Source organism: Bemisia tabaci, chromosome 5 (genome assembly GCF_918797505.1).
Source record: "Bemisia tabaci chromosome 5, PGI_BMITA_v3".
Lineage (NCBI taxonomy): Eukaryota > Metazoa > Arthropoda > Insecta > Hemiptera > Aleyrodidae > Bemisia > Bemisia tabaci.
This window is the reverse complement of record NC_092797.1, coordinates 39604204-39890401: the sequence shown is the minus strand read 5'-3', so window position 1 is coordinate 39890401 and position 286198 is coordinate 39604204. Positions and strand designations below refer to the sequence as shown.

Genomic DNA, 286198 nt, shown 5'->3' with positions numbered 1-286198 from the left:
TCATATTACGTTAGTACCTCTTTCAAAGCTTCACAAACTTTTTGGAATTCATGATTGCTTGACTAAGCTCATAGAATTTCATTCTGATTTGCAAGTTCTATACACACTCGCACAGATCAAATAACTAAGTCGGTTTTGGGGATGGTTCCTACAAGGGAATATTTCCTCTTAAAATGACTCTGGTGTCAGCATTATTTACTTGATACTGTGTCCAAGCGCAAAATTACCAATTTATAACCTAAAGGGAAACAGGAATTCTACACTTCCCTCTTTCCTACCGCAAAAAACTTTTCGTAATGCACAAGTGAAATGAAAAATATGATTTGGGACAGTGAAACATTTCATGAAATCTCACAAGGCTGGGAGATAGTTCATGTATTTCTGGGGATTGAGTAAGCAATCTGCACTCAAAAACACAGATAATGCAAAAGAAAGAACGACTTTTGTACCTGTTTGTGGACATGAAAATCAAACAAATATATATTAGCTATGTGTATACATCTGAATGATATGAGCTGCACTTCAATCTTTCTTCGATTTTGGAGTTGAAAAACTACATTCAGAACATATATTTCAATATTTTTCATAAATTTCTGAAATTTCATGAGATATGTACATGAAATTTCAAGATTTCATTTTTCATGAAAAGTTGTAACCCAAAAATATTGTGAAAAATATTGTGTACATAAAATATTGTGAGAGGAGACACTGTAATACACAGAATGCCTATTTCCAATAAATTTTACATAATTTATGACTTTCCTGATTCAAGCACTTACAATATTTCTTCGCAGTATTTATAAAATTTGTTTTCCAAAAATCATTAATTTTCCAATATTTAGTCGATTAATGGAAGTCATTGAACAGTTGACACGACAACCAAATTGACACGACATAGAGTCAATTGAGCTTTGTCGCCCGTTTTCAATAATCGGTCCGCAGTTAGGATACCCCTTATTTTATACTTCTGAGAACTGAAAACTATACACCCAAAACATGCAATGAGGCACCATTATACCTTAATGGTTTTGATTTGTAAGATGGTTGCATCAGTACATGTTTACATGTACCCCCCCCCCCCCCTAACATGTTTTGTGGGGGTATAGTAATGAATTTAGAAAAAATCATTTACAAAACAAAAAAAAAAATACTGTTGCAACCATCTTACAAATCAAAACCATTCAGGTATAGTGGTGCCACTGTTCTTTCAGCAATGCTAACCAGGCTAGACTGTATAGCTAACAATAGTTAGAGATGTAGATACTATCCACGCACAAATCTCTATGTTTAAAAAAGTACCTACGTTCATCTACTCTGGAATTTTAATTTGTTTAACCTTGCTGAAGTTGCTAGTATTGCTTTCAGGAGTTTGATAGGTGGGTATGTAGTCGAACTGCTAAAAAATGTGCAAGAGCCAACTTACATAAAACTGTTTTGAAGAAGCTTTGACCAAAAATTATAATTAAATAAATCAGTTTTTATGTCAGTTAATTCTTGCAAATTTCTTGGCACTTCGGCTATATACACGCCTAATCAAGTAAAGTGAGTGCCACTACCAGTTTGTTACAAACTAATGCTTCCATGAGTTGTTACATTCTACCTTCCTTTTCTTTGGATTTAGATGCAGTTATGTTAACTAATGCTTTGATAAAAGATTACTTTACAGCTATTTTTGTTTGCCAATTTTTGTTGTTGTTTTGTTGGCCAAGTGCCAAAGTTTGTACTTATTTCTTTCTTTTTAGTAAATAATGAGCTCGCAAGTACAGTGTTAAACATAAACAGATAAATAAATACATATTCCTCAATCGAATTTTTCTGTACATACCCTATAGACACCTTGTTTCTGAGGTTATTATAAAAGGAGCTTTTGATGAGGAAAAGCTCACTTTGACAAATAGCGAAAATTGTTGGAGATTCCAGGATTCTTGGTCGGAAATAGACCACCAAAAGTTCGGCATGGATTCTCACAAAATAGAAATTTTAGGATCAGGGAAAGGCTGTCCTCGAGTTTACTGAACAACTTTCAAGCACAATAAAGCAAAGATTATAGGAAGTTCTATTATTCAGTTCAAATTTTTCTTGTCAAATTCTCATCCCATCTATAATGCCAAATGGATGGATAAAGCAATTTACAGTCTGATTATTCACCTATACTGATTCATATATTTAGATAATGAAGAACAAAGTTTAAAAGACCTCTACATTTTTAACATAAAAATTGGACTTAATTCAGTTCTCTACTCGCTGTTAGAGCCCTAGGCCATTACTTCCAGTGCATGAAAAATACTCTACAAAGTAACTGATCCTCCTATCTCAGAAACGAATGTTTTCAAAATAAAAAATCACTTATAATATCTCATTGCAGAGGCACTTGGTTTTTCTGTTTTAGATGACTCAGTGTTGGACGAGACCAAACTCAAATGGTATCAGCGCTGGAGAACGAACTCATATCTGACAATGTAGATAAAAGATGGATGAAGGAATGTATCAAAGAACCCGACAGTAAAGACGTTCTAGATTTTATCTCTACCAACATGCGCTAACTTTTCATTCAATAAGGCATTTTTAATAATTTTATGAAGTCAAATCCCTTAGATTGAACAGTACATACAAGAACGAACAATACATGTGAGGTTGCAAAAAAGTTTGAAACATTGAATAAGTTAGTGATGTGGCCTAGGAGGGAGTGAAATAAGTTGAAGAGTACTTAGTGCGATTAAAAAATAATCAGCAGCACCCATGCCCGAAGATGGTAGTAGATTACAGAAAAAGCTACCCAAAAGTCACCAAAGCAATGCTTGGCAAACAATTACGAATTGATTCTCTTCGTTCTGTTCTTGTTCCTGATCTTCTTTTTTGAGATGTTCTTGTCCTAAATTGTAAAACTACTGATTATGATAGTGATAAATGTTACTTGCTTTCTAGAAAAGGTTAATTGTGATAATCATTGTGCTAAAAAGTTTCAATTTTAAAAGGTTGAAGAATTTTAAATTTTTTTACGATTTCTTCACAAAACCATATCATTAGAATCAGTAGCTCAAACGAGTGAAAGTAAAAGATATCTTTTTTCTATATGTCTTTTGGTCTGTTTTTTTATTTTAAATTATTTAAAAGATTTATTTTATTTGTAATATTCAATGTATTTTATTTTGCTTGTATTATTTACTGTCTTTTATTTTATTTTATTAAATTTTATTTCATACATTTTACTGTCTATACGGTTTTCTGAGTTGTCCTATTGTAAGAATTTACATTAGTCAGATTAAGTGATACCTTGAAGGACTGGTGTTGAAGTGCATATTAAACTGTATAGATATGGTGCTAAGGTATTCTAGAAAATGTAATAAATAAATAATACCAAACAAATAATAAAACAAAATAAAAAAAAATCCTTGAAAAAATGAATTTGTAAAATTCCAACAGTCATACTTGAATTTTTCAGTATTTATAGCGCAAGCAAAAAGAAAAGTCATAATTTCCTGCTCATCTAAGGAATACACTTTTAAATCTGAGAACCAAATCAGATCCTAACATGTACGTGGATGAGGAACTTTTATTACGACTTATTAATACATTACCTCTTTGTATTATTATCTAATGTTACTTTTTATTTTTATCTTTGATTAATTCAATTTAATTTATATCATGTAGATAGATACAAGTTATACGCTTGTAGTAGTTGCAATATATTTGAATAAAATTTGTTTGAAAATACGTTACTCCCTTATTTTTCCCTTGATTATGAGCTCCATTTGAGACTCTGAAAGAAAAATAATTATAACTTGATGGCTCTAGAGTTACATCCCTGGAAATGTGGCATTGAGGATGACTGTAGAGACAGATGTGGTCCAGATGTATGTGAAACAGTCACCCAGTCAAACTTTTCTTACCAATGCCAACACTTCCTCATACATCCCTTAGTATGTTTTCCAAGACTCAGTCAAAATCTGGTATAGGAAGTCGTCCTGATGGGTCTCAGGACGTGAAAACGGTGTTGGTCTTTTAGATCTATTCAAAACAATACCCTGAGTATCCCTATAATTGCACACCTAATAACCCCTCATCCCAAACCATACCCTAAACTTTACTAAAAGTCCATAGATGGCTGTAGGCTCCGTTACTGGAGCAAACGCCAATAAACCACCTGAAGACGAAGAAGAAGAAGAAGAAGGAAACATGGTAACTCTAAAAGATAAAAAGGAGTCTTCATCAAATGTTCGCACAAAAGCGGTGTTCATCACCCAAAAATACATATAAAATTGTGCACTGTAACCAATTGGTAGATGTTTAGCAGCACCTTTTCATATTTTCAATGAGATTTTTCAGCACCAATAGCGCAGATGAAGCAACACTATGGTGGTGAAAAGGGTATTTATAAAACTTTAAGGGGGAAACTGCACTAATCACATAAATGTACATCAAAAGTTTTGCTTGAACGCCAGTTTTCAGATTGTTAGCTGCATGTATTCACACCTTGCTTGACAGGCCAAATTGCCAGAAACCGCAAAATCTGCGACTCGGAATCCGGCGTAGCTCAAGTTCAAAGCCTGTGCACCATAGGGTACAATTATATTTTTTTTCGAATTTCTTTCTATCTACGTTCATTACTAATTTCATAGCATGTTTTACAGGAGTGTAGATTTTTCAGTTCTCAAATGTCTAACCAAGGGGCCAGCCTACCTGTTTTCTTTTTTCTGGACAACTTTCTACTGCACACAATAAAATCAACTGCAGTAGTACAAATATTTTTTAAACTATACACAATTGAGGTAGAAGAATTTAATAATTATTAGAATGTTTACTAATGGGACTAGACTGATAACTGGGTTAACAGAGACAGATGTTGGTAACTTACATTGAGAAAATACTGATGAAATAGATTCCCTGACATTGTCAATGATAACATATCAAGTCAAAGAGATGAAAATGCACACGCAAATATGCCTACAGTAAGACCTCAATTTATGGGATCGCGATTTAACAGATTCCTCGATTTAGCGGATCGATCCTCCGGTCCTTTCAGAGGGACCCATAAGATCAATGTTACAATTTTTGCTGATTAACGGATTGAAATTACAACCCGATTTGATTTAACGGATCGTAATTTTCGGTCAATTGTTTTTTTTCGCCCCTGTCAATTCGTAAGATGGGTGACATTCTCACGTCATGTCTTGCCCTTGCAAATCATTTTCAAAAGATGCACACCCTCGCGACACGCGCGCACGTGCCAATCAAGGTCAACGGTTGTACTAATTAGACAGCTGATTTGCATAAATCACCTGTTCATCCCAAATCAAAACAAAACACAAACGACAATAACAGCCGGATGCATTAATTGCATTGTAATCGTCTTATCTCGTTGTGCATGTTGTTATCAGAAGTTTTAGTGTTTTTATCAAGTGATAGAAACAAAGGATTGTCCAGTGATTTAGTGATTTTGACAATGAGTGCTAAGAAAATGCAGCGATCCTATAGCGGGGAAGAAAAACTCGAAATCATTTCCAAGTATAATGAGATTAAGGCTAAAACCAGGAAACTTCAGAGAGACATCGCAAAAGATGATTTAAAAATTTTGGCGACCATTAATTATATTTATTTTTGACTGTTTGGGATGTGATATTATTATGTTGATCAATGGGAGCACTGAATTTGGGACTGCTGAGCTGAGCCGTTTCTCCGAATCCTGACCTACCCCAAGGAGCGAGTCAGTCTGACACGCTTCAAGTAGGGGCAGTTTGAGGGGAGGGGTGAGCAGTGGAACCCGAACTGAGTATTCTCGATAACTGTTTGTCCTTCTCCCTTTTATGCCGTGCTGCGCGAATAGGAAGGCGTGTCAATGACCCTTCTGCGTATTTACGTTCGAAAAAAAACTATGTAACTTGTGCGAAAAAACCAATACTTCCTCTCTTCTCTTTTTCCTCCTCTCCTTTGCTGGCAAGGGGCTTAACGGAAAATTTCCAAATTTTCCAAGTTTTTCCAAGGGGGAAAGTGGAGATTTTCGTCGATTATTGCCGAAATCAGCTATTTAGAATCAACAGATTCTGCGATTCAACGAAATCAGCCTCCGGCCCCGTGAAATCCAATAAATCGAGGTCTTACTGTATTTCTTGAGCCTAGTTCATTAAAAAGCATCATTTGAAGAAAGGGTTGGTAAAATGTTACATAAAAAATTCAAATGAAAAATGGGTCAGTTGCGCTGGTCACAAAATTGTCTTTGGATGCATAATTCTTGTAGATTAGCAAGAAATTATAAGATCCGTCCAAATCACAACTCCCTTCGTCCAATATTAACCAAGATATTGCCCTTTGAAAAGTCGCGATTTTGACGTCATCCACCGCGGTAGTGACACCCTTGGTTTCGTCCTCTTTCGTTTGATCAGTAATGCAGAGGGCGCAATGCAAAACTTTAACGACATTAAACATAAGCAAACTCAAGAAACAGACGGATTTGCTCTTTGAGGCTCTTCTTAACAGGAGGTAACGCACTCGACGCGGAGAGACTAGGCGGTCGGTCAGTTCACCACAGTTTGTTTGTGTTTAATGTCGTTGAAGTTTGGCGTTGCGGCTTTTGCATCACTGATGAAACTAAAGAGGAAGAAATCAAGGGTGTCACTACTGCGGTGGATGACGTCAAAAACCGGACTTTTCAAAGGGCAATATCTCGGTTAATTATAAACGTAAAAAGTTGCGGTTTGGACAGATCTTATTACTTTTAGCTAATCTACAAGAGTCAATCATTAAAACACGATTTTGTGACCAGCGCAACTGACCCATTGTGCGCACTTCATTAAAGTTTTTCCCATCAGCACCGTTTCCTTCCACTGGTACGGGGAAGAGGGATTTTAAGAATAACTCCTGTAGAGGTAAAAAAATGAGAAAAAGAGGCATTCATGGCATGTTTTACTTCTTTTTCTTTTTTCCAACGGAGTCACATCAAGATAAAACAATCTCTTCATTGGATTTGGCTCACATGTCCCTTTTTGAACCGATGATTTCGTACCTTCCAACTCAAGAGTAAGGCTATTCAACCTGATTTAAATGATTGCTTACACAAGAGAAATTATCTCCTCTGAGGAAAGAGAGGTGAAAAAATTGAAAAGCGGATCACGATAATGTATCCTTGAAATCTCATTAGAATGATCGAAAAGTACAATTTCAATGCAAACCATGGTACTAGCTGTCACTGGAAATAATTTTTGAAAGGAGATCAGCACGAGAAAATTTTACCGTCTGAGAAGCTGCATGAGGGTCATCTGATGAAATGGAGGAGGCAGCCAATTCTCGCCCTCCGGATTCTTCCACTGTTAACGCATTGAAGTCACGAGTAACGTCGGATACCTTCAAAATAAAAAAGGAAATAAATTGTAACATGTTAACTGCTTCTACCCTTCTACTGCTGGGGAGCCTCTACAACTGTTACAGGGCTTTTAGCGATAATCAAACGGCAATATTGTATGTTTACCAGAACCGCACTTGGAGTTACATGTTCTTTTTTACTAGGAATACAAACGATTACATGCGGGTTTCTACTTCTTTTCAATTTTTGAATTCCCTGCATTTTCCCTTCAAAGTTTGCAAAAGATAATTCTCCACTAAAACACATTCATCGCACTGGTGTAACTTAACCACTCTGCTGAGATTATGGCCACTGACAACTTAAAAAAGCTACCTTCGGCTTGTGAAAATCTTGTCCAACTTCACTACCACACAATACTTTTCCACAAAATATTAGGCTTACATGGGTACTCTTGTTAAAATGTATTCTCTTGTCAAAAGCATACTTCACAGCCAGTTCATGGGAATTATTGACTGCTTCATGTGATCAACCTAACCTGCTAACCTAAACTTCTTAAAAATTTGTTGATCAAGTTATTTACATAAGAAACCAGCATGTATTATTAGCTGTGGATGGCATTTTAAACTTAAAACACGAGAACAGGCAGCTTTGAGGTTTCAAACTCTCATCGTTGAACTATTTTCAGTAAAACTTGTCACCTTTTAAATTCTAGAGTTGACGAAAAAATTTCCTGGGTTTCCTATGTAATTTCTGAAAATACCTCGTATGTGAAATGCAGTATGCAAATTGACACTCCCCGCAAAAATTGTGAAGGTCAATGTTTAAAAACTTTATTTAAAGGATCTTCACACAATGATTAAGCAAATAAAGTTGGAAAGTACTTTATAATATATTTCAATCTTGTACAGCTTAAACAAGGTGCAACCACTACAAAGATGCTCAAAATGAGTGTAATAAAAAACGATGTACACACGAAAAACCTTATTTTTACAATTTTTTTTTCACTAACTTTTGGTCCTACGTTTAGTCAAAAATGAAAAGAATTGATTGATTTAACTAAGGAATGCATTCTGTTGGAAAGATCATTTAGCCTTTCCATCACGCCCCAATCCTACAAAATATGACTTAAAAACTTCCTATTGCTAACACCTCAATGCAAAGTTTTCCCAAAAGCGCCTAGAATTGAAGTTCACTCAAGGAATCTTGAGTGCGCTTCAAATTTTTCCCCCTCATTTGACTGGAGGCCCAGTATCATGTTTTTTTTTTCAAAGATAAAATGTCCACAGCCACTTGAAGCATAGCAAACTGTATTGCTTGGTAGTAACAATGGGTTGGTTCCTTTCTGATGAACTCGGTCCAACTGTGCTCATAAAACTTTTCTATAATTGTAACTTCTTTCATGGAATGAAATAGTGTCCTGACAGTTTTATGTATATTTTTTTTTTACTTTTATGTTGTCTAGTTGAGGGCGTGAACCTCTTTAGGTCAATTTTTTCTGGAGCTATAAACATTCATATACTGTGCAAATCATTATCAAAGATTACGTTAGACTGATAATAGTCAATTCTCTCAAATCTTTTCCCTTGATAATACCTATTTTCTTAGTGTTGATTATTACTAAAAAAAAGGATGGAAAAGTTTTCCAGTAAGACCACTTCAATGACCAAAAAAAGTTTGATTCTAGTAAAACATAGAAAGCCATTGGGTAAAGACGTTCCAGCAAAAGAGAAAAGTTTTTGATGAAACAGCTACAGCACTGAAAGAAATTTATTGATTCTGACGTGAAAAAAGCTGCACTATATTGAAAGAAACAGTCTGAACTTCTGAATGAGAAATGAAACAGAAGCCAACACTATTGCTAGATATGGTTGAAGAAGCAACACTTTTTCCTATTTAATCCCATATGATACATCCACATTTTATCGTGCAAACCTGCCAACTTAGAGACCTAACTACAGAGAGATGCAAGGTTGAATTGAAGGAGGAAAAAATTACCTGTGTGAGTGGGGGATCTTTAAATGTTGCTAAACCTCTGTCCACTAGCGTCTTGTTTATTATGACATCTTCCTCACCGTTTGTATCATAAAGCACCATGTCAATCTCTAATTCGTCATTCTGCAATTAAATAATGTCACATTTATCATAAACTAGTACATTCTCACACAAATGGACGCACTGTGCAAGTCAGAGATAAAGATATATGACATGTAAAAGTGACAAAAAAAATTATAGCACTCAACAAAGTAAATTGTAAGGATGAAAAAAACCTGGAGTAGGAACAGAGACTAGAAACATCCTGGTCAGCCAACCAATTTGTAAACACATAAGTTGGTGATCATAGCCAAGATGACATCATGACTCTGCATTGCGCAGAGTATTCTCACTATAGAGAGAACAGAGACAAGTTTCCCCGTTGGAGGAATGCTGTTGGGCGCAACATTGGTTACATCCAATCAGAAAGCAACTGTAAGGATGTTTTGGATCCCATTCAGAACCCGACGATGTGCCAGGACGAGCAGATGTGTTAGCCAACGAGCCAGCGTGCCATGTAGTGAGCAAGTATCCAAATAGCATTGCGTAAGAACTAGCAGCCGTAATTACAAATGACCAAGGCGGTAAGCCACACCAGTCAACAGGCACAAGTTGGTGATCTTACGATCATTGCCAAGTGATGTCATGAGTCTGCATTGCCCAGTGTATTCTCTCCTATTAGAGTTACGCTATTTGAAGGAAACAGTGCTTTATTTTGCGATGCTTGGATAACACGATGGTACCTTCAATTCGAGTGCAGCTCCAGGCCACTTTAATGCAGAGATCGATGCACTCACTTTGCTTACCATGTTACAATTATAACCTTCAATGGGTGCCACTATCCTTACTTCTGAAATGACAAAGTTCTGAAAATGATGCTTTTGTTGGTTAAAATCGAATATTTGAATCAAGTTTCTTGATCAATTCAAAGCAACTGATTCTGTTAATTTGGTGACTGCATTGTGTTCTGTGTTCTTTACACACATTCTCCAACTAAGAACCTGCTAATAATTCACAGCTTCAAAAATATGTCTTTTGGTACTGTCAATTTGAGGCTGCTACTTCACCTTTTGCTTGTGTTTACCACAACTGTAAATTCTTAAGTTTACTCATTATTTTTAATAGTTTTAAAGCACTATTTCAACAGAACCCTATTTCCCTCAATTCCTTGATATCATATTTCACTGAAACCATCTCTTTCAAGAGCTTCTGTCTCAATTTAGCAACCTCATGTGTTGTAGGCAGGCCTTAAAATATTGATCTGCGCTGAAATTTTCCACACATTCTGATTTAAACAGATCTGAAAATTTTGACTGAAGCCTGGATTCCAAGTAAAGCGCCTTTGCCACCTGGGAATCTTCAAACCCTCTCTCCCAAACTTTGATTCCTTAAAGTTGATTCTCTAATACTCTTCTGTGTCTTCAACTTCATAAAATTTAAAATTACTGGAAAATAAAGGCTGGTATGAGTGGTTTGAAACACTCAATAAGCAGTACAACAAAATCATACTACTTAAATAGAAGAAAAAATAGAAATAATACCTTAGATGTTTTGATTTCCTTTATTTCTGCCATTAAAGGCACGTCATCAGTTAAATCGAAGAAGAGGTGATTGGCATCAACTTCCCACGTTTTTCCAGAGGCTGGTTTTAAGTTAAATAATCGACCACGAATTGCTTGAGCACACATTTCTTCAAAATCTTTGTGAAGAAACCTCAAATCTGTTTTTGCTATTTTCTTAGACGTGCCATAATCCATGTAATAAACCTAAAAAAATTGATAATTCAATGAGATTGGTGTTTTTTTTTGTTTTTAGTTTCCAAATATTAGAGCTCATGATTAGATGGAGTGCGTTATGGGACACTTTTTGTTCTACTGAATATGAAGAGCTTTGATGAGAAAAGTTGATGAATCACTGACACAATATACAAAATAATGGCAAAGTAATAGGATCGTGTAGACTCAGCAGTATTCTAGAATCCTGTTATGACAAAATAATTCTGATGGGATTTGAAAAATTAAAAAATAAACAAATAAATAAAAATTATATAATGCGTGACAGAGGAAAGAAATTAATAAGAGAAATTAATTTTATTGAGGACATAAAAGCGCTTTGAATAAGAGTAGGTTCAAGTAAGTGCAAAAGTAAGAAATTATGACTTACTGTGACTTCTCGAAGAGTTGGAATTGATACAATTTTAACTCGATGCCATCGATTATCCCCTGCATACTTGGCAGCACATACTTGTCCAATAGCAATTGTTGTGGGAGGCATACAATAATGTTTTTCGTCTTCATTATAGAACGCCCTGAAAATAAAAGAGCAATCAGTTGTAGTGAGATTGAAACCATCCCTGCTGAAGTGTTTAGGGTATACATTTCCTCTAAGGCCTCACAACGCAAAAAAAGCGTCTATGTCCTTAGAAATCAACATCTACTGACAGAAAAAATGAAGGAGAGTCACAAAACACCGTTGAATTGATAGCACATATTGCAAAGCAATTTCACACTGTTAAAAGCAAGTAACGCAGATGTGGATTTGGAAAGTATCAAAATGCTGATCGATGATGATTACATAAGTCCACTGAAACCAACGGTTTGAGCAGCCTCTCTAGTGAAATGGTCAAACACATTTGGACCTTATACTACAACATATTGTAAGAGTAGTTGGTTGGTTGGCAAATCTACCTATTTGTAAAGGTGCTTTAGCCTTTAAAGTCCCTAGGGCAAGACTTTTTACCATCTATTTTAGTAGCACTAGAGACTCCGTGGCAAATCAACTCTTCAAGTTTTCATTGTTGTCAAGTTGTCAGAGCATTGCACTGGCGCCATTGAATGACTTACAGGCAAGCTCTGATGTTCTAATTTATACTGCAAAGGGAGATTAATTTTTTAGGGATTTTTGACGGTGTGAAAAGTAAAACAGCAAAAAGTTAAAATGGACTCAGGACTAAACCACAATAAAAGTTGTGAAATTTTTGGGTCTTAGGAGGTTAATAACGTAAACCATTAACATCTTGAGAATGAAGTATGTAAGCACATCTGTATGTGTCTACCTATTTCTTTTCAACTACTGACAATTTTGCTAGATTTGAAGACTTATACTTTGGCTAATTTTGAAGATTTTTGAACCGAAATTTTTCTGGAATGTAGTGCAGACTAATGTAATATGCATGAGAAAAAAACAGGATAGTAGAACCATCACTTCTAGAGGGTGAAAAAGCTGCGCTGAGGGTTGAATGTTATCCATTCTTTATTTCCAGTGGATTCCAGGCAATTTAGTTGAAATTTTGATACGCAGAGCTTATCTAGGACTAGATTACCCAATTCAGAGTACCCATGATCGAGGAAAAGAGTTTCTTTGTTACTTTCTGAACCATCTCTGAGCCAATGGAGACAAAATTATTCTTGAGAATAGCTCATGCTTTCTGGCTCTAGAATATTGACACTTACAAATTTTAAAAACGACAAAAAAGCAAATTACTTACTCCAAATCATCCATCATGGCATTCAGGGATGGAACTTTTGAGCGGAGATTGAAATAAAACCTGGTGGGGGAATATACTTCTGATATGACGATTTCAATGAACAGTTTGCTACCATCATCTGCAGGGTGAGTATCTTCTCTACATATTTTTTGAGGAGGAATCTTACAACTATTATCACAACATTCAGGCGGGAAAAGCTGTGTCAGGACCAAAGGCTGGAAAAAAATACAATCAGATTTGAAAAAATACACAGAGCCATAGCCACTCTCGTCACCTTCCAGCCAAGATATCAGAAGCACCATTTACGCTTATGCACGAAATGAAAGAAAAAATTAAAATATTATTGAGATGTCCAGCAACATTGCATTTAAGTGTAAATGGTGCTTGTTTTACTTTGACGGTTGTGTTACTCTGTGATAATCTCTTGATGGCAAATCAGAAGACAACATAAAAGGTTCTCTTTTCTTTCAAAAGAGCTGACAATTATTCCTCCTAAATTTTTGCAAGGTTTGATTGTGAGGCAGAAATTTCTGGCAGGAGTGAAGAATGTTAAATCTCACACACTTTTAGGCATCCACTCAGATGCTTTCCAGATTTACCTATCAAAAGTGCTGACAATGAAAATTTCCACTTCTTACAGAAGGAATGACATTGTTCTTTTTTTTTTTTGCTTTTTAAGTGTTCATGTGTAAGTTTTAACACTGTTAAAGCTTCTTGCCACTCTCCTAAATCGGTACTTGCTTCATAGATTTTGTTATGACCCAGAATCCTGTGTATTCTGCATAAATGTACCCATGTTCTTAGACCTAGATTACTTAATGAAAGGGAGTAAAGGATCAAACACGCTCTTGATAGGCATGTGTGTTCTACTGGCTTTGAACTATGAATGAGGAGGAACTTATTTCGTAGGATTCTCATAAGAAATCTCAGTTTTTTGTAGTCTTGAACGAGCTTACAAATGATCATCTATTTCATTGCCACTGCTAAACTTTTGCCACGTTCCTGTAGCTTTCTTTGAAATGTCTACTAGGGCTAGGCAAATATCCAAAAATCTTGAATATTTGAGTTCGAATTTTTTTTTTTTGTTATTCAATTCAAACTTGAACTTGAAAACCTCAAATTTTTGAACTCTGTCGAACATATGGTCATAAGTTTGAATATTTGCATTAAGATCGAATATTTTGCGAGTTATTCTATATAAAGTGATGGTGACATTGTAACGTCTTTCCGCAGGTCTTTTTTCTCTTCACAGCATATCAGAATTTGTACAAAAATGTTAGCCAAATTAAATATCTGATGAATTCATTTATTCTTGATTCTGTAATCTTCAAAAATGATAGTGAATGCAAGATTTTCTTTTTAAATTTAATTATTTTTCAGGATTCTATCGATGAACTATACTAAAAAGTTTGCACCAAAAAAACACTTTCAGTGCCCAAATTTAAATAAAATGTATTGAACCACAAGATAAAATGTAAAGAGAAATTTTTTATTATATTAATTAAAACAACATCAAAAATGTTTGCTTTGAGTTAATTGACAAAGAGGTGTTTCTGATGAGAAAAAGGTAAAAATATTCGAATCGATGGTCAAACTTCTTTTTTTTTTATTCGATTCCATCCGAGGCCAGAAAACCATATTCCCCCAGCCCTAATTTTTAGCTACACGTACAAAGAAAAAGAAGAAAAATAAATGGAACAGAACGGAAAGGAATAGACTAGGGAAAAGTTCAGGGATTCCCCAAGTTCAAGCACTTAACTGCAGTTATTCCTGGAACTTCTAAAGTTTCTCTGTTCCTCCCGACAATTTGCTTTGAGTAACCGATCAACTATTGATCAGTCTATATTGTTATCAAATACAGAAAGTAGAACTTCAAACAGAAGCAGTAATCATAACATGGCTAACTTTCATAAGCTCCTTCGATTATATAAATATTTATAATTCTTTTAAATAAATGATTACCTAAATACAAAGAGTGTTTCAGTGAAAAAGCATGCATAACTGTTGAAATTCTGCACAAAATGGAAAAAATGCAATTTCTATGATGAGAAAAAAAGTAGGTAAGCATTTAAGGCTAAAGTACTTCTATTTAAGATTTTTTGAAATTTAGCTGATGCCATGCTCAAAAAAAAAAAAAAAAAAAAAAAAAAGATAAAAATTTTAAAAACATTCATATGATATGATACAGGTTGAACTTACAATATGGAAATGATCAGGTTCAGGAGAATCACTATCTGAGTCCTGACTCAAAGTCCTCGAGTAAGCGCGCAGGTTCTTACCAACAGGTCGGAGATAACATAGATCACTTAAAGCAGTAAGGAAGGAGTTAGCACTATCAAATCCAAGAGAGCTCAGATTCAGTTCGGTTCTATACTTTTTCTGTGGAGAGAAAGGAGAATTTTAGAATTGAGTCACACCTAACTTTATAATTCATACATTCAGAAACTGATGATTTGATGGATGTTAGACGATGAACTATTAAAAAATCTTAAGTGACAACTTTTAAAAAATTAAAAAACTAGGAAGAGGTGATTAAGGCTGCAACTGCTTATGGGATAAAACTTAAGTCAAATGCAACATTTAATAAGCTAAGGTTAAACCTGGATGACCCTGCATATGGACTAACCAGTTTGAATTTTACTTTAATTCTATCATGAAAAAGAGTTTAACGTTTTTTCATTGTTCAATTCTTCCCTTCATGTAACATTTCCTTCACAGTCTTCATATTCATTTTTGTTCCTAGACCAAAATTTTTAAAGACTCAAATGGGTTGAAAAGGTTCTTCACTACCCTTCAAATTGCTTATATGATGCACACATACATCTCCCAAAACTTAACGCTAGGCTTAACCCTCTTCTTTTCATTTTCATTAAATTTTCTTTTACATTTTCATCAATGAGTTGCCAAATGTAGCCTAAATAGAGCTACAAATTTCAAAAACAGGATTGATCTTAAAATATAATTTAAAACTCATGAATTTCAAATGATTAAACAAAGAAACAATTTCATAGAACCGGCATCGAAATCTTTGTTGTCTGTAGATGCCCTCTGCAGATAAGAAGTGTGCAAGTGCTCAGAGACATTTTTTGAACGACAAACTTTAATGTGAAAGTTGAAAGAAGGCTTACCTGATAACACTCCTCCAATTCAGAGCTTAATAATCCACTCGACTTTCTACTCCGAAGAAGTTGTTTCATGTTTTCGTGGATATCTGGTGGAACTTTTTGGTTCTTCCCTGTAATAATAATAATTAGGTAGGATAATATTTTATAAAACACAAAAAGTTTCACAAAGAAAATTTGAAAAATTTGAGAGAGAGGATTCTGGGATGCACAGTCTCGACAAGCTAGCGAACAGCTGACGCGGCTGTCAGGTGCTGCTAGCAGCGGACGCTGAGAGTACTACACTAACTTGTTTACTGAGAACTCGCCATTTTTCCCCCAAAAACCTTGAATTTTGATCGGGAGCCGGGTCTGTTTGTTCGTGAGGCCAGCCTACTGGCTAGCCACCGCACTCTTATTTTAGCAGCTTTTAATGTGAAGTGCTTTGCGAAATTTGTATCAAGTTTTAGCCGTATGCATCGCCTTCCCTTGCTGACTGCTGCTGCCCTAAGCCCTGATTTTTTGCTGTTATTTGTCTCTGTTTGGATCCCCCATTACCTGGTGTAAGTCTGGATTAGTTGTACTAAGTGAAACTAGACCTTTTACTGAAAATCTCATGGTTGAAATGAAACCCGTAACCTGTGATGCTAATATGGCACCTCATGTAAGTCACACATGAATTTTGGATTAAGATTACCAGTTTTCTGTATAATAATGCTACTCTATTACTAGATTAATTAATTGAAGTCTCAGGATACAGGCTCATAACCTTGTCACCTTACTTATGGATTTTGGCCCCTTGCACCTGAGAATTTCCGAAGCGCAAATCTCTCATGAGCATAGACCTCTCCAGAGCGTCATAACTTGTAATTTTCTCTCTTTTAAATGCGTAAGACTCAGATGATACATAGTTAATGCCACCTTCCTTTTAGTTGACTGCAATAGTAGTTAAAGCTCTTCCAGTGAAGAAATTTTTAGAATCCTGAGGTTAGACTATGTAAGCCCTCGAAGTGTTCCGCATTGTCTCATTCTCTGTTGTAATCACTTACATTCCTCCTGCAGGGTTTATCTAAATATTGAAGTAATTAACTAAGATCTGGCCCTTTTGATTCTTAATTTTATCTCAGCCCTTTAGCCATAAGCTATTTTAGATACTTCCTTATCACCGCATGGCCTTTAAGCCTAAATTTTGATCTCTGAGTTTGCTAACTAAGCAAGTCTGACTAATCCGTAATTATTTAAGTAGAAATTACCTACGAGATACTTGCAATCCATTTTTGAGATTTTTGCCATGATTTAAGATATTCTGAAATGAGTTTTGTCATTGATATAATGTAAAGCTATTAACTTGTGATAGCTATGACTTCCAAGTAAATTGTAATTAACTTTAAGGGCAGATCTCCTACCTAATGATTACCTTTGCCTGTACGTATTTAAAGACAAATTTGGAATGTTCCAACAGGGTTCAAGATTCAACTTTTAAGTTTCAAGATTCAAGTTTTGCAGTTTTTGAGATTTAAGTATTCAAGCTTCAAGTTTTCCAGTTTCGAATATTCAAGTTCCTGTATCAACATATTCTAGACCTCTGACTCTGTCTGTGTTCCAGATCTCTGTTCAGAACTTTACTTCCTACTTGTAACTATTTTTGAATTTTTTCTGTGATATGTGTTCGGTCATTTGATCTCATTGTTTATCTTGAGAATATATATTCATTTTTATTAACGACCTCTTTCTCTTCTTGTCTCCACGCTTCCTGTAATTTATGCGGTCACAGTTCCTCTGATTTTTCTTATATATTTCTGTAAAATTTCTTGACAATTGAAGATATGCCAATTGGTTAAAAAGACAAAATTTGAAATAGTTTTCAGGCAAAATTTGTTGCTCAAAACGTTACACCTGTTCTAGAAAGCAAATAAAGGAGCCTTCACAATTATTTCCTGCGCTTTCGTCATTTTCCCTGACACTTCCAGGTATTCCTGGACTTTTTAAAATTCCTTGACATTCCCCGGTTTTCCTGGCGCAATATTCCCTGACTGTGGCAACCCTACAACCTGCTAATCAGCAGGCCCTGTGGAAAAATAAAAAATGCAATTCACATCAATATAAAACTGGTTTGTCCCCTGGGAAATAGTGGCAACATTGAAGGAGAACTAACACTTAAAATTACAGGTTGGACAAATTGTAGCTTGCAACGCAAGTTCTAGGACAAGAGAAGAAAGAGTAATAATGAGAAATACATTGAAAATAAAAAGTAATACCTTGGTTTCGAGTCTGTAATTTGTACTGAACAGGAATCTCTTTAGTGGCATCAAATACAATAAAATCATCGTGCTCATCCAAGCGGTAACAAAAAAAAATAGTCGGATGATTGGCGACAAATTCTATCATACTTGAAAAACCTATATCTTGAAAATCAAATGAATAACCAAATTTTTCCTGAAAAAAAAAAAAAAACCCATGCATAAAATTTACAACCAAAGATACAGTAGATATATTCTTCATGTACGAGTAAGTACCACGCAATTTATTAAGTAAAAACAAAGAGACCCCATGAAAACATTTTTTGCCCCTATTTCGATACTGGTTGATGAAAAGTCCTCAAATGAAAGCTTCATCAAAGCTTTGCAAACATCAAAGTAAAACAGCTGAAGGCATTATTTTGTGTACAGATCATGAAGTGCTGTCGAATTCTCTTTTTTCAAATGCTTAAATATTCTAATCCTTGACTTTTGGGTTAAAGTAGCTCCATTTCATGGAATATAAACTTCTTGATGAAAGAAAAAAAAAGAAGAAAAAAAAATTAAATAAGAAATAAAGAGTAGCAGGAGTAAATAGAATTTACTTAGCTCCAAATCATCTTTTGGCTAATAAATAAAAATAAAAATATAAATCATTAATAAAAATAAAAAAAAAAAAAAAAAAAAAAAAAAAAAAAAAAAAAATTGATGACACAGCTAAGAAAATGTCATTAGGCTCTAATCTCTGCATTGAGAGAAAAGCCCATAAAACTATGTACTTTGAGCACTGGGTTGGAAACTACCTTCATGTTTTTGGAAAAGTTGAACATAGCCAATTGGTTACATCCCTCAGAAAATTCCACTTTCGTCTTAGATAATGGACCCACACTATTGCATGGTAGCATGTTTTCAGTCTGAAAGTCAAGGGAGCAGTTAGGAAGAAGCTACGATCGTTTCACCCACACACTTTCATCTCACTTTCTACAAATGGTGGGTTCTTTAGAGGAAACTCGAAGATTCTACCCCTGTGGATGACACTCCACTACCTTAAACAATGGACGCACAATGGACTCCTAGACAAAGTATGAATTTAGGAGTTCTGAAACAGGTATCCTTATCAATTTTTCTTGTAGAACACAAAAGAAGCAACATGAATTACTGAAATGAACTTTTAACCGAGATGTTTGTCGTTCTTTGATACGGAATTCAATCCTTCTGCTCATGAAAAAACAAAAGCCTGCAAGAGTCAAATGGCGCAATAAAGGTTACTGTGATAGCCTCTGCAGTTTGACGACCTCAATTTTGGCGCTTTGAGTTAGCTATTGTACGCTGTTAACACTTTTAACAACACAAGGCGAGGAAGGAACATTGCTTGATTAAGGACCCCTACCAAAACCGTGTTAGTGCACAATTTGATTCAAGTAGACCACTGTTTTTCATATGAGCAGGTAATTCGAAATTTCCGTGACTAAGGTACGTAAACTAAAAACGTTAATATGTAAGTATAGAGTTAATTTAGTAATATACATTGGGCAAATTGTGTTCTGCGTGAGATTTTGGTCAGAAAATATGTATCAGAATGCTTAAGTTTGCACCTTGTCTATTGGTCCATTAGCAGTTTAAGGATTCCCTCCAAATCAAAAAAGAGAGAACAAGATGAACTTGTTTCAGGTTTCATAGACTTCAACTTACCGATTGTAACGTCTGAAAAATTATAGGCTTGAATTAAGTAAGGTATATCTCAGTGACTTACTTTATAGAGATTTCCCAGACTAGTTAGGTTAATTCCATATGGATGATCATCGAGTAAACTTTGGAAATTGTGCCTCATTCTATTGCCCATTTTTTCATTTGCAGCATCATAACAGCCTGAGTCAGATCCACAACTGTCAGCACTAATTTGGGATTTGCAATTCTGGAGGTTGATATGGTTTTTCGGACCGTTACTAGAACTTGAGGTTGATGGAACTTTTGAACATGCCACATCTCCGTTGAACTGACCGCTAAAATAAAAGTAAAAATTGAAAAAAATAAATTATCAACAAAATAAAGCTTTAACTTGTCAGTTATCATTCGTCAGAAGCTGCTCTGAACTTCAAAGGCTGTCCTCACATTTTCTCTCTTTTCAATTTCTCACCTCCTTCATCATCTTTTATCAGTGTTTCTAAACGGTTTTTCAAGATGTTCCATTTTTAACACAATTCAATGGGATTATTTTGAAAATTCTCACTATTGAGTAAAATAAAGGTAGCACATGAAGTATTCAAGCTTACTAATAAAAAATAATAGAATATTATTGGGGGCTGAAATAAATATAATTTTGAAAACGAATAGATTGAGTGCTCTGCCTTCCTCCTAAAGTTATAGGGGCCACCTTGATCTGAGAGCCCAATTTTGAGGAGCCACCTACAAGTTTTCAGGAGCCACATTGTATGATTGTATCACGCGCATAATGGCACATGAAATTTGCTGTCAGGCCGCCAAGGGTGCGTTAAAAGCGCTACATTCTTGATCCGGCATTTAAAAAAATCGATGGGGTATGCCAAATTTCTTGAATGCAGCAACCGCGCCAATTTCCCAACTTCCATAGCCCAATTTTTAAGCCCATTTGGCACATGGCGAAGGTAGAAAACTGATGTACAGCAAAGATATTCCAGACAAAGAGAGAAGGAAACAGAAGCATGCTCACGTGTCTTGGTCTTCGTCTGAATAGTATTCGAACTCCTCATCGTCGTCCTCAAAAGCTTCATCCTCATAGCCTCCTGGGACAGGAGACGGCTGCTTGGTGCTGCTGGTTGATTGACCTAAAAATAAAGCTGAGAATATAGCAAACTTTGCATACAGTTAACCAATTTTGGAGCATACATGAACCATTCTTTCCAATAACCAATCGACGAAAATAAACAATAACAGTTAAACAAAGGCTGAAAATGATAATATACACCTATTTTCAAAATTTAGTGACTCAAAAAGGAGAACAATGTAGGAAGCATTTCGTTCTTAAGCATAGTAGTTGCTAAAATTTCTTAGTCCGACCAGTTTTCTGTCATCCCCTATTGCTTTAGCGCAGTTAGGAGATTAAACATTTCGGATTGAAAAAATAATTCAAATATCTGACCAAAGACCAGAGCATAATTCAAACTGGTGCATGAATTTGAAACGTAATTTTGTTTAACAACCGGATCAGATGCAGAGTACATTAAAACCCAGACAAACTGACTTTTTCCTGGAAATAACGGAGTTAAAAGGAATCTTTCAGGGTGAAAAATTCGTAATTAAAAAAAAAAAAAAAAAAAAAAAAAAGAGAGAGAAGAAAAGAAAGACTTACTAGAACCATTACTGGCTTGTTTCATGTAGTATAATCCATTTCTTTGTACGATTATATCTGAACAGGATTTCAACAGATCTGGTACAGTCTTGATTCCACACTCTCTAAAACTCCTCGTCAACAAGTAATTGTAAAAGTCATCTTCTCTGACACCCTAAAAATATGAACAAAGTAAAAAATGAAACAGAACATTGTGATTTGCAGATTTTTAGCGGAAAGTTACTTGGCTTTACTCTCCTTTACATTATTCAGTAAATGTATTAGAGCCTTACAAATAGTACTCGTCTCTGTTTTGTTGCTTTCCTATTCGCTGGAAATCCTGGCATTCCAAGTCTTTCTAAGATCATGGCTATGTCTTATCCTTGAGCCCCTGCCAAATAACTTTACGCACTTTTAGATTGCAACAGATTATTCGGCACTGTAAATTGGGCATTTGCTGTCAATACCACACTGACATCACTCGATCTTCTGTCGCAGTCTTAAAGTGCATTACTTATTTGGCGTGGACTCAGACGGTAACCTTTTTTTTACCCGACACTCTGAAATGCAAAAAGATATACAATTGACAGTAGTGAGACAATTTGTTGAAATAACATGACACAGGGTGTCCACTGTGAGAGTGGAGTGTTTCCTAAAAAGCAATTCTGAAAGAGAGGTGATCTGAATTGGAATGAGTGACTGCTACTAATTCAATGAGTGCAATGCAAAACTTCAACGACATTAAACCCAAACAAACTGAGGTGAACTGACTGACCGCCTAATCTCTTTGCGGCGAGTGCATTATCTCCTGATAAGAAGATCTTTATAGTGCGAATCTGTCTGTTTCTTGAGTTTGTTTACGTTCAACGTCCTTGAATTTTCGCGTCTCACCCTCTGCATCACTGATTGAACAAAAGAGGAAGAAACCAGGGGTGTCACTGCTGCGGTGAATGACGTAAAAAGTCTGAATTTTCAAAGGGCGATATCTCAGTTAATATTGATTGTAGAAAGCTGCGGTTAGGACAGATATTATTATTTTCAGCTAATCTACAAGAATCAAGCATCAAAAGACGATTCTGTGACCAGCGCAATTGACCCATTTTGTTGCTGTCATTTTAAGCTGCAACCATTTTAACATTTTAATCTTGGTCTATTTTATTTTAAGTAGAAATAATGTTTAAATTTGGAGATTTCTCAGAAACTTTGCACATTTCTTAACCAATTGAATTTTTTGACTCTTGTGGTGTTTGAACTTCTTCTACTGTCAGAATTACTGATAATTTGGGGGCTTGTAATAGAATCAAAGAAAAAAAGAATAAAAAATATTGATAAGAAAGGAGGGGTATCAATGGCAACAAAAATTGACCTACTCCGAGATCTTTCCACATTTTGAGGTTGACGACATATATTTTACAGGAAGATTTGTCATTTCCTGGCTTCAAAATAGGGTCCCATACTTGGGTCGAAAGACTAAAATCCACAGAAAATGGCATTTTTCAGTGATCCACATCAAATTTGATGCTGGGCCCAAAAGTGATGGTGACGATCTTTGCATATTTTAGGTCTGAGGTCGTCTCAAACAACGTACCTAAAGCTCACTAACTAAGTTCTCAGGGCCAAGCGTGGAATCTGATGTGGAACTTGAAAAAAAACAGGAAGTATTGGGGATTTTGCCCCAATTTCAGGCCCTCATTACAAAGCTAAAAACTGGGCATATCATCGGAACCCAGATGCTTCTATAAAATGTACACTGCAACTAAAAAATATTGAGAAATCATTGACATACTCCCATGGCGTTTGAACCTGGATGCTGGCTCAGCAAAAAAATTCTAAAATACGCATAATTTTCGAAGTAGCTAAACAATTATTTTAGATCTAGTCAAAGGGGATGGTTGACCATTCCCACATATTTTACATCTCGAAAGGGTCCAAAATAACAAATCTAAAGCTCATTAACCAAGTCCTTTGAGCTTAACATGAAACCTAATGGAGAACGCTGTATAAGTGTGAATTTTCGTGGGTTTTATCTTTCAGAACCAACTTGGGGCCTTGATTTTGAAGCCAAAAAAGTGGGTATCACCGAGACGTGAATTTTTCTGTAAAATATAACTTGTCAACTGCAAAATAGCAAGTAATCTCATAATCCCGGAAGTAGGCCGATTTGTTGGTCCTCATCGATACACCTATTTAAACTGCTGAGAAATATACCTGTTGTCTTGTTTTCATAAATTCAACGACTTTTTCTTTGAGAAAAGAAGGAGCCGAGGGAGAGTTCCTGGTAGAACTTGAGAAGGACTCCGATTTTCCTGTGGAATTTAAGGATGAAGATTGACAAGTAGATCCTTTTGAAAAAGCTCTCTCTTCAGGGAGAGGTCTCCCAGCAGGCTGAGGCCTTTGACCAGACTGATATGAAGAAGTTAGAGGACCAGAATTTCCTGATGAATAAGTAGAACGCACTGTTGAGCTAGAATACGCCTTGTTTGATGAGTAAACTGAAGAAGAGGGTGCTGCAGCTGGTCGACTGTATACACTGGAACTGGAGTAGGATGATGGCCGGTAAGAACTTGACTGATAATTGGAGGAAGATGAAAACGGCTTTGAATCAAATCTTGGAGGACGAGTAGATAATCGAGGGGGCCTAGCTCGAGGAGGCCCTCCAATTCTCCTTGACATCGAGGGTCTTTTCGATCTAATTCTTGGTTGTTTACTTTTTTGTTTCATGACTAGTTCATCGATGTGTTTCGACTTCTCAGAGAGAACTGGCACAAGAACTTGGACGCCTCCTGAATACTGAACCTGCATTGACAAAAAGAAGAGATAAAGTTAAATTCCAGTTATGATTTTATATGAGACCAATCTGTCTTTAACTGTATTTAATAAAAGCTTTTTTTAGCTTGAAAAAGATCTTTCATGAAAATTGGATTTTCCGGAGGAATTGGGAAAAAGCCATGGTCTTTTTTTAGCTCCCGCACTATAAATTAGGTGAGAACAACCCTGTGCGACACCTGAGAATTTTGTTATTTTACGTTCTTTCTGACGCAAAACAATTGGATAAGCTTTGCATGGTGGTATATGGGCGGAAAAGGGTATTGGACCAGAAAAACTTCTAAATTAGGGACAGAGTGGAGTTTATGATAGGCATACAATGTATGGTTTTATGTGTATTTTAAGCTGCTAACTCTAACATGCATTTTTTTCTTTTTCTTTTGTAAACATGCACAGATTTTTTGGAAAACTAGGGTAGCTTGACCTCAGGGGAAAATTTCGACTTTTCCAGGAAAAACAAACCAATCCAAATTAATTTCCAGAATCAGCATTAAAAATCCATTCAGAACCAGCTATGAATTTTCTGGCAAACCGACCCAGGTTGACCAGTTGACCTTCGTAATGTTGATAAAGTTTTGCAAGTTGGCCAAAAAAATATGAAGATGTTATCCAGCTTCAAAACAACAGCAAGATCACTTCCATAAATTCAATTTAGTGTCACTGAAGTTAAAACCAGATTTTGTGTCATTATTTTTATTTTTTTTTCCTTTGCAAAAAAAGCGTTTTTTCTGCTGAACAAGCTGTGCTCAAGAGCATGACTGACATCTAACTGTTCCTCTTTATTTGGTAATGTATGTTTTTATGTTAATAAATAAATAAAATGGCTCGCTGGCTTTTGCTCTATAATTTTCTGTGCTACTAGAATACAAACCTTGACTGCATCTGACATATCTTGGCTTTGCAGACATTGTAAAAAATCAGAGAAGCCAAGTTTCTGGTACGGAAAGTCATATCCTTCTATCTCTTTAAAATCTCTGAGTAGTTCACGAGGAGTGAGCGGTTTTTGTGATGAAGTTAATATGGATTTAACTGTGATTTTAAGATCTGACAGCCCCATCTTGAGAGTTTCTGAAACACAGAGAAAATTTAATAAGCGCAAACTGAGAATTGAGTTTAGTTTACCGTTACTGTGTCCACCCAAATTCAGCGGGGTGAAAAAAGTACTCATAGTATCTCCTGATCTGCAAGAGACTGGAGGCAAATTTTAGACCCGGAGGCAAATTTTGGACCCGGAGACATTACTCTGTGTGATTACCTTTTTTTCTACTCAGTACTTTGAAGAAGTAGAGCTAATTGGAAATTTAGCCATGAGGCATAAATGCTACATCACAGGAGACAAGCAGTCCGCATTTTGGAAATTTTTGATCCCCTGAATTAGCATTTGATGATCATGTTATAAACAATGCCATTGACTACAACAAGCTTGCAGAGGGCACCAACCTTCAGGGCTACTCACAGAGATGCAGGTTTTTCAATCACAAAATGACAACTTGTTAAAAGAAGATTAAATGAATTGAATGAAACCACCAATGTTATATACTTGAAGATGTAAATTGCATTATGTAATTTGCCATTTACTTACCAATGTTGAAACCAAAACATGACAGGTTCTTTTACCTTGATATTCTTGTAATAATATATGAGCAGATGAAATGCAGAATTTTTTCACACTTCATAAAAATGAAACGCTCGTGACTGAAATTTGACAATTTTCATGGAATTGCCCATTCAGATCAGATACTTATGATAAGACAGTATTTTCCACCAAAGTAAACTTGAAAGATGGTCAGAACTAGGCTCTGAAGGGTAGTCAAGAGGATGAAGCCACTTCAATGCACACAGGCTTAGAGTTCTTGCCAAATATTAAATGCAGGCAGTGTTCATGCATCGCTGCCTGCTGGTACACCTGGCAGCCTGTCTGTGAAGCACAAGCCATAGCAAGGCACCATTTATTATGGTTATTCATGAATATAACTCTGTTTCCAAAATAGCGTTTGCTCTGCTCCTTTACCCTTACGTACTGAGTTCCCTGGCTTCTTGGATCATAACAACACAATTTAGGAGTGTCACTTAAGACCCGCTACCTTCATTCTTGCACTTATTTTCAATTCTAAGCTGAAGGTAGCGGATCTTCTGACACACTCAAACAGTACGTAAACTTGTCTGGCATGGAATCAAAACACATTCAGATATGCCTCCTCTCTATCTTGTCAAATTTCAAGAGGAAGATAAGAATCTGCGTGAAACAGAGAAATTAGTCCCGAGACACTTGACTTGATGAAGTAGAGATGTAAGATAGACGTAGAGTGATTATGCCTGTTGTTTCCTGATATTCTGACAGCGGCTGGTGCATTCAGGCGGAAGAGTCCACACAGAACAAGTTTACTTAGGCGCTTTTGGAGTGCGACAGAAGATCAGCTATTTTCAGTTTGGCTTTAAAAGTGAATACAAGAACCAAGATGGTGGATCATCTGTCACACTTTAAAAGAGTGTGAACTTGACTTGGAGTCTAGATAGACCTCACCACAACTTGACCAAGAACGACATTCAAATTGTGCCTCTTTGGCGCAAATTTAAGCGCACAAGCCTGTTTGATGTGATTGAAATGAAATTATTTCAGTGTAGCCAGTAGTATCAAACTCGAGAAATAGAATAAGTACATGAGGTGAGACTTTTCTTCGAGGACAAGTGGTAAAACTTGTTGAAAGGATTGAAAAATGAGATGCAATGGCCTTTTTCAAGCTATCTCTGTGGGACAAACGAAACCTTGCCCCACATTCCCACATTAAACAAAACGAAAGGCAAAATGAAGGAAACTGATGAAGTTGGGAGGAAAATTACAGGTGTGCTTTACTTTACCTTGATAATTTCAATGTTTTATCTACAGCATAGCTTTCCCTCGATTTCTTTTCCGCTGATCTTGCACTTGCACGTGAATAAAATATTTCGGGTAAACACTTCACAACAACCAACAGATTACAGAAGTTTGAGGTTAGGTACCCACGCGTTACCTCAGGGCCTTTCGAAATTCGAAGTTCAATTCAAAGATTCAAAGTAGAGTCCCTTTATATCCAAAGTAATGTAATTTTAGAAGTAAGAAACTCTAGGATTAATAGTAATTATTGACGGACTATTGTGAAGACATCTTCACGTAACAGCTCATAATGAAATCCATTAAACAGGTAATGCAATGTCTTCTTAAATATACTCGATTCTCATGAGATCATTGGCTTGATAGAGGCAAAACATGTATTCATTGTTCATTCTGCTGAGGTCCTTTCATTTTGATTTGTCACTTTCATATTTCGATTGATTGCTATCAAGTGATTGCTATATTATCATGATCTGATATGAGAGTTGTCCGTCACCCAATGCTCTCCCATCAAAAACCGACTCTGGAGACCACTACAACAGAAAAGATCGAAGGGTTTCATGTCTCTTATTTGGTTTTGGGATTCTCAGGAGGTCCTCTTCTCCTGTTGAGAGTAGGTGTTATTGCCTGTCAGCAATTAAGGAACAAGCTATGGCAACTAGTGCCAGGAAAAGTTTTCAGCCCCTGTTAGTTAGGGATGTCGATACTTAGGGAAGTATCGATACCGGTATCAAGCATCGAGCTGAAGTATCGATACTATTTCTGAATTATGCTGTGATTCTGAGTGTGCGTATGTCTGTCGGCCGTTAAATTCCGCCAGATTTACGCCTCTCTCGAAAAAGCCCTGTTCGCGTCCTTAGTCAACTATTTTGAGCCCTTAACTACACTTATCGAACTGAGCTTTTAACATTTTTATTGAAGTATAATCATCTTGAGAAACTTGATTACTCGTCGTTTGTCACAGTGCATCATGAAGGTGAAATAGTGGGGAGAGAGTTTTTTAAAAAAGACAAAGAGGCCTTCTTCATGGCCAAATCAGATTAAGTATCGATACCGTCGATACTGGGGTCTTGGCATCGATACTGCATGGTATCGATATCGTGGAATATCGATGCCGAGTATCGTTAAGTATCGATCGAAAGTATCGATACTTTGCAAGTATCGGATAAGTATCGACATCCCTACTGTTAGTTGCGAGCAACTGATAAGGCGATGTACTTACCTATGAGCATTAACTCAATTTTTACAAAAGGAAATTTTTTAGAAGAAATCAAAGAGTCTATCTTGTCCTGAGAGACCATAAAGATCCCCACACCATTCTTATGGAAAATCACCCCTAGTAAAACCTGATAAAACTTTGATATGTTGCTCATAGTCACTCTGATCAAAAGCTCTCACGAGCCCAAAGATCCTATGTGAGGTTTTCGAGATATTCGCTGTTTTATATGCGTGAACGGAGGTCCCACCGGCTGGACCATTGTGCGGCACTTCTCGTACCGTTCCCTTCCAGTTCACTCCGGCCCCTCTCCGCTTCTCCACCACCCATACCCGAGGCTCGGACTCTGATGCTTACAAGTCTTCGCTCATTGGCACCGGCCTGGATGGTTTGCTCTGAGTGGTGATAGGACCACCCAGGCCAATGCTGATGAGCAAAGCCTCATGAGCGTCGGAGTCCGAGCCTCGGGTATGGGTGGCAGAAAAGCGGAGAGGGGCCGGAGTGGACTGGAAGGGAAGGGTACGAGTAGTGCTGCACAATGGTCCGGCCGGCGGGACCTCCGTTCACGCATTTAAAACGGCGAATATCTCGAAAACTGCACATGGGATCTCTTTTAGGCCCGTGAGAGCTTTTGATCAGAATGACTAGCTGAGCAACATATCAAAGTTTCATCAGGTTTTACTGGGGGGGATATACCATAAGGATGGTGCGGGGTTCTTTAATGAGACGTCTTTTGGAGAGACATTCAATCCTAGTTGAGGGGCCTGGAGGACAGGCGCAAAGTGCAGTTTTTTTAAAAAATTGATATATTCATGACCTCAACCAATACTAGTTTGAGAGTATATTTTGTGAAAACCTTGCAACTAAAACCAACCAAGTTTAAACTTCCTTTCTGCCATAAGGCTCCATGGAATTATGAAACTTCAAACACGTATTTCTTGGAATAACAAAAACTGTACTGATGCGCCTTGTCCTCCAAGTCCCTAAGTTGTGGCATCTTTGCAATAGCCCAATTCACAGCCAAGGATAAGAGGTAAGGTTTATTCATGGGAGTTAAAATTGAATTTTGTTTTAATTGGAGCAGTCAAGTCACTGCAAGTCTTTTTTCTTATCCTGAGGAACATATGTTTGTGTCTGGATAATCTTTGGCCCCTGGGATAAGAAAATATTTTCTGAATTTTGGTATGATGACCCAGCCTCCTTCCGTTGATCTTGTGGGACTTCTTTTTTTCGCAAAGCACGGGTTGGTCTTCGTGGTATCCATCGCCATCTATTCTAAAATTTTAACAAAAAATTACATAACTCATAACAATGAATTGAAGGAATTAGTCAACATTTCTTTTGAGTTCGCATTTGAAAGGGAAGGAGAAAAGGCTTCTTCAATTACGATTACCCAGTTTATTGTCAAATCTGACACCCTTTAATCTGCTCTACCCCTTAAAATCAAATTTCAGATGTTAAGAAGGTTTAACATTTTAGAGATATCGCATAAATTGTCTTTCCACTAGGATTCATATCAAGTTACTTCACATCCATTTCTATTCTTAATGTTACTTTTGAGTTGTATTGAAAATGGTTGTATTTTTAAACTGTCAATTCTGAATTAAAGTTATTGGCAGCAAATCTTGAATCAAGTTACCCCTTTTTTGGTCCTTAAAAATCTACCAAGATTTTTGACCTTAGGCATAATATTATTTACTAGTTCAACAGTGACATGCCGTTGCATCCCACTGCCTGCCGAACAAATTAATATCAATGAACCACTGCGATCCAAGAAAAATGGTATGATGAACAGGACTCACAATCAGTCATCTTGATAAAGCCTTTGACGATAAATTTTGGTAACAAATTATGGTAGGGATTTCCTAGGATTTAATCGCAATGCAATTGAAAAATGAATACTTCACTCATTTGAGACTCATGACCATCCGGCATCTTGATAATGTTAAGACAAAACTGTTTTCCAGAAGTTGTAATATCTTTTCGACAACAGCTTTCCAGTAAACGTAATTTACTCCCATCATGAAACTTTATTTTTGCTTTAATGCTTTAACTCCTGCACAGGAATCCCAAAAATGAAAAGCTCTTCTTCTTTTTGCAGATTGCACATGAACCCTAGACCTATGATGTAATATGTGCCATTATTCTCTAATAACTCTTAAGTTTTATTGCAGTTTGGCGAAGAGGACAACACATATTTGTGACACACACTGCTCTTGAGCTTTATATTGTATCATGATCTAACTATGATCCTCTGATGTATCTAAATAACATGGAGATGCACTTTCACTGCGTTGCTGCTAACACAAGCCCTTGCGTTCATTGGGAACGAGGCTTAACTTGTACCTCTAAAATCAATGACTTTTGGAAAAGAATCTTTCAGATCTTGGCATGAATGAAGTTTCAATACTTTATTTTCAAGACATTTTCTGATTTGTCACCTGGTAGCAAGTGTTGCAATAATTTGTCTCTCGCATTATGGGTGCATGACAATGACGGCATGTGCCAAAATCGCTCCGTTCATTTTCAATTCTGTGCACCTGGAAATCCGAAGAATCTGAATCTTTTTCATCATCGCCCCAAAACTGTTGGTCCAGATCATTCCACAACCCAAAGACGCTCTGATAATCACCTCTTGAAATTTTCTACAAAAAGAAGCTCATTATTAGTAACACATATTGTAGTGTTGTCAAAACCTCTCCCCCCAATTTTTTTCATCATTGTTAGACTCACTACATCGTCAGAACTGGGATTAAAATGTTGCAAGTATTGAAATCTAACAGCATGAAATGAGAAATAATTTAAGGAGAGTGGCACTTCAAAGAAAGTAAGGATATCAATTGGACTGCATTTTGCAATTTGGAACTATAGATTCTGGCCCGGTATTAAAACAACGTATGTGCCATTAGTTTCCCTATGCGCAAAAGTGTTTTTCCAGAAGAATCAGAATTTATAGTTCCAAATTGCAAAATGCATTCCAATTAGTGGTTCTTCAATCTTAATTTTGATTTTTTCGGCGGTTTCTGAGAGAGCTTATCTAACCAGATGTTTCACTATTACTCTTCAAAAGCTCCACTCATTTTCAAAGAATCGACTCATATAAGTTGATTTTTATCGCTCTTGAGTAAAATTGAATTGTATGGAATTTAAATGAGAAAATGTTCCTCATAGTGGTTGAAGTCTCATCCTGTCCAGTGTCCTATCCTATTTCAGGAGGAAAGAGTCAGTCTTTTAAACACTCTGAAACTCATGAGAACACTTACTGTCATGACTTATTTATTATTCTTTAATGATTTCTTGGAAATTCAATACTGAATTATCAAGAGATCAAGTGTTAATTATGAATCATCCATATTTTCTTGTTCTCTCGTCTTGTTCATGAATATCAGATAAAATTTCAGACTTTTCTATGATTCAATCATTTCAAATTGTGTTTGGACATGTTACACTCAATTTCAAGTTAGTTTTGTGTTACAATTTTTTGAAATATTATCTACTCGATTCTTTTCGTTGTTTTTGGACAGCTATTCAACGTAAGGATTTTTCCAAGGCATATTAAGACCTTAGATATCTCAGAATTTGGTTCGGACTTTTTCAGAACTTCTATTCAAGCAAGTTTCTACTTGCCAGAAGTAGAAAAATACTACTATCTGGACAGTTTTCAATTAGGAGTATGCTCTTACAAATATGTTTGAATGAGACATATCTGGTAGACAAAGGCGTAGAAAGTCCCTCGGCAAAAATTTGTCACAATCTCAGCTTCTAAATTTTCCTTGAAAATCTCCTCACTCTGCTAGAAGTTGTAATGATGCATTGGGCCAAAAATTTTCCAAAGTCAGCACAACTTTCTGTTTCTATTCTTATTTTTCCCAACAAAGATAAAAAAAAGTTTTTTTGAAAAAATTTGTCTTATGCTAACAGATTTCCTCACACCCAGTGTATGCACTCAAGCATTTTCTGCACCCCTGCTTTTCTCCTTCTGAAGAAAGAAAGAAAAAAAAAGTTCCTAAGGTTATTACATATTTTTTTTAAAATTATATCTACCACTAACCTCCACATCGGACAATGAATCATCAGTCAATGAACCTTGATTAGCATTCTCATTCCCCTCTCTTAGTCCATCCACCCTTGTTCCCTTTGCTTTTTTTCTCAGCTGTTTTTCACTGCTACACCCTGTGACAAAAAGAAATCCTGTTTAAAATTTTCTAACTCATACACAGGCCTTTTTTCTTTGAATATGATGTCATCTCACACTAGCGTAGTTGAAGAAATATATGTAGTTTACAGAAGGAAGTATATTAAGAGCTCGTTTAGGAAGTAAAACTTTCTTTACCATTGTGGATAAGTCCCTAACAAAGTCAATTATGCCCTTTATGCTCACAAGATCGGTAGTCGGTGACCCTATAATCCATTATCTTCTGTTAGTATGCGTTTTTTTCATTCTGTTTGCTCTCTCTGTTATAGAGGGTAACTGAATTATTCAGAAAAAACTGAAACCCATAAAAAATATTCAATGAAATTTTTTTAAGGAGAGAAAAAACTGTTCAAATTAGTTGCTGATTTGATGCTCCTACATATTGTATTTCTCCAGCAAACTATTTAAAAAATTTGGAAAATTCAAACAGAACAATTATATACGGATTGAATCCATGAAATATTTTTTGTCTCTCGAGTGTGCTGGAAATGAGTACTTGCTGCATTTAGTGAATATAGGATGGTGATACTCTCAATGAACAAGGAATGCTGACAATGTTCCCCTAAGATCTAAGAAGAGTCATTATTAAACCAGTAATTTCTCCAAGTATTCGCCAAATTTTTCCCTCTGGCACTGTTCTAAACTTTACAGAGCAACTAGTTTTAATAATAGTAGATGGTAGCACTTAGCATAGTATATTAGGGAATACAAAATTTGGACAAAGTTATACCCGTCCGGTTGGCGCAAGTTTTCAAATACTAAGATTTTGCAAAGGATGTGCCAAAAACTGCATAAATACAGCGTTAATTTCGCGCAAACCTTCTCAAGAATGCACTTTACCCTATTTTAAGGGAGGAATTGCAGTCGAGCATATTCATCTCTACCTGATTATAATTTCACTACAAATTAATAAAAAAAAAATGTATTCTTATTTTGTCAATGGCCCTTTTAAATGATAAAAATCTTGGAAAAATTTAATTAATGTGCAGAAGTTTAGGTAACAAAATGAAGTGAGATCACGCACAAAATCTGCTTCGTTTTGCTTGGTTTTCCCTCATTGTGCCGCGGCTCATTTCGTGGAGGAGAATTTTCTCACTTGTGATCATGCATAATATTAGGCAAAGAATAGAGGGCTGGATGGAATGATCTAAGTTCTAGGAATGAGTGGCATTCTGTAATGATTAAGCATATGATGCCGTTTTTTTCTACACAAAACCTCGCAGAATACATTCTCTAAAATTTCACAATAATTTTATTTGTCACTAAAATTTTCCTTTTGACTCACTTATTTTTTTTTAAATTTTTTCACAAAAATTTAGGTGCAGCTTAACCTAGCAATTTTTTTTGTTCCTCTACTTTCTTTCTTCTTTCATACTGTGATTAGACCTGTAATTTTAATTCAAAAACTACACAAGTTTGATATCATATGACTGCCTTGACTAATTTTTGCTGTGTTGCCAACACTTTCTCAGTTGTAATATATTTTTATAATGCAAGATTGTGAAACTTTAACTTGTCAGAAGAATATCCTTCTAAATTTCTTTAGATAGGTACCTAAATCCATTTTGGTTTTTTAGATCTGAAAAAGCTGCGCATCAATATTGTTATTCATAGAAGTTTGATCAAGGGCATCTAAATATGTTGCTAGAATGTGTCAAAATTATTTCCCTGTCAAGTCGTAGCTGTATTCTTTTCATCATTGTTCCGAATCTAAATCAGATCAATTGATTATTTATCAGAAAAGCTTTACCATGTATGAGAACCACAATTGGGGGCCCATTTCCTATTCAGGGAAGGCAGATCAGTCTATCAGAAGTTCCAAGTTTCTCAATTCCTCATAATGAATGCTGAATCAAATATAGATTACTTAGTGGTTATTGCACGACATCAAGGAAGAAAAATGACTCAAGTCAGACAGATAGCACATAATTAAAGTTCTCAAGTACATCCATCCTTTTGGATGCTCAGTTTTACCAAATATTGCTCTTATCCATTCCACGGAAAGTTATAAAGGCATTCCCCCTCTTTCAATTGTCCTTTTCCGTGTATGTAAAATCTAGATAAAATTATATTTATTTTTCTGTTTCAGGTCTCTCAGCAGTTACGAACAAAGAAGTATTCAGCAACAGAATTATGCACTTCATCTTTGAAAGAAGTTGCTGCGGCGAAGACCTTAAATGCTTTTGTGAGAATAACTGAGGACTTGGCTAAAACCTCTGCTGCCGTATCAGACAAATACCTCGGTGAAGGTATAATGCTTTAATTAAGTACCATACATTGTCTCGTCAGTCATGAATAAGTAAGCTCATAAGATATAATATAACGGATTCTGACAAGAGAACTCAGAAAAGGCCACTGTCTATTATGACGCAGATTAATACCTGAAAATAATTAAAGGTCAGCAATTTGCAAGGTGCTTTTCAGTTTGTGAAACCTCTTTAAATCCTCCAAATCTTTTTTGTTCAACCTATGCAATCTGTGAATTTCCTTTGATAATCGTCCCTGGTATCAGTGATAAGGTCCGACTAAATCCCACATCAGTACCAAGCTGCAAGTTACTGGCTCAATGGATGAAAGGTTGTGGAACTGCGCCATGCATCACATCTTTCTTTAAGTGCAGTTTTAATATCATAAAAGAAAGCTACTCCCCTAGAGCCTCTTTCTTCTCTCAAGCTAGAATTCTATGAAGTTCTCATAAGCGTTACTAAAATTTAATGTAGAAGAATGGATGTGCAAATGTGCTTGTTTTCATGCTTCAACTTAAAGCAGCATTTTGCTGCTATACCTGCTTCTACCGCAGATACAAAATAAAAGCATGACTCATTGCCCTTAGGGCCAAGAGGGGAGCCAGTTTAAAAATTTATGAAATTTCTTGAAAAACCTATCAATTAAATTTGGAAAACTAGCAGACAGGTGCATCACATACAAATGTGGAATGCTTGAAGATTATGCAGTTATGCACTCCTGGTTCCAACAGCCATGCATCTCTGCTCAAGTTGTCTTAAACTGCATCACCAAGTCAAGTGAATATATACATATATTTTTTTTTACTTCACAAATTGTTCACCTTTTTCTTTTTCATTTTCTTCTTTTTTTATTTTTTTAAATCCCAGGGAATGCTAGAAGTGACCTGGAAGGTATACCTATAGCTGTGAAAGATAATTTCTGTACAGCCAATGTAACGACTACTTGTGCCTCAAATATGCTGGCAGATTTTATTCCGCCATACAATGCAACTGTCGTTGAAAAGTTACACAGAGCTGGTGCTGTTTTGATAGGAAAAACTAATTTGGATGAATTCGCAATGGGGTAAGATCTGAGTAAAAGTTTAAATGTCCTTTTTCATTATTTTAATTGATTTCAGATTTGATGAAACTTCAGCTGTACGTTGGTATGTCCAAATATACTACAGCTCTAGAAGAATATTGACTTCAAATGACTTTTCATATCCAAAGTGCAAAGGCGTGGCTGAAATTTTGTCGAACAGTTTGCCAACAGCATTTGCTTGCCATTATTGATTAACATATCAGCAACATAACAAAACACCTACCATGGAGCAACATTGCTGTAATGTTTTTGGCAATGTTGCTGATAATTTTTCTGCAACATTGTAGCAACATTGATTTGCTGGATGTTAATTTATTTATTTTGTTGTTTCTCCACCCACCCCATCACTACCAAGATCAGATCAGCTCCAGCCTTGATTGATCATCTGGTATTTGCTGGATTGACAGAATATTTTAGAAGCAACATGACACCAAAGAAGTAAGGAGGCTTCAATGATGTATTTAAAAACTGGGTTTTTTAGATTGGTTTTATGACAATCAAGCTTCCTCTTTTTATTATAAATCAAGATTAAGTGACTCGAGAATTTTGATATGCTTGTATGCATCTGAAGAATGTAAGTGGCAGAAAAAGGATCAAATAGTCCAAATGTGAATACTGTTAAATTAAAAATATTCTGGAGCGTTTGTGTCAAGAAAGTCTGGTATAAACCCAGGGGGGGAATTAAAGGTCAGGAACGAGATGCTTTTTCAAGTATTAGCTGTTTGTTGATAGCGCATGCCTCAAAATGATGGAAGCACGTCAGTCCATTACTCACTAGCCATAAATCTATTTGCCATCAGTTCAAATTAATTTCGATGGCTAAAATGCGGAACCTCGTATCTCTGTTAGTGACATTGCAGGCTTCCTGTCATACTTCATTTTTTTTTTGTGGAAAACTAGCTAGCGTAATTTTCTGGAAACTGCCTTGATTTTTCTTTTCCATGTGCAGAATATTCTGTATGAATTTCAAGCAATGAAGTTGGCTTGTTTTTTTTTTTTTTTTGAAAAAGTAAAATTGGAATAGAAATTTTGAAACACGACAACAAAGAAATGTGGTTTTGCACTTAGGCCATCGATTTGATATTTTGAAACAACACATTTTTGTTCTTTTTTATATTTTAGTTGTGGAACTGTTGAGTCAATATTCGGCACGACATTGAACCCTCATGCTCCTGTTAAAGACTCTGAAGGGATCAAGTGGAGGACTTGTGGTGGAAGTTCAGGAGGAAGTGCTGTCGCTGTAGCAGCCAATACTTGCTTAGCGTATGTATTTTATGAGTTCACCTTCGAATAGTCTAATTCTACTTGGTCAGAGTCCTTCACTTCGCGGCAGCTAGGGTAAGTCCTTGCGCAGAAGTCCAGAAATATTATCATTCCAATCGGAGTTACACAAGCGGCTGGAATTAAATGGATACCATTGGATGAACAGAGTCATTGAGGCTCATTAAAATTATTTTAGTATACAAATAAATGGGCAAATTAGTAAAATAAAAAACAAGATGACCAGCTCCAGCAGTTTACAAGAAAAAAAGAAGAACAAATAAGATTATATATCAAAGGCAGAGTCAAAAATTAAAAAGTAACTTGAGCCTCAGCACCCTCTGAATTTGACAGAGAAAATAGTATCTAGCATAATCCCTGGGGAGGTCAGACCCGGGGCCGGCGCGGCGCGAGACGAAGAGCTCGCTCCTCAATCACCCACATTTTTTCTCGGTAGAGTGGCACCTAGGAAGTGCGATTTATTAAAGCCCATCCTTCTCAGTGGATCTTACGGAACATCATTTAAAAAAATCTCGAAATTTAGCATGTGCCAAATTTCTAGTATTCAGTCTGTAGTCAACAGCATCATTAGTTCATCATCAGTTAGGGTAAAAAAAGTTTTCAAACACTGTTTCCTTTAAGGAAAATTGATCTATGTCATATTATTTCATATATTTTAATGTGACAGTGAGCACTTTACTTCCAAGAGTAGAAGCGAACTTTTGCTGAAAATGTCTTCCGCTCAATAAATTTACAGTAACTTAATGATGAGTTTTCCTCTTCCATTCAGGGAAAAATCAGGTAAAACTCAGGGAATTTGAAACTTACAAAAGAGTCAAAACCCTGATTTAAAGTCTTGCCATGTTGGCCCGGTAACTCCGCAGTACTCATGTCCTAAATTTTCTATTGTTGCAGTGCCATTGGATCTGATACTGGTGGATCAGTTCGGAACCCTGCCTCATATTGCGGTATTATAGGATACAAACCGACGTATGGTCTTGTTTCTAGGTATGGTCTTATACCGCTGGTGAATTCAATGGATGTTCCTGGAATTTTATCGAAAGATGTTGATGGTGTTGTCTCTGTTTTAAGTACGTCTCAGGTGACTTTTTTGTTAGTTTTTCTACTGCACAATTTTCATACATTTGTCATTTTATTTTTACACACACTCCTTACCTGTTTGGTAACAGTAAAAAAATCGTTATTTGCAATCTTATGATATTTAAATTAAAAATGTGGATGTTATCAAAGATTAAAAAAGCATAAAATGTTTTAATGTGGGGATTCAACCGGTGCCAACCCAAAAAAATAGTGTGATTAAAATTGAAGATGATGGCAGGGAAGGTCTCCCAGCCAGGAAAACCTAAATGAAAGGCAAAACTGGCCTATCAAAGAGAAATTTTTCTCAGTTTGCCCAAAAGCTGTTTAAAATGCACCAGAGACAGTTGAGGTCCAATGCAATTTAGGGTAAAAAGGAAAACAGCGAACTCATTTTATTTAGAAAGAAATAAGTAATGAAGAATTCATCATATATTGGCGGCAAATTGAGCCTTACTTGTGGTGGTTCACATTAGCGGTTTTCATAGTGTGACTAGAGGAACATTTGAGGTTCTTTAGACAGATAAGAAATGAAATGTCAGGAAAAGAAGAAAATATCAAAATTTAGGAATAGAGTCAGAAGAATTTTGGAATCGCGAAAGAGGGAGGATGTAATCATATTTTCACTTAATTGATAGGCAGGATTTGACTTGGCCATCATAGTTATTCCCTTTTCCGAAGATTTTTTCCTCAAAAGAAAAGGAGCATGCTAGGGTCAGCTTGATACCTCTTCTTACCTTATCAGGCTCCAAAACACAAGCTCAGCATCCTCTGCCTCACACAATAAGTACTTAAAAGGTCTTTAGAAATTGGAGTGATACCATCTATCTCTTACGGGATGATGGGCGGAAAAGTTGAAAGCGGAAAAAGTTTGATTGTATTAAAACTTATCATTGAATTTATCTACAGATGTAATAGGAGGTCATGATCCAAAGGATAGCACCACTGTAAAGGATGAGTTTCAACCTGTCGATGTCTCAGTCAGCATACATCCTCGAAAAATTCATGTTGGTGTTCCTAGGGAATTTGATATCCCGCAATTATCTGGTGAAGTGAGAGAAGTGTGGAAATCAGTGATGGATACTTTTAAAAAGAATGACATCAAAGTGTCCCAGGTAACTTTTCTTTCTCAATAAAATTAGGCATATTCCATGTTACTTGTGCAAATACATGAGCACTTTTCATTATAGGCTGGGTTCGTAAAACTCCTCATCTCCATTTACTTTCCCATAGAATTCTGGAAACAATTAAATATTCTTACCACTTCAGCAAGTCTTATCATTCAAAGTTCATTCTACGAGGAGTAATTTTTTCAAATGGTTTCACAGTCTTGTGACATTCTTTTCAGTAACTATTACCTTTGTAATAATGGAAATTTTTAGAGGTAGAAAACCTATTTTCTGTCGTGTTACTTTAATGTTGCCAGCAAATTGCGTGAGTAAGGAAAGCGGTATCCCATTGAAGATTGTCTTTAGAAAATTGTGAGCGCTTTGATTCCTGCAATGAATATACAGTCAGAAACAGTGCTCAGAAATCAGTCAACATCACACCATCAAAAATAATCAAAATGGTCAATAGTTGCCAGGTTGCAGTGGTCGAGAAGTCCAATGGTTTTAGTAACCATTTTGAGTGAAGTACCCCGTAACACATCATTATCTGGGCCATTTTCTGATTAAAAGTCCATGATTCATCATATTATTGGTGCCAGTGGCCGAGTTAATAAAAGTTCTGAAGAACTTTACCTAAATGGCTGTATTCTAATGAATTGTGAGGACTGGTTGTCAGGGGTTTGAATTTTGCTGCAGTGATCTTTCTAAAGTATTTCCATCGCACAATGCTTGTATCCAGGAAGCAGAAACATACATTATACAGGAAGAAACTTCTTAAGCAAAAATTTTCTCATTTATAGTCGCACTGTTTGGGGCTACACTAGTTACAACCAATTGGAAAGGCAATCACTGAGGCTTTTCAGCTCTAATTGGACCCATCCCCAAAGCAGTGCAGCTTCCTAATTTTGTGCTTCCAAAGGTGAGCAGGTCGCCAAAATTACTTCAAGGTTTGGGCAGGTTTGAGCTTCAAGGCTGCTTTGCTTTTATGATGCGTCCAATTAGACCCGAAACACATTCACGAACATAATCTTTGAAAAAGAATTGCAAATGTTTACGAACAATTTGCAAACCTGAATAACTACAATATTTTCAATTGAAAACTATCTTTTTCTCAACTTATGATTTCAGGTATCTATGCCTCACACAGCCTTTTCTCTTCCCACATATTCTGTTTTGAATTGTTGTGAGGTTGCAAGCAACATGTCTAGATATTCCGGGCTCTTCTTTGGTCTTAGAAGTGAAGAAGAATTCTCTGCTGAACAGTTGTTTGCTGAGAATAGGAAACATGGATTTGGCAAAATTGTCAGGCAACGAATTTTAGCAGGAAATTTTTTCCTTCTGAGAAGGTAATTTATGGAAGCAATATGCCTATCAGCAACATTTATGTCTCAGCACAAATGGGCCTGTTGCAAACTTTTGCTAGAGCAAAAATAAGAGTTGTTTCTTACAGTTAATGTCTCGAAAATCACAATGAGCGCATCGGCAAACTCTGAAATGCACTCCTAACTTCACAATCTGCGTAAGAAATTTTCGTTTTTTTCAAGCTTCCCGCTTCAAAAAGGATACCACGGCACAGGTGGGCGTTTCGTTAGAGGAGTCGTTCCATTCAATCCCAGCCCAACATGGCCGACACCTCCGCGCGCAAGTTGAGGAGAGCACGAGGTCAATCAAGGCGGATATCTAACAACGCGAGAAAAATGTGAATGTAAACACGCCGATTGTTATCAGATGGTTAGAATCATCGTCCCATCACATGTGTTTTGGCAGATTAGCGTCGGCTATGTTGAATATTGCGTAGTATCCTTGTGAGCAGGGGTTGGATGGAATGACTTCTCCAACGAAATGTTCACCTGTGCTGTGGTATCGTTTTTAAAGCGGGAAGCTCAAAAAAACGCAAATTTTTTATGCGAATTGTGAAGTAAGAAGTGCATTTCAGACATTGCCGATGCGCTCATCGTGATTTTTTAGGAACTTTCTATGAGTAACAACTCATATTTTTGCTCTAGCAAAAGTTTGCAACAGGCCCATTATATGTATTGTTCATTGAAAGAATTGAAAATCTTTTGCATCTAATGGCACAGAGATGTCAAGTTTGCTCCTCATATTTTCTGTTGAATCTACATATCTTTCGTGAAACTACCAGAAGACCACGTATCTTGTTTGCAGTGTTAACAAATATCTGCTCCCTCTTTATTTTTTTAAAATGAAACAAATCAGTATCATTCCTTGAAGTTTTCTCTGAGTTCTCTGAGTTTGAGTTATATACATCACATGAATTAATGAAGAGATTCAGCTGGGGCCAAATCCTGTGGTTTTATGTGGAGGGGTTCTTTTGCTGAATACAAAGCAGTGAAAAAAGTGCCTCTCTTACTTGTTAATACTTCCAGAAAATATGTTAAAAGGAAAAAAAGGTGCAACTATATGGTGATTATAAAAAAAGAAAGAAAAATGAGCTTAGTACTATCACTCGCAATAAGCTAGTGGTATCAAGATAAGTTTGTGCAACAATAAAAAAAAACAGCCTTTTTTTCTGGCTCTTATTATTTACTAGATGTGTAATTGATAAGTTAATCAAATTACGCATTATTTTTTTCCTAATTTAGGAATTACATGAAATATTTTGCTCAAGCGCTGAAAGTCAGGAGATTAATAGTAGAAGATTTTAAAAATGTTTGGCGGTCGGGAGTTAACATTTTACTGACCCCTACAACATTGACAACGGCATCTCTCCTGGATGATTTTCTCAGTCAAGACAATTCACTTCAAGATTTTTGCACTCAACCCAGCAACATGTCAGGTGAATATTTTAGCTAACATGATATACAGTCTCTCTCTTTCCCATGTGGATGCAAGAACGAGTAGCTTAGATGGTCAATCTTTAACCAGTTCTAAGTTCCAATTTTTAATCACTCCTGAATTTAATGCTGTATTATCACATGAAAGTTGTTACTGTACCGTAAAAATTAAAACATATGAGAGGATTTTATGAAGCACACTTTCAAATTCCTAAAAAGATCTAGTTTTTTAATTTACATCTAGTGGAACATTAGCGAAGTTGTTTTTTATCAATCCAGAGCTGCTCTGAACTTACCCAAAATTTCACCTGAATTTCATGAGATTGCATCATGCTTGTAAGAACCTTCTGTTTTGAAAAAGACAAATAAATAAGATCTTCCTTCCCAATCTGGATAGAAACTTGATTATACTCCAGAACCCGTTTTGTTCTGTTGGGATAGCTTTCTAATTTTTGGTGTATAAAATTCCTTGGTCCGTGGTCACAGTTAAGTGTTGATAGCATCTTTGATCTCATCGATTTCAAAACCTCCCTTTAACCAAAACAAGATTTCAATTCTGTGCTGATGAAAAATTTGCTTTAAAAAAAGAAAGAAAAATTTAGATGGACAAATAATATAAATCTTCTCATACTGACAACCCTTCCTCCCTCCCTCCCCCTCAACCTTGAAAATTTCACCTACCTTAGAAACTTGAGCCAGAGGATATTCGCTGCTAAAATCCCACTTGTTGCAGAATACCAAACGAGGTACAAGTTTCCGTTTATGTAAATGATATTAATGAAAGGAAGCAAAGCGAAAGGAAAAAAAAATGGGCAAAATCTTCATTTTTATTACTAGGTGTTATTTCGATATGGGAAGAAAACTGTGCAGAAAAAAATTATGAAAAATGTCTTGAAAGAGCTTGAATATGTCAAGAAGTCTTCGAGGAGTGCTCTATTTTTTTTTCTTGAGGCTGCATTTCTTGAACCGTGTCATTAGTTAGCTAACTCCAAAATAGGACTTACCATCCATTTTGCCTCATAGAATGCAATTTCATAGTAATTTATCGTGTTTTTTATGTATTTTTGCAGGTTGTCCAGCAATTTCAATCCCTATCACTTTATCAAAAGATTCTTTACCAATCAGTATGCAATTGCTTGCACCGAACTTCAGCGATGAACACTTGTTGCGTGTTAGCAAATGGCTTGAATCGAAGGTTCAGTTTCCATTCATTTGAACTTGAGTGCATAACAGGATGTTTATTTATTTTAAATGAGATCTGTAGTCTAAACTGCAACTGTTAACCAAAGAGGAAGAGACATACAGCTAGATGTGCAAACAGACAGGTTTTCAACATCTGTGCTAAAGTCTCTCTCAACCAGGAGCCCATGTGTCGAAACCAAAAACATCTCATTCTCAATTTTAGGTATCCCAAATGTCAACAAACTTGGTGCTCCATGCCTAATCATTGAATTTATTGAATTCTATCAAGTTAAAATGAATCTAAATGAAGATATTAATTTGTTTATTATTGATATTGTTAATTTGCCATTACTTAGCGCTCATTTATGGGGTCTCTCTTGGTGGCTGGTTGCAGTCAATAAGTGCATGAACTTGTATTGCGTGTGCTGTAGAATTGTTTTGAGTGTTTAGGTCAAAAAATGAAAAATACTTGATCAAAATTAAGTGCGCTGTGGGCATTGGGCCAATGGCACTTATTTTTAGTAATTTTTTCCATTGATTTAGACTGTTGCCTACTTAATCTGAAGTTATAGTAGAGCGGATAAGGGGAAAAAGTTCCCAGAATCGTGCATTTCTGGAAGAAAGCATGAAACTTTCAGGATATCATCTTTACCTATAGAAGGTTCAATTTCGCAAGTGAGCCCAAAATTCTGAGGCCATGGGGGCCGGGGGGGCAGGGGGCCCTGATTTCGCTATGTTTTGCCGAATTTTCGCGTTGGATCATCGTGAGAACGCCGTTAACAATGTAAAATGTGATCAAAACCTGTGTAAACGTCATTAATAGGTTCTCTCAAACAGTATCCTAAAATGCTAGCACTGTCCGATCCCGGAGCACCCCTCAAAATGCCTAAAATTCAAAATGGCGCCCATAATAAGGCCTCCGGAATATCGGTATTTTCACTTGTGCATATCCTGTCATGTGAGGTATCGTTTTCCATGTAATTTTGGTCGCAGATTTCATATTTGAAGTCAAAACAACCCCCCGGTCAAAATTGGTGCCCCCAATCCAAGATGGCGTCCAGATTTGAAAGGCAGGAGGGTGCATTTTTTAAACTTTTACGCGATAAGGCAAGTGATATGTCATTTCCTATGTAATTTTGGTCGTAGATTTCATTACTGAAGTCAAAACAGTCCTCCGGTCAAAATTGGTGCCTCAAATCCAAGATGGTGGCCAAATTTTAAAGGCAGGAGGGTGCATTTTTTCAAATTTTTACGTGATAAGGCAAGTGATATGTCATTTCCTATGTAATTTTGGTCGTACATTTCATTATTGAAGTCAAAAAAGCCCCCCGGTCAAAATTGGTGCCCGAAGTCTAAGATGTCGGCCAAATTTGAAAGGCAGGAGTGTGAATTTTTATGAGAAAAATAATCACGTGAGATGACAAGAGAGGTAGGTATCAATTCATACGCATTTTTAGTCAACAAAACGAATCTAAATGAAATGTAAAAAAAAATCTTTTACACAAAAATGATACGAGATAATTAAGAGGGTGATCAGTTTGGCCGTCCACGGTAGGAATGATGTTAACAGGAGCATCTATAATGAGCTATTTTATTCATTTTTAAGCCCATATAATTTCTCAATAAAGATAAGGACATTTCACGCGACGCACCTGCCGTACCCTCTCCAGTCAGTATAGGAGAAAATCCTAATCAACACATGCTGATTCACATTCCCAGTGAGGCTCTTCAGGATCTTCCTCCTACGGTTCTGTAAGTTTTTACAGTTGGAGTCTTCAGAACTTCTGCATGAGTCTAAGAACGAAAATATTATTTTCTTGGTGGTACAGCATGGTGTCACTCCCTTTCTTACAATTACACCGGATAATTTTAAGCGGGGATTCCGGAAGCTGGAGGCAAGTCACTTAAAATAGGATGAAGCTCCTTGTTTTTATTCATCCATCCCCAAAGACAAGCATCCAGATCACTTCATCCCATCCACAGTTGAGTATAAAAGTAGCTCCTAAATTAATGTTACCTACTTCATTGCTGATGATATCGAGGGTAATTTCTCTAATTGAATGAAGACTTTGAAAGCTGGAAATTTTTCCTTCGATATATGATGACGGAGGTCTTCGAAAGTCACATTTTTTTGGCTACCATTGAGGAGTAATATTTCGACGGTGAAACAGCAAAAGTGCGTATCTTGGTTGCAGGATTTCAAAATATTCGCTCCTATTTTATTTTTTGAAAGGGGACCAAACCAACATCATGGCTTGACATTTTTACAGAATATTCCTCACATAGAGAGTGAAAACAAGCAAAGTTTTCAAGAAATGACTCCAGTATTTTTTAATGAAGGAACGGAAGTATGACAAGAAGTCTGCAACACCGCAAACCGAAATAGTATTTAAGCAGTTTCACCATCGATTTACTCTTTTCCAGCTCTTTATATCCGTTCATGGTTTTGATTAGGTTCCAAGAACCTTTCTTTAGATTCTTGCAGGTAAGGATCACATAAAAGCGTACAGAATAAAGTTGCTGTTCCTATTTTATGGATGTGAGGGGTTGAATGGCAACCAGTAAACGCATGCAAGAACAGCTATCATCTCGGATTTTGCGCGTTTAACATCACTTTGAAAACGCAAAGAAACATTGGTGTCTGCTCATCAATTTGATGGAACATAGGTTTGTGCAATGGATTCGTAAGTATGCCTATGCTTCGATCGCACTCGATGGAGTAGAGACCCACCAACTGAAACCGACTGAAAGTTTTCTAAATTATTTTCGGTACTTATTAATTGTTCATCCTCTGAGTCTAGGGCATCTGAAATTGAGTTCAGAGTTTTTGTGCAGTAACCAGCAAGACACCTCACTATTAGTGGCTCATCATTTTTCACTTGTCAGCCATGATGGCAATCATCTTGATTATCTCGTTTCATTTTTGTGTAAAAGATTTTTTTTACATTTCATTTAGATTCGTTTTGTTGACTAAAAATGCGTATGAATTGATACCTACCTCTCTTGTCATCTCACGTGATTATTTTTCTCATAAAAATTCACACTCCTGCCTTTCAAATTTGGCCGACATCTTAGACTTCGGGCACCAATTTTGACCGGGGGGCTTTTTTGACTTCAATAATGAAATGTACGACCAAAATTACATAGGAAATGACATATCACTTGCCTTATCACGTAAAAATTTGAAAAAATGCACCCTCCTGCCTTTAAAATTTGGCCACCATCTTGGATTTGAGGCACCAATTTTGACCGGAGGACTGTTTTGACTTCAGTAATGAAATCTACGACCAAAATTACATAGGAAATGACATATCACTTGCCTTATCGCGTAAAAGTTTAAAAAATGCACCCTCCTGCCTTTCAAATCTGGACGCCATCTTGGATTGGGGGCACCAATTTTGACCGGGGGGTTGTTTTGACTTCAAATATGAAATCTGCGACCAAAATTACATGGAAAACGATACCTCACATGACAGGATATGCACAAGTGAAAATACCGATATTCCGGAGGCCTTATTATGGGCGCCATTTTGAATTTTAGGCATTTTGAGGGGTGCTCCGGGATCGGACAGTGCTAGCATTTTAGGATACTGTTTGAGAGAACCTATTAATGACGTTTACACAGGTTTTGATCACATTTTACATTGTTAACGGCGTTCTCACGATGATCCAACGCGAAAATTCGGCAAAACATAGCGAAATCAGGGCCCCCTGCCCCCCCGGCCCCCATGGCCTCAGAATTTTGGGCTCACTTGCGAAATTGAACCTTCTATAGGTAAAGATGATATCCTGAAAGTTTCATGCTTTCTTCCAGAAATGCACGATTGTTATGCTTATCCGCCCTACTAACACTCTCAAGCCCATATTTTAGAGACATGTCGTGCCACTGCATACAAAACTTCAAATCTATCCAATGAAAATTCCTAGTACTCTGTTCCTGGGAGCAGAGGCAGGCGAAAACTATTCAGAAATTATTTGGTCAATCGGCAGCATCGATCAATCGTCTCAATGGGACGAATAACTGACGATTGATCCATTTTATCATGTAGAGAATTCTGAGCACCAAACATCTAGTCAGTGTTGCAGCACCAATTTCAGCAATTGCTGAATTATTCCCGCTCAACTCTGCCTGGGAGTATGAGTTTGCCAAAAAGAGCCGTTTTCCGAAGGGAACATCGAATTTCTCATGTGCCGCGATAAGATGGAGCAAATGTTTGCCTAACAGTTCCCACATTAGAAGTATAGAATTTAAGACACAGATCCAAGTGATCGTGAAAGAGTTGTTTGTAAGTTTTGCTGCAGAGAAGGCCTTCCCCACCACAGTGGGCAGTTCTGCCAATTCACTCACTTCAATAAAGAAGGCTCTGCTTACTTTCCACAAGCCGCACAATTCATCGTTGTTCGCGATACAGTAGTTGTTTGATGGTCTGAATTCAATTAGCTTAGGACCTTCTGGTTGAATTGCCATAGAGACTGCCGAGGTGCACTTTCGTTGGTCACTCCAGACCTTAAAATTGTCCCCATCGAGATGTTTCCCAACGAGGGTGCACACCAAAGACCCTGCAAGTTCCATCTGACGATTCATTTTATTAGATTTTACATCATGTCCAATCAGCTTTGTGATGTTTTTGTCGCCAGTATTTGTTACCTTATGTTTAAAAGTATGATTGTTTTGGTTGTTAATTTTGATTAAAGTATTACCTCAAGTAACTGAGTTTTACCATTGCACCCCCAGTGCATATTTTCCTCTATGATTAGTATAGCCTCTTTTTTTTTTTGGACTGTGCGAAAATTTAAATGAGACAAACGATCAATTAGTGCTTCTTGGTAGGTAATAATTAGGGAACAAAGATTCATAAGATTCATGGGAAAAGATAATTTTTAGGATTGAGCGGTCAGGGCCAAATTAAGCTGAAAAATGCGACTTCGGGTCTGATTAAACGTAGAACATCACTAAAACTTCTAAATTTGATTTTCAGTTGATTTTTGCATATTTCCACATCTTGGCATACTTGCTTCAACACTGAAATAATTAGAATTTAACAAGAATGCACAAATTTTCAGGTTGTTTAAGGCAGTCAGTGGTTTTTCTCCTTGTTTCTTAAGCAGTGTCTTCACATAAACTAACCTGAGTTCTTTCCATCAATTTTTGCTCATTTCTTCCAAGTGACATATTACTGGTATATCAATCAATGACATAATCAATGGTTTAAATGTGACAAATTGAATAATAAGTATAATAAAAAAACCAACAGAAACGGGACATTGAAATAAATAAATCCGAATGAACATTTTTATTCAGTTATTCACTTGCTGTAGTATTGACAGTAGTGCATTTTGGTTCTCAGCAGTGCTACGGAGCATCTAAAAAAGTTACATCTTCTCTCCTGGCATTATTTTTTTTGACAATGGAGAATGTCTACTGTCTTCACTGCAACTACTTGCAGAATAAACTGCATTTCCTCTGTATCACCTAGGCTCCTACATATTGTATTCCTCTATGAAATTCATAGTACATTTGAGAAAAAAGAAAACATTCACGAATTTTCCCTTACAACAGCTCTATTGTTCAAAAATTCATAAAAGCTCCGCCAAGAACTGATATTGTCATCTATAGAAGTTTCTCCTGTAACTGATTGGAATAATAAACGAAAATTATCGAAAAAATTCCATTTTTCACTAAGTTTATGGATGCTTTAGAGAAACAAGGTAAAAATCAAGAAAACTGCCTTAATGTACTCAAAAATGTGTGCTTCCATGGATTTATTGATGTAGTTAATTAGGGTCAAAGGATTCTTAAGTTAAACAAATATTAGGCTAGGGATTAAGTCGCTCGTCAGAGCTACTCATGAGCAATTGAAATACTACAGAGAAAAACTTGCTATCAACTACTTTCGTTAAGTTTGAATTTAATACCAACTTCAATCTCAGGTAATACATAACGTTTCTCACAAGAATTAGCAATGAATCAATAAGACCGAATGGAGTAGGCTACTGATGCCAGCATATTGTTGGTAAAAAGTGAAACAATGACAAAAGATATCATGATAACTAAGACCCTGCTGGTGATTTTGACAACAAGAATGAAAATGTGCAGGGGCAGTAACTAGTTAAGAATTATGAAACACGATAGAAACCAAAGAAAAACAAAACTAATAAAATTAATTATACTACATGCCTTACAGAAGAAACGAAATACTGAAACTTGTGGGTGAGAATAGAAATAAATCTGTTATTTGCTGTAAAAGCCGTCACAATTATTTAAGAGTAGTGCTATTGAAAAAATGGTAATGAAAAGGAAAATGGTAGATTGGTTGCCACATTGCACCAAAAACTTAATATACTTGAGCTGTTAGCAATTAGCATTGTCAATTTTTTAGTGATAAGGACGTCAGCTGAGCATCAAATTGAAACTGAACAAGGAACTTCGGAAAGCTGATCATCCAATACAAAAATTCTACAAGTAAGGCGATCTTAATTTATACTGAGATTACTCATCTTGCTGGAAAATAACAATTCAAAGACAGCATCATTTAAAAATTTGTAATTAAAGGCTGTAATTTACAGAGCTTGGTCTATGAAGAAACTAAATCCACCGTTGACATTCTTCTCAAACTAGCTGAAAGGCTGTAAACTTTCTTATTAACTACATTGCCAGGCGTGTACAAGCAAATGTAACTGGAACCAAAAAATCTTTGAGAAATATGCAGCAATTTATTGGATTTGGAAACCGGAATATAGATTTCTGAATGCTTTCCAACAATGCCTCTTAGTGTACACAGAGGGGATATTCGTTTAGACAATTTACGGAGAGAAAAGAATAGATCTTCAAATTTTTACACTGTAATAAAAAATTCAAAGGACTTAACTCTGACAAAGTGAGACAAAGTTGTGATTAAAATAAGTTTCTTAAAAATAATCTGGCATTACACAATAGATTGAATTATACAATTAGGACCATAGATGAAAAAAGATCAAGATTTTACACTATTTAAACATTAATAACACCTCTGCGCAGCTTAAAAATTAGTAGCACTTCAAATCACCGTTTTGATCAATCATCCTGTTGTGTTCAATCATCGTTCTCTTCCTCTCTGAAACATAACATTCAATAATATTACACACTTGAATTTACAATCGAGGATGCTGCATTTGAAAAAAAGAAAATGTATTCGGGAGAGAAAAAAATAAAATTTATAATCATGAGCTGAACAATGATGAAAAGAACTGACTGCTAGAATCATACTTGCATTAAAGAAAGAGAGTAAAAACTTTAAATGTAAAAACTACCCCCGTTTTTCTTTTTGACGGAAGATGATGGAGAGAAATAAATATGAGAAGAAAAAGTGGTGAGGTTCACTAAAGCCAAGGCCAAAGGTCCAGCTTTTTTTTTAAGAATCACATTAATTTATTGTAAATAAAACGAATTCAAGCCCTCATTTGCACTAAAATTTGAGGAGCAAGTGAATTCCACAATTTCTGAGAGGCAAAGGATGGTATGATACTTCCAGGTGGAGGGATGAGGAACGTACCAAAATCATCAACAGTTACTGTTTGAACCTATGGGGGTTAAATCGCTTTAAATGGGGAATAAACCTCTTGTGTGCATCAGGGATTTTTTAAATATGTAAGAACTCTATTATATGTAAAATTTTACAAGAAACATGATGGTGCAATTGGTTTTCACTAAAACGAACTTCCAAGCTCAAAAAAGCTCTCAAAGTTAAGTCTACAACAGATCACACTACGTTGAGAGTTCACCTCTATATCGAGTCAAACTCTCCATGCACAGATAGGGTGCAAACATTGGCAGGTTACCTGTGGTTCCAGCCTTAGAGTTCCCAAGCGAAATGGCAACCTGCAAATGTATTTGCTCTCTAGGGTGCAAGGAGAGTTTGACAGGATATAGAGGTGGAAACTTAGGGGTAGTGTGGGAGATTTCCTTCACTTTGTCCGCCTTTGCTGCCTCAACTTTGAGAGCTGATTTTGAGCCTCAGAGCTCGTTTCCCAGACAACTAGTGGCATTATCAAGTTCCTGGCGAATTTTAAAAAAAGAGGAAGAACTTAAATCACAAATCCTTGATGCGTGCAAGCACTCCATTGATTATGCCGACAAACAAAATCTGACTCGATAAAATACATAGTAGTACCACAGTATGACAAGCACAGATGGAATCTCCAGCTCATCATAATGAAGAATTTGCATGCAAATTTTTTATTGCTTCATCTGAAAGTGCTTGAAGAGCTGATTTCATAGTATTTTTAATAATTTTTTTCTTATATGAGAAATAGTATAAAAATAGATTTAAAAGTGAGAAAATGCACCGCCTAGTGATGTCATCTGACGTGAGCATTTCTCGTTTAAACACACATATTTTAGCAGATTAGATCATTGTGTCATATCTTTTCCAATAATTGTTCAATTCATGAACCAAGGGTATCCTCGTGTTCAGTTCATTCAGTAGTTTCCGCTTACAACACGAAATTCATCAAATTTCAGACACTTGCAAATTCTCTATTTATTGTATTCATATGGCTAGACAAGTACACTAACATTGCTATGTTATAATTTTACAACTCTAGATGTGTTTGAGATTCCAGAAGGGGGGGGGGGGGCAATTATGCAGGCAAAATGACAACTTACTTGGGTAACAGGTCACGCTGGAACTCAACCACATGCTCTTTCTGAGACTGCTGCTTGAATACAATTGAGGCAGGGTAATAGTTATTCTTGTTGTTAATTGACCATCCGGAATACGTGTACGTATTCCTGTATAGAGTTTTCCCCTCATCGTCTTTGAACGGAATGTACTTTTGTAACAAAGCTTTTCCATCAATTCTCCAGAGAGGAGGGTCAGTATCTTTATCAGCCAAGTCGCTTTTGCTGACCAGAAATGCTCCAGACTAGAAATAAAAACAGATTTAACTTACAATTCAAAAGCCGAACCAGTAAGATTCAAAATATATCAGATTTTTACGAGTTTGCTTAGCGCTATCAATTGCAGGGCAGGCTTGCAGTCAGAGAAAATAAGTTAACGAGTTAACAGGACAGGTTGCTTTCCCTTCTCCCCAACTCTCGGATTTACGGTTTCTTTAACCCCCCTTTTTTTTGCAAATCAAGAGAGATATGACGAACATAGCTCAGTGCAAAATACTGGTACCGATCGGTAGGGGCTTGAATTTCCAAGAGAAAAATTCACTGAAAATTAGGAGAGCTTTGTGTCGTTTTGCAAAAAATTACGATCTTGCATGAAAGATTGGTTCTTCTCCAGCGACACATTTTCTCTCTTTGACTTTCCTAGTACTCCTGGTCACTAGATATCCTGCACTATGCACTGCAAGACTTGGTGTTCACTTCAGTAAATGCAGTACAGAAAATCTGCGCATCAGAATGTACATGTAGCTGTGTAGTATTTATCTGAGAAGTTGAAGACGCTTTGGATGCTCTGCATAGTCCAGCAATAATTCAAATTTGTGACATGAGCATTTCCAAATACTCTCAACATCCAGCACATAAAAATAGGTTATAATAAAACAGGGGTGAAGAAAATGCTCGATTAAACACCCGCCCGGGCGCGTGAAAAGGTGGAAAGGCCTCAATTTAGTGGAAAGATCCAATAAACAAGGGTTAGAAGGTAAAATTTTTAAGGGTTATAAATGCTGCAGGTTTTCATATCAGTATGCATGGAGATTCCTGATATTAGCGCATTGCAGCTAACAACACAAACAACGCAATTCGCTGGGAGTTTCATACTATTCCTGGAGAGGGGAGCATTGGTCAGCTGATTCTGATTGATCCACGTTTTGTCTCTCGCTTCTGATGCATTCTTCAATTTAAAATCAGGAAAAAACTTGAAGACTCCTATGCTTCGCAAAAGTTAAAAATTAAAATTAAAAATGGTTAATTTGTTTGTTATTATATTTGTAAAACGAAGTTAATTTACACTTGTAAACAGGTGGTTGTAACATAATTTGTTGAAAAAAAAAAAAAAAAAAAAAACTCCTATGCTTTCTATGTGAATACGTAAGTATGGCAGGCTTTTCATATTTTCAGGACCTCTCCACATTTCTTCCGACTGGGTGAAAGTCAAAGAAAAGTTGAGAATAGAAGATGCAAAATGCGAAGGGACCTAATACATGCACTATTCTTATCATCCTTCCACAACTTATGCTTTTTTCATGTCTTTTCCATTTTTTAGTGCTCTGAACTTTAAAGCCTTGTCACATTTCCAGGAAATTTCCACATTTTCAAGATTCTTCAATCAAATTTTGGTTTAAGTAAATCTAATTTCCTAGTCATAATCAAATGAATCCGCCTTTTTTTTATTATTCTTAATATCAAGCGATGTTTTTTGTTTTACTATAATTCATTAGTTAATACATTTTTAAGTGATAGTACTCTCAAAGCATAAAAGCTATGCAGCTAATATGATAAAATTATCCTAAGGAAACATTATCTAATTGTATGAAGAAAGCACTGCAAGATTCGTAATGCTTTCAATCCACAAATTAGACATATGAGCACTTGCCCTGTTGAGGCACGTCAAGTGCCCTTTACTCATTATATTTGGAAGCAAATTTTTTGCCCCCTCCCTCAAAAAAAAACAAGGTCATTACTCTTGAAATAGGGGGGAAATTGTGAGGAAAGCCAACGGCCGGCGCGTGAGAATGTGGAAGCTTAAACGATTCTGCACCTTTGTATAAAATTGCTGAGCCTGAGCTTCGTTCCTAGTATTAGCAATAGCTGAATGAAAGTTTAATTATCAAGCCCAACTTGGTGACTAACAAGACTTTGAGGAGTTAAAATTATTAGAAAAACACACTTTTTTTAAAAACTCTGCTCTCCTTGATTTTGAAGCAAATTTATAAATAACGCTGGTTCAAAATAGATGCCCGGATCAACCAATATAGATACAGATTTTTTGTACTGGGTGTCAACTCAGTACTGGATAATTTGCTGACATATCTAACCGGATGATCTGGCATTTCAGATCATTGCAGGTAGAGTTACAACTCAACTCTACTCATGAATTATTACTGGATACACACTAATTTTTGGGCACAATACTGCAACCACGCTTATTTTCTCAACTAAGTACTCTAGCTGCGCTGTGTATGAAAATCTTCTGTTCGTCTGGTGAAAAAGGACTTAGTAGAACTTTCTACACCCCTGATGCCATAATAATAGAAAAAAGTCGCAATTTTCATGGGGCCATGAGCCACTCTCCATTTTCAAGATTCCTTTTTGCAACTTTCCTACTTTTTAATACCTGTCTTCGCAGCCCTCCCATTTTCACGTACGGGTGATCACAACATGCAGGTCAGGTGGTCAAAAAATTACTTCACCTCCTGAGAAAAACCTCTGTCCTGACAAACATGAAATATACATACCACATAATCCTTGTCTGCTGGGTTAGTAGAATTCAGTGATTTCTCACTGGCGTCGTTGGATTCATCTTCATCATCTTCATCTTCTTCATCCTCCTCATCGTCTTCCTCATCTTCATCTTCTTCATCATCTTCTTCTTCCGATTTTGGCTTTGGCGGCTTCTTCTTTGAGGCAGGGGCAGGTTTCTGTTTGGATTTTGCTGAAGACAGAACAAAAAATTATCCACTTACCATAGGGATTCAAAATTATACAGTGTAACATATGAACAGTTTTCATGTGAATCTTCCTTAAGTTCCCTTGCTGTAAAATTAGACCATACATTTCGACAAAGTAAGTCTGCAATCACATAACTCGTTTGCGGTATCTGAAAATCTCCGCCTCTATGTTATTTTTTTAAAGGAGAACAAATTAACATCATTCCTTGAAGTTTGTGGAGAATTTTTTTTGCACAGAGAAGAAAAATCACAGCAGTTTTAAGGAATTGCCATTGAGTTTTTTCCTTTTAAAGAATGAAGTATGACAGGAAGTCTGCGACGCCGCAGACCGAGTTACGTCATTGCCGACTTACACTGTCGATTTCTGCCGTGCTGAGGGAAAACGCTGTATGAACCTTTAGGCGTTGCCAAATTTCCTTTGATCAAACCTGAATTTCCTGGTAAACTTATGCACATTTCCCCTCCTATTTTTCGGATAATTTTGTTCGGAATTTCACCTGAAATTTCTGAAAATTTCGAGGAAAAATATTCGTAACTCTTCTGAAAAATGAACGGTTCATTAAAGGAAATTTGGCAACTCTCGAATGTTCATACAGCGTTTTTCCTTAGCATGGCAGATTTGTGCTAAAACAGCAGGCTGATTCATCGATTTCAAGTTGGAAATCAAGTTTTCATAGTTTGCGAAATACGTATGTTTTCTGCTGAAATTTTAAAAACACCTACAGTTCACGTGACAAGACTAAAGGGAACCCATCAAACACAGATTTAAACGGTTTTTTAAACATTGCAGTCAATGAACTTCAGAAGGTACCAATCAAATGAATCAATCTTTTGAATCAATGGTACTTCAAGATCAAACGTACTAGAACATAATACCTTTCACATTAGTAAGTTTCTTGCTTATAACTAGAGGCAGATCCAGCAATTTGGCAACATAGGCTTTCCTCCATTTGAACCTGTGTTGAATAATCCATTCTTGATGGAGCACGAGGCTCCTCTGGGAATCTGTGCATTTCCTTAAGTTTAGATGGAGAAAAAACGGTGTTGTTAAATTGCTGGATCCACCAATGCTTATAAAATGATTATCACAAGCCAAGTGGTAAATAGTAACATTCTAAGCACATCTTAGAAGATTAGCCTAAAATTTCCAATTAATTACACACACACAAAACACACACACAAAACAAAAAAATACAGAAAAGACACGCCGTGGTGAGAAATTTTGTCACTTATCAGGGTGTCTAGTTGTTTTTCATTTAGGGATATCCTGAAGAAATCCTGATTTTTCCTGATTTTTTACTGCTAAATGCTGATTTCATAATTTTTCCAATACTTGATTTTTTGCAAAGAAAAATTAAAATTTCTGCATAAGCGTACGCAAAAGCAGAACGCTAAAATTATTAAGATATTTAAAAACAAGTGTGAATCAATGAAAATGTAAATATACGCTAATGAGCCAGATCGAACCGATCGGACGGCCGACTTTTCTCAAATCCTGATTTTACCGCCGATTTTACCTCAAATCCTGATGAAATCGGGATTACATTCTGATTGACCTTAAATCCTGATAGAATCAGGAAAATCCTGATGCTAGACACCCTGCTATTGAAAGATGAGCAATACTTACGCCCAGGCTTTTTTCTGCTCTTGCGTTCAGCAAATTCCTCTTCATCAAAATCAGCATCTTCATCCTCTTCTTCCTCGTCATCGGAACTGGCTGAGTACTTCATTTTCTTTTTAGGTGTAGTCCTCAATCTAGTTGATCTTCTGCTTCCCTGAGAGGTAGAAGTGATCGATCAGCAGAAGAGATACAGTTTAAACGGATGTGAGTAATCATGAATGACATGGTTGCATTCATTTTTAAAATCAAGTTCTCGAGAGAAAACTTCAAATTACCTATTATCACGGACTTGATTGAAATTGTAATGCCTTAGAGCTTACAGCCAATAGCACTAATGGCTGCACTAATCCACAAGCTAATTTCCTTCATTTGTGCTTGCCAAGATTGCAGAAAATTCGCAATTTTAGATTGCAGGACAATGTGGAACAATTCTCAAAATTTGAGCAAAATAAAACTGTTATGAGGACGGAAACAACAGAAAGATAAATTGAAATAAGGTCATTGGGCAGCTATGAATTTATCTTGAAGGTGTCAGACTCTGAGTGATAAGGCTAGATCACCTGAAGCGGCACCCTTTAAGGATTTTTTCACAGAAAACTTTCAGAGAATCCATTTGACAGAAAAGTCTCGCCTTCCTCCACAGACATTTCAATCATACTATAAAAGGTATGAAGTGAGTCCATGAGACATTTCGCATGTCTGAGTACTAACAAAGGTGAATTTCTCAATTGAAAAACAAATTCACACATTTACAACTAATTAGTGAGCCCTTCGGTAAGGTTCATTCATACAGTATTATGAGGGGAATTTCAAGGATGCATTTGGTGTACTTGAGGTAACATTAAGCAAAAGTGCAATCAATACCTTGTCAGACTCAGCATTGTTTTCCTCGTCAACCTCATCAGGTTCATCAGCGTCAAATTCTTCACCTTCCGAATGATTTTCTACAGTCTTCTTCATTTTGGGTGATTTGATATCTGTTGAAGTCAGAAATTTTTAAAGTATGAGTATAGAGAATATCATAAAATGAGAAAAAAATGTGTAAAATATTCATGTGAAACATGACTCTCGATTGGTGGCATTCTGAAATGCAGCGAAACGAATCATCAATCATTCATGAGACGAAAGGATATTAACCGAGAACAGCAATCATCTCCGGGTCATCAGTGCATCAATGATTGAGACAGTTGCCGCTTTGACCAAAGTGGCCCTTGCTCAGCCGGTGTTGCATGAGCAGCGCTTCTGAATTGGACAATTTTCAATATTAACTCAGCTTCAATTCTTTCAGTTATCGGACAATGTTACTCAAGGACTGATCAGTTTCTTCAAGTGAGACTTTATCCTCTTGCAAAAAGGCTCTCAAGAATTTTTCCATCAGATTAACCCCTAAAAAGGTATCGGCATGAAAGGAGTGCGCGCTGTTCGTTCTCCCAAAAGAACACATGTTAAAATGCAGCTAAGTTCCATCTACTAGTGTTACATCACAGAAATGTGGTTATGGCATCTTCGTCCGCGTAGGCATAAAACTGGAGACTCCCACTGATCAGAATGCTATTTTCCTCGGCAGAAGGATATGTCAAAGAAGCTTATACTTAGTGCTCACTAGAGGTACATGATGCCTAATTGGACGTATTTCTGTAAAATGGAACTATGTGCATTGAGACTTGAGCCCTGAGACCCATAAGAATACATACATACCAGGGCTCAAGTCATAATGCACATAGTTCTGTTTGGCAGAGATACATCCAATTAAATTACAGAGGCTCAAGATTTATCGGAGCAGGGGCTTCATTGATACTTTGAAAAAGGCTTTAACCTGTTTCCCACTGTTCATGGCTGCTCGGGGGAGGTATAAAAGGGATGGGGGGGAGGTATTATAAAAGGGGTTTTCTTCTTCTGATCGATTCTGGTACGAAATTCCCCGCAATCAGTCAGTAGTTAAAGAACCCACTTTCCACCAGTGTAAACTGATGGATTTCTTCCTCCCTTCAAAACTTTACCACAATGATACTGGAATAGTAGAAATATATACTCGATGTACCAGCATCAACTCCTTTTCTGCCATAATTAAAGTAGAGGTGTTGTCGGAGGCGTGAAATACCTGAGTTTTCTCATTTGTTTGTTTGTTTTTGGCTTGGGATCAGGCTGAACTATGGTTAGATTGTCCACCAGTGGACTGGTGGATTGAAAATACCGAAGAAATCTCCGGTGCTCCGGGCCATAGATTTGTGGACGCAAATCTGCCAGCGGTGGCTCCATCGGTCGTGACGTCAGCACCAACCAGTGAATTAAAGAAGGCAGTTTGGTGATCGGTTCCACCGCCGGTCAATCAAAAAAAGCCCCTAAAGCTGCAGAGCTTTTACGCTTTAGACTCACAGTTGGAAGGAATAGAACTGTGGCCATAACTTGGCCCAAGCCGCTAAAACCTGGATAGCAACACACAACAGGCTCCTGCGAGCTGAATTGGAAGTACTTGAATGCTGTTTGACACACCATCTTGGTGGAGTAGGATACTTTGGCATCATAGTAATAAAAAAAATTTCAGTTTGGATGAGCCAAGGCACATGTTGTTGGATCAAAACATCAAATTGGTTTGCAGTACAAGTGGAAATGGAGGGAAGAACCCATCATCGAATAATCTATGGCACTGTGAAGTCAATTAGGGAAACGGGTCCAGTTGTAATGGAGATCTGAGTAATATGATAAATGAGTCTCGGGCGTCATGCAAAACTTGGTCGTCAAGTTTAGCGGTCTCCACGCCTTGCATTATGTACATCGGCATCGGCCATAGCATACTACGGTCGGAAGAGAGAAGACATTGCACATTTTTAAAATAAGTACGAGAGCAACTGTACGGACGTTTCAATCAGCAAAGAATGCTTAGCGAGTTTACCTGAATTAAAAGATGTTCAAGGAAGTCTGGTCAATCAGTCAAACGCGCTGAGGAATTCGCCGACCATAAGCACAAACGAAAGCGAAACGGGTGAACGGAACGGATGGCGGACGGACGTGAACGGCAGGCGGCGCATAGAGAAAAAAAAGGAGGTGTTTGCATTTCGGGCATCTTGGAATTTTTCATAGAGTATCTATAGCTTTGATGACGTCATTGGGTACAGCGACGTTTTTATCCTGTCGATTTTCTTGGAAATGGTGTAATTTAAGGGAAAAAGTCATTCTATAAAAAGTGCTTGAAATTATATAAAGAGTTGATTTAAGTAAAAAAATCGGACATTATGGTCAGTTTTTACAGCGTCAACATAACCCTCAACGAGCGTCTTGTTTACATTGATGACGTAGGTGGGTACAAATCCTCAAGATGCAAACACCTCCTTTTTTTCTCTATGCAGGCGGCGAGACCGGGGGAAAAAGCGATAAGTGCGGTGCGGTGTGTGGTGGGGGAGAGGAGAAGAGGATTGGAGGAGGTGTGTTGTTAGATGCCGTGATGACGTCCAAGATATCTCGGTCACGTTAGCCAATGACAAGCCATCTTGTGCGTGATGACATTGACGTATTGATTACGTCAAGGTGAGATTGATGAAGTATAGAATCTATCCAATCAGATTAATTAACGATTAAACGAATGACGTCAGGAATGGTTGCCGAAAAAGTAACACTCGCTCTATCGCTTTCATCACGACCGCAACAACGAAACAAACAACGTGATTCAACGACGACTGAACTGACTGATAACAGCAACAGCATCCACAAGGGTGAAAGTTTGTTTATAGAATTTAAAATAAGTAATTAGTAGATTTGTGTTGATAATAATATTCACGGTCAGTGCCAATAGAAATCGATTCGAAGGTCTCAAACATTAAATTGAACTCTGTATTTTTCAATGTTGACAATCGTTAGCATGTTGTGTCAAATTTGCCTTGATAACCGTTGATGAAAAGTGAAACAATTAAGCATATGAAGGAGTTGATTGCTGATATTGCAGCATCAGTATGGGGTCAGGCTTCCTGGATGAAAATATCAACCCTTGCCTGAAGGTTCTTTTTTTCCTCTCTTAATTTTCATTTTTGACGTACTTACATTGGAACATTTGACAGTGGTCCGGTCTGTTAAATAGATGATAAGTATGAAACGAGGGAATACTCTGTAGGTCGATAACTGAAATTTTTGAAACAGCTTGAAGACACTGAAATACATTATATTTCATGGTTGAGGTAGGGCTGTGTCATAGAATATAGAGACAATGCCAACAGAAGCGAAAGCCACGGCCATTTTTATGACACCGAAGCGGTCTGAGTGTCTCAGTGAGTAGTGTTTACATTTTGCGCTTTGTTATACGGCAGCGTTCTCACTTTGCAATAAGCGTGCCAATCGACAACAATGCGATCATCTCAGTAAGTAGGAAGATGGCCGCGCAGCTGAGAAAAATGTTAACATAGGTTCTCACGGAGCTTTCGCTTCTGTTGGCGTATTCTCTTTATTCAGTGGCTGTGTCTTGCCTTGTCAGGCTGACATAATTTTATTGAATGGGCTGCTGGAGCCCTGGAGACCGATCACACACTGGCTCCGCTTCCACAAGCGCTTCAATTTGAGCTGAATGTGTATTTTGCAATGTTATTGAGAGATGCCCTTTGAAAACCCTCCGTGCAAACTCTATTGCAATGCAGATCTAACGCCTATCAGGTTTGTTATGTAATTGTCACATGCGCCGAACTGCCGTTCAGGCTGTGCAGTTCTGGACAGCTCTCTAAGGGAGAAAAGGAATGAAAGAGTCGGTGCTGCAAGACCTTCGCCTTTCTTCTGTATTTTCGTGTTCTCAATGTAATGGTCAGAGGAATAAAAAGCTTCACTTTTCGCCTTAGCTCTCCCTCTTTTCATTCCTTTTCTCCCTTAGAGCGCTGCCCGTAACTGCACGGCCTGAACGGCAGTTCGGCGCATGTGACAGTAATCCCTCACTAGACGAGTTTATGTCCAGTTGTATTGAAAAATTGGATTTGAAGATTTTAACAGTAAACTCCCTACCTAAAGAATTTGGTACTCAGTTGCAAGTGGTTTTTAGTTTATTTTTGTCTTGAAAGAGGGCGTAATGTTGCCTGGTATAGACTACCAGAAAAGAAACAAAAATAAAAAACCACAATACGTATTACTGCATCAATCTTTTTAAGTAGAATACGATATGGACGCATTAAAACTTCAAACTATTTAAGGAGCTGCTCCTTGAAAGAGGCTACAAAGTGGGCTTTAATTACTATACTTCTATTCCAGCATCTCGGGTTAGAGTTGCTACTGCTTTTTTGTGTGGGCTGAAATATATTGCTTAGGCTACCTAATGCCAAATTCACGTCTTAACTTTTCCTCTGAGTTCACTGAATGGAAAGTTTGTCTGTGTTTTTCAAAAAGGATAGATTTCTCTTCAAGTAAGTAAGTCACAGGAAAAGTTGGATGACAAATTGAACCACCTCTGTGATAGGGCTGAGGACTAGTGCCTTGATAATCTTGATGGTGAAATTGCAGTAATGCGCATCTTAGGTTACAGAGTTACTTACTTCCTACCATCCTTTTTTTCCTACATGGAAAACTGCAGAAAGTCATTTCTCAAAAACTTCTGTGATTTTCCTACTCTATGAAGGAATATTCCGTGAAATTTTCAGTCAAGATGGAAAATCATGATATTAGTTTGGCTTCCTCTGGAAAAATGGAATAGGTTTAGATATGTTGAAACAGTGCAACTAAGCAATGCATTTATATAGTTTCTCTGACAATCTAAAACATAGTTTAAAATCTAAGTGGGGTGGGAAAGGCCCTAAGTGACACTCCCTTTTTTTCTATTTTTATTTATCATCCAAAAAGAATTTTTGGAATTCTGTTCGCAACCTATGCCATTTTTTCTCATTTTTTCTTGGTGGTATGCCTTCATAACTTGATTTCTCCTCTATATTACTTGTAATTCTTTCCATGATTTCAGGAGCAAGCCTTGTCACTAAAGTGCCTGCAGAATAATAATTATGACAAAGATAAATGCTTTCTTCCTATCGAGAACTACAAATTTTGCAAAAAGTTTTGGGTATGTATAATTATGGGACTGCCCCCTTTTTTTATCTTATTTCATGTAATAGGTATGCAACCAGTTAAGAATCATCCAACATGTTCATGGTGAAAAATTTACTTAAAACGGGACTAAGTAAGGCCGTAAAAACATATAATAACAAACCCGGGATGTTTTCTGGTTGTAACACCATGAAACGTCCGGGTTTTTTATTTTATGTTTTTGCAGCCTCAGTCACATTTTCAGTTGATTTTGTACATTGGTTTCGGGCTGATTAACTCATTCGCCTCATTTAACGAGTATACCCATCAGCGTGTGCGCAGGACATATCTCAGTTGATGAGTTAATTCACAGCATTTATTGGTGTCGCTACACGATTGTTTTGGTCATGTTTTTTCGCTTTTCCGATAGATGGCATCTCAAGCGTTGCGATGCCGACAGAGCGCAAGTTAACTCATCAGCTGAGATATATCCTAGGCGTGCAGTGAAGAGTAAACTTGTCATATGAGGCGCATGGGTTAATTTTTTTTTTTTTTTTTATTAATTGTAAAGACAGCTGTCACTTGTTCAGAGTCACGATCAATGAGTTGAGTCAATTCCAGCTCTTATGATGTGACATCACAATTAGACATAATTATCAGCAATTCAAATCGATCTATTATTAGCAAGGGGGAGGTCATATTGTAAAAATTATGTGATTCAAAACGTCAGTTAAAATCTTATTCATATATGAGGTCTAGTGTTCAAAACTCACAGGCGCCAACGTGCCAAATGCACCTAAGAAATCGGTCATGGCGCCTAAAAGATGAAGGCTCTGCTCCAACGTGGCCCCTAAAAATTGTCCCCCCCCTCTCCCCCCCAAAAAAATCCTAAATATTCCTTTTGGTGATTTTTCGGAATTTCTCCGAAATTACAGCTACTTGATCTGTAACTAAAACATCTTGCGTCTAACTTTTAGTAAATGCGATGTGATATATCGACGGTGTAAGTCGGCAATCACATAACTTGTTTGCGGTGTCTGAAAATCTCCACCTCTATATTATTTTTTTTTTAAAGGAGAACAAATTGACATCATTCGTTGAAGCAGAATAAATCACGGCAGTTTTAAAGAATTGCTGTTGAGTGGTTTTCCTTTTAAAAAATGAGGTATGACAGGAAGTTTGGGACGTCGCAAGCCGAGTTATGTGATTGCCAACTTACACCGTCGATGTAGGCAAAAAGTCAATTTAGCCCCTAAAAAATCCTCAATGGCCGCTAAAAATCGAGCTTGGTGAGCCACATGTCTCCTGAAACTCAAATGTGAGTTTCAAACACTGATGAGGTATTATCTGAATTACATGCTAAGTGGAGGTTCCAATCCTATATTAGTAATTAGGGGAGTAAGTTCGTAGAGGATCGAGATGTCAAGTGTGGGGCGAGATGAAATCTGCCTCAATGAAGTACTCAAGTCAAGCACATACTATCACAATCACATCTCTTATGTATTAGAAGATCTCCTAAAGCTCCGTTCAATAATAAAAATTCAAATTCAATAATTCGAACTGTCTACATCGTTAGAGTTTTAGGAAGGTTTGGACTTTCCATCCCCTTCAGTTTATCAGTGGGGTTGTACAGAAATTTAATGGGAGTAAGTATCCTCTAGCAAATGCATGATCCTGAAAATAGTACATTCCCGACAAAGTGTCTTTTTTTTACAGGAACTAGGCTACACTCTAAGCACATATTGATCTCTTATTCTGACTTTCATCTGTTCTAGGGCAAAGTCCGAAATATGAGAAGGTCACAGGGTATTTATCCTTTACTACCTCCACCTGAAGAAAGAGAAAAAGTGAAAGCAGACTGGCAGGCAGGCAAATTTAAGCTGGACGTATAGTCAGGTTTTTAAAGGTGCATTGCAAATTCATGGAGTGCATTAGAGGTTATTTAGCAAGAGGTGTCTTTCCTATCGCAAACATCCACTCATATGGAAAAAAGTGATAATGCTGATTTAACAATTTTGTAGTTGAAAAAAATGTCCGACATGTTTCAGTGTAGATTTACAATAATAAAATGCTAATTTTACCACCTCCATTGTCAAATTAGCTTTCCAATATTGTAAAATGTACATTCAAAACATGTCGGACTCATTTTTTAACAATTTAATTGTTAAATCAGCGATCAATTTTTTCCGTGCAGGACAAAGTGAGGCAGCTGTAATTAGACTGGTACCTGTAGTTATCTGATAGACTCATGAGATGAATGGCATCCGAGTCTTTCGTTTTCCTAATGTAGCTCATGAAACTTAATAAGTGTCAAATGATTGTAACATAATTGTAATCATCTATTGTTTTCATTGTTTTATTATTAAATGTATTTGATCAAATCCCTTTTTGGTTGAAGAATTCTAAATTTTCTTTTTTAAGACTTAATGTGATTAATCAAACCAAGGGTTAGAGGAAAAGTCACCCCTAGGGGTAAAGAGGAGGTCTGAGATCAAGGACTGTAATATCCTACTTTTAAGAGACTTACGATTTTTCAAAATTGTTCGAAACTGTTTTGCCAGGAAATCAATATTTGATGCACAACAGTAACAGAAAGAAAAAACTACTGAAAGACTCGAATTTAGAGCCCACGCCCAACTTCTGCTCTCTCTACAGTTCATACTAATCGTAACTATTCAATGAGTGTTTTACACACTCAAAGGAACACTTTAAAAAAAGAAACCCTTGCATCCAAATCTGTACATTGTATTTCTTATTGTTCCTGAACTATTCTTTTCCAGATAAATAAGGAATCGTTGGTCTAAATTTGTAATTTTATATTTCAAATCATTTTTTCAATAACAAATTAATAACAGCTATGTCAAGACCAAGCTGTTTCATATTTACAAAAAGCTTAGGAAAAAAAATAAATATATATTTATATATACATAAAAACATACACAGGGAGCTCAAAATTAGAGGACATTTTTTTGTAGAAATAAGTTAACCATTTTAATGGCTTAAAAGGTACATACTGATTACTTTAAGTTTGACTTACAAGAAGGAAAGAAATTGAGAGACACCAAAGGACTCCATTGCTCACCACTTTAGACTATTGACAGTAGAGCTTAATCTCTAAAACCCTAGGCATAGTTTTTTACTGGAGTATTCTTCACTAATATACAGGCATTTTTTGGGAAGGCAGGCTCTGACCTGGCTCAGACCTGGCATACAGGCTCAAAAATTATTTATGACGTCATTTTTCCTCCAATGGTACAAAAATAATCTTTTGATATTTTATGAACAATGATGGCATTAAAAAAACAGCAGAATAAATAACCCATTCATTAACTTTATCGATGGTTAGAAGAATGTTATTTTTAGCGGAGCATATTTGGCTATGAAAGACATCTTTTTAGAGACATCTATTTTCTTCTAAGAAGCGGCCTTCTGATCTAGAAATATAAAATTTTGCCGCCTGTTATTTCTTAAATTTCTGCCATTTATGAAGTTGTGCGTTCTCATTATAGCAGACAAAACTCTTTTTCAACAAAAGTAAGGGGTGCAGACCTTTGCCTCACCTACCCTGCTAAATTTATTATCTTTAAACACCACAAATCTAATGACTTATGATAAGCTGATCTGATGACTTAGGCCAATCATTGGCTCTACAAACAAAATTTTCTAGGATATTGAATTACTAAATAAATCAGCTTTTCTTGTTACAGAAAAAAACTGAGAAAAAGTTGTCAAAGGGAGAAATTGCAGCCAGAATTAGAGTAAAACTTTAATCAACGATTTGATTTAACAGATTTTTTTGTAAAAAGGACTTTTCATTCTACTTCTTGAAAAAATGGCTTGAAGAGAGCTGAAAACAAGGACCAACAACAATATTCATTTTAAAAAAAAAGGGGGGGCAAATTCCTTCAAATATTTTAGTATCGCTTGTATCCACTTCACCAGAGTGACACTTGGAGAACAAGGACAGAGACCCTAACCAAAATGAACCAAAAATCAATTCTACATCATGGACTAGGTGAGGTAAGTAATCAAAACTATATACACTGATTTCAGATATTAAGTTAAAAGTTATTTAATTCTATTACATTAAATTCAGTAAGGTTCAATTGCATTATATAACGCAAGAAGCGACAAAATTGTGGCCAGCAGGAACTGTGTTAAACTCTACTATTCTATGACATTGTGCTACTTTGGTAGAATGCCTTATGCTCCATACGCTATCGTTGGCTCATTTATACTAGGCCTTCTATTTCTCGGGTTGCATTCAGAGTAATCTGGTTTGCACTATTCAAAATCATATTGTTTCTCTGCGGTATTCGGGTTCCTGACTTCGTTTGGCATTTATCTGTCAAAGTAATCTGCTTGCCAGAATGTAAAATGATTGCACATAAATCAATCCCCTCAATTTCTAGCACAAGAAATCTCTGTTTTACAGATTATTAATTGAAAGAAAATGTAAGATTGCTGCAAGAAAACTTGAAATAAAAACTAATAGACACTACAAAATGAGAGGTTCAGGTATTGGCATCACATCATAGCCATTGATGCTTGTTTTTGTGAAACAAAAATCAAGGTGTCTAGCAATTTTTAAAAAAAAAAAATCCCTGACATTTCCCCAACCTTTCTGACAAAAACGATAAAAAACCCGGGGAAACTTTAAAATTTCCTAACTGACAGAAAAAATAATTCCCTGACAAAAAGGAAAAATATTCCTAATTTTTCAACTTGTTTGAAGTGATTACATGTAAGTAAGAATTTTTTCATGTTGTGTAAGAATAAAATGTAATAAATACAGCTAAATGTACAGTGCCTAAACATATGCGAGATATTTTTGCTTGATTTTTAAGACTTAAAAGACATTAGCAGAAATTCTGGTAGAAATCTCCGTGAGAGTAAAATTTGCAAAACGTTCTCTGAAAAATTCGTGTTTTTCGATTTCTCTGAGGTTTCTCTGACACGAAAATAGCTTGCAAAATAAAATTCCCTGACATGCCGAATTTTTGCGGATTCCCTGACGTTTTCTCTGATTTCCCTGACACGAAAAAAATTCCCTGACATTTCCTGGTTTTTCAGGTCGCTAGATACCCTGAAAATTCTCATTACTAAGGGAAAAAACTCATAGCAAATACATGCTCCCCATTGGAGACTTTGGAGCCCATTTGGAGGTCAATTAGACCCAAAGCGTGCCCCAGACAAGCACCAATAGCTATGACATAAAATAAACATCTTTGTCTCTGATCTGAGAGGTGCTTCATGCCCTTCCTCATTCATCACTACAAAACTAGATCCAATAATGTAATTGATACTCAAATTCTTGGAGAAAAAGTGCATTGATACGAATCATTGAACAGATATTTCTTCATGCGTAAAAAATTGTACATAAAATATCATACATCTTCACGGCCAAAGAGGTTACTGGTGCCTTTTACTACAGTTATCATCAAGGGAAAATATTTAGAGAATACAGCCTAGAGAAAAACTATGCTTTTAGCTCGTTCGAACAATCTTGAGTGATACAGAGCAGGTACTCCCTCTACAGTAATGGTGCTGTGAGTGAGATGAGACATTGCTAAGCCATCTATAACAGTCTTACAGCTCTGCTCACTGGCATCTGAACAAAGTGATGTTTTGAAAATCCCTAGTAAGTTTTGATGTGGAAGTAAATAATCCAGGAAAACAGGTTTCAAGAGAGCGTGTTAAAGAACTCGATAGTGGTAAAAATCCATGACGGAACTACTCCAGTTCCAGCCTGCTGCAATTGAAACAATTAACATAAGCCCAAGTAAAATGAGAGGTGAAAGTAATACTTGAGTTTTTTGTAAGATTGGTAAACAGCTATAACCTAAAAATGTTATGTACACATAGTAAGTGAATGCCACGCACCACAAGAGATTGCCGAACAACCGAGCTAGGAACCAATCATGACTTATCAGGGCATTATAGAAAAATAGTTGAATAACATGTGATATTGCAAATGAGGGAAAGAAGGCATTCAAATGAACATCAAATGCGTAACCCCACTCAACATCTTGACCTTTATGAGATGGTTTTATGAGGTACTTATTAGTGATGAACCAGAATAATGATGCAATACAAAATCCAAAAAATATACAGTCAACAAACACTAAGTACAAAAAAAATTTCAAAAATTCCCAAAAGTTTAGACTCAGAATAAGTGTGAAACCTAATGAGGACACAAATAACCAAAGACTTAACAGAACCAAAAATGCGGGGTCATCTCTTGCAAACTGAGACTTCGTTTCTTTGCGATAATGAAAATTTCTATACACTTTTTGAGGTGCTGAGAACAAATATGTCATTTGCCAGAATGCAAATTCAAAATCCATTTGACTGAATTTGAAAAATCGACGAAGATATCGGTACCTTTTCATTGCTGCAGACATACAGCCTCTGTGAGTAGCAGGCGCTGGCAAATAAGACCCAGTGCTAGCAACTGAATCTTTACGCAAATTACTATACATTTTAGCCTACTTGTAGAGGTTCAACATGCAACTCATTAGCATAGTCACTGGTTCAAAATATTAACACAAAATAGGGACTAATTTTTCACTCTAAAATTCAAAACGTAGAGGTTAAAAAAAAAAAAAAATTAAAGAGCTATCATTAGATTTTTTTTCTTCAGCAGAGATTCAAGTGCCTGACCACTACTTCAACCTTTCAACTACTACAGCAGATGTTATTGACAATCGATCAATTTTATAATAAGATTGCACTTGATAAATTCCTTTGGGTATACGAACAATATGAAATTCTTGAGAGAGATAGGGTTGAATACAACAGGCAGAGTGCTAAGTCTAGGAAAAACAATTTCCTCAAAAATTAAAAACCCGCCTTTTCAAGCTCTCTTAACTGAAAACCCAAGCGCTCTTCCTTAGCTTTCCTTTTGTGTGAGATCTGAAAAACGAAAAAAGGGAAAAATCAATCTAAGCATGAAGAAAAATGAATTTCTTTAAATTAGTGCCTTTTTCTAAATCTGCAACTAAAGGCTGTTTCAATGAAACTGAAGGTTGCCTTGCTCTGAGCAAACTTTTAATGATGTTGGAATACAGTTTGCAGGAGATGTGGCTAATTTCATACAATTTTTGACGAACCCTCAAGAACTCATTTGCTTTATAATTCGCATTAGCACGACGATTTTTCGGTGACGTGTAAAAGACCCTCCAGAAATTCAAGCCATTTTTCACTCTCCAATTCCATTTAGTGAGGTCGAAGTTATACTGGAAATGAAGTTCGCAATTTTTTAGTGGCAGGATACTACTAATCTTCATAGGTACTCATGAAAACTGAGCATTTTTCTCCACTAAGAGCTCAGAGAATTCAAAATTTTCAAGAATATAATAGCCTACTCAGATTTTCCAAGCTCAAAGATGCTTCCAAGCTAACTTTTCGAACCCCTTTGCAGTCTATGAGGCTACCTGAAAATGGTGCTACCACTGCCAAATCAATTTTATTCACCCAGAAACTAATATTCCCCTCCACATTTCATAGGTAAGAACTCCAAGGCAAATTAGGATGAGGGTAAAACAGTAATATACCTACCGTTGTTTGAATTTCTCAAAGAGACTCATTAGAGAAAACTTTTTGCCGGAAAAACAAGAGCTGGTGCGGCGGGTGCTGCTGTTGTGGAGAACAATCTCAGAGAAGCTGAGCTTCAGACCACACCGCCTTTGATAGTTTTTATGAGAGCTAAAGTATATTAGTTGTATCTTGCATCTGAAGGGTTCCAAACTTCATTTCTAGTGTTAATTTTTCTTTACAGGCTGGGGTTGGAGAGTGAAAAATGATTCGAAAATTCCGGAGGGCTTTTTGTACACGTTGCCGAAAAATTACGATAGAAATGCGAATTTTTCACTAAGTTAGCTCGACAAGGACTCGTTAGAAAGCTAATGAAATAAGCTACAAGGCCTGCAAATTGTATTCTTGCTTGGAACAGGCCACCTTAGTTTATTTGGGACAGCCTTTGAATTTTTTTATTTTATTTTATTTTATGAATTTGAAAGGAAATTTAAGAGGGCACTATATTATAAGACATTTTTGGCCCTTAAGTTCTGCGAAGCCCAGCGAGGTGACTTGGGGTTGAGAAAGCGACTTTGCCAGTTTGATGACAACTCTAGCAGAGACTCTTGACTTATTAACCACAAGATCAAACTGGTGACATCCCTTGCTCAATCTTGCAATCCTGAGTTTGCTGGCCAGGCTTTCCCAAACTCACGGCCCTGCAGGCACTGCAAGGAGGCGTCCTCATACCATCAAGATGATCAAACTTTCTCTGCTGAAACTTTTGACTCCAGCAAGTTCCCACTCTCAATTTGAAAAATAGGGACCTACGTCACAAAAGAGTAACCACGGGGGAGAGTTGAAAAATCCGATATCTAGTGTTATGTTTTCTATAAACAGCCCCTCAGCATGCCTAATATAATCAAATTCTAAAGACAAGGTACACTCTGCTACAAGTATGGACAAACGGGGTGCCGAAGTGGCAGCGCTGAGAAAATCGGCGATCGAGTGACGTATGAAGTCGTACCGTCCATTTGCCGCGCAGGTCTTCGCAGTCGTACTCTCGATGCTGTCAAATCTACGCGTTTTGACGACTTTCTAAAATTCCATTTGTCCATACCTGTAGTAGAGTGTACCTTGTTCTAAAGAGGTCAACTTTTTGAGGAGGCACCACTGGGCATGGAAAGACCCACTAAAATTAGAGAAAGAAAAGATTGAACAAATGTCATATCAACCTGGATACAACAATTATCAGTTGGCACATTGGTTACCACATGAATTTAGATTGAATAAAGTCATTTTTCAATATGATATCTGTCCATTATTTTCTTTCCTCAATTCTAGTTAGGGGTTACAGGAGAAAGACATTCTATTATAAGGAGGAGAAAACAAAAAAATTAAACTTACTGCTCTTTGCTCTAGATATTCAGATAAAAAGGATTCAACATCCAGTTTACCATTCAAAAAGTTGTCTGCTATTTTTTCACTCTCTTCATCACTTTTCAGAGCCTCTAATTTCAAATTTTCCTGTTGAAACAAGAAACAAAATTTTTTTTAAAAACAGTGCGGATGAATAATACAGCAGACACAGAATGAGAGTTCCTGCTACCTTGAGCATTACTTTTTTATGACACTCCCTCTTCTTAGTCCTGTCATGCAAGGAATATGTATTAATTAATTACATATCGACGGAGAAAGTCGGCAATCACATAACTTGGTTTGCGACGTCGCAGACTTCCTGTCATACTTTATTTTTTAAATGGAAAACTACTCAACGGCAATCCTTTAAAACTGTCATGATTTTTCTTCTCAATGCGAAGAAAATTCTGCAAAAACTTCAAGAAATAATATCAATTTGTTCTCCTTTATAAAAATGACGTAGAGGCGGAGATTTTCAGACACCGCAAACGAGTTATGTGATTGCCGACTTTCACCGTCGATATGTAGTAATTAATTTCTCCCGGTGATACAGGTCCGCGGTGAAACTCAGCGGAATTTCCAAATCTCAGCTACTATTTTATTTTTATTTTTAATGAGAACCAGTTAACATTATTCCTTGAAGTTTTTTCAGAATTTTCCTTGCACAAAGAAGAAAATCTCGGGTTTTAGCATTGAGTTATTTTCCATTTAGATTGTGCATCTTCATTAAAATCCAAATAAACGCATTGAATGGCATATAATTTTTGTTTATCTACCAAAAAACTGTCAAGTTTGAGGGAGAATGAATGTGTAAATTTTATTGTGTATTGGTATTTTTTCAAGCAAGGAAGAAGTTGCACAATATTGACAACACTGTGATCGAGTAAGCTCTCTTCTGTAGATGTGATCTAATTAACAGCCTGCTGAATTCGATAAGCAGCATTTTAGCTCTTGTGGACGAGTTGTGCAAAATTATATGGTACTGAAGGTAATGATAGCGTGGCAGCAAGCCACCCGCTTCCCCAACCAGCGCAGCTCATTGGCTGTAGCTTGCTGTAAACGCAGCTACATAAGCCGCGAGCTCACCAATTAAGTTCACTCCGCTTCTGACAGTCACACGGATCACACCTCTCCTCCGGCGGACATTATGCAGCTGGCCGGCTTGCCCCTTCTAACAGCCCTTCTTAGGGCCACCGCTTCATAGAGCACTACATTTGGTCAATGGCCATGGAGATGAGATGATCGTTAAAAGACACAATGTAAAAATACTTACTTTGATATTCTGAGGAGAATATTTGCTGGCGAGAGTTTGATATTCAAGAAAGAGTTTCTCGTGCAAAGATCGTAACTCAGTAACAGCTTTCAATTTACTTGCAGTTTCTTGACGGAGTTGAAGCATCTGAGGTTGCTTTGACAAGTTATGCTCTGTAAAAAATTTCGGAAAAAATTTAGAAACAGTTGACATGCAGAAAGTCTTTTGATAAAAATTAAATAAATAATATGTTCACAGCATGTTTAATGCCTGTGATTTTTAAGTACCAACATCTATTTCAACAGGTCTCATTCCTCTATTTTGATAAAGGCATTTCAAACACTACGTAAGTGATAGCTCAAAAATAAAATTTAAAAAAATTGCACCCAATTGCAACTTATTGATAGTAAAGACAGACTCTTAAAATGTATAAGGGAAAACTGCATTACGTAGGAACGATCAATTCTGGTTATCAAAAGAGTACAACCAAAAAACCAGCAGTTTTTGACACTTGAGAGCAAGGGCCAGAGTCGAAAAATGCAAACTTATGTCAGAATGCCACGTTGTAAATCTCGGCTCATGTTCAAGAGGTTTGATTGTATTTTCTTTAAATCTTTTTCCCTCGTTCTAAAAAAAATAGCAAGGAATCATAAGGATTAATTTTCCTAGCAGGAAGAAAAAATAATCAAGAAATTTTATGATGTTGCAATTGAGATGCTCATTTATCATTTTTAGCCATCAACATGGGTTGTGGCAAAGGGAACTTTATCTACTGCATGAGAATAAAAGTTCCCGAGAAGACGAAGGAATAAGTAACTAAGGGTGCTGCGGCTTGATGTCTTAAGGGTAATTTTGAATTTAAAATTATAGAGTGCATTTAAGGTGGGTCTTCGGCACTTTGGCAAACAATATGATAGTCAAACGATCAATATATTACTTCTGGAAATAAGGAGATTTTTAAAGAGTTTCCAAGCATCACATGATGCTGAAGAACGTCAGGAATTAGTACACAAAATTTGATCGAAAGACACTTGGAAATTACTGCGAAAAAACGTCCTGGGAGAATACCACAGATTGCTTGATCTTACATTCAGCAACATTTATTTAGAATGTACTTGCTCCTTCGTCAAATTTTGTGTACAAATACCTGACGTACCTACGTCAATGTGATGCGATGCTCGGAAAATTATAAAACCCAGATATGATCGGTTGGCCATCAAATCCTTCTCCCAAGTGCTGAAGAACAGTTTTCATAAATTAATTGTGATGGAGGCGGGAATGATGATAATACTCCAAGATGAGCTAGTTATCAGTGAACGATATTGAAGGACACAAAGCAAAACATGAAAGCTTAAACATGATTTTCTTCACATACGTATCGTTCAGAGTTCAATAGAATCACTGGAGAACAAAATTTTATCACTTAATCGAGAAACGAAAAGTATTTAAACTCATCAACACTCATTGTCAGTTCGGACTGTGTCATCAAAACTGATCAAAATAGAAATACTGAATTACTAGATAACTAGTTGGATGACGAGGAAAAGGAGTTTGAGGTTAGATAAGTTGTCACAGATTGTACAATCGCAACCAATTAGAGTGAGACAGATGCTGTTTGTTTACATTTTGAAGACCATAGGTTAGCAAGCAAAAATCAAAATGGCGGATTTTCTATCTCACTCGTTTTGCTACCTGTATTCTAACTTCACGTAAGTCGCCTAGCACATAGGCAAACCCGTGAACGAAGTAGACTATCAGGGTTTTTATTACTTACGGACGAATTCATAGTACCAGGACCAGGACCTACCAGGACCAGGGCCGGATTTACCTACTTGCCGCCCATGGACCGCCTGTATTTTGCCGCCCCCTTATTTTCATTCGTTTTGAAACATCAATGAAAACCATCAAGTGAACGTGCAGCGGGGAGGAGTGTAGGTATAAGACGCGTTTGTTTACTCGTGTTGGACACATTTTTTGCAAGCCCTGTCAACATTACTAGCAAAACGCAAACTACGGAACTTTGCGCGAAAGTTAAGTTCCGTAAACCTATCGCTGTCTGGACGAGGCCTTCCATTTATAAGAAATGAACGAAAAAAGTATGAAAGAACAAACTGACCGCGCTGTGTTTAGCGCAATGCGTGAAGCATTCCTACAGTCTTGTAGGCGCTATGCGTTTCACACAGACTGCTGCTGAACGCACTGTGTTTGACGTAATGCGTGAAGTATTCATGCAGTCTTGTAGGCGCTACGCGTTTGCCGACCGTTACTGACTACACGTCCACGCTGTGTTTGACGCAATGCGTGAAGTATTCATGCAGTCTTGTAGGCGCTAATAGGTGTTACACGCCGACCGCCGCGTCGAGGGCTTCTCCTTTTCATCTCAAGTCCTCGTCATAATTGCTCTCTGCGCCGCGACGTTCCAGGCCAAATTGCGTGTTTGGCTCCTCTCTTTACTCGACCAATTAAGGGTGCTGTCTCTTATATTGACAAAAACAACAAAATTAGAAATTACTATACTCTCAGGAAGTGGAGATTTTGTCGCCTTTTCTCGTTTGTAATTTTTTTTCCTGAATCCGATATTTTTTTATAACTACATTTAAAAAAATTGCAAAATTTGCCGCCATGGGCCGCGGCCCATGTGGCCACCCCCTAAATCCGGCCCTGCGTGGTACATAATATATTTGTTGAGATCGGTGAAGAGAACGAGGCACTGGGTACTTTTACTTTCCAAAAACATAGAATTTGACTTACTTGCTAGTTCTTCATTTTGTGTCATAAGATCCTCTAACTGTCTATTTAATTCAGAGACGATTGGTAACGATTCAAGAAATTCGTCCAAACAATCATTATTGTCATTTAATTCTTGCAGCGTTTCTACTGAAAGAGTACTTAGATCTGCTGCTTGCGAGGACTGTAAAATTAAAAAAGAAGAATGGCAGTGCACAAAAAATATTAAAGCCTGGGGGTACCTAGAATTCGGGTATTTTCCCTGGGGATTCAGAGGTCATAATAATAAAAATTTACCTATTCTCTGTGATATAATTTCAATTTAAAAAAGCTTAAAATAATGTTTAATCACCTGTAAAATATCTCTGTTTATTCAATTTATTGGGGCAAAAAGTCCGGTATGACAGTAAGGATTTTAAACTTTTACCAAGATGGGGATTTAAAGTTTCAGTTTATAATAGGAAATGAGATTTCAATGATTTGACTCAAGAACCACGTGTTTTGATTGCAGAATTTCAACATTTTCGCACCTGATTGATTTAATTAAAAGTCAGATCAAAAGGCAAAAAGCTACCTTCATTGCTTGAAATATTCTCGAATATCCTTCAAATCAGAAAATTTTAAAAAACATTCTCTCCCATTTCAAAAAAATGTTAAAATGAAGGGTAGGTAGTTAGCAACCTTGTGCAAACTAAGATTCACAATTTCCACCTTAAGCTATTGATGTGAATTTTAAGGCGACAAATGGGTCTTCTTTGGAATCTTCCTTAAAGTGAAGCTGGGTAAAAAATTAGAAAATACTCAGGTTTATAAAATCTTTTGCCATGCACCAATATTTCAGGTTCCTGGGTAATTTAAGCGGACAGTGGCAGATGGCTTGGCACCTACTGGCTATTGATCTTTTTGCAGGGTGAAAAAATTTTCCAATAGGGGAGAAATTTTGAGCCACAGATTACAATTGATTATGGCTTAGATTGCACGCTGATTGGCGATTTGCACGCCTCATTGAAACAATACTCTTCGATTATCTACTGTTTTTGATCAGTGACAAATGAGGTCCAACTCTTAGAGGTAGGTACTTGTTAATTTTGAAAATTGACTTTTCTGCTGAAATAACTTAAGACCAATTTAAGACTGAGTTCCTTTTTTCCTAATGGAATGCTCAATTTTCAAGGTGCAATCAGGTACTTTACTTGATGGACTTTTTTCGTATTCTCTTGGTAGATCTGCAACTTCTAAAAAATTTTCGATTCTGAGTCATAGCACTTTTTGATAAGAGCTAGACCATTTATTTTAGAGATGATACTTCCATTCTGGTTTTCCTGTTTACACCGATCAAGTAAATACAGCTGTGTAAAGAGGGTGATCCAAAAGTCTTGAACCATCTGCATGACCCCTTCTTTTGATTAGGAAGCACTTGCAAAAATTAAGTCTCTATCCTCATTTGAGCAAAGTTACAGCGGTAAATGTCTGATGCTAGCGACTTTGGAATCACCCTGCATAGATGCTATTTTAACAGCCACTGCCTCAATTTCACTGTTATTCCAACACTACCCATTGTTACCATTTTGAAGTAAAAGGCAAGGGTCTAAATTTGGGCCTCCTAACTTTGTTCAAATTAATTCAACCTCGCAATCTAGACTGATCTCAGACAGAAAGTAAATTTGTCTCGTTGCTTCGAAGAGTACAAAATGAAGCCTACAGTTGATAAAAAAAACCTCCCAAATATCCTCTAAAAGAAAGTATCAAGAGAGGGTTTGGAGCCAAAATAATGTTTTATGAAAATTGCCACACTTTTATACTTTCTGAGAGCATCGGTCAAAGGTTTTCATACTTCCATCACACGTCTAGCGTTAAAGTGGTGAAGAGCTCTCCTCCACAAATACGATACTATACGCACCAACTTAAAAGCTATTTCGAAAAATTATTTAGATCACCATCCAAAGTAGGCAATAAGCAATGCTGTGAAAAATAATTCCCTCACACTGCATTTAATGCACAAAAAGCATAGGGCTAAAATAGCTCTACCTTCATTGTGCTAGGAGATGCAGGGACTGGCTTCCAGGTGCTCATCTCTACAATGGAAACTTATGCTCTCTTTAATCTCAATTTACAATAGCTAGGAGTTTAGGTAGAATCCTGTTAGCACTTAACTTTTCTAACATCAGTTACAGTATGGAATTTTGTGACCAGCCTTGAACTGCTTTGAACAGTTATGCTGTAATTTTAAATTACATTACACAGTGAAATCGAAATTGTCACCCTACCTAAGTATCTAATTGGTTGAAACGATCAAAGGATGAGAAATCGAAATTTAATTTTAAAACTATTTTTCTTGAGTGCTTTCTTTCACTTTTCTTTTGTTGCATATTGAGGAGCATTTGAAATACTACGGAGCCAACATCCAAAAACAAGAATGAAGCTTTAAAGCATCGTTCAGTACAAAACAATTGTATGAATAGAGAAGATTTGAATAACAAAGCAGTTCGTTTTAGTTTCATAATTTAATTTGACATTCATATAAAGAAACTGAGACAATGAGATTTTGGTGAGTTATCTGTCAGAATACAAAATCTGATTAGAAACCTATTGATAAAACTAAATATTAGCTCTACTATGGTTGCCAAATCTCATTTATTTGTGTACAAAACAAAGACTCCAGAGTAATTATAATCTGGAGACAAACTGTCAACTTTAAATCTTACATCTTCCCAATGGAGGAAATACATTTTTTTTCATGGTCTTTCTCTGTAAGAACTGAATGATCAAGGCTCACTAAAAGCATATCTCTGCTGATGGCGAAGAATACTTGGCATGACCTTGAAAAGGACTGTTCCCAGTCCTTGCTCTTCTATCATCAATATCCATGGGTGACTCACTCAGCTTTGCTCTTAATAAAACACTAAAATTTCAGCAATGACTCACTTCATCCGACAACTTCACTGACGCTCTTTTCAAAGGAACATTTTGTATTCATGTCATACTCATGTAAACCTTATGGTTTGCAAATATAAAAAAAATTATTTTAGAGCCTTTTCACTTCAGACAGAAGAAACTTGCTTAAAGGAGGACCTGAGTGCGAAAAGACCTTGTGTTCACAGATATTAGCTTTAGAATGTAGAAAATGATGCAACAAGGAGTTCACCACACGAGTGAAAGGACCTGAATGCTGACCATTTTTATTCACCTGCGAGTGTCAAAAAAACTCTATGTTGCGCAAAAAGTTGAACAAAACAAAATATTCTTTTTCTTGCATGTATAGAATGATGTACAGGTATAATTTACACCATCTTCTTTGGACAAGTAATTGAATTCATCAATAATTTTGCCCTCTTGTTCTTTATTTTATTAAATTACATTAAGCATTTTTCAACATTCCTCTTTCCTCAAATAACTAGGCCTCTTTCCTTGAGAATTTGGAGCATACTACTTAGACAGGTTTACTTCAGAATTTTAGAAAATGATAAAACATTGTTTGACTGAGTCTGTTGTTTGCAAACATACCTAAAGCACCATGAATGCATAAACAATTGTGTTTCTTGGTTATAAGAGAGAAAAAGTGACAAATCTTCTAAGAATTTCTATTGAGGACATGATGCAAAACTTCATTTTGACTGAAGTTAGTGCTGTTTTCAAAATTAAAATGATTCGATCTTGAAATGATGAAGAAGACTGGACATGAAAAATACCAATACTTTCCTCGCAGAATACCATGTTCCCATTGTCTGTAATCACTTTCTGTAAAGTTATTTCCCATATTGAGAGGAATTCCCCTTTTTTACTTTTTTCAAAACTCCCGCACACTTTTTGATGACAGAAAACCAAAAATTTAAAATTTCAGGAATTTAATCACAATGACCAAAAGCTGATAAAATGAGACAATAATTCTATAGGACTTCAATTGATTCAGAAGCAGTCCAGCTGTTCAGAAACTTATTATATTGACAAGGTTCTAAAAAATGGCACGGTTTGAATGTTGAATGTTAAATAAATATTTTCAGCCCATGACTCGAGCAGTATTGAACATGGAACATTTTCCTGCTCTCCAGATTAAAATATAGTTGAGTGCAGAAATAGTTCTGCAAAAAATTGAGAAATAATGAATTATAGAAGATGAATCAAATGGAGTTTTGATTTTGATCTTCTTTCCTCTTTTGCACTAATGAGTGGTTACAGTTTCTTTCTTACAATGAAAATTCAACCCATGTACCCTGGTTGCAGGAGTACATCCCAATTGATATTTCGTTGGAATACTTCTTGCCTCAACCACACTTGATAATGCTGCCGAAAGTCTTCGGATAGTTCAAACGGTGTGCTCAGGACACTGAGAAGGTTGGTATCAACTGGCTCAAAATCCGGGAAGCTCATGTTGGACAAATATGCAGGATTGTATCGTCTTGTGTTGAAACGATCCACGGATGCTCGTAAGGCACATTCCTCGGCCTGAAAATCCCATGGCCTTGCATCCAAATCATGTCCATAGGCCCAATCATCATTAAGACGATGGCGGACTTTCTGGTAGATAGCACTCATAGTCTTCATATTAATTTTCCTCCACTGCCTGCCAAGATACTTGGTTTGCATCTTGAGAAGTTTCAACACATACAGCTGCATTAATGCATTGCGCACATGGAGACTTCGTTTTAAAATCGGAGCTGATTTAAAAACAACTAACATCATTATCCTTGAGTGTTTCCACTTAGTGAGTTTGTTCAAAATTCGTAACAGATTGATACAAGCAAAATAGTTTCTCCAACAACAATGATTGTGATTATCACCGACTTCCAAGCTTTCTGGTGTTAACTCTGGTTGACATCCAATTACGCACGCAGGAAAGTCAAGAATTGGAATCACATGTTTGGCGCCAACATAGGCACAAATATTTTGATTGAAAAATTTTAGGATTAGTGGAATACAGTTGGCAAAAACTATATGCTGAGACATAAATTCAAATTGATAAACATGGTTGATTTTAAAGTGCTTCAAAAGCAGTAACAAAATAGCAGAGATGGCTTTGACAATTATTTCTTTATGTCTATTGACGTCCATTCCAAGTTTAATTGACTGAAATACAGTCATCGGCATTTCCTCTGGAAGGACGTCTGCCATAATGTTGATGGAATCAGCTTTAGCTTTGGAGGTCGGACCTGCTACAAGTAAGATTTTTAATAGGGCGATCATAAATTGAGGCAGCTGAGGCAACATTGCTTGATACAAGACCTCTGTTGGAGTCTGATTAATAACAGACTCTTTCATTGAAATAGGATTGCGGTTCAACTCTTCTTCCCGTTGAATTTGCACTTCTGCAAGAGAGGTGTAGATATGTTGTTTCAGTACCTTCACACTCTCAAAAATAGGGTTTGGAAGCCCAAATAAAGTTTCTGTGTCACCAGGTAAGAAAAACTGTAAGAATTTCTCACGAGTATTATCTAGGAATGTTTCTAAGTCTTTTTTCCTCACTTTTGGAGCCCAAGGCAGACCTTTACAAGAGCCTGTTTCCATGGGCATATCTACATCAGTATTCATTGAATCAGAACCAGACTGCTCAGAGGACTCCAATTGTGGGGTCGACTGATTATCTACTTCGTCTTCATCATAGTCATCAGTCATCTTCAATTTAAAACAAACATCATAATCAGGTTGATCAAGCTGATCATCTGATCGGTCAAGATCTGATTGCTCCGACTGATTTGGATCCAATCGATAGCCAGATAAGGAGAACACATCCGGGACTTGTTCTTTCATGTAATTGGGGGACGAGTCATTCTCTCCATTATTTTGGTCTTCAAAATCAGGCGCATCCATTGAATCTAGTCGCATCAGATTTCGACGGAGGGGCTTGTTGTTTCGTTTTTTCTGTATCTGATTCTGAGCATCAATGACATCAGCAGCGCTGGTTGGTGGAGATGAAGCTCTCATTGTGCTTGCGATTTCTACAGTATCTTCTAGAAAAGGTTTTAAGCCTGCTGCTTCTCTGTACTGAATTTTCAGTCGGCGCAGTTCTTGTGACCCACCTAATGAGACTAGAATGACTTTCCACAGGAACAAGAGAATTTTTTTAACAGGGAAATGCGAAGCCGACCCGCAACAAAATTGAGTTATGAGAGTGAAGAGCTTGATGGCTAACAATTCATCTCGGATTGGCTGAGAAATATCGCTGCGAAATTCTTCAAACACTTGTCTCCACTCTTCTTTTTCCGAGTCCTGAAGAGTTCTCATCACTTCTACGATAATATTAAGGAAGTTGAGGATTATTCTTAAGTCAACAGAATCTGCAATGCTGTTGGTGAGTTTCTTTATTGATGTAACGGATGTGTTTTTGCAACCGGTTTCTAAATTTAAAAGATCAATAAAAGCATGAAACGCGCCACATTCGTACAAAAGTACTACATTTTCAGTAGCTTTGGACATGAGTTCTACGTCTGATTGGCACTCTTCCCAGCAGCCTTGAGCGATGTACAACAGGCATCTGGCTGCTGTCATGCGTTTGTTCCTGTCAGTGACTTCCAACAAATCAATTAAGGTGCCAATTGAATTTTTCTTCTCAGCCAAGCTGAATTTATGCCAGAACGGCTGGTTTTCTAAACCTGCTCCGAAGTGGGATTCAAATGCTTTGACATTAAGACAAAATTCAGACTGCTCCGAGTAGCTATAAAGTTCTGCTATTTCATTTGCATGCGAATCAACATCAGCATATGTGAAATCCACATCTGCTGCCTCATTGCTGTAATCCGTGTACTCCCTCTCCGGAGGCTTCCGCCTACCGATGCAAGATAAATTTTTAGTCATTATAACCTGTTACAGAGTGCTCATCCTCCTTCTTCAAATCTATTAACTTGATCTTAATCTGAGTCGTTACTGCTTTCACTTCTGGCTAACCCATTAGCACCTAGAAGTAAAAAAAAAAAATTTGCTCAATTCATGAGGAGACTCATTATAAAATGAAAAGTAAAACTAGAAAATATGTTACCTTGAGTCTAATTTAAACTTAGTTAGTTGCATGCTCATTTGCTTTCTTCAATTTTAAAATTTAGCTTGATCTTTGTTAAAAACAGGCATGTAACTCTCCTGAAAGTTTAAAGATTTCTGACTATTGGACAAATTAAACCTCTATTCAATTAGCTGCTCGGATTGACTGATTTTCTTGACCACGAAAAGTATCTACTTTAGCTAGAACGGTCCAGATAAGATGAATAAGACGCCTACCAAGAAAAAAATTTAAAAAAAAGCGGAGGTGAGGGAAGCTCTGAATGCAAAGGGCCAAGAAAATTTCTCTGGCATTGATAAAAAATAAACTGACGCAAAAACATGGAGTGACCTTGGGAACAAGGCGAGAGAAAGGTGTCACTAGACCTTTTCCCTTCACAGAAAGTATTAAAAACGGCACGATCCTATCAGTTAATATGACAGAAATGAAACTAAATCATTTTGTTAATTGCCTAGGACAAAATGTGGATACAATTAAAGAGTTATTTATGAAGGATGGCACTTAAAAAAATTAATAGAGGGAAATCTTACAGGTTGTGAAGGAATTTGGTGCTTGCTAAATTTTGCTCTTCCTTCATATGATGTTCTTTATGATCTGTTGAGACCGATTAACTTCGAAACGTTTACTTTCCATATGCCAATTTTGAGCAAAGCAAGGGTAATGGCGAATTTTTCAGAATTTCTACTTGTTTCTGCTAATGTGATGCCATAATGATATAGCATCAGATTTATGAACGGCCCTTTATTCAGAGGTTGAAATAGCAATGATCTGCTGTATGCTGTAATCACGCACTAGAATTTGTTATTTTTGGATAAGAAAGGCCGAAATTTGAGGGTACGCATCAATCTTATCTCCTCAGTTGGCTAAAAGAGGAGAACTCTCTTTTATCACAAATTGAATGTTGCAACACTTATACTTCAGAATTCACACAAAAGAGCTGAAAAATTCACTTTTCAATCAAACTTTTCGCAAAATTATAACATAAGAAGAAAGATTTCAAAGATAATCAAGTTCAGAAGGATGTAGAGAACACTACTGAAAATATGATGAAATTTAGCCAGGGACGAATTCCTTTGTTACCCATGTGATTTCCTCCATAATTTGTGTAAATTCCGTGGATAAAATTTGTCAAGTGATACTGTTCTAGCAATTTTAACTTCAAAGGATGGTAAAGCTTCCTAAAACGTTTATGCAAAACGTATGCTACACATTCACCTAGAGAGTTGGGAGCAACTCAAAAAATTTGTATGAACTGCCTATTACTAGATTATCAGACGCCTTAGCAAAAATTAACTATGATGACTGAAAATTCACCCTTAAGCAAAAAAGCTTTTAGATGCACCAAAAACAGTGCATTCAACGTTTATTATCCTGGTGAAATTTAACAAACTCTGGTCAAGTTTAAAATTCAGTCGAAAGCATTACGAGAAATCGATAATTTGCAGAGTATTCCTTACATCTATGAGGCTCCTTTGTGATTGACAGTGACTAAAGTCAAACAGAAGCTACCTTTCCTACAGAGCAAATGATAAGTAAAAAATTCAACTCTTCCTGAACAATCTAAGCTCCACGACATGATTAGCATTGACTTGTTGGCTGATTAATTTCACAAACTTGTCTAGTTACTACTGAAACTTTCTCAGTTCTTAGACGAACGTGCAACAAGATGATTCCAGGAATCCAGAAAGTTCTTTGCTCTGACATAAATTAGCAAGCTTCCACGTAAAATACTCTGTTAAAGGGGCTTATCAGCAAGCTTTCACGTAAAATACTCTGTTAAAGGGGCTTGCTAGAGGACTTTTCGCATCGAGTACCTAATGCCCTTGACAAGTTGCTTCACAAAAATAGATGAATTTGAGTTGTCTTTACAAAAACTAAAGCATAAAAAAGTTTTCTTATTTTTCCCCCTTAAACTATATTAGCTGACTGTGTGACCCTAACATAACAAAGTGGAAAAAAAACTTTGACTACTTTCACAAAAAAGCGCCAGTGCCTGCTCCCTGCATTTTCAGGACTCCTGGCTAATTCCAAGAATTGTGGAATGGAGCCTGAAAAATTTAAGTTTTTACTAATTCTCAGACGCTAAAGCAGGGCCTCTAGTTGTCCTTGCCCTGATTCCACAAAAGTTAACTTCATGATGCTCAAATAGTTACACAGCATCCTAGGATAGAATATCCCAGCTGTGCAGAGACCATGACATAGTAGAGTGACCATATGCATTGTAGACTTATTATTCTTTCATACGATCAAAATTCTAAGCTTGAAGAGGGGTGTTCTATGAGTAGGGATGGAACAACCAGTGAAATTGAAAGTTACATGTGTGCTGTTGCCAGTCTAAAAGCAGTGAAACTTAAATAATAAAAGTTTCGAGGATACCTACTTGAAAATATGCAGTAAAGTTTACGACAAAAACATTGTCGAGTATCATGGTTTTTAAAACTTGTTAGAATGAATTGAGAGCAGTAAAGTTGGAGGACAGAAAAATTGAATTACCATAATGAGAGGAGTAGAGACTTGATGCCGGGTTTCCTTAATGATATTTTACTCCATTTCACACAGCATTGTTTCAAGTGAAGTACAAACTGAAAAAAAGAGAAGGAAAAAGACTGTGGTCATGATCACTTGATAAAATTTTCCAATGAAGCTCTTCACCTCCGATTGCACAGACTTGTTTTACTTCAAAATTTTATGAAAGCAATGGAGGAATATTACAGCACAATCTTCATATTCCTAAGCATAAAATCGAAATAATATAAAACATGTAAAAATTGTGAAAAGGGCAAACATTTTTCTTCATTCAATTCTAGATCAAAGATCAATCTGCTTTCAGACTGGGAAGCCCTACTTCTGAGGAGCTTGACATGCACAGCCATTGACTTGTAACACAATCTAGACCGCGCACTAGGCCCGACTTTAGGCGGGGGAGGTAAGACAGCTAGCTGGGTAAATCAGGGTAAAGACGTGCCTTCAGCTTAGATGATACAGCCGGATATACGAACAAAGAGTACCAGGCGACGGCAAACGGCACTGGCAAGACTAGCATTTCCATTGTCTCGGTACATATTGCCAGTACACTTGCTGGGCTGCGTATCATCTCGCCTGAGGGGACTCCAGTCTCGCCGAAATTTCCTAATGCGCGGTCTAGATTGTATTATACGTCAATGTGCACAGCTTACCATAGTCTACCAGCATGATTATGTGACTAGAGTTACTTTTTAGTCAAATTGACATGGTGATGTAGTGATGGCCAAAGTGCAAAACCACTTACTTATCTCTGTTTGCGACATGATAGACTTCTCATCATACTTTTTTCTTCATTGGAAAACTTGTCAACTTAATTTCTTGAAAACTTCCTTGAATTTTCTTCTCTATTAGCAACATATTCTGAAGATATTTCAAGCTTTGTAGTTGGCATGTTTCTTTGCGAAAAAATAAATTAAAAGCAAAGATTCGAAAACACTACAATGGAGATAGACATTTTCGCATTTAAGCTACTGATGGTCTATTTGTTTAAAACAGAAAAGGTTCCCAACAAAATGCTAAAGAAATTGAAATTAAACAGAATCATACTGCAGACGTACTGCAATGTGCATTTGGAGTGCATTGCGCAATGATATTACTGCAAAGCTGCGGAGTTCAATCGTTGATCAATAACTTCAAAGACTCGTGTCCACTATGGATTGAGATACACTTGAGTACCTGTATAGCGAGAGTATAGACAGGTGAGAAACTTCTAAAATCTATCAGGCCTTCACCGATGCCTCTGCGAATAAAGTTAGAGCCCAAAAGGGCTGCCGACCTGTAAATTCAGATTATCCAGAACGATTTACTATTACAATTGTTATGACTTCGCATTTGCAATGCACGCACTTGACTTAGGTTTCGCATAAGCGTACTCATTTTAGCGGAAGAATGCTCATTTATGAACATTCTTGGCCATCTTGGTTGGAGTTAGAATCTGATGATTGGCAGTGAAATTTTGTGTGTTAGAAAGCCAGCTGCTCTTATGGGCCATTGGCCCTCTACGAGACGAGCTGTCCATACTCTCTCTGTACAGGTACTCTACGGTACGATGTGGTACACCCTGGCACCCGAAGAGATAGGCATTGTGGCGGGGAAGGAGCCACTTTTATACACCTGTCAGACATAGCTCATTTATCTCTAAGTCATAGACAACACAGCATCAGAGAGCCACTCCAGCGCAGTGATCCCAGGCGTACGGATATTTCCGTGCCGCGCGGACCTTCCCTATACCCGCGCGGACAGCGTACAGACAAAAACCTTATGGGAAAATTTTTCCCTATCTTATTTTGTCCCTACGCTCGCCCGGCCCTGTCCGTGCGTCTGTTTATCCGCTTTTCTTTGCAATATTTATTACTTTTGCGTAAGTTATTGATACAATGATGTTTAGTATGAAAGCCGGGTATCGTCCGGGAACAAATTAGATACTTTTTGCATTAATTATATTGCATTCTTATCAAAATTCAGTCATTTCATTTATGTCCGTACGCCCGCCCGGCCCAGTCCGTGCGTCTGTTAATCCGCTTTTCTTTGCAATATTTATTACTTTTGCGTAAGTTATTGATACAATCATGTTTAGTATGAAATTAAAAAATTAAACACTAAAAAGTGGCCCGAAACTGTATTTAACAAGGTGGAGAAATGGTGCTGGGTCCACACCATTTCGCGGGGAAACAAAGCCAAGAAATACCAAAAATTAAAATTAGAGTCAAAAATAAATTTTTAGAACTCTAATGCGCACCAGTATGAAACTGAGGGGGGGAGAGTGTTCAGCTCAGGCAGTTTGCAATGGAATATTAAGTTGGAGTCACGCCGAGAGATCTTTACCGGTTTGGGCCTTATTAGACCTCATCAGAAGATCACACTCAGCAGTGAACCCAACTTAACATGCCGCAAAATCCAAGACGGCATTAAAACGCCGTCATGGATATGACCCGAGGCATGACACAAAAGTGTGATCCTCGCGCCATCTACCGTCGCTGCTGAACAACTCTCATAACAAAACAAGGAAAACCCAAGAAAAATGATTATCGGACTGGTTGGAGATGCGAACGCATCTAGACGCAACCGCCCGCTCTCGAACGAGAGAAACACATACCCCGAAGTGTGCGTACAAATTAAAAAATTAAACACTAAAAAGTGGCCCGAAACTGTATTTAGTATGAAAGCTGGGTATCGTTCGGGAACAAATTAGATACTTTTTGCATTAATTATATTGTATTCTTATCAAAATTCAGCCTTTTCATTTAAGGTCCGTCCCTGTTTCCTGTATTGTTGTGCTTTTGTGTTTGATCACTCAGACATTTTTTCTTACTTTTTTTTCTCAATTTTGCCAATGTTATTGATATGAGGAAGCCACGAATAAAACCCAGGTATCATACAGGACCTGATTTAGTACTTTTTGCATTAATTTATGTGTTATTCAATCAGTTCAATGGGTTAGGAATTATGAATTTCATGAAAAGTCAGCTCCTATCTTTTGAATTATTGCTTTTTGATGTAGGTACCTACATTTGTTCCGATTATTTTTTCCTGCCAATGCTTTCTAGAGGACATAGGTTCTTGAATGTTGCTAATCAAGCATGATTTGGACATAGGTAGCTACAACAATTTGTTTGCAGCATTCAAAAATCACTGCTCCTGTAGGTATTTTTTAAAAGAGAACAAATCAACATCATTCCTTGAAATTTTCTCAGAATTTGCTTCGCACAGAGAGGAAAAATCATGGAAGTCCTTTGAAGAATTGATGTTTAGTAATTCTTCATTTGAAAAATAAAGTAGGTATCTCCGGAAGTCTACTTTAGTAAGTATTTAAAAACCGCGGGAGGCGATTCACGGAGCACGGAGCGGCGCGGACATACACAAGCCAATCCGGAGAGCGTACGGACTTTTCACGATAGGAGCACCTGGGAACACTGCTCCAGCGACACGTCAATAATATTGCGACCTAATGTGATCTGTGAATTTGCATAACCGTTGAGGTTAGGTTCTAAAACAGTCCTTACTCTACTCTAACCTGCAGCCCATCGGACCACGATTTGTTAAGAACATCTACCATTCAAGGAAGGTCTAGAGTTTTTGAAAAATGTTTGGCTTGAAATCCAAACGCAAAAAGCAGAATAATCAGAGAATGCATTGAAACCAGAATAACTCATCTCAAGGCTTCCTTCAGGGACTAGTCACCAAGGGATCAAGTTGATAGTTTCTTCCTTCCTATGCTGGCAACCTAGAAGATAGAAGCAAACTTTGGCAAGAGAATGAGAAACTTCGAACTGATACTTACAACTTTAAATTTCAGTCACAGTTCACCGTCATTGATTCATCAATCTTGTATGATAAGAGCTGCAGGGCTTGGAATTAACTTCCTTAATTTTTGGAAACTAGATAAGACTACCATATACACTGACAGTGTTATAAACTATCACTCCTAATTATCTAGTAAAAATAAAATAAAATCAAGTATGACAGAAACTACGCGAGAACATAATAATTCAGCAACTCGAACACGAAAGTAAAGAGTACATTGTTGGGGTTGACGGCCATCTTGTCTGACTGTACCCACTCTCACTCGCTACGGTGTGACGTAATTCGTAAAGTGCTGCGAAACGACCAATGATAAACGCTTTCCTCAAGCTTTCCCAGACGGTCAAACCAAACACAAGCAAAACTGCAAAACGGTCAAAATCAACAATATGTATTGGGTCCATGTGTCCGCGGTCCTGGTATAAAATAAATTTTGAGTTTTATTCTTGTTAAAAAATGGAACCCACAAGAAGTAGACATAAATTTCACGAACTCTGATCATCTAATCAAAGTGGTGAAATATTTTTTTTTTTTAAAAAATAGGAAAAAGTATACACTTACGTGCGACATACGTTTACATACTAGAGGGTCCGCCACCTGACCGCCCCATATAGGATATTATAGCCATAGGCGTACTTAGGTAATTTTGCAAAAATTGCCGAAGTTCATTTTTGTGGGATTTTGATACCAAGAATATTTCCCCGGACATTTTGCCACATTTGTGATGGAAAAAATGTCCACTTTTTCTCCTTGGAAGTTACCTATAACTATGGCGTTTTCCGGATGATAGGACGTATAACGGCATTCCAACTTGAAAAATTTCCATTCGTTAGTTATATTTTCATCGGAAAACATTCAGGATTGCAAAATCTCAACAATACTGTGATCCTAGGATTGCAAGCTTGCAGTGTGCATTGTTTAGAAAGGGTGTGGACTAGAGTAGGTTCGACACCAAGCGTATACGATTTTTCAACGACTTATTGTTAAGCGCGCACCGTGGTCGTATATGTGCAATGCATGAAGTATTCTATTGTCTTGTAAGGCGCTACTACGCGCGTCGCGCCGTTGTTGCGCGCACCGTGCTATACGCGCAATGCATGAAGTATTCTAGGGTCTTGTAAGGCGCTACTATGCGTGACGCGCCGTGCGCGCCAGCCCCGCGCCGATCGCACCGTGTTTGACGCGATTATTCAAACTTAAGGCGTCGCGTCGGCGATTTCAACTTATGATTTTGAAGTTTTTGTACAGTTTGTTGGGATTATTGTCATTTCCAAAGATAGAACATTATCTAAAACCCGACTAATTTTCTTCTCTTCATATTTTTATAAATACATACATTATAAACATATGTTGATAAATAATTTTAAATAGAAATACGCAAGTGAAACGAGTTTTACGTGTAGGCTTCCTCGTTGCTTAGCGATGTAATTACGTGGTCTTTTGGACTACATTTTGCTATTCGGAACTACAATTTCTAGCTCATCTATAAAAACACGTATGTGTGCATAATGAAACCAACGGTACACATGTTGTTCCTAAACGAAGCCAGAAATTGTGGTCCCTGATTGCAAAACCAAGTTCATTTGACCAATGAGCCCTTTCGAAGCGGAAGGTATGGATTCGATCGACATAAGTAAAAACGTGAATCGATCGAAAATTAAAAAATCCAGAGGTATCAGGTGCAAGATGATGACTAATATAAACTGCGAAATAGCTGATGAAAAAGTCTGAAATCTTTGTAAAAAAAAAATGTGTTGCGTACGTAATTTACTGGGGGGGGGGGGGGGGGGGGGGGCGCGCAATTCGTGAGAGCGGCAAAATATTGACGATTAATTCAAAAAGGGGCGGCAATTAAGTAAACCCAGCCAAGATCCGAAATTCGAATAGTTGCGCGCTTGATTTCCGCATTTAACGATAATGCCTACATTCATGAACGTCAGTACTTTGAGACAGGTGAAAAGCTAAGATTTTCCTTCATTTTTGCGTGATACCACATCACATGCCTACTCCTGAGTTCGGATAGTTGCGCGCTTGATTTCCGCAATTAACGATGCGAGCATTTTGCATGCGAAGATTTTCCTTCATTTTCGCGTGACACCACATCGCAAACCTACGCTGGAGTCAGTGGAAATGTAACCTGCTATCATAAGAGGAAATTATTTATCATGTTTTTTTAGTGTATTTTCAGAAGGAAATACCTACACTATTACATTCTCCCATGGCGTCGGACCCAGACCTGAGACCTTGTTTGTCCTTTAATTTTTAACGAGAGAGTATGCTGCAGGAAGGAGAGAAAAAAGGACAGAGGGGTCAAAAGTTTTGTGGTCATTGAACTGTCGGTTCTGACGTTACTTATAGACTACCTTTCTTGAGTTTATCTTACTTAAAGTGAAGCTTTTTTCGGATTAAAAAAGGAGAAAACGATGATTTTCCCGAAAATTTGGGAGATACTGTACCTCAGGGCGTTTCTGGAATAAACTAAATGGATATAATTGTCCTTTGATCTATAAAACACGCGTGCTCTTGCGATCTGGCTCTTTAACACCCTCAGCTGGAACGCCATAGATCGGTCTCAACCCCATTTTTTTTTGTATTTTACAAGAGATCTAAATTGAATTGGTTTCCGGCAAAGAGCGGGGCGGAAGTCAAAAATTTTCAAATTCCTTTTTTCTGCATTAATAATGATCCTCTGATCCTTCTTTATATAATGGAAAAAAGAGCAATGCCTCAGAAAGTTTTCTTTATCTGAGGAATACCCATACACTCTATACTAAAAAAAAAAAAAAAAAAAAAAAAAAAAAAAAAAAAAAAAAAAAAACTGAAAAGGATACAGACATTTTCGAAATGTATAAGTTTGAACCTACTGTTTCCACTTAAAAATTTCTTAGTTTTCTTTCATTTTCTCGAAAAAGGGTGTAACTTCTCAGTTTCAAATTAGCCTAAAACGGCACAAGAGGTTTCCCCGTGGAAAAAATTATTTTCAGGGCTTTCAAACGGACACATTTTTTGAACACTTAGGAAAATTTTCAGACATTCTTCTCGACAAGAAAAGCAGTTTATTGCTTCTCCTAGGAAATTTAACTTTGTGGACTAAAGCTGTTCTACCAAAAATCGATTCCATTGACTATTTGACGGACCCAAGAAGCAGTGATTACGATAAGTTGCGATTTGATCAGAGAGTTTATCACGATTTTATCGATGTCGATTTACGGCAATATTATCGGATGAAAAATTGCGATTTCATCGCATTTTGCGATAAAATTGTGATTTTATCGGCGTCGATTAATCGCAAAACTATCGAACAAAAAATCGTGATAAATCGAGAAAAGATTTCGATTTTATCGAACGTTATTCTATATAGAGAGAAAATTGCGACCAGATTGAGGATAATCGCTCAGATGTTGATGAATGATTTTATCGCCAAAGAATCGTAAAAAAATCGCAACTTTATTTCAAAATATCACGAAATCTCTGTTGAAAAATGCTACTAGGGGAAAGGCTTTCCCGCGGAAAAATTTATTTTCATAGCTTTGAACAGACCCATTTTTGAAGACTTAGGAAACTTTTAGGACGTTCTGCTCCATAAGAAAATCAGTTTTTTTCTTCTCCAAGGAAATTTAACTTTGTGGACTCTTTTACTATAAATCGCTTCTATTCCTCGTCTCGCGAACGAAGGGTCGTAACTCCATACCAAGGGTGCCAAATTGACTCAAAAAAAGGATTTTTTTAAGCAAAAACGTACCGGTGCAATTTTTATCCAAAATACCTATCTCTGATTTTTGCATGAGGCCGGCAGAAACATTAGTAAAATTTCCAGTTAGAGATGCCCAAAATTAACCTGAACTGTGTTCGAAACTCACAGCCGCCAACGCGCCAAATGCGTCTAAGAAATCGGTCATGGCGCCTAAAAAATGAAGGCTCTGCGCCAACGTGGCCCCTATAAATTACCCCTCCTCCCTCCTCCCGGAAAAAAACCCCTAATTTTTCTGTTTGGTGATTTTCCGAAATTTCTCCCAAGTCACAGCTACTTGTTTTATAACTAAAACATCTTGCGTCTAACTTTTCATTTACGCAAAAAGTCAATTTATTTGACCCCTAAAATGTCTTCAATGGCCCCTAAAAATCGAGCTTGATGAGCCACACAGCTCCTGAAACTCGAAGATGAGTTTCGGACACTGCTCCTGAATAATATGCAATTTGCGAGGGGAGATTTGGCAACAATGAAATGCAGTTACGTTCTTTCGTGAGGGCAAACGACGTACCCTGGTAAAAATTGGCAGTAGAATCTGTGTTCCAAAATACCATAGACCTACAGCCGGCTGTACGATTTCCAATAGCTTCTATAACCGGCTACACAATTTCTTATAGCCTTTTATAGCCGATGGCGACTAAGCAACAGCCAGGCGATAAAGTGTATGCTAAACGTTACTAATTACGGATGCTAGGACTTAGTGAGTTTTTGGAATCCTGCTCTCTTTTTGGGCCGTAGTATCTTGATTTATTTTGCGAGGAAAGCTCCGTACTTTTGATGGGTGCCTGCCATTACTAATATATTAGAGCGCCTTCAGTTTCGGATGATACTGTGCAATACCTCTGGTGTGAAATAGTTGCTTCAAGCGCCGTGGCAGGCGGGCAGCCAGCGCCCATTGGCGCCTACAAACCTAACAGGGATACTTCACGCGTTGCGCAATGCGTGAGGTATCCCTGTTAGGTTTGTAGGCGCCAGTGCGTCGCCGCTCCGCTTTGTGTTAGGCTCTAATTTTTCATCTGGCGGAGTCAGCCACCAGCTGGCGGAGTTTATTCAACTCATGATTTTGAAATGTTTGCACATCCTGTATGGATTATTCTCATTTTAATTGATGAAAAAAAATATGTATTAAAGGAAAATATAATGTGTGTTTTGTAAATATTAAGGTGGATCCGTATCAAACTTAATGATTTCCAAAGCACACGGATTTCTACACAATTTCCTATAGCCTTTTATAATCGATGGCGAAAAAGCAACAGCCAGGCGATAAAGTGTAAAGCCCGGCGACAGTAACTATAGCCCGGCTGCATAGTTTTTTATCGCTTCGTATAGCCCGGCCGTATGATTTTCTCCGCATTCTACAGCCAACTATATGATTTTCTGTAGCCTTCTTTAGCCGGCTATAAGAATTCTTATGGTATTTTGAAACGCAGCTCTTATCGCCAATTTTTACCAGGGGAAATACGTGTTCGAAGTTTGGAAATTAGGTACATGGATCCTTATGGCAGAGAGAAAGTTCATACTGACTTTTTGAAGCTTAAAATTTTGAATTCGGGGGCGAATTTTCACAGAATATGCATTAAGACTAGTTTTACTGGAAATCATCAATTTCTCAATTTTTCAAAAACCGCACTTATGCGCCTTATCCTCCAAGCCCCTCATTTCAGTTTGAAAACTGCTTTTAATTTTATTTTTTATCTAAATTTGTCGTGCCGACCTGTTCTTAACATTTGGCTGATTCCTGAACGTGAGACTGTTACCTGCTCTTATTCACCATTAAGTTGCGCACTACCAAGTTTTAATTTTGTTTTTATTCATTTACTTTTTGTGTGCGAATTCCTCTTTTATTATATTTTTACGGTTTATTTTTTTGGTGCGTGAGTTCCCTCTAATGTGTATGATAGCACCGACCGCGCTATAGTTCTAAATGCATACTACAACTCGTATCCTGCCATTATAGAGCAGTATCTACTATGACAGCTTTTATCGCCAATTTTTACCAGGGGTACCTATTGGCTATTTGACTGAAAGTCCCCGATCCGAAGTTATATAGTCGGCGAGAGTTAGAGTACCTATATTAAGAGAGTATAGCCACTGGGTCCCATGGAGAGGCTTAGGACCCAAAAATGGCGGTGCTTTGTTTTGGTTTTTTATGATGGGAGGGGGGTCATTGCCAACTTTTGACGGTTATCACCAACCGCACTTGCTGCCAACCTTACTACATCTAGGATCATTTTTCTCAAAAATTGCACACGATTAGCCTTAAAAATATGTAAAAAAGTCGCAATAGTGCATTTGGGTAAAGTTCTCGTTACGATAAGCAAAGACAACTACATTTTGAATCATTTTGCATTACATTAACTTTATGGCGTCCGCCATTTTTGGGTCCTAAGGGCTCCATTCAGCCTAAGATGGCTGAGCCAATCAGAGGTGATAACTCCAGTGGCCATACTCTCTCAATATAGGTACTCTAGCGAGAGTTGGCAGCATTACGCGATTAAAAACCTCCGAGCACTCGCTGTGACGTTTCCACACGATCAACCCGAACTTGGGCCGGCGAGCCGGGCCGCCCCGCAGTTTGATCAAGCCTTCCGTCCCGTCACGGTCTCAGGTGCCAACTAGTGTTGCGCTCGCCTCGCGTCTGTACGTCTGAAGAGTGTCATGTGCGCGCCACTTTCCGCTCTTTCCAACGCAATATCATTTTGAACAAGACTCGAGAACAATTTCGGCACGTCGGCTGATCGATTTGGCGTTTTTTGATGCCCTCATTAATAAAAAAAATAGACTTACAAAAATAGGAAAGAAAATTAAGCGGACACTATTATTAACTAACACTAAGAATTATTCTTCCCTTGTGAACAATTTCTCTTCTTGTAAACTTGTTGGCATCCGCGGTTTTCCGCTCCAACACTTAATTGTTGTGTCGTGAAATAGTGTTTATAGTTGCACTTTGGAGTACTTGACGGATTTTCTTACGATTCGGGATCGGCTTTCCAAGAACTTAGTAAGTTTTTATTTACAACTAATTTTCAAACTTTTCGTCACGCGCTCAGTACGAGTGAGTGCGCTTGATGACACAGAAAACCATTCTTAAATTTGAGGATTGTACATTTGGATAAGACCTTTGAGTACATTCAACTTATGTTAGAGGGGTTATTTAGCACCGTTCGCCATAAGAACTTTAAATATAACGAGTTGGCAGAAATGTCAACAGCTCGAAATCGGAAAACAGTTCATTCTGTAAATAAAAAACAAAAAAGAAATTCTAGTTTGACGATTACCTATGGAGATATTCAAAAGTTAGGCCTCCTTCCCATTGGGTAGATTTTTTTTTTTTTTTTTTGGGGGGGGGGGCTGAAATTTTAGACACAAAACTTTGAGGTGGGTCTCGCTCTATCCAATTCCAAAGATATTCACTCGGAATTGCAAGGAATTAAATTTAAGTATTGGGGTATTGCTCACGAGAGAAGGAAAATGGAAGGAAATTCAGTATGGACATAATCGTCATGGGCACTGACGATAACTAACTTGGAGTCGATAAAAAATTAATGATTACATGAATAGTAAATGCAGAGCATCAAGTAGAATGCATGAATTTGAACATAAATCCCAAAACTTATATGATTGTACGGAGAAAGTACTTGTGCAACCCCCTTCTCCGCGGTAAAATGACATTTCTGCGGTGACTTAAACGCTCGGGTAGCACTATTCCCAAGACGAATAGTTGGATTGATAATGGCGAAATGTGTCACTATCTAAAAGAATGAAGTTAGTGGCGATTCTTGAAACTTGGCAACACTATTTTATTTAAATGTACGGAAAAGAATCGATTTTTGGTGGAGCAGCTTTCCTTACACGGAAAAAAAATTAAATTGCTGATTCAACAATTCAATTGCTAAAAACAGTGAGTGCAATGTTTCAATGTAGATTTTACAAAAAAAAAAAAATGCTACTTTAACCACCCCCGTGGTTAAATTAGTTTACAATGTGGTTAAAGTAGCATTTTTTTGTTGTAAAATCTGCGTTGAAACATTGCACTCACTGTTTTTAGCGATTGAATTGTTGAATCAGCAATTTTTTTTCCGTGCACCTAAAATCGACACTTTTACTGCATTTAAATGCGGAGGAAAAACAGCGTTGTCAATTTGCAAAATCGCCTCTGAGTTAAGTCTCCTCGTTGATTGAAGCTCATCCTATTAATGAAAGTTCCTTAGGCAAGCTCTTTTCTCATGAGCCACACTTTCATCATCATCTAAAGCTTCGATGAAACAATGAACACCGCGTGGTGAGTTGAAGCGCAGCGCGCGGCACAACGTGGTGTGTTCTCAGAAGCTCTATCAACAGGTGGTCTACTATGTTTGATTGGGCGAACTATTCGAGTGCTTCAGCCTCAGGGCACTGCTGTGGAAGAGAAGTCATCCACACGGTTATGCGTGACCCCTTATATGAACAATACAGATACAGTAAGATACAGTGTGGGGCACATACTAGAGAATCTGGGAGGAGTCTTAATTTTTGAACACAAATAGAGGATATAGGTCCCGATTTGGACCAATGTTTGCAAACAGGCGGAGTTATGAAGATTTTGAGGAAGGGGGGCACGGATACAGACACCCTCTGGAAGGGTGTTTGGGGATACATTAACAGCTTCCTAGAGAACTCTTGATGATTGACATGTCTCCGAAGCAATTCTGAGCTGTTTTTTTTTTTTTTTTTTTTTTTTTTTGAAAGAATTTGATGATGATTTAACATTAATGTCATGCACTTCCTTAGTGAAAATCCTTGCTTTCCCTCTGAGGGAGGCTACGTAAATGCTTGCAAAGTCTAGGGACTTCCCGGCCCACTATTTTTTACCCTGGTAAAAATAGGCAGCAGATGGTGTGTTCCAAAATACTATAGACCTAAAGCCGGCTGTGAGATTTCCAATAGCTTCTGTAGCCGGCTGTACAATTTCTTACAGCCTTTTATAGCCGATGGCGATTAAGCAACAGCCAGACGATAAAGTTTATGCTAAACGTTACTAAATACGGATACTAGGACTTAGTTAGTTTTTGGACTACCGCTCTCTTTTTGTGCCGTAGTATCTTGATATATTTTGCGAGGAAAGCTTCGTACTTTTGAAGGATGCCTATCATTCTTAATATGTTGGAGCGCCTTCAATTTCTTATGATACTGTACAATACCTCTGGTGTGAAATAGTTGCTTCAGACACCGTGACCGTGGCACGCTGCGGCGCGGCGGGCGGGCAGAGAGCGCGAAACGCGCACTGGCGCCTACAAACCCAACAGGGATACTTCACGCATTGCGCAATGCGTGAAGTATCCCTGTTAGGTTTGTAGGCGTCAGTGCGTCGCCGCGCAATGCGTGAAGTATCCCTGTTAGGTTTGTAGGCGCCAATGCGTCGCCGCTTCGCTTTGTGTTAGGCTCTAATATTTAATCTCGCGGAGTCAGCGTTTTTTAACTCATGATTTTGAAATGTTTGCACACTCTGTATGGACCATCTCACTTTAATTGATGAAAAAAAATATGTTTTAAAGGAAAATATAATGTGTGTTTTGTAAATATTAAGGTAGTTCCGTATCAAACTTAATGATTTCCAAAGCACACGAATTTCTACACAATTTCTTATAGCCTTTTATAGCCAATGGCAATAAAGTGTAAAGCCCGGCGATAGGAACTATAGCCCGACTGTGTACTTTTTTATAGCTTCGTATAGCCCGGCTATATGATTTGCTCCGCTTTCTACAGCCAGCTATAAGATTTTCAATAGCCTTCTTTAGTCGGCTATAAGAACTCCTATGGTATTTTGAAACGCAGCTCGTATCGCCAATTTTTACCAGGGTATTGGGAGCTGATTTTTGAGGGGGTTTCATTTTAGGGACCTTCGAATCCTCTTCTAGGAATGAAGCAGAGGCAAGGACGCCTGGATGGCGAGGGACCAGTTTTCGCTGCTGAATACGAATCTCTGATACTCTTCAGAACATTCTATTAAAATTTCAAGGCGTAGGTACATTGCAATATAATCTATGTTTTAAGCGTTTGAAAAAATCGTGTTTAAAGTTTGCTGCTGCAGTGGGTCATGCATGCAAACTTCACTCCTGTGTGCTTCCCTAGAATTCGTGATTTATTTTGGTCTCTAAATTAAAAATGTTTTCCAAAGGTCGATTTTTGGAATTTTTGCCACCTTTCTTAGCCCCCCCCCCCCCTTCCCCACCCATAGATAATCTCGTTGTTCCGCCAATGCACCCCCGACATCCCTCTCATATGGGAGCCCTCGGTTTGGAAACGAAACGCGTTTCCCCGAGAGAGAAAGGTTGTGCGGTTCACGCAGAGGGCGTTTTGGGAGCATCAACTCTCGGTATGCAGGTTAGCGCATCGTGTCATGTTCCACAGCCTGGCGCGTAGCGGTACGCGACGCGTCCGGCGATCGTTATGCGGCGTGAACGCATCTCGGTCCAAACCATGCCCACATCCAGGGCAACGCCGCGCCGCGCCGCGTCGACGCGCCACGCCAAGTCGCGCTGCGGCACAGTGCGTACGCGGCTCACTATCATCGCATGCACCTGATACCGCACCTCACCGTGCATTGCCGCTCATAGCTCAAGCCACGGTTCCACACACAGCGCGCGACGAGTAATCATCGCAGAAATTTCGAGGTGAATCTACAGCGGAAGTAAGGAAACCTCGAGAAATCGCATCAAACTTGTATCCTATACTGCCGAGCTAAGGAAGAACGCCGTATGACCATTCAAGAGTTGCCAAATTCCCTTGATATAACATGTATTTTGACGACATTCATGCACATTTTTCTTCGAAATTTTCAGATGTTTTAGATTAAATTGCGTACAAAATTGCCCTAAAATTTTGGAAAAATATATTCGCAATTTTTCCAGTAAATTCGGTTTTTATCGAAGGAAACTTGGCAACGTATGAAGGCTTATATGGCGTTCTTCCTCAGCACGGCAGTATAAAGCTATAATGTCTGTGACAACGGCTAGGTTTCAGATGAAAGTACACCGAAAGTAAACAAATATCGAGATATGATTCACATTTAGCCAAATAATTGGTTTCGCTTTAAATTTTTGCCAAAAAACCAGAATCGCATTCGCCGTGGCATGGAAATAGCCTTGTTAATAAGAATACCTTCATGGGAAAAGGATGGACACCTATGAAATCCTATGACAGGCGACAGGCGACAGGCAAAGAAATCATCGCACCTGGCTAGTTGCGCGGGTAACTTCGCGTCGTAGTCTGCTTGTAGAACCGTAGCCGCATGAGCTAGCGACCCGCAGGCCGCTCTATTGTCTGTCATCTGTTGTTACTCTGAGCTTGCGTCGCGCTGCTGGCGGATATTTCATTGTAGCTCTGGCGTAAGGGCGTACATACCTCCATTTCCACGTGAGCACTTAAAAGCACGAATTTATACGGACCATAGGGCTGGACGCAAAGAGCAGTTACGCCCTTTACGTCAGAGGAGCGACGATTGAGAGCGGATGGTTGGGCTGGGCTGGGCGAGGAAGAGGAACGAGGTGAGGTGGTCGCTTGTTTAAAAATCTAAAAAAAGTTGATGGAACGACTGTGTCATGCCCTATACTAATTTGAGTGTGCAGGAGGGAACTCAATGATGCAGGCAATGAAAATATGACAATTAATTTTGAGCGGTTTTTTAAAGGCTACACTGGAAAAAAAACACATTGGCTCCAGAGTCCAGACTCATGAAAACATTGACAAGAAAAAGGGCTCTTGATTCAATCAGATTTAAGCTTAAATCAAAAGGAAATCCGCTCAAATTATGAGGCTTGGTTCTTGATTTAAGCCTGAATCTGATCGAATCAATAGTATTTTTTCTTGTCGATGTTTTTAAGAGTCTGGACTCTAGATCCAATGTGTGTTTTTTTCCAGTGTGGCCGTTTTGAAAACAATTACCCAAGTAGCATTTCTCAACGGAAAAATCTCTATATATTGCGATTTTATCGGCGATAAAATCGCTAGGATCATCAACATCTGAGCGATTATCCTCGATCTTATCGCGATAAAATTGCGCTTTTATCGCCGGACAATATATCGCGATAAATGGCGATATAATCTTAATTTTATCGACGAAAATTGATCGCGATTTTATCGAACCAAAAATTGCGATGTGTGGCAATTTAATCCTCATTATACCGAAATTTTTAATGCAGTATAATACCGTGTGGGGAACGAATCCCGCCTCTATGGTCCCTACGTATCAAAAATACCCTCAGTCTTGTCGCGATGCCGCAATGCGTAGCGTAGACTGGGGTATTTCTGATAGGGACGGAGAAAAGGACTTTTTGGCTGCGAGAGGTGATGAAAGGAAAAACAAAGATTTTCCTTCTGACGAATTGGACAGGTCACCCTTGAGAGGAGAGAAAAACGGGGCGAAAGCGCAGGCGATGCTACAGCTCCCTTCGGCGCGAATTTCCAAAACACTCTCTGTCCGAACTCTCTCACCCCCGCGATGCGGCGTCCGCCGATCGCGAATCCTCGCTAGTATGCGCGAACTAGCCACGGGTGACCACACGGGCAGCGGCCCATGACGGCAAATTTAGGGGGCGGCAAATATTTCCATTCTTTTAAAATGTTGGTGAGAAAAAATCGGATTCAGAAAAAGGATTACTAACGAAAAAAGGCGACAAAATCTCTCATTTCCTAAGAGTATAGTAATTTCTAATTTTGTTGTCTCTCGGTGATACAAGAGACAGCACCATGAATTAGTCGAGTCAAGAGAGAAATCAAACACGCAAGTTGGCCTGGAACGGCGCGGTGCAGAGAGCAATGTATACGAGGACTTGAGATGAAAAGGAGAGGCCGTTGGCGCGGCGGTGAGCATGAAACGCATTTCAGCGCCTACAAGACTGCATGAATACTCCACGCATTGCGTCAAACACGGTGCGGTCAGCAGCCGTCGCGTCGGCGTGAAACGCATAGCGCCTACAAGGCTGCATGAATACTTCGCGCATTGCGCCAAACACAGTGCAGTCAGCGGTGGCGGAAGTTAAAAATATTAAACCACATTCATGTTTATCTTTCATAATTGTTTCGTTCATTTCTTATGAATGGGAGGCCTTGTCCACACAGAGATAGGTTTACGGAACTTGACTTTCGCGCAAAGTTTCGTGAACTTTTGCTAGTAGTGTTGACAGGGCTTTCGCAAAAAATGAGTCCAACACGAACGCGTCTTATGAACCCTTCCCCCTCCGGGACGTTCACTTGATGGTTTTTATTGCTGTTTCGAAACGAATGAGAAGAAGGCGGCAAAATACAGGCGGCCCATGGGCGGCAGGTAGGTAAATCCGGGCCCGCCAGTGGACATTTTAAGAATAATCTCATCTCAATCTCTTTTCCGCGCGCAATTTAGGTAGTCTCGCCTTCAATGACCTAGAGGGGCAATGTCAGCGGCTTGGGAGCAGTAGTAGTTGCTTGTAGCATCACGCTCATTCCTGTTGAAAACACGAGTAGGGACTTAAGTTCCTGTCCTCCAGTGTTGCGCGCTCGATCCAGTTTGCCTTCAATAACGTAGGTAGGCAATTTCAGCGGCGTAAGAGCAGATGTGTTTTGGCGGACTGGTGTTAGCTATGCTAAATATTGTGTAGTATCTTAGTGCACATGGGTTGTACAGAACGACACCTCTATCGAGATGTTCGCCTGTGTCGTAGTATCGTTTTTGAAGCGGGAAGCTAAAAAAAAACCGGACATTTCTTCCGCAGATTGTGAAGTTAGGAGTCACTGGAAAAAAAAAAAAGAAAAAAAAAAAAAAAAAAAAAAAAAAAAAAAAAAAAAAAAACACATTGGATCTAGAGTCCAGACTCTTGAAAACATTGACAAGAAAAAGGACTCATGATTCAAGCAGATTTAAGCTTAAATCAAAAGGAAATCCGCTCAAATTAAGGGGCTGGGTTCTTGATTTAAGCTTAAATCTGATTGAATCAAGAGTATTTTTTCTTGTCGATGTTTTTAAGAGTCTGGACTCTAGATCCAATGTGTTTTTTTTTCCAGTGGTGCATTTCAAACTTTGCCAATGCGCTCACCGTGATATTTGAGACATTTACTGATAGAAAAAACTCTTATTTTTGCTCTAGCAAAAGTTTGCAACATGCCCATTTCGAAAAATTTCTGGGGGGAGCCCCCAGGCCCCCTTTCGAGGTGCCTGGGTCCGCCTGTGTATAATATAACCTGGTAAGCACTCCTGCTTCGTGTTGGATGGTGGTCTGAAAGCTGAGCACTATGAACAATCCGCTGGAATGTTCATTATTGCTTCCTGCGCGACAATAGCGCCTCACCCTCTTTGCATGAAGTTGGATCCGATGATCGGTAGCCCAGTGACACTGAATCGAGGGCGCGGAAGACGAGCCGGAAACCGGTTGATCCGAGGGCCGAGGGCGCGGACGCGTCTCTTGAAGACGGGGCCCGGGGACTCGGGACTCGGGGAGCCCGTGCCCGGGGCCCGGGGGACAGACCCGAGCGGGGATCCGCGCCGCGCTTCCCTCGTGCTTCGCCGCGCCGCCGGTCGGTGTGCACTCAGCCGTATTTCCTACGTCCTACCCGTAAGCATGAGAAACCATACATTCTTACCTATCCAACGTACAGATTTGCCGGATCGCCCCCGTAAACCCTCGACTCGAGGCTTCCTGTAATCGCGTGGAATTATGCATAGGGGTGCATGGGAATTTTTGAGGAAACACGCATGCATTTGTACACTGGCTTGGGGCTTACACTGGAAAAAAAAAAAACACATTGGATCCAGAGTCCAGACTCTTAAAAACATCGACTAGAAAAAATACTCTTGATTCAATCGGATGTTTGCTTAAATCAAGAACCAAGCGTCTTAATTTGAGAGGATTTCCTTTTGATTTAAGCTTAAATCTGATTGAATCAAGAGTATTTTTTCTTGTCGATGTTTTCAAGAGTCTAGACTCTAGATCCAATGTGTTTTTTTTTTTTTCCAGTGTAGAGTATATGATGGATGGGGCACGCATCTAGAGTGTCTACTAAAACAGGCTGGCCAAAAATGAGTACTTTTACAGTACTTTTTCAGTGCATTCCCAAGAAATTCAGTATCTTCTTAACAGAAAAATTTAGTACTTTTTCAGTGCCTTCATTTGACGAAATTCGAAACATTTCAAAAATTAACTGAATTTCTCGCTCAAATTGCGACAAAAACGACAAAAAATGAAAAAAATTCGGGACCTTCTTGCGCGATTTTCGCACTTTTTCAGCACTTTCGGACCGCCCTTAAAAAATCAGTACTGTTTACCGGACTTGCCAGATTTTCCAGACACCCTGGCATCAGAAATGAGGGGTTTGGAGGACAAGGCTCATAAGTGAAGTTCTTGCTAAGTCGAGAAATACGCCGTTTAAAGCAGTTTAAAAATTACATGGCGCCTTATGGAGGAACAAAAGTTCAAACTCACTTTATGATGCTTGAAAATTGGATTTTCGCAGTGATTTTTTCACTGAGTATAAAGTATGACTAGTTTTAGTTGAAATTACTGAAATCTCATTTTTTTTCAAAAACTGCACTTATCCCACTTTCTTTCCAAGCCCCTCGCAGTTGATCTCGGAGAAGAAAAAGAAGAGAAAGAGGAGGAGGAAGATGAACAAGAGAAAAAGAAACTGAGAACCAAAGGGAGAAAACGGCGAAAAAGAAAAGGAACAAGAAGGAGAAAACGAGGAGGAAGAGTAAGAACATAAAGGACATGGAGAAGAGGAGGAAGGAGAGAAAAAGCGGAAGATGAAGAAGACAAGAAGAATAAGAGCAGATGGAAGAGGGAGCTGAAGAGGAAGAAGACAAAGAAAATGTAGAAGGAGAAAAGACAAAAAAAAAATAATTATTGTCCTCTTCTTTTTCCTACTTTTTCTGCTTCTACACATTCTGTTCATTTTTTCCTTCTTATCTTTCCACCTCTTCCATTCCTTGTGTTCTTCTTCGTACTCTCCTTATTCTCCCTAGTCTTTTTCATCTTCTCCCTCTTCCGCCTCTTCATCCCCTCCTCCTCTTCTTTTTCTTCTTCCCCTTCTCCCGATCTCTAATGCGTCCACATCCGAGCAGAAAGGCATGAAACGTAAGAGAGAAATGAAAGATTGGAAATTTCAGTGAAATGTTTCATGAAATTTCACGAGGCTGTGAAATATTTCACATTTTTCAGGGGCTAGAGTATGCAATCCGCACTCAAACAACAAAAATAGAAGAAAGTCACAATTTTGACATTATACGAAACATGAAAAGGAGCCGATATTTTTCAATACCTTTCATACATTTCTGAAATTTCATGAAATATTCAACGAGAAATTTCAAGCTTTCATTCCTCATGAAATTTTGCCACCCTGCATCCGAGAAATATCAGTGGTCCCCTGATTTTGTCCGGAGAAGGGTTGTAGGTAAGTTTGTGGCGAGGGAATAATGGTCACTATCTGACAGCCGCGGATTTAACACTCACTCCTGACACGAAGCCTTTGTTCCCTCAGCTCCTTGGTCTCACTCTCACCCAAGTTCCAGCACTAATTTCCTCACATAAATATTTTCAGGCTCTTCGCAATGTTTTACAATTTATTTCCTGGCCCCGGTCCGGTCTCCTCGGTGCGTGATAATTATGTGCTCTTATTCCTGCTCCGATTCCCACCCCTTCCACTGTCCGGCCGGACGGACGCTTAATACTCGGCGCGACACGATTAGACGCTACTCGGGCGTTGGTGGGTGGAGCGCGCCTCCGCGAGGGAGGGTGGGATTTCAATCTCGGGGGCAGTCAACAGTTTAGGCCCCCTAAATTTATTAGGGCCCCACGGGACTACCGCTTGTATTAGTCATTTTTTATACACGAAGGAAATGGTGTGTGCTTGAGGTAGGCCTGGCCTAGGCACTCGCATACTTTTATACAATTAACTCATGGATGCTTCATTTTCAACTCTCACCGCGTGATTACAGCCTTGATTCGTACTTGAAACGCAGGTACAGACAACTAAGTTCAAATGAAATGCCGTTTATTTTATTTTTGTTTGTTTGTTTTTTTTTTTCAAAAAAAAGTTCAACGTATTTTGAGTGAAATTTGGATGGAACATACCTATTTTGAAGTGCTTTAGGTTTCACCCTCCCTGTACCCTGGTAAAAATTGGCAGTAGAATCTGTGTTCCAAAATACCATAGACCTACAGCCGACTGTAAGATTTCCATTAGCTTCTATAGCCGGCAACACAATTTCTCATAGCCTTTATAGCCGATGGCGATTAAGCAACAGCCTGACGATAAAGTGTATGCTATCCGTTACTAATTACGGATGCTAGGACTTAGTGAGTTTTTGGACTACCGCTCTCTTTTTGGGCCGTAGTATCTTGATTTATTTTGCGAGGAAAGCTCCGTCCTTTTGAAGGATGCCTGCCATTCCTAATATGTTGGAGCGCCTTCAATTTCGTATGATACTGTGCAATACCTCTGGTGTGAAATAGTTGCTTCAAGCGCCGCGGCACGCTCCGGCGCGGCGGGCGGGCAGCCAACGCGAAAAGCGCCTCAGCGCCTACAAACCTAACAGGGATACTTCACGCATTGCGCCATGCGTGAAGTATCCCTGTTAGGTTTGTAGGCGCCAGTGCGCCGCCGCGCCGCTCCGCTTTGTGTTAGGCTCTAATATTTAATCTTGTGGTGTCAGCGTTTTTCAACTCATGACTTTGAAATGTTTGCACACTCTGTATGGATTATTCTCATTTTAATTGATGAAAACAAACATGTAGTAAAGGAAAATATAATGTGCGTTTTGTAAATATTATGGTGATTCCGTACAAACTTAAGGATTTACAAAGCACACGAATTTCTACACAATTTCTTATAGCCTTTTATAGCCGATGGCGAAAAAGCAACAGCCAAGCGATAAAGTGTAAAGCCCGGCGACAGGAACTATAGCCCGGCTGTTTAATTTTTTATCGCTTCGTGTAGCCCCGCCGTGTGATTTTTTCCACTTTCTACAGCCAGCTATATGATTTTCTATCGCCTTCTTCAGTCGGCTATAAGAACTTCCTATGGTATTTTGAAACGCAGCTCCTATCGCCAATTTTTACCAGGGAATTTATTTGCTCCCTATCTTTGCATGGAGAGTTTGTCTTGATGTAGATGTGGACTCTCAGGATAGCGTGGGATATCCCCTCCACTTTGGCCTCAAGTTGAGAGCTTTTTTTGAGCTTGAAAGTTGATTTCAGAGAAAACCAGTGGCACCATTGTGTTTCTCGCAAACTTTTACGTAAGAATCAATAGTCAAATCGCAAATTCCTCACACATGCAACATCTCCAATCCCGAAACCCAAACTCATTTCAATGAGCTTTATTACTCTCGTTACTACCATCAATACAACCATCGTTAATTCCCTTCTCCTCAAGTGTGGGACTTAACATATCAATACTGTGTGTGGTCTATCGCCCGCATTCACTCGATTCTCTGTCATTTTGCTCTACACAGTGATCAAAAATCTCCACGCATGTGTAGAGTAAACCGCCCTGATGAATTTAGGTATACTTACCTCCGATTTCTTGACGCACATATCCACTCTTTGGGGAGGGGGTGCTTTTTTGGGTGTCGGATACCTCCTCCTAAAGGAAGTTCAATTGAGCTATACTCAGATTGGTCAGTTGCGCTGGTTATAGAATCGCGTTTTAATCAAAGACGTTTTAATGCTTGATTCAGCTAGAAATAATGAGATTTGCCCTAACGGCAACTTTCATCTCCTTCATATTTGATATAAGATTTTTATTTCTTAACTTCCTTTTTTACCGGAAGTTTTAAGGTGCAGTATAATCGGAAATTGGTTGATGAAGCGCTAATTTCCAAAAATCACGCGGCGCTTCACTGCGGAAAATCCCTTGATATTTTTTTTGTACAGGTACCCCCGCACGATAATCATGTTCTTTTTCGATGACGGAGCACCGACCGTGAAAATTACCTACCCATGAGATTAATGATGAAATCCGGCGCTGGAGGATTCGATGGGGGACTTAATCAAGAGGGGTGGGCACAGCACCGTGAAACAACGCGACGGTGTGTTACGCTAAAACGCCGGACAAGCCCCTGTCATAGTAGATACTGCTCTATAATGGCAGGATATGAGTTGTAGCATGAATTTAGAACTATAGCGCGGTGCTATCAAACACATTAGAGGGAACTCACGCACCCAAAAAAAAAAAAAAAAAAAAAAAAAAAAAAAAAAAAAAAAAACGTGAAAATTCAGTAAAAGAGGAATCCGCATACGAAAAGTAAATAAATAAAAACAAAATTAAAACTTGCTGGTGCTTAGAGGTGAACAAGAGCAGGAAACAGTCTCACGTTCAGGAATCAGCCAAAATATGTTTTACGACAGTTTGGCACGAAAAATTTGGATAAAAAATACAAATAAAAACAGTTTTTAAAAATGAAACGAGGAGGTTGGAGGATAAGACGCATAAGTGCGGTTTTTGAAAAAATTGAGAAATTGATGATTTCAAATAAAACTATAGTCTTAATGCATATTCTGTGAAAAATTCGCCCCCGAATTCAAATTTTTAAGCTTCAAAAAGTCACTTTGAACTTTCTTTCCGCCATAAGAATCCATGTAATTTCCTAACTTCGAACACGTATTTCTCGAGATAGTAAAAACTGCACTTACTCACATTGTCCTCTAAGCCCTTCATATATCAAAGAAATCAAAACAACGGAGTTCCTACAGGAACTAGGCGTAAACAACCTATTGAAACCATTATATATGGCTAATCAGATTGGAAAACCCAATCTGACAAGGAACACAAAATAAGCGGAACAGGAGACTACGTGAGGTATTAAATCTACTTTATGATTTAGAGTCGCTTCAGGTTGCAATACACAACACTACACGATGATGTATATTTTCATTCTTGAAGAGCATAGTGCATAACTGGTCTATGCATGTTACGCGGCGTTTTGATCTCATTAATGGAGCCTGTTAGTAAAGATTGAAACTTATAGTGGCCGAAGGGCATGAGGAATCCGCACAAAATTACGCAAAATCTTGCGAAAATGTAAAAAAAAAACTGAGACTTAGCAGAAAAAAGCGAAGCCACGGGCACTAAGCCTGAGACCGGATGCGATAATCAACGTATAAGTAATCATTAGGTTTTTTTTTACATACGTGTTGTGAATTTAGCACCTGTTCTTTTTCGTCGCAAAGATAGTAGCGGTGAAAGGAAATAGTGATGAGAGAATGATAAAGAGAAAATGACACATATCGACGGTGAAACTACCAAACCACGTATCTCGTTTGCGGTGTTTAAAAATCTACGCTCACATTTTATTTTTTTGAAGTAGACCAAATCAATATCATTCCTTGAAATTTTCACGGAATTTTCTCCGCGCAAAGAGGAAAAATCACAGAAATTTTCAAGACTGGATGTTAAGTAGTTTTTCATTTAAAAAATAAAGTATGACAGGAAGTCTGCGACGTCGCAAACCGAGATACGTGGTTTGGTAGTTTCACCGTCGATATAGAGCGGGTTGGGGTGTTTAAAACAAGAACTGTGATGTCAAAATTTTACAGTTCATTTCTCCGTTAGGATGGAGTGTCACGGGAAATATCAGGAGCACGTTGACGGGCGGATTTATCATTTGCAATTTCTTTGTGTTGAAGAAAACCGATAGTCATGCGAGAAACTGCCAAAAACCGAACGATCAAAAGTGTTTTAGCACATGAAAATATATAGAAATTAGGAAAATCATTGTGACACATCAAATAAATAAAAAAAAATTCGAACTAAACAGTTAATCAAATTCTAGGTAGGTACATGGTAACATGTCTGAGGACGCTAAGATGAGCCGTTGTCGCACCGTTCGTTGGACCAAACGCTTTGATACAACTATTCGTACTCGACGGATGTCCATGTTGCGTAGCCAAAAATTGAAGGCGTTTACGATTTCTTCATGCCGACCGCTTAAAGGAAGCAACGCAACGAAGCGACGCGGTAATGCGGTCTGCGTGAAAGCGCCGTTTACATTCGTGAAGGGTTCATTTTCAAGCGACAAGTTTTTGGAAGAAAAGACCAAGGCGAAGGGACGATAAAAGATCATGACTCCTCGCTCATAATTGAAAGATCTCAAACCAGATTCCAGGTGGATTGTAGCGCAGCGGCCTGAAGACGCGAAGATACGCTGTTGCGCCGCTGTTGGTTCAAACGCCTTGATACAACTATTCGTGCATGATGGATGTCCACGTTGCATGGCCAAAAATTGAAGGTGCTTACGCTTTCTTCGTGCGGACCGCTTATAGGAACGACGTCTCTCATGGACACATTCAATAAATCGTCACCTCCCGGCCGAAGTATCACAAGCGCCATGCGACGTTTAAAATTTCCACCGCCATTTTATTTTTATACAGAGAAATTGTGGGTTGAATCCGTTCGAAAATTTCTCTGAATTTTAGCGGAACCACAAAGAAAATTCTGCGACATTTTCGGACAGCATCGTCGAACAGTTTCCCTGTAAAAAAATAAAATGGCGGCGGAAATTTTTAAACGACGCATGGCGCTTGTGATACTTCGGCCGGAAGGTGACGGAATACCGACAACCGCTCCCATATTCTACCGACATCACGGGAAATATCTCCGCTAGTAAAGAATACCATTTCCTAAGCGATAGAATCAAAACGGAACGGGGAAGGGCGGGGGGGGGGGGGGCTTATGGAGCGAAGACGGGGTGCGGCGGCCCGCGTGGCGCAGAGGGTGAACTTGTCAAAACCTCAACCTCAACCCATTATGCGCCCTCTAAAAAATAAACACCTGTTATACAATCTTCCCCTTTTTAATAGAGGGGCTCTCGAGGAGGGAGCATCGCTTGAGCTACCTGTCGCGGATAAACACACGAGGGGCAACAATAGGGGAGGCGAGCGAGGGGGCGGGGGGTGTGGGGGTACATTCATTGTAATAATGACACCGTTAATTGACTCGGATTTGTTGATTTTGTTTCAGGAGGGATGCGGCTCGTACGAGTGATTGAATGGGCGCCCTAGCTGTTGAATGGCCATCGAGACGGAAGTCGGCCGAGAGACCACTTGAGGCTTTCAGTCTTGAGTCACCAGCGCGCCTCCCCCACTCCGATACGCCCACTCTACCCTTCGGCCTCTACACCCTGCAACTGATTTATCCCTTCCGCGCCCCCCGGCTCGCTAACGACTCCCGCGCCAACACCCCCCACCCCCCGCTTCCCGCGATGGCTTAAAGCTTAATTATTCACCGAGGTTTCGGATCGTATCGGGACTGGCCGATGACGACAATCCAGGATTACCTCAGTTGTCGCTCGACTGTTTGAGCGCCGTTTTCGCAACGGAGGAAGCTACTCGTCGAGTTCGATACATCGAAGCGAACCGAGCGGCAAATCCGATTCCGAACAGGATTCAAGGTTTCGAAGCATTCTTCCGCATCGAGTAAATCATCGAGAAAATCTATCGACGGAACTTCGAATCATTCCTTGGCACCGTAAGCGAGGACCCGCAAAAAGAGTGACACGTTACCGTTTGCTTAGTTAAAACAGGACGAAATATATACTATATATGTATATATTTCAGACACGCGCAAATACATTGACGCTACATGCAAAGTTTCGCATTACCCTTATCACTGCGAACTCGGAAGAGCAGAAAAAGCGATACGTTACAGCTTGGTTAAAACGATACGGAATGTACTTTCAGACACGTGCAGTTATTCTGACACTACGTGCGAAGTTATACTGAAAAAGCGTTACGTTGCGGTTTACGTATAGTTAAAATAATTCGGAGTATATTTTCAGAAGCGTGAATATTTCAACGTAACGTACATAATTTTAGTCGGAATAAAACGAGATATATATCCAGACAAACGCGTATATTTCGATGCTGCGGTTGACGAGGCTTTTTGGTTCCGATTGGAGTACTGAAGGGATATGCGCTCACGAATCGGCGATGCGGCTTTCAATTTATGTCACGTAACGAATTTTACACGTTGTACTTGGCAGCGAGTGAGCGATCGGCCCGATGAATGCTGAGGCGAAGCTTTGAATATCAAAGAGGGTCAACGGAATCGAGTCTCGGTGTACGAGTACCACGAAGTTAGCCGTTGACATCTTCCGAGCGGGCCTATCCGCGCCATGATGGGAAATGGAGTTCGCGAAAAAACAAAGCAAGGAGAGAATTATGAAATAGCGCGCTATGAGAGGAAATGAAAGATCATCCGTGCGATAATTACCACGCACGCGACTTATATTTCAAGTTGCCCAAACTAGAATAGTTACACGAGGCGCGTTTTTCCAGAGGTCTCGAACGGGAGGATATAGACTTCAGCTGCTCAGGAAAAAAGAGACTCTCAAAAAAGTCTGACTTGAAATGACAGAAAAAAACCAAAGAGTAATTTAGCCGGCTGCCCACTGACTGTATTTTATTTTCAGGCGCCCAGGCTGATTTTGTACTATAAATAGTACTTTTAAATACATCGATGATGTCATCATGCGATTTTTGAGGCTACAAAACCTAGCTCGAGGATCGACGGATTAATTTGCAGCACAGGATTCGAAGAGAAAAAATTGACTCCGAGATAAATTTGGAGCCTCCCACAAGAAATTGAACCTGCACATAGGTTCGACGTCCAAGACAATCACCGTAACTCTAGACTTGACCGGAGTTCGAGGCTGACCTAACTCAACACGACCCGGAAATGAACTGAGCTAAAGCAGGGTGCCTACCGTCCGTAAAAATCAGGAAATTCGATGTTTTCGGGAAAAATCAGGAAAATATCGGTTAAATTTAACACGGGTCAGAAAATTCTGAGCGCTTCAAGCGTTTGATTCGTTTCATAAAATATTTTGATTCTTTGAAATCAAACGAGTGTCAATTTACGAGCGCGAAAAATCAGGAAATCTCGTCTGAAATAACAGGAATATATCAAGCGACTTTAAATTCAATTTTAGTTGACCCCTGGATCGGAAATTTTGCAACGTTGGAAAACAGTCACGTTCTTTCGTCAGGAAACGTCGGTTTCGGTGGCGACTCCATTCCGACTACTTACATATACATACGATTATAAAAGTTTCCTTTGACAGAAAAATCAGGAAATCTCGTCTAAAATAACAGCAAAGAATTCAAAATTCAATTTTAGTAGCGGAAATTTTGCAACGTTGAAAAACCATCACGTTCTTTCGTCAGGAAACGTCAGATTCGTTGGCGACTCCACTCCAACTGATAATACATACATATGATTATAAAAGTTTCCTAGAAAAGAAAAATTAAGAAATCTCGTCTAAAATAACAAAATCATTCAAAATTCAATTTCAGTTGACCCCCTGGATCGAAAATTTTGCAACGTTGAAAAACCGTCACGTTCTTTCGTCAGGAAACGTCGGATTCGGTGGCGACTCCATTCCGACTACTTATATATACATACTATTATAAAAGTTTCCTAGAAAAGAAAAATCAGGAAATCTCGTCTAGAATAACAGGAATATCCTTGGATTCGAAATTTGGCAACGTTGAAAAACAGTTACGTTCTTTCGTCACGAAACGTCGGATTCGGATTTATAGAAGAAAAATCGTCCGAACCATGAGGAAAAATACGGAAGATGAAAAATTAAATTTCAGTGGACACCCGGAGTCGGAGTGGAATTGATAAGCAGAGCACTGCGGCGGAGAAAAGTCGAGTGGACAGGTATACATCGAGTTAATTGGCGATCAGCTGGAATGAATGAGACGCATGTTGCGACGGGAGCGGACGTAGCGGGGGCGGCGGGGGAAAAGGCGAGAAAAGTTGCGAGCCCGGAGCGGGAGCGTGAGTGGCTGCATTCGCAAGGTTGCGGCCTTTGTGGGTGTCCGTGCCCCGCGCTCGGCTGCGGCGGCGTCGCGTTCGCGCCCGCGCTCGCGCCGGCCCGGTTATTGAGCGATGCGCGAGTCGCCCTGCGTGCGTTGCCGCTCGAAACGCAGCGCTCCAGCCCGCCCTGGCTCAGTGCCGCGGACAAGGACGACCCCGACTCCTCCGCATCCTTGAGCATCCCCAAAACAAACCGACAGGCCCTCCGTGCGCTCCTCCGAATCCTCGGGCCCCGAAATGCGCCCCCACAGTTCGCGTCGCGTCGCTCCCCCGTCGACGGCGAGTATTCCATCGAGTGCGGGCCCGAGCCAGGTGCTGCTCTTCTGAGGACCCGAGCAAGGATCCGAGTCGCCAGGATCGTCTTGGCCGACCTCTTCGTCGACCCGTACGCTAGTGACTGTGTGTTCGACTCTCGATGTCTAGATGCTACCGTTAGAGTGTGCGAGGAGATTTTCGGGCGGCTGTCGCCCGCAGCTGTGGCAGAGGGTGTCCCGACGCGAGGGAGGCCCGCTCTGCTCCTGGAGCCTCGATTGACCAACGAACCCAGTTCAAACACCGATCTCAACCCCAGCGAATTAGGCGAGAGCCCATTCGCACGCAGTGATATTCGCGGCGGTAAACTACCTCAATCTATTTACGCATGTGATATAGAGCCAAGTTCGTTCAATTTTCTAGAGAACCCCATACTGAGCGACGGTTTCAAGTCGTTCCTGGTAAACTGCATCAACGATGATAAAACCCCATTTTGTGATCAGCTGTTTTTCCGGCTGCTTTTCTACCTAAACGTTATTGGATTGAATTTGCTTTCGCGCTTCGGAGAGTTCGCCCGCGAGAGGAACGATGCGCTCCCCTGGAAGTTAACTAAAGAGGTGACGAACGATTACAATTTCAATAATATTCCTGTCTATCAGGACTGTTATCAAGACAGAGCCAGTCCGTTAGAAAAGAATGACTCGCCAGCGACCCCAGAAAATAAAACGTCTCAGCGAGAAAGCGAAGGGTGTCCGAGCCTCGAGGACGACATCTTGAGGAACCAAAATTTTCCACGAAAGGAAAAGTCTCAGTCCGTAGTGCAAGAGGAAAAAAACGAGAGAGTGAACCCCGAACCTGAATACGACGATGCGAGGGTGCGAGAGTCGGACCCTTTTCCCACTCTGATCGACTCGAATTGCGATCAACTCGTCGAGAGGGGTTGCGAAATCAATCACAGCGAGGCGCAGAGCCTTGATTTCATTAAGGATTTAATCCCTTGCTACGAGCAGCTTTCTCGAACGGATGAGGCATTACGGGGACAAATCGAGGCAGAACCCCACTGCGTAGCACCCCAACTGGAAGCTAGTCCTCAGGCCCATCAAACGACAGGTAGATTGAATTTTAATTTCGAGCCGAATTCCCCTCAAGCGTCGAGGGATCCGGGAGGTTTGTCGCCTCCGAGAGGCGAGGATTTCGAGTGGTGGAACCAGACTGAAGGGAGGTGGAATTCGCGGGTCTACATGAACGCGATGAGGCAGAAGAGCCCCTCGGACGCGGGGCGCGAAGACGGTAGCGCCGCGGGCGCGGAAAAGGTGCTCAAGTCGGCGCTGAAGCGGGGCGCCAAGAAATCCGGTCACCGGGTGAAATTCGACGAGAGCCTCAACAAGTTCTTCGACGCGGATTACGTCATCCTGGTGCGCGAGGACCCCGAGTTCGAGGACCGGTTCGGCGAGGTGTGCGAGTGCGGCGACGAGTTCTGCGACGGTCGCTACTACGAGGACGAGGAAAGTGACGACGATGACTTCATCCTCTCCAACTGCCCGTGTCCCCACGGCCACGACGACGGATGCGGGGACCACAACCACGGCTCGAACCGGTTCCGGCCCAACTCCCGCGTGGGGCCCGGCTACGAGTTCCCGATTCCGGGGCCCGGCCCCGGCGGGTGCGGGAGCACTTTCGAGCCCCCGCTGGAATTCGTCGACGTCGAGCAAGACGTCACTCTGAGCCCCCCCGACGGTTACAAGGACGGCTGTTGCTCCCATCGATTTCCGGAGTCGAGCGAACCTGTCATTCACGCTCACCTGAATGCCCATCAAAGTAAGCACGATTCATTCTTCATTCAATATGACTCACGTGTAACGGATCCTCCCATTGTTCCCCTCTTCATTCAAGCCCCGTTTCCATTCGTGCGGATTCCGGCCGCATCAAAATAGAGCAGAAGATCATCTCAGAGCCAAACAAACTCTTCCTTCACTGGGGAAAAAAAAACAAAACACATTGGATCTAAAGTCCAGACTCTTGAAAACACTGACAAGAAAAAGGACTCTTGATTCAATCAGATTTAAGGTTAAATCAAGAGGAAATCCGCTCAAATTAAGAGGCTTGGTTCTTGATTTAAGCTTAAATCTGATCGAATCAAGAGTATTTTTGCTTGTCGATGTTTTTAAGAATCTGGACTCTAGATCCAATGTGGTTTTTTTTCCAGTGTTCAAGTGCTAAGTTACCTCACGGAAAATCGGCTCTTGGGACTGCTCCGTTTTAAAATTGGACGTATTTCTGCCAAACGGAACTGTGTGCAGTATGATGTGAGCCCTGGCTCTGTCATGCATGTATTATGATGGGTCTCAGGGCTCATGTCTTAATGCGCATAAATCCGCTTGGCAGAAATACATCCAATTAAAGGAATAGGGCCGCCATTTCAGGCAAATCGGGGGAGGGGGAGGAGGTCCAAGAAAAGGGTGAATTTGCTTGAAGGGGTGCAAAACTTCATAAAAGCTCGAAGAATGTTCTGAAGACGATCAAAATTTCTTTACAAAACGATCAATTTTCCTAGAATTGAACTTCGAGGATAATCCACTAAAAATTAGGATCAGTATATTCTTAAAATTCCCAGAAAAATGTGTATTTATCGGAGGAAATTTGACAACAACCGAGGGCTCACGCAGCGTCCTTCCTTAGCAATAGCATGGCAGGAGGGGACAGCGGGTTGATTATTGAATCGTTATTATTGAATGATCCTGATCGATGAATCCCTATCTTAGCAATGCTTTCTATCGATCAAGGTGATTCGATATAGATTCAACGATCTAGCCGCAGTGCTGCCGTGCTAAGGAAGAACGCCGTATGAACATTTGAGGGGTGCCAAATTTCTTTCGATAAAGTGTTCATTTCAGAGGAAACTCATGAATATTTTCCCTTGAAATTTTTAGGACTTTTCGATGGAATTGCGAGAAAAATTATCTGACAAATTGGAAGAAAAATATTCATAAGTTGACCAAGAAATTCGTGTTTTATAGAGGGAAATTTGGCAACGCCTGAAGGTCCATACAGTGTTCTTCCTTAGCACGGCAGAGTAATAGTTGGACTGCATTTTGCAATTTGGAACTATAGATTCTGGCTTTTCTAGAAAAACACGTATGTGCATAGGGAAACCCTGGTAAAAATTGGCAGTAGAATCTGTGTTCCAAAATACCATAGACCTAAAGCCGGCTGTAAGATTTTCAATAGCTTCTATAGCCGGCTGCACAATTTCTTATAGCCTTTTATAGCCGATGGCGATTGAGCAACAGCCAGGCGATAAAGTGTATGCTAAATGTTACTTATTACGGATGCTAGGACTGTTTTTGGATTACCGCTCTATTTTTGGGCCGTAGTATCTTGATTTATTTTGCGCGGAAAGCTCCGTACTTTTGAAGGATGCCTGCCATTCCTAATATGTAGAAGCGCCTTCAATTTTGTATGATACTGTGCAATACCTCTGGTGTGAAATAGTTGCTTCAAGTGCCGTGGCACGCTGCGGCGCGGCGGGCGGGCAGCCAGCGCGAAAAGCGCCTTAGCGCCTACAAACCTAACAGGGATACTTCACGCATTGCGCCATGCGTGAAGTATCCCTGTTAGGTTTGTAGGCGCTGGTGCGCGCTTATCGCTGGCAGCACGCCGCTCCGCTCTGTGTTAGGCTCCAATATAATCTTGCGGAGTCAGCGTTTTTCAACTCATGATTTTGAAATGTTTGCACATCCTGTATGGATTATTCTCATTTTAATTGATGAAAAAAAATATGTATTAAAGGAAAATATAATGTGTGTTTTGTGAATATTATGGTGGTTCCGTATCAAACTTAATGATTTCCAAAGCACACGAATTTCTACACAATTTCTTATAGCCTTTTAGAGCCGATGGCGATAAAGTGTAAAGCCCGGCGATAGGAACTATAGCCCGGCTGCATACTTTTTTATCGCTTCGTATAGCTCGGCTATATGATTTGCTCCGCTTTCTACAGCCAGCTATATGATTTTCTATTGCATTCTTTAGCCGGCTATAAGAATTCCTATGGTATTTTGAAACGCAGCTCCTATCGCCAATTTTTACCAGGGAACTAATGGCACATACGTTGTTTTTAAACCGGGCTAGCATCATAGTTCCAAATTGAAAAATTTAGTCCAGTTAGGGGTCATAAAATGAGCCAAGTTCCACCTGTGCCTGTAACCAAGTACCGACGTAAGTCGACCAACATGTATCAACATATGATCTAAGAATATTGAAATTTTCTGATAAAGAAATATTGTAATATTGTTGCAAACCATTTCAACTTCATTTCGCGATATTTTCATTGCAAAATGCTACTCGAGGGCGTGGAATGAAAAGACGAAAGAAAGTACCTATTCGATTCGAAACGAGAGGACAATCGATCGAAAGATGTCATGTGTTTTGACAACTGCAAGTATAGAATATATTGTGAGCGTATATTTGATTAATGATGGCTGACTCGAGTGAAGCATGGTGAGTGGCGTGGCGTGCTTTGCGATGTATCGATTGTTCTGCCATTTAACCTATGGTAAAGAATCGATTATTAAGGCGTTCGCTGCGAACACCCTGTTTATCGATACTTTTCCATAGGTTTAAATGGCAGAACAATCGATATATCGCAAAGCACGCCACGCCACTGCATGGTGGTTTTGTTAATCCCTGGCGGCGGTAGTTCAGGAGGAGAGTGGGGAACAGGGTAATGGGAACGGTGTCTAGCGTCGCCGAGAGAAAGTAAGCATGATCGACAAGTGTCTATAAACAAGACTCCGTATTTTGCACTTTCCTGGAGATGCCGCTCTGGCGTCTCAACGACGTTCAAAAATTGCCAAATTTCCTCTGATAGAACACAAACACTGAAAAAAAAAATCTCGGCGTATTTACTGAGAAAAGGGTAAAATTACCAAGAATTCAGGGTTCTATTTGATCCCAGTTATTTCTTGGTAAATTTACCATTTATGGAATTGGTAATTTTACCGAGAAATCTCGGTAAAATTATTGAACTTTCTCGGTAATTTTACTGAACCTTGGTAAAAACGCCAATATTTTTCATCGACTGTGGTAGCATTACCGACATAAAATGGTAAAGTTATCGGGAATTGATTACCAATAAAAGTGGCATTCTTACCTGAAAAAAACAGTAGAAATACCGGTTTTTAGGTAAGCTTACCAGTCTGTCTTGGTAAAATTACCAATAATTGGTAAAAAAAGTGAGATGGTAAAGGTACCAACGAACCTTGGTAAAAACGCCGAGGATTTTGTTTCAGTGAATTGTCAGGGAAAATCGGGAGTTTTATAACTGGGGAAAGAAAAGATTGGACCAGTGTTACATCAGGAAACGGCACCGATCAAAAGAAATTTCAGGGTGTCCACTAAAATAGGGTGGCCAAAAATAAGTACTTTTACAGTACTTTTTCGGTGCATTCCCAGGAAGTTCAGTACCTCTTCAACAGAAAAATTCCGTACTTTTTCAGTGCCCCCATTTGACGAAATTCGAAAAGTTTCAAACATTTGAAAATGCGACAAAAATGACGAAAAATTAATAAAAATTCCGTACCTTTTTGCGGAATTTCCGCATTATTTCAGTGCTTCCGGACCGCCATTAAAAAATAAGGACTACTTCCGGACTTGTAGACACCCTGGCTAACAAATGGACCAACTGATGATTGATGCTTACAGATTGATGCGACTTCAGTCCAATCTTTTCTATCCCCGGTTCTATTATTTTAATTTTTCAGAGAGTATCCTCCGCAGTTTATTTCAAAGATACAGTAGTCCCTCGCTATTCGCGAGAGTTCCATTCCACGAAAACTTCGCGAACGACTAGACCCTACTCTTACGAAAAAAGTGGATTTTGTGCCAGTGCTGGATAATATTTGCGAAATTGTTCAGAATGAAATCGCAACACAAATCGCAAAAAACCGTGCGCTTCGGCGAATGCGCTATACAGACCTCCTGCGCCCGGCACCTTTTTACGAACATCCTTAATAAATTTACTTTAAATGAAGGAATAGTTTTACCAGAAAATTTGGACAGGCGAAATCTGAGTGTTGGTTTTTTAGTCTTGTGCCGCCGCACGATGGGTCGAGTCGATGGGAGAGGTCGGACTTGATTTACAAACTTTAAAAGCGTATATCTTTATTGATTCGAAATTTAAATGTCTTAAAATTACTTCAATTGGTTTTCCTGTAAAATTTTCTCTAGGAAGCACCCCTTAAAATTAAAATTGTGACGAGCTAAACGTAAAATTTTACAATTCTTGTCAAAAATTTCATATCCGACTTCTTCAAAAGACTCGTTCCACTGTGCGCCGCAGGAGTGAGTGCCTCGAGGGTCAAGCGCCTTCACGTCTAGGCGTAGGCAACACGGACATTCGTGTGGTTCGAATAGTTGCATTCAGGCGATATGATGAAATTCGTTGCAGGTGTTGGTCGCATGCAATATTAATTGTTTTATCTACAATTTTGAAGCTTAGCATTGAAAACGTGTCTCCCTGATGACGGAGCAGAACGAAAAAGAGAAAGAAAAAAAACTGTGATCGAGGTTACAAACCATCGAAGAGGTGAAAATTCGTGTGTGCGCGAAACTCGCGAGGCCGGAGCTCGCTAGTTGTGAGGAGACCAGTGGCCTGGCGTGCTGTGCGATTCATCGATTGATCTGCCATTTAAACCTATGGAAAAGGATCGATATGCTGGGTGTTCGCAACGAACACCTTAATAATCGATTCTTTACCATAGCTTCAAATGGGGAAATGTCGATAGTCGATCATTCACGCCACGCCACTGGAGCACTGAAAAAAAATTCTCGGCGTTTTTACCACGGTCCGTTGGTACCTTTACCATCTCACTTTTTTTACCAATCATTGGTAATTTTACCAAGACAGACTGGTAAGCTTACCTAAAAATCGGTATTTCTACTGTTTTTTTCAGGTAAGAATACCACTTTTATTGGTAATCAATTCCCGGTAACTTTGCCATTTTATCTCGGTAATTCTACCACAGTCGATAAAAAATATTGGCGTTTTTACCAAGGTCCAGTAAAATTACCGAAAAAGTTCACTAATTTTACCGAGATTTCTCTTACCAATTCCATAAATGGTAATTTTACCAAGAAAAAACTGGGATCAAATAGAACCCTGAATTCTTGGTAATTTTACCCTTTTCTTAGTAAATACACCGAGATTTTTTTTTAGTGAGGAGACCTCTCGATTCCCAACTCGCGAATACTGTAATCGAGGATACTGATTTCGAGGCAGAGTATTAAAAGCTCTCCATAAAAATGAATATTTCATCGGAAGGAATGTGGCAATGGCTGAATGTTCATAGGGCGTTCTTCCTTGGCACGGTGTGCGGTGGAACACTCGAGGCGCTCATCCTGATTAGCGCTACCACCCGAGCAGTTTATTTTATAGACTAATCATAACTTGCTTCCATCTTGATTAGCGCTTCCACCCGAGAAGTTTGCAAACTCGTCAAAGCTGACTTATTGATCCACTTATTTCATCCCCTTACGGACTGACTGCAAAGAACTAACTGTCGGTCACCTAAAATCCCTGAATGATAAATGAAAAAAGTAAACTGAGCCAAATAGACCTCTGATGGATACCCATATGTCCAGAACGACTTCTTTAAATTTTTCTTATAGGGTTGCCATAGAATGCCTGCAGAAAAAAATGTCCCTGTCACATTTTCGTGAAATTCCCCGACAATAGAGTCCCTTTATACCCGGGACTCTATGGCCGACGACTACCTGACAACTGAAGATAAGACAGATGATTAAAAAGACATAATTTGGAATAGTTCTCAGGCAAAATTTGATGTTCGAAACGTCAACCTATATTCAAATAATCAAATAAAGTTGGCTTAACTATTTTTTCCTGGCCCTTTTGTCATTTTCCCTGACAATTTCAGGGTTTCCCTATGACCACTGAAAATTCCCTGACACTTCTCGGTATTCCCTGACTGTGGCAACTCTGTTCTTGCACTCGTAAATTTATTCCGCAGGCAAATACAGTATTTTTATACAGGGTGTCCCAAAAGTCCCTTCCACCCCCTCTAAAATTTTACCTAATTGATATTTTGAAACGAAACTTTGGGGATGTTCATCGATCAATGTTAGCTACTTTTGGGGCCCCCCAAAATTTTCGGGCCCCCCCGTGGGGAGGGGTTGCGGACCCCAACTTTTTTTTTTCAAATAGCAACCCCTATCTTGTGATACTTCATTCGAAAGAGCATAAAAAACTAAGAATTTTGGCACAAACCGCAGATCAATATCTTAATTTTTGACCGAGTTATGATAGGTCAAAGGTCAAATTTGACCTATTTTCAAAAAATCATAACTCCGGTTCAAATTATCGTAATGAAAAAAATAAAACGAGAAAATTTACCAAATTGTAAGCACTTTTAAGTAAAAATCACAGAAATTACTTCAAACTAATTTTAAGGGGGGTTTCGGACCCCCAAATACGTCAATTCAAAGGTCATTCAATTTTACCGCGAAATAAGCCAATTTCCCCCAGATTTGCCTCCACACCACTTCAGTAAGGTCAAAATCAGTTCATTATTACGTTGGCAAGTCCCCAAATTTCGGGAAAAGTTTAAAAAAAAAAAAATTTAAACGGTCAAATTTAATCACCTTAAATTTCGTTTTTTTTAAACTTTTCCCGAAATTTGGGGACTTGCCAACGTAATAATGAACTGATTTTGACCTTACTGAAGTGGTGTGGAGGCAAATCTGGGGGAAATTGGCTTATTTCGCGGTAAAATTGAATGACCTTTGAATTGACGTATTTGGGGGTCCGAAACCCCCCTTAAAATTAGTTTGAAGTAATTTCTGTGATTTTTACTTAAAAGTGCTTACAATTTGGTAAATTTTCTCGTTTTATTTTTTTCATTACGATAATTTGAACCGGAGTTATGATTTTTTGAAAATAGGTCAAATTTGACCTTTGACCTATCATAACTCGGTCAAAAATTAAGATATTGATCTGCGGTTTGTGCCAAAATTCTTAGTTTTTTATGCTCTTTCGAATGAAGTATCACAAGATAGGGGTTGCTATTTGAAAAAAAAAAGTTGGGGTCCGCAACCCCTCCCCACGGGGGGGCCCGAAAATTTTGGGGGGCCCCAAAAGTAGCTAACATTGATCGATGAACATCCCCAAAGTTTCGTTTCAAAATATCAATTAGGTAAAATTTTAGAGGGGGTGGAAGGGACTTTTGGGACACCCTGTATTTCGATCAATTCGTTTCGATTAAACGATGCCGAACAAAATGAACGCGACTTTAGAGGGCAAGTTTTCTAAAATTTACCGAAATGAAAACTTAACGAAACACAGTATGCTGCTTGCACCTATCTTCTTGTTGTGTGTCCTCCTCGTAAACATGTTGAATTTAGTTCCTTTTAAGGTTGACTTGAAATGCATCCTTTTTTTCTTCCATCTCTGCGAGCAGTCTAGTCGACCGGAGTGAAGAATAGGAGGATGTTGCGCCAGTCTCACTTCCAGTCCGGTCTAACCGCGTCAACTTCAACTGATCGCACGATAGCTATACTTTGACCATTCTGCGATGTGCGTTTCTAACGCGCTTCTGAGCATCATCGTTGCCAGATTCAGCGCTAATTGGACATATTTCTGCCAAACGGAACTATGTGCATTAAGACATGAGCCCTGAGACCCAGGAGACTATATGCACAACAGGGCTCACGTCGTAATGCACATACTTCCGTTTGGCAAAAATACGTCCAATTCTCTCTGGCATTTCTAGGAGAGTTGAGAAAGAAAAAGTCCGGGAGGTCGCTATTGTTCAGGTGCCCCACTTTGAAATGGAAAAATTTTTGAAAACTGAAAAAAAAGTGGTCTGATTTCAAAACCCGCGATGTTGGCCTAACGCGCTGGGGCGTTCCATCAAAGCTTGGCGCCAAAGATGGCGATAATACCCCAAAAAATGTCTCATCCCAAAATGAAGCTAACAGCCTTTTTCTAATGTAACTTCTGCTCCTGGTTTCAGAGCCTGGTGTCGGTCTAACCGGAGCTGGGGTGTTCTGCTTTAGGGTCTAAAAGGGGCGAAAATGCTGAAGAAATGTCTCATTTCAAAAGGCAGACAAAGCTTTTCTAGCGCAATAATACCTCCTGATCCTAAAAAAAAGTTGTCATAAAAAAGTAGCCTTGGGGGAGTATCTACCGAAATCATTCGACAATTCCGGTTGTATGGGCAGGGCCGGATTTACCTACTTGCCGCCCATGGGCCGCCTGCATTTTGCCGCCCCCTTCTCATTCGTTTTGAAACATCAAAGAAAACCATCAAGTGAACGTGCAGGAGAGGGAGGGGTGCATAAGACGCGTTTACCTACTCGTGTCGGATACATTTTTTGCGAAAGCCCTGTCAACACTACTAGCAACATTTCACGGAACTTTGCGCGAAAGTTAAGTTCCGTAAACCTATCTCTGTGTGGACAAGGTCCTCCATTTATAAGAAATGAACCAAAAAATTACGAAAGAACAGACAGAACTGTGGTATAATAATTTTAGCTTCCGCCGCTGCGCCGCGCTGATCGCTCTGTGTTTGGCGCAATGCGTGAAGTATTCCTGCAGTCTTGTAGGCGCTATGCGTTCCCCGCCGACTGCTGCTGACCGCACTGTGTTTGACGCAGTGCGTGAAGTATTCATACAGTCTTGTAGGCGCTAATATGTGTTACATGCCGACCGCGCCGCGCCGAGGGCTTGTCCTTTTCACATCAAGTCCTCGTCATCATCCCTCTCTGCGTTGAGCTCCAGGCCAAATTGCGTGCCATACAGCGTCGCCATATAGTGTCCGACCGTCCACGGAACAAGAGACCTCAGACCTCACAAAGAAACTTTATGGAAGAGCCATTATTGTCGAGTCGTATAGAGACTCGGATTGTGAGATTTCGATAGGTTGCCTATTTTATCTCGTGCCGTAAAGAATCTGCCTCGAGCGATAAAGTGCATTTTTCCGGCGAAAGAGGGAGTAACATTTTTAAATTGCATTTGCACAAAATTGGAACAAAATATAGATTAGAATGTTTAACAGGTTCTTCTCGAAACTACGTTCCTTCTACTGATACCATCAAACCGATAAAACTCCGATTTGGTTTGAAATTTTTGAGCGAATGAATGCCAAATATTTTTGTCGGACACTATATTATGCTCTGTATGAATAAACTCGATCGTGAGTTTTTGTGAACTAGGTCCATTTTCTCCGTATCGTTGGTCAAAAAATAACGCCATACATTCGGTCGCTAGCGCCTAGCGAGTCGGCTGTTAACAGTATTGAATAATAAACTCTCGAAATGAGCACCTGGAAGCTCGTTTTCGAGGCCCCAGGTTGGGTCAAAATACGCTTCTTTTTGTTTCCCCTTGTTGTATGCTATGGCCGCTTCTGAATCACTGCCAGCGCTCAGAGCGCCTTCAAAATCCCACGTAGGCCTCAATTGGTGCACGTGCTAAAACTGACACCGTATTGTGATTCAGCGTGCATTTACCTACATTATTAGACATGGAGATCCTTTAATAGACCTTTTGGCAATCAGGGGTGCAGAAGAAAATTCATAGCCTATCCTAATTTTGTGATTTGCCGTCCCCAAAATTTGATGTTTTGTTTCAATTAGTCCTCTATATAAAACAACGCACTTGATAGTTTCTTTCCCCAAGAACCGCACTTGAAAGGTATCCGGCACAGAAAACAATGTGCTAGCAGTTTTCTCCTCAAATTTGATCGAGATAAGTAAAAAAAAGGGGGAGGATACCCTAATTTTCACGCGAGAGGCCACAGGACCATGATTTCGTGATCGAGAATATTCTGCACCCTTGCGTTGGCAATTCACAGAATCAGGATAAGATATTTAACTGAGTATCACTAATTTATTTGATTTGGAAACGGACAAAAATTGACTGATTCTGTAATTTTTTGATTTCAGAGTTCGAGAGAGACCAGGATTCAGTTGGTTCTATCAGTTCAACGATAAATCAAGAATCCAAAGCAAGTGAAACACATGTCAGGAGTCTTCAGAGCAACAATGAAGTCCCGGATCTTCATCGAGAAGAAGAGCCAAATTTCAGGAATGAGGAACAAGAAAAACCAAATTTTGTACCTGAAACAACTTCTTCGAAGTTTTCAAATTTGTATAGCCAAGGAAAACTTTCTCCAAACTCTTTAGAAAGAAATTTAGGCTTAAAACTACGAACTTTGAACTCGAGTCAAAGTTTGAAACCAAACTCGGCTGTGCGTCAACTCTTCCCTTCATCAAACTTCATTCTACCCCCCCAATTTGCACAAAAATCCCCAGATTTAGAGGAGGCTTCCTTAGGTAATAGTTACGCTAGATTTGTGCCAAATTCTTCGTTATTTCATACATACACATCAATAGAAAATGATGAGGACGATGATGATGATGGTTTGTTAGGAAACAATCTTTTCAAGAAAACAATTGAAAAAAATAGTCTTCGTAGAAGTTTAATTAGATACCCTAAAGATTATAGAAAAAGGAAATGTAAAAGAATTGGCAGTGAAAACTCACTGACTGAAAGGATTAAGAAACTAACTTGTGATATAGATGATGAAGAGAATGCAGTCTCAAATCAAAATGAACCTGAACAAAGCAAGTCTCAACTACAAGAGGAAAATGAGAATAGACAGACACAACAAACTCAGCCTCTCTACTCCAATGAAGTAACAACAATTTTGAGTCCTGAGAGGGCTGAAAAAGTAGAAAAACCAATGATGACCACTCAATCATCATCAACTTCTTCAACCATGTCTTCCACCTATAAAAAGTTGACTGACCTTTTTAGTAGAAAATCAGAAAAGTGTGATACTAATTCCGCTGCAGGGACACGAAACACGGACCAGCATCATCATTCTCTGTACAGACCAGTCTATCAAACAGCTCCTGATCTTGGAAATGGATTAAATATTTCGAATAAATACCCGGTAACAAAAGGATCAACGGAGGCAAGGAAACAATTTTTGTCATCTTTAGCACCTTTGACTGCTTGTGTTTCTGGTAACTTTGAGCCGTCCTCTCCTCATGGACCACTCTCACTAAATCTGAGCGGGAACAGAAATTCAGTTGCAAGTGTTGATTCCAACATGAGCTCTGAATACAGTGTGAACGATATTGATGAAGCTTTAGGCAGAGCGCGCACTGAGCCCCCGAAACTTGCACCTCAGCCAGATGTAATAGCTGGCACACCTGCAGGAAACTCAGATGCTGGCAACAACGATGAGCTCGCATTGTTTGTGCAACAAGACGCAGGTCGTATCGAACGGATCAAAAATAGATACACTGGATCCACAAATGGAGATTCAGATGAGGATAATGATGATTATGGATTTCATCGGAGGCCATCAGTCAGAGGTATTAAACCACGCTTTGGTTCAACAACAGAGATAATCCAACAAATTCAATCCCAGCTACAACCACCTGCTGCTCTGAACCCAGCAAATATCGGGAGTCACATGACCTGGCCATATTATACAGTAGAGCAAAAATCATTTGTTACCAGTGATACAAGTAATACTTTGATAACAACTGATACAGCATATTCCAGAAATCACCCGAATAAACTGATTACCAGCACAGAATCTAGTCCAGAGGGTATGATTAATCAATCTATTCCATATGCAAATCGCTATTCTGCCCGTGCTTCTAACATAATGTACCAACAAGACCTTCTTGCAACAAGTCGAGATTGTCCCATTTATAGAAACCAGAGGATGGTTCAAATGCATCTTTCTCCACTTCCAGCTAGTCAACAAGTGAGGTTCTCTGCGCCGGGTCCTCAGTTCAAACATGAGGTTTCGTCACACTACTTGGTACAAGCTCCGCAATCTGGTATTACCTCAATAATTCATGTGGAGCAGGGTCAACAACAGACAATCCGTGTGCCATATCCTACCAGTGGTCCAGTTCAAGTACATCTACAAACCTCACGACGTAGTGAGAGTCCTATTTTGCAAAACCAGCACTCTATCTCTGTGCGAAGCACACAGACATCAGCAATGCCCTATTATGATCCTAAACCACCGCCTCCTTACTACAATTATGGACCTTTGGTTTACGTAGATCATACTAGACCTGGCCTCCCTCCTAACAACTGTGTAAATTCGAATTTAGGCTCTCCTTTGTCTTCTGTGACATCTTCGCCCACCAAGTCTAAGCCAGAGACTAGTCTTTGTGCTGAGCGAGGAGTGCCAGAGGGAGCAGCGAGTGTGCCGCTTAACTATCAACAAGATCCTTTATACTCAGTTCCGGTCCCTCCGATGAGCCAAGAAACTCTCATAACTCTAACTCCGACTTCACAACCTAATTCATCAGTTTATTATGCTATGAATGTTTGACACAACGAGAACTTTTATAACTATTCATACTCTTATAACCACATTTCGTACCAAGACAAATAACGATGAAAGGAGAAAGATTCATCTCAGGTCAACGCACTTTTCGGCATAATAGTTGTTCTTGTTTTTTTCAATTGTTGTTACTGTTGTTATTGTTAAAAAATCAGTCGTTAAATATGTAATATAGGTATAAATACATTAATTTCTTTACTTCAGAATCTTTTGTAAATTATGTAATGGATGATGCATTCAATTTATTAGTGATAACATTTTTTCTTTTACTCTGAAATTTATTTTCTTTTTTTCCTTTTTGAAGATTTTATGTACTTACAAAATTAGATTTTGTTTGTTTCTGAGAAAATCTCATGGAGCACATTTGAAGGAAACAGGAGAAAAATGAGACAGTAGATTTAACCATTATAATTTACGAGGAAACAAAGCTAGGTTCGTGCCCAGAGGAGATGATCGTGAGCGGCAAATACATCTCTGAATCTATAATTGCATGAGTTTTATTTTCTTTCTTTTAATTAAGACTAAATACATCTCACTATAAATATCTGGATAATCTGCTGAGTGGCACAAAAATTTTTACTTGGGTTTTACCTATTTTTCTTTCTCTTTCGACTTGGACTCAAAATTACTCATTGACAACAATATATATCCTACATTTTACTGGCGGTTACCTACACACACCTCCTATTTAATAACATACTAAAAGAAGTGACTTGCCACGGTAGAACCGCAAACCTTTCTAATTGCATCATTTTGTAGTTTTTCTTGATGATTTTTTGTGCTTAAACATCAGCATGAGGGGGAGGAGATCTTCGCAATTAATTTTCTTTACATGAATCCTATGAAGTACAAATTTTTTCCTGGATAAGTATCAATACAATTAATAAAAATGTTACAGAAAATAGCTTGACTCTTTTTCTCCTGCATTCTTCATTAGATTAGTCAAACAAAGATGATATAAATAAAATATTAAAAATTTGTTAATAATTCGTTTCTCATTTATCAGAGTCAACCCATTAATCCCGATTATCTGAGCGTTGAGTAATATTAATGATTCCATTGATAGGAACCATTGTAATTTTAGCATTTTCATTATCATCACTAACTATAATCAATGAAGTATACCTTTAGATTGGCCAACTAATGCTTGAAATCCATAATATTTTGAAACACATACAGGTAAGGTTGACTTGGTACGACCTTGCAGCTTCCTATCTAAACCTACATTCTGCACTGATCACACTTTGCCACATACTGTTCAATAATGTGTCTGTGATGAGAAAACGGCTTTGGAGACTTGTTATCAAGGTTTCCTATACTCAAATGACGGTAGATTCTATGCCTACAATAATACTTATGGGCGAAAGAAGATTAAGGTTAAGTCTACTTGGGTTCTCAGCCTTCTTCTGCCCTCGCTAAAAGTTCAAGTAAGTGCACGGATTCACCATCTGATAGCCATTTTAAAGGTATAGTTTGTTGTTTAAGTATGATGCCTTTCGTGGGGAAAAGACAGTCCAATGATATTTCGATAACCTGGTTTTTTCTGGATTCTTGAAGTCCTGCAGTGTTCTTTAACCATAGCTTTTTAATTTGAGTGGTCATAGTTAGATATAAAGCAGTGAGTGATGAACCAAAAAAATAAAAAATGAAGATCTAACCATTATACAGGTTCATCACGGTGTCCCATTTGGTAAGAGCTTACTCCTCAATTATCTCTCAGTGTTTATGATCCAAAAAACAGGAAGTCATGTTAACAATCTGGAATGCTTTCACTCCGCATGACAACTTGCAAATGTTATTTTGAACACTCCTGGGGTAAATTTAACGTCCTCACAGAGTACAATTATCAGCCAGAATGTTTCAAGCAACATTAGAGATGTGTTGCAGATATTTCCAGCACTCTGGAATCTGATCTACCATTTTTTTCCCTGGAGGAGTTGCTGGATTTTTTATTGCGCCATTATAGAGTAATTGCAATGATTTGATTTTTTCTTTTCTTTTTCAAAAGGATAATACATGATGGCAGCTGATCTTGCACAGATGATGCGGATTAGCCGATCTAGGGAAGGCCATTAAGATCAGAATGAAAAACATAAGAATCTGAAAACTTTATGGACCAAGGTCTGCAATTAAAGTAACCATTATAATATGCAGGTTTCAGTGGCGATAAGGAGTCGCAGAGCACACTAGTATGCTGAGTAAATAGTTTGAATGCAGCGTTTTTCATGAACAGCTATTGGAGGTGCATGAAACATGGTAGGCCCATGAAAATATCGAACAATAATGAAATCAGATTTAAATCTGTAGGAAAAGTTTTGTAACATGACTCTCCTGATTAGAGGCCCCTCCAACAGTGATTAAAATGAGCACAAATTGTTTAGAATACTTTTCAATGTGTTATCACATTTTATTGAAAACTATGAAACAATTATAAAAATACATGAAAAAAACTTACGTGATTATTTCTTCACAAAATTAAACTTAAATTATATGCATGGTGGTTAAACCAAAAATTCAGCTTGGATTGGCTAAAAAAGTTTGCTTAACCTTCATAGAAGCGAGGATGGAGGTCACCAGTAAAGGTTCTACGTTCCATTTTTTCATTGAGAGAGTCCTTGTTGATGATACCGATTCTTGCAACGCCACCACTGGAACCGTCTCGAGTAATGGCCAACTCAATACCTGAAAATTAGACATTGATATTAAAAGTGGTTCCTTTGAAAGTGGCTGATAACTAAAATTTTCAATAAGAGGAATAATAATTTTATTGAGGCACTAAAATGTACCCTAAAAAGTGTGATACTTCAAAACATTTAAAGGGGAGGGGAAGAATTTTATTTTTGAAAATTCGAAAAATAAAAACCACCCTAATATATATTTGTTCCAACACTGGAATAACCAAACACCAAGTTAAAGATTTCAAAACTCAAACGATCTGAGATGACAGCTGCAACACTTTTGCAGCTACATTCCCCATTAAAGATTATTTAAAATTCAGTGGTTACCAAGTATACGTTTAAAATTGAATATCCTGACATTCCCTGATGCTTTCCAGTCATTCGTAGTTCCCTGAAATTTCTCGTTCATATCCTCCCTGGTAGGTACTTGATGAATCAATTTAAATTTATACAGGGAATTTTTTAAAAATGGGCTTGAGCTCTAATTTTCTACTAAGAATTTCTCAAGCCAAAACATGGACAGAATCTTCCTTTAAGGGTTTAGGAAATCGAATATAAAGATGATGAAACAAACCTCTTTTACAGAAATTGATACACTCCTCTTTAGTCATGCCTTCTTTGTACTCCTGATCTATGTAACCATAGATATATGTGCTACCAGAACCACCAATTGCTACCTTCTGTCGCATTATCATTCCTCCAAGAGGGACCATATATACCTGAGAAAGAGGGTGGTTAAAAAAATTAAAGGATTCCATTCATTGAGCAGGATACATATTGAGCTTAAGCTAGCAAAACTCAAAATTTGGGACAGGTAGAGCCACTAATGATTTCCCTGACAGAGAACATAATAAACCTTTTGAACTAAGGATGGTCAAAGGAACAAATTATTCAATATTTTATAAAAATGCGCCAAAACTGGAATTTCGTACCTCTCATTGCATCTACCTAACATTGACGAACTTTGTTTTAAAAAAAAACAACTTCAAACTCGAACATATTCTACTTTGGAATTGATCTTAGGTTGCGCAATTGTATCACTTGTGTGTTTGTAGAAACAAAGTAAACATTCAAGCGCAATTTATTGAAAACTAGGTTTTCGCCTGAGTCCCCTTTTTGCAGCAATGCATTCAATTGTACCACATCATTTAATGTAAATTTATGTAAGGAATAACATGATGCTTCTGACCTTTTTTTGAGAACAACTTCACTGCTCCCAAAAAGCTTTTGAACTTGAAGTTACAATAATGGTGCAGGATATGGTTAAACAGCAGTCTAAAGGTTAATGTGGAGCCCTATTCATACAATTCTCTGTGTAGTAGGTAATAGGGCTAAAATCTGAGCAGGAATTTCCGCCTTAAAGAGGAGACTCAAAGTTTTCAGGAAGTAATTTATGGCCTAGAGCCCAGTGTGTATTCATAGCTATATTACGGAAAAGAAAATTTGACTGCATGGTGGAAGTGTGCTCTCTCATGATCATGTCATGCGTCTCTCCTGCAAACTAAACTGTAGAGGTTTCATGAGCTTAGGAGGGGATTAAAAATGAAACTGTGTACACTAACGTGTTTCTTGCAAAATTTAATTTCAGAACAACTGATTTTTGCATAACAGCAAGCTTTGCATTTGTGCAAGAAATTTGTAAACGGACTCCTTGATTGTGGGCAACGATGTAAAAAGATAACTATTTCCTCCTTGCCCGAAAACATGTCCAACTTTTCTTTTATATTGTTCAGAACAATAAGTTTTTGTCCAAACTTACAGAGCCTTAAAATAAAATAAAAAAATCTCTTACTTGGCCACCTTTGCGATTGTCCCAACCAGCTACAATGATGCCTGCCATTAAAGATTCTCTATAATTGTAGATTATCTCTCTAAATATGTTAGCAGCAGTTTCAACTAAAGGCATCTCTCCCATTTCTATACTGTAAGATGACAGAGAGAATAATTTCACATTATTAAGTATTGCAAATGCTGATTAGTGCACATCCTAATTTATTTCATCAGCTTCTCTTATTCTTGTTAATGACAGTTCAACATTGAAACAAATGCCGAATGTACTCAACAATGCATTCTCATTACAGAAACTGGGGTTTAGAAAGTGCACTGTTCTCAAATTGTTTCCCTCTCGAGTTTCTGTGGAACATATTTTTTGCAATATTCTTAACGGGTTTCTTCAAAGCTTTGATAAAAAAAATGCTAATAATTCTGAGAATTCTCAACACATTTCAAAGGGGTGCTAGTTTTTCTTTCTTTTTTCATTACAGTTGGGTCAGCTGCACACATGGTAGAATTATACTCAAATGATCGTGAATTTGGTCAATAAAAAATAAAAAATAGTATGTCTGTGTTATGCCGACATGTAACTTCAATATTTGTGAACATCACCCTTCAGAAAAATCATCATTGGCCCTATGAGAGTATTGTCCGAGATCAGCAAACTCAGGTCACCTGACCAGGAATTGAACCTAACAATAGGACCTTTTAAACATAGTGCAAGTATTACAACCACTGTACCTCAGCAGGCCAACATATTGAGCTCCCTGCACTGTTACAATTATCATGCTTTGGTATATTTATAATATTAAAGTTTCCAAACCTGTGAAATCCAAGATGGTATGAAACAATGTCACTGATCGCCTGAGTATCAGCAGCTGAGCCAGAGCGACAGCTGTAGATATTATTCGTAATTTTGTATAGCTTGTTTGTTACTCGATTTGCCACATATGACCTGCAAAAGATTTGAAAGAAATAAACATTGCGTAAAAACTGAATCAGGAGACCCGTGTCTGTTATAAATGGTTGGTTCTACATCATGTTCTCATCAGTAGAAAAAATTTTAGACACTATTGACGGACACCTTAGTTTCGTCACAGACAAATCAGAAGTGACCTGAATATCTTTCTTGCACCTTAAAAGATACAAGACATAAAAAACGCACTGGCAATTTTGCTGGGCTTTGTTCTTTAAACATTCAGGCATGACTCACAAGAATAAAAATTGGATTCTACCATGTTAGGAGAGCAGACAACATGCTCAGGAATAATGAAACCAACAAAGTGAGGCTTTGTTCTATTAATGAAAAATAGGGAGGAGAAAAATAGACTGGATCTTTTGTCAAAGTTTACTAGTAAAGTGCTTCTCTCAGTGTGGATATAGATAAGTGATTTTGAATATTTTTGCCATTTATTTGGACAAAGTATGGGCTCCTTAGTAACATTGAACTGGTTGAATGCTTACCCCATAGTTGTGCGAGAGTCAGCAGCAATAACTACACCTCCGTCATACTCGGCAGCCATTAGAGTTGTCTGAAATTGAAAATATAAATAATTGATTTTAAATTATAGATGTTATAATTAATCATATTGATATGATCAAATTACACATTGATGGCTAATGTTCAAAGATGCTTATCTTCATGACACCTTTCGAGAATCTCCAACTGTCCTCTAATTTGATGAAAGAAAACCAACTAAAATATCTCCATAACATTTTCTGTGACAATTTCTACACAAGAATCTAGATAGCTTCAAGTTGAAACAATAAATAGAGTGAGATTTGCAACTGCGCAAATGGGGATAACCCAGTTTTCCACCTGAGCCATCAATGCAATACCCCTTATCATTCAATGATATATCAGCCATTCTAATGTACCATAATGCAAAATCTCAAAAATGACAAATTCTCTTATCGCGTGCACTGTAGTACCACAACGATACCTCTTCTCATTTTCTTAAATCTCTAACTTTTTCATTCAAAGTCAATCTAGTCATTAGGGATGAGTGAATTTCGTCCACACACAAGTCACGCCCTATCAAGCCCTTCTGGCGTATTGTACTTTAAGTGTGACTCCTCTGTAAAATTCTTTCAATGCAACAACTCTTTCGGTTCCTCAAAATTTCTATTTTCATTCCGCTCTCCCACAAAATTTCGGTGCCATTAGAAGTTATCAGCCCTTCTAATGCGACATCTCTATCAGTAAGTATTTTTCAGAGGATAATTGTATGAATTGCGAAAATTAGTGTTGATTAGATCTCAATTCTGAGGAGGATTGATATGGTCCAATGGGGCAATGTCGATCGGCGCCAAAAAAACAGTCAAGAAAGTATCAGTCATCTCTCTCTAAGACAGTTCTGCAGGGGATGCAAAAATGCCTAAGAACTTGAAATATCTCAAATAATTACAGACTTTCTGGCGCATGATACAGCAAATAAGAAAATTGACATTTGTGTTGGGAAGGTAAGATCTAATGATAATTACATTCAGGGCTCTGAATACTTCAAACTCTGTGCAGTTTTCCGCAATAGGCCAAAAGACGAGAATAATTAACAGTTTAACTAGTAAAATTTGTAATGTCTCCGTGAGTATGTACTTACACCAGTGCGAACTGAGGCATTGAGCCAATCATTGGCATCCAACCCAGTGAAGGATTCAAATGAGTCTCCAGATTGTACATCCATCATAGCCATGATATAAATAAAAACAATTTGACGACAATATCACTGTAAATTAAAATAATTCAAAATTCGACGGAACCGCACCGAAAAGTTCTAGCAGATAAACTATAAACATAACCTCAATCATGATTCAGCGGATTGGCAACTGCCGGAAATCATCATAAACCAGTGAAAACTGATTGGCTCGCGCCCATTCAGAACTGGCGCTATATTTCAAAAAGAAGGCGCTTGGACGAGAGTGCGCACCATCATGACGGAGCAAAATGCCTTGGGACTTTTGAGAGATAAGGACTCGAAGGCATTCTGAAGGCACGTCCAGGGAAACGTTCTTCGCAATCTGGACTGATCCGGATCTGCCTTTTGGAGTATTATAATTTCAGTCCTGAATGGAAACAGACGGTCCTCTGGGGCATTTCAGAATTATTTTGGAAGAAGGTAAATACATTTCCATGTGAAACTGCAGGAATGCATATATGTCGGTTTGCGGTGTTGCAGACTTCCTGACATACTTTATTTTCTACATGGAAGACTAAAGAACGTCACTTCTTAAAAATTGCAGTGATTTTTCCTCTTTTTCTGAAGAGTGTTCTGTAAAAACCTCAAACTAAGATATTGGTTTAGCCCCTTCCTGGAAAATAAAATAGAAGCAGGGATTTCGATACACAGCAACCGAGATACGCATTTTTGCAGTTTCACCATCGACTTATCGTGAACTCCAAGTGTCATTGGGAGTTTTAATTACGAACCATCATTTGGGCTCTTCAGAGGTGTTTTCAGTACAGAGCTTAAAACTATTTAAACACTTTGGGAAATTAAAGTGAACCATTTACATTTCAGGAGGTAGGTAAGTACAAGAAGGTTATTGGGGCTCTGCTAGTGTCTTTTTCTTTTTGAAGAATAAATTTTCTAATTATTTCATATCCTAGAGAAAATTTGAACATAATGTCATCATGTCTCTGCGTGTCATTCTCGTATCAGAATTGAATCAATGTAAGCTTTTCCAATATTTCCTATGTAGATTTTCTAACTATGTTATACTTGTTAGTATATTGTTTCTGCTTTGTATGATTGTTTGGTTTTCGATATGCCTGATGATGACTCTACGGGCCGAAAAGTACTTCAGATCATGAATAAAAATAAACACAAATTAAGGTACTATCTTTTGCTTCTATAAAGAATATTTGTTCAAAATTTTATGATCGCATGTCATAAATTGAGCAAGATGGGATTGAGATTTTAGTGGAGGCAAACTGGATCATTCATGGAACCTGTGCAGCATGATAAGCACAATTTCTGTCAACAATCTTTGCAAGATTTTTCAGAAAAGGAGAAAAAAATCAGAATTAATTTTAAAAAAAAAGCCGATCACTTATCTATGAAAAAATTAAATATGCTAGAAAATCTGGAACAAATCCACAATGCAACAAATATGTGCCCAAATCCAAAATACATTTTTATCATCTAAATTGTGAGCTTAGAGCAAAGGTGTTGGCCTCCTTACTTTTGCCGTTCACAAGTAGGACACATGATTCATGAAATAGTGAGGTAGAAAAAACTTGTTTTCGACTGTTGAGTGGATTCAACATTTTACTTGACATTTTGGGTCAATTTTATGGGAAAAAGGAATCAGCCATCCGACAAGGTCTGGAAAAAAGTTGCATGTTCTCTCTTCAAAATCTTGAGAAGGAAACACTTTATACATAACAGGAAGTTTGGAAACAAACTCTGGAATGAGATATTAATAAGCATTTTAAAAAATATCGAATGAAAGTCAGATTATACAAATGACGTCATTGGTATTTTTGCCGTGTGTAGGAGTTGCTTTCCAGACTTGCTGTTATTTTATTCATTTTCCTCGTGAAATTTTGAAGGAAAAATATAATGTGAAGTGCTTCATTTACACTTTGTCAGGTGGCCCATAGCTATTGCATAAATAAAAGAAGAATTCTGAACAGAAATTCCCAAAATAGGAATATATTTTAAACAAACAGAGGCATAAATAAAAAATTATATACATCAATTGCTAACACTTTAAATATCTTGTTAGGTAAGAAATAAACAGTTAACACCAGGATCTTCACGGTCTCAAGTTAAATTTAAGGAACAGTTCAGATCAGCTTAGAGTACACAATTAATCTTTTTTCAGACAAGATCTCTATCTTACAAGTAACAAACATAGGAATGGAGAACTATAAATAAATATTTTTATACATGAACACAATTGAAAGGAAAAAGAAGTTACTTTGGCGGAGTATCAAGTTTAAAGTTATCACGATGTATTACACTGATAAATTAAAATTATATGACGGTGGTACGTAGATTTTACGCTAACAATTGGACTGAGAAAGTAGCTTTTACTCGTGGGGGGTTTGCAGCAAATTATTTACGTGCATTAATCAAAAAGAAGAAGTCTTTTGATAAGTCCAGGATCTTTCTGGGATTCTAAGAACCCGAGCAACAAACACTTGAAAAATCTCAAAATCAACATTATCTAAGTGGCAGTTTTGGGCAAGAATGGTTGAATGGAGAATGGTAGAGGACCCAAGACCCAAACCTAACAACTCGGATCTTTCAAGTGGAGCCATGAATGACAAAGGAGGTACTTACTATGGTATGACCATGAGTCACCTACGAAATTAAAGTGACACAAAGAAATCAAAAAATCTAAAGTTTTGATCCACTCTCAAATTAAACTTCCTAGAGATGAAAACTGAAATTTCAAAATAACTCAGTACCTGCTAACGATAAGTATGGACAATTCTGAATATGAGCTTGTAATACTATGATGGGCTTTTATTATGTCCTGGTAAAAAAAACAATTTAAAATATCATAAAACAAGGGTTCCTTCAATCAGAATTTTTTCTCGTACACAAGTCTCTTTAATTGTATCACTCATTAAAAATTCATAAGAATTTGCAGTTCAAAATTTTTAAAATCATAGGAAACGTTTTTAGAGAAATGTAATTTTTAGACTCTTGGTAGAAATGACAAGGGCAGCCATAAAAATTGAATATTGATGATGAAATTTCCAAACCAAGTATTTCGGTTTGCGACGTTGCAGACTTCCTGTCATACTTTATCTTTTGAATGGAAAACTACTGAACGTCAAGTCTGCAAAACTCTCAAGATTTTTCTTCTTTGAGTGAAGAAAATTCTGTGAAAAATTCAAGGAAAGATACCGATTTGTTCACCTTCAAAAAAATAAAATAGGAGCAAGATTTTGAAACACCGCAAACCAGATACGTAGTTTGGGAGTTTCAAAGTTGATATTTCTTAAAATTAGAAACTATTAAAGAAAATCAATTACCAGTATTTCTATCCTTAAAAGAGTACTGAAACCACCATTCGGTCATTTTCAGTTTTGAGTCACTATGCCGGTCTTCTAAAATGATGACTTATGTCAAACAAAATGGTACTCTCTCTCTTAACCAATGTATTTTGAGTGAATTTTCTGGTGCCATCCTTTGCTAGAATAACGTAACAAGCCTTCTGAGTAAATTAGGCAAACCAGCATCTATCAAACAGAAGCTATGACTTCTTGGAAAAGAAAGAAAAAGAAAAATAAGGAAATTTCAGTAAGCCTTAAATTAAATTGTATAACATTAAAAACTGGCAAATTGATCCATTTGTTTGTAGATTCATTGATAAGGTTTCCAGATTATGTAATAAAATGGAGATGAAGGTCACAAATCCTCTACTGTTTATGACAGCGTTAGGAGAGTTTTTTTATCAGTTGCTGTCTTAAGAGATAATTGTAATCACCAATGTCTGGTTTCCATGCAATGATCATATATATACTCCAAAGAGAGGCTAGGAGAAGTCTGTCAATACTGAAACCAAACAAAAACCAAAAAAATCAGTCACAGCAAGTAAATATCATCTATTTGTCCCTAGAAAAATGAAAGAGAAAAATACTGATGTATTCTTGCTCCACTCACAGGGAGTTATCATGATCTAGTCATAAGGATTTCCAATGCTCCACGGAGATTGACAAAACCTTTTTGAGAAAAGAAAATAAAAAAAATGTAACGTTACTTATGTTCCATCCTATTTAAAAGCTGTCTTGAAAAATTAATGAACTCCTTGGACCTGGGAAACATATCGATGGTGTAAGTCCGTAACAACGTATCTCGTTTTCGGTGTTTGAAAATCTTCCCTCTTATTTTATTTTTTTAAAGGGGAACAAAGCAACATCATTCCTTGAAGTTTTTGCAGAATTTTCTCTGTTAAGGGAAGAAAAATCACAGCAGTTTTTAGGAATTGTTATTGAGTAGTTTTCCATTTGAAAAATAAAGTATGACAGGAAGTCTGCCACGTCACAAACCGAAATACATGGTCGAGAACTTACACCGTCAAAATAGGAACTTTCTAAATCTACTGAGAAACATCTTGTTTTCCACACAAAATTCAAAAATTTGTCTGATTTCACTCGGTGCATATTTTAAGTTTTCTGTCAGGTTCTAGAATGATGGTAACTTTTTGGTCCCTGCATACTTTTTGCTCCTTCAAACACTTCAAGAGGGCTAGAATATTGGTCAATACAATTCACTGCAAACTGTCGACCTTTGTGTGAAACTTTCAGAAAATGAGAGTTTGTTAGGATAACTAATCCTCAAATTCTTAATAAAGGAAGGAAAATTTTGCTCTACACATTGAAAATTTTTGCTTTTAATTTGAATAATAGCATTGCAAAATATTTCATTGACGACAAAATACTCGATGATACTTCGTGTAAATCAGTTGCTAATACAAAATCATGACAGTTGATCATTTCTAATTTGGGAATATTCTCACTTAAAAAATTGAACACTGTAAGGGGAGCTGTAAGATCGTCAGTTAGAAATTACATTTACATAAAATAAATCATACTGTACATGGATTCTTACCTCATAAACGGAAACACCCAAAGAATTATGAGAAATCCGACAAGACTAGGATGGCGCATGTGTTTTTGAAACCTCACAAGACCTCTAGATTTACATTCAAAGAATTTGGGCTCATCTCGCAAGTACTTAATGACCTATAGCGAAAAAGTTTCGAAAAATTAATTGGATGAAGTAATTGCAGACTTACACAACCTTAAAATAAGAACTGTTGTGATAGAAATTAATTGAAACAGCGGTTTTCAATGCATTCCCTTTTCTTGGATGTCCAATCAATCCGGATTTTATCTTCAACCTGATCAAATTAAGTTGAATATTTCTCTTACTATCAACAAATTATATTATTTGTTTGAAGTAGTACCTTCATTTTTCTCTGGGCCAACCATAATTTTTCAGTTCAAAGTCTATGTACTTTCTGAACTTCTGGGTAGACTTTAGGTTGAATTGTTAGAACAAACAATTCCATGTAAAATTAATTGTTTGTTTTTTAAGTATACATACTTATATCATTTTAGTCTCGACTATGAAACTACGGTTTAAATATTCTGCTGTAAGCAATTAAGTAATGTAGATGATTAACAGCAAAATATTATTTCTTGACTATGGGAAAAATATCGTTTTCAGTTGTTCTCAGTTTTCCATTCTCTAGTATTTTCATGTCTTGATGTGAGAATACTTACTTGCTTGATGCCAAAAAGTTCAGCCACATCCATACAAACAATACCGACATATATTATCAGCCATGTAATGGTGTGAATAGATATATACACTGTTTTTAGAGTGTGATTATTTTGAACATCTATGTACCATAAAGCGTAAGAGGGATTCTTTTTCCAACAAAAAATGAGAGTCTGAAAATGGTAAAAAAAAAAAAAATCAGAAATAAAGATTAAAGTTATGCAAAAATTATTGAGTCAGTTTTTTTTTTTGTTAATTTTAAGAAAATTTGGTATGTTCTTCATGTTTTTTGAAAACAAAGAGTTTTCCAAAACCACAAGTTTTCTTGAGAACCAGTGATTTTCATTGCTATGATCTCATTTCTGGTAAATGATAGGAGCTGTGAAGCCTCTTTACAATCTTTGATTCTTTTCTCGTAATGCTTTGATGAGAAAATGGCAACAACTTTGCGACTCGGATAGAAAAACTTCATACATTTTTTTTGGAGAGGTTCATCATTGACCAACTCATAATTAGAAAGTGGGAAGTTGCATCAAGTCTCAGCTACAAAACAAAGATGACACAGGCAAATGGACTGTACGATACACAGAACTGGGGAAAGAAAAGAATAGACAAATGTCACATCCAAAAATTGCATCTTTCAACAGACATTTGCATGCTTACCAATGGGCCAACTGATGATAGTTGCATTCAGACTGATGTGACTTTTGTCTATTCTTTTCTTTCCCCAGTTCTAGTAAAATTAATGAAAGGGGTGGTTTAATTTGATTGGCTAATTGTAAGGTTTAGGTATAATTAAAAGATGGTTTTATTACCAATAATGCTATACTTGATGCAAGGTTGTAAAAGCTTCGCTCCAAAACAGGGACACTTAGTTTCTTAGCAATGGTTTTCATTGGCTGAATCAAGAATGAATGCTGAAGTATGAAAACGCATATCAATGTCACATTGGTCATGATATTCATGAAAATGTTAGAGAATATGGATTTTCCGCCTCCTATAACAAAGTAACAATATGAATAAGTGAGATAGTTTCTTGCTTGTAAAGTTTCACGCAAACATAGGACACAAAAATGTTTGACTAATTAAAGATTCATAAAGTTGTCCTATAACTCTCCGCTACATTAAAATAGCTTTGCAGCCTGAGACTTCGTTACGGCGACCAGTTAAGGAAGAGCACATAGCCTGCAGCAGTGAAACATAGGCAATTTCAAAATAATTTAAATGAAAATAAATATTATGTTTTCACCGCCAGTGTCTTTTTCAACATCCACACAGCTAAAAACAATCATTGAGTTTGTTGATTGTGTGATTACCCCCCCCCCCCTTCCCCCCAAAAAAAGGTTTGTCTAAAATCTTTAGAGTTTCATGAAATGAGACCGATTTTGCTTAGCAATCACTGCTGTCAGATGGTGATATTTTAAATGTACACTATGAAGGGCCACTTGTAACTAAAGATACGAATGTTGACAATAACAGCAAGTCATAGCTAGAGTTTATACGCTATGTTCAGTGAGAGGTTGTGAGCATCTCCACTGTATCACCAATATCAAAATTGGGGGGGTTGATGCAACTGGTGACTGTCACCAATAGTTCCATACCGTTGTGGTTTCTGTCAATAAAAGCAATCCCTCTCCCCCCACTTCCACAAAGTTATCAGCCAAATGAAAATCAAAACATCATGCTCTACTAGCACAGATGTCAAAGGATGCATGATGATTTTGTGATAAAGATCACCCGGGAACAACTAAACCACCTTAATAAGACATAGGTACAATGGAAAAAAATGCGGTTTCTTCAGCAGAATATATTGGTGTGAGAGATTTAGTGATTGCTTAACATATGTTAGGAAGATTTGTTGAACTTACCACGCCTTTGATATTCTTGAAGATTCAAATCCTTCACAGTATCCGGCAGGGACGAGAGGAAGAACACAAGGTGAACAATGGTTGTGCATGTTAGAATAAAAATTGAAGCACTCAGAGTAACAACCGTCAATGATTTAATAAATCCCATCTTTTGAACTTCGTTACGAAATAAAAAAGAAACACGAAGACGAGAAGGGTATTACAAAATCATCATTGATACGTGGGTGGAAGCCCATCTAGTTGGGGGATTTGATGAAGAGAAAACACTGTTTGAAGTACGGTTTGTCTTCAGTTCGGTTCAGAAAAACGATGAAACACTCGAGCAAAAACATAATGCAGAACGAAAAAAGCTGAAAGCGTGGAAAAACTGAGTAAAATAATAGCGGTAAATTCGTTTGGATCTTACTACGGATTGAGATGATTGAGATCCCACGATTTTTCATTGATAATACAGGATACAGGTTATATTTACATTTGATTGTTTACATAGGCTGGCGTTGTTGCAACATTTACACATCTCGGCAGCCCCGCGCGGCGCGCCGCACAATAGATTGAGTCAATAGGAGAGGCCGGACAAAATTTGGAAACTTTAAACGCCAATAACTCCGTCTATACAAAACTTTGACGTTCTAAAAGTGATTTCATTGGTTTCCTCGTAAAATTGTCTTCTAGACGCACCTCTTAAAGTCTAAAATTTGACGAAATGAACATCGAAATTTACAGGTTTAGTCAAAAATTTCATGTCCGACCTGTCGAGTTGACTCGATCCACTGTGCGCTGTCGCGTCGCTGATCGCTTCGCTATCCATCCGGTGTTAAAAAAAGGTGTGATTTTTACAAAATGACTGACAACGATTGATTGATAGTGAGTGAGGACCGCACTCGATTTCAATGCTCGTTGTAATTATCGTTTACTTAATTGAAAAAGGAACCGGAGGATATATTACAAAGCGGTTGATAACGAGAGGAGCCCCCAAACCAGATTAGGTGTATGGTCGTTGTGAATCTGTGTGGTCGTCCTCCACTTGGATTACATTTTGCAATAAGGAACCACTATTTTTGGCTCATTAAAGAAACAACGTATCTGCCATTGGTTTCCCTATGCAGAAAGGTGCTTTTATGGAAGAGCCAGAGATAGTGGTTCCTTTTTGCAAAATGTAATCTACTTGAGATTGAGAGTTCCAAAGACGGATGGATGACTTCTCATGGGTGCTATTTTTCTTAGGATATACTGATACCCTGGTAAATACGGGGGATTTTTTTTTTATTCTCTTCCCCTCATTTTTACTTTCAGAAGATACCCAAAAATTGCCTTTGACTGAGTCCGTGAGGGCCGAAAGTCTAAATCTACATAATGTACACTTCTTTACGCAAGTAAAACCATACAAAAACGTCAATCCCATTTGCGGCGTTTCAAAATCTTCGCTCCTGTTTTATTTTATCAAACGATAACGAAAAAGCGCTTGGAAGAGCTTACACAATCATCTTTGGTCGATTAGATGGTGAAACCACAAAACCATGGATCTCCATTCCGGTATTTGAAAATTTCTGCTTTCATGTATTTTTCAAATGATTACTGCTCGACATTTTTGCGCAAAATTGTAGGAGAATAATGTCAAAAGAACAAAGGAGAAGCATGCGAAATTTTGTGCGGAAAAGCAATATGTGACAGGAGACTGGCGGCATCGCGGATATTAAGATACGTCGTATCTCTTCAAAGAGCGTACCTTCTGACATTAAAAAAAGGCAATTGTACAAAAATGAATCATATTCCACTTATAGGATTGATTAACGTTGCTTGTTGCTTGGCTCTTGGCTTTAAAACATCGAACTTCCGTCAAAGTTGTATAGCTACCGCGTCAATTACTTCGAAGATGTTTCTATCCTCCACGACAGTGCGACGGTGCAAATAAATGAACAAATGAATTTAAAATCTTGGGAGATGACGTTTCTCACCATAGATAATCTTGAATATTGACCTTAAACTTCCCTTGGGTTCGTAATCACTTATAATTAGAACTGACGACGCTCGATTGAGATAATCTTAGGCGTTGACTACTTTTCTACTCTACGTTAAAGTCTCTTTCGAGACGGGGGATGCTTTCGAGACGGGGAATACTTCCGAGACGGGGGGATGCCGAGCTAAGGAAAAACGCCGTATGAGCCTTTAGGCATTGCCAATTTTCCTTCGATATAACACGAATTTCCCGGTAAACTTATGAATATTTTTTCCTTTTAATTTTTTAAAACAATTTTGTTCGCAATTTCATCTCAAGTTTCTGAAAATCTCAAGGAAAAATATCCATAACTTTCCTTAAAAATAAACATTTTATCGAAGAAAATTTGGCAACTCTCGAATGTTCATACAGCGTTCTTCCTTAGCACGGCAGTATAGGCATAAATGGACTAGATTTTACGATGCCTTTTGCTCACTCCTGGCTCATCAATAGATGAAGCACTTAATACTTAAGGTGATTCGACGGTTGCCATTTTTTGTGTTGGAGCGACGTGCGATATATCGCATCAATTCGTTCCAAAATTTCAGCTACTCATCATCGTTTCCTTGTTTCCGAATTTTGAGCTCGCACGTCTGTTGTCATGAGACTGGAGTATTCATGTCCCACATTTGACGGAGGAAAAATATCGCATTCGAGTGCAGTTTCGATATCAGTATCGAATGCTACATTTTTCCTCTTAAAAACTACGCCTTTATTACATTGAATTTTTTTTGTCAAAAGGTACATGAATTCTTCAGTCTCGTGACAACGGAAAGGCGATCTCAAAATTCGAAAAAATGACAAGTATCAGAAATTATGGAACGAATCGATGCTATATATCGCACGTCGCTCTGACACAAGAACCGTCGAATCACCTGAAGGGTTGGGTCTGATATGAGCCAGAAATAGTGATTACTGCGAAGGGTAGTTTAAAATATAGCATGAAATAAAGGAGAGCACGCGTGGCATAGTCAAGAGTATCCTTGTTCAGTTGATGTTTTAGATAGTAGAACGTTTTGGCACAGATCACATGGCTAGGATTTTTCCCACCTGTTAATTAGACGTTGGTGTCTGTCCTGCCGTGCTAAGGAAAAACGCCGTCGGCCGTATAAACCTTCAGGCGTTGCCAAATATCCTTCACTGGAAAAAACATTGGATCTAGAGTCCAGCCTCTTAAAAACATCGACAATAAAAAATACTCTTGATTCAATCAGATTTAAGCTTAAATCAAGAACCAAGCCTCTTAATTTGAACGGATTTCCTTTTGATTTGAGCTTAAATCTGATTGAATCTTAAATCTGATTGAATCAAGAGTTCTTTTTCTTGTCAATGTTTTCAAGAGTCTGGACTCTAGATCAAACGTGTTTTTTTTTTCCAATGTTTGGTAAATCACGAATTCTCGGGAAAATTTCTAAGTATTTTTCTTCCAATTTTTCAGATAATTTTGTTCTCAATTGCACATGAAGTTCCTGAAAATTCCAAGGAAAAATATTCCTAACTTGCCGCAAAAATGAACATTTTATCGAAGAAAATTTGGCAACTCTCGAATGTTCTTACGGCGTTTTTCCTTAGCACGGCAATGTTGGTGAAAACACGGACATCCCGAGAACACACATTAGTTGCATCCGGAATTAAGCTAAGCATTAAAAAAGCCGGAGCTTACAATAGTTTTGCACTTTTGCCGCGATGAATTATATTCGTATCGATCATCGTTGATCGGCGCCCAATAGTAGAGCGGTGTTTTTTTTTTTTTTTTTTTTTTTTTTTTTTTTTTTTTTTTCTTTTAACATCCGACGATCCAATTGGTCGAAGACGGACAATATCACGAGCTCTTGCGTCTGATTTCATGTATGATACCTGACTCTAATTGGTTCGTTATATTTTCCGCTGCATACCGATTACGATCGTGAAGAACCGTTGAAGGAAGGTTTTCTCGCTTGATTCCCTGAATTTTACCTGGTGATTATGATGTCCTTTCAAATTCCCTCGGTTTTCCCGGTTTTCCAGATGCGTATAAACCCCGCGTAAACTAGTAATTTTATAATTTCGGTAAACGGAGTTAAATTCTGTCAGAAAGTAGACATATTTTGAGGTTGAGGGTGTACAGTCAAATTCCTTACCGTTACGCTACTTTTCAAGTTTATTGGATTGGACTTAACTTCAGAATTATAGATGGAATTTATACAATTATGGCAAGGGGTATATTTTAGACAGAGTTTCTGGGGGTTTAAGGAGGCTGACATTTGACTGAACGAAAAAAAAGTACCTATACTTAAAAAAACGCACTTCTTGTAAAGTGAAAATCACAATAAGACTACAGAAAAAAATGAATAAGATAAAATATGTAAGGTTTATGGATAGGTAAAATAAATTTAAAGTTTTGAGAGGCGAGAGCCTTTCGCCCATAAATATTATCTAACTTTTGACGAAAGTAAAAATCATTTAAATAAAAGGAATTTTTTAACCCTATAGTAGGTTAAAGATACGTATGTTTTTTCAACAAATACAGGAACTCAGGCGGACATTAAACTTATTAATCACTCAGTAGATTCAAGTTGGCTATTGGGAATAGGAGAGGTCGTCCATGAGCGCATTGGAAGGGGAATCGACAAGTTTTTAGGCCTTCAAGGAGAGCTTTACACTGGAAATGAGTTAATTTATCACCAAATTTCACAGCTCCTGGAAAATGGAGGTACGAGTATAATGACTGTAGGCGAGTTGGAATGCGGTGGCAGGGTTTTGGAAAATAAGGGGGACATTTTTTTTTTTTTTTTTTTTAATGTTTTTCTTGAAAATTATAATGCACCGCGTTGAATTCCATTACAAAACATGACCATGCCATCATATGAACTACATTCTGCAATAAGGAACTACAATTTCTGGCTCATCCGTAAAAGAACTCATGTGCATAGGAAAACTAATGGTGCATACGTTTTTTCGAAACTGGACCATATTTCGTAGTTCCTCACAGCAAAATGAAGCACGTATGGTCCCGTTTCTCCTTGGTGCAAATAAATAAATGCCGTTAAAAATAAGAAAGAACCAGTTAGCACTTTTTTTAAAAGAGAAAGAGGGGAGGGAGAATCGTAGGAAGAAACTAAGAGGCCGTCCCACGATTAATTACGTACGAGCTTTTCCGGCCTTTTTTACACCCCCCCCCCCCCCCCCTCGGCGCATTGTAACGCTTTGGAGACGTTGGTCACTATCCCCTCCTCCCCTAGAGCGTTAATTTAATGGAGCAATGGACTGTAGGATTAGAACGATTTTAAATCAACTTGATTGATCTGAAAGAGAAAATTTTAAACATTTGAACTTGAGAATTGAAAAATAAGGTAAATTAAGAGAAAAATGGATGTGGTATAAGAAAAACAACTCACTTTTGCAGGCTTCCTCATTGATTGCTGAAAGTATACAATTCGGTATGGAGGGGTATACGCCGTTCAAGTCGACAATCGACTGGACCATTTCATTCAGAAGACTACAAGTTAGGTCTAGGAGAGCATCATTCTGTGAAAAATAAAAAATAAATGTTTCAACATAAAAAAACCGCAGGACTTACTTTAAAAGTTTTTGCGGAGAAAATCTGCTTTCACACATTCCTAACCGCACACAATGTCAAAAAATATACCGTAAATAACCATTAAAGAAAAGTAAAATAAAATAAATAGAGTAATGATATGCCATCAACTTGTCATTGATAAAAATGTTAGGCATGTTGGTCAACCTGACCTTATCATCTTTATAAGCTTGTTTAAATGTCTGAATTTACACGCTATTATCATGACGATGAGAGATCGTAAACTATAAGCAACGACTTCAATAATTGGTTGACCTACTGTGGATATTTTATTTAAAGATAGAGGGCTCACATTTCTTTGGGCACTGTTAAAAAGACAAAGAGGTATTCTGGTGATAGTCAGCTTTCTTCCATTTACGCTGAAAACTAAGCCGACCTTCTGAAACGCAGACTTGAAATTTTCGCATAAAATGGCACGTTCTGTGCTGACGGTCATGATGATCACTGGATTCACACAGACACTCTTCCAAACCTTGGCTTTGAAATCCACACAGTAGTCTGAAAATTCAGGAAAAATATTGTCGCTCACAGATTATAAAAAGTTAAATGGGAACCAACGTAAAATAATTGTTCAGTATCACCTTCGTTGTGCTTACATTTCCTTGACATTGAAATTTTGCGATATGAAAAAATAATTTCCTATTAAAGCTAGTGTCGCTTATTTACTTCATTACATTCATAGGCGGATCCAAACATCTCGAACAGGGGGGGGGGGGGGGGGGGGGCGTAATGGGGGTCCGAGGGCCTCTCCCAGAAAATTTTTGAAGCATCAAAAATGCAGTTTGAGTCAATTTCGTCATGAATAATTTTCAAATCTAAGCGTCTTTTCTTCTCTTTTCCTTCGTTACTTCCTTATATTCTTCCTTTCTTTCGGGCGAACGAGGGATACAACCCCTCCTCCCTGGATCCACCTATGATCACATTCAAAAATCTGTCTTAAATGATTCTACAGCCTCAGCTGGACACTGTTGCGAGTGTTGGTCCAGAATGAATCGGAGAAAACACGCATCTCGATTTACAATGTTGCAGATTCATAATTTAATGCTACTTATTCTATTAAATCTTTCTTCAACGCCATGCGCCCTTACATCCCGCGACGGTTAAAGGTTGCTCACTTATTGGAATCATACTCCACCAAGTTACCACGGACGTGCAATGTTCAGATCAGCGCGTGCTGAACGTAAACGCAGATTGTTATAGCGCCTTCAATTTCGTCTCTATGCAACACCGACATCGATGAAAAAGATTACCATTTGCTCTGAGGTTGTCACCGACTGACGATGATGTTTTACCGTCTTTTAATATCTTCATTCAACTTCTTAGTCTCTGTCGCAAGGGTTTCCGGTTAATTTAATCGAAATTTCATGTAACTCCTGTTTCAGATCTTCGCTAAAAAATGAAGGCTTGGGCGGTTAAAGCAATTAGAACCTTTTTACCATTGGTAGTGTCGGTTGAAAATATCCTCTAGGTACATCAATGCAGTGCACCGTTTAAAAATCTTCAATTCATCGCTTACCGGACGATAGAACGTATAACTTCATTCCAAGGTTGCAAAATTGACTCAAACAATTTGATTGTTCTCAAGATTGTACCAGTGCAATTTTTGCTGCAAATTTTTGGGATTAGGGCACGAGATGAGGAGAAAAATTAGTGAAGTTAGAATATGAGTATCCAAAATTTTCCGATAGTAAAAGTGTAAATTACGAGGGGAATTTTGGCAACATTGAAGTGTAGTTACGTTCTTTCGTAAAGGAAGCTAAGAATTTTGTTTTATACCTTCAAAAAGAACCAATAAAAAATTTTTCTCGCAAATTAGTGTAACTTTTTCAGAATGAGTAGTGGATACTGCTTACAAATTATATATGCGGCCAACGATGAGTAAAAGAAAATTATCACTAAGCTTATCCATAAATAACGTCAACAATGATTACTCTGTGTGTTTACACATTTTCAGGAGAGAGTTTTTCTGTATCGAAAACACGGATTAATTTGCGTATTTTTCGCCCGTCATTGATACTTCATACGGACGTATTTCTGCCAAGCGGAACTATGTGCATAATGACATGAGCCCTGTTGTGCATATAACCTTATGGGTCTCAGGGCTCACGTTATAATGCACATGGTTCCGTTGAGTAGAAATACGTCCTTATTGGAGTCGCAACTGGGCGGGACTGGGAAATTTTTGCCCCCCCCCCCCTTCCCCCCGGAAGGGAGGCAGAAGGACACCTCATAAAATGGGGTCTGAGAATTATGAAAAGACACTAAAATTGAGGAGGATCTGCGAGAGTCCACCCCCCTCTCCAAAATAGGGTTTTAGGGATTTATTTGGCTTCAATTGCTTCAAAGGAGGTCCGGAGGTCCTCCCCCGAAAAGTTTTTGAAAAATACCCTTATTTTTGCTTTAGGGGGAGAGGGGGTTTGAGCCCTCGAGTTACAGCCTATGGCGTGCCTAGGCTGGGCAGTTTTTCCTTGAAATAAGGACATAGAGGAATTACCATTCATCAGTTTTTCGACTCTGATTCTTTCGTCGACAGCATGCTGATCAAATGCTACGATCAAACGAGATTTGCTTACTTCTAATATCGTCAAAATAAATTTAGAATCCAATTGCCCCACGACCTGTGTACAAAAATGAAAACAGGAAAATAATATTAAGGAGAGAGGAAATTCTCATATAGTTTTAGAAGAAATAACCACGATGCGTAATAAAAATTTAGAATACGAAACATCATCATCTCTCAGCGTACACTCCAGGGTTGAAGTTGAAGTAGAGGAAATAACTGAGTAAAACTGTTTTATTGTATTAGAATTTTTAAAGAAATATGGAGGGATTTTTCTTCATTAAAGGGCTAAAACATTTAATTGGCCAGGTAGTCACACAAATGTAGTAGAAGCACACATTGAGTTCGTCGCTTGGCTGACAAAAGGACATAACTACACTTAGAGATGAGACCGAGACAGCATTGAGTTATATGGGTGACAGGGTCCATGGTTCTTAGCGGAATCCGCGTTTTTTTTTGCCGTGCCTTAATTTGGGCTCTGTCGAACGAACAAGTATTTTAACAGCTAAAAGTGGAAGTGGGTATCTGAAGAAATGTAAGTGGAAGTAGCAACTCCACGCTAGGGGCAGTGGCGATTCTTGGATGTTGGCAGCACTGGTGTTCCTCCATGTAAAACAATCGATTCTTGGTGAGGCACTTTGCCTCACCTGAAATCGATATTTTTAATGGATTTAAACGGAGGAACAACAGTGTTGCCAACTTGTTAAGGGGCCAAGACAGGAACGTATGCTATGATCATATGCGAGAAGCATAACTTCAAAAATGGTACAGACCTCGAGTGCGTTGAACAATTTTTTTTCGAATACGAAAAGTTCTCTTGATGTGCCCATTGACTTGGCAAGAGTGTCCTCTAGGACTGATCGTGAAAGGACTGATAACGAAATATTACTGGATTCATTTTCAACATGACCTTTTTCTAGATTTCCGAGGCCTATTAAGAAAGGAATAGTCGAGGTCAATACACAAAGAGAAAAAGAGATAGGAACAGTAAGATATCTTGGGATTTTGTTAGAATGGCAATTAACCCTTAATATAGTTCTTCTTACACCCCCCCTCCTTAAAAAAACCCCCCCTCCTTAAACCCCCCCCCCCACAAAAAACCCAAAAGGGATTCGTATTATAAAGCTATGCACACGCTCAGATTACTTTCTTACATAAAATACTCAAGAATAGGTACTAACTGAAGAATAGTGACAGATAACAGCCTTACGGCGCGGCGGTAAACAGTATATGGATAAATGTTTAGAGGTATTCAAGGAAAAAGAGTCGGTAAAACTCTGTCTAGGATTTCGCTTCTGGATGAAAAGAAATATGTTTGCTCCACGATATTGATACTTACAGTTCTCATCGAACAAACACATATTATACGAAGGTGGATTTTTAAGTAGATTTGACCATTTAATACCTTTAAAACAAAGGATGTTAGAAAGAAAACGAGACCCGCTTAAAAACGGCGACCGTATCAGCTTTCTAATGAACTATAGGTTTTAGAATTTGAAACTTGAGGCTTTAGGCAATTCTTCCAATACAATTGATAATTATTAGAAGTAGGTACGTTAAAACCATCTCTAATTCTCCATTCTTTACATCATCCGTTTTAGTATGCGGCAAATAAGAATAAAAATCGCTAGATCGCTGATCGACGAGATCAAAGCTATTTACAACTGCTCCTGAGAACCACCATCTCTGGCTCTTACATAGAAACACATATTTGCATAGCGAAATCAAGGCATGTATGTTGTTTCAAAAAAGGGCTAGGAATAGTGGTTTCTTATTGCAAAATGAAATCCAACTCATGATGTTTGTACCTGCTTTTAGCCTATTCCTCCTAAAGATTTTCCATTTTATTTTGTTTTTAATTTATTTTTTTTTTTCAAAGAAGTGTAGTTTTGCTTTGCATTATTCTAAGACGAGGACTTGCCCATTCACTTGTTTGCGCAAATCTGCCGTTATTTCCTTTTCAAAATCTTCAGTGCAATCCTTTACTGGCAAAATAAACGCTGTCTCTTTAAGTAAACATTTTCCTCCCTATTTCACGAGTGAACACATACTCGCATTAGCTTCTACTTCTTGCTTCCTTTTAATTATTGATTTTTCTTTAAGCTCTGCATTAACCATTTCATCAATTTAACCCCGCCATTCTTCAAACTAATTAGGTACCTCTCTCTGTTTTACAGTTCTTTCAAATCTAATGCTGTATCATCGTTTCTAATCTCGCCAAACACGCACAGTGCTGCTGTCGCTGGTCGGCGCAGAACGTATATTAGCGCCTACAAGAAGGCAGGAATACTTCACGCACTACACCTAGCACAGTGCAGTCGCTGGTCGGCGCGGAAAGCATATCGACGGTGAAACTACCAAACCACGTATCTCGTTTGCGGTGTTTAAAAATCTACGCTCACATTTTATTTTTTTGAAGTAGACCAAATCAATATCATTCCTTGAAATTTTCACCGAATATTCTCCGCACGAAGAAGAAAAATCACAGAAATTTTCAAGACTGGACATTAAGTAGTTTTTCATTTAAAAAATAAAGTATGACAGGAAGTTTGCGACGTCGCAAACCGAGATACGTGGTTTGGTAGTTTCACCGTCGATATGAGCGCCTACTAGAGTGCAGGAATACTTCACGCATTGCGCCAAAAACAGCGCGGCTGCTGGTCAGCGCGAAAAGCATAGAGGCAATTCTGCCGAGCTAAGGAAGAACGCCGTATGAACATTCAAGAGTTGCCAAACTTCCTGTACTAAAATGTTTATTTATGAGGAAATTTATGAATATTTTCCCCTGAAATTTTCAGGCAGTGTGGGTGAAATTGCGAACAAAATTATCTATAAAATTTGAAGAAAAATATTCATGGGTTTACCAGGAAAATTGTGTTTTATCAAAGGAAATTTGGAAACGCCTGAAAGCTCATACGGCGTTTTTCCTTGGCGCGGCGGAATACTACGAAAACTGTCCAGTTTAACCTCCAAAAAACTAAAAATTCAACTTGATTATTTTGAATCGAGGGTTTGTTTTCCTAGCCAATAATAGCAGCAGGCTTAAAACTTTAAAACGGGTACCTTTGTTATTAGGAATTTTCCTCCTTTCTTTTTACACACAGAGTATACCCCATGCGGTGTGACGGTCGTGACAAATTTAAACAAAAACGGCGGGTATACTCAACAGCAATGAAGCACAATCTTGAAAGTCGGAACACGTGCAATTAGTACTAAGGACTACAAAGTGAGCACAAAGGTTTTTCAGAATATTACACGCTTCAAAATTAAAATGCGAGACAGTCGTGACACACAAAAAGGTTCATCGGAGTTTTGCATTGTAAATCCTTCCAAATTATTCTAAATTTCGGCAGTGACTGCTGTGCGGTCATATTTTGACGTGAACACTTCACTCGACAGAATGGAATTTTTTAAGGCGATTTTAACTGGGTCGTCAAAGTAAACCGTTTGGGATTGTTTGGAAACGGAATTAACCGATTCCAAACGTCGACGTTGTTGGACTCCGTTTATTACCCGATGGCTTGTTTGTTTATAAGAAAGCCTAACGTTTCTACCGAACGCTCAACGATCTCAGGAGGTCGATGGGACCGTTGGGTTGCGTTAAATTTGGAAACGGAAAGACCAAACAACGGAATCGGACAAGTTTACTTCGACAATGCATCTATAGACTGACTGCCCTTAGCGGCCGTTTTGACGAACAAAAAAACCTGTGACGTCGAAACTTTATGACGGCATATTTTCTTAATATTTTGTGTGGAAAAGGCATTTTTTTAAAAATCAAAGGCATTGTTTGGTCGAGTACGAGTATTTTTGATGAAATTAGTACAAAGAAAATTGAAACAATTTATCTGACCAAAAAAAAAATAAAAAAATTATGAGGCTGTAAACATTGCAAACCTGACAGTCATGACAGTGACGGTCGTGAAATTTAAGGCGGTAAAAGCTAAAAATGAAGCTAAACACATCGATTTACAGTTTAAACTGTCAGAATTCCTAGAAAACGCTTATTTACCATTAGATTAGGTTACATAGGAGATTTTGCGACACAAATTATACAACTAAAACGGACACTTTTCGTATAAATGCTCTTATTAGCGCCTACGAGACTGTAGGAATACTTCACGCATTGCGCGTTCACTACAGGGCGCGCTGTAATCGTTGAAAATTCGTAATATCTCTGTACCGAACCTACCGCGGTTATAACTACCATTTCCAGTGGCGTGGCGTGCTTTGCGATATATCGATTGATCTGCAATTAAAACCGATGGAGAAGGATCGATAAACAAGGTGTTCGCAGCGAACACCTAAATAATCGATTCTTCATCATAGCTTCAAATGGGGCAAAATCGATAATCGATCATTCACGTCCCGCCACTACCATTTCCACCCAGTGTACAAGGTACAACTCGATGACATGAAGAGATAAAGAGCAGATAAAGAGAAAATCTTTGCTAAGATAAAGATATTCTTTTCAAGAGATATTAAATGGGTAAATTTACTTAAAAATCCACTCACGTACATTTTTTAATGAGCCTTATAATGTCAACCATTAATAGTTTTTAATTAAGTAGATGGCAATGCTTTCTGCGTCTCAATGGAGACGAGAGAGGGAAGACATTTGATGTTATGTCATTGTAAGTGACGGTAATGGTGTAAACCATGTCATACATATATTAGATCGAAATGAAGAAACCTTTTATTTCATAGATTCAACATGAGTGAAAGAGAGCGAGACTAAAATGCAAGATGCTATAACACAGATGAGTTATAGTATGAAGAACGGGGAGAAAATTCTTTTAAATGCGGACAAAATTGTACAAACTAATAAATCTTTCAAACTTGAACTCAATGATTCGACGGTATAAATTTAAACAAACGCTTAAGTATCCGGGGATGTACTTTTAGGCGAAGTATCTACTCTACCAAATATTTCCAGAGATACGATGATGACTTTTTCCTGTTAGGTCATTTCCAATTCGTATAAAATATTGATCAAAATTTTCCTTAAAAAAAAAAAAAAAAAAAAAAAAAAAAAAAAAAAAAAAATTCGAGGGTTTAAAGTAACTGGCAAAATTCCGATAATTTTCCCACGCAACAGTTACCTCCTGGTCGGGACCGTATTCAGTCATATAATTCAGGGAAAATATTTTTAAAGAGCGTTAATATTCCGTTGCAAACTTCCACTCACCTTTACTTTTCAAGGTGCAAAATTTCGAGGTAAGGGTATCGAAACGACTCAGCATTCCCCAGAAAGCATCTTGATCTGCGTCTTCAGGAAAGTTTCGCTTTTGTTTCTCGACGAATTGAAAATGATTGTCTTCCAGAACTAATTCGTCGTGAGGGTTCCCCCTGCTGTCGATCGAGGTCTCTGGAAGGAGCAGAGCGTTTTGAATGGAGGGCAAAATAAAGCTCATCCCGGAAGTGGCATGAACGACGATCGACGTCGCTTGAATCAACTTGGGAGTTCTCCGATCTCTAGTTATTTGCGCGTTTGTGTTGTAACTCTCCTGATCTGTTATAATTTTCCCGGCTTGCTGGATTTGAGTCCGATCCTCTTCAGCAAACTGCGACACCATAGACTCAATTTCATCCGTAGATGTGAGATTTACAGTACCACCAGTTTGAATGTTTTGCGCATCAGGAAACCCATACGTTGCATTACTTGAGGCCGCCATATTTTCTGCGGAGCCACTGATACTAATGAACATGTTTTCTAATCCACGACAGCAGTCATTAATATCCTCCGAGAGAGGATCATCTGATGGATGGCAATCCGATTTAAAGAGAGTTTCTTCCATCATTTTATCATCCTCCTCTTTTTCGGGCGAATGCTGTGAATCAGAGAAGATCGATTCATTACGGTGCGATCGATCGAGCTCATCATGCCCAGAACACTTGGGAGTAACCCTCAGAGGAGTAAAATCATCAGAGAAAATCGATTCATCACAGTGCGATCGATTGAGCTCGTCAAGACAAGAACACTTGGGAGTAACATCATCAGAAGATCGATTCATCGCAGTGCGATCGATTGAGCTCATCAAGACCAGAACACTTGGGAGTAACATCATCAGAGAAGATCGATTCATCGCAGTGCGATCGATTGAGCTCATCAAGACCAGCACACTTGGGAGTAACATCATCAGAGAAGATCGATTCATCGCAGTGCGATCGATTGAGCTCATCAAGACCAGAACACTTGGGAGTAACATCATCAGAGAAGATCGATTCATCGCAGTGCGATCGATTGAGCTCATCAATACCAGAACACTTGGGAGTAACCCTAGCCCTCAGAGGAGCAAATTCACAATCACGAAAGCTTGAGCTAGGCTGACTGAAATCTTGATCAGGTGGAAACTTCTGATTCGGCGTTTCAAGAATCCGCAGAGGGCTTATTGACTGCGTATGAGTACTCTCGATGGAATGGTTGGGGGTATCATCAACCTGCTCCTCATGAGAGTGATTATTGCGCGCTTCAGTATTTTCGAGCGGATCTGCATAGTTTCGAGGCGCGTCAATGTATTCTTCGTGGGTTTCTTTGCTGTTCTTCAATTCTTCCATACGACGCTTGAGACAATCAGTGGAAAGAGGCTGAACGTTGACTCGGCTTGGACTGATGTCATTTCTAATTTGAAAATATGATGGTTCCGCGTAGTCCACCTTCTGATGACGATCGAAATCCTCATCAGGATTGCAATCGAGGAGGGTCTCTTCAAGCGACGTTACGCACGGTCTTAGAGTGGCAGGACTAGACTTTTTTACTGAGAGATCTAGAGGTGCCTCAAGGTAGTCTTCGGTGTCGCCAGCGGATGCAGAGAAACGCTCATCAACCTTAGACGAGCTGTTCATACTGCACCGTACGTTTGAGTCATATTGTGATGCGTTTTGTTGAAAATGTGAGTCAACCTGCGATGAGACTTCAGTATTTATGAATGAGACTGTATTATGCGTGGTAGTTGGCGACGTACGGGCGCTTTGATTGGACGACTGAAAACCTCGCAAACGGTCACGATTAAGAGGACTCGAGACGTCACAAAACTTTCGATTCAACTTTGAAGCTGTGGTAAACAGCAAGTTGGAATGTAACATAGGGGCTGGGAATGTCCCAAAAGATTTTACTGGCTGACGAAACAAGTTCTGAAATGAGAGAGCATTGCGGCGATCGCCGGGTTCAGAATCACAGGAAGTATGATTTTGTGAAGGGGCGCTGCCGAACAGAGTCTGTGTATTAGCTGTTGGGGAAAGTTCAAAATTCTCGACAAAATATGGAGAGGCTTGCGAATTATCAACACTCTTTCCTTGTTCTTCTTCGTTATTTGAGAGGAAATTACTCTTGTAATTATCTTCCACTCGCATCGACAAAAATAAATCAGGAGCAGGAACCAGTTTTTTTATAGGGCGCGATTTCAAAAAAGGAGACGGCACCGTGGTGATCACAGGCTTAAAGAAAGGTGAAAATTCACGCTGACAGGGCTGCGGGGGTTTGTTTCCTTTAAAAAATCGAGAGTGAGAGGGTTTACCTCCGTTTCGTGGGAGAAAGACGATGTTATCACCTGGGGAGTTGATTTTTGGATCGAATCTAAAATGTTGCGGTAAATATTGGCGCTCCTCAGTCTGCTTGGATGCGAATTTTCTATTTTCTTTTGGAGCCACTTCAACCTGATTATCTAAGTGCAGTTCTTCAAATCGGGCTCTCAACTTTTCTCCAACACTACCGGGGATTTCTCTTTTGTAAGTCGGTGGTGTGATTGGCGGATCGTGTTCAGGTGTTGCGGGAGAATTTAGATGTTCAACGTTGAGCACAGTTAAAAACTCAGGTTCGTTGATTGACATCAGAAATTTAGAATTTATCTCAGGTTCACGCACACGAGAATTCACAAGGCTACTCACGCGGGTTGAATTATCATGATTTAAAATATCACGAGGAGTAACAACGCGGTGAATTCCAGGAAGATTGACGTTAGTTTGCATCCTTGAACAGACATTTCCAAAACTTTGGTTTAAATCCCGACTAGCTTTTTCAGGGCGGGTTCTTCGAAAATTCGTTGTAAACGGTTCAATTTTGTCTGATATCTTTTCAGATGCGGCATGACCGTCTTCTCTCATTGAGCTTGAGTTGCAGGATTCGTGATCTTTCAAATTAGGATTTGCAAACATTGTGCCTAAGTTACATTTTCTCGGCTCTTTTGGTGACTTTAATCGTTTTAATTTTCTTCGAAATTTTTCGTTGATATGTTTTTTTCTGGACTTTCGATCCGTGGGACACGGATACTTTTTACCATTCGCATTTTTCGCTGCTACTTTCGACGCGACAAATAATTTCTTCCGCTTATGGTAAGTGAGGCTTTGGTCTCTCAAAAAATTGGCTAGACTTATGAGCTTAGTTTTTTTCCGCGATTGGCTTTTTTTAAAATTTTCCTTCGATGATTTTTGGACGTTGAGAATATTTGAATGAAGTTTGTTTTTAATTTCTTCGCGGTGGTGTGGCCTTGAAAATTTCGTAGACGATGATCCAGTCAAAGGGGTTTCCGCATCAAACTTCGGGTTGGCCTTAGTTTTACGAGACTTCTCTTCGCTGTCCTCGAAACTAGTTATTGACCCCAAATCAGACAATAACTTTTCTGAAAATTTGAATCTTTTTGAATCGGCGTCCAACGAGATAACAGATTTGCTAGAGCCACAGAAACCGCACAGACTTGTGTTGCAGTCCAGACTGTTTTCGACCTCACTCGATTGGCAGGAAATAGTAAGATGCCCGTCCTCCGGGGGCGAATTTCGTTCACTCACAGATTTTTGAACGCTACCCGAATTATTTTGTTGAGAAAAATTTAATGAGTTGTTTAAGCAATCACTATCGCGCCCGCTTTTCATTTTCGCTACTTTAGAATGTTTGCTGTTCGTCGCATTATTATCACGTTTACTTTCATCGGGAATGACTTCAGAGGTACAATCTGTGACTACACTTTCGGGATTAATTTTTCTCTTTAGTGGTCGATTTTCTTTACCCTTTTGGATGACTTTCTCGACTTCGCGGGGCTTTGAACTTACCGTGACATTTTCGGCGAGTTTCTTCCTTTTGGAGGTTATGTCTTGATCCGGGACGAGATCATCTTTTCTCTTGAAAAGTCTATGTTTGTTTTTAAAAGTGATCTTGTCAATTGTTTTATTATTGTCAGGAGGATCGCGCACTGGTATAGTGCCATCATACGGAGGGGAAAGTTGTTCTTCGGCAAAATTCTTGTGTATTCTCTCTGAATTTTTGACGGTAGTTTTGGCGTTCCTCCGCGATGACTTTCGAAGTTTAAAATCGGGCGACCCATGAATTTTTTTCAATATTACTGGCACCCTGCTGGTGCGTTCCATTTTCCTTGCAATTTTACAGTGGTGTAATTTTGTCCTTGAAGGAACTTGAGGGTTGTTGACGGTATTGCTAGCGAGAGTACCCTCAGAGTTTTTATTCAATTTTGGATTAGCACGTTCACTATCTTTTCGAGCATTATCTTTAAGGAGTTGTTTGGGATTTTTATCTTTTTTGACAAGTTCTTGTAACTTCTCTTTCAATACACGAACATCGTCGGAACGTACTTTCCTTTGCCGAGCAGGAGTATTAGGCCGAAAGCTACAAAATGTGTTCTTCTTGATTTTAGCATAAGTAGTAACAACTCCCCTCGTCGTACTCTTCTTACGTTCGTTCGAGACAGGAGCATCGTGGGCTATTTTGGTTGTGACTGTGTTTTGATCGGAGGGTTTACTTTTCGGTTCTTGCGTTAAAGTCACCGGTGGCTGGTTACAGTCTGTCTTTCGATCACTTGATTTTATCTTTTCATCATCGAATACAGCAGGTTTCAGGTTGCTTTCTGAAACCAAAAATTGTTGAATGGCTTGCTGAAGGCAGTCAAAAAATGCTGTTTGATTTGAGAAAATGACCTCCGTGGATTTCGGAGAGGATACGATACTACATTCCCCTGAGATGCAGGTTATGTCGATGGCAAAAACAGCGTGCTTGGATTTTTGAAAAATCGGTGAGGCGGTTGGTGAACGAGATTCCGATGGTTTGGTTTCGAGACACGGAATTTTGCTTAAAATTTGATCGTTTATTGGTACTTTAGAGCACCTCCCTTTGTTCTTGACGTGGATTCCGCTGAGAAAAAAACTTTTTGATAGTAAGAAGTTTATTAAATCACGGATAAAAGAATTTACAATCAACCGTTTGTTGATGTAGACTAACTGAATGGCATTTTCATGGTTGGTATTACGACTTATAACACCAGAAACGTTGATAATTTCGTTGTTCGCTGACACTTCAATGAGAGATGAAATTGATACTTCGGGGTAAGCACAACAGAATCTCGCCATGAGATTATCGTTTTTCTTCAATTGAAGAGCAAGTGCTCCAGAATGATTATCTCGTAGAGAAAAACTGACCTGAAAGTGAGGAGGAGAAAAATACACTCAGTGGCGTGGCGTGATATGCGATGTATCGATTGTTCTGTCATTTAAACCTATGGTAAAGAATCGATTATTAAGGTGTTCGCTGCAAACACCCTGTCTATCGATCCTTTTCCATAGGTTTAAATGGCATAACAATCGATACATCGCAAAGCACGCCACGCCACTGAATACACTACATAAAGAAATTGTAGGGGATATATTTAAAGCTAAGAAACACCAAGGGTTAGCTTTGGGATTACAGGAATTGAAAATCAGAGCTTTGGAAATTTTGAATGATACGAATCTTTGACACAAGCATTCATTCTTTTCTTCCTTTCCTCTCTTTCAATGGACAGGGAATATCAAAGCAGCTTCTAAACAGTGGTTTCGCGGTAGTGTGCTTTGCGATACATCGATTTATCTGCCATTTGAACCTCTGGAAAAGGATCGATAAACAGGATGTTGGCAACGAACACCTTAATAATCGATTCTTCACCACAGCTTCAAATGGGGAAACATCGATAATAATCGATCATTCACGCCACGCTACTGCTTTCTCAAGTAATCATCTTGCGATATCCACATGAAAAGGGAATTAATCTATATATAGGGGACCGTCTATAAACGATGACAGTCACTTTTCCAGCCTTATCAGACAAAAAAAAAAAGAAAAAAAAAACAGTCATTTCGGGCGTAAAACATTAGGATTAGTTTTACGTGATAGTATAAGGGCAACTCATGCCATTTGACTGAAAAAGTATCGGTTCAGGAACAGTGGATAAAATTCTTAAGACATTTAAGTAATGCATCTATTGCTCATATGCATCAATATTGATGCTGACTTTAAAAATAACGCGACGATGGTTTTCTTCTATCTTTCGCCGGTTTTCCTGGAAATAATTTTTTTCCAGAAAAATCCCACTTCTCGAAAGAAAAACCTTGATTTTCTGAAAAATTGATGCGTTCTAACGGAGACAAACTAGCGTCAATTCTGCTGTGCTAAGGAAAAACGTCGAATGAACATTCGTGAGTTGCCAAATTTCCTCCGATAAAATTATTATTTTTGAGGATATTCATGAATATTTTCTCTTGAAATTCGCAGATGATTTAGACCTGGCTGCGAATGAAATTATCTGAAAAATGGGAGGAAAGATATTCACAAATATCTCTGGAAATTCGTGTTTTATCAAATGAAATTTGGCAACGTCAGATGGTTCATACGGCGTTCTTCCTTGGCACGGCAGCAGAACTGCGCGCTCAGCGCAAGAAGTAGAACGATTCATCGAGCGTCCGGCGTATTTTTCAATGCTGGTTTGTGTAGTTCATCATTCTTCTTTCTCAACGCAAATCGAATTCAAGTTACATTTATAAGAGGGTAAAATGCACTTACATGCGGATGAACGACTGAAATAGATGAAATTTGTCTTTTTACGCGATTCAGCTCGATAGAGGGGCAAATCAGCTTCTGCCTGATCGGCTGGTTGTAAAATAGGCCCTCTATAATGATTGTTGTGCCGTGAGTTGCTCTGTTATGGGGTGCTCCTTCACTTTTCCCCTGGGACTTTCCACATTTCCAAACCTTCGAACAATTTTCAGGATTCCTTTGATCATGCAAAATAGCATGCCTTCACGCTGACTAGTAGGTACTTAAATTTTCAGAGTTTACGAGGTTTTTTTAACGTTTTCACAAAGACCTCTCTAGTTTTCAATATTTTGAGACGGAAAAATCCGTTAAAGTACAAACCGTCATTTTATTTCCCGTTCAAAAATGCTCCTCATAATTTTTCATCCGTCCAAATTATTGAAAACTTTTTACATTATGAAATGCTGCATATTTTGAGATAAATTCGTATAAGGACTAGAAAAAATGTATTCATGATTGTATGGAACAAGTACTACAGAGAATTCTTTTCCTCATGATCAGAGAATCATTTCGTCCACAGTCGGTTGAAGGACATATCGACAACGATTTTTTGTCCGTACACCTGGTTCTTCTAGTAATTCATGTCCACGCGTTTTTTCGGCAGGGAAGTTCGTGCCGCAGTACCTTGATTTATTTTGCGAGGAAAGCTTCCGACTCTCAAAGGACGTCTTTCATTCTTAAAATGTTGAAGCGCCTTCGATTTCGTTTGATACCGTGCAACACCTCTGTTGTGAAATAGTTGCTTGAGGCGCCTTGGCTTGGCACGCTGCGGCGCGGCTGGCCAACTCCCAACGCGCATTGACGCCTACAAACCTAAGTGGATACTTCCAGCATTGCGCAATGCGTGAAGTATCCCCTTGGGTTTGTAGGTGTTCGTGCGCGTCTCGCGTCGCGCCGCGCCGGTAGCACGCCGCGCGCCGCTCCGCTCTGTGTTTGGCTGTAGTATTTAAAATCGCGGAGTCGGCGGTTTTTAGCTCATGATTTTGAAATTTTTGCACACCCTGCATGAATTTTCCTCATTTAAATTGATGAAAAAAAATATGTATTAAACGAAAATATAAAATGTACTTTGTAAATATTAAGGTGGTTCCGTGTCAAATTCAATGATTCCCAAAGCACTTTAATTTTTTCATTTAAATGTGCATTTACTATGCTGCGGCGTGGTGTACGCGCGGCCAAACGCTCAAATTTGGACGTATTTGATTCTAAAAGATCGATGCACGTACGGGTTAAAACTAATGATTGCGTGCTTTTTGGTTTTTACCCCTTTTTTATTCATTTTTGTATAGTTTCTTTCAACACAACTCTTATTTTATGCATGGACGCAAACTACTCGACAAAACAGGTGCGCGGACGAAAAATCGTTGACGGAATGTCCTGAAACCCCGCAGTCAGGAAAATAATCAGAATTTCAGTCTAAATAAGAATATTTAACTACTTGCCTAAGCGTTTAACAAAATGCCGGAGTTGAAAATTTGCCTGCGACATTTTTACAATACGGATGGGCCATTATTGATTGGGAAGAGGGGCGAGAGGACGACTCTATTGTCGCTCTTCTGGTGTAAGGGCTATCTCGATTTCTGCATGAACCCCAGAAAGCAAGAATTTCAGTGGCGTGGCGTGCTTTGCGATATATCGATTGATACGCCACTCAAACCTATGAAAAAAGATCGATTATTAGGGTGTTCGCAGCGAACACCCAAGTAATCGATTCTTTACTATAGCTTCAAATGACGAGATATCTATAATCGATCATTCACGCCACGCCACTGAAGGATTTATACGTAAAACAGGTCTCACGTGGAACTTGATACAACCCTACGTCAGAGGGGCGACGATATCGATGGCTAGACTGCCGTGCTTAGGAAAAACGCCGTATGAACCTCCGGGCGTTGCCAAATTTCCTTTGATAAAACACGAATTTCCCGGTAAACTTATGAATATTTTCTTTCCAATTTTTCAGATAATTTTGCTCGCAAGTTTATCTAATGTTCCTGCAAATTTCAAGGAAAAATATTCATAACTTTCCTATAAAATAAACATTTTATTGAAGGAAATTTGCAACTCTCGAATGTTCATACGGCGTTCTTCTTCATCACGACAGTAGAGTGGAGAAATGAGATATCCGAGTGCGACGTTGCATATCTCTGCTCATGTACAATTTTTTAAATAAAAATTAACGATCGGGTCCTATTGAAATTGTTCTTGAGTCCCCTGCACACATTTCGAAAACTTGGAAAATTAAGGAAATATTCTGATTAGTTTTTTTTTTTCAAATAGTAAAGTATAATCGGAGATTTTGAAACGTTGCAGAGGAGATAAGTATTTCTTGATTTCAGCTATCGATATACGGTTGCAAGAAGTTAATTTGGTAATGAAGTAAAGTTCTGTTGGGAGGAAAACAAATTGCTCAGAATTTCAAATTTTCGGGTGATAAATGGGTAAAAATAATGTTTGCCGTCAAGACTGAATGGTAAAAACTTGAATGAAATAAAAGGTTGATAAAATTATGGATTTCATCTTTAGGTCATTACATTACATTTTATACCTTTATTTCAGACCAGGACCTTTCATTTTCAGACCTTGTGGATCATATCGCACCAAACAATGCATATGAATCCAGCCTGTTCAGATTTATGATTACAGAAATAAATGTTCCCCTTGCGAAGCCAGCAAAGAAAAGATCAACAAAACGCAAAATTTCGAATTTAAGAACTTTGAATTCAGTATTATAAAAAAACTGAAGTAACGGCTCTTTAAGATCTATGAGCAACAAATGGCTTCTCCGGATCAATATCAAGCTTACGTAGTGAGATCATCGGGGCTTTTCCCCCAAAGACGTTTTCACAAAGGCGTCGCGGGTGTCAATCCCGCAAATTACTACCGATAACCGTAATTTGCAACATTTGGCAACGCTGCCATGATGGAGCACGGCTCATTCAAACTCCGAGGATTTCATGAGTAAACACGATTGTAAAAGTAACGTAGAAAACCCCTTGAGCATTAACGACATAGTTGCTGCCGTGCTAAAGAAGGACGCCGTATGAATATTCGCGAGTTGCCAAATTTCCTTCAATAAAATGCTTATTTTGGAGGGAAGATGTTCATATTTTTCCTTGAAATTTTCAGGGACTTCAGGTGAAATTGCGAGCAAAATTATCTGAAAAGTTGGAAGGAAAATATTCATGAGTTTATCAGGAAATCCATGTTTTATCAAAGGAAATTTGGCAACGCCTGAAGGTTCATACGGCGTTTTTCCTTAGCACGGCAGAGTAGTCATACGTTTGACTAGAGAAAACCAAAGCGCCTGCAATTTTGTCTGTAGGCAACACGGGCATCCCGAGAACACGAATAGTTGCATCCATGACCTCTAGCCATTGAAAAAAACGGGGGGCGCCTTCAAGTTTTGCCGCTTGTGGAAACAAAATATGTTCCTCGTTTCATTCATACGTCGTCGTCCCACGATGACAAGACAATCAGAGTATTCAATCAAATTGAAAAGAAGAAATAAGCAAGTTAATATTTGAAAATAAAATTTCGACTGTTCATGCGGTAATTAAACACTTAACCTTCTTCCGACTCTACTCAAATTATTTGGCGTTTCATGAATTTGATCCACTTGGGAATATGTAAAAATCGTATGCTATTAATTATTTGCTATTTTCTTCTTACATACAGGGTTATTCAAAAGTCACGCACCACCGGCCGTAACTTTAGTTCTAATTATGATATCGATATGCGGTTTAAGACGTTTTTCCTCATGCCGAGGGGAGAACTTTTTAGGTATTTTCCAGTTTTTGACCCTTGGGGGGAAAGGGCGGGCAACTGAAAAATTTTGAACCACCCCCCTCATGGCTGGTGGTGCGTGACTTTTGAATAACCCTGTATGTGGCAGCATTGCCAAATAGTGCAATTTGCGGGTCCTTATGGGCAATAACGAGCGGAGTCACGAAGCATCGTGATCATCGCTTTTTGCAGGGTGATAAGTTTTCTTCGATCCAAAAATTGCACGACTTTTCAGATATTTTGGGCGTAGAAAAAACCCAAATTTTCCCTGAATTTTCAGTGTTATTTTGGCATAGTTCCTGATGAAAATTCTAATCAGGGACAATTCTGAGTGCGAAGTACCTTGAAAGTGGAAAAATGCAATGTTTGGCTGGAGGAAAAAATTTCCGCTGCAAAATTTCCTGACTATTCCTGAATTATCAGGGTTCGCTAAAATTCCTTTTCCATCAATTTGCACACAGCGCCTCTGCGTCTGAGCGTTAATGCGTTGTGGGATCACGAACAAGTTAATACAAAGGCAGCTTACGCGAAAATATGATTCATCCGAGTTCCTCGTTCTTGAAATTATCATTAGATTCTGGCATGTCTCTAGGAGTATTTTAAAATTTTGAGCTTGGAAAAAAGGATATGATGCAAACCCGTCTTGATGGGGAAAATGAGTTTTGTCTCTGAGGGGTTGAAAAAGCCAACAAAATAATTAATATAAAAGCTGTACACTAGCATCTAAGAAGAGGTACAGAATATTTTAACACATTTGGGCGATGAAAAAAAGTAAAACTATACAAGAACTGAAAAAAATGCCGTCCTGAAGTAATATTGAGATTTAGCAGCTACTAGTTGCTGAAAAAATACTGCTTCGATAAAATTTGAGACAATGAGTTCGAAGTATCCATCGGCAGAACTGGGAGGGAGGCAGCTGCGGGGAGCCTTCACCACTCACCTCTACAAATCTATTTGGCCCCCTCCATAAACTAAGGGATATTTTGCCGAATAAGTGCGATATATATGATATTCATCTTTGATATTGTATTTCAATCAAGTTTTTGGTGGGCAGCTAAAAAAATTGCTTAAATTTATCAAACTTTCCTTTCTCTGGGAGGCTCCTCAGACCCCCCTCCTTTGAAGCACGGAATTCCCCAAACCCCTCTTGATTAAGTGCCTCTGCACTTCCTGACCCCCCTGAGTGACTTCTCCTTCAAGTCTCCTCGCAAAAAATCCTAGTGCATGTACACAGATGGATGTCAAGGTGCAACCACTTTGCTAGGCGAATTTCTACAAAGTAGATTAGGTTTACATCTGCCAATAATGCGCTTGCAGAAATCCTCTCGAACATAAGAGCTAATTTTCTCAGATAAATCATATTTTTCTCAAATTTTTAATGACTTATTCCTTTTATTATTTATTATTGGTTGTTCTTTGGTAAGCGTATTCCACACCTGGGCGCTAAAATTCAAGCCGAAGTAACGTTTACAGTTGTCACAAAGCAATTTTTCGTGTCTCTGGTAAAGTTAAACATTGTGTTATTATTCCGGGGGGGAGGGGCAGGCATTGAATTCATAGTTGCAGCAGCGAGGAATATCAGTTCAAGAATCAAACGCCTTACCGAGCTTGCAACTGGTTTAATTGAATTTCTGTCATTCCAATCCCATTGTCGACGACTTGGAGTTTTTGGCGATTGAGCTCCAAGCGAACAGCGATAGATTGCGCATCAGCACTGAGAGAATTATAAACCTATACAACAAAATAATATATTTTGACCTTAATAATCTTCCACTTATTTTAATGAGTGACATACCTAATAGGTAAATTGTTTAAAAACATTAAAGCGTGGAGCTCTTGCATGCAGGTCCCAGGGATTTTGCGATTTACCTACTTCTCCTGACGTAAAATTTCGAGGAAAGCACGATGGTGTCACTGAATTTTTTTGAAACAAACTCTCAAGCTCAAAAATACTCTCAAAGTTGAAAATGTAATGGAAGGGATGGACTATACGTTATGGTGAAAGTTCACTTCTACATTCAGCTCAACTCTTCGTGCAAAGATTTTGTCAGAATCTTGCATTTCTTTCATCTGTCTACCTTCAATGTAAGCCAGTTTAGATAGGAAGACAGAGCATTCCGCTACACAAATGAGACGTATAAAAAATGTTCGACTGAGTATAACAGGATGAAGGTTTTAATGATGTTCAGAAAATGTATTTACCAATTCACTGACAATCAAGGGTACGGAACTAATTTGCGCAGAATTTTTCAAGGTTGACTTGGAAAGAGACGATTTCTTGAGGCTTGAGTCAGTATCGTTCATTTTACACTAATTTATTTTAGACTATGTGAAGAACATTCTTTTTCAAGGGTTACACTCAACTCTGTTAGAAAAAGGACACAAAAAATGAAATGAAATTAGATAATATACACAAAGAATTCTTGAGTAGAATGGCCGCTGGCCGCATTACAAACGCATGCTCTAAAACATGCACTGAATTTTTTTTCTTCATATTTTATTTTAACTTACCTACAGCGTCGTTTTTTATCGACAATATTTGCTTTTTTTGAGTTGAAGAAACGTTATTTCGCTATCGTTCAATTTAAGTTGAAAACCCATGACAAAACAACATTTCTTCTATCGCGGCATAAACGCGAATTTCCTCCTTAATTAAGTAAATGAAAGATCACAAAGTTTTCACATAAATATCGCGGCAAATACGCGACTTTCACGTCAATGCGAACTTGATACCTAATCATAAACGTTCTTAACTTGAGATGACCGAAAACCTATGATTTTCCTTCAATTTCGCGTGATACTACAAACCTACCCCGGAGGTCGAATAGTTGCTCACTTTATTTCTGTCTGTAATGAAGAATGAAATTCCGCGAATTTCATCTCGAAAACTTGCTCAAAAATAACTATGAGCACATTGACAAACTTTAAAACTCACTCTATCAATCACTAAACAAAAGTTGCGTTTCAAGAACTAGAACAACTTTCAAAAAAGTGCAACTCAAGTTTTGTGTGGTGTGTGTACTTCATTCGGAAAACGGTAACATTTTTAACATTCAAAGTGAGAGAAGGAATAAATTTTAGACTTTCGGATGTGCTCAACGTTATTTTCAAGTATTTTAGAGCATATAATTTATCATGTGGTACGACTGTAGCTAAAGGTTCGGAGCAACCTCACAATTACGCAATAATAAGGAGGATACGCTTGAAATGACGTAATTAATAGGGGGGGGGGGAGTCTGCAGTTAAGTGACAAGGGGAAAGATAGGGATATCTAAAGAATATTGTCTCTTTGGAGGGTGAAATGAGGGTTAGCGCTGCGTAGTTTTTTTTTTTTTTTTTTTTTTTTTTTTTTTTTTTTTTTTGGGGGAGGGGGAGGCTAAAAACTCCGGAAATATAACGTTACGTGATTTAGGGATGACCCTGTGGATCGATTCGTCCGATACTACGGCGGTTTTTATTTTATTTAATTATTACTTTAATTATATTTCATGAGCGAGATTTTTAGATTAGTAGAAACAGGAAACAAGACTTTCATCGGTGATCATTCCTTTGAGATAAGTGGTGACCAGGAGAAAAAAGAAAAAAGAAAAAGAAGAAAAAAAGGCGTGATCAATGTTGAAGAACGCCCCAGTAATTTCTCCAACAATTTTAAATAAATTAAAATGCGCGATATCTAAAATCTAAGCTCAGATTCGGCTTTCTCGTGAAAAATCGATGCAAAATCAAACATCACACGTTAGAATAGCATGAAGGAAAGAATTCCAATAATAATTCAAGATGGATAAGCGGGTCGGTCGAGGAGGAAGAAGAATTTATCATGAAGGAATTCAACCCCTTTATCTATGCCGCCCGAGCGCCGGCGCTAAATAAGCGTTCGGTTTTGTTCCGACGGATTTCCGCGAAGCGAAAATATTCTTCTTACTCATCAGCTGACCTACTCAGTGACTGCCCGTGTTGCCAGGTTGGACTGATATGTTAGTATCAGAATCAGTATGCCTGCGTCACGCCTCTTTTTATCACGCTATGCTAGCGTATGATACATCAAATTACATCGACTTTCAACGAGGAATCCGAATCTGAGCTTAGATTTTGAATACACTGGAAAAAAACCACATTGGATCTAGAGTCCAGACTCTTGAAAACATTGACAAGAAAATATACTCTTGATTCAATCAGATTTTTGCTTAAATCAAACGGAAATCCGCTCAAATTAAGAGGCTTGGTTCTTTTGATTTAAGCAAAAATCCGATTGAATCAAGAGTATTTTTTCTTGTCAATGTTTTTTAGAGTCTGGAATCTAGATCCAATGTGTTTTTTTTTTTTTTTTTTCCAGTGTGTCATACGTAAGTCACATTTTCAGCTATGTGAGGGGCCGTCCACAAATTACGCGAGGCACTCTTTCCAATTTTGAGACCCCCCCCCTACCCCCCGTAAGGCACTCGCAAGGTTAGCCTGGACCCCCCTCCCCCCGTAAGGCACTCGCAGGGCCAGCCTGGACCCCCCCCCCCCCACCGATATTAAAAATCTCAGTTCAGATTTGGATTCCTCGTTAGAGAAAGATGAAGCATGATGCATTATAAGATGATTTGTTAGTTAATGTGTTTAGAGACATTCAGCATCTCAGGCTATTAATGTCTTGATCAAGAATCTGAAAGATGGGTGCATGTACCTACGAAAATTCAGATTTTTAAATTAAGGTAGGCAAAAAGTTTCAGTATGTATTTTGGTTGTGACATTGGGTTCATAGCTAACACAGCATGAAGGACAGAGGCTGATACATACCTACTGATGATATCATATCCGTCCAACATGACAACATGGGTCAGCAGAAGAGTAGGTAAGAAGCATCTGTCGTCAGAGGAATTCTTCCGAACTAAACCCATGACTAAACCCAACTATTTAGGCGCCTTGACAGATTTCAAGCGGCTAGCGGCGGTGGCGGGGGGGGGGGGAGGGGCAGGTCGAGCTGACGAACTCGCTAGACAGAGTGGCGACACCCGTCACCCGTCGGAGAGAGGGAGGGGGGGGGGAGGGTCAGAGTGCCGAAAAAGTTTGTAAACGTAATTGAAGAAGTGCGAGGTGCGGTACAGAAAAGGCATTTCTTAGTTGCAGTGTCTGAAAATCTCCGCTGACGTTTCATGTATTGTAATTAAAGCAATTATGCATGTAATTTTCTGTAGGTAACTTATACTAATGTATTCTTCATGATTTTTACGGTACTGAGAATGTAAAATTTTAGAAAATTCACCTAACAATGTCCTCTTCTGAGATAAAAATCAGCACTGGAGATTCTTAAACACTGCGACTGAGAAATGTCCTTTCTACACTCAACGCCTCAACTTATGAAAAATCCTTTACACACCAATGAATGTGCCTACATCTCAAAATGTAAGTGCCTGAGATTGCAGAGATGATGTCAATTCTCAACTTTTGTGAGCGCAGGGGAAAAATTGTGCAACTGTCTGGTTCCTTGCGATATTAACAGGTGGAGTGTGCTGTCTTGTTCTGTGCTCCATCATTGCAACTATGCCGGTTATCATGAAGTCTGAACAGGCTGATTTATCTGATTTTTCTTAAAAATAAAAACCCTCCTATGAATAACACTTCCCTCCTCTCCAGCTCCACTACTTACTGATAAAACCCTCCCATGTATAGAACATCACCCCTCTTAACAACATGTACCTAAGTCATTAAATGGATGAAGTTCACCTACAAATGAGCAGTCTTGAGTAAAAAAATTCAAGGAATCCTAATTTTAGAGTAAAAAAATCTCCTATATAAGGCTTTCCACAAAGAGATCTTGGTCGATCGTGAAAAACAGGTAATCTCATCATGACTCTGAATTTTTATCGTGAAGATCAGGAAATTTTGAGTACCTACCAGCTCATTACAAGACTATAACATCATTGTAAAACTTTGCGGTGTTATAAGTAAGTAGGTATAAGTACTCAAGGTCGTGGATACGTAATGGATCATTGAAAAAGGAGGTTCTTGTTGCGCAATACCTACATGGCTTGCACAGATAAAGTTCATTCCTCAAACATGGTAGGCACTAGATAAATCTCCAGATTCCGAAAAGTTTTATAATTTAGAGTTTAAATCTAATTCTATGAGTATACAAGACAAAGAATAAAGATGACTCTTCGGCATAAATTAAGTATAGTTACATCAAAATTCGGTACTTAAGTATGTCAGTAGGTATCTTACCAATCAACAAGTGAGGGCTTTCAAATCATTCCATTAATTGGATTTCCAGCTGGAGTTTTGATATCTATCACGCTGAAGTTGTGTTACTATAATCACGAACACCATACATTAGAAATAGTTTCTGAGTGTGATAATTTAGGTACTTGATTAGTCTACATGTCTTCCCGATTTCGAAAACCGCACGGCACATGTTTGCAAGGCCCAACTTGTTTGTTTACATCTGGCTTGCCGCCATACATTCATAAATTACACGTGATGCGCATGCGTGACAACCCACGCGGCAATTTCAAACTGTAATAAAACACATCAAAATGAGAAAACTTTCGTTCGTTACACATTCATTTGCTCTCGATTTATTTCAAAAGCCATCAAGCATGCTGGTTTTTTACTTCATTGTTACGCATTGTCGTCTTTAGGGTTGCGCTTAAAAAAGCAAAAATATTCATCCTTCAGACGCAATTAATGCATCATGCAATTTAATCCTCCCCGTCACATTTCTGGAGCTGTAATTCATCAGGCTATGAGTCATTTTGCACCGTGCATGAATTGATTACATATTACCAACTGAGCTCATCCTCCACAGAAGATAACTTGTTTAAGTACTTACTTTAAAAAACTACTGAAAGCTCATTTGGATTAAAAGGCACTCCATCATAAACTTTTTTCACCTCTCAATCCAACAATCAGCCTGTCCTTAATTAAAAATCATCGAATGGCTTCAAATCTAAATGTGATGAATGACAGGGCTAAAAAGAAGAAGCTTCCATAGAAGAATTTGACATTGCTAAATAGACCATAGACTAACAGTTAGCCAAACGTCGATGCATAGTACAAGTAAGTACCTCGACGAATGATATTAGTGACCGTCTATAGGAATCCAAAAGTAAGTCATTAATACCATAGCATGGTGGAAAGATATGCAAACATTTTGAGAGAAAAAACGCTCAAAACTGTAAAGGAATAAACTGGAGTTGTGGTGATTTGAATAGTAGGTACAATTAAAAAAGGCAGTTTTTAGATATAGCAATTTAAAATTTTAATCTACCAAGTTCTGAGCTCGAAATTGTTGGATTATCATGCGGACTTACACCCTCGGTTGGCACAAGAAAGGACTTGACTTCTAGCAACTTATTCGATAGGACACTGGAGAGTTTTCCGCATCTGATGCAAAAAAGTTTCCTCTGCTGAAAATTCTGCCAGTGAGCTATAGTTACTTTCCGTATGAAAATTTAAAATCGGAATATTTGAAAGATGATTTTGAACAGGAAATTTCGCTTACGGTGACATGACAGGAATTCCCTTGTGTTTGGGTTCTTCTACCCATTCACAATACATTAATTGATAAGACAATTTGATATTTGTAGATATTTGAGATTTGAGCATGCTATTGAGGGGATTCAACGATGAGAAATAAGACTACGATAAACTTGCAAATAACTTTATTTTTGCATTCACGCTTGCCACCTAAAAAGGCACAAAGCGGTACTATTACAAAACAATACATCACATAAAAAAACCAGCTGAAAATAATTTAGATTTTGTTCACTTTCTCGCAGAAGAGGCTGCAAACCCTTTTTGTAGGAAAAAATTATTAACAAATGGTGGATTTCACAAAGAACATAAACTTGGTATGGTCCCGTCTCCTTCAGACAATGTTCTGTCATGTATTGGCACATGAACTTCTGATAAAATAAGAGGAAAATAGAGAAGTTACTTAATTGTAGATGTTTTCTCTTCCCGTTTCTCTTGATTTTTTGACTCATCTTAAGTATTTGGGCCAGAAATTCATTAGAGCAAATTAAAATTTGAGCTTAACTTTGGCAACACTTTTGCGAAATGGCAGCTTACCGAAGTTTGAGTTCAAATATAAAATAATAATAGAATAATATAATGGTAATGCTAATGATAAAAAATAAAATACATTTCAAGCCCTTGAAGCTGTAATCGTGAATAACATTTAGATTGAGAGCTGTATATTCGGCAAATCTGTAGATGAAAAGTGCCTTTTAATAGTTCCCGGCATGGATCACAAAGGATGCACACCTGGAAAGCCCTGTGCACAAAAAATCTGAAACAATGCTATACAGCTTCAAAAGGAGAACTACACCTATGCTGACATGATTTTCGAACGCATTACTTTTTTCTGCTTTCCCAGCCAATTCTCAGCCAAATTAGCCGAGTTGCTAGAATTTTCTTAACTACATTTCTGGTAAATATGAGGTGGAACATTTGAAATAAAAACTAAAATTCTAACTTCAACACTTATTCAATAAAATAAATACCCGACAATGACTTTGACTATATGATGACGTTAGACTTTGTGATTTGAAGGGCAAATACAAAATGTATTAAATCAAAAATCAAAATGGAGGGAACAGTTACTCTAAACAAGAATTTTGTGATGCGAAAAGTATATTCAAACTGTTGCTTTCGTCTCTATTCCTCACAGGATGCCCATGCAGTAAAAGATCTTAAAAAAACAAATTCAGTAAGAAATGAGAGTTTAGTACGATAGGTGTACTGGTGCTAAAAATGATCAACCAATAGATGATGTATCAAAATCCTTCTTTCATTGACTGCCAAAATCAGGTATTGACTAAATTGACCATGATAATTTATACGAGAATGATACTATAAAATATGCGTACAAGACATGGATCAATCCTAAATTCGAAACATTGAAGCAGTTATCGTGGTTTGTTCTTAACCTAAATTTTATCTGGGGAGTGGAGAGTGCTGACTTACAGTGAGGAGCTGGATAATGAAAGACTTGGCTACTGAATCAGTTGAATCATGTAGCAAAGCATACAGTTTTTAGTCATCAGGGGCTTGATAACATTTATAGATTTTGGTATTAAATTTCACCTTTCGTATTGAGTTCACTACTTTTCTTCCTCATAAACGTGTCACAAGCGAATAGTATGCTTTTAAATAGGCCATTTGAGGCTCATTGGTTAAAAAATAAGCACAAGTTTTTATTTTTCACAAATATGACTTTTCACTTGAACTAATTCATTGTGTATTACATTACATTTGTTAGAAGCTCGATTTCCGAAATTTTATAAGTTTCGTGATGGTCAGATTATTGATAAAAAAAACTTTCCAGGAACAAAAAAGAAGTTCAGTGCTTGGTATTTCTCTTTAAAATTATTCCAATTCCTTCTTAAATTTAATAAACTCCACAGAATCAACATTTTTAAAAGAGCACACAAAACATAATCAATCGAGCACTCAAAAAAATAAAATACCTGTCAGCGATTGGAAGTAAATTTTAAAAGAAAAACTAATCTCCATTACTAATCCTTCCTATCTCTTTTGCAATTTTGAAAACAAGTGTTGAAAACGATCTGCTTACTTTATACAAGCTGAGATGATAGAAACTAAATTAAAGGTAAGGTATATAGTAATTTGAATAAAAATAGATATTTTGGTTGAGAAATTATAAAATCTCTCCTTAACTGTACGAGAAGTTAAAAGCATTGAGTACATAAGTTTTTCAGGCTTATCAACAACCTTCACGAAAGGATCCAACAACAGCTTTGCAATTCGGGCATTGATGTACGGTAGAGTCAAATGAGCTAATGCAATATGGCAAACAACTGCAAAGCCAGAATCTGCGAAAAAAGAAAAACAATTTTTATCAGTTTCTGTGTGGAGATCAACCACCTGACTTAAAAATTATTATATGAAAAAAATAAGTAAAAAAGGGAACTTCATAATTCTGCTGTCAAAAACAAATCCACGCTTTTGATTTTTCCTGACAAAACGTTAAATTAAAAGAGAACAAACAAAAATTCAACCTCAATATTTTTGGAGAGACTGTGTTATATCATTGCAAATTCTGACTGAGACATTGATGCACGATGGTGGTTTGGTTTTTGTTAAGAGAGCAATATGTGTAATAGATAAAGGCAAAATCTGGAATGGAGTGATGGTATTATCAGTGTGATGAGTATTATCAGTATCAGAGTGATGGGCAGTAGAATTGAGATTATGATAAACAAAGCGTTCGAAGAGAATATGAGGGTGAAAATTTCAAACTGCATCAAAGAATCTATTATTCATATTGCATTACGAATTCTTCCATTTATGATAGTTTCTCTTTTTTGGTTTTGATGTTCAAGACAACAATTTATCTTAAAAACATCTTACTCTATTATGTAAAGTTGTGAGAGTGGCAGATAAGCGGTCCCTTCCACTCTACCATCCATCCCTTTGGTACTCATGCCAAGTCCTATCTTTCTCTCTCTGCTCGCCTATCATGCGCTTATTTTCACCACTCTGGTTTGTACAAATTTCCTCCACCCCCACTTGGATACTCCCATCATTTGCTTGTCCCCACTTCCCTGCCCGCCATCATTCCTACAACCATTTACTTGCGTCAGTTTATTTTTCTCTAAGACTTTGCTACAGTAAGAGTTCATGCGTTCTTTTTTGCTACTTCTTGCTCTTTCCCTTACTCATTCACTTCCTCGACTTCCTTTAACATCCAATGGGGAGTTGGACTCTAAAGTGGTTATACTCGAAATTATTTAAAATAGATGGGAGGGGCTATTTTCAGAAAGAACATACCCGGTAACAAACATGGCTAGACAACACAAGTGAGCGAGCCAACTTGGCCCTGTTGTGGTACTGGTGATAACATCTGCACTGCATCTTGGACATTTGATTCGTGCGGGTCCTGCTCCCAATGATGTGATGATTACTTCGGTGCCTGTTAAAAGAGAAGAATCATGAACAAAGTTCTACTTATAAAAGTTTGGATATCAAGAGTGAATGTTCTCTCATTTTTATCTATGATCCACATTCACTGAATGGTCTGTCCTTTGATACAGGAAAATTGGTTGAGAGAATTAAGTCAACACAAAAAGGTAAAGCATTGTTTTCATTTTTCAAAAAGGTGAATATTTTCTTGGGGAGTCTGAAATACTTTCATGGATTGCTATGCTTTTAAAATTGTATAGGGTTTAAACAACTAAAAACCATAAAAGTATAGTTTAATGGAACTGAATAAGGTACCCTAGCCTTCTAAGGAATTTCATCTGAGGTCTATATCAAACAAAAGCACGACAGAAAACAATGCCTAAGTTTCAGTTTTTCCTTTCCTGATCTGACCATGTCACCACATTGTTTCCTTCAGTTCTTTTTTGAAGGAGTTGATGCGAGGATTGTTTTTATCATCTACTTCATTTTTTTCTATTTGTAGGGTTGGTGAAAGAATTTTATATCCTTACTTCCTAGGTTGCTGGATAAATTTCCCTAAGCAGAGCTTTCTTGACCGGTATAAAGTTTATGAGTAACGATTTCCCCAATAAAGCAACATTTCAGACTATTTTACTGTGTAGCAGTTAATTAAAATGCACATTTACAACACGACAGACAGAAAAATTGATTGCATTGAGTAAGTGCAAAAGAAATTAAGAGGTTCCTTTCTGTGACAGCATTAGCTTCCTATATGTTGAACATAAAAAAAAAAGATGTATCACTGCACAATGCACATTCGATGAAAAAATGCCTCATATTGGAGGGGCACATCTTTTATCTGAAATTCTCACAAAGTCAGCAGGGTTTTTCAAATTTGTTGGGTGTACTTCTGTGGGAGAACGAGCTGTCCAACAGTTCGGCAAGAATAAAAAAAATAAACTTACGAGAAGCGCCACTTGGGTGTTGAACAACACTTATAAAAGTGGGGTTTGGATTGCCGAAACCAGGTTGTCCAGGAAATGGTTGCGCAGATTGTGGGTACGCAGGGTATCCAGGATATCCTGCCTGAGGCTGGTTAGAGTAAGGTGCTGAAATAAGAAAAGTCTCGGTGTCAATGAAAGGTACACTAGATTACAGAAAAAAAAGGAAGATTGAACTGGACTTTGGTGAAATCAGCACCTAAGGCGAATGATGCATCTGAAAAATCTCAAGTTTGTCAAAAGTTGAAAGTAACATCCCTCCTTCACTTGTTGGCTCGAAGACAAAGGTGTTGACATTACATCATAGCCATCGGTGCAATGTTCAGTGAAACAGTAATTTTCTTTACAGGTGCTAAAAATTCAATGAGAAAAAAAACTCCTGTCTTGAAAATTCGAGGATGGAAGTAACACTGGTTATGGCCATCAAGAAGGCACCTGCCATCACGTTTCGAGTCCTCGTAGGCATAGTGTAGCTTCTTGGTTTTCTGTTATCAAGGGCAAAGGAAGTCAACATCTTAGGTCTCTAATGTGAGAGGTGATTGTACCGACTTCTGTTAATTTTAATGCCTTGAGGCACTTAGAATATAAGACTGTCACGTTTGTGTTTCTCGACGGATTGGAATAATGATATTTGAATTTTCAAGTTGAACTTGAAATAAACGCAAGAGATATAGTCAGGGATATACTCCTAATTGGATTAGAGCTTAAGCTGTAGGTTGATGAAATCAAAATGAGCAGAACAATCTTTGAAATTTGAAAAAAGAAAACTATATTATATAAAATAATGAGAATAACTTACGAGGATTAACAGAAAAGCCAGGAGGAGGAGCATTTCCTTGCACTTCTGCATGTCCCACGACCTCACTGTAAGGAGGAGGAGCTGAGGGCATGGCAGTTACATGAGCTGCCGCTGGCCCTGTGTTTGAGTCCGACGGCTCGCCTTGTCCTTTCATCTGAAAAATTTTCCGACACCAATTGATAAGTGGTTGAAATTCATTCAGCTTTGAAAATTTTAAAAATATTCACAACTCCACAGCACAAGTTGGGCTCAGAGTGGAGACAGTAATTGTTGTAATTGCTTATGTTCATGTTTTTTTTTACAGAATAAATTTATCTGTCTATCTATCTGTCTATCAATAAAGCACGAAAGTCTACGATGTTCAATGAACCATTTTTGATAATTATTTTTTACAATTTACAAGATTAAATCAAACCATCTACCGATGAAATTTAAATACTAGGTAACACCCACTCTCTCTACCCGAATGAACAACACTTCTCTAATTTGGATGTTAGTGTTCACAGGATAATCTGGTCAAAAAACAATAGGTAAATTTATGAGGAATTAACTAACACTTCTTTTGGGGTTGGCATTTGCTTTGAACCTTCAGCCTTTTTTGAGCAGGAACCTTTGAAACAATTTTTTTTCTAGCTTTCCATCTAATTAAAACTTGGTTTTCATCCAACATTTAATGCATTTTTTGGTTTTCTTATGGATTGCAATGTTTAGATTTGCATCAAATTCTGTTAGGATTCCACCCAGGGCAAATATGGATTGTTTTTTTGAACTTTTAAGGGCAGCATGATTTAATTGCGACATACCGAATGGTGCAAGTAGTGATCATAACATCTAAAAATAAATTTTCAGCCTGAAATCAAGTGAACAAACAATGTGCATGCATCACGTATTCTTGCAAGCTGTATTACGTACAGAGGTGCTTGTGATACAAATCACAAAAAAGCCTTACACAGAACTTATAAACGTGCTATGTCACCATAAATTCCCCTTTGAAAGGTAGATGCCTGGTATATTTGGATTTGCTTCCTAAGGTAGATATCGTTCAGAATGCGACAGTTACTACCTAGGATCCTAAATTAAATCTAACAGAGATGAGAAACAATCCATGAACGGAGCTACTTCCATATCATCAGAGACTGATTACTCATAAGGGTACTTTCACAGTCCACGTTCAGAATTATGGCTGCTACCGTACTGTCAAGAACAATGAAGATGACCTAGATTGATTTCATCCTACCTCAGGCTGCGTAATGTGAGATGCGAGCGCTCTCAGATCAAGAATCTCCAGTAGAAGTAACGATTCTATATGGGTGGCTGATTGTTAAATGATGAATCACAGCAGCTCTGCATCAAAGTCGCTGACACTCCCTTCGGATAATCAAGTATCCACACCACCAATGAATGACATGTATCAAAAACTGATTATAGCTTTAGCTAATGATCCCTCTCCACCTGATGCATTTAGTAGGGACGATTCAGTGAAAGAGCGGAACTGCTGGGTAACCTGATGCAACGGAATAAGTACATATTGCCAAGATCTAGAATATACTTGAGGTTGTACTTGCTGTGCGTTATGATAAGACTTACCCTCACTTTTACAGCAAACAGTTCTTACAATTTAGAAACACGAGGACAGAGCTAGTTAAGACTAGGGGTACTGAAGAACAAACAATGATGAACTACTTATGTCCGCACAGTGAAAAGTAAAAGAATGGTATGATACTTTTCGAGCAGATATGAGCAAACAGGTGTGTGATGATAAAAAGTGAAGGCAGAGCATATTATGGATGATGATTGGCTCCTCGTACTATTGTAATGTATACAATTGATAATAATGGTAATAACTTGCGTAAACATACCTTTGGATGCTAAAATATGTACGTACGTTTCAATGACGCCACACAAATTTCTTTTGAGAAATACCGAAAGCAAGATCAGAATCGGTGAAATGCCACTTGAGAATAACTTATCACAAGGTTACTTGCAATCGTCACGCGCACGGATGACTCATACTCTGGAAAAACGCTGAGGGTTTCAATTTTCAATCGAACACAAAAGAATTAAATGAGATAATGAGATGGAGATTCTTGCTATCTTAAATTAAACAAACCATTGTGCTACGTTATACACTTACAGCTGATAATAAATGTCGGTGATGGAAATGGCGAAATGGCCGACCTAAAAATACTAAAAAACTTCTTGTCTAAAAGGTTAGTCTCTTGAGTCTAAAAAGGTTTACGTCTAAAGTGTTAACGTCTAATATTGTTAGACGTTTAGGAACCATTGGGTGCCTGTGTACGGGAGAGTATTGTCTGTCTGTGCCGCTCTCTGATTGGTTCATCAGTTCCGAAGTCAGAATGTAAACAAACCCGACCCAGAGGAAACACGTATTATTGGCTGAGAAGCTCGCTCCGAACTCAATTCAAATCAGAAGTTGGAGTTGGGTATTAAAGACTTGCTATCACATCCAAATTCACTTTTCCACTTTTCACGTAGAAATTTTCCACCATCTTGTTTTTTTATTGTGCATTACATTGGGCCAATATCACATCTCAAATTCAACATGGCCCAAAATTGGCACCTGCGTTGTAAGGCGATGGATTTGTCCGAAACTCGGTGTACGGGAGTATTTCCGCACAAAAAAAACGCATTTGACACTAGATTTTACCAAAAAAAAACCCGAAAATTTCAAAATGGCTGCCGAATAAAGTTCAACATGGCCGGAAATTGGCGTCTCGGTTATTTGCCTTTGGATTCGCCTAGAACTTGAAACTTAGGATTATTTTGGCATGAGATTAAAAACTTTAACATCAGATTTCTGAAAAAATAAACCCAATTTTCAAACATTCTGAACTTGAACCCACCGCCAGTTGGAAAATTTTGGGTTTTTCAAAAATCTAACTCAAATTTGCTTTTCTTGTGTTAAAATACCCCCTGCTAATTCTTATCAGTCAAATCCATCGACCAAACATCTTGGTACAAATTATCCGCCATTTTGAAATGGTTTGAGATATTGACTTTGGATTTGCGCAAAAAGTTTTCTTTTGTTATGCTCTTTCGAACAAGGTATTACTAGAGAGGTCTTCCGATTTGAAAATAATAAGTTGCTCCCCCCCCCCCCCCCAGAGGGACTCCCCTGAAAATTTTAGGGGAGTCATAAAGTAGCCCCCTTTGACCTAGGAATGTCCTCCAAGTTTCAAATCTCTACCTCAATTACGTGAAAAGTTAGAGGCAGGGAGGAGGGCTTTTCTAACACCATGCATAATATCAATATGCATTATCCAAAGTCCTAAGAGTAGAAATATCAGTAGGGGAAAAGAATACAAAATTGGAATTTTGACGTTCTTGTCTAATTTATTCACACACAAGAGGACCTTCAAAATGGCTGACACGTGACGGCTTGCTGGTTTTGGAGCCATGACTTTTAAAACTTGACTGCTAGTTTGCTGAGAAATCCTTAATTTTTTAGACTCCCAAACATTCTCTGAATTTTACAGGTTTTCAACATGGTTTTGAGACCCTACAAAAGGATTATTAAAAATGAAAAAAGAAAATACTACATAATTAAGTTATATTCATTAAAGATTATGTACAAAAAATTATTACAAAAATGAAGGGGGAAAATTAATTTAAAATAGACATGAATAATTGAACAAACAAGCAAAAATAAGAAAATGAAAAAATAGGTTGAGAGACTTGCAAAATCTTCTTCAGGACATGAAACTCACAGGGAAGAACACTTATTATATAATCTCCTGATGAAAAATCAAATTCTTACAGAATTCAGAGCTTGCTGCAATGACAAAAATTACCTGGAAAAAAGAGAGAGGTCCATTAAAGTAAGAAGAAAAACAATGAACACACAGTTAAAATTAGAAGAGGAATTTCACTAACTCAGATGAATGTCAATTAGGATGATTTGCTTTACATACGTCAGTTCTATTATTTTGCAAAAAACCAGAGCAAAATTTTCATTCCCAACTTTCTCTCATAAATTTTAATTTGATTCCATAAGATGTATATTAGATTTCTTAATTTCCTGTGCTTAGGTACACAAATGTTGTAAAATTAGGAAGTTTCTTTTCCTGGTGTAGCTAAAAAATCATTTTATGGAACAAAACATGTATATACTTGACTATTACTGGAAACTTCTTAGTATTGTCCAAACCTACAATTAAAATTGTACCATTTATTATTTTATTTACTTGTTAAAAAGCAATGAAGGTTTGATAGGGAAGACTGGTGTGGCAATGCAAGTTAAAAAACATTGGAAAAAAATCAATGGCAATTTGATTTTATTCTACATACTACTATTCTAAGTAGTTTAGAAATTTGCAACAAATGTTTTCGCCAATGGATCTTGGCTATTGAAAAGCTTAACAGACGTAAAATAATTAAATTCAATCAAATCAAAAGAAAGTTCACTGAATGACAAGGATTCTTGTACTCATTAGACTTACTTCGACTGACACAATATCTGAGGCCTGCTCAGTGAGCCAATTCAACTCATGTCCATCATAATAGTTGAGTCTTGATTCAATAGGTTTGTATCTTTCTGGATCGATTCAAAAATGACTTGTAATTCTGGAGTGCTTTTGATTTGTGAAACGAAATCATTCAGAACTGGATTCTTGTCTGAAAATAAAAAACGAGTTTTATTTTAATTAAAACATCAAAAAAAAAAAATTGGAAAAAAAAATAGAAAGGAAGTAAAAGTATGTCATATGATATTTTGCCAGGTGGCTCACCCTCTCTGACTAAATATGATAGGAGTGAGAGCAAGAGAGAAAGAAAGTAGTAGTAGTAATATAAGTTTATTTTAAAGCGGTGCTTTAGCATCTAAGGCTATTTACACCAAGAAAGAAAGATAGAAAGAAAGAAATAAATAAATAGAGATAGAAAGTGGTAGTGGTGGTAGTAGTAGTAGTAGTAGTAGTAGTAGTAGTAGTAGTAGTAGTAGTAGTAGTATTAGTAGTAGTAGTAGTAGTAGTAGTATTAGTAGTAGTAGTAGTAGTAGTAGCAGTAGCAATAGCAGTAGTAGTAGTAGTAGTAGTAGCAGTAGCAGTAGTGGTCGTCATCGTTGTAGTATTAGTAGTAGTTGTAGTAGTAGTAGTTGTAGTAGTAGTAGTAGTAGTAGTAGTAGTAGTAGTAGTAGAATATATTTAATTTATAGAGGTGGCTTACGAAGGAAAAATAACAATATAAAACCAAGCTCTAAATTTAGTATTGCTTTTCCCCAAAGCGACTCTCTTCCAAGAGAGAAATACATTTAAGAAATAGAAATGAAAACTGACCTGATGTATGTATTTAAATTAGATCACTGCGATCACAAATTAATCTTTCTATAGGCACCATATTACGGACTTACAAAACATCTGCAATGATTTAAAGATTACAGATACATACATAGCATTTGTTTTCCAAATTGGGCATTAAGACATGTTTTAATAATTTCTGATAACTCATGTATTCACGGGTGAGAGAAAAAAGGGGACCGGGTCGGCTATCAAAACTGGAAAAGGTGAAAAACCGATGAAAACTCACCAGCATCTGGTATGGTAAGGAGAGCTGAAATGGCGCGCATTGCCGATCTTTTCAGTTCATCTTGCTTTTCATATTCTTGCTTCACTGAGTTTGCTTTGACTTTGGATGTGCAAGTATACTTCAATGGTTCAACAATTTTATCTAATCCTGAAACAGGAAACAAAAAAAACTCTGTGAGTACATTGGCTCAAAGAAATATGATTACTGTTGGGAACTTCGAGAGATTTCACTACCTGAAATTTTGTACATCTCTCGAGACCTACTTATTTAGTTTATTGACCTCAAAGTGTACAATTGGTTTCAACTACCTGTTACGTTAGCGAGTAAAAACGAAACAACTTAACATGCTTGCTGACAGAACGATTGATCTTCTATCGTTAATGAAAATGAAATAAACGACACTAACTGTTGGCAACTGGTGATTCTGTTCTTCAACATATTAAAGAAAGAGGAATTTCAGTGATCAACCATTAGCAAGTTGCTTTTGCAGAGACCATACAATTATGGATCGATTCTGAAAGAAGCATCTCAAATGTACAGTATTGAGCAGCTATTTTTTTTTTTAAAAAAAAATTCAATCAAGATTCCTTGCGATTAAAAAACAACGACAAAACAAATAAATAAAGTCTTATGCATGGGGCTTACTAGCCAAATTAACAGTCTCTTAGAATATCGACTTAGGAAAATTACAAGCGAAAAATTCTCTTCTCCTGCATGCTGCATCACATGCCCCTTGCCTGAACTCTTCAGTGTATTTGCATGCCTTGTGTGTAGCCATGCTAACACTCAATGACCCATCTTTATGCCTCCAATGTCCTGCACATTACTCCATAATTCCTCTTCCTTTCTGTTTTGACCACACACTTCGTCGTCAAGCTCTTTTCTTCCTCTTTGTGGACTGCACAACAGTCTTCTTAGCATCTTTTCCAGAACCTTTAGGAATTTATCGAACTTTATAGTTGCCATAAGACATCACATGGTTGTTATTTATGGAACCTCCTAAAACCATATCAAATTTTCTGGGAATGACATGTATTTATGGGACTTGTGGCTTTCATAGAGACGAGAGAGGGATAAGGGTCCAAGGGACAGAGCCCAGGGGTTTATGGACGATGCTTTAATAAAGTTCCAGTATCACATCACTGAAAGTAATTCAGAAAAAGAAAGAATTGAAGGAAATGAATAAAATGACTTACGTTGCAGGACAGCTGTGGGAGCTAAGTGGGCTAGCCTGGCAACCATCAGATAAGTAAGCATCTTAATGTCGTAATGATCTTTTAGTCCATGTTCCAAATGATTTAGAAACTGGAAAATGTCTAGTCTGTCCAAACATGATACTAACAAGGTGTACATACATTCAAATGCTGCTTTCCTGATATCCAATCCATCATCGACTGTGTGTTTGAATGGTCCCATCTCGACCTCTCGGATGAGTTCTTTCTGTAGATAAAATTAGTTGTTGAGTTGTATAGCGGAGAAGAGCTGATAATCTGAGCTGACTCAGATTATCAGTTAGTGAAAAAAATATTTAAACAATGAAATCAATTTTAACCAGTCAATTTTAGAGACTATTTGTGATACAGGGTGCTACTTTGACTATCTTGTAAATTGTGGCAAAAGCCCGAGCCAGACATTGAACACGCCAGACGCTTGAAATTTCATAAAAAAATATGAAACCTCTTGTAATATGAATGGAAAAAGTAAAGTGAACAGAGAAAAGAAAAGACCAAGGCAAAATAACGCATGATGCCTCGCCAGAAAAGTGATGAGCAGATAATCAAGGCAGGATATTACTGCAATTGATTTTATTTTGTAATGTGTCAGGTTTCCAGAAGTTTGTTTTTCTCCGGAAGGATTTAGTGTTTTCTTTAAGAGGTCCTCCGTTTATTATCATTTCTCCAAATGTTTATTGTTGGTAATGGCAATTATTGATTTTGAAAATTAAATTATGTTTCCTTCTTTTAGAAAATTACAAAATCCTTGAACTTACGAATAGTTAATTTTGATAAATGATTGAAAGTACCTTAATATTTGTTTCAGCGTACAATTGAGGTAAAACTGAATCTAGAAGGTCACAGATTAAGGATGGTTTATTATGAGCAGCTGAATTGAAGGCAACTAAAGCCACCCGACGCACGTTCAAATCAGGATCTTGTAAAGCGTTTAAGAACTGTCCGATGGACTGCTTCAGAAGAGAATCAATGGGCTGTGGCTGTAACAAAGAGTAGAGAGGTATAAAGTAGAGGGATGGATAATCGATTGTCAAGTACCTGACAGGGTATCTAGGGTCCATGCAACCTCAGGCCTGAAAATTCAAGAACATCCTTTGAAAATGCATTCCCTGAGCAAAGGTTTCCTCCATATTTCAATATTCCTTGAGCCTAGGTTACCTCTGCACTTCAATACTCAATCGTGGTAATGCACGTAGTGACTCTCAAATGAAAAAATGCTGTAGAATAAAATAGTTTTATTTCTGTCTAAAGGATTGACCTTTACAGTTTCTGCCGATCAAGTTGGGGCATTCTGTATAGTAAGCAAGTATAAAATTATGTAGTTGACATTCTTGAGTAAACAATAAAGGAAATGAATAAAATTTTTCTCACTTTCTTGTTTGCAATTCTCACAGATAAAATTAGTCATAATAAATGAAGAGAGGGTGTACTTGAGTAAAAAAGAGTGCATTCTTCTAAGTTATCTCGTTTTTCTTAGTCGATCAAGACCTCAGTCATGGCTCATTCTTAGTAAGTTTACTTATATATGATGAAGATACACTGAAAGGAGTAAAGTGGAATAAAGAAGTTAAAATTTTCCATACCTGATCTGAAATAGTGAATTTGACTGCAGTAAGAACAGTTGTCCTCATCAATGCAGAGGGAGACTGGAGGGACTCTTGCAATCGCGAAAGTAGACTTTCAGGATCAATTAGTGTTAGTTTTCCCAAGCATTCAGCAACAACATTTCGAGTGCCTTCTTCAGCACATTCACAGTGGAGGAACAATTGGTTCCAGATGGCGGGAACAAATTGTTGCAGAGCTAGAATTCCAATTTGTGAACTGGATTGGCAGCTGATAATCTGCAAAAAAATGTTTTAAAAATGGTTTGAGAGTACTTTTAAAATTTCAATCACTGAGAAAAACAAAACCATTGGTGAGCTGAGTAACTGAATTCTACGTCGAAAATACATTTTCAATTCAATTTTAAAAAAGACTTGTGCTTTTTAAGGTGACAAAATGTAATTACCAATTAAACAGAATTCACTGCTAAAATAGGAATTACTTGACTGTTTTAAGTGGAAATTTAAATTTAAATTATTCTCCGACAAAGCCAAAATACTGCAAAAAATTGCCAAAAATTCAAACACTAGCATTAGAAATGGCAAAAAAGATGCATACCTCTTTCAATGAGTGTAAAAGAAGGTATTGTCGTTTCGGTTGGTTTTCAATTTCTTCCAAAACAAATGGTAAGTACTGCTGAAGGTTACCAACTGCTATACTTCCTAAAGCGTAACTGGCTGCTGATTTAACTTCCTCTGACGGAGGTGAGAATGACTGAAGAATTATCTGTTTCAACTCAGCAACACTGCTCAAATCTCTGAAAAATAATCATGATAATATGAAGATTTTACATTAAATACATCTTTGAATGAAACCCTGGCTTTTTTATCTTAGAGATTGTTATAAACAATTGATCTTCCTTTGTAGTTGAATGAATCTACACAGTAAGTCTCAATTCTAATAATTAATAGTCAAATTAGATTAATTATCCAGAGTGAGCAAATTGATATTTTTATTGCAAAATAAGATGGTTTTGGCTTAGGGTCAATACCTTTTTCGGAATAGAGAAGCACTTTCCAAAATATGCTTGGCTGGAGGGGGAAAGTTAATCCAAGCGAGAGCAAAATTTTAAAATTCAGTAAAAATGACTCTCTTGAATTATTACTTATTTTAAATTATTATCAAAGAAGCCCAAAGCTAATAAGCGCAAAAAAAAAAAAACCTAGGATTTAAAAAAGGTATGGTACAGTAAAAGGGGAGAATCAAAAAGTTAAAATTTCAAGACATAAAAATGTAAACCTTGATAAACACCATTGATATTTTAGGGAGGACTTCTTGTAGGGCTTAAAAACAGCGAGCTGATTTTAAGCAAGGTTGGTCAGCCTACTTGATTCTTTTACATTGTCATGATGGAATGGGCAACGTTAGTGATGAGTGATATGAGTCTTCTCGGCACAAAATAAAATCGGTACATAATCAACACAGACTAGAGGTAAAAACTATTTTACTTACATGTGTTTACCGATTTCTCCGATGACTAACAGAGCAAAAATATGCTGAGAGTCATTTCTAGGATACTGTATGTCTTTGAGAAATTTATCAACAATATTGAGAGCTTCAGACTGCTGTGTTATAGTGATAGCCGCAACACACTTTGCTAAAGAGTGGAATGCCTGTAATCATAAGACATCCAAACCTTTTAGGAATTTTTTCTAATCACAGTAATGATGAAGCAGGTACATATGGTTAAATCCTTATGATGTGGCCATCGCAGATGTTGCGGCTTATTTAAGTTGGACAATTAATTGAAGTTACACACAAATTTACATCTAAGTTATGTTTTTGAAAATATTTCTGATAATCTGGCCTAGAAGGTTAACTCCAGGAAAAGTTATATTTTTTTCAGTGAATTTTTTAATTTTACAAAAAATTGCAACATGTAAGTTGTTTAGCATATCTCTGAGTGCGTATTCAATTGTGATTATTTTAGTTTTCACACAGGATGATTCGAATCTTTCTCCTGCTTCCGAAAATTCCATTCGGAGCTTACAGCTGCTTCTGTTACTATTTCTTATCTTTGCAAGCATGGCATCTTAAGACTAATACCAACTTACTTATCACAGGAGAAATCTAAGATTAGTCAGGAAGTTATATGGTTTAACTACTGTTTCAATTTAAAAATTTTTTATTAAATGCACTGTGTAACCTTAGGCCTTGTCTACACAATGCAGTTCCCGGAACTATTGGGCGGATTAGTTCAATAGACTGCACTTTTGCTGAATAAGTTATAGTTGAGCTATAATAATTTTCAAGAAGAGGTTCGCCCCAAGTTCTGCTAACCACGCTTGTGTAGACAAGGCCTCATATAAAAAAGAGAGTTGAAATCAAATGATGAAGTTAATATTAAAAGACGTGATAATTAGTCTTTCAGTGTTTACGGAATACTGCAGAATTCTAGGACCCTGAATTATTTTCCTGGATAGAGGATCTCATCTCAGTAAGAAAACTGTACATCAAAAGATCTAATCCCTCAAAGTATGTTCCAAAAGGAAATACACTTCAATACTTGAGTGTAGACCTGTGACCTTTGAAAATCTTTGATCCAGATGGAAAAAACTATGTCTGCAACTATGGATCAATTTGAAAGCATGCCACACATACATTCTACTTAGTATGTCGACAATGAAACTACCAGACCACGTATCTCAGTTTGCTGACTTCCACAAACTTTCTATTATACTTTATTTTCTAATGGAAAACGACTCAACGTCATTTCTTGAAAACTCAGAGTTTTCTTTTCTGTGCGAAAGAGACTCTGTGAAAACTTCAAGGAATGATATTGATTTGTTCTCCTGGTAAAAAAAAAAAAAAAAACAGGAATGGAGATTTTTAAATATTGCAAAGGAGGTATGTGGAATGGTAGTTTCATCGTCGATGTATTCTGATTTGATACACACCTGTTTATGTAAAGAAGAAGTAGGCGTTGTAGTGCCTCCACCATTAGCTTGCTGGATTGGGGATATCAACATTTTCAGAAGATCATTGTATCCTAAACCAGTTATCCCAGTGCTAACAAAAGCTTGGAAGAGCTCCAACATTGAAGTAAGAGCGGCTCCTGAAAAAATAAGAGGACTACTTTATAATATTGATCATAATATTTTGTGAAAACCATTCATTTTGCACCAGATGCAATTTGATAAGTGATTTTTTTAATGTTGTAAAAAAATTGATCTTACAAGGTGATTGGCTTCATACAGCTGAGTTCCTCCATCCGTTGTGGAAGGGGTGCGGAAAAAAATTGCCTCAACTCTTTACAGATCCTGGAACTCCCAGAGGTAGCTTGTCTGATAAACTCTTACAGGGAGTTTTCAAAAAAATTTCAAAGCTGTGAAAATCAATAATTATTTTTGTATGCTTTAAATCAGAACAGAGATCAAGGCTACTTTCCTGGAAAACAAGATTTTTGAAGGTAGATCTAGAAAATTTTAAAAGTTTTTCTTGAGATCTAAAGAGCTAGAAAGAAAGCTTTCAAAAATGATGGGAAAAGTGGACTTTTTAATGCAATAGAAAATAAATTGATTTTTAATTATTTTGATATAGGGGATTGCATACTTTTAAAGCTTCAATAAAAAACATGTGTGGTATGGAGGAAATAATTACGGAGCTCCTCTTGGAAATTTGTGCACTTTTTCATACTTCCAAGCCACCCTTAAAAAATCAGTGCTATTTCCAGAGCTTCCAAACTAGCAGACACCCTGAACACAATGGGCCTGTTGCATGCAAGAGATACAGCCGCGCGAATAGACTTTTTAGAGGTTAAATGACACGAAAATAACGATCGTCACATTAAAAAAGTCTGAAATACACTCCTTACTGCGCAATTTGCGTTGATAGGAACGCGCTTTTTCAAATTTCCCGCGTCTGGGGGCAGTTTTCTAATCACCGGAAACTAGCAAACGGCGGGCTCGGTGATTTCCAGAAGATGCCGAGTCGTTGTTGTTGTTCTCCTTTTTTCCTTCAGTTTGTTTACAAACCCAACGTGATCTCTTATAGTGGTCAATATACGCTTTATGCGGTAACCAAATCGATCAACTTTCAAATATCCAACGCAATCCCTCTACATTTCATTTCACGATATCACGAACTCCGATTTTTAGGTTATGTTGTCAGTTTTAGTTGACCGGAAATAAACGCGAGTTGCCGTTAATTGTTTCCGTTAGAAAACTGCCCCCAGACGCGGGAAATTTGAAAAAGCGCGTTCCTAACAACGCAAATTGCGCAGTAAGGAGTGTATTTCAGACTTTTTTAATGTGACCATCGTAATTTTCGTGTCATTTAACCTCTGAAAAGTCTATTCGCGCGGCTGTATCTCTTGCATGCAACAGGCCCATTCATTGATTTCAGCCTCAAATAAAAGATAAATTTCCGAGTTAACAAAAAGAACAAAAAAAAAAATAAATAAACAAATAAAATAACAAATTAAAAGAAATAGGTAACCTTGTAACAGAGGTGACTTGGCAAGCGTTAGTATTTCAGGTAGTAAGGCTGATATTGGTTGCTGAAGTGCTGATGGCTGAACTTTGGCAGTTGTGGTGAGAAGAATCAGAGTTAACTGAGCTATGTGCAAATCTTGATCACTGATGAGAGGTGGCAGTTCAACCATCACCTGTAAATTAACAAACAAAAAAATCAGACTGCTTTTTTATGAATGTTTTGCCTATTTCATACTTTTGAATGCAAGTAAGCCTGCAACACGGTTCGGTAACATCACTCCACCACTTTGGTGATAAAGATAAAGAGGTAAGTAGGGAGGGAGAAGAGCGGAAGAAAACTTACGGAATACTGATTCCTCTTTACCTGATCCTTATAATGGAACCATAGTGATGCAGACCACAATCTCATTTGTGGCAATGTAATCCTTGCTTCAAGTTTTGAGACCTTATCATTCTTCTTTCAGTTTTTCTTTCTTCCAATTATGGACTTAATCATACATTCTCTACTTCATATTTGGAAACCTCGACACAATTGCCTGTAAATTACACATTGCTTGGGTTTCTACTTCCTTTTCTCCACCAGGAAACTAAGACGCCCTGATTAAAAATTTTGTAAATACATACTATGCGTTAAAGGAAAAATTTGCAGAAAGTTTCATAGCATTATTTTCTTGGATTTCTGGTTATAAAAGTAAACATGAAAAGAAACTTGGCTGCAAAAGATGAACTTGGTTTAGTTCTGGTTAAAGCTGTCCAATTATTGGCAAGGTTCCTCATCATTTCCTTCTGACCAGAGTTTCAATCAGACTGATTACGTTTTTTCTAAAATTTTACGATATGCATTTAAAATCTATTAATAGAAGAAATACAAAAATTGACTGACTTTAATATTATTTTGAAAATTTTTATGGAAACACTCTTAAACAGTAGAATTTGAACCAGTAAAAATAATAAATAAATCTATTCTAGCTGGATTTATTTTTTAAATTGCAGCTACCTTGTTGACAGAGTCATCATACATCCAGATAAACTTGTAAGGTTCTATAAGAACTGAAGGTTCTGGGTCTCAATGCATCATCCTGATACTTTTAGAGTTTGATCAAAGATTAACTGTAGATCATACCTTTTGAAGAAGATTGACATTCATGGCTGTACTGTAATTGTTCAAAAGAGTATCTAAGAGGGTTAAAGTGCTCAATTTTAGTGCCCTTTGATTTTTACGCAGAAACGAACCTAGGATAGGAATACCTTCACCCTGAAAAAGACAAGAAAATAGATATAAGCGGAAACAGCTCAAATAATCGAGTTCAAAACATTAATTGCATACATTTTTATTCACTTACATAAAAAAAAACTTCTACCTTCTTTCACCTTATCCTCGGTGTCTTTACAGATCAAAATGGACATTTCCGGGCGGCATTTAGAATGATTTTTAGACCAAATAAAAGTGGTGGGATTAAGGACCAACTAAAATTATTTTTGATTCTTATAACTGACCAATGTTTATAATTTTAAGAGTTTTAATTCACAGGAAAAAATTTGGTTACATAAAGTATTTATGACTAGTGTATTGAAGTGAAAAAATTATGATGCGAGCGAATATTGATTGCATGATTGCTTCCTTACTGACTTAATAACTCATGTTGAAAATTCCAGTGCCATTTTTGTTATAATGCTAAATACTGAGAGTATTTTTGAGTAATACTGCTTACCCAAAGCATCATTATAATGACAAAGTTAATTAAAAAGTTAAAAAAAGATCAGTAGGTTTTCAATATTAGCAACAAGTGGAGCATTAAAGACGAATAGATCTCTAGAAAAGTGGCTATTGTTGGGAAAAAAATGTACAGAAAATAATCAGAGGCTCTGACTGCAGCTACTTTACCGAATTACTGTTTAAGGTAAACATTTGGAGTCTCGTTATTTTGGGGATAAGCAGGAACAATTTTGACTTACCAAAAGAGGCCTCAAATCTATTCGTAGAGGGGAGCTTGCGATTTTGGTCAAAGCTTTGACAGTTGTCAATCGGGTGATTTCATTCCGAAGTCTATCAAGAAATATCGGGAGACAAATTGGTAGCTCACCCTAAAACATATTGAAAATTCAAGGGAAATTTCAAAGAAAGTGAGATGCAGGGAAATAATTGGTTCTAGGCTTCCTTGATTTTTTTGAAATGCAGACAATTTTGCAAAAATGTCTTCTATCAGCGCTAACTAAAATTGAGTTTTCTAATCTAATGGGCTAACTAAAATTGAGTTTTCTAATCTAATCGGTTTCTCTCATTTAATAAAATTCTCTTTCAATTTTTTTTTTATCAAATCTGCATGAGAGTACTTGCGGTCTTCTGGAGTATATGGCCCTTTTGCAACAGGACCAACTCTTTCGCTTGTTTCATTTCACCTCCTTTGATGGCGCCAAGAGAAGTCGTCGATCAAACTTTGAGAGTAGGTCCCGTGTTATCTTGTTTGCATGAGTAATAACACTGTGCCAAACCATCAGAAGTACTCCTTCAAAAACAAACTTTGAGACATTGCATAATATTCCCCTTGCAATTAGAATTGAAAAGTTAGTTTGTCGATTTTATGTCTCTAAATAATTGAGACAAAATGAAGAATGACAGATTAAGTGGAATGGGGGTGGAGGCTTCTAAGACAAACATCTGTTTTCAGGGAAATGTCTTTTTCAGATTTTTAAATTGATCTAGAATACAAGGATAAGGTAGAGGTTTTACCTGAAGATAATCTCCCAGATTACAAATAATTTGACCCATGCACGAGATAGCTCGTTCTTTCACCTCCTGATCAATGTCGGCTGCTTTCAGGCGAAATAGTGTGCAATTGTAAAGTTCAATTGTGAAAGGAGCGAAATCAAAATTACTGGGACAATCTAAGGCAAAAAAAAAAAAAAAAAAATTGATTAGTAAAGAGTAGGTTTTCAATGCCTAATTACAAATACAAGAGACTAAGTAAGAAGCTTGAATTTGTTCAGCAAGCTGAAAAATTGTTCTATTCATTTGTTTATTAGCACATATCACAGATGAGCGATTTGTGAACACACTAACCACTGTTAATTTCTTTTCCTCACACTGAGCAGCTGTAACATAAAATTTTGAAATTGAAACTAATGTATCAGTATGCATCGTAAATACTGTTGCTGAAATTGAATCATCTGCTATGTTTAGCAATCAACATTATTTAAATCTAGTTTCAACAGGCTAAGTTGGGACAATTTCAGGATTATTTGCGGAACTGAGGGTATCAGTCATACAAGAACAATCTGTACTTGGCGGAATACAATTGACATATTTTGTTGAAATTGAAATCTGCATAAAGATTTTTCTTGGGTTCTAATTAGGTAATGTGAAAATTAGAATAATTGATGAAATAAAAAATGAATGATTACCGAGAGGTCGAATGACTTTGACTAATTGTTGGAGTACTAAGAGTGCTTCAGCTGTGATCTTGTAAAAACTATCTCCAACTGCTGCAATAACAGGTGGGACTAGTACTTCCATGTGACTGTGAAAAACTGTTGGTGGATGGGTTGTTAGCAGACAGTAAATAAATGAGAGAGTGTCTATTTTCATATTGCTGCTGGAGTTTTTGTCACTGAAAAGAAAATAGTTCATTAATTAACTTCTAATAATTGATATTAACTTCACAATGAAGGATTGGTAAGAGGACTAATTCAAAGATTTAAAAAAAATAATAAATAAATAAATTGTTCAATTATACAGAAATCAATCAACAATCCTGTTGCTATTGACTATTATTTGCTTGATTTTCAGCTTTGGCAGCAAAAGGTGATTGAGAGTAGCCACAAAGGCCACCTGGGTGTCTGAGGAATATCAAAGATAATTAAATGGCAATAAAGTGTTTCCTTGGCAATCTTTTCAAATTTTTGACCTAATCTGTAATCTTGCATTTTTAAAATCTATTGAAGTTTGTTGTTTCACTTTGAATGCTAAGAATGCACTTTGATCCCATGAATTTTCTACAGTAAGTTTAAAGTTCTTGAGTATAAATAATTTGTCTTACCCAAGAGAATACTGAATTCCAGGGATAAGAGTAGGTATATGATTAGTTAGAGCACCAGGTAGAACATTTACAATTTCTTTTAGAAGTGAGAAACAATCTTGTCTTGTTTTAATACTCCGTTCTCTCATTTGCGCGTATACAGCTTTGACTATAGCTGGAATCTGAAAAGAAAAGAAAAAATATGAGACCATGTAAAGATTTTTTACTGCAAGGAAAGAGATCTCTTATAAACAAAAACGAAACTTGAATGGTGATTCAAAACTGATCTAAAGTCAAATTGTTTATTCCTCAAGGAAAAAGATAATAACATTAGAGGAATCGTAAAAATTATAAAACATTAAGAGATGCACCAGACTGAAGCAAAATACAATCAAACATGCAATTGAATCAGTAAATTATGTTGGAAGGAGTGAAATGCATTACAGTATGATTTGGTTTCATTTTTCTTCACTACCTGTATTACACAGTTCAACTAAAGACATTACATACTGTAAGAGTCTACATCTTTGATTTGATTCGACTTATGAATTGAAACGACTTATTGATTGAACGCATTCACTTCTTGAAACTCTTATTCAGATAATCAGGTGACTTCATAAATATAAGGATAGAGTTGTTGAGATTACCTTCATAAAAAGGTAATAGACCATTTTATAAGGTGCAAATTTAAGCAGTATTTTGTTTCCTTATTAAAATTTCACATAGAACACAATTTGTGCAAGGAAAATGATTTAAAATAACTTGCTGACATTTTTCAATGCATAAATTCAAACTTCCTCTTCTTACAAAAATCATAATCTACTTGATTTAAATTGCATGGTAAACATTAACATAACAATCTTTATGCTATAAAATTGTGGCATCTTCATTTCAGAGCTTTGGCTCAGCTGTTGCACATTGTTAACACTTTGAATAACGCAGGTCCGGGAGCGACACTGCTCGATTACCAAAACCCTTGTGATAAACGACAGAATATAGATAGATTCTGGTATTTTTTGTAGGTGGGAAATCCAAATCTTTCAAAACCATAAGTGCCAAAAAAACGTTGATGACTGGTTAGAGATTAATTTCAGTGATTCTCGTTTCAAATTGTGTCCTTTGTGAAATTTGGAGGTGGAAACAAATATCAGAATGCTTTTTGTACCTTGTCTATTGGTTAATTAAAGCTACTGGGATGGACTTACCTGAGCTTGAAGAAGACATACAGGAGTGTCTTCTTGTTCCATGATGTTAGGATCTAAATTGACAGTTGTAGGTTTTGTTTGCCTCAGTAAAGCCATGAAAGCATGAAAAATATCACTTTTCACATTTTCTTCTCTTTCTATTTGGGAGAAATAAGAATGGAATTAAATTAGAGGAATACAAAAATATTGGTGCTTTTCGGTAATTTAAGAGCAAGAAGCTTGAAAATAGATCAGATACACAACTTAATTTACTCTACAAAATCAGACTGACAGAATTTATTACAGACATTTAATTCGAACATGATTTTACTGTGCTCAGCAAAGAGAAACTTTTTGTCTGGATTTGACTTGTCTGGAAAACAACATTTTTGCTGGCAGAAATCAGAATTTTTTGTATGAAAGAGGCAAGGTATGAATTATCACACTACGAAACATGTTTTCCATTCAAAATTGTACCCGGAAACAAATCACACAACAGGAAGTCTGGAAATAAATTACTAAACCAGACGCGAGTATTCACAATAAACGTCGGTTAAATGACAGAAATACAAATGACGATATTTGTAAAATCTAATTACCATTTGATCAAAGTTGAAAATACTTGTTGATATTATATTATGTAGTGGTTGATTTCTGAACTTCCCGTTGTGTGAATTGCTTTCTGTGTAAGCTTTTGAAGAGAAACATGTGACGATTTTCTCTAATTCAGAACATGTCCATGGGCTTTTTCTGATCTTTACTAAGTAAAAACCAGACTCCATGTTTCTTTAAAATCTTGTTTTTTCTATCGAACCTTGTCAAGTTAGATGATTTTTAAAAATTGGATCACGTATTAATATCTTCTAGCTGATTCGCATAACATGGCTGCTGTCTGGAAGATTTTATTCTCCACTTTGAACATTGAATAGATACACTTTCCATTACTACAGAAGTTAACAAAAAATATTGTCATAAAATTTCTGGATTCATTTGGGAAATAGTTTCCTTCTAATAGTGTAGTTGACTGAGGCTCAGTTTGGTTTACCAGTAAAAGAAGAAAATTAGCAAGAGATACCTTTGAAACGAGCTATTAATGCGGGAGACACTGTTTTATACATTTCTGCGACAAGTTCACGGCGAGTTGCAATGGTTGCTTCCAGACATTTAGCAGCCGAACGACGAACTTTCCAGCTCATATCATCATCATCAGAATATTCATCATTGACATCAGAATCATCACCCATCATGCCATCATCCTCCATTTCCATTGTATTGTTATCTTCTTCTTCATAATTGTAGTTTGGATCATACGTAATGTGGAGCAAACACAGTTCAATTATCTGCATCAAAAGATAAATTGTGTTCATTTCTGCTGTGCTTAGCCAAAAAAACACAGCTCCGATGAGTGAAAGGTTCAACCAAGGCTTAATTGTAATGCATAGAGCGCATGTTAAAAACAAAGCTAGATCAGAGGAGTTTGACATTGTTTGCAAAAATTTGAGGACGATGCCCGGAGAGGGGCATGCTTCAAAAGTACAGCGTATCTGAAAAACGCATTTGAACGTTTGAAATGGTTTTCCAACAAACTATGTGGAACAATTGGTCAAACCAAAGCTTATAGTTAACCCAGATCCTGATCCTAATTTAGGGATCCATCGATAGTTTGGGGGAAAAAAACAAAATTGATAAAACGATGTACCTATTTCGAGGTACACCCTTCTTCCAGCATGGTCCTCAACAACTGCAAAATACAAAATCAAATATATTGCGTTTTCAGCAAATTGAGCCTTTAGTATACTAACATTTGGGTACTTACAGTGTTGATATGAGGGGTTATTTCTTTTGGACAGCGTTGCACAAATGCTTCAAAAGCTTGCAAGCAAAATTCCCTTAATTCATCGTCTTCTTCTCGACTGTACTGTACAACAAGGGGCATGACTCGTTCAATATGCTCACCAAAGCGATGTCCTGCTTGTCGACTGAAAAATGACAGCAAGGCTTGTATAGGATCAATAAAATGACATTTTTTTAAAAGAAAATTCAAACATTTAAAGGAAGGAAGAATAATAGAATAAACATTGAATCCACTCTTACAGGACAAGCTTATTGAATTTAGAAATTTCTTCACTTTTCCCTAACTTTTCAAACATTTTGGGCATGGAAACGTGTGTGATGCAACAAAGTAATGTACAATAAAGATGTGTCTTTTGGCTCCAAAAAGGGTGCCATTTCGAGGTTGTCGCTTAAAAAAATTGGGTTTCTAAGATAGCTTGCGTTAGGCCTTGTCCACACGAGCGCAGTTCACGAACTAGTTGAGGAACTTGTTCCCGGAACAATTTTAGCTGAGCTAAAAACTTATTACTCCAAAACCTGGAACTTCCCCCGTACTCCGAGCTTCTACAGATGTTACTTTTGATGTGAATTTGTTTGTTTTTGTTTTTTACGTCCTTTACATGTCTTGACATTTATTTTTGTTACTTTGGCGGTCGGAATAATCTATTATTTTGCAATAATTGTATAGTTTTATTGAAGTTCCGGTTCCAGTTCGAGCGAATTCATGTGGACAGCATGCCTCGTTTTAAGGAACAAGTTCCGGGAACTGAGCAATTCGTCGAATAAGTTCCTCGAACCCCGCTCGTGTGGACAGGGCCTTGAGATAGTTTTTCTCATGGGAAAATAACCCCAGATGCCCAGTTCCAGGCAAAAAACCAAAATGCCAAATTTCCGCTATTTTGAAATGATTTCAGATGATGACCTCGGAAGTCTCCCAGTTTGAAGAAAAAAGAAAATGGAGTCTGCTACTCTCAAAGGAGAGGTTTCCTGACAATTTTTGGGGACCAGAAAGTAGCTCCCTTTCACCTAGGAACGTCCCCCCAAGTTTCAAAACTTACCTCAATTAGACATATTTCTATCAAACTGAACTAAGCGCCATAGAGGGAGGAAGGGAGAGGGGGGCTTGGATTGGCGGGTGGTGCAGAACACGATGCTCTCTCTGTCCTATACTCGCATTGCTTTTCCATGGTGCTTACTTACATTTGACAGAGCGCGCTATCTGGGATTCTAAATTCTTCAAAAGGAACTCAAATTGGCGCTTAGTTCCATTTAACACAAATACGTCCAAATAGGTAAAAAGTTAGCATGGGTGGAGCAGACTTTTCTAACACCCTGTATATTCACACAAACAGCTCTGCCAATATGATTTATGGGTCGTGTTGCAATTTCCAGTGAAAATGTGACTGACATCTTGCATTTAACACAGTTTCAACTGATATTGTGGTATGTATGTAGCTTACCAAATGGCTGCGATGCACTGGATGAAAGTGCGAGTAGTGGATGTGTTTGCATTATTTGATAAGCCTTCGAGAAGAGTATCAATTAACTTATTGTACAGTTGAGGATTGCAGGACATGACCAAGTGGCTGAGAGCAACAATAGTACGCTTACGAACAGCCTGTCGTGGTGACGCAAGTTGCGGTAGCAGAGCCATCAGAATAGTTGCATGAAAAGAGATGAGCAACCCTCCAAAACGAGAGAGCAAATCAGCAAGGATATCTAACGCTTCTAGTTGGACGGACACATCTTCTTGCTGAAAAATGGAGAAGATAATATTCAAAGGAGCGAAAGGTTAGTTCACAATTTTTACCGAGGATAAGGAGTTTTATTGGATCAGTAGAACATACAGGTTTCTTCCTTTGATACTACGAGGCTTCAAACAGCTACTTAACTTGTTTGGTCGTCACTAACTGCTCTTGACAGCTGAAGTTCATGGTTTAATTTTCTGAGCAAATGAACTCAGGGCAGGCAAAACTCTACCTATAGTTTCATTTAAACCGTTGTGTCTAGTTTATGAATTTTTTTAATCTTGGCCATTCTCCTGGTTCCCTTGAACAAATTTCTTGATGAAAGTTCCTCTCACATTTCCCAGATCCTTTCCAGATAAAATAGATTTTTTTACAGATTTCGGTGGGAAAAGAATGAATGTGTTATCCTAAGGTTTCTTTGTTGATTGAACATTAAACACCAAATGTGACCGTCTGTCGGAGAAAGGAGTTTAGTGCACAAAATACTCAATGAGGTATTGACACCTGATTACCATGAGGTGTTCCACAAACATGGTACATCAAAAAAACCCAAGAACGTCAAATCAAATTGGAGCTATCGCAATTTGAAGTTTGAGTTCAAAACACGTCAATTCAAGAAAATGCTACCTAAGATCTGCATCTGCCATGTTCTGGTCACAGAATTGCCAGATTTAAATTAAAATATGACACTATATTAGCTTAAAATGAACAAAATCGCTCACATTTTAATCTTAGGTACTCTAAAGAGTCTTCTAGGGCACCTCAAAAGCTGATCACCCTACCTAACTCAAGAAGGAATCGCTTTTCTGAAAATTTTTCCTAGGGTCAGAATAAGAATGATTCTCCCTTTAAAAGACAAATTTCCTGAGATGGTACAGACATATTTTAATTTTCAATAAGGTAGAATGATCAGCTTTTGAGAAATCCTAGAAAACTCTTCAAAGTACTTATGCTTAAAATGTGAGCCATTTAATTCATTTTAAGCTAATGAAGTGTCAAATTTACATTTACACCTGCATGCTTTAAACTCGGGAAACTGATGACTAAAGTAACAGGGGAAAAATAAAGCCTTGATACTTTTCTTTAAAAGTTTGTGATCAAAAGGCCCTGTGGGAGAATAAACTTATAATAGAGGGTATCAAGGCTATATTTTGCCCTCATTATTTACAAATGAGATACCTATATAAAAATTTTCAGTAATATCAAAAGGTTCAGTTAGTTGAACAGGGCAAAAAGTTCATATTTCTAGGAAAAGACAAGACAGTTGAGATTATAAGAACTTAAAATACTACCTTTTCAATTGCGCTGCTGAGACGACCTGTGATTCTTTTGCAGACATTGGCTGCGAGCGAAGAGGAGGCCAGAGGTAATTCGCTTATTACAGTCTTTAGTCCAATGCTTGATATATCCCGTAATTGCTCCTTTTCTGATACCATATTTGTACAAAGGGCATCAACTATGGTCTCGACTTGATATTCCTTCACCTTGTTCACGAGTGGACCGAGACTAAAACAATGCAGGAGATGAATTATCAATCTATTTCATTTGTTGCTTTCTTTAACAGTAAGCCAATGTGTTGTTGAAAAATGTTCTTGAACTTTTAAGAACAGATGGTATAATGTCAACAGGCTAAGTTCTACCCTACCTGAAAAAGATTTTTTTGACTTCTGAGACGACATCCGCAGAAAATTTATGATAGGGAATTGTTTCTAAAACCAGATTTTAAAAGTTGGTGGGAGGTTGAGAACAGCCACTGGATTTTTTATTTCCACACTGGATGAATAAGTGTTGAGACGAAGTACAGTCATTTAAAATTTAACCACTTTAATGTTAGTTCACATCCTGTAATCTTTGTCAGCAGTATTCAAACTTCTTCATAAATTGAAAGGATCATCTAAGTGCCTGAGCCTAATGTATAAGGAGTGCTCAACATTTTCTCAGGCTACTACAATAAAGCCAAATTCAGGTAAGAATAAGCAAGGAAATCAGGGCAAGGTCAACAGTTCAGGTGCTAGGTTTGGTTAGTCCTTCCAGACTTAACGCTTCAAAGTCTGGTCTTACAGTAAATTTATCGTATGCCATATGATAAAATTGGAACACTCTTCTTGAGAAAGACAAATTTACTCATTTGCAGAGAGGGCAGCAGGGCAGAGGAGCAGAGAGCTAAATGAAAGGTTAGTTCTAAGAACAAAATAGAGCTGAAAATAGAATTAGAGCTTCAGTTAATGTAAAGAAAGTCCAATTATAATTCTTTGCAGTCTTTACTTACTTATCCTTAAAAATATTTTTTGAAAAAATGTTTTTTTTCTTCTTTCTTTCCTTTTTCCAAAACTGCATTCCAAGCTAATGTATGCAGTTTCAAAATAAGAACATAAATGGAAAATCATTAAGATTAATGGATCAAACGATGAAAGAATAATACGAAACAATTTTGTCTACAGCTCATGCCTTAAAAAAGGGTTAACTCTTGATTCAATCAGCGCATGAGGAAAACAGAGCACAAAAAACAAAATGTCGGAAAAAGGAATTAGTGTAAATTATTTTTATTATTTATCTTTCTTCATTCACCTGATTTCTTAGTGTCACAAGAGATAAGTTGGACATAATTCTGTTATGCATATATTCTTATGGGTCTCAGCGCTCATGTCCACTATGCACATAGTTCCGTTTGGCAGATGTACGCTCAGTTGAACACAGAAGAAAATTCATGATCAAGACAAAAAGAAAAGAAAAGTAAACATCTATGCCTCACAACAAAATAATTTTTAACAGAGGCTCAAGAGCGTCAATGAATTGATTTAAAAGTAAAGATTACTACTTACCACTTGACAGCTAAATTCTGGACTTCTCCATTCTTATCTTCTAACAATCGTAAAAGCATTTTCACGACCTTCCTCTCCGAGTCATCATCAAGTTTAATGTTATCCTTTTGAAGTTCTGACATTAAATCATTCGTAGCCATAAAACGGAAATCCTTGTCGCTGGATGTCATCTACAAAAACATCAAAACCAAGACTATAATAGATCTGTTGCATAGTGTTCTGCTACAATGAACGGCTACACCAATTACATGCTTGTGATTCCTCTGTCCCTCTATCATTGGTAAGAATAATGGGAGATTATTCTATTCTATTTGCCAACAGTGAGAAACCTAACATTCCTCCCAAGAGCTTCTTCATCGTACGCTGAGACACAATTATCAGTAGTCTCTTGACAGCTCCAAACCTAGATCAGCACCATTCAACAGCATAATACACATGAGCAATACTTGACTTTATCTCCACCTATGATGAGTGAGCAAGCAGTACATTTAATGTCTCAGTGATCATGCATGCTCTATGTCTTATGGCACTTTACACAGTGCTTTTTCATATATTTAAGTCCGGTGCCTTGCCTTGTCAATCAACAATAAGTAAAATGGGTGTTCAAGACAACCAGGAGTGGAAAAAAATCCAAGCACAGATGTTCCTAATGTTGGGCCAAGACTCGAGAGGATGGACCTTTCCCTGGATGTATCATCAGCTAAATCTTTGGCAGTTGTTTCCTCTTGACTGTCAGGCAAAAAGGACCGATTCATGTTTCGGCACATAACAGTAGCATTGCTCACAGTTGTGCCGTGGTTGATCCATGGTTACAGTTGGACAACTGTGACACAGTCGCTTGCAAACAGTAAGTAAACAACGGCCAACTTGGCTGCCAACACTTCTAGTGATTTCTAACATGAGGGCTGAAGACAACTGACTTAAAATTGCTTTCAGAGAGTTTGAGTCCCTCTATAGTTTTAATTTCATGTGAATCGTTGGGCTGTGGTAAAACGCACAGTCTAACATACATGCTGAGAATAGACGGTTGCAAAAGGCCCACTGACAATCACCGGGAGAACGTGAGCACTAAATTATCAGACTGCACAAGACAAAGTGGTGTTACACTTCACTTATAAGTGCTAGTGGGAGTACTAAAATATAAGAATAGGTAAGTAAAAAAGCTCCGGTGGGAACATAACACCATCATACCTTGGTAAGCCAAGGTAGAGGCTGGAAATTTTGCTTCCATTCGTAAATAGCTCAGGGGAAAACTCATCCATCACCAATCTGGTGCTGTTGAGATTATGAGTATCACAGAAATTCGGTTAGGTACAGCAGTGTAATGATTGGGTACATACGACAATAATGACTGATAAAAAGGAAGGAAACGATATCAGTGTATCGGCTAATGAGAGCAAAATGTAACACACCAATGAAGTTGCTGTCCACATAAGATATTTGTATCTGATGATAAAGGCATAAGTAACCCTAGTTAGTGCATTGATTTAAACTGAAACGAATTTAATTTTTTTCCCAAATTTAAAATAGGTCCATAGGCTTACAAAGAAAACTAACCTTTTCCAGCAGGTTTGCTATTTGATACGAAACGTTCGCCATCCTGAAATTGTTTACGGACTGAATAAACTTGCAAAGATGGTAAAAATTGAACAAACTTTAGATGGAAAATTAGTTACTACTAAAACTTCATGAACGAAAATTAATTAAACTAGGAACAGTTACGACCGGTGCGGTGTTCACGCACAGTCACGAAAAGAAAATACACAATTACAATACAGGGTTGCCAAAGCGTAAACTGATTAAGGGAGAGATTAATTTTAAATTTAAAATATATTTTTTAAAAAACTTGGCGACCTTGTCTCCAAATGTGTAAATAGAGCAGAAGAACATTCCCTCACTTCGACCGATTAATCTTTTTAACTTTGATAAGGCCTTTTTCCATGAGATGTTGAGAGAAGCATGTCGAAATTTTTAATGAACTTAAAAGTTTAAGAAATTATCCATTTTGAAAGAGGATTTAATTGACATTTCATACATAAATTACTTGTTCATCCATTGCGTTTAGCAGGTTTTGCATGTGTGTGGTTGGTACAACTGCGTTATCTCAGTGAGAGGCGGTGAATTTAAAAGTAGACCTCGCCATTAGTGAGCTCACCCTACCATTAGGACTTCGGAAATACTTAATTAAGTACGGCTTTTGAATAGTTGTAATCATTCATTATCTGTTTAAAGATATATTGATTCCTTCTGTAACTCTAAAATTTATCTGCAAAAGGGGCAAGAATTGGATAGTCAGAAATTGAAAAAACAGTCATCCGTTAACAGTGGAAAAAATATTAATAAAAAAAGTGTATAAAACCTCGTAAGAGATAAGTTTTTCGTCAAAAAACTTTAATTCCATTAGAAGACATATTTATCTCTTTTTTCTCATATTCAGAAATTCTCTGCACCTAATATTGAGACATATGTGGGCATTACTAGTTATGTTTCTGGGTCAGAGGTTCTGACAAGTTTAAAGGCTCTTTTCACTGATATTTCGGAATAAAAAAATGCAAATTTGATTTCAGTTCCGCCGCTCAAACTGTGCGTTTATGATACAGCCCAAGGAAACACAAAGTCCAGGCACAGCTCTTGTTGGTAATGGCCAGCGCTACCTAATCTGCCTGACCTTTGAATCAAAGCTTCGCTGCCCCATTTGGCAACAGTTCATTCCTGCAAGCTCCAAAACTTCAGAAACTACGTCAGTCAGGGTCCTCTTGTCATTACAACTTTGTAACCAAACTACTTTGACAGCTTACGGCTAACAACTAGGGCACCCTTCATTCAATGGAAGTCTAGAAATTCATACTTTTAGGTAATCTAACTTTCAAGGTCTCTTTTAATTTTTGAATAAATGTTTGATAATATATTAGAGTAGGTGGTTATTTGAAAACAACTATACTTAAAAATTTGATGGGAAATGTACACTTTAGATAAGATTTTAAAAACGAGCGCTTTCAAATTAAATTTTTATCAGCTCAGGAAGACCCACATCTTGCCTATCGTAACTATCTTATCTTAAATATTTACTTTAATTAACGAATGTTACTTGTGCAAACTGAAACTTGATGGACTGAGGTAATTAAAAATAATGATTTTCACCATGAAAGTGGATTAATGCATTGATCATTTGAAATTTACAAAACATTTTCTTAAAGCCCTAAAATTCAAATCATGCTATTCTGTATCAGATATTAATACACAAAAGATTCAGAAAATAATTTGAAATAATCAGAAAGTATCATAGAGAGAAGAAAGGAGGTCTTCGCATTTCGGATGTCCTGGATTATTTTGATGACGTAGGTTGGTTCAGACGATTTTCATCATCGATTTTCTTGGAAATGGTGTAGTTTAAGGAAACAAGTCATTATACATACAGTGTTTGAGATTCAACATGAGGTGATTTAAGGAAAAAGTCAGACGTTATGGTCCGTTTTTCGTAGTTCAAATTCCAAATTTTGCTGGTCATGTTAGACTGACCTACGTCTTGGTGTAAACAATCTTCAAGATGCTAACACCTCCTTTTTTTCCTCTATGAGGAAGAACGCCCCAAGTGAAAATCGCAAAATCTAAGTCAAAATGATTTAGAACATTCAGAGGGACGATTTTCTCCAAGTTCTTTTCAAGTACATTTTCCTATCAAGTTTTGTATGTTGGTACCTGACGTACTACAGCATCGTTCGACCTTCAGGAATTCTTGAACGAGTCTTAAAATGCGGACAGTAATGAATGAGCAATGCATTCTCAAATCGTTTTTCTGTGTAATTGTACTGTAGATCTACCTAAAGACATGCATTAAATTCAGATTCTATTGTTTGCCCAGAGGCAATTTTATTCAACGAAAACTTGTGATTGGAATTACTTTCAGCTGATATTAATATATTAAAAAAATCCGTATCATTATTAATTAGGGTAATAAGCTATCCAGAAAATCAAAGATGTACGCAACTAGTGATTTTACATTTATTCATAAACTATAATCATAAATTATAAATCAAACTATTTTCACCTTAAAGTAACATAGATACATTACTGAAATTTATTTTGAATAAGCCTATTTTAATAAATACACATTGCTAGTCAAGGTAGAAAGGTTGATTTCTGGAACTGCCAGGACTAGCAAAAAACCCTTGGCAGAGTTGACAGGATTCGCAAAGGAAAATAGTGAAGAGGAATGGAATAGGAAGAAGAAAAAAAAAAGGTGCGATGGACTAGTGATTGATACAGGGCTTACTTTCTTTACTGATGCAGCTCTACACAAATGAAGAGAAACTCAATAAAAGGTTGCAGAGGAAGGAACAGCATCAGTTGCCTTGTTTCTGAGGAAAAGGGGCATGTAGGCACTCAAAACTGGATTGATTTCATTGTGACAAATAATAACTAAAAACATCTAATGAAAGGGGCGACTATTCTCACTTAATAAAAGAATTTAAGCGTAAACCCCAAACCTAGTTCCTGCTGAACCACTTATTTCCCCCACTAATCTAAACAGCTCTGGATGAATTGCATTGATTGCAGTAACAGATTTTCCGAGCAATTGTCAAGTGGGATTGCAAGACTGTAAAGGGGCTCTGATTTGGTTGCATACGGAAACTTACAAAATTATTAAAAGAAAAGTTAGAGATATTCAGTTACCCCACTAAAGTTTCGTATTCACATGATTTAAAAACAAAATTTACATGCTTGGCGCAAAAGTCACAGGAAAAAAAGACAGACAGCATGGAAAATAGACCATGTTCCATTCTTGATACAGTAAACCTTTGCACGATAGAGTTTGCTTATTTCTAGAGGAGCTGTTTGCCACATATTCAACACAAACTTAACATGAGCTGAATGCTAAAGATGGTGGAGATAAATTGAAGGAAACTTGGATGCGAGGAATTCAGGAATAATTTTAGTGGACCACTAGACAGGATTCAAAATTAAACACCGCAATACATGTTTCTTGACAAAGTTTTACGCTGAATACAACAGACGAACAGAAACTTTCCAAATTCAATTTATAGGAAAGAAAATAGCATTTTGTATGTATGTGAATCTACGCTTCCCACTCATGAAAAACCAGTGTCAAATCAAGCATAAACTGATTTCAGATACTCTTTGTAAGAAGTATTTTCTCGTGTGCTGATTTTTTTCTTTTCATAAAATTAGATGTGCCTTATATCAGAAGAGGGAAATTTGTATGAAACCATACTCCAGTCATTTGCCTGACGTAAAGGTTATTGTTGAATGGCTGATTTGACCTGCATAGATTTTTTTACCGAGCAAGAAGTTAGAATTTACTATTTACGATGTAACTTCTAAACGCAAATTTTTCACTTATGACATGATTTTCAAAGTTATCGAAATGATCAATATGTTCTGCTTGGATTTTGATGAGGTCACATGAACACGCGCCTTTCAGATGTTTCATTCGAACCCTGTTGTGGGGTAAATTAGAGAGATAAATGGAATGAAATGGAGAGGTGGAATTGACCAAGACAATAAGATAGAGAGTTCTAAAATCAATAACTAGCTCTACCGATTGATGCATGAAATTTAAGAAGTTCAGGAACTTACTTGACAGACAGAGTAGCTGTAAATTGCTAAGAATACAAAACTTTTCCTTCTTTTAATCTAGGTATTTTGAAGTGTTAATTAATTTTGTGACATGTTATCCTTTACACTCCTATGTTTATAAGGTTGTAGTCTCAAAATTTCTCCTGGTTGAATTTTTGAACTCCCTCGAAAATACAGAAAAAAAAATAAGACAAGACATAGCTATTAATGACAGAAAACCAAAAACCTGCAATATCTAACCATCAGAATAATGTTAATCAGCATTAAAGTATCGTAAAAAAAAAAAAAAAAAAAAAAAAAGCAAATAAAAATAATAAAAGAAAAAAGTACGAAAGCTAGAAATGTTTGATAGACACTCCAATATAAGGAAAGCATCTTGAACACAATGTTTATAACGATAAATAATTTGAAAGAAAAAATAATAATAATAAAATATAAACCATTTATTAGAAGGATACTCATTATGTATAACTTTCCGACAAGGAATTCACTTTCTACAAATCACTATTACGACGTGTTTGAAGATAAGTTCAAATCTGAGAGTTTCTGTTGCAGGAATTTGGTGCAGCTATATTGCAAGAAACCCACTTGTCCTCCACTAATTTAAAATTGGTACTTTGTACGAAGTTTGTTTTTCCAAAAAGATAAGCCTCTTGTAATTAAATCCAAAGATTGTCGCACACCATGTCAACTTGAGCCAACTCGGGTTGGGGGGGGGGGGGGGGGGGAATTTAGCACTTTAAAGAAATTGGACAGCAATGCTTTTTAGGTATGACATGCTCAATTTGGGAAACCCTGAAGAGATGAGTGAGAAATTTGATTCCAAAGAGGCTGGCCATGCACTGAGAAGACTATTGAAATGAAGTGACCAAAAACAGTAAAAAAGTATCCGTTTAAGTATCTTAAGCTTTTGGATGTTTCTAGCCCATTGCAAGCTCGCTTTAGATATAGTTCATGGTTTTCATTCATAGTGATGGCTTTAACGAGTCTTAGCCATGATGTGACTTATGTTGTTTAGATAAAAAAAATTCAAAATGTTCATTGGAACGACTGAATTATGGAGGGGGGGGGGGGGAGAGAATCATACTGTCAGGACTTGAAGTAATAACTTCGAGACTTTTTCCAGCACAGCTGACAATTTTCACTTCAAGCTTTATCAAAAATTTTAGAGATAGTCCGTACTTGCAACTATGACGGACTAGAGAGGGATTTGCACATAACTTACACAATATTCTCACAGATAGATTAGATCATAGGAAAAGTTCAGCGATTTATTTTTGTTTCTTTGTGGATTTTTTTGATTTTCTTGCAGGCACATCTTCATGATCGTGATCACGTTTCCGCCTGAGGTCTCCGGGCTCTAGGATATTTGATGGCTCGTTAATTTCGGATTCTTCTTTCTCATCTGGCTCCTCCGTAACTTCAGTAATTTCCACGCCTCCCTGATGAAAATCATCACGGTCTTCCACGCTTCTTTCCCTGAAAAACGAGACAAAATATGAAATTAGAAAGCTAATTTAATAGAATAGTTCTCTACATCCACATTTTGAAATCTCTAAGGTAAAAGTACGCAAAACCGCAGAATAATTGGAGGATATATTCGGACAAGGGACGAAATTAATCTCTTCCCAGAAGGGTAGCATCACTTTACAAGGTCAGGTTGATTCGCTACAAATATTTTAAAATAACAAACCCTTGTAGTTTTATATAATTCTTTCAGCTTAGACATGATATTAACAGATTTTCATCGTGAATGTACTCAGAAACGGCAGCTAACCATCGAAACTGACCATTTTAGACTGCTACCTATTATACTATTAGTGATATTTCATAATTAAAGTAAATTGTCAAAAAACCAACTTGTTTCTGTCAAAGGGTAATATGGGCTTGGATGGATCCCAAAATCGCCCGAAGCAAAAAGGGAGGGGCCAGTTTCACCCTTAATGGAATCTTCATTTTACACTCCCTAGGTAAAAATACTAGCAAATGAAGATATGAAGGTAGTAAGTTGTTAAAAAAATTCATAATTCCTTTAAAGGTCTGAATTGACAAAATGAGGCATGATAAAGGCCGTCAATAAGACATTTCTATTGGTTATTAAACTTTTAAAAACAGTAATTTGTAGTATTTATTTGAATGTAGGAGAGAAATGTTTTGTTTGAATGTAGGATTTGAATGCCAATGAGAGAGAGAGAGAGAGAGAGAGAGGGGAGGAAAAATTGGGAGCTTGAAATAATTAAAACTAACTAATTGAGTCTTAATGATTGAGTAAAATTCGGAACAATCAGGGAAAAGTTGAAAGACTTAATTACCTACAGAATGTGCTATTATTGTTCTTCTTCTCTCAACTACATACACATTCCTGCCAAAAATGTCAATAGCTATCATTGAGGTAACATCTGCATGCAGGGAAATTGGAGGGGACTCCTGGTTCTCTTAGGAAATATTAAGTAGAGAACCTTGAACACGTCCAGTTAAATTGTGAGGGTTTGTCAAACATAGGTGCCAAGGCAGCTGAGAAAGTTCATTTTTAGAAAGTTTCGGACTGGGGCACCAAAATTACAATGAGCGAATGAAATTAATGATATAATAATGATGAGATAACCTATTCAAAATGTGCACACAGAGAGTGAGCAAGAGAGAATGGCGTAACAAATGAGGAGAAAATGCACAGGACACTAAACAAGAAACTACTGTGCACTTTGCGAACTTTTGCTCGATTGATTTATTTTTACAATACTGACGTAGCAAGGAAATTGTTACGTAGTTGATTGTTCAAGTTACACACGTCAGTATAAAGTGAGTTTTCCATCACAGGAATTTAAAGAAAAAAATTCTGATCGCCCCACATTAAGGTATACATGAAAACAAGTGTTATGAAGCAAAAAGCCAATAAATCCTAAGCAAATTCAATGCATTATAGACAACAAAATCAGACTTCTTGTTCAAAAAATGCGATAGACCTGTGCTTGCTAAATAGTGCGATAAGAAGTGCAGTGCACTGACAAGCTGCATTTTTTGCAGTAATCGCTGTGTTAATCAAACGATATGCTAGACTTGCTTTTTCACCAACCCTATTTTTTCAGTGTTAATGATTCAAGTATCTGACTAATATCTTGAAACATGAACAAGTTTCAAGTGAGGCAAACCAAGGCAAGGCATGCACGTATGATAAAAGAAGGTATATGAGAGCACAAAGGGAGTAGCAAATGTGCATTACAGAAAGTGCAACATTGTCTTGTTTAACTTTACACTATTTGGCTGGTTGTGCACCCTTTCAAAGATAAAAATCCTCTTCCGATAGGCTCAGGTCTAGGCGATTTCTCTCTCTTTTTGTTGAGAACTGTGCAGAGTAAGGCAGATATTTAGCAGAAGCCACTCTGCTACAACAGTATTTTTCGACAAGTCATGGGGAAGCTCACTCGAACATACATGAGAACATTAAGTAACTATTCCTTACAACTTCTCATCAATTTAAAAGCAACGTCCGAATTGCCACTGTCCAATTTGAGGAGATCACCTTTATCATTGAACTTCTGATTAAGATCAGTCAAAGTTAATTATGGCGCTGTGAATGGTTCATTTATTCGTTGGTGAAGAATTGATGAAAGAGAGGAAGTAAACAGCATGCAATTCCTAACTTAAAAAAAGCTTTGCGGTGATATATAAACTGCAATAGGAACTAAAATCAAGTGACAAGACACTAGCTTTATAGTTGTTAGTTAAAAAGCATATTATTGGGGGGATGATACATAGCCCTTAATATTTTACCAGAAGTTACCTGACCGGGCCATTTTTACAGTTTGTGATCGTAATAATTTAACTACGATGCTAATTTCCTCATAATTTAATAAAAGAACGAAGAGCTTTGATCGAAAGTTAAAAATGAGTGAAAGGATCATTGCTATCAACCCTCCCCTTCACTATAAACGCAAGAATGCTCAAGGATTTGAGAAGTAAATCAATACAAAACTCAAAAACCGGGCTATGAACAATTTAACGACACAACCACAAACTAACTTACTTACTTCTAATAAGATGGTTTATTAGTCAACAGTCAACAAACACATCAATAATCACGGCCATACCTGAAAACAGGATACGCTCAAGTTTAAGCATCTACAAGCAACCGTTAGGATGAAAAAAAGATGCAGAGCTCATTGTGTGTATTAGAAACCCTGCTGAGTTCAGTTAGAACTGTTCAATTCCAAAAACATGATAGAGATGAACTTCGTGCACGACGATCAACCACACGATAGATAATTGAAAGAGGAGGAGAGGGTCACATCTTGACGAAAAAAACTGGGAGCTTTGTAGCTTTTAAGCATCGCTTATGTTCTCGTCTTTTTTGATGGGCCAGCGCACTTGAAGTTATCCCCAATAATTTGAATAATTTCAAGATTTTTAGGGGAGGAGATGAAGAAGGCATCAAATAGAAAACATCTACATATTATATACGAGCAACTGATCTCATCAAGAAACCTACAGATTGCTGGAAACCACAACAAAAACAACCGCCGAAAAATAAGGGTAAAAAGATCATTTATATTCTGTAATCTTTCTTACTTCATGATCTAATCCACCAGCATGATTTTTTGGCGACCTGGTCATGAAGTTTGACCGGATGATGAATAATATATCCATGGATTTTACCTTAAAAAAAGTTCTGAGGTAAATACCTTAAACAGATGATCATCTCTGTTTCACTGGCTGCCTACCTACGACCTTCAGGCACCGATATAAAAAATGTACCACTAATGCATCCAAATGAATACAAGGTTACTCCAAGGATGCCTCTCTGGTTTGTAGCTTGAAGTTCAATTCGACTTCAGCACTTCAGTGCATATAAAATGGGTGCTTACAAAGAGGAAGGATATGTTTCCCTGGGCTGAGACTCCTTTTTGCAATAATGACGTTCGAATGGTAGATACTTTCTTCTATCTTTTTGCATGTACATTTTCTCAAAACAAGAGGGAAGGACATAAAATAATAGAACAAATTAAGACCAGCGGTATTCAGCTACCTTCTTTGTCACTAAAGCCAGCTCTTTCCAGTACGCAACAAGGGAATTAATATATTTTGTTATTTTTACTTGACACCAAAAATGTAGGTTAGATATAGAATCTACATTGAGACTTGGTAAATCTAAGTGATAAATATAGCAGGAGAATTGTGTAGGGGTTAAGAGGCAATTTTTTTTCTCATTTTAAGAAACAAAAGAGAGACAGAAAGAGAGGTCAATAGACGCAAAAGAAAGAAATACATAGGTTAGATGGATCATTAGCCCAGAATGGAGATGAGGTAAAGCTTGATGAACGTACAGGATCCCAGAAACTACTTGTGGGGCTGTGTGCCACTATCAATTTACCATTATTTTTTATTGCATTAAACTCATCTGTGAATGCTGACAAAAAATAATCTTTGCGCCAACTTCCTACACGCCACCGTTTTCGCACACTCCGCGATTGAAGTTTCGATAATTTTTTTAATAAATGGAGGCAGAGCAGCAATGAAGAGTCAAAGAGACCCCTCTTCCTTTTAGCACTCCAGGACGAGCTACATAGCTGCCAACAAGGAAAACCCCAGTGCGTTTAAGTGCATTGTGATCAGCAGCCACAACCATGGAGCGGCAGTTTTATCTCAGATTCCGCACGCCTTTTTGCTTCACCATCCAAATCAATTTCTTTCTGTCTCCCAATCTCATCCCCACCAGACAGACTTGCGCTGCGTTTTTCAATGTTCACAGCCTGTAAAAATTTGGCACAGAGATGACTTTTGGTCAGCATTCATAAAAGAGTTTTTGATGCAATAAAAAAATGGGAAGTCGATAGCAGCACACAGCCTCATAAGGAGTTTGCAGAGTCCTTCCAGTTAATGAAAGCTTCTTAAAAAGGAACAGCTGAATGTGCACCTGTAAAACTGAGTGGTTGTTTGCAGTGATTAATAAATCGAGAAATCTTAATTCCTGGCAGAGTAGTCACAGTTGCATAAAAAGTGAGTGACCCAATTTTAGGGAATTACATCTTGTTGGATTACATCCGATCACAGCAAGTTCCGAAATGCATCCCATTTTATTTTACAGGGAGAAAATGTTAGGTTCATTATCACAACTGGAAACTCAAAATTACTTAGGGTGGTATTTTTTTTTTTTTAATTATAGTTACATTCAACACGCGTCTGCACCTAACCAACTTAATTTAAAACAGTCCTATTGAAACAATTAGGCCAGAGATTAGTATACTATCAATCGAAGAAAGGCAATACAACTCTCTTATTTGCAACTCCCTCCTGGCCAACAATTCTAAAATGATTGAATTACATGCAGTAAACTGCAAGTCCAAATCTCAGTAATTTCTCTTCTTTCCTAGATGTTTGACTTACCTTCTTTTTCCTACATTGCTTATTCTTTTCAAAATCGCAGTCACTTCGGAACGTATACTTTAAAACAATTCTTTGCCTTCCCTCCCTTTTTGAAGCTCAGCAATTGATTCAGACCCAAGTTGGTTTTTTTTAAAAGCTAAAATGCGTTTACACATTCTTTATTTTAACCAATTATTTTCATGGTGGAGTGGGAAACCCATTCAACCAGTGTTGCACAGTTGAAAAAGAAATCATTTGAGCATTCTTCTCCAAACTAACTGACACCAAAACGCTGCAGTCAGGAATGAATCCATGTTTATGGATATGCACCACCTTGCCACTGATGCAATTAGGACATGATGGAGGAAAAGAAAGTTCCCATATTCAACAAAGGGATATGGACACAAAGTGGGTATCCATAATTTCGATTTCTACAGCAGCAAAGAAAGGAGCTTTTAATCCAACAGTTTTCAAATCCGACAGGCACCATGCCCAAAAAGCGCCTTATTTATTTAACTCAAGGCAACTTTGGTGCTTGGATGCTGACGTTTAAAAACGGTTAGTTAGCTATAAAAACGCAGATACACAGATAAGCTTTTTTGATTGATACTAACATCAACTAGAGATCCCTTTTTTAAGGATTCATTTTAAATTTTTAGAAGTGACTACTAGGCAAGGGGGTCAAATAACTTATGTAAGCTTCATTACTTAAACGTGACACAGATTTTGGCTCATGGTAAGCTTTAGTAAATACTCGCTTACAGAATAGATGGATTTGCGAAGAAAAAAAGTACAGGAGAACTCCATCATAATTGTTTTATTTCAACTTCAATTGAACTAAAAAAATTGTGTCACCTATGTTTCACTTGAATTTTAGATACTTAGAGAGGGTTCACTTCCAGAGACTTTAATTGGTGAGGGTTCTAAATGTTGTTTTAAAAGATTCTTGAAAATAGTTCCTTCTTCAAATCTTGGGAGAAAATTTTCGGAATTTGTTCATCAAAGGATTATAATTTTCTGAGTATACTTTTGAAAAGGTCCATTTTGGTGTTAAAAGCTTCATATCACAAATTCAGTTCCTGTACCTGAAAACCAGTGATACATTCAATACACTCATCTTTTGAGAAACTTAAAATATTTGAGAGGGTCTTAAAACAGAACGAACAATTGGTTGAAAGGAAATAAAAAAGGATGGATGGAAAAGGGTCAAATGAGGCATCTGTAAAAGGAAGGACGTGATTTACAGAGCCTTGATCGGAGTTTTTTTTATTTCTATCAGTCATAGAAGATATATTCAGTTATTATTAAACTTCAATCTTCTCCTGAACTGAAGCACAATTGTTTACAAAACTCAAGAATGTATTAACTCTCTCGCACTAATAGACTAAAAATTAGGAAATCTACAGAGAGAGAATAGTTAATAGTTATTTTCTATTACCTATGGGATGTGCTGGAAGGAAGAGCAAGTTGAGGTCCATTTGAGTGACGATGATGCCTTGGGGATCCATAGCCAATTGCATCATGCTGTCCTCTGCGGGAGTACCTTTGAGTTTTTTGCATCCATTCATGGTTGAATGAGTCGGCTTCATCTGAAGGAGAGGAGATTAAACTTCAGTTTCTTTTTCTATTCATACTTTGGTGACTTTACTAATACGTTGTGTAAATTTGAAAAAGTTACTTAGTGAATACTACCTTTCCCAGTCAATGGGAGAGGGTAGAGGGATTTTTTAACTTCAACACAAGCTTATAAAAGACGGGAGCTTTTTTTTGGCTGAGGGCTCCTTAGGTATGACTTGATCATTGAATGACTCACTTACTGGATTATGAATAAGGCTTATAGAATGTAGGTAGATGAAAACAGGCGGGCAGAAAAAGCTCGATCAAACGCCTGCCCAGGCGCTAAAAATGTGGAGAGGCTCTTAAAATTGTGGAAGTAGGGCCATTTTCAAGGGTCAGAAGTCGAAAATCAATAGTATAAGGCCCTTATTTATGAAATTTAGGGAAGGTTTTTAGAAAGCCAAATGTAAAATTTTGAGCTAGCAGGCAGGCTTAAAAGATTCAAAGCTTAAAACTTCAAAGCTTAAAAGATTCTGCACTTCTGGATGAAGATATTTCAAGGCACGTACATACAGGCTTTCGTTATATAAAAAAGTTTCATGTGAGTATTTAAAGCTTATAGATGTAAAAAGAAAAATTCAAATGCTAGTAGAATTAAGGGCCAATAATATACATTAAAAGTAAAATACTAAGATCATCAGTTTTAACTTTTTAAGATGTCAAATTTTTGAAGAATCTGTGAACTGTCATTAAGTATCACCGAAAAAACTTGTTGCATGTATACAGGAGTGGAATACCTTCTTCAAGGTTGATGAATTCTTGATTTTCTTCTTGCTGTCCTGAATTTAAGTCTTGCTCTCGTTCAATGACATGAGCTCTTTCCCCAATGTGGTGGCCAATTTGCATTTTTTTAATACCTTTTCTTGAATCACACAGTGTCTTTTTTGTCTCTTTCACGCCCCCTGGACCTTGCCGCGTGGATGAGGATGCTTGATAGACCTATCAACAGAAAGACATGACCTGGATATTACATGAGGTAAGCAGGTGTTGATAGGTGGACGCTTTTAACAGAAGATGAATGTTGTTGCGGGTCAGTGACGTAACTAGGAATTCTCTAAATAGGGGGGGGGGGGGGGGGGCATTTAAAAACGTTATGGTAAATTTACATTATTTTGTGTACGTCCCTGATAATACATTATGTCTACCCTCCGAGAGTAAAAAAAATGGCACAATCGACGAGGCTAAGGGGGGGGGGGGGTCCAGACCCCTAGACACCCCCCCTCGGTCTACGCCACTGTTGTGAGTTATATCAGAATATGACAGGCACTCCCTTTAGAATATTCTACCAACAGGCGATTTACCAGTTGCGAGATGGACTATCAAGCAGTACTTTCTGGGATTGGAGCTAAAAGAATTCAGATGAGCGGCACAGTCTTTTTAAAAGTGCGCGAACTATGTTCTTAAGAATAGAAATAGAGTATTTTCTAAGGCATGGAGCTGACCTGCAGGTCATTTCATTAGTGTTCTCCCTGATTTATACAGTGGGGAAATTTCAAAAACCTAGATAAATAAAAGGTGCAAATCAGTTGGTATACTCAAAGTGTCATTAAAAAAATATGCAAATGCAAGAAAATGAAAATACAAGCAATGATTTAACAATCACACAGTTCATTACATTTCTGATCGTCGCGTTCAACAATTTCTGCTCATATTTGATTTCCTCAACTAAATGCTGTACGACGCTTCAGCACAAGATTTTCGGAGGATGTTGTAGAAAAAGCAAGAAAAAGTAAAATAAAATTTTAGGTGGAATGATGAATGGGCCTTTTCTAGAAAATTAAAATGTGATGGGTACATTGTAACATCATAAACAATGACACAGGGTTTACGCTTTCATAATAAAAATATAGGACAAGTCTTTAGGAGACTAAAAGCGTGAGTTTATGTGACTAACCTGCGGCCGACCATCTGGGCCACTGGTCATTGTCATTACAGAACTGGAGCTGAAGGAATGGCAGTTCGGGTCAGTATTCATTTGAGACATGAGTTGTTGCATTCCTCCAAACATTCCGCCGAAAGGCATCATCATATCATTATTCCTGTGGTGGCCTCGTCTCTGTTGTTGAGAAGGATCCATGAGCATGTTCTGCCCAAACATTCCACCAAATGGATTTGCAAGCATTGAGTTCATCATGTTGTTCATTTGCCTGAAGGGGTTTCTGCAAGAGAAAATATCATGAATCAGTAAGTTGAATGAACAATAATTTTGCCATCTAAGTACACCAAGCAGAAAAAATAAAACATAATATAAACAAAGCATTCCTACTGTCGCAGAAAAGTTCACTGTAATTTAACTAGATTTAGAAATGTAAGGTAATGGGCTGAACTTGTATACAAGAAATCCTCGTGATAAATTGCAAATAGACTTTATGTACTTGAATTAAATACTGAAATCCGTCGCAACAATAAGCAGGAGTTGAATATTGTCATGAGAGATGGAAAATACTAAACCGCACACCATATTCTCAAAGCTGACAGTAACATTACTGGTCCCTCTTACATGCAAACTTTCATTTCAATATTTTTCAGCAGTACAGGGCCGTCTGGTCCCGTTCTGAGTTTGAGAGACAATCAAGAATGATCACATTTCCCACTTCAAGGCCCATCCAAGCAAACGGGGAACAGTCCATGGCGGAAAACTTGTCTTTCTTCACTGTCGGAATTCTCTTTGCAAAGATCAAAAAAAGACAAGTTATCAGAGGCAGACTGTAGAATGCTCTTATAAAGCTCTCTTAACGCTCTAGCCCCTGGAGCTTTGACAGTGCAAACTTCACACAAGTTTAAGATTTTCTTGAGCCTTTCGATGCTTGACTTTGGAGAGCAGAAACTCTTGATGACAGTTAAAAAACCAAGTTTCATAAAATGGATTCAGTTAGGTCACAGAACTGCGCCAGATGGGCCGACTTTAACAGATGAGACAATGCCAATAAGGTAAGATTGTACTACTTGGTTCATCAGCTTTGTCAGAGGTTTTACAGTGAGCATTTTCCTAGCAAACTGTGACATTGTTGGAACCTTTGAAATGTCTGAAAAACGAACACATGGATGGATCAGAATGATAAATCAGATAAACCAAAGCTAGCTGAGAGCGAGATGAAACGAGCCGACTGAGGGTACATAAATCGATGCTGTGGAGTGAAAAATGGATCAAGGATGAGAGGTAGGACTGCAATCCTTTACAGAACGCCTAAGAGCTACAGAGTACTGGATATTATGTTGTGCTCACCCGAACATATCGTCATCGTCAAATCCCATACCCATGTCGAATCCTCCCATCATGGATCCGAACATTTTTTCACTGGATGTGAAAACACTTGCAGGAAGGACAGAAAGGGACACTAATCGATAAAATAACGAGGCGAGGGTTTATTAAGATTTAAGACTGACAAGTGACACGTTAACGTTTCACAAAAAGGACGAGGACGAAGAACGTAAAAAATTGCTCCGAAGTCGCAAAATATAGCAATGGAAGTTGCTAGAACTAACAAGGATAAAGAAATAGGGCGACGTTGCCATCACTGCGCATTTTTTTGATTTGAGTGTATCGATCGTTCAATCGTGACGTATTCGGTGAGTGGAGAATGATGACGTCATTCTTTACTGATAGTGTTATCATCAGTTCTGTTGCTATTATCTTGTTGTCACTGTCACTGCCTGTTCGACCATTTCACTTTTGTTCTCTTTGGGGCGCTGAATATTTGATAGTAAACTATGATATTCGTAATTGTATCATGATTTTAACACCATAATATCTGTCAATCATGTTGCATCGAAAAATGTTCCTTTTTAAGTTAGTCTCACGCAATTTTTATTCAGCACCTGTCGTGCATAAAGAGCTATGCAGTCTTCGTGATATTTTGCGGGCCTCCAAATATGCCACAAAGTAAGTAGGATAATGCCATATCACAAGTACATACCTCCTTAAAATCTGCTTATCTATTTTTAAAGTCAGTCATCTGCAGAAGTAGATCGGAATTCGCTGAAAATACCATTTCTTGTAGTGTTGTTTTCGCCTACTTTTTAACCTTGAACGAAGTTGAGCGAACGTAATTTTGCTATATGACGAGGATCAACATTTCTACAGTTAAAATTCAAACGCATTAACCTGTATCAGTGAATCACAGATAAATGCATAAATAATGCAAAAAAATGTTTCATAAGAGCTCTGTAAGATCGGATGTTTTGAAACAAAATGTAACTAACTTCTCTTGGGAAACAAAGGATCTGCACATCAGTATGAGGTGCGCAGAATAATTTATAGTATGTATTGAATAGAAGTGTGCTTTTTTTTAGACTTTACTCTGATGGCCTAGCCTATTGTGTTTCCCAAAATTTTACTCTCAAGTTCGCTAATCGAAGTGCATCAGACAAATTAAGCATAGTTTCCTTTTTTTCCTGCCCATCAGCTGTCTTTGTCCTCTTTCAGAACTGTAAACATTCATTGGTTTTTCTCTGCTTTTTTCTACTCTCTTTGTTTTTCAAATTCTAGATCTACCTCAGGAGGGCCTGCCTCTTTTTTTTCATCTTCCAGCGCTGGTGCCGAAACTGATGAGGAAAAAATTCCCACACTGCAAGAAAGTGAGCCTTTTCTTTTTGTGTACGGCTATATATGACATTTTAAGTATCACCTTGAGTTACCAAACGATCGGATCAACTTTTAGAATAAAACAGAAAATACATATTTATGACTGGCACCTTCGGTATTTAGTAACGATTGGATCTGCTCTCTTGCCATTTTAATGAGATTTTCAACTATTTTGGCATTCAGCATAGTTTACTAGATGATTCATCTAAGAAATTTACTACCGCTTTCAATATTTTCTTCTTAATGCAAGGGGTCCCTCAATCATGTTATCCTTTCCATGATGATAGAAGTTGCTCGGTGGCATGATTTGTACCAAGGTGCTATAATTTTTTTTTTTTTTTGAGTTGTTGCAGCCAAATAATTTTGTTCAAGAGCCATAATATTTAAGGGGCTCAGAGGACAAGATTCATAAGTGCAATTTTTGAACAAATTGAGGTACTAATGATATTAAGTAAAACTAGTCTGAATACAAATTCTGTGAAAAATTCATTCCCAAATTCCAATTTTTCAGCATGTAAAAATCAGTTTGAACTTTCTTTCTGTCATAAGGATTCATGTAATTTCGAAAAATCAAACATGTGTTTCTCGAAATAGCAAGAACTGCACTTATGCGCCTTGTCCTCCAAGCCCCTCATTTAAGGTCTTTTATGATTTTGAATCAAATTTTGAATTTTTTCAAAAATTACGGCAGAGGCTTGTTGATCGATAGATAAATAGTTTATTTTTATTCAAAATAATACATGTTACATAAATACAAAGTTGACGCTACAAGAACAAAGCAAAAAAGAAAAAGGTTTTGAAAACTGCCCCCTCCACTTTTTTATTTCGTTGACCTTTAACAATTTCTGCCTCGAACAGTGATTTATGTTGCTTATGCCTAGATGGACCTTTGATAAGGGTACCTATGATTACTTTTTTGGATATCATGGCATGAAGGAGATTTATTCGTTTCATTCATGAATTCATTAATTATCTATGTTGTATATTTTACATTCTGCAACAGTGATGTATTCTTATGGTTTTTTCAGTTCGATTGAATTTGATCGAAAAAATGGGAATATCTCCTGGATATTCTCTCATCCCTAAAGAAGATAAGAGCCAGCTTTTAAAGTATCTCCCTCAATCCCAAGATGAGATTCCAGCAAGGACAATGCAGGTAAATGTTACAATCTGCAGAAAATGTGTGACGGGACAAATAGTAATAAGTAATAACTCAGCCTACACTTTTTTCTAATTACATCAAGATTTGCACCAATCTTGTAATGCTGATTATCTACGTTCCTACTTTTTTTTGCAATCAACAGAGTTGGCCAGGCAGAGCGGACAAGTTTTTAGAGAATGTGCTTCACTCATGAAGATGACCTCTAAGATATGACCATTACCGCGGTTGAATTTTGGAAAGTTTTCACATGGCTTCTAAGGCTAGAAATCTGCACAAGGCTTTTCCCTAGTTTGTTAATGTTTAATTTTACAAAATTTCAGTTTATATCTACTTTTATGATTCCGATCATTCTTAAAGGTCCAAAGCGCTATTTAGGTTTCTGTGTTCAGACAGCAAATGTAACTAACATTTTCTGCTTTTTGAGTACCTAACTCATTGTCTATTCTCTGCTGATAGAAAACCCAAGTCCCAAGTGCTAGCAAGTCAAAGAATCATTCATTTTAGTAAACATACTTACTGTAGTGTACTCAATAAAAATAGGAAGCTTTGCTGTATTATCTGCGGTTCAAAAGAATGATTTCAGTCGTACAAAGTCATCAAAAAACTATTTAAACCAAGTTTTTCTTCACTACATTGTGACCTTGATTAAAATTCTATTTTCTGAAATCCTTCTTCAACTATTGGTTGGTCAGTTTCTAAGTCAGGAGCTCACATATTTTCCTCTTGGTAATTGTATGTTTTATATCATTTCTTTCTTTTTTCCTTTTATTTTCTCGAGTATCATACCATCATCTTCAAAAAAGACTTTCATTATCATATTTTTATATTACAGGATAGCTTCCAAGCTGCTGTTATACCCCTTAGTTCTGATGTTCAACTGCAAGAGAAATATGTGACTTCCCTTGGATTTGTGCGAATTGGACGCTTGTTGGAAGATTTAGATTTGTTTGCTGGTAAACATTATTTTCCATAGTCATAGCTCTGATTTAGAAAAATCTCTTTCCATTAGAAATATCATTTAGAATGTTATTAGAAATATCTTGGCACGAATGCCAAAGAAAGTGAAAGGTATTTTTCTCATAGTCTATTTGTGCAAGAAAGAGCGACGCCAAAAACGACCGTTTTTTGGCACAATTTGGGCCAGAAGGGATTTTTCTGAAACCGGGCCCAAACGATACCTTATGATACCCTAAAACTCTGGTAAAAATTTTAGCTTGAGTATACGCACGGTTTTTGAGTAATGAGGGGGCAAAGTTGCCAAATCGCCATCATTCTGGACAGCATTTCTACAGCAAAAAGACGGGGAAAACGGACGAAAAAGTTACACCTTTGATGGGTTTCGGCTGTAAATGCTCTCATTGGGCTCCCAAGCATTAAAATGTGTTCAGTTTCAAAACTTTTGGTCGCACAGTGGTCCAAAATGGGGAGAAATCGTCGACAAATCAGGATTCTTTGTCAAATTTTTAGAAATGGAAGTAAAATTGTCGGTCTGCTGCAGTTTTATTGGCTAACAATGTTCTTATCGGTTCCAATGCATGAAATTGTGTTTAGCTTCACAAATTTACATCGCACAGTGGTCAAAAATGGGGGAATTAGTGGACAAATTAAGATCCTCTGTCAAACATTTTAAAAATGAAGTGAAACTGTTGGTCCCCAGTAGACTTTAGATCCCGGAAAAATTCTTTAAATTTTTTTTTTGACTATTTTAATCTTTTTTTAATTTTTTCTCTCCATTTTTCCTTCTTTTTTTTAAATTTCTGAAAGTTTGCATATTTTATTGAGATAATGCTACAAAGCCTATTCTATAACAACGTTCTATAAACAATACAGTCTGACATGTAGTAATAATTAAAAAAAGTAAAAACATGAATTTTTCCGGGATCTAAAGTCTACTGGGGACCAACAGTTTCACTTCATTTTTAAAATGTTTGACAGAGGATCTTAATTTGTCCACCAATTCCCCCATTTTTGACCACTGTGCGATGTAAATTTGTGAAGCTAAACACAATTTCATGCATTGAGAACCGATAAGAACATTGTTAGCCAATAAAACTGCAGCAGACCGACAATTTTACTTCCTTTTCTAAATATTTGACAAAGAATCCTGATTTGTCGACGATTTCTCCCCATTTTGGACCACTGTGCGACCAAAAGTTTTGAAACTGAACACAGTTTAATGCTTGGGAGCCCAATGAGAGCATTTACAGCCGAAACCCATCAAAGGTGTAACTTTTTCGTCCGTTTTCCCCGTCTTTTTGCTGTAGAAATGCTGTCCAGAATGATGGCGATTTGGCAACTTTGCCCCCTCATTACTCAAAAACCGTGCGTATACTCAAGCTAAAATTTTTACCAGAGTTTTAGGGGATCATAAGGTATCGTTTGGGCCCGGTTTCAGAAAAATCCCTTCTGGCCCAAATTGTGCCATTCTTGGCGTCGCTCTTTAAAAAAATAATCAGATATGGACTTTCAATGAATTCTGTTGAAGACTTATGAAGTGCATTTGTTCAAAATTTGTTTCTGCACCTTTGAAGTTATTGAATCAAGAAAAAAGAAGAAATATGAATTTGTTTTTCAAAAATTTTAAAGAAGCAGTAAGGAGATTGAGAATATATATCACAAAATCGCATAAAATACTATCAGACGGTTTTTTAAAGACATATTTTGTTTTTGTTTTTGCATGTTTATAACTACTTTAGTAGACCTTTAAAATTAGCATCAACACATTAAATGCCTGAGTGTTACAGAGATATTTTACCTTCTTGTCTGATTTATTTTGTCAAGAGACACATCCTCAGTGGCATTCTGATGGCTGTTAAATTCAGTTATCACGCGGATTTTCAGCAATTTTGTCAAAAATAAGAACAATACCCAAGTAATCCAATGAATTAAATGAAAACATTTACACAAAAAAAATGGATAAGCAAAGCCGAAACACAACACGATACCAGGGACGTTTCAGGGCGGTTTTAACCCCCTTTTCGGCTACGTGTGCCTATCAGATACGTGTAATATGATGATTGGACTTTTTATCAAGATCTTTTTCAAGAGCTGAGCTTTTATCAATTTTAGCAATAATGTTTTCATCGTTGAGATGTTTCTGAGGATGCACCCAGCACATAAAATGCATCTGACATAAACGTCCTTTATGTAACTATTGGGCACTATATTAATAATTATTTCTCTATAACTATTTTTACCCCATATTATTTATGGTAATTCTAGTTCTAATTTCACTGAGTGTGTTACTTTACATGATATAATAATTCCTTATTATTTGTTTTATTTTGATTCTAGTATCTGTTGTGATGAAACACTTATACAATCCCAATGTTCCAGCTGATATTCCTTGCCCTTATACGATTGTAACACTTATGGTTGATGAAGTATCTTTCACTGATATCACGCCTAAGGTAAATTTTACTTTGTTTTTGGTGATTTACGATTATTTTGTCTCATTGTTAGTGAGTGCTCACACTAATTACGTGTTCTTGTGTTCCTACGTGTTGTTTCGTTCTATCACTTCAGTTTCGTTCATTTCCCTTCACGTTGAGTTTTCGTTCTGATCAATAATTCATCTCCAGAGTTGATAATACAAGCACAAAATGCAATAAAAAGAATATATTTCAATGCAGAAAACTCAAAATTAACTTTAAATACTAACAGTATCGAAATATGAGGACATTTCACAATCAGGTGAATAATTCATGGCTATGAAGACGCCTGCTGAATGACAAAATTTCTTTTCACTGTTGCTTGTTTTCATCCACCCCTGCATTGTCTATATCCTAGCCTAGCCAGTTCAGTCTGAATGTAACTGTATCCATTGTGATGCAGATTTTTTATGAACAATGGCTGTCCTGGCAAATCGTAGGAAGTGACACCCCGAAGAAGGTTTTTAAAATTCTGAATTGATTTTATATTTTTCATGCACACATATAATAAGAATTTTTCATTTCAGTGAGTGCGAGTGATGTGCATAGGGAAACTAATCGTACATACGTCCTTTCTTAACTGAACCAGACATTCTAGTTTCTAATTGCAAAGTATTTCTTTCTTTTGAAAATTTTAGTTTTTTCAATATCTTTTTCTCATTCTAGCCGAAAAAAGACATTAAGATATCTGGTCAAGTAACTTATGTTGGAAAAAGCAGTGTAGAAGTCACAGTGTGGTTGGAACAAAAAATAGAAGAATCATGGAAAAGAATCACCAGGGCAATTTTTGTAATGGTGTGCCGTAACTCAATACGCACTGGATCAGCTTTAGTCAACAAAATTGAACCGCAAGGTGAAAGGGAACTCAGAATTTTCAAGAATGGAGAAAGTAAGTGTCCCTCAACTGATACTTTTATTGATTCTATCAATTAATATAATTTTTTTTTGCCTTCTCAATGAAGCAAAACAAAATTCCCTCTCGGTGACGGTGTGCCTATAACATTTGGTTTGCATGCTGGCAGCAATGACGACCACATCCAAAATTTTTGACCCACCTCCCGAGGTGGTGTGAATGGATGCAAACATTGGCTAAAATTCACCAAGCAACTGAGTTTAGTTCTTGACTTCAGCCAAGCGTTTTTCTCCTTTTGTTTGCAACCATGCAGATCTGGTCGAAAAACTCGACCAAATCCATTCGCCAAAATTATGTCTATTTCCGTCTAATTTAATGATGATTTTTGGAATGTTCAATATATAAAATAATCACCGGTTATGTTAAGTCTCCAAGGAACCAGTTCAAGTTGTGGCAAAAGTTTTAATTGTGTATTTGCAGTATAATATTATGTTACTGACAGGGCTCTACACAGTCAAAAAATTCATGCGTAATCTGTGTACATGATCACAGCAGTACATGCCTGAGATCATCAATGACAAATTGGGTTATCAGTTCATGATGTCATCAGTTAGAATGTTTACATTGAAATAAGGAGATTTAGGTGGTAACTAAATGTTCTTGTCAATCAGACTTTCTTAGGAGTTGATCCAATTTTTTAAAATAATCCTAAAAATTCATGGAAAATATTCATCTAATTTAGTGTCATTTATACTGCTAATTCATGTATGCGTTTACAGTGAACAAGAGTGAGTGTATTTATGCCTTTGTTTTAACAAACCAAAAGGTCGTGCCAAGAAGCGGAGATTAGAGGAAACGGAATCCCTTATTAAGAAAGTACCAACAGCAGAAGAACAAGCTCTTATCCACACTGCATTTACCTCTACATTAGAAGGCGAAGATTTTTGTATAGATCGGCGAAAACTCCCTCTTGGCTCAGTCTGGATGGAAGACACCAGAGTGACTTCAACAATTGTTTCACATCCTGAGGTAAATGACGAAATGTACTCGCTCAGTCCCTTTAGTCTACAGCATCTCCATACCTCTTGCTACTTTTTTATTTTGTGGCTTCTTCTGTCCTGTTTCTGTTGATCGCGAATTTTTTCATGTCAATTCTGAAACCATGGATCACATGTTTTTGTTACTTTTAAATGAACCCTTGTTACTAAGGAGGTGAACAAATAAATATGTGAAGAGATGCCTGGATACAATTATTTGTAAACAAAGTTGTTTATCTATTCAAAGATATCTTTTGAACAAATGATAAAAAAATGTCCATTCTAACCCTTCATTCTCAATAATTCTCCAACAAAGTTTTTGTAAGAAGTAGTCAAGTTACATGTGAAGGCTGAAAATTTAAAGGGGGTTTGAATCAGATCCTGGTACTATACGTCTGAACAAATGAACTCCAAGATGTCACATGAAACAAACATCTCTCCATAGAGACCATTTGGTGACATTTTGAGCCACTGTTCTTCACATTTTCTCTAATTTAGTAACTCGGGGCCAGTATCATAATCCGCCTATTATTGCTCATAGGACCGCAATATGCACAACACTGTATTTGGTGGATACCTCATGCGTCTGGCTGTAGAACTTGCTTGGACCTGTGGTTATAAATTTTGGTGAGTTTTAATTTTTTTCCCCTGGATTTTTCTTCTTTTATAAGACCTTCAAGTGCCAGAGATCATCACTTGTGCTAGAATTCATATCAAGAATCATTTTTGAGTTTAGTATAATTCAAAAGGCAAAGTCATGGTGGAGCAGGATCCTAAATATATTCTTAATCCCATCCTTGATCATCCATTAAATCCTATAATGACTTTTGTCATCATTTCCCAATCCAACATAAAGATTTGTTTCGTGGAAATACATAAGGGAAACTTCAATCAACTTTGAATGGTTTGAAATCAATTTGTGTGAGTATTAAAGCCTCTTGTTTGTCTACAGTACTGAAGGCTTCCTGCAGAGAAGTCTTTCTAATTGATGATCTCTTTTTTAGAGAAATTCTTGTTGTTGATTCTGTGCCCTTAGGAGGCTGTAAAGTTTTCTGGGAAAATAATCAAGAGAAAGTTTGCAATACACATGATTACTAACCCATTTTCCACATTTTTTCAGTCATGGCCGTCCAACATGTCGAAAGATCAGTCACATTTTGTTTAAGAACCCAGTGGAAGTTGGATCTCTCTTGCAACTTCAAGCGCAGGTGATTATTTCCGATGTCCTCGATAATTTTTTTTTCTTCCTTTTCAACTTTCAAGAAGAACATTTTTATGTTCATTATTTATGTTACATAGGTATATTTATTATTAAAACAAGATTATTCCGTTTTCAGGAGGAGTCCAAATTTTGTCCAACCCGGATGAAAGATTTTCTTTGTCAGACACATGGTGTAGAATTCGCTTGAGAAAGATAATTTGACTCTGCAGCCTTTCAATTGGCGGAGAATTAACTTGCTTTTCAACTGGTCATAAACTAGAATGATCAAAAATTGATGAAAAGAGCAAAGTTTCATAGAAAATGGCTTCACGACCATTATTTTCTTGACAAAGCTGAAACTTGATACTAGCAGTCTCCACATCATATTTATCAACTCAATATTCACTGAATCAAGGTTTTTTTTCCCAGAAACGAAATATGTACCATTTTAGAGGAAAAAACCAGATCTTTAAGTACTTGATTCTTTGTTTTCTGTTAATGTTGAAGTATAAGTCCTATAAAATTTGCTATTATTTTCCAGGTAATATACACAGAAAAAAATCTGTTTCAAATATTGGTCGTCGCGGAGGTGTTGAATCCATTGACTGAAAAGACTATAACAACAAATACTTTCCAATACACCTTTGAGGCGCCTATGATAATAAAGACAGTTGTGCCAATGTCATATCATGGTAAGATCTCATCTTAACTTTTTTTTAATCTTATTTTATGCTATATAATAGACATTTAAAAAAAATAGGAAGGAAAAAAAACCATAGACAATTTAAATTTTGAAATTTTGGTATTACTCAAACAAAAATGTTTCTAGGATTTTCAAAGCAACTTAAGTCTATCAACATCCCCAAATATTTGCAGCATAATATTTTGGAAACCTCAGCAGGGTTACCCATTAAATATCACTGTTTGTGTGAGCAGCATGTCTTTACCCATCTGTGAAAATTTACACCACTTCCAATTTTGATTGCGCATGAGTAAAGCTAATGTACCCATCATTACAGCAACCTTGAAAGAAGACGTGAGCATCAGAATTTTTTTTAAAATCCATTTTCCATTTCATTTCTTCTCTTAGGTCATACAAACGTTTTCCAATGTTTACATAACCTCCATATTTTTATAATACCCCTAATTTATTTTGTTTTGTTTTTTTAGAGGCAATGATCTACTTGCACGGACGAAGGGCTTTTATGAAATCTATCGACTCTATCGGCTCTCTCTCGCAGTAAGTTATGCATGTTTATCATAAAACTTCTTGTGAAGAAATCCTAATAAATCATTTAGGATCCTTTCGCATATGGTTGATGCTCTTTCAAGATTGAATATGCTACATACTTGCTTACAACTGCTGTTGTAACCATTTAGAAAATCGTTACAGTTTTTTGTAATCAATTCTTACTTTTCTATCTTCTACAATGTCAACACAAATTTAAGGAATAACTTACTATCCCTTGAAAAATTGATGTACAATATCAAAGCTCACAATGCCTCATAACTTTTTCTCAATTCAGAATTCGTTTGTGAGAAATAGATTCTTCTACCTCACAGCATGTGATGGCCTTTTGTAGGTAATCTATGATTTATCTACTCTCATACTTTTTTCTATGTAAATATCTGATAATTCGTGAAACATGAAGCTCTGTATTGTCTAAAACATCAATTTAATATGTAGAAAAAAGCCAACACATATTTTTAAATAAATTAAGTTCTGGGGGAATATGTTTAGTTTTAGAACTGAACTTAAGGAAAATAAATTTGAAAACCTGTTAACATTTCAATTTCACCAATGGGTTAATTATGCTAGTCACAGAATTGCGTTTTGATCGTTTAGCTTTATAGGAAAGCAGAAAATAATTAGGTCAGTCCAAACACTTAGTTTCTGTGCCTAATATTAACAAAAATATGGACCTTCCAAATGTGGTGTATGATTTAAGCCACCACGATAGTCCATACCATGGTTTCTTCCACTTTGGACTTCTCAAAACGTGATACTTACATTGATTGCAGACGAACAAGACAGACGAAACCAAAGTGGAAGAAACCATTGTATGCACTACCAAGATGGATGATGTCATACGCCGTGTTTTATGAAGGATAATATGATGTGAGGGAATATTGATTGGGATGTAAAAACTCGGTGTTCAGACTGATCTTATTCTTTTTTGCTGATCCATTATCTGAAATCATCAAAACACAATTCTGTGACTAGCGCAACCGGCTCATTCACTTCTAAGTTTCTCTTTTACTGTAGAGCTTTGGTAATTTTTTTTTTTAAATTTGTATTTATCAGATCCAAGATATTGTGTGGGTTTTTTTTTTTGTGAAATACGTGTTTATGTTGAATATTTCCCCCATCATTTTTTTGATATTTTTGGAAACTTTCCTTTGAACAGCTTAGTTGCCAAACTGCAACCATGGCTATTTTAATATCATGCCTTTGCTAGAGAAACTGAAGGTCTGTGTAAAATGATTGTGGCTATTCTAACCTCTGTATGAAATTCAAAACTTTATTGTTGCATTGTATTATGGTACTCCTTAGGAGCTTTTCAAATCCTCTAAATTATTTTAGGTTTACAGTATTTGAAAGAATTGGTGGTTGAAAACCTGTTTTAGTCATTTTTGGTTATCTTATTTTATGGTTTTGTTGGACTTCATTGAATTTAAAAAATTCAAGCTTGTTTTGGTACTGAAATTTTAGCTTAAAGCTACTTAATTATTTTCTTTCTAGGGTGTAATTGTGTATCATTATTAGATTGTCTATCGCTACAATTAATATTATTAGTGTTATGTTATGGTATTAGCTTTGATACTTGGTTTCCAGTGAAAGCAGAATTGGCTACAGGCACTGCTTCCATGTAAAATTAGTAACCCATGTAGGATTGTAAAAAAGAGAGAGTCATTTACCAAAATTTAACAACTATTCACTATGAAGCCAAAAATATCCCGGTGCTCCTCACTTTAAGGCAGACTTGTTATAAACTAAGTATTTTTTAAATTTCAACGCTGATATGTCCTTATAAAGGAGAAAAGTCCCACCCTTTTGATTAAGTACTTAAATACATACTTCTTATTCTTAAGTATTCAGTTATACAGTATTGTATCATGAAAAGCGGTGTTATTAACCGAAAAATTCTCTTGAAGTTACACTGGTGATTGTTTGAAAATATCATTGAGAAAAGTTAGCATGTGAGGAATAAAGGTGACCAACTGACCATGTGTTATGTATTTTAGGATAATTCGGTTGCTTATGTCAAGGATTGACACATTAGTTAAATGTATTATTTAAGAGTTTTTGCCGCGTGAATTTTATGTACTTGAACACTGAGCTTGAGAGTTGATAAGGATTCATTTACAAGGATCTACTCTCAGAATTTTGAATTTGCATGTGTTCCTAAACTCACTCAGTATCAAGTTTTTCAATTCAAATTGAATCCAAGGAATTTTTTCATTTCCACTTGTGAAGTTTTAAACTTGGAACAGGATTGTTTTTCATGAAAACTAGTCACCTTTTTCAAGTGACTGCTTTGTTTGAATATTTTCATGTCTGATGAGGGATTTATGCTCCCCTAAATTTCTGTATCAATAATTACTGGCAAAGTCATCAGAAAACATTTTTCTCGTTTCAACCAATGATGTTTGAAAAATTGATTACAAAAGGTACACTATCAAGGACCCTCGGAGTACCTTAAACTTATGTTTTATCATCCTTTTCCATAATGAAGTTTTCGAACAGTACTATCCAATCATTTCTCAGGAAAAAGGAGTATTACTGTACATTATTATTTCTCCCGGTGTTTCATTCTGCGGTGTTTTCGCAAAAAAATTAGTCTTCCGTAACTTTTTCATTTTCTGAATTGTCAGCCTGTTGGTTTTTGTAACATGCCCCCTCCTTCCTTCAGCTCAGTTCTTTTATATTGCTGTAAAAATTCGAGAATTACCTCAAGAAGCTCGTATTTGAAGTAAAGGGAGGAGGAATTGTATCCCCTTATTTTGTTTTTACTTTTTGTTTGAAATATGAAGAAAATACATAATTACTTTATATATTATTTTATTATTATTTTTTTTAAAAGAAAAAACTTTGATATCCATCCAAGTACTTGAAATTTTATCTGCTGTTTTCAACGTTAATATTTTTTTCGAAATCAGACTGGACTAAAGTGCATAATTATAAGCTTTCTCTCTCCTAGGAATGTTATGGTCAGCTGCTTTAATTTACCAAGGTTTGAGTGCATATTGCAGCTTAAAATATAGGAATCATCTAGCAGCTTTCTACTTTATAGTCCTCTTTAAATTAAATATTACAAAAATTGTGATAAGTGATTTTTTACGCATTTGCTGCATTTTTCTTCAATTTGAACACAGTACTGAGCTTGTCTTTGTATCATGACAGAACTGATGAACATGCTTTTCTAATTTTATCAGTGATAGGTTAATAGTTATGGAACATTATTCTATCATTGTCATTTTTCGCAAAGGTCTATTCGGTAGATAGTTTTACTAATGTATGATTTGCTGCAATTGTGCCTTGATTCATAGTTGCAGATTTGCAACATTTTGTAGTTTCAGTGGGCATGTAATTAAATTTTTCAAAAATTTTCAGTTTACCTACCATTTCAAACAAGTTATATTCCTATTTTAGTTGTGTTAAATATAAATTTTGCTTATTTTTCTAACCATTGTTATTAGAATTTTATCAGATATGCCATCATTTATAATTAATAAATTAATGTTATTTTATTTATGCATATGTTTCTTTTTAAAATTAATAAAATTCCAAATTTAAATTTGAAACCTAGCTTCAGCAAAAATATTTACCTAAATCATAAAAATAATTAATTCAGAGACAAATGGGTGGGTAATTGCAATGCACAAAAAGGCACCCACTACATTTTATGCAAACTCTGAAGACTCCAATAATATCTGGTAACACAACTTACAATGGGACTTATAACAAAGAAAAAAAAAACATCCCTGTGAACATACAATTTGTCGATATGTTAAGAAGTAAGTTTTTCGTAAGCCATTTAGAAAATCAATTGAATGATGATGATGATTAAAACTGGATGTCTCATAAAATAATCGAAATATTCAATCCAACTCTCAATCCTGACTATTTAATTCTTTCAGTATATCTAGGTTAGTCTACCAGTGTCAGCGTCTGAAAAAAGAAGTCATGAATTCTTTTAAAGTTTAATTATATCTTATCACACCAACTTAATTACATTAAATAAATACTTCTCATACATACAATAGAAAAATAAATATCAACTTAATACTAAATACTTAGTCAGTAACAGAAATAAATTAAAAAAGTAATAAGTTAATAGGCCCTGTGCATTTAGCACACTTCAAAGATATGTATAATTTCTTAATTTGCAGAATGGAAAGGTAAATCAACCAATATCTCTTTCTTTCGCCTTAGCTTTCAGTTTTTTCTCCTTGTATCGGGAAATGATTTTAAAAAAAAAAAGAGAGGAAAAAGAACGAAGACAATTAAAGCTTCTTAACTGCCTTCTTTCGAATTATATTAATCATCAGGAACTTGAAGACAGAGAGAAACCACCATATGAAATTTGAAATAATGATGTTTAGGGCTCGGGTGTTATAGGGTGGGTGGGAGGAGGATTTCAGGAAAACTACCCCTAAGAACGTCCAACTATCGAACTATACTCAGCCTCACATACCGAGGACTTTGACAGGTCTCTTTTGAATTTCTCTCTCAGCTGATCATTTGTTCACTTGGTATGACGGTTGTAAGTATCAATCTTTCCATTATCATTTATAGTAACGGACGCACTTTTCGACTCGGACCTCTGCCCATTGATATCGCTGGAGGAGGCGGCAAAACGAGACGAGAGCCCATAGGAACTCTTAACGGGCGTTCCTTGTTGGTAACCGTACTGAATTTGCCCAACGCCCTCGCCACACTCTCCGCACAGAGAGGAGCTTTGCCAGCTTTGGGCGTTGGAGATCTGCCTGCCGCTATCGTGACCAGCGTGCCCACCGACCTGTCTGTAACTACCCGCGTGTTGAGCATACTGACCGAAACCACCGCCCCTCGCAGACCAGTCGTAGGTGCTGCCACCGCCAGAAAGTCTGTAAGGCTCGTTAATGACCGGAACACCGCTGACGGATTCTTGACCGTTGAGGTTTTGCGTCTGCGATTTCTCGGAATGAGAGCTGCTGCTGTGGTGTTTCTCGTAGTTGCTCTGGTAGCCAGATCTAACGCCGCCACCGTAGCCGCCCGCATAGCCGGATTGGTAGCTGTCTTGGGACCCAGATAGAACTCCTGTTCTGGAGGGAATCACGTTCACCTGGGAACTAGAGCTGCTTTGCTGCGAGCTCTGTTGCACCGCCTGGTTTTCGTTAGTCTCCATCGGCGCGATCGTGGCGCTCAACAGGTTAGCCAACTCGACGGACTTGGCGTAGAACCCTTTGTTCTCGCCGGTGATGGCGAAGCCGCTGTTTTGGGGGGCGTTGGGGTCTCCGACGAAAGTGTTGACCGGGGCTCTTCCTCCCGCGGTGACCTTGGCTTGACCTTGACTCTGGAGAGATTGTCCGCCCGCGTAGGATCCCGATTGGTGGCTGGACGACTCGTGCAGCGACGAGGAGGACTCGGATTTCTGCGATTCGCTCTTGGACACGTACTGCGAGCTTTGGGGAGCGCTCAGCGCGATCGGACTTACGTGGGTTTGCAGACTATCGTCGCTCTCCGCCTCGGTCGTCCCGAAACTAGTCTGCAGAACGCCGGGGTTGTTGTTCACCTGGTAGGACTGTCCCTGGACGATCTTGTGCCACATCTGGTCGACACCCGACGGGGTCGGCCTCACGTAAGAGCCGGTCTGGATTTTGATCGGCTTCGCGTCGACCGCGCCGTGGGTGGAGTCATGCGAGGAGATGAGCGTCTTGCTCAGAGACTGGCTCTTGGTCTCTGATAAATAGTTGGCGTCGTTGCTGCCCAGCACTGGGATGACGGTCATGGGCACTTGGTAGAGTCCGTACGAGCCGCTGTTACTATGGTCGTAGTTGGCGTGTGTCTTCAAGCCTTGGTTGTAAGTACCGGCGCTTTGGGCTCCGTACGCCACGTTCAAGGGATGGACGACCGTGGAGGTTTTCTGCGAGATCAGCTCCGGCTCCAGGTAGTCGGTGTAGTTGCGCCTCTTGACGGTTTCCTGGACGTTGATGCTGGAGCTTTGGTGGTGCTTCTCGTATGGGGTGAACGTGATCGGCAGGCCGCTGTTGGAGGTCCTGGAGTGCTCCGAGTGGCTGGAGGAGTGTTTCTCGAAGGAGCCGCCGTAGCCGCCGCCGTTGTGCGAGAAGACCTGCCCTTCTTGGTAGTTCTTCAGGGGTAAGATTCCGCCGGTCGCCGTGAACTGGACTCCTTGACCGTGGGCTTTGAGACCTTCCACCGTGTGCAGCAAACTACCGTCATTGTTGTAGAAGTTGGTCGCCACCGGGGTGCGGATCCCGGCGTTCACCCCTGAAGAATGGAAACTCGAGCTGCTCGTTTGAGACCCTGCTTCCAGTTTGTTGAAAGCTCCTCCGTTCAAATCCACTCCCAGATCTTGTGGACTGAAAAAATAGGAAATCATAAGTTACTCAGGGTTTTACTTACATGGAGTTCATAATTAGTATGTTTTTTCGATGAATCTGTGGATCTTTCAATGGCGTAGGCAAAAATGGACTCCATTTTGCAATTTGGAACCATAAATTCTAGCCCGGTTTAAAAACAACGTATGTGCCATTGGTAATTTCCCTATGCACATAAGTGTTTTTCCAGGAGAGCCAGAATTTATAGTCCCAAATTGCAAAATGCAGTCCAAATGTTTTGCAGTTACCATGGCACTACACTGCCGTGCCATAGAAGAACGCAGCCGTATGAACCTTCAGACGTTGCCAAGTTTCCTTAAAAATCCGAATTTATCAGGAAAATTGTGACTATTTTTTCCAAAATTTTCAGACTATTTTGCACGCAATTTAATCTATAATATCTTAAAATTTCAAGGAAATGTATGCATGAATGTCGTCGAAAATACATGTTTTATATTGGGAAATTTGGCAACTCTCGAATGTTCATATGGTGCTATTCCTAAGTACGGCAGCGCACGTTATTACATTTCTCTTCATTAATTAGTTTTAAACCTTTGAGAACGCTGGTAATGAGTCGGGCGACATAACTGACCTTGGTCCCGTTATTGCGAATTTCACCCGTTTTTACACAGCATAAATGAATTCTCATGATTAATGCGAATTTCTCACGAGATGAAGCGAATCATTCTTTACGTGCCTCTCGTGGCAATAAACATTTACGACTTGAATCTCCTTCAATCTAAAAAGTAGGCAAAATCGCCGCCCATGTGTACGAATAGTTGCTCAGCGTATCGTGGTAAAAGATTGGTTAAAGAAAGCGGTTGATAAATTAATATAAAACCACTCAATTTGGTCTATTTGAATTATTTCTTTATCTTAATCAGCGATTTTTCTCTCGAGGTCAGCGAAAATTTCCTATTCCGAAAAAAAAGCTCATCAGTGAAGGATGTAACCCTTGTGACTCCCCCACCCCTAAATCCGGTTCTAGTATGCGTGTTTTTTCTCTGTTTGAAAGTCTGAATAAAATTGTCATAGTTAAAAAAAAAAAAAAAAAAAAAAAAAAAAAAAAAAAATTGCAGTAGTGCTGAGTGTTTTTCTTTTAATTTGAAAAAAATAAACATCATTCAAAATGGGAATACCTGCTAATGCACAGAAATAAATAAGTTGCGAGCTACTCGGGTTTTTTAGGTTTTTTTTTTTTTTTAATAATGATTTTATTTATCAGATAACAACTTTGAAACAAGACCGACAGCAGTCTTGCTCGAAATTGGGAAGAAGTGCAATTGACATAGTAATTGTGCAAAATAGATTAAATTACTTACATGTAGCTACATATCAACTGTCATTTTAGTTATATTGTGCATTTCATGTCTCTACCTATTTACTTATTTTCATTTAATTCAGGGTTTTTTAGGTTGGAAGTTCATGACTTACCCTAAAACCGCCTCCATTTGATACCTTTTTAAAATGTTTTCCAGTGCATCGAAAAATTCTATATTTTAGGGTATTTCAAGTTCAGGAAGTTTCAAGGAGTGTCTTAAAATTTTGACCTCATTATCGTTTATAGTTTTTATGGGATACTCTTTGATAACAATTAAGGAATAGTACCTGTATCGATGGTTAAAGTCGTGAAAAAAAGAAAAAAAATCGTACCGCGATCACAGCGTTAGAAGATTTTACTCCCATCCTATCTTTATGAAAAAAAGACTGATCACTTTTTTGCGGAAATAATTTGAAATCCACAATTTGTCTGTACTTACATGGTGCCAGATGAGCCAACAAATTGGTCAGCTTTTTGCTTCAGCTTTTCGTAGTGTTCTCTAAATTTGCTACCGTCTGGTCCTAGATGGAGTGTGTTTTGACTGCTTCTGTATCCGGCATTCCGTATAAAGTCCTCGTTGTTCACCGTTCGCTGTTGATTATCTGCATTAAAAGTTCAATCGGTTATTACCAATGATTTTTTTTAAATACTGCAGATTCCAAAACCTAATTTTTTAAACTTTATTTTGTTGAAAATAGATTTAGTTACTCACACTTTAAAAAAGATCGAAATGAATAAATGATTTCTTGTTACTGCCACGGTAAAGTTTGAAATATTTTATTATTGAAGTTGACGTCCAGCGCAAGAATTCGCACAGTTATAAGAACAGCATGGTGAATTAAGTAAAAAAAAACTTCTAAAACATATCCAAGAACAATAATTCATTTGTAACCACCCGCAGTAGGGTGCGGTCTATTTGTATGCTTAAAAAAAGTTGGAAAAATTCAGCTCCTCGGTTTCCAATAGGTGCCATTGTATTAAAAATAAAAATAAAGTTTCCTTTTGTCCGATCCCTCCTATTCACTCGATCCACCGTGCGGCGTTGATTGCGTTATCGTCGCAGTGTGGCGCGCCTTCAATTGCGCCCATCAGCAATATGCGTATCATCCGTGGTCGAATAGTTATCTCACACACGCCTTCCTCAACTTATGTCAAACATCGATGGCTACACGCGAAAGGAGCCTATTTATCTCCGATTGCAACGTCGCACGCCTCCACTCCTGTTATATTTTTTTTTCTTAAAAAGTAAGTAAACAACAATATTTTCTGCAATTTCTCCTTATTCATTTCAAATTTAGTGACAGAGAATTTCAACGGGGATTTTTTTTTTCTTTTTCGTATGCTATAAGAGAGCAAGCACAATTGAGGAATGTGGAGGACAAGGCTCGTAAGTGCAGTTTTCAAAAAATTAGAGATATTAATGACTTCCAGCAAAATTAGTCTTAATGCATACTGTGTGAAAAATTCGCTCCTAAATTCCAATTTTTAAGCATCAAAAAGTTAGTTTGAACTTTCTTTCCGCTATAAGGATCAATGTAATTCTGAGACTTCAGACACGTATTTTTCGTAATAGCATTAACTGCACTCGTGTGCCTCGTACTTAAAGCCCCTCAATTTTTTCCAGTCAATCTGTTCCGATGAATGCATTGAATTGGTGATATTTCATAGAAAAATCATCCTCGAAGTAAAGATGCGGGTGGAGGGTGGAGGGTAATTTTGTTAGCAGCGGTTCAGCTGCAAAAGGCTGATTCCTTATAATCAGACTTTGGTTCCGCTTGTGTACGACAAGCTTTTTTTTTTTTTTTTTTTTTTTTTTTTTTTTGGGACATAATATTTTGTTAGAGAGCATACAAATTGAAACCAATATTGACATACGACAAGCGTTACTACGCACAATATGAACGAGAAAACATAAATTTTAGCGTCTCACCTTCGTCGCACTCCTCTTGCTGAGGGTAGAGCGCCGCTCCCCTGGCAGAGATGACAAGAACTGTCATGCATAGTGCTGACAACAGCACTGTCACAGGTTTCATTCCTTGAAAACAAATCAAACGAAACGTGAATAAATCAGATAAAATGGAAATACCCTGGTAAAAATTGGCGATACGAGCTGCGTTTCAAAATACCATAGGAGTTCTTATAGCCGACTAAAGAAGGCTATTGAAAATCATATAGCTGGCTGTAGAAAGCGGAGCAAATCATATAGCCGGGCTATACGAAGCTATAAAAAAGTATACAGTCGGGCTATAGTTCCTATCGCCGGGCTTTACACTTTATCGCCATTGGCTATAAAAGGCTGTAAGAAATTGTGTAAAAATTCGTGTGCTTTGGAAATCATTAAGTTTGATACGGAACTACCTTAATATTTACAAAACACACATTATATTTTCCTTTAAAACATATTTTTTTTCATCAATTAAAATAATTAAAATGAGATGGTCCATACAGAGTGTGCAAACATTTCAAAATCATGAGTTGAAAATCGCTGACTCCGCGAGATTAGGTAAATATTAGAGCCTAATACAAAGCGGAGCGCCGACGCATTGGCGCCTACAAACCTAACAGGGATACTTCACGCATTTCGCGGCGACGCACTGGCGCCTACAAACCTAACAGGGATACTTCACGCATTGCGCGGCGACGCACTGGCGCCTACAAACCTAACAGGGATACTTCACGCATTGCGCGGCGACGCACTGGCGCCTACAAACCTAACAGGGATACTTCACGCATTGCGCAAAGCGTGAAGCATCCCTGTTAGGTTTGTAGGCGCCAATGCGCATTTCGCGCTCTCTGCCCGCCCGCCGCGCCGCAGCGTGCCACGGCGTCTGAAGCAACTATTTCACACCAAAGGTATTGCGTAAGTATCATAAGAAATTTAATGCGCTCCAACATATTAAGAATGACAGGCATCCTTCAAAAGTACGGAGCTTTCCTCGCAAAATAAATCAAGATACTCCGGCACAAAACGAGAGCGGTAGTCCAAAAACTTACTAAGTCCTAGTATCCGTATTCAGTAGCGTTTAGCATAAACTTTATCGTCTGGCTGTCGCTTAATCGCCATCGGCTATAAAAGGCTATAAGAAATTGTACAGCCGGCTATAGTATTTTGGAACTCACATACTACTGCCAATTTTTACCAGGGTATTAATGTGCGTATTGATTATTATCGATGGCCGAATCGAACAATGCGTAGGTATCTGTATTGCAGCGTTTAAAAATCTCTGCTTATGCTAGATTTTATTAAAAGAAATTAGCCCAAATATCCCCTAAAGATTTTCTGTGATTTCTTGAATGAGCAAGGGATATTCATTGAAAATTCTCAAGAAAACCGGTTGATAGGTTTTCTTCTTGAAAAAACATAACGGGAGCGGAGATTTGCACTGGCGTAATCGGAGCATTCTATGACCACTCTGGAAAAAAAACACATTGGATCTAGAGTCCAGACTCTTGAAAACATTGACAAGAAAAAATACTCCTGATTCAGTCGGATTTTTGCTTGAATCAAAACGAAATCCGCTTAAATTAAGAGGCTTGGTTCTTGATTAAGCTAGATTCTGATTGAATCAAGAGTACTTTTTCTTGTTGATGTTTTTAAGAGTCTGGACTCTAGATCCAATGCGTTTTTTTCCAGTGCATGGTTGATATAGAACTAAATAAATGAGCATGTTAGTCGAGCTGCGACGATGCAAAATGTTTCCTTAATTGTGAGAAAAAATTGATCATTTTTCGACGACGTTCCGAGTTTTTTTTTTCTTTTTGTCTTATCTACAAAATTTTCTCAACATTTCACAGAATTATTATTTTTGAATTTATTTATTTTTTCTGGGAGGGGAGGGGGGGATGAGTAGGTATGGCCGATGTAAATATCTGCTCATGTTTCAATCTATTAAAAGTAGTAACCAACAGTTTATTACGGCAACAACAACAACAAAAAAAAAAAATGAAATAAAAAAAAGTACTATTATCAATGAAAATAATAATAATTTGGTGACTTTTCTTCTCTCATTCAAAAATATTCACGGAACTTTGCAAGGGGATATTTTGGTTCGTTTTATTTAAAAAATGAAACTCAATTGGAGATGTTGAAACGTTGCAATGGAGTAACGCATTTTTCGATGAAAATAAGAGAAATCTAATGCACATACGTTAAATATCAATAAAGCAGTAAAGAACACAAAAATACTGATCAAACATTTGACCAACAGCTTAGATATAGACTCCTTTATTTTGGTTTAAGATTATTTTTATCAACGCACCACGTGGATAAAGATAATTGATTTTGAATCAACATCGTGGCTATAATTCGGAGCTTTCTGACGTCTGAGGAGAGTGATTTAATCAGACTTTTTAGCTGGTCTGACGTCAAGCCATAGCCTTTTCTTCATACGTTTAGGCTCCCAGCTCATAGGCTACTCAACTTGGGGTCTGTCTAAACACCACCCAAGTGGGTATATTACGGTACTCAAAATATTAAAATTAATTGCGGTCATTTTAATTATGTAGTCCATTTTTTTTTCGAGGTGAGGAGGGAGGCATTGTAATTTTACTGTATTATTATCTCAGAAACTAGAAACGTCGGACACATAACAATTGTAAGAGGATGGTTGAATTGTGCTGGCATCACACTAATTATTCTATCACCCTGTTACACTTCGGAGTAACTTTTAGTGGTTTTTTCTCCCTTTTTTTTCATGTATACAAATAATTTGCGAATTAGACAGTGATCATGTATTTATTCAAAACATATTTTTCAAATTTTTATGTATTTCTTAACTTATTTATTTATTTTCATCATTATTAATTTTTTAAAAAAAATTTTCGCCTACCGGAAAAGGGACATTTTTCCACAGGAGTACACTTTTCAAAGGAGCGAGTTTCTATAGAGTCGAGTCGAGTCGAGAAATCTGAATTCCAGATTTCAAATTCCCTACAGAATAAGTTGCGATTGGTTTGACTGGACTTAAGCGCTTAAATTGTTTTTGATACGTAGGTAACTAATTAAAGGTCTCTCGTGAAGAAGAATTCTTTGCGATGGTTATATTTTTAAGAAAATTTGGCCAGTGATCTTTTTTTTTATTGTTTCCCATTATTTTCAAAAATAAATTAACGACTTTGTATGGGATTAAAGTTATTTTTCTTAGAAGTGTATCGTTTAGACAGAGAGACCTTTAACCATGCGATATTACACCTTTTTATCACCACAACTTCAATTGAGAAAAATGTGTTAATCTAGTGTATATCGACGGTGAAACTACCAGACCACGTATATCTCGTTTGCGGTGTTGAAAAATTCCCGCTCCCATTTTATTTTTTCGAAGGAGAACATATCAAAATCATCCTTTGAAGTTTACACAGAGTTTTCTTCTTCAGGGAAGAAAAATCACGGAAGTTTTCAAGAATTGATTTTCAGTAGCTTTTCTTTTAAAAAGTGAAGTATGACAGGAAAAACGTCGCAAACCGAGATACGTGGTTTGGTAGGTCTCACCGACTATTAAAAATATTTAGGAGCCTCAAGAGGACTTTCTGTCTAGATATGTATGTTATTGTTTAAACTAAAAGCGGCTTGGAATTTTATAAAATCATTTTCAGAGCAGCCTCTGCAACAGTTTTCCACGACTGAACGATGGACCCGTTCATTTAACGTTCACTGCAAAATAATTAAAAAATTTTAAAATGACTAAATTTTCCAATTTTATACCTACTATTCTCAAGTTTAAAAAAAACTCTTAAAATTTTCAAACTATTCGGAGAGAGAATATACCATGTTATTGTCAAAATTTTTTCGAGTATCTATGTATCGATCACTGCAAAAGTAATTCAAGTGTGTATTAAAAGTGCACTTACTTCCAGCAGTAGAATGAGAGCCGATTGAAGGAGGAACAAATCACAACATAGGAGCCGATCACTTTCACAACACTAATACTAGCGGTAATAAAATTTTTTAAACTTTATAAGCACTCCTGCCCTTGACTGACAAGGTAAATTTCGGTTCCGGCGTAAAATTGCAGCTGATAAAAGGCTCAATGACGAGGAATTTAGAGGAGGATGAGCCAACCAGTTTGGCTCCGACTGGGAATTTCTCAAACGGCCAATCACTTGTTTTCGTGGAGAAAACTTCGTAGAGAGAAGGTGAAAAGCGATAAGCAATCACAAGTCAAGGGTAGGTCAGTCATAATCAGTCTTTTTTCATTTTATTCTACAAGTAAATCTCTTGGAACTGTTATCGTGGTGTCATTTTTTGATGTTATGGTTGTAGTACAGTATGATTCGAAGAAACATGAACATTTTTAAATGCACGAATACTTAATTTTTTCCCCCAGTATATCTACAGCACGACGACAGAAGTGGGGCAATTTAAAGTGTCAACGAGAGACAGAGATGCAAATAAACTACCAAAGAAAAAAAAATCCGCTCAGCCTTATTTTTTATCCCTTTGAAGTGCCTAATTTCTTTCCTGCTTTTTTGCAGAAAAATCAGGGAATTTTTTACATAAAGAACGCAAAAGAGAATTTAAAGAGGTTAATGTGTTCAAATTGCTCCCAATAAAGAAAACGTGAAGATTTAGACAGGAGGTCGATTTCATCTTCAGTTATCACGCTAGAGATATGAATGATGAATCGCAAAATTCATGCTCGCAGAATATTTTAAAACACCCTGTATTCAAACTATGGAAATAACTCCGACTTAATTGATTTGTTTTTATTATTCCAGACTTTGCAAATGAGTGTAGCTGTTGGATATCCGTTTCTACGTAGGTAGGTTTTATACTTAGGATGAACTTTAGTTCCTGTCATTGGTCATGCTCATGTTAGTCACGATTTCCCCGAAACGCTATTTTTCTATTGACGTTTCGCTTTTATTCACTTCATTCAGATCAATTAACAGAATGCTTCGCATTGTGATCGGTAATGCGGTTGTCTTATGAACATAGTGTCGAGGATAAACAGTTGGTTAATTCAATGATCTGCGTGGCATTATTTGCCAATATAGAAATTTGGTAAAGCTCATGCTATCAGGGGTTGTGGGCTGTTAAGATTCCGTATACCTTCTTTTTTGTTGCGTCTTTTTTTCGTGAGGTAGACAAAAAAAAATATCTTACCTGCCGATATGGCTACCTCGATGAAATGTAAGTGCGATCCAGAGACAAAATATTCATTCAGAAAGAAAACCTGACAGTAGCTACTAATTTACTTAGACCTTGTGTTACAATTTTTTTTAGTTCGATCCATTTAATGAGATGAAATTTTTAAAGTATGGGTATCCATTAAGTGGATATTTTGTCCTCCATGGCATCGAGTCCTTTCTTGTGGCGAAAAATTGTATGAGCAGACTCAGAAGCAGCATTTTCTAAAAATGTTTCCCACTTTTTTCTCTTGGACGGGTAGGTATATATATAATAGGCCTTATCTTGACTTGAAAACTGGTAGAGTATTGCAGTCTCACATTCTACGAGTATCTAATGGTTAAGGGAGGCTTGATAATTTATTAATAGCTATCTCCACTCACATGTGTTGAATTATCGGTCCGGAAAATCCGAAAAGTCCGGAAATAATACTGATATTTTTTAGGGCGGTCCGGAAGTACTGAAATTCTCCATAAAGATTCGGAATTTTTCCCTTCATGCCACGGATGTTTTTAAAATAGCCTGGAAAATATGCAATCCGTTACGCAATGATTCTTGATGCAGTATTTCATTGTAATGCCAGTTGATCTTCGCGCCACCAATGAGCTTCGAATTTCCTAGCTACGTCACTTTACCCGCAATTTGCGCATGAATTTCGAATTTCGTCATTTTCACGAGCCCAAAAAGTAAGTACTGAATTTTTCTGCTTATGAGGTGTAAAATTTGTTGGAAAGGTACTAAATAAGTACTGTAAAAGTACTAACTATTTGCTAGCCAGTTTTAATAGACACCCTATGCAACACATGAATCCTGATATGGAAAGTTGGCAGTTTCGAAAACGCCTTCAATTGTAGCGTGATACCTCACGCATTCCGAAGAGTACGAATAGTTGTATCGCTGCGCCTTATCAATGCGATGGAAGATTAATATTGAAGTAGCCTGCACGCTGGCGCTGGCCTTGTCGGTTTACCTTTGTCGCTGTTGCACTTTTGACCTCATAGTTTAGAGTGCTCAAGCTAGGATCGTATTCAGCACTTGGATAATTTTAAAGAATAATTAAAAATAAACATGCGGTAAGAAATATAATTAAAAGGAAACTAACTAAGAAATATAGCTACTAGAAAGGTAAATCAAATCAATAATAGAATACAAGAAAGTGCAGTAAAAAATGTGTATCAAAAGCTTAAATAGAACGAAAACACAGTCGAGCAAATTACACACTCTCAGTATCAACTGGCACGAAAGCTGTAAACAAAAAATTAAAACAAGGAGATGTGCACATAACTGTTGCACTAGTTCGTAAGAGCAGTCATTACAATTATCTCACTCTCCGAATTTTATGTGACACGAGACTCGAGAGTCCCGATATGGAAAGTTGGCAGTTTCGAAAACGCCTTCAATTGTGGCGTGATACCTCACGCATTCCGAAGAGTACGAATAGTTGTATCGTTGCGCCTTGGCATGAAGATTAATATTGAGGGTAGCCTCCACGCTGGCCTTGTCGGTTTTCCTTTGCCGCTATTGCAGTTCTGACCTTATAGTTTAAGTGTGCTCAAGCTAGGATTGTATTTAGCAAATGGATAATTTTTAAAGAAGAATTAAAAATAAAGCGATCGGAAATATAATGAAATCAAAGGAACTCAAATAATAATCTACATAAAGGTACTAACCGAAAAAGTACTGAATTTTTGTCGCTTATGACGTAGCGAATTTTTTGGTCAGGTACTGAAAAAGTACATAGTATTTTCCAGTCAATTTTATTAGATTCCCTGGTTAAATGATTTTGGCTTGTTATCAAAGATATCGACCCTCTACCTGTAAATATAGTTTTCCAGAGATTGCCACGGTCCCCAATGGTACCAATTTTAACAGAGACATACCAAGTCTCGTCATTTGAATTAGGAAAAAGAGTTTTGAGTTGCATCCATAGGCGCCGCCTGAAATGGCCCCTTCAATATTTAAGTATGCAATTTGTACATCCAAAGGGAACGAGTGGTTGTATCCAGGCGTCACCATACCGGACAACTTCTTTCTGAAACTTCTGAAGTGATGTCTATCGATATTCAAATGTGATGGAGTTTTACGCAAATGTCTATCGATATTCAAATGTGATGGAGTTTTACGCAAAAGGGCCTTTCAGGTGGAGACTTCCATTAATCAGCGTCACAAAAATACCAATTTAAGCCCGGAAATGTCGCCTCTCGGTTTTTGATCACGAATTCCCATTACTCTTAAGAGCATCGGGTCTAGACTACGAACCAAAATTTGCATTATTGATGATGTTATACGCGTGTGAAATGACTATATTTGACACTAAAATAGAACCTCTCCTCCGGAGTACCTTTATAGGGAGAGTATGGCCACTTCGGTTACCATGGCTCAGCCATCTTAGGCTTCTAGGACCCAAAAATGGCGGACGATGTCAATAAATGTAAATACAAAATGACCAAAAATATAATTTTATTTGCCGAGAACTTTACTCAAATGCATTACTACGACGTATTTACTTGCACTGGAAAAAAAACACATTGGATCTAGAGTCCAGACTCTTGAAAACGTTGACAAGAAAAAATACTCTTGATTCAATCGGATTTTTGCTTGAATCAAAACGAAATCCGCTTAAATTAAGAGGCTCGGTTCTTGATTTAAGCGAGATTCTGATTGAATCGAGAGTACTTTTTCTTGTCGATGTTTTTAAGAGTCTGGACTCTAGATCTAATGTCTTTTTTTTTTTTTCCAGTGCATGGTTTTACGGCTAATCAAGTCCTCTTTTTGAGAAACATCGTCTTAGATGTAGTAAGGTTGGCAGCAAGTGTGGTTGGCCATGACCCTCCTCCCATCCTCAAAAACCAAAACAAAGCTCCGCCCTTTTTGGGCCCTAAGTCCCTCCATGGGGCCCCGTGGCTCTAATCTCCCTATAAAGGCACTTTCCCCTGACAATGCGCAGTGCCCGAATTTTTAAAAAAATATTTTGAAACAATTTCGATCACTTAAAGTTATTTTTAAAATATCCAGCTCATCAACGCACAGAAAGTCTAATCGTCTAATAGAGAGTCCTCATATGATTGTTGGACGGGATTGCATAATATCCGAGCGATGTCGTTGTGCCTGTTCACGCTCTGACGCCTGCAATGAATTTGGCCGGACCTGAACAATGCAGGTAAGTGGTCCAAGAAAGAACCAAAATGCTTTCCATGCGCGCATCTTCACCACACACTCGTCCTTCCGGCCTCACACCAACGCGGTCTACAATAGGGAAATTCATATTGCAACACGGGACAATACTGCTGTGCTAAGGAAAAACGCCGTATGAACATTCGAGAGTTGCCAAATTTCCTCCGATAAAATGCTTATTTTTAAGGAAAGTCATGAATATTTTTCATTGAAATTTTCAGGAACTTTAGTTTAAATTGCGAACAAAATTATCTGACGAATTAGAAGATAAATATTCATAAGTTTAGCCGGAAATTCGTGTTTTATAAATGGAAATTTGGCAACGCCTGAGGGTTTATAAGGCGTTTTTCCCTAGCACGGCTGTATATTCGAAGGTCGGTGTAAATGCCGAGCCTGTGTAGCCTCAATGCGCCTCAATTAGGGTCAACGACGCGTTAACTTGGAGGCTCGAAGATTTTCATTTTCGGCCGTCATGCTTTTTTTTCTGACCGTCCCCTCGGGCAGTTCGCGCTAAACGGTCACCATGAGTTGGACTTGCGCTTTCCTCGTGTGGATATCCTTCGTGCACTTAATTTGCTCAGGTAATCACACTTTTCCACTATCGCGCTCAAATTGTCGTTTCCCTCACGAAAGAACGTAAATACGGCTCAATGCTGCCGAATTTTCCCTTGGAAATTGTACTATCACCGGGAGGATCTTGGGAAGTTTCAGCTGGAAATTTCACTGATTTTTCTCCTGAGCTTATGCAAAAATTAGAAAAATATCAAACAAAAATTGCACACGTTCATTGTTGAGATAAATTTAACTAAATTAAACAAATTGGAAAAATTAAATTTATCCCAAAAATGAACCTGTACAATTTTTGTCTGAAATTTTTCTGATTTTTTCATGAAACCAGGAGAAAAATCAGTGAAATTTTCCCTTGAAAACTGTACGATCACCGGGAGAATCTTGGGAATTTTCAACTGAACATTTCACTGATTTTTCTCCTGATATCATGCAAAAAAATCAGGATCAATTTCAAACAACAATGGCACAGGCTCATTTTTGGGATACATTTAATTGCTTGTGACAATTTTGCAACGTTGGAATGGAGTTATGTTCCTTCGACTGGGAAACGACGAATTTTCATGCTCCGTACACGTATTTAGTTCACATTCCTCGAAAACGCGTTTTTGTCGCTAATCTTGAGTGCTATGGCATCGTGTTGGTGGTGAAAGTCTCAAAACGCGTATTCATGGGCTAAAGTAAAAAAGTGTCAATCGCACTGTTTCAAATATAAAGTCTTTTTTTTTAAGAAAACCAACCGAAAGTATGAAGTGAGCTATTACCGCCGTTTAGTACAATTATAGTCATTGTAAAATGATGGTAATTGCACTGGCGATTTGAATGTTGGCAATACTGCTTTTCCTCCTTATGAATGTATCAGTGGCGTGGCGTGCTTTGCGATCTATCGATATTTCCCCATTTGAAGCTGTGGTAAATAATCGATTAATAAGGTGTTCGCTGCGAACACCCTGTCTATGGATACTTTTCCATGGGTTTAAATGGTATATCAATCGATATATCGCAAAGCACGCCACGCCACTGGAATGTATGTAAAACAATCGCTTTTTGGTGAGGCAGCTTGCTTTACTTAAGGTCGATATTTTTGGTTTATTTAAATGGAGGAAAAACAGTGATGTTGACGGTTTCTGGAAACGAGAGTACAATTACGTGAATCGAATGGTGCGGCCGATATGCTGCCGTGCTAAGGACAAACGCCGTATGAACATTCAAGAGTTGCCAAATTTCCTCCGGTAATATGTGTCTTTTTAGGAGATTTTTGAATATTTTTCCTTGAAATCTTCAGGAACTTTAGGAGAAATTGCGAACAAAATAATCTGAAAAATTGGAAGAAAAATAATCATAAGTTTTCTCAAAAATGTGTGTTTAACAGGGCCGGATTCACCTACTTGCCGTCCATGGGCCGCCTGTATTTTTCCGCCCCCTTTCCATTCGTTTTGAAACATCAATAGATCGTATTCGACAGTGGTTCGATGTATCGTTCGGTTCAAAACAATAGAACATAACCTCAAACAAAAATTTTAGGATTTAATTCGGAAAAGCTGAAAATGATAAAATTCCTAACAATTTCACTTTTCATTGCCATTTAGTACTCGAGAGAATAACAATTCGATCACATATGACCCGTTACCTCAGATTAATAAATTGACTTTTGAGGCTGTGGTTACATATTGAACCAATCGATATCAATACAATCTCATCTGTGTGATCTGTCGAATACGATCTATAAAAACCATCAAGTGAACGTGCCGGTGGAGGAGGGGTGTATGAGACGCGTTTACTCGTGTTGGCCACATTTTTTGTGAAAGCCCTGTCAACACTAACAAAAGTTCAGTTCCGTAAATCCATCCCTGTTTGGACAAGGCCTTCCATTTATAAAAAACGAACGAAAAAATTATGAAAGAACAAACATAAACGTGGTAAATAACAGCGGCGGTTAACTTCCGCCGCTGCCCGACCGCACTGTGTTGGCGCAATGCGTGAAGTATTCATGCAGTCTTGTAGGCGCTATGCGTTTCAAGCCGACCGCTGCTGACCACACTGTTTGGCGCAATGCGTGAAGTATTCATGCAGTCTTGTAGGCGCTATGCGTTTCAAGCCGACTGCTGCTGACCGCAGTGTTTGACGCAATGCGTGAAGTATTCATGCAGTCTTGTAGGCGCTATGCGTTGCCGCTATGCGTTGCGCATGCCGACCGCCGCGCTGCACCGCTCCGTTCCAAGTCAAATTGCGTGTTTGGTTTCTCTCTTAACTCAACTAATTAAAGGTGTTGTCTATTGTATCACCGAAAGACGACAAAATTAGAAATTACATTACTTTCACTCTCATGAAATGAGAGATTTTGTCGTCTTTTCTCGTTTGTAATTTATTTTCTGAATCCGATTTTTCTCTCTCTTTTTTTGATACCTACATTCAAAAAGATTGCAAAATTTGCCGCCCCCTACATTTTGCCGCCATGGACCGCGGCCCATGTGGCCACCCCCTTAATCCGACCTTGATGTTTAATCGAGGGAAATTTAGCAACGCCTAAAGGCTCATACGGCGTTTTTTCTTAGCACGGCAGTAAAGAACACCGTGCTCCAGGTTCATAGGACTGCACTTTTCTTCTCAGTGCAAAAGCTTATCAGGTATTTAGTTTATGACGTGCCACATCAACGTAAGTAAGTTATATTCTCGGTTGTCGCACGAGTTTTGGTATTCTATCACTTTTTTGTGACTTAAAAATTAATATTTGGTAGAAACATTAAGTTTGACATCCCACGGTGGAATAAAACGAGCGTGCGACATTGGCGTGGCGTGCTTTGCGATATATTGATTGATCTGTCATTTAAACCTACGGAAGAGGATCGATAAACATAGTGTTCGCTATGAACACCTTCATAATCGATTCTTTACCATAGCCTCAAGTGGGGAAATATCGATAATCGATCATCACGCTTCGCCACTGGCGTGCGAGTTTCGTCCATTCAAAGCACTCAAAAATTTTTTAGTTTGTCAGCGTAGAGTCTCTCCTGTTTCCCGCAAAATTCTTGGTCACGAAAGCGACGAAACGCTCCGTTCCGTTTCGTGTAAGTCTTGGTGTGAAGTTTGAAATAAATGCCAATTTTTTCATTCTTTTCTTATCGATCCAATTGCTCCCGGCCAGAGGGAGATTGGATAAATGAGATTCGGGTATGAAAATCTTTTCATTTTCTTCGGTCGTTCTTTTGTCGACGCGGGCCTAAGAGAACGCGAAGCGTCCTATGGGGGTTGGGCCGCGTAGCGGCCAGGGGGCATAGCCCCCTAGTTCATTAATAAATACAGAGGCTTGATTTTTTTTTCTTGACAGAATTATAACACTAGGATGTCCACACAGAGCAGTATGATCCACGTGCAGTTCTGAGAGTCTGCATTTGTGTTGTTTTTCCTTTTAAGGCCGTATTTATCAAAGAAATTAGGACACATACAAAAACATTATGCATGCGTATATAAGCGTTAGAGTCCATGCGACATTATGAAGAACTTTTTGTAAATCAACACAGATCAGTTGTCATTGCGAAACATGATAGTAAGTAAATAAACTAAATTTACTGTCGTGTTCGGAACGCGCATCATAGCTTAACGAACGTCACTTTTTATATTTAATCGTACCAAGGTAAAATGAATGACTCATCATCGCTGTAGAGCGTAACCTTAACCTTGTTTCATGTTGTCTGAAATGAGGAAAACCTTGATTTGGGTCAAAGCAAAATTTATGAAAAGGGATCTGAGTTCACTTCGCAATCTTTGTAACTTACGTTTGCTTATGAAATGGATAGATATAAGAGGTATTGCCTAATATCTTGTCGGTATTAAATGACCATAGTGATGCGAAAGAAATCATGTTAAAACGTCTATTCATCTGGGAGGGCGGAAGGCGCTCCTTTAATAACTAATTTTTCGACATTTTTGACCCCCCTCTCTCTCCACCCTTGTAACGCAGGTCCCTATCCTATATGACATGTATAAACAAAATGGCGTAACGCTTTCCTCGATTCCCTTAACCCCTATCTAGAGATATTTTATTTATGGACGGCTCCAGAGTCAAAATATTTTCGGACCGTCCTCTAAATTCCTTCTTACTCCCGGGCCATTTTTGAAAAATTCTTCCGCACATACTAGAATACTGCTGTGCTAAGGAAAAACGCCGTATGAAAATTCGAGAGTTGCCAAATTTCCCTTGATAAAACATGTATTTTTGACGAAATTCATGCACATTTTTCTTTGAAATTTTCAGATATTTTAGATCAAATTGCGTACGAAATCGTCTGAAAATTTTGGAAACAAATATTCAAAATTTTCCCTGCAAATTCGGTTTTTATCGAAGGAAATTTGGCCACGTCTGATGGCTCATACGGCGTTCTTCCTCAGCACAGCAGAATAGTATAGGCACTCTAGTGGCGTGGCGTGAATTACGATATATCGATTGTTATGCCATTTAAACCCACGGAAAAGGACCGATAGACAGGGTGTTCGCAGCGAACACCTTAATAATCGATTCTTTACCATAGGTTTAAATGGCATAACAATCGATGTATCGCATTTCACGCCACGCCACTGTGGCACTCTGTCTTTGTCAGAAATTTTTTGCACCAAATGTGAAATTTTGAACGCATAGTTGAGGGGCCTGGAGGACAAGGCGCGTACGTGCAGTTTTTGCTATTTCGAGATACTCGTGTTTGAAGTTTCAAAATTACATGGATCCTTATTCCTCATGGCGGATAGAAAGTTCAAATTGACTTTTAGATGCTTACAAATTGGAATTTGGAAATGCATTTTTCACTGAATTTGCACTAAGACTAGTTTCACTTAAAATAATTATTATCTCGTTTTTTTTTTTCAAAACTGCACTCATGCGCCTTGTCCTCTAAGTCCCTCACCTGTAGAGTTCCTTCATAGAGAGAGTTGAGACAACGCAGTTCATGGATGTCATAAACGGGAACAAGGATTACACAGATTGAACGTTTTTTTGTAATCTTTGATCAACTCATTCCCGAATTCCTGTTTCCGTTCCCTCTCTCATTCCGTTTGTTCCTTGCCGTGCCCTAAATTCCCCGGTTCATCTCGGTTTAAAGTCTTTGACATTTGTGAAAATGCAATAATCTTCATTCCCGTTAGTGACACTGCGGAGGCCTAAAATACGGGAACCAATCAGAAGATGGATTCGTAATGTTTTATTCTCAGTATAAACATACTCTACTCAGTTGTATTTCACTGTCCTAATCAAATTGTTTCAGGAAGAGCCATACTGGTTCCTTCAAAACTTGACGCGAGCTACAAATGCGACTCAGAGGTTGTTGAACCGAAAAGTCCTCCGGATCTGGGAGCTAGCGGTTCCTTCAATGTTTTTCGGGGGCTCTATCCTCCCGTGGGCTCAGCCCATCCACACCCGGATCATGACTACCCCTTCCCGCAACCTCACCCCCACCCACCGGCCCCCACACAGCCCCCATCTCCCTGTGGCTGCGGACTGGGCTCACAGCCCACTTACGTGGTTTTGCCAATTTCAAACCAGCTATCTAGTCAACCGAAAGTCAAACACACCATCAAAACAGTCATCACTGATGTGAAAGAGGTTTGTTTTCTCTCCTCCTCATCTAATGTCGAATTAGTAAATAAAATTCCTCTATCTTCAATATATAAACGGGCACATTAAAGAACCACACATGTCCAGTTTTTTTTTTTTTTATTTTGGGTTTCTGATGGATATATACTCTCAAGGGGTAGGTGTGTGTACCTTCAAAAACTTCGCGCTCGAATCCCCCCCCCCCCAAGTCTCCCTTTGTAGGGGTAGAACCCCTCTCCCCCCCCCCCCCAAAAAAAAAGAAACCGTGTGCACATAATCTATTCGAAATACCTTACATGTCCATGGATTTGGTGCGGTTTTTTCGAATGGATTACGTGCCGGCTGATGGCAGGTGATCGTTTTCACTGGTGCGTATGGTTTTATGTCAGATTTATATGTGTAGCATTCGTTATCCAGAACGAATTAGACTAAGCAAAAAAATTGGACTTGTGATTTCAAGGATGAGATCTCTTTTGTCCTTAGCCGGTCAGAATTGGTCAAAAAGTGAAAATGTTTGAACTTTAAGTTCAAAAAAATCTACTCTAAAACCAAATTTGGAAGAAAACACAGAATCTCTGTGACCTCGACCTGCAGACCCATCAAAGCAATCGATAAATCGATTTTTGACGTACCAGTTTTCAACAGCATGCAATTGTCTTGTCGAATATAGACTTTCATCCGTTATCCATGCGTAAGAAAAGGGAAAAGAAAGGAGTAGTTAAATAATTAATTTTGACATTTTATTGAAATTTCTGTATTTTCATATTTTTTCTAATCGAAAATTATGAATTTCATCAAGTTATTATTTTTGAGTTGGGGGACGCCCCGTAAAGGAATAGCGGCAGGGTGTTGACGAAGAGATGTTGTGGTGTCAGTTGCCCGATAACCTCCTGCAGGATATGTGGCGTTTGGGTGTCGCAGAACGCCAGAGTGCGTTGTAGGAGCGACTTTTTACATATCGACGGCGTAAGTACACAATCACATATCTCGTTAGCGGTGTCTGAAAATCTCCGCCTCTATGTTATCTTTTTAAAGGAGAATAGATTGGCATCATTCCTTGAAGCTTTTTCGGAATTTTCCTCGAACAGAGAAGAGGGTACAGAGAAGAAAAATCACGGAAATTTTAAAGAATTGCCGTTAATTGACTAGTTTTCCGTTTAAATAATGAAGTATGACAGGAAGTCTGCGACGTTGCAAACCGAGTTATGTGATTCCCGACTTACACCGTCGATACATTATTTTTGAGTTTAATTTATTCAGGAAACTTGTAAAAATCTTGTAAGAATGTAAATTGTTAAAATGTTTGCACTGGAAAAAAAAACACATTCGATCTAGAGTCCAGACTCTAAAAACACCGACAAGAAAAAACACTCTAATCGGATTTTTGCTTAAATCAAGAACCAAGCCTCTTAATTTGAGCGGATTTCCTTTCGATCTAAGCAAAAATCTGATTGAATCAAGAGTATTTTTTCTTGTCAATGTTTTCAAGAATCTGGACTCTAAATCCAATGTGTTTTTTTTTCCCCAGTGTGATGCTAAATTTTTTAATGAGCTCTTTATCTCTGTTCAGGTGACCACCTCACTTAACGACGGATCCTATGCCCGAAGCCTGAACTTGAGTTTGAACGGAGGGCTCAAGTCCACCAACAAGGAGCAAGAGGTTCAAGTCGTGCTGCCGACACCCACCGAGGTATACACCTCCGACGACGGGATAGACCTGCCGATCCTCAGGGACCTGAGCGGTCTCGGCCTGGATCCGATCGAGCTGGAGGAGAACTTCATCCCCGGAGGCCAGGACAAAGCCCTCCTGTTCCGGCCCTACGGAGTCTTCAAGCCGGCCGCAGCGGCCACGCTATCGGCACCGCTGAGGGTGACTTCGCCCCCATCCGGTGTTCAACGGCATTTGAATTTCCCGCCTTTCAATCTGGCGTATCTCCGCCCGCGTCCCGGGGCCCCGAAGGAGGATCTCCAGCAGTGGCGACCGTCGGTGGAGCAGCCCTTCGTCGTCCACGCGCGGCCGGCCAACGCCGTCGTCGTGGGGGCCCAGAAATCCGCCTCGGCGAGCCCGTGCGCCGACGAGCCGGAGAGTGAAGGGAAAGAGCCCAAAATAGACTCCAAAGGCGATTCAAGAAGATGAGGCTTTTGTAAAAGAGAGCCTAGCAAAGACAGGGAGAGGCAGAGAATCTTCACTAACTCCTTGGCTCCAGGTGGAAAACGTAAATCGTGGATAATGGATCAGAAAACCAATTCGGTTTTGATGATTTAAGCTTATATATTAGCAAAAAATAGTAGAATCTGTCAAAGCGCCAAGTATTTAGTCCAATATTAACGGAGATATTGCTCATTGAAGAATACGGTGCATGATGTTATCCACCGCTGCCACCTCGATAGCACCACATCGCTGATTCTGAAAAGATTCTGAAAAAGGAGGAAGGTAGTGCTGAGTTTCAAAATTCAGGTAAAAAGAAAATAATCGTGAAAAATATTTTATAAAAGTTTTTACTTTAAAGTGAGTGTTAGCAAAATTAAATACGAAAGTTTTACACGTTTAGGGAAGGATATCGTGAGCCTACTTCTCTCTTTATACTCTCCCCCTCAGCTCAATAAAATAATACATACAGGAGTAAATAAATAATTGAAAGGCTTGGAGGACAAGGCGCATAGTTTGCTATTTCGAGAAGTACATGCTTGAAATTTCGAAATTACATGGATCCTTGTGGCGGAAAGAAAGTTCAAACTAACTTTCTAATGCTTAAAAATTGGAATTTGGAATCGAATATTTTGTAAAGAATATGCATTAAGTAAGACTAGATTTGCTTGAAAGTATTAATATCTCAATTTTTCAAAAACTGCACTTATGCGCCTGTCCTCCAAGCCCCTCAATTGGCAGCACAATAAAATCTTATAAAAAAAGGTGAGAATGAAAAACCATGTCTACCCTCTAAAGTTTATAACAAGCATATTAAACATTTTCGGTGATTTGCCGAAACTATTCATGACTGCTTACCCACCATTTCTTTTCATTTCATTTCTTTGGTTACCATCAAGATATCCGATTTGTACGATTTTTGCAGGTATCAGTTTCTCACGTGAGGGGAATCAATTGAAAGTAACATACAGTATGAAGTTTGTCAATATTAGATAACAGGTAGGCGTGTAAAAAACCACTTGCTGCATTTTTACGGGCAGCGACCTCTCTAATCTCCTCCCCCTCCCCTTCTCCGCTGAGTTTTATCTGCTACGTTTATGATCACACCACGGGTCAGGGACTGTGTGCCGTGTACGTTGTGACTTGGCCATTATTGTTAACGCCGAAAGTGGCCGAGTGTTCTTGTTTGTGTTCTCCGTTGACGTCGCTGGAGCTGCTGGAGGCGGAGGAGAACACAGCGTGATAGTTGGGCGCGCCGGGGTGTTGCGGCCCGGGGCCCGAGGGGATGGGGCCCCCCTGGGCGTTGGTCGGGTAAGGGAGGAGACTCGCCTCCCCATGGCCCCCTCCGTTCGGCCCCACGAAGCCGCCGGCCATGGCGCCCTGAACTCCGCCCGTCAGAGGTGCCACCGAGCTGAAAAGAGAACGAACGCACTGTTGAAAAAATGTTAAACTCAGAATCCATTTATACTGAGTGTGCACGGAGAAAAAAAACTCGTGCGTGGGACCCGAAGTTTAGGTCATATGGATCTCTGAAGTTTTCGGATCACGTATCTAAAAACTTGAGGTCGAGCTGCCGAAATTCGGGTCAGACATCTGAAGTACTTCGATAAATACCGAACTACCGGAGTGGCTCGATGTCTGACCCAACTTCCGCGGCTCGACCTCAAGTTTTCGGATACGTGATCAGAAAACTTCAGAGATCCATATAACCTCAACATCCAACAATCTCAACCATAATCATACAAAATGTATGATTTGGAATCATTCTAATTCGTAGTATTTTAACACCGTACTAGTCGCAGCCCACATTCCAAGAGGGAAAGAGCAGAAAATGAAATAATGTTCACTTATATATTTACCAGACTCTTTGTAGGTACTGTAGTTTTGCCATTACCTACACAGAATCACATAAGCTTGTGCGCTTGGGGTGTTACTTTCCTGTCGCGTATTTCATTTCGTCGAAAGACAGATGGTCATCATCTATGTTACAATTCCCGTAAGATTGATCAGGATTATTCTTTAAAAATTTCGCTTTAATCGTCAACATTAGTGTTTCGAAGGGAATCATTTGAGTAGCTAAAAGGAAACTCTACCGTACATATCTTGCCCGCATACCTAATTTTTCGCGTTTTTAAGGGTCGGCAACATTGTAATACATTTGAAGTATGCATTTCTCGGAAGATTGACAATGTCGATTTCGTCGGTGTCGCGTGCAACGGATACTGAAAGAATTTAATTATAACGCCTGGATGCAACTATTCGAGCTCCATGGATGTCCGTGTTGCATACACGCGGAGACGAAGGCGTTTTGTCTTCAGACACTAACCGCCTCGTGACTCATAAGCAGGGCTAGTTGCTCGCTTGTTTGGAATCAATCCAATCAATTGGATTGATTTGGTTGTTGTTCTCTATCAATTTCAATAATCAGCCCGCAGTCGCTATGATGCCTGCCTAAGTTTCTTCTCCTGTAGCACAGTTCACGAGTACACTTTAACTTTCGATTTCTGTCAGAGAAACTTCTCAATTGTTTCACCTCGACAAGTAAATCCATGATCATTGCCTCAGCTGGCGAAACAGATATTTAACGATACTTTTTTCTGCTTTGGCCGAGTGGCTCGGGACAAATCTTTTGCCACGCTGGAACAACTCAGAAATCCCACATTTACACTGATTTATTTTCCACCTTTCAAATATCTCGCGGGATTGAATTGCGGCGCTTTCTTCAATTTCCATCAGCTTAAATGGGTATCTTCCTCTCCCGTCCACACCCCTCACTCAATTATGGGATCTGCAACTTTCTTTCTGAAATGCGCAGATCTGAAAAGTATTACGCGCCGCACGGTGGAACGAGTCAATCTTACAGGTCGGACATGAAATTTTTGACTAAAACCGCAAATATTGATGTTTATTTCGTCACATTTTAAATTTCAAGGGGTGGTTTTAGAAGACAAATTTCACGAGAAAACCAATGGAACCACTTTTAGAGCCTCAAAGTTTTTTATGAATGGAGTTATAAGCGTTTGAAGTTTCTAAATTTTGTCCGACCTCTCCTATTGACTCGATCCACTGTGCGCCGTGCGGACCGATAGAAAACTAACGAGTGCAAGAAAGAGCAAAATGTGAATTGAGTTTTAATGTGCCTACCCAGCGAGGTTCTGTTTTCATTCCTCTGCCACATATTTTGTCAATGGTGATTACAGCATTAATATGATGACGCCAAAGAATATTTTGCTGCACGTATAGAAATCGTTTTGGCTCATAGGTCTGGTTGGTGAGAATGTGCGTTGGCGTCAAAGAATACAAAAAATGACTTAAGAAAATTTGGAGGCCTTTTGAGTCCTCTTCCCTGATTAATTTCACATGTCTACCGTGTCGTGACTACATCTAGTGAGTGCATCTGTCAGGAATTTGCGATTTAAGTGCAGATGCCTTCGTAAAATTTCGCGAGAAACACGATAGTGCCACTGGTTTTCACTAAAATCAACTCCAAAGTTCAAAAAAAGTTCCCAAAGTTGAGTTCGTAGTGGAGAGGATACCCCATGCTACCCTGAGAGTCCTTCTTTATATCAAGACAAGCTCTCTGCAGAAGTTTACCTTTATTCTCAATTTCCTTCAAATGGACAAAAAGTGTACCTCGAGCTGCACGCACAGAGCCTTCGAATTATAATTAAATGCAGCGAATTTCAGGAGTTCGTCTGAATCCAGAAGATCCTCCATTGACATGGAGCTTCCAAGTGGGTCATGTACTGCCGTGCTAAGGAAGAACGCCGTATGAACATTCGAGAATTGCCAAATTTATCTTCACAAACATATATTTTTGACGACATTCATGCAAATTTTTCTTTGAAATATTCAGATATTTTAGATTAAATTGCGTACAGAATGCCCTGAAAATTTTGGAGAAAAATATTCACAGTTTTCCCAGTAAATTCAGTTTTTATCGAAGGAAACTTAGCAACGTCTCAAGGCTTATACGGCGTGTTTCCTAAGCACGGCAGCGTAGCTGTCGACACGTAGCTTTAAGAGGACTGACTAAAGACTGACACCGTTTCCAACCGAAGGAGTAGCAAGGGCGGCACAGTAACGCTACTTATAATCTTTAATTATCGGGAAATGAATACTTATTAAAATATCAAATCTTAGTAAAAGGATTTCAAAAAGGAGGCCACAGCTTTGTTTATTTTCACCCCTCCTCGCTAATGACCCCTCCTTCTCGGAAAGCCTCTCCGGCGCCGCCTGCCTGAGGCAATGCTGTGCCGTGCTTTGCGATATATCGATTGATCTGCCATTTAAACCTATGGACAAGGATCGATAAACAGGCTGTCCGCAACGAACACCTCAATAATCGATTCTTTACCGTAGCCTCAAGTGGAGGAATATCGATACGATCGTTCACGCCTCGCCGCGGCGTCTCACGAAATGCCTCGCAAAGAGCCGAAGCACCTCATTAACTACAACGGTTTTTAAATTGCCCATTGACTTAATGTTTCCGACAACACCTCCTGGGCTCGCGGTGGCTCTTCCGACTGGCGCAAGGAATTGGCACATAAAATCGCGAAATGAAAAAAGGTCTGCCGTCGCGTGGGCCGCGTCCAAGTGAAAAGTACTTTGCACTCCAATAGCTTCCAAATTATAGCCCACAATGGAGATGTTGCATGTGTGAGGGATTTGCGATTTGACTGTTGATTCTTACGTAAAAGTTCGCGAGAAACACGATGGTGCCACTGATTTTCTCTGAAATCAACTCCCAAGCTCAAAAAAAGCTCTCAAGTTGAGGCCAAAATGGAGGGGATGTCCCACGCTATCCTGAGAGTCCACATCTACATCAAGACAAACTCTCCATGCAAAAATAGGGAGCAAATACATTAGAAGTGATGCCGTGTTTTCAGTTTTGGAGTCCCCAAATAAAGTGGCAGCCCTGTCAATGTATTTGCTCCCTATCTTTGCATGGAGAGTTTGTCTTGATGTAGAGGTGGACTCTCAGGATAGCGTGGGATATCCCCTCCATTTTTGTCTCAACTTGAGAGCTTTTTTTGAGCTTGGGAGTTGATTTCAGAGAAAACCAGTGGCACCATCCTGTTTCTCACGAACTTTTACGTAAGAATCAACAGTCAAATTGCAAATTCCTCACGCATGCAACATCTCCATTGAGGGTCTTGGAGGACAAGGCGCATGAATGCAGTTTTGGCTATTTTAAGAAATGCGTGTTTAAAGTTTCAAAATCACGTAGAGCTTCATGGCAGAAAGGAAGTTTATTCTCACTTTTTGATGCTTAAAAATTGGTACTCGGGAGCGAATATTTTGTGCAGAATACGCATTAAGACTAGAATTACTTGAAAGTATTAATATCTCAATTTTTTCAAAAACTGCACTTATGCGCCTTGTCCTACAAGCCTCTCAATTGAAAGTGGCAAGCACTATGATGTTTGTCACTATTAGATAACACGTAGGCGTGTAAAAAACCTCTTGCTGCATTTTTACGGGCAGCGACCTCTCTGATCTCCTCCACTCCCCTCTCCTACTGAGTTTTATCTGCTACGTTTATGACAGAATATGCATTATGACTAATTTTTTCAAAAACTGCTCTCATGCGCTTGTCCTCCAAGACCCTCAATTGGCAGAACACTAAAATTTTATACACAAATGGGAGGAAGGAACAGAATGAAAAACCATGTCCACCCTCTGAATTTTTAACGAACATATTTAATAATTTTCGGTGTTTTGCCAAAACCATACCAGGGCCGGATTTACCCACTTGCCGCCCATGGGCCGCCTGTATTTTGCCGCCCCTTCTCATTCGTTTTGAAACATCGATACAAACCGTCAAGTGAACGTGCCGGAGGAGGAGGGGTGCATCAGACACGTTTACTCGTGTTGGGCACATTTTTTGTGAAAGCTCTGTCAACACTAGCAAAAGTTTCCGGAACTTTGCGCATAAGTTAAGTTCCGTAAACCTATCTCTGTGTGGACAAGGCCTTTCGTTAATAAGAAATGAACGAAAAAATTATGAAAGAATAAACATGAATGTGGTTTAATAATTTTAATTTCCGCCACCGCTCCAACCGCACTGTGTTTGGCGCAATGCGTGAAGTATCCCTACAGTCTTGTAGGCGCTATGCGTTTCACACCGACCGCTGCTGACCGCACTGTTTTTGACGCAATGCGTGAAGTATTCATGCAGTCTTGTAGGCGCTATGCTTTTCACGCCGCCCGCTGCTGACCGCACTACGTTTGACGGAATGCGTGAAGTATTCATGGAGTCTTGCAGGCGCTAATATGTGTTTCATGCTGACTGGCGCGCCGAGGGCTTCTCCTTTTCATCTCAAGTCCTCGTCATCATTGCCCTCTGCGCCGTTCCGCTCCAGGCCAGATTGCGTGTTTGGTCTCTCTCTCAACTAGACTAATGAAAGGCGCTGTCTCTTGTATCACCGAAAGACGAACAAATTAGAAATTACTATACTTTAACTCTCAGGAAATGAGAGATTTTGTCGCCTTGTCTCGTTTGTAATTTTTTTCCTGAATCCGATTTTTTTTGTTTATACCTACATTTGAAAAAATTGCAACATTTGCCGCCCCTAAATTTCCGCCATGGGCCGCGGCCATGGCGCAAATCGGTCTTGTCCGGAATTTACGGCGTTCTTGCTTAGCACAGCAGTATTAAGGAACAAGGTTGTGATTCAATCAATCAATCAATAGATACCCACCTCGAGACATAGTTTGCCACAGATTGCCTTTGAGCTTCAATTTGCCGTTGGATGATTGCCTGAAGTTGAGCTATGTATTGCTGCAAGTAACTTGTGTAAGTGTATAAATTATTGAGTGAATTGTATGGCATATGAGGATAGTTAGGTGGTCTGGGAGGGGCGTAGTAGTTTCCGTTGTAGGCGCCTGCTTGCCATGATCCTTGAGGAGCACCTGGGAGAGAAATCAAAAATAGCCATGGTGAGACGAGAAAAATTCGTATATTGGTTTGCTTTCGAAAACTTTCCGCTTCATTTTATTTTAATTTGAAGAAAAAACCAGCAGGCCCCACTTTAGCCATTGATGTGTTAGCTACCAAATTACAAAAAAATTCTTCACCTCAATCATTTCGACCAATTTGGATTAAACATTGAAAAATTACTGCAGATACTTTGACGCAACTACTTTGTAACTTTTGTGACTTTAGAGGTCTGTCACCTGGTGGAGTCAAAGTTGTAAAACGTCATATATTTACAGGGAAAAAGTCTTATATCAATCGAAAAGATCGCTCTTTGAGACAAGTATACTCATAATCAATTATTATTTCACACTGATCATTAATAATAAAATGGAGGCCTGAAAATGCTATATTGTTTTGATAGTTACTACTAATATGTTTAGAAGGAATGAAAGTTTACCTGATTTGGCTAAATTAATGGATGATTTAGCTGAGATTGACGGTTGTTGGCTGGAATCAAAATCTGCAAGAGATGAAACGGCTTAAATAACTCGACGATAAATAACTACCTACATAATATTTGCATTGAGTGGATAGAGGTGAAAACACTCCCTTTAGAAGTTTCCAGTATCCGCCCTCTCTTTATTTATGTAACTTAAATTTAACTGCTCTTTAATTTATTGTAAGACCAGTTATTTGTCCTTAGTTTATCAGTTAATATCTATCAGCCTATATTCTGCCTTCTCTCTGTACTTTGTGTTAATTACATTTAGCTCTCATAAAATTACTGTAAGTCCAGCTGTACCCCATCTCTTTCTCCAGCCGATATGCTCGTTGCGAATTCCAGCACGCTTTTATTAGGATCACTCAATAGTGTACCGCTATGTATTTTCTACTAATAAAAGCATTTCATTCAAAAAAAAAAAAAAAAAAAAAGTTTCCAGTGTTCATTTTGGTCTTTTTTTGAGGAGGCTATTATAGAAATTGTGTTTAAGTAGGATGTAAAACCTACTCGCCACCTCACGATTTCCCCGGAAAATATATTCAAAATTTGCACACAGGTGGCTTAAGTCGGAAAAAGCTTATTATGGATTGCGAAGTTGTTAAGTTTCCGCTGATGTTTCACTTCCCTTAAGGGAAAATTAACCACTAGTTTCTATCGCCACTTCCATGGATTTCAGCCATATTCTATATCATACTCTATAAAATAAAAGCATAAGTGTAACGCACAACGCATAACGTTTTAGGCGCAAAGCGCTTAGAGGCAGTCCCTCTGGTAAAAAAAAAAAAAAAAAAAAAAAAAAAAAAAAAAAAAAAAAGAATTGCACGGTAACATTTTGATCAGTTTGTCCTCTATAAAATAAAACTCCTTCAATGGTTTTGAAATGTTGCAATTGAGAAACGCGTCTTTCGCATTTAACTAATACTCACTTAATCCTCCACCCCTTCTAAAAAACGTAAGTGAGTGCGATAGGATTACCTCAGTTCGATAATTCGAAGCCCTAAGAGACCACACGGAAGTTCTTCACATCAAAAATTCAATCCTTTTCTGCGATAAAAGAGCTATCACACATGACAAACATTCTCAGACTGTCTCCGATTGGTCTCTGTGGGAAGGAGAAAAATGAAGGAGCATCGTGATAGGTAGGTAGCTTACCGTCAGCTCCTGCGCAGACCGCAATAATCAGGGCAAAAACTTGAAGCAACGAAAACGACACCATTTTGAAGCGACTTGTTGCGGTATCGAGTGACATTACATATTCTCAATCACTCGGATTTCTGGACAGTAAAGCGTGTAAAAAACGAAATTGCGTAAGGAAATTATGGAGAGAACAATAAGTGAACGTAAGAAGACTCGGTCTTATCAGAAGTTTGAGAATCCCGGCGGGGATTAAAATCGCATTAGCTAATCGCCGATTTATCACACCCGAATCAGTCTACAAGTCGCGATACATCACAGGCAGTGGTCAGCCTCTGGGAGGCGTCGACTAGCTACCCAGCTGACTCACCATTTCGTTTATTGTGCTTTTGCGAGTGGTGTTTTACGCTTTGATGGGAAGAGCACGACTAGGGAGGCACGATCTCAACTTCGTCGGAGAGATCATTGTCAAGGCCACGGGCAGCCCACGGGAAAACCCGTCGAGCGAATCCCAAGAAGTTTTCTATTACTAATAAGAATGGTGGTATTGTGTGCAGTTGTGCACATATTAAGCATTGGCGGATCCAGCAATTTGGCAACACCGAATTTCCTCCATTTAAACTTATGGAAATGTATCGATTCTTGGAGGGGCCAGGTGCTCCGACAAGAATCGATTATTTAGCATAGGTTTAAATGGAGGAAATTCGGTGTTGCCAAATTGCTGGATCCGCCTCTGATATTAAGGGGTGTGTGGAAAACTCTATATAAATACAGCTAGAATGATGTAGGGTCACACAACACATATCCACACTAAGATGGTTTTATGTTTTTTCAGCGCAATTTTCAACTTAAGGCTTGAAATTATGTTCCTAACTTTTGGAGGGGACTAGGGATTTTTTTTTTTTATCAGTTTCTGGCGATTCTATAGGATTTTTCCACCCAAAATTTTGGTAAACTTAATTTGATCTAAAACTAATCAAACCGATCGAAAATAATTTAGGAATAGCTTTTATTTCATATCATTATTTTCTTGCGACCAGCAGATTGCGAGATAATTGCCCCCTAAGTTCAGCAAAATAAATGATGTTGATTTGTTTACATGTTCTCAATTTTGAAGGAAATTATTCCGTAATTTGTTGGTCCTAGGAAAAACTAGTATAACATAAATGATGCACTTTCTCATTTCTTTTTGAGTATTGCCATGATTTTTATGATTTGAAATGAAATCAACTGTACTATTGGGGGGGGGGGGGGGAAGGATCGCCTTGAAAGTGGCCAAAATCGTTAAAACTCCTAAATCCCATCTGCTAAATTTAGGATCCTAATTTTAAGTTCTATAATGGAAAGTGCCATTAAAAACACATAGTCCCATCCTCATTTGGGTTGAAGTAATATCAATAGTAAGGGCAGAATTTGAGATGAAGGAAACGGTTTTACTGAAATAAGGGGGGCCACAGTTCCCCGGGGAGGCGGAGAGGCACCAAAGCCGCAAACGGAATGGCGTATAATTTCGCAGCTGGCCATTTTAAAAAAACAGCGTGAACATACTGAGAAATATGATTTACCATTCATTAACATAATAAGAACTGACACTAATCATTCCAAAGTCAGCGTTGATTTCGGTGCAAAGTATAACGGAAAAACCGAGAAAAATGGAAGTCAACTGATGGTTTGCACTGACCCTGTGTTAATTTTCACGCAGTGTGCGGGTAAAATATTTGAATGAAATATTGAAATTTTACGTCCACGCGGATATGAATATCAAGAATTTTGAGTCATAATCGGTAACAGAGCTTATCAAACCTTGGCCTCTACGTCAATCGTGCATTGGTTTACACCTCTATAAAAAGAGGTGGAGAGGAGGAAGAGAGCATGAAAAAGAAATCAAATCATGAAAAGAAAAATTAGACCTTGCGCTGTTTTATAAAGGCCCGATCCGATTTTTAAAATCTTGGTCTCGACTTTATCTATGACCCTCGATGATAAACTATCATAGCCAGATAGAGAATTTACCGATGAATATAACACATAAAAGTAAACTGCATTGCAGCACCTCATCCACGGGCGAATTGGAAGTGATGAGTGTAGGTATTAGACTTTTCATTTATTTCTGTAAAGACTTTCTCTGCCGGACGTTGCCCGTAAAATATCGACGGTGAAATACCAAACCACTTATCTCGGTTTGCAACGTTGCAGACTTCCTGTCATACTTAATTGTTTAAATGAAAAACCACTCGACATTAATTCTTACAACTTTCGCGATTTTTCTTCTCTAAGCTAAGAACACTCTGAGTAAACTTCAAGGAATGATATTGATTTGTTCTCCTCCAAAAAAATAAAATGGGAGCGGAGATTTTTAAACATCACAAACAAGATACGTTGACTGTTAGTAAAAAATTCCCTTAAAAAATCGAAATAATACCGGTATTATACAGGTCTATTTTTAATTTATCAAAACTGAAAAAAATTATGATCAGAAATAAAAGTTAAAATTAAAATATTTCGGACAAAGAATTTTCAAAGTTAGAGAAAATTTACAACCAATAGTGATTAAAAGTGAAACGGAATATTGCCTTTTTTCTAAGAAACAGGTCTTCGAATTTCATTTCCTGGCAAGTCTCACATTTCTTCCAAAGCTATAATTGCTGGACGCAATATCTTTGGTGGTATCCCCCTCAAAATGAAGGCATGAAGTAAATGCTGTTTTATGCAATATTAGGTAGCCTTCAAAGCTTTGAGTGATTTTACCATATTTCTTTTGTTGCAAAGTATGCGAGTGTAGCATAAATTCCTTTATTGAAACCAGAAACTTCGTTTAATCTGTTGATAAAACCTACGTCTATATGCCCTTCTTAACCCCTTCTTCCTGCTCCCGCAATTTGTACACCGCTCCTCCGTAAAGAATGCCCATACTACTGGTGCGGTTGTATGAGAATTATGAAGCGTGCTATTTGGACCGCGTTTAGCAGAAAGGAACCAAACCACATTATCTATTGCCAAATATAATCGGCAGGGTTAAATTTAGGGGGTGGCCACATGGGCCGCGGCCCATGGCGGCAAATTTAGGGAGCGGCAAATTTTACATTTTTTTAAAATGTAGCTATGAAGGAAAATCGGATTCAGAACAAAAAATACAAACGAGAAAAGTTGACAAAATCTCTCATTTCCCGAAAGTATATCTCTAATTTTGTCGTCTTTCTGGGAAACAATAGACAGCACCTTTAATTAGTCGAGTTAAGACTAAAAGAGAAACCGAACACGGAATTCGGCCTGAAACGGCGCGGCGCAAAGAGCAGTAATGACGAATACACCGAAAAAAATAATATGCTGTTTTAGCATCTAGGATGTCAAAAATGTGTCTGGTGATCCCAAGATGCTGCCTTCACTGCCTCCGCAGTTAATTTTACATCCTGTGAATGCAAATTCAAGTAAGGCTATCTTCTTCTTCGTCACGAAATCTGCGAGAGTGTCCTTTCTATAGGCGTAGCCTTATTATTCTATGCTTGAGCGCACTAGTATACTAGAGCTCTAGTGGCAGGTCGAAATCAAAAAGCCGCCTATCGGCTGAGCGCTTAAAAATCAAGTGGAAACTATACGACGTCGCAATGCGAATACGAGTTTCATTCAATAATTGTGGCTCATTCCTCGTTTTCTACCGTGCTAAGAAAGAACGCCGTATGAACTTCCAGAGTTACCAACTTTCCTTCGATAAAATGTTAATTTTTGATGGAACTTTAGAGGGAATTACGAGCAAAATTATCTAAAAAATTGGAAAGAAAATATTCATAAGTTTACCAGGAAATTCACGTTTTATCGAAGGAAATCTTGCAACGCCTGAAGGTTCATACGGCGTTTTTCCTTAGCACGGCACGGCAGTTTTGGCGATCTGATGATGGCCTCAGGCGATTTTCGCAGACAGAATACTCCTCATTTCATTATCGACATCACACCTCATCTCTCGGTTATTTGCGACGAAATATTATTTCGCCCGAATCTGTCGTATTTTCGTTCAGCTTCTATGCGGGCGATGGTTGTCGTTGGAAATGTTACACTTTTTGTCTGAAGTTTGTTCCTTTTTTTAGGTGATCTTGGTCAGTGTCACGTGATGCTTCGTGGTGTGATCTTGCTTATGGTCGTTTGCTTCATTGATGGCTCCCCTACTGAAGGTAAACATTTTTACGCCGCACGGTGGACCCAGTGAATCAGAGAGGTCGGACATTAAACTATTGACTAAAACTGCAAATTTTGATGTTGATTTCGTCACATTTCGGGGTGTTTCGAGAAGTAAATCTCACGAAAAAAAAAACCATTGGAACCACTCTCAGAAGCTCAAAGTTTCGTATGAACGGAGTTATAAGCGTTTAAAGTTTCCAAATTTTGTCCGACCTCTCCTACTGACTCAAGCCACTGTGCGCCGTGCTCCCCTAGCCTAGGTTAGGAATGGAAAATAATGAAATAATGACTGTTTTCAGTTTATTTACCTTTATTCGCTCATTATTCAACCGAGCAGCTTTAAATTTTGTGCGCCTTATCTTAAAATAAGTAAGAGTGAGCAACAGTCTCCAAAAGTCAATTACCAGTTCTAATTTTTTTTTTTTTTTTTTTTTTTTTTTTTTTTTTTTTTAGAATGAACGATATCAAAAATATAAAGATTTTTGACTTCCAAGACGAGAATTCTTATCCGTAGGATCTTAGTGCGATTATACGCGGGGACGAAAATTCTCGCCTATACAGTGAGTCAAAGAGTTAATGCAAATAATACAGCGGTCTCTTTAAGAATGATCCTTTCCTTCAAAGACGACCTACTCCCACCCAAGTTCAAAATAATAGATATTCTCCGTACCAATATATACTTACGTAAATGATATTGCATTCGAGGTTTGGTTCCAGTATCTGCAGCTGTGTTGGTCTCTTCTGTTTTGAAAATTACTTTTTTTATTTATTGGTCAAGTGATGCTAAAATCTCTTGACCTTGACCTGTCCATGGTCCAGAAATTCTGTCATCAAAATTTCAAACTTCAGATGTTTTCTTCGCTGTATTTTATTATTTAAGCATATTCTTAACTTATACCTATTATGCCGAGTAATTTTTGAACCTGTTGTTTTTACTCCTTTCTTTTTTTGTCTTTTGCAACACTACTAGCGCGTTTATGAACTGTAGGTGCGTGTTTTTACTTGTCCACAATCAAGGCTCGTTATATTTTGACGAGGCAGCCACGAAATAACAAGGAAAATTGTTCATTCAATCTTAACTCATGACCGAGTGAATAATATAATGGACATAAAACGAAAGGAAGAGACTCATTCACAGATCAAGATTCCAGAAACTTGCAATTATTAAAAGATGCTTAATTGCTAAAGTAGCAATTTTTCTCGGGCAGAATTTAATTTGTAGATGATGCTGCCCACTGAGGTCATAAAAAAACTAATTGAGCCGAGATTAAAAGCTCTCTTCCAGCGTAAAACGCGTTTCTCCTCGAGCGGCGAAGACGCAGTCGCGCACTGCCTCTGCTAAGGTAAAACCCCGTATGCGTACATCGACGGTGCCAAATTTCCTCTGGTGCAAGTTCGAATTGACAGGGTTACGCATTTTTTTTTTCTGTTATTTTTTTGGAATATTTACCTCATAACTATTTAATCAAGCGTAACTGAAAATATCAAGAGAAAATAGGCATAACTCTTCCACTAGAATCATATTTTATAAGGGGAAATTCGGCAACATTTGATTGCTCTCACGGCGTTTCTCCACGGCGCAGCAGCGTACTGCCGTGCTAGGGAAAAACGCCGTATGAACATTCGAGAGTTGCCAAATTTCCTTCGATAAAATGTTTATTTTTGAGGAAAATTATGAATATTTTTCCTTGAAATTTTCAGGAGCTGTAGGTGAAATTGCGAACAACATTATCTGAAAAATTGGAAGAAAAATATTCGAAAATTTACCAGGGAATTCGCGTTTTATCGAAGGAAATTTGGCAACGCCTGAAGGTTCATACGGCGTTTTTCCTTCGCACGACAGCGTAGTACCACACTCGATGACTCGCTTCCATTCATAATTTCGAGTTCATTTCATTGGCATGGACGAGGCGCGCTGAGCAGAAACGTCTTCATCTGTAATTGCTCTAATCATTGTAACCTGTCAGTGCTGAGTGTGTTAATTCTACCTACTTACCTAAAACGTTTTGCCGACATGCATTATTCATCGGCTAACTCCGGTTTTCTACGTGTCTCTCTCCCCCCTTTCTTTAATCCCCTTTCATTTTATTTTTCATCATCCGTCCTCTGGCGTTTCCTACTCTTTTTGTGACTCCTCTTCTTTCTTTGTCTCCTTTTCCGGAGTTTGGCGAGGTATCGAATAAGTGATGACTACCACAGTTATTGGTACCCTCCATAAGTGGTTAATCTGAGTTTAATAATAAATAGCAGTGGCGGCGTAGTCGAAATTTAATCGGAGAAACTTGGTCTTGTTAAACAAAATAAGGAGTATTTAAGAGGTTTCGGTTTCCCATGATCAGGGCTGGCCTACTTGCCGCCCATGGGCCGCCTGTATTTTGTCACCCCCTTCTCATTATTTTTGAAACATCAACAATAACCATCAAGTGAACGTGCCGGAGGACAGGGGTGCATAAAACGCGTTTACTCGTGTTGGACACATTTTTTGCGAAAGCCCTGTCAACATTACTAGCAAAAGTTCACGGAACTTTGCGCGAGAGTTGAAGTCCGTAAACGTATCTCTGTGTGGACAAGGTCTTCCATTTATGATAAATGAACGAGAAAATCATGAAAGAACAAACATAAATGTGGTGTAGTAATTTTAACTTCCGCCGCCGCGCCGCGCTGACCGCACTGTATTTGACGGAACGCGTGAAGTATTCCGACAGTCTTGTAGGCGCTATGTGTTTCACGTCGACCGCTGCTGCTAACCACACTATATTAGACGCAATGCGTGAAGTATTCACGCAGCCCTGTAGGCGCTAATATGTGTTCCATGCTGACCGCCGCGCCGATGGCCTCTCCTTTTCATCTCAAGTCCTCGTCATTATTGCTCTCTGCGCCGCGCCGTTCCAGCAGCCCGATTATTGCATTTTATGTCGGCACGACAAGAATCGAAAATCGATATATTACACGGCGTAGATAGGGCTATATCTCGCTTTATCGTGCCGACATAGCCAGTTAAAGTTTCAACAATCCGGCTGCAGACCAATTTGCGTGTTTGGTTTCTCTTTTAGCTCGACTAATTGAAAGTGCCATCTCTTGTACCACGGAAAGAAGACAATATTAGAAATTACTATACTCTCAGGAAATGAGAGATTTTATTGCATTTTCTCGTTTGTAATTTTTTTTCTGAATCCGAGTTTTTTAATACCTGCATTTAAAAAAAAATTGCAAACTTTGCCGACCCCTTAATTTGCCGCCATGGGCCGCGGCCCATGTGGCCACCCCCTAAATCCGGCCCTGCCCATGATGTGAAAGTTATTTCCAAATGTCAACAATACTTCATGCCTGATGAGGATTGATTAGTAACAAGTTGGGGAATCTGCTCGGTAAACAAATTCTACTTGAACTCATTTTCTTTGCAAACCGCTGACACTAATAAACCCTTTTCACGTATTTAACCATATCCTTCATAATTTTGAATTCTGCGGTTCCTGCTTTTTAAAAACCCCTCTGTGAAGGACTCTCTCTGCTGATGAAAAATCCCCAGAGCCTCTCCTTTAATTTTGTTGTGTCCGTCAAAAGGCAATGACCTCCCTCCTATCCTCAAAAACCAATACAAGGCACCGCCATTTTTGGGTCCTGAGCCCCTCCATGGGGCTCAGTGGCCATACCAGAGACAAGAGACCCTACACTGGCCTTTGGGCGACAGCTGTAAGCTTTTACTTTCGGCGATTCAACAATTCCTCATGGACAATTATAAGAAAGCAACAGTCACCACTCTTTTTTCGGCTGTTGACCTACCTACATGGTGGATGATGAGCTTCGGGTGACGTCATGAGCAAAACAAGTTTCCCAAACTTCGGCTTGTTTGCAAAACGAATCTGTCAACACGTTGTTAAATATCAATCATGTAGGTAAGTCAACAGTTTAATGTTGAAGTCCCGATAGTAAACGCTTCCACCATAGCCAAGATACGAGTGGAGGGTCTCTTGTCTCTGGCCCCTCCATGGGGCTCAATGTCCATACTCTCCCTATTAAGGGCCAGATACACCTGCGCGCTACACGCGCGTCTTGACCCGATAAGTAGGATCCGATCTTACTTTGAGCGAGTTAGTCCAGGCGCCTTGTAGTTAAAAATGAGGCTACCTGGAATTTTGGGTACACAGCGATTTTTTTTGGCTTACTTTATGTTTTTTGGGTCGCTGAATCCGAACCTGAAGTTTCCTACCGCGTATCTGGTGAGCATTTTCCGCCATTTTGAAAAAAATGGCCTAAAAAGGCCTTTTTTTGCGGTTTTATTATGTAGCGGCTACGCATGAGAAAAAATCCTGGATTTAGCTAATGTTTTGAATAGCTGACAAAATTTGGAAGGAAATGTTGTATACATATGCTAGGCTTGCTTAAAAATTGAGGAAGATACAGCATCGTGAACATCGCGCCCATTCACGTTTTCGCGGCGCACCCGTCAACGCGCGATCCGGCTCGCCGCGGTCAGACAAGTTCCGAAGCGTTCCGAAGTTCCGAGCTTCCTCAATTTTTGAGCAAACCTAGCCTATTTATATACCATTTTCTTCCAAGTTATGTCAGCTATTCAAAACATTAACTAAATCCGGGAGTTTTTCTCATGCGTAGCCGCTATATAAAAAACACCGCAAAAAAGGCCTTTTTAGGCCATTTTTTCAAAATGGCGGAAAATGCTCACCAGATACGCGGTGGGAAACTTCAGAGTCGGATTCAGCGACCCAAAAAACATAAAGTATGCCAAAAAAATCGCTGTGTACCCAAAATTCCAGGTAGACTTACTAGGCGCCTGGACTAAGTTACGAGTGGCGAGTTGCGACCTGATTTGCCACGAAGATTGCCGAACACGGCCGAAGGCCTACTCGCCGCTCAAGACGCGCGTCTAGTTCGCAGGTGTATCTGCCCCTTCAAGGTCCTCTACTGATACTGAGCCAAAACTGTTGATTGCAGATGCTGCCGGTGCAGAGTCATCTTCACTGCCATTGGCATTGCCAGTGTCACGGCCTGGGGCAGGGGCAGGGGCAGGGGGTGAGCGGGTGAGTGGTGGTGGTGGGGATCCGGGTCAGGTGAAATCGGCCGTGACGACGTCCAAACTCCCGGCGTTCCCGCTCCCGATCTTCGGCGAGGACCCGCGCCCCAGCCCCGGCGACACCCGAAAGCTCATGCGCGTGCCGAAGAACCTGGTGCGCGGGCTGAAGGAAGCGATGGAGGCGGTGCGGCGGAAGCAGGAGACGCTGATCGCGCATCTGGAATGCAGCCTCGGCGCAGGCGCAGTCGAGGCGTGCGACGCGCAGGCGCAGCGTCCGCCCGAGGTCAAACTCGACTGGACCACTTACGTCGCCGACGACCAGACGCCCTACCTCCTCGAGATCAACCACTTCTTCAAGGGCAACCCCGTCGACCTACCCCTCGAGATCGTTACTCCCGTCATGCAGATGTTCAACGGTAAGACCTCCGCAGAGCCAAGAGACCCTCCGACTGGCCTCTTGGCGACAGGTGGAAGCTTTTACTTTCGGGGATCCAACAATTCCTTATGGACAATTGGACGGAGTTAAACAGAAAGGAACCAAGCCACATCGGGATCGAACCGAGAAAAAGAGGTTTAAAGTTTAGCTCCTGCATAAGACTCAATGTAAAAGATAAACTTCAAGTTCAATTTCTGCAATATTTGCTCCAACAAAAACTTTGAATTTTTGGCGATAGATAGTAGAGCAGTGGTTGAGTTCAAAACCACTCATAACTCAATTTTTTCCAAGATGTGGGTTGGTTCCTTTCTGCTTAACTCAGTCCAATTATAAGGGAGCAACAGTTATAATAGAGAATTTGCAGGTGTCTGAAATTTGATGAATTTCGTGTTTGAGTAGAAACTACTGAATGAACGGAACGAGGATACCCCGTTCATGAATTGAACAATTATTGGAGAAGATATGACAAAATGATCTAATCTGTTAAAATACACGTGTTTAAATGGGAAATGCCGCCAGATGAAGTCACTAGGCGGTGCATTTTCTCATTTTTAAATCTGTTTTTATACTATTTCCCACATCAGAAAAAAAAACATAAAAATACTGTGAAATCAGCTCTCTAAGCACTTTCAGATGAAGTAATTAAAAAGTTGCGTGCAAATTCTCCATTTCGGCTGTTGACCTACCCACATGGTGGATGATGAGCTTCGGGAGCCGTCATGAGCTAAACAAGTTTCCCAAACTTCGGCTTGTTTGCAAAACGAAACTGCCAACACGTTGTTGAATACCAACAATGTACGTAAGTCAACAGTAGAATGCTGAAGTCCCGAAAGTAAAAAGCTTCCACCATGGCCAAGATACTAGTGGATGGTCTCTTGTTTCTGGTTTCAAATCTCTTTGCATCTAGAGAGGAGCCTTTTTTTTAGACTTTACCGCAAGAGTAGAAAAATAAGAGGGAAAGCCTCGCCCTGTGGGCCTCGAGGGCTTTTGTGAGACTTATTGCCTCTGGGGGCTAGGGGGTGCACCCCTTAGCATTAAAATAGGCCGAATGTTTTCCGCGTGTTTTACTTTTCTAGCCGTTCGTTAAAGTCTCTGAGTAAATTATTATTTGGATAGCATTTACCAAAAAGGAACCAGCGCGATTACAGTGTTGTAAAAGCGTTGCTTCTTTATACTTTTTTTGGTGATGTCCCAGAGCAGCAACTTGCTTCCCACCAAAAAATTGTCCATTTTAAAGGGAAATAACTGTGTCAATTTTAATACTGTACATATATTGAGTATGTTTAAAAGAAAATAAGTTGCACCATTTTGAAAACACCGTAATCGCGTAATGGTTCCTTTTCGCTAAATGTGATCCATATAATAATTTACTCAGAGACTTTAACGAACGGCTAGAAAAGTAAAACACGCGGAAAAGCTCTAATATATTAGAGAAGTGCTCAGCTATTTTCAATGTAGGCGGATTCGTAAGTTCCTCGAAGAAAATGAGCAACGTTGAGTGAAAGAACTCGACTCGCAGAAATTTCAACTATCAATTTTGAGAAAACTACACTACCGCTACCATTAAATAGCGTGAAATTTTGTGTGCTTTATCCAAAAGTGCGTAGGAGTGAAGGTCAGTCACCAAAAGTAAATTACTAGCACCCATTTTTTTTTTTAAAAAAAAGAAAAAAAATTACACCAAAAATGAAGCTTTTTGAAGTTCCAAGACGAGAATTCTTTAACATAGGGTCTTAGTGTGGTTGCAAGAATACAAGGATTCTCTCCCATAAGCGTCAAAGGGTTAACGTTTTCAAGGTTTCCTGATTTTACCTTTTCTCAGGTGCCGTTACTGAGATTTACATCAAGCAACGTTATATATCTAGTCTCTTTGAGCAAGCCGTTTGCAGCATCAGTAGAACTTGTGAGAAACCGAAACCAACCAGGAAACCTTACCTCAAGGAGGAGGATCGAGACAGGATCTTCCCAAGCATCTACGAATGGGTCTCGAACCTTTTCCAGTTCCAGTTACCCAAACCACCAGTATTCGCACCGCCGAGTTATTTCGCCAATCTGAAACCATGCCGCAATGAGACAATAAGCGGAAGTTACAATAACGGCACCGGGTTTTATTACAGTCAAGTCTTAGAATACGGTAAAAACTGCACTCAGTACCAGCACAGTTCCAATTCTGTCGCCTCTCCCGAAGGGGAATAGTAATTCAATTTCTTTACGTTACACACGAATTGTAATGAAAAAAAAAAAATAGCTTATTTTTGGCATCTTCTGTAGTAAGATGTATGTAACTTAGTTTTAAATAATTTCCTCACGGCATCACATAAAACACCTAAAATATGAGGAGAAACGAAAATTCTGTACAATAGTAAAAAAAAGGTAATTTTTAGAGTTAGTGTACTGCTCCAACTAAAAGTTCGTGTAGGGCACCAATCATGTTATTGTAGCGCATAAACTGAGTTATTGTGGTTCGCACAGGGCATTAACTGGTTCGTGTAGCTGCACGCTAACTTGCTTAGTACAGTACACGAATTAGGTTCGTGTCCAGCACTAACCCTGTTTTCACAAACTTTGGTTAGTGTACAGCACAAAAAAGTCATTTGGATGGACAATATCACTAATATCAGGTTAGTATGGTAGTGCACTGTTATCGCGAAAGTTGCATTGTCAAAGAATAATGTTGCGCATTGCCAAAATGAGCTTTGAACCCAAGCTAAAATTGTCACTGGAGGATTTTCTCATCATATAAGGTTTTGTTCGGAACATATTTGAACGGAATTTCAAGAGGGGGCATAAAAAGGCCCTGTTTTGACAGGGTAAACATTATCCTCTGCCAGAATGACGAGTATATGATTCGACAAATTATAACTTAAACGAGACCCTCACAGCACATAACCACTAAAATTCAGAAGAACTCAATCTCGCATTATCAATTTTGAAGGCACAGGGGTTTGTTAATAACCAGTAAGTATACATAATTTTAAATATCGACGGTGTGGGTTCGCAACCACGTATCTCGGTTTGCGACGTGGCAGATTTCCCGTCATACTTCATTTTTTAATTGGAAAACTACTCAATGGTAATTCCTAAAAACTGCTGTGATTTTTCTTCCCTAAACCAAGAAAACTCTGCGAAAACTTCGAGGAATGATGTCGCGTTATTCTCCTTTAAGAAAATAAAATAAGAGCAGAGATCTTCAAACACGGCAAACGAGATACGTGATTGCGGACTTACACCGTCGATATATGCACCAATGCAACGAGCGCTTTTCCATGCTGCCGTGCCAAGGAAGAACGCCGTATGAACATTCGAGAGTTGCCAAATTTCCTTTGATAAAATGTTTATTTATGAGGAAAATTATGAATATTTTTCCTTGAAATTTTCTGGGACTTTAGATCAAAATACAAAGAATATTCTCTGAAAAATTGGAAGAAAAATATTCATAAGTTTACCGGGGAATTCGTGTTTTATCGAAGAAAATTTGGCAATGCCTGAATTTTCTCTCTTCCGTCAAGGCAGTTAATTTTTCACACAGGCAAACTTTCTTTGGTGCAACAATTTATTCATTTAATTGTGGAGCGTAAAATAAGCGCACAGGCGCAGTGGCACATTAACATGCAGTTCGGCAAGATAATTAGAGCGATAAATCTTCCTCAAAGAAGTTTATTGCATTACCGGCCAATTTTAGGTTTCAAATGGTTTTGATTGGTACACAATGATTAACTTTCTCCTCTCTGTTCATACTTTTACCCTCTTTTGATCTCTCCATCCATTTCTCACTTATGGTCAATCTATCAAAAGAGTCACCCTTAATTTATTGTCAGACTCGACTTATTTATTGTGAATTTGTAATTAGGCTGATAATAAATTTTATAAAATAAAAATCATGGTCAGTGGATCAAAAAATAACAAAGTTTGAGAGCATTTTATTTGAATATTCCTTTACTTGATCCTCAAATTAATTTTGTGACGTTTTTCATCTTCCTTTTTTTAAATCTATTTATCCCCACGGTGTAATGACTAAATGACCTATTGACCTGCAATGACCTAAATTGTTTTTGTAACCTTTTACAGCTTTAAATAAATATAGTCAGAGTGAGTGTTACAATCTCCTAGTCATTATAAGATAGCTGACTCAAATTCGACGGATTCGACATAGTTGGCCTAACTTTGTCTGACGTCCCCTAATTTCCTCTCGTATTTCATTTCATTTAAGAAAACACTAAGTAACGCTCTAATCTGTGAATGCATATCTCATAACGGGGGAACTTTACAAACAGTTTTAAGACAACATATTTTTTTAAAATTTTCTGTCAATAAAATAAAACGAGAGGAATTTAGGCAAGATAAAATGAAGTTAGGTTGATTCTGGTTAACTTGTTTGATTGGAGAAAAATTTATAACATATAAGAGATGACATTTTTATTGATGTCACTCTCTATCGGATTCACATAGTTTTAAAGTTGTCTAAAAATTTTCAATTTCTTTTAATAAGAAAACTCCCGCAATACCGTTCGACGACGCCATTCACAGGTACTTCATAGGATCTGTAAACAATTAATATCAATGGTGAAACCAAGGGGAAAAGAAAAAAAAAGAACCAGATCATGTGCAAAATTGTCATGGGCTTTTCAAAATGCTTAATTTTTTAGAATCAAAAATGAGGAAAATCATGCTCAATAGAGGGAAATACGATGAATAGATATAAATATTTCAATTTTTTTAAAAGGAAGGAAGAAAAAAAAAGAATCATTGGAAAAGGAGTTTCTAAGCCGCGAAATTCAGGCGCGAGTTTTTCCAGTTTCATAATCAAAATGTCAGCTCCAATCTCAAACGCCGCGAGAAGTGGAAGTATGTGCGAGAGGTTAATTTCTTAAATTTCCCACGATGAGGCAACATTGGAATGGAAGGCCCAGACACATCGACGCTACGTCATGTATAGGCTGTGCCACTTTCAATTTCTTTCGGCCCTCTCTCTTTTCACTACCATCAATGTCATACCTCTACAGAAGATATTTGAAGAAGCAACAGTTTTCTCATTTTTTGTTTGTGTATCATTTCTTCAGCCAAGGGCAAACTTTTGCCACAACTGACGTTATTTCCTCTTAATATCGCGTAAATTGCGCTTTGAAGAAAAAGGCATTTCTGCGAGTGAAAAACAAACTGTGTAAAAAATGTACTCTATGCACCAGCAGGGACTTGGGTGGGTTAAAAGATTGAATACTCAGATGACAAGGGGTACTTGGGGGATGTTCGATAGAGATTTATCACTAAATAGTGGATATTTTAATAGTATATTTTTAAAATATTTTCACAATGTCTACGAATACCTTTTGGATATGTGGTAGGATATTCTATTGAAAAATTGGGGTTATTTGAATGTCCGCAGGGAGATCCGTAGAATTTAATTTTTATTTAGGCAGTTTAACTATGGATTAATCTCTTTATAAAAGGTAAGTATTTTATATTAAGACAGTAGCACCCTAACAAAATGTTATTTTGCTGATTCTTTTAATTATCTCGCACGTTATTTTCTCGACTGCATAATGTCAGTGGGCCCAGTAATAACGCGATTCTCGTGCAGAAAAAACGAAAATTTGTGTCACAGAAGCTTAAATAAGCGTCCAGAGTTTAAATTTAAAACAATTTCAGAAGAAGACCCTTCGGTAATATGGACTGCATTTTGCAATTTGGACTTATAAATTCTGGCTCATCTGAAAAAACACTTATGTGCGTAGGGGAATTAATGGCACACACGTTGTTTTTAAACCGGGCTAGAATTTATGGTTCCAAATTGCAAAATGTAGTCCATTTGGGGGTCAGGCCCTCCCTCTCAAAACAAACTAGCTACGTCTTTGTGAAATATCATGACTGACGCATAATTATATGCTAGACAAGCATGATATAGAAGTTCTTGAATATCATTACCATTAAACAGTTTACAGACACGCTGAAACGCACGGAGACTTTCGGTGACTTTAACGCGGGAGTAGAAAAGTAAACCATGGAGTTAAGTCGATAAGTATCCTGGAAGTCAGTGGCAATTCTTGAAGGTTGGCAGGACTGCTTTTTCTACTTTTTAATGCAAGTAAAACAACTCTCAATGCTGCCGCGTGCTAAGGAAAAACGCCGTATGAACCTTCAGGCGTTGCCAAATTTTCTTCGATAAAATACAAATTCCCTGGTAAACTTATGAATATTTGTCCTCCAATTTTTCAGAGAATATTCTTTGTATTCTGATCTAAAGTCCCTGAAAATTTCAAGGAGAAATATTCATAATTTTCCTCATCAATAAACATTTTATCAAAGGAAATTTGGCAACTCTCGAATGTTCATACGACGTTCTTCCTTAGCAAGGCAGAATGGACCTCTTGCAAGTGTGGGGGATTTGCGATTTAAATACTATTTCTTGCTTAAAATTTCGCGAGAAACAGGAAAGTTCAAAAGGAGCTCTCAAAGTTGAGGCCGTTATGGAGGAGATATCCCACGCTATCCTAAGAGTCCACCTCTTCATTTAGTCAAACTCTCTATGTAAAGATAGGAAGCAAATACATTATCAGAGTTGCCACTTCGTTTGGAGACTCCAACACTGGAAACATGGCAACCCTGCTACATGTGTTTGCTCTCTATCTTTGCATGGAGAGTTTGACTAAATAAAGAGGTGGACTCTTAGGATAGCGTGGGATATTCCATCCATTATAGCCTCAACTTTGAGAGCTTTTTCTGATCTTTGAATTTCGTTTCAGAGAAAACCAGTGCCACCATCGTATTTCTTGCGAAATTTTACGCGAGAAAAGTACTTAAATCGCAAAACCCCACTTTTGCAAGAGGTTCGATAAGAATAGTAGCATCTGGTCCCCTTAGAAATTCTGAATGGTGGAAAAAAACCCTCGACGAGAATAACTCTCCGTCACAATGGCCCCTAAGAAAATCCCTATCCGTCAAATCAAAGGAAGAAGTATGCAATGTTCCCCAAAGTTTTTCACAAGGTGTTACTTAAATATCAAATCCCCCACTCGTGCAAGAGCTCCATCGGAGGAAGCCTCACTATGTACGCTAATTTTTGATTGGGGACAAAGCTATGGACAATGAAGACATAGGGAGTATAGAGCGATCCTATTGGTTAAAATGGGTGGTCCTTACGGACTAAGGGGGTAAATGATGGACTAACTATAGAGCCGCTCCTGGGTTGCCGTAAGTTAGTCTATTATCTACCTCCTACATCCATTGCAACCACCCGATTCCTCTAATAGGATCCCTTCACATCTTTTTTGTCTAGAGCCTTGTCTATAAATTTCTGCAGTAAGCCTGCAGGCTGATTGCTGAAATTTACGGACAAAGCTATAGACCAAGAGGACAAAAGGAGTATGGAGGGCTCGTATTGGTGGAAACGGGTGGTTGCAATGGACAAAGCGTGTAGATGACAGACTAACTAACGGCAACCCACGAGCGACCCTATATAGTTAGTCTATCATTTTCTCCCTTAGTCTATAGGAGCCAGCCATTTCAACCAATAGGATCCCTCCATACTCCCTGTGTCTTCTTTGTCTATAGCTTTGTCTATCAATTTCAAGAATCAACCTACTGCTGGTCCCCTAGCTACGCCCATGCGCTTGATACCGGATGAGAGACGGCATAGGATCCTCCAGTCTTTAACGGCAGGAGGGTCGTAGCGGTGGATGAGAATGAGACCAGTTCTGCAGTGCTAAGGAAAAACGCCGAATGAGCCTTCAGGTTTCCTCATTGCCTTCGATAAAAACACGAATTTCCTGGTAAAATTATGAATATTTTCCTCTCAATTTTTCAGATAATTTTGTACGCAATTTCACCTAATGTTCTTAAAAATTTCAAGGGAAAATATTCATAAATTTCCTCAAAGATAAACATTTTATAGAAGGAAATTTGGCAACTCTCGAATGTGCGCACGGCGTTCTTCCTTAGCACGGCAGAGTTGCGCAGTGGTCCATTCTGCCGTGCTAAGGAAAAACGCCGTATGAACCTTCAGGCGTTGCCACATTTCTCTCTGTAAATCACGAATTTTGGGGAAAATTTGTGAGTATTTTTCCTTCAATTTTTCAAATAATTTTGTCGGCAAATTCAACTGAAGTTCCCCAAAATTTCAAGGAAAAATATTCATAGCTTTCTTAAAAAATGACTATTTCCTGACGAAATTTGGCAACTCTCGGATGTTCATACGGCGTTCTTCCTTAGCACGGGAGAGTTACGCAGTGGTCCATTGATGAAACGTGGCCTGTCAAGATGTCAAGATAATTTTGTCGGCAAATTCAACTGAAGTCCCCCAAAATTTCAAGGAAAAATGGACGTATTTCTATCAAACGGACCTAAGCGCCATAGGGTGAGGAAGGTAGAGGGGGGGGGGGGGCTTGGATTGGCGGCAGAATCGGGCGTCCGGCTTATTCCGTCCTATACTCGCAATGCTTTTCCATGGCGCTTAGGTCCGTTTGACAGAACGCGCTATCGGGGATTCTAAATTCCTCAAAAGGAACTCAAATTGGCGCTTAGTTCCGTTCGACAGAAATACGTCCAAATATTCATAGCTTTCTTCAAAAAATAACTACTTCCTGACGAAATTTGGCAACTCTTGGATGTTCATACGGCGTTCTTCCTTAGCACGGGAGAGTTACGCAGTGGTCCATTGATGGGACGTGGCCTGTGAAGATGAGCCGGTGTCCGTCGGAAGCGGGATGGCGGCTTTGTCGCATGCTTCCGAGGATCGGGAGCGCGGGACGACGGAACCGTTAGTCCGGTGATGACACCCGGCACGCGGTCTGCGGCATGCGGCTTGCGGCATCCGATGCCCACCAGTCTTGTCCGTCGCTGCCCCGGCCGACCGACTCCGACTGCAGTCGGCTAACAGCATCCGATGCACGGGAAGAACTGTAGTTTCTGTTGTCATCGCGCGCGGTGGTCGCTCGTTCTTCCGTTCCCGTATCGGGGTTGCCGCCTCGAAATATCAATTGATCTCATTGAACATAGTGCACGAAGAAAAAAACCTCGTGCGTGGGACCCGAAGTTTAGGTCATATGGATCTCTGAAGCTTTCAGGTTGAGCATCTGAACACTTTAGGTCTAACTGTCGAGGTTCGGATCACTCATCTGAAACTTCAGTTCTTACATCTGAAGTAACCTCGTGCGTGGGACCCGCAGTTTAGGTCATATGGATCTCTGAAGCTTTCAGGTTGAGCATCTGAACACTTTAGGTCTAACTGTCGAGGTTCGGATCACTCATCTGAAACTTCAGTTCTTACATCTGAAGTAACCTCGTGCGTGGGACCCGCAGTTTAGGTCATATGGATCTCTGAAGCTTTCAGGTTGAGCATCTGAACACTTTAGGTCTAACTGTCGAGGTTCGGATCACTCATCTGAAACTTCAGTTCTTACATCTGAAGTAACCTCGTGCGTGGGACCCGCAGTTTAGGTCATATGGATCTCTGCAGCTTTCAGGTTGAGCATCTGAACACTTTAGGTCTAACGGTCGAGGTTCGGATTACTCATCTGAAACTTCAGTTCTTACATCTGAAGTACCTCAGATGTGAGAACCGAAGTTTTTGGGATGTGAGTACCGAAGTTTTTCGGATGTGAAAACCGAAGTACTTCAGATGCAAGAACTGAAGTTTCAGGTGTGTGATCCAAACCTCAGCAGCTGGACCTAAAGTGTTCAGATGCTCAATCCGAAAACTTCAGAGATCCATATGACCTAAACTTCGGGTCCCAAGCACGAAGTTTTTTTCTCCGAGTGGAAACAAAGAGACTTGTAAAAGCAGCCCGAAACGGAATCGACAATCGAAAACACAAGAAAATGGGGAAACAAGGCTAAAATAGAAAATACAAAGACAGGACGTTTCGGTACCTTACGGCACCATTATGAATGTATGTATAAGCCGCTTTTACGGCGCGCTAGGGCGCTCTGCGACGCCTCACAGGAATCTGTCATGGTAGAGATCCTCCGGAAGCTGGCATCTCTCCATCTCTTCATGGATGCCCTCTACCCACCGTTTGGCTGGACGCCCTCTCTGTCTTTGTCTATAGCTTTGTCCATAATTTCAACAATCAGCCTGCAGACCATGTATCTCGTTTGCGGTGTTTCAAAACCTCTACTCCCATTTTATTTTTTTCAAAGAGAACAAATCAATATAGTTTCTTAAAATTTTGGTAGAATTTTCTTCACACGGAGAGGAAAAACTAAACTGTTCGTCAGTGTCTCAGAAGGAAGGAGTGTCAATCGGGTTCTCAGTAATGAGTTATATTTTACGCAAGACAGCAGTAAGTATGTAAGATAACGTGGACTTACTGCTGTTGTCAGAGAGGACGTCATTTTTTTGTTCACTCGTGGGTTTCTCATAGCTCTCGGTTTTTTCACAAACAATACTAATTTTACGTTTCAGTTGGGGTTTCCCCTCGAGATGGAAAATTCGGTTGTTACTGCTCTCTCAGATAAGTAAGTTCTCAGTAAGTATGGTAAATAATGAGTAATATCACGCCATTTTTTGCGCACTTGCGGCTTTCGCATAGCCCCTGTTTTTTTTTTTTAAAAATAAGACGAACTTTGCGGTTTCAGTTTGAGTTTCGCCTCGAGATGGAAAATTTGGTTATTACTGTTCTCTTGGATAAGACGGGAGAGCGGTGGCAACTGAGTGTCTGATGATGTTGGTCAGTGTCTGAGGAAAAAGGGGTGTCATTCGGGTTCACAGACGTCCACAGCAATGAATTTTATTTTACGCAAGACAACATTAAGAATGTAAAGATAATGTGGACTTACTGCTGCCGTCAGAAATGACGTCATTTTTTGCGCACTTGCGGATACCTCATAGCCCTCGTTTTTTACAAAAAAGCCGAATTTTGCGGTTTCAGTCTGGGTTTCGCCTCGATTTGGAAAAGTTGGTTATTACTGTTCTCTTGGATAAGACGGGAGAGCGGTGGCAACTGAGTGTCTGATGATGTTGGTCAGTGTCTCAGAGGGAAGGAGTGTCAATCGAGTCCGTAGTAATGAGTAATATTTTACGCAAGACAGCAGTAAGTATGTAAGATAATGTGGACTTACTGCTGCCGTCAGAAATGACGTCATTTTTTTGCACACTTGTGGATTTTTCATAGCCCTCATTTTTTGCAAAAAAAAAAAAAAACGAATTTTGCGGTTTCAGTTTGGGTTTCGCCTCGATTTGGAAAATGTAGTTATTAC

At 38.1% G+C, this 286198-nt stretch overlaps 20 protein-coding genes across 34 annotated transcripts in view; 6 read left to right on the top strand and 14 right to left on the bottom strand.

The window, feature by feature from the left end:
• Positions 1-27295, bottom strand: part of LOC109040698 (uncharacterized) — a 51273-nt gene extending 23978 nt beyond the window's left edge. Inside the window, exons 1-14 of one of the 2 annotated variants that reach the window (XM_072300701.1) lie at positions 27146-27295; positions 25158-25354; positions 23669-24256; positions 21482-21635; positions 20843-20957; positions 19907-20156; positions 18175-18352; positions 15944-16050; positions 15015-15194; positions 12816-13030; positions 11492-11636; positions 10870-11094; positions 9293-9412; positions 7228-7338 (exon numbers count right to left, since the gene is read on the bottom strand). In XM_072300701.1, the coding sequence (XP_072156802.1) occupies positions 7228-7338; positions 9293-9412; positions 10870-11094; positions 11492-11636; positions 12816-13030; positions 15015-15194; positions 15944-16050; positions 18175-18352; positions 19907-20156; positions 20843-20957; positions 21482-21635; positions 23669-24256; positions 25158-25343 (2574 nt within the window). In that variant the 5' untranslated portion in view covers positions 25344-25354; positions 27146-27295. Of the gene's footprint in view, positions 1-7227; positions 7339-9292; positions 9413-10869; positions 11095-11491; positions 11637-12815; positions 13031-15014; positions 15195-15943; positions 16051-18174; positions 18353-19906; positions 20157-20842; positions 20958-21481; positions 21636-23668; positions 24257-25157; positions 25355-26307; positions 26348-27145 lie in introns of those variants that run through there. The other variant, XM_072300700.1, reaches the window with a different exon arrangement.
• Positions 27091-48874, top strand: GatA (glutamyl-tRNA(Gln) amidotransferase subunit A, mitochondrial). Of its 4 annotated transcripts, none has more exons than XM_019056705.2 (9): positions 27091-27129; positions 34659-34818; positions 35683-35878; positions 37019-37159; positions 38072-38247; positions 39164-39369; positions 40492-40709; positions 41967-42160; positions 43229-48874. In XM_019056705.2, the coding sequence occupies exons 1-9, from the start codon at positions 27106-27108 to the stop codon at positions 43372-43374; spliced, it is 1461 nt and encodes a 486-aa protein (XP_018912250.2). In that variant the 5' UTR covers positions 27091-27105; the 3' UTR covers positions 43375-48874. The 4 variants fall into 4 exon arrangements, with proteins under 4 accessions (XP_018912250.2, XP_018912251.2, XP_072156805.1 ...); XM_019056706.2 differs by lacking the exon at positions 27091-27129 and adding an exon at positions 27312-27468; XM_072300704.1 differs by lacking the exon at positions 27091-27129 and adding an exon at positions 31707-31833.
• LOC109040707 (uncharacterized) lies at positions 29428-33960 on the bottom strand. Of its 4 annotated transcripts, none has more exons than XR_002009868.2 (4): positions 33855-33960; positions 32426-32547; positions 30816-31019; positions 29428-29649 (listed from the first exon to the last, which is right to left on the bottom strand). XR_002009868.2 is itself a non-coding variant. In XM_019056714.2 (4 exons), the coding sequence occupies exons 1-4, from the start codon at positions 33673-33675 to the stop codon at positions 29464-29466; spliced, it is 594 nt and encodes a 197-aa protein (XP_018912259.2). In that variant the 5' UTR covers positions 33676-33894; the 3' UTR covers positions 29428-29463. The 4 variants fall into 4 exon arrangements, 2 of the variants coding, with proteins under 2 accessions (XP_018912259.2, XP_018912260.2); XR_002009867.2 differs by having other exon boundaries at positions 33901-33919; XM_019056714.2 differs by having other exon boundaries at positions 33594-33894.
• A 355-nt stretch (positions 48875-49229) lies between the features above and the next one.
• Positions 49230-59589, bottom strand: LOC109040705 (uncharacterized). Its single transcript, XM_019056712.2, has 6 exons — positions 59459-59589; positions 57430-57542; positions 56572-56719; positions 54732-54928; positions 51985-52244; positions 49230-50434 (listed from the first exon to the last, which is right to left on the bottom strand). Exons 2-6 carry the CDS (start codon positions 57523-57525, stop codon positions 50413-50415), a joined length of 723 nt encoding a protein of 240 aa, XP_018912257.1. The 5' UTR covers positions 57526-57542; positions 59459-59589; the 3' UTR covers positions 49230-50412.
• Positions 59590-60238: 649 nt separating this feature from the next.
• Positions 60239-64928, top strand: LOC109040709 (coiled-coil-helix-coiled-coil-helix domain-containing protein 7). The gene is made up of 3 exons (XM_019056717.2): positions 60239-60557; positions 62486-62584; positions 64323-64928. Exons 1-3 carry the CDS (start codon positions 60513-60515, stop codon positions 64437-64439), a joined length of 261 nt encoding a protein of 86 aa, XP_018912262.2. The 5' UTR covers positions 60239-60512; the 3' UTR covers positions 64440-64928.
• Positions 64929-65348: 420 nt separating this feature from the next.
• On the bottom strand, positions 65349-69056 carry Unc50 (Unc50 RNA binding protein). The gene has a single exon (XM_019056710.2). It carries the CDS (start codon positions 69027-69029, stop codon positions 68244-68246), a length of 786 nt encoding a protein of 261 aa, XP_018912255.1. The 5' UTR covers positions 69030-69056; the 3' UTR covers positions 65349-68243.
• Positions 69057-69204: 148 nt separating this feature from the next.
• On the bottom strand, positions 69205-74062 carry Vsp37A (Vacuolar protein sorting 37A). The gene is made up of 4 exons (XM_019056716.2): positions 73893-74062; positions 72758-72909; positions 71473-71592; positions 69205-69462 (listed from the first exon to the last, which is right to left on the bottom strand). Exons 1-4 carry the CDS (start codon positions 73951-73953, stop codon positions 69388-69390), a joined length of 408 nt encoding a protein of 135 aa, XP_018912261.2. The 5' UTR covers positions 73954-74062; the 3' UTR covers positions 69205-69387.
• A 3890-nt stretch (positions 74063-77952) lies between these two features.
• Positions 77953-89054, bottom strand: Strip (striatin interacting protein). Its single transcript, XM_019056703.2, has 3 exons — positions 88756-89054; positions 84945-85033; positions 77953-82352 (listed from the first exon to the last, which is right to left on the bottom strand). The coding sequence occupies exon 3, from the start codon at positions 82250-82252 to the stop codon at positions 79661-79663; it is 2592 nt and encodes an 863-aa protein (XP_018912248.2). The 5' UTR covers positions 82253-82352; positions 84945-85033; positions 88756-89054; the 3' UTR covers positions 77953-79660.
• Positions 89055-95075: 6021 nt separating this feature from the next.
• On the top strand, positions 95076-128987 carry LOC109040821 (uncharacterized). Its single transcript, XM_072300698.1, has 3 exons — positions 95076-95527; positions 110494-115425; positions 125566-128987. Exons 2-3 carry the CDS (start codon positions 113229-113231, stop codon positions 127986-127988), a joined length of 4620 nt encoding a protein of 1539 aa, XP_072156799.1. The 5' UTR covers positions 95076-95527; positions 110494-113228; the 3' UTR covers positions 127989-128987.
• A 1396-nt stretch (positions 128988-130383) lies between these two features.
• On the bottom strand, positions 130384-135267 carry Prosbeta1 (proteasome beta1 subunit). The gene is made up of 6 exons (XM_019056904.2): positions 135052-135267; positions 133916-133983; positions 133275-133406; positions 132471-132600; positions 131253-131397; positions 130384-130682 (listed from the first exon to the last, which is right to left on the bottom strand). The coding sequence occupies exons 1-6, from the start codon at positions 135142-135144 to the stop codon at positions 130543-130545; spliced, it is 708 nt and encodes a 235-aa protein (XP_018912449.1). The 5' UTR covers positions 135145-135267; the 3' UTR covers positions 130384-130542.
• A 1810-nt stretch (positions 135268-137077) lies between these two features.
• On the bottom strand, positions 137078-156632 carry LOC109040849 (uncharacterized). The gene is made up of 9 exons (XM_019056935.2): positions 155884-156632; positions 151469-151626; positions 150630-150753; positions 148428-148633; positions 147936-148065; positions 141510-141691; positions 140697-140867; positions 140020-140153; positions 137078-138963 (listed from the first exon to the last, which is right to left on the bottom strand). The coding sequence occupies exons 1-9, from the start codon at positions 156494-156496 to the stop codon at positions 138846-138848; spliced, it is 1836 nt and encodes a 611-aa protein (XP_018912480.2). The 5' UTR covers positions 156497-156632; the 3' UTR covers positions 137078-138845.
• Positions 156581-172790, bottom strand: LOC109040696 (uncharacterized). 4 transcript variants are annotated; one of them, XM_072300694.1, is made up of 6 exons: positions 172540-172790; positions 168535-168697; positions 167936-168063; positions 166859-167000; positions 162514-162702; positions 156581-161117 (listed from the first exon to the last, which is right to left on the bottom strand). In XM_072300694.1, the coding sequence occupies exons 2-6, from the start codon at positions 168634-168636 to the stop codon at positions 156693-156695; spliced, it is 4986 nt and encodes a 1661-aa protein (XP_072156795.1). In that variant the 5' UTR covers positions 168637-168697; positions 172540-172790; the 3' UTR covers positions 156581-156692. The 4 variants fall into 4 exon arrangements, with proteins under 4 accessions (XP_072156795.1, XP_072156796.1, XP_072156798.1 ...); XM_072300695.1 differs by lacking the exon at positions 168535-168697 and having other exon boundaries at positions 172540-172789; XM_072300697.1 differs by lacking the exons at positions 166859-167000; positions 167936-168063; positions 168535-168697.
• Positions 172791-173963: 1173 nt separating this feature from the next.
• LOC109040776 (lipopolysaccharide-induced tumor necrosis factor-alpha factor homolog) lies at positions 173964-181194 on the bottom strand. Of its 3 annotated transcripts, none has more exons than XM_019056829.2 (5): positions 180908-181194; positions 179023-179176; positions 178188-178331; positions 177112-177253; positions 173964-176153 (listed from the first exon to the last, which is right to left on the bottom strand). In XM_019056829.2, exons 2-5 carry the CDS (start codon positions 179174-179176, stop codon positions 176045-176047), a joined length of 549 nt encoding a protein of 182 aa, XP_018912374.1. In that variant the 5' UTR covers positions 180908-181194; the 3' UTR covers positions 173964-176044. The 3 variants fall into 3 exon arrangements, with proteins under 3 accessions (XP_018912374.1, XP_018912373.1, XP_018912375.1); XM_019056828.2 differs by having other exon boundaries at positions 180882-181191; XM_019056830.2 differs by lacking the exon at positions 180908-181194 and adding an exon at positions 180610-180761.
• Positions 181195-182576: 1382 nt separating this feature from the next.
• Positions 182577-205206, bottom strand: Cand1 (Cullin-associated and neddylation-dissociated 1). Its single transcript, XM_019056827.2, has 22 exons — positions 204994-205206; positions 203437-203606; positions 201907-202120; positions 200327-200619; positions 198850-199012; positions 198109-198373; positions 197055-197191; positions 195871-196031; positions 195236-195441; positions 194565-194719; positions 193790-193918; positions 192957-193088; positions 191838-192006; positions 190298-190455; positions 188853-189013; positions 187959-188157; positions 187382-187639; positions 186590-186778; positions 185763-186006; positions 184567-184713; positions 183483-183657; positions 182577-182834 (listed from the first exon to the last, which is right to left on the bottom strand). The coding sequence occupies exons 1-21, from the start codon at positions 205033-205035 to the stop codon at positions 183524-183526; spliced, it is 3726 nt and encodes a 1241-aa protein (XP_018912372.1). The 5' UTR covers positions 205036-205206; the 3' UTR covers positions 182577-182834; positions 183483-183523.
• Positions 205207-207416: 2210 nt separating this feature from the next.
• Positions 207417-220510, bottom strand: Mlf (myeloid leukemia factor). Of its 3 annotated transcripts, XM_019056781.2 has the most exons (6): positions 220238-220510; positions 218906-219170; positions 217749-217950; positions 216833-216983; positions 213063-213122; positions 210233-210513 (listed from the first exon to the last, which is right to left on the bottom strand). In XM_019056781.2, the coding sequence occupies exons 1-5, from the start codon at positions 220300-220302 to the stop codon at positions 213104-213106; spliced, it is 702 nt and encodes a 233-aa protein (XP_018912326.1). In that variant the 5' UTR covers positions 220303-220510; the 3' UTR covers positions 210233-210513; positions 213063-213103. The 3 variants fall into 3 exon arrangements, with proteins under 3 accessions (XP_018912325.1, XP_018912326.1, XP_018912327.1); XM_019056780.2 differs by lacking the exon at positions 213063-213122 and having other exon boundaries at positions 207417-210513; XM_019056782.2 differs by lacking the exons at positions 210233-210513; positions 213063-213122 and adding an exon at positions 216193-216479.
• Positions 220511-220635: 125 nt separating this feature from the next.
• On the top strand, positions 220636-234032 carry LOC109040747 (acyl-coenzyme A thioesterase 9, mitochondrial). The gene is made up of 11 exons (XM_019056779.2): positions 220636-220894; positions 221501-221589; positions 222625-222752; positions 223591-223711; positions 226053-226168; positions 226856-227078; positions 227869-228071; positions 228621-228706; positions 229200-229287; positions 229822-229972; positions 230451-234032. The coding sequence occupies exons 1-11, from the start codon at positions 220773-220775 to the stop codon at positions 230522-230524; spliced, it is 1401 nt and encodes a 466-aa protein (XP_018912324.2). The 5' UTR covers positions 220636-220772; the 3' UTR covers positions 230525-234032.
• A 441-nt stretch (positions 234033-234473) lies between these two features.
• LOC109040746 (uncharacterized) lies at positions 234474-244307 on the bottom strand. Its single transcript, XM_019056778.2, has 4 exons — positions 244054-244307; positions 240137-240241; positions 238646-238808; positions 234474-236867 (listed from the first exon to the last, which is right to left on the bottom strand). The coding sequence occupies exons 2-4, from the start codon at positions 240237-240239 to the stop codon at positions 235031-235033; spliced, it is 2103 nt and encodes a 700-aa protein (XP_018912323.2). The 5' UTR covers positions 240240-240241; positions 244054-244307; the 3' UTR covers positions 234474-235030.
• Positions 244308-248533: 4226 nt separating this feature from the next.
• On the top strand, positions 248534-256993 carry LOC109040861 (uncharacterized). The gene is made up of 3 exons (XM_019056950.2): positions 248534-249087; positions 254329-254666; positions 256228-256993. Exons 1-3 carry the CDS (start codon positions 249030-249032, stop codon positions 256792-256794), a joined length of 963 nt encoding a protein of 320 aa, XP_018912495.2. The 5' UTR covers positions 248534-249029; the 3' UTR covers positions 256795-256993.
• Positions 256994-257138: 145 nt separating this feature from the next.
• LOC109040863 (uncharacterized) lies at positions 257139-265785 on the bottom strand. The gene is made up of 4 exons (XM_019056951.2): positions 265383-265785; positions 264186-264248; positions 263511-263721; positions 257139-258217 (listed from the first exon to the last, which is right to left on the bottom strand). Exons 1-4 carry the CDS (start codon positions 265477-265479, stop codon positions 257920-257922), a joined length of 669 nt encoding a protein of 222 aa, XP_018912496.2. The 5' UTR covers positions 265480-265785; the 3' UTR covers positions 257139-257919.
• Positions 265786-274559: 8774 nt separating this feature from the next.
• LOC109040715 (uncharacterized) lies at positions 274560-278853 on the top strand. The gene is made up of 2 exons (XM_019056723.2): positions 274560-274985; positions 276828-278853. The coding sequence occupies exons 1-2, from the start codon at positions 274703-274705 to the stop codon at positions 277199-277201; spliced, it is 657 nt and encodes a 218-aa protein (XP_018912268.2). The 5' UTR covers positions 274560-274702; the 3' UTR covers positions 277202-278853.
• Positions 278854-286198: the final 7345 nt, after the last annotated feature.

Coding starts and splice junctions, on each gene's coding strand:
- LOC109040709 (XM_019056717.2), top strand. CDS start 60,513: ATGGGGTCAGGCTTCCTGGATGAAAATATCAACCCTTGCCTGAAG. Junction 60,558..62,485: donor ATATCAACCCTTGCCTGAAG/GTTCTTTTTTTC, acceptor CCATGATTTCAG/GAGCAAGCCTTGTCACTAAA. Junction 62,585..64,322: donor AATTTTGCAAAAAGTTTTGG/GTATGTATAATT, acceptor CATCTGTTCTAG/GGCAAAGTCCGAAATATGAG.
- Mlf (XM_019056780.2), bottom strand. CDS start 220,302: ATGTTCGGATCCATGATGGGAGGATTCGACATGGGTATGGGATTTGAC. Junction 216,984..217,748: donor ATTCATCAACCTTGAAGAAG/GTATTCCACTCC, acceptor CCTCTCCTTCAG/ATGAAGCCGACTCATTCAAC. Junction 210,514..216,832: donor CCTTCCAGCACATCCCATAG/GTAATAGAAAAT, acceptor CTCGTTTTTCAG/GGAAAGAAGCGTGGAAGACC.
- LOC109040863 (XM_019056951.2), bottom strand. CDS start 265,479: ATGTCACTCGATACCGCAACAAGTCGCTTCAAAATGGTGTCGTTTTCG. Junction 264,249..265,382: donor GGTCTGCGCAGGAGCTGACG/GTAAGCTACCTA, acceptor CATCTCTTGCAG/ATTTTGATTCCAGCCAACAA. Junction 258,218..263,510: donor GTGGCAAACTATGTCTCGAG/GTGGGTATCTAT, acceptor TTCTCTTTTCAG/CTCGGTGGCACCTCTGACGG.
- LOC109040696 (XM_072300694.1), bottom strand. CDS start 168,636: ATGAACGATACTGACTCAAGCCTCAAGAAATCGTCTCTTTCCAAGTCA. Junction 168,064..168,534: donor CCTTGATTGTCAGTGAATTG/GTAAATACATTT, acceptor TTTGTTGTATAG/GTTTATAATTCTCTCAGTGC. Junction 162,703..166,858: donor CGGATGAATCATATTTTCGC/GTAAGCTGCCTT, acceptor AATTGTTCGAAG/GTTTGGAAATGTGGAAAGTC.
- LOC109040776 (XM_019056829.2), bottom strand. CDS start 179,176: ATGAAAGGACAAGGCGAGCCGTCGGACTCAAACACAGGGCCAGCGGCA. Junction 178,332..179,022: donor TGGCTTTTCTGTTAATCCTC/GTAAGTTATTCT, acceptor TTCTTATTTCAG/CACCTTACTCTAACCAGCCT. Junction 176,154..177,111: donor CTAGCCATGTTTGTTACCGG/GTATGTTCTTTC, acceptor CTTTTTTCGCAG/ATTCTGGCTTTGCAGTTGTT.
- LOC109040715 (XM_019056723.2), top strand. CDS start 274,703: ATGCGCGTGCCGAAGAACCTGGTGCGCGGGCTGAAGGAAGCGATGGAG. Junction 274,986..276,827: donor CGTCATGCAGATGTTCAACG/GTAAGACCTCCG, acceptor ACCTTTTCTCAG/GTGCCGTTACTGAGATTTAC.
- Cand1 (XM_019056827.2), bottom strand. CDS start 205,035: ATGGCGAACGTTTCGTATCAAATAGCAAACCTGCTGGAAAAG. Junction 186,779..187,381: donor AATTCACTATTTCAGATCAG/GTATGGAAAATT, acceptor TCTTTGTTACAG/CCACAGCCCATTGATTCTCT. Junction 184,714..185,762: donor TCCCACAGCTGTCCTGCAAC/GTAAGTCATTTT, acceptor TTCCTGTTTCAG/GATTAGATAAAATTGTTGAA.
- LOC109040849 (XM_019056935.2), bottom strand. CDS start 156,496: ATGATGGAAGAAACTCTCTTTAAATCGGATTGCCATCCATCAGATGAT. Junction 148,634..150,629: donor AGTCGAAAAACTGATGAATG/GTAATTCCTCTA, acceptor CTGAATTTTCAG/ACTACTGTGTGGATTTCAAA. Junction 148,066..148,427: donor TTAACAGTGCCCAAAGAAAT/GTGAGCCCTCTA, acceptor TATTTTTCACAG/AATGATGCTCTCCTAGACCT.
- LOC109040705 (XM_019056712.2), bottom strand. CDS start 57,525: ATGAAGAAGACTGTAGAAAATCATTCGGAAGGTGAAGAATTTGACGCT. Junction 56,720..57,429: donor ACAATGCTGAGTCTGACAAG/GTATTGATTGCA, acceptor TCTACCTCTCAG/GGAAGCAGAAGATCAACTAG. Junction 52,245..54,731: donor CAGCAGACAAGGATTATGTG/GTATGTATATTT, acceptor TTTTATTTCTAG/TCTGGAGCATTTCTGGTCAG.
- LOC109040746 (XM_019056778.2), bottom strand. CDS start 240,239: ATGAAACCTGTGACAGTGCTGTTGTCAGCACTATGCATGACAGTTCTT. Junction 238,809..240,136: donor GCAAGAGGAGTGCGACGAAG/GTGAGACGCTAA, acceptor CTTTTAATGCAG/ATAATCAACAGCGAACGGTG. Junction 236,868..238,645: donor GTTGGCTCATCTGGCACCAT/GTAAGTACAGAC, acceptor CTATTTTTTCAG/TCCACAAGATCTGGGAGTGG.
- LOC109040821 (XM_072300698.1), top strand. CDS start 113,229: ATGAATGAGACGCATGTTGCGACGGGAGCGGACGTAGCGGGGGCGGCG. Junction 115,426..125,565: donor TCACCTGAATGCCCATCAAA/GTAAGCACGATT, acceptor TTTTGATTTCAG/AGTTCGAGAGAGACCAGGAT.
- Strip (XM_019056703.2), bottom strand. CDS start 82,252: ATGACTAAAAATTTATCTTGCATCGGTAGGCGGAAGCCTCCGGAGAGG.
- LOC109040707 (XM_019056714.2), bottom strand. CDS start 33,675: ATGATCACAAGTGAGAAAATTCTCCTCCACGAAATGAGCCGCGGCACA. Junction 31,020..32,425: donor ATTCATTGTCCGATGTGGAG/GTTAGTGGTAGA, acceptor TTCTTTTTGTAG/AAAATTTCAAGAGGTGATTA. Junction 29,650..30,815: donor ATTGCAACACTTGCTACCAG/GTGACAAATCAG, acceptor TTAAAATTTTAG/AATAGATGGCGATGGATACC.
- LOC109040747 (XM_019056779.2), top strand. CDS start 220,773: ATGTTGCATCGAAAAATGTTCCTTTTTAAGTTAGTCTCACGCAATTTT. Junction 226,169..226,855: donor TCACTGATATCACGCCTAAG/GTAAATTTTACT, acceptor TTCTCATTCTAG/CCGAAAAAAGACATTAAGAT. Junction 229,288..229,821: donor TCTTGCAACTTCAAGCGCAG/GTGATTATTTCC, acceptor ATTATTTTCCAG/GTAATATACACAGAAAAAAA.
- GatA (XM_019056705.2), top strand. CDS start 27,106: ATGAAGTTGGGAGGAAAATTACAG. Junction 27,130..34,658: donor AGTTGGGAGGAAAATTACAG/GTGTGCTTTACT, acceptor TTTCTGTTTCAG/GTCTCTCAGCAGTTACGAAC. Junction 34,819..35,682: donor AGACAAATACCTCGGTGAAG/GTATAATGCTTT, acceptor TTTAAATCCCAG/GGAATGCTAGAAGTGACCTG.
- Vsp37A (XM_019056716.2), bottom strand. CDS start 73,953: ATGGCCAACCGATCATATCTGGGTTTTATAATTTTCCGAGCATCGCAT. Junction 72,910..73,892: donor ATCGCATCACATTGACGTAG/GTACGTCAGGTA, acceptor AATTTTTTACAG/AGCATAACTTGTCAAAGCAA. Junction 71,593..72,757: donor ATTCTCCTCAGAATATCAAA/GTAAGTATTTTT, acceptor TTGTTTCAACAG/GAAAATTTGAAATTAGAGGC.
- LOC109040861 (XM_019056950.2), top strand. CDS start 249,030: ATGAGTTGGACTTGCGCTTTCCTCGTGTGGATATCCTTCGTGCACTTA. Junction 249,088..254,328: donor CGTGCACTTAATTTGCTCAG/GTAATCACACTT, acceptor AAATTGTTTCAG/GAAGAGCCATACTGGTTCCT. Junction 254,667..256,227: donor TCATCACTGATGTGAAAGAG/GTTTGTTTTCTC, acceptor ATCTCTGTTCAG/GTGACCACCTCACTTAACGA.
- Prosbeta1 (XM_019056904.2), bottom strand. CDS start 135,144: ATGGCTATGATGGATGTACAATCTGGAGACTCATTTGAATCCTTCACT. Junction 133,407..133,915: donor GACTCTCGCACAACTATGGG/GTAAGCATTCAA, acceptor AATCTTTTGCAG/GTCATATGTGGCAAATCGAG. Junction 131,398..132,470: donor ACAATCGCAAAGGTGGCCAA/GTAAGAGATTTT, acceptor CCTCTTTCTCAG/GTATATATGGTCCCTCTTGG.
- Unc50 (XM_019056710.2), bottom strand. CDS start 69,029: ATGTATAGTAATTTGCGTAAAGATTCAGTTGCTAGCACTGGGTCTTAT.